Source organism: Natator depressus, chromosome 13, assembly GCF_965152275.1.
Source record: "Natator depressus isolate rNatDep1 chromosome 13, rNatDep2.hap1, whole genome shotgun sequence".
NCBI classification, from domain to species: Eukaryota; Metazoa; Chordata; order Testudines; family Cheloniidae; genus Natator; species Natator depressus.
The window spans coordinates 3764391-3990611 of record NC_134246.1 but is presented as its reverse complement, the minus strand read 5'-3'; the positions used below and the strand labels follow the sequence as shown (position 1 = coordinate 3990611).

At 47.7% G+C, this 226221-nt stretch overlaps 5 protein-coding genes across 12 annotated transcripts; 3 read left to right on the top strand and 2 right to left on the bottom strand.

Annotated features, from left to right (window-relative positions):
* Positions 1-2496: 2496 nt before the first annotated feature.
* On the top strand, positions 2497-31238 carry STMN3 (stathmin 3). The gene is made up of 5 exons (XM_074970330.1): positions 2497-2658; positions 23086-23181; positions 24316-24491; positions 25606-25797; positions 26848-31238. Exons 1-5 carry the CDS (start codon positions 2640-2642, stop codon positions 26905-26907), a joined length of 543 nt encoding a protein of 180 aa, XP_074826431.1. The 5' UTR covers positions 2497-2639; the 3' UTR covers positions 26908-31238.
* Positions 31239-37945: 6707 nt separating this feature from the next.
* GMEB2 (glucocorticoid modulatory element binding protein 2) lies at positions 37946-77551 on the top strand. 3 transcript variants are annotated; one of them, XM_074970302.1, is made up of 10 exons: positions 37946-38083; positions 48246-48439; positions 63006-63103; positions 64349-64476; positions 66475-66578; positions 70576-70733; positions 72686-72757; positions 73671-73808; positions 76176-76298; positions 76582-77551. In XM_074970302.1, the coding sequence occupies exons 2-10, from the start codon at positions 48309-48311 to the stop codon at positions 77229-77231; spliced, it is 1602 nt and encodes a 533-aa protein (XP_074826403.1). In that variant the 5' UTR covers positions 37946-38083; positions 48246-48308; the 3' UTR covers positions 77232-77551. The 3 variants fall into 3 exon arrangements, with proteins under 3 accessions (XP_074826403.1, XP_074826402.1, XP_074826405.1); XM_074970301.1 differs by lacking the exon at positions 37946-38083 and adding an exon at positions 43901-43944; XM_074970304.1 differs by lacking the exon at positions 37946-38083 and having other exon boundaries at positions 48401-48439; positions 64354-64476.
* Positions 77552-103605: 26054 nt separating this feature from the next.
* Positions 103606-157321, top strand: HELZ2 (helicase with zinc finger 2). Its single transcript, XM_074970300.1, has 20 exons — positions 103606-103753; positions 124471-125607; positions 126349-126532; positions 127363-127470; positions 128239-128753; positions 132487-133119; positions 135412-136195; positions 136978-137053; positions 138923-142448; positions 143531-143616; positions 144627-144761; positions 145049-145207; positions 145669-145813; positions 146535-146651; positions 147428-147623; positions 148645-148779; positions 149957-150175; positions 152028-152184; positions 152774-152941; positions 153485-157321. Exons 2-20 carry the CDS (start codon positions 124601-124603, stop codon positions 153604-153606), a joined length of 8472 nt encoding a protein of 2823 aa, XP_074826401.1. The 5' UTR covers positions 103606-103753; positions 124471-124600; the 3' UTR covers positions 153607-157321.
* Positions 157322-158196: 875 nt separating this feature from the next.
* On the bottom strand, positions 158197-163106 carry FNDC11 (fibronectin type III domain containing 11). 6 transcript variants are annotated; one of them, XM_074969610.1, is made up of 3 exons: positions 162987-163106; positions 160295-160380; positions 158197-159186 (listed from the first exon to the last, which is right to left on the bottom strand). In XM_074969610.1, exon 3 carries the CDS (start codon positions 159153-159155, stop codon positions 158211-158213), a length of 945 nt encoding a protein of 314 aa, XP_074825711.1. In that variant the 5' UTR covers positions 159156-159186; positions 160295-160380; positions 162987-163106; the 3' UTR covers positions 158197-158210. The 6 variants fall into 6 exon arrangements, with proteins under 6 accessions (XP_074825711.1, XP_074825712.1, XP_074825716.1 ...); XM_074969611.1 differs by having other exon boundaries at positions 158197-159160; XM_074969615.1 differs by lacking the exon at positions 160295-160380 and adding an exon at positions 160583-160741 and having other exon boundaries at positions 158197-159160; positions 162987-163019.
* Positions 163107-194617: 31511 nt separating this feature from the next.
* Positions 194618-225894, bottom strand: STK35 (serine/threonine kinase 35). Its single transcript, XM_074970277.1, has 3 exons — positions 225351-225894; positions 216438-217185; positions 194618-200101 (listed from the first exon to the last, which is right to left on the bottom strand). Exons 1-2 carry the CDS (start codon positions 225781-225783, stop codon positions 216473-216475), a joined length of 1146 nt encoding a protein of 381 aa, XP_074826378.1. The 5' UTR covers positions 225784-225894; the 3' UTR covers positions 194618-200101; positions 216438-216472.
* Between the last annotated feature and the right edge of the window lie 327 nt (positions 225895-226221).

The window sequence follows — 226221 nt, the reverse complement described above, 5'->3', positions numbered from 1 at the left end:
GATCTGCACCTTTCATGTGGTGCATAGTTGGGAGCTCTTTTCAGCAGCACTGAAAGGATGACATGCCAGAGAAAAGCTTCCCATAGGGGAAAAAGTCCAGGAAATTTTAATTATGATTTTAAAAAAAAAAGTCACATTTTTCATAACGGAAAAGTCTGAAAGACATGCATGCCACAAACCAGTCTCTCTGCTGATTCTTCTTGAATACCCATCATTCCCGATAATCTGCCTGGTTAGTTATCACATGCCATAGACACAGAGGGGGACCAGTTACATCAGTGGAATATACACACCTATTTTCCTGAATCCCTTCATAAAATATTGCAGACCTTTTCCTGCCTGATTCTTTCAAACTTGTCCTGCCCCAAATCAGGGGCAGCTTGGAAAAGAAATTAAGTTTAAAATAGGGAAGAAAAAATAACTTGGAACATTAGACATCTACCTACAGTCATTATTTGAATATTATTTATATAAACTGTAGTACTTAGAGCTTTTGACCAATATGGGAGCCCCATTGTGGTAGGCACTGTACAGACACATAGTGAGAGACAGTCCCTGCACCAAAGAGCTTGTATTTGAAATAGACAAGACATGGAAAGGGAAAAAAAGCACAGAGAGGTGAAATGACTTGCAAAAGATCATGCAGCAAGCCAGAAACAGAACCCAAATTTCTGGATCCATAGTCTGTTGTCTAATCCACTGGCCTATATTGCCATCTATATCTCTATAGCCTTTGTTGCCACCCACACAACTCCCCAACCTCTCAGAAGGAGCATCATAGCACAGGCACTAGTTAATCTGCCCATTCTCCTCCTGTGTGCCACAGAATGTTTTGTAATTAAGGCACATGCTACAAAGCTAACAGTTACCAGGTTGAAAGTGTTCCCTCCTTTCAGAGTAAAGGGAGTCATAAGCCTGGGATGTGGCAAGAAGAAAATAGATCCTGTCAGATTGGTTGGGTAAATCAAAGAAAGCATTATTATCAAGTAAAGAGCAAAAGTTACCCCAGCTGCATTGCAAATAGGGAAATGAACTGCTGATGGCTGTAAGGCATGCCTGTCTAAGTTTAGGCTGCTGGCCTCAGCTACAAGCTTTTGGGGGGATTTCTTGGGACTACCTATTAAGTCTGAGGACTTTCATCCCAGGAAGTGGGTGTGGGGATAAATGTAGTTGCTACAGCCATGAAATAGGCATTTGAAGGAGGGTAACAAAGCGTCCAGGTGGGCCACAAAGAAACCTGTTCCATAGCCCACTGTTGTCCAGGTTTCTTTAAAGTTGGGGATATATTAATAATATTATTCTCCTGAATTAAAATTTTAATTTGTACTTTTTTTCCTCCAAATGACAGAGACCCTCCCTTCCTCCCAACCTTAAGGCATTAGGACAAACAGGAATTGGAGGTAGAATTTAGCTGAAGGGGAAAATCTCTGGCTTTTCAATTTCCTTTGAGAGGGGGGTATTGTCTGTGACTTCTGTGCTAAGCAGGGATGTCTGTGGCTGCTTGAACAAGCTGTAATTTCCTGCAGCTGCTGGGATGGGTTGGGAGTGTCTATATTGCAGCATGCTGGATAATTTTGGGGTGTTTGAGGATGAAGGATATATGCAGCTGGCAGAATAGTGTGAGGAACCTAAAGTTGATGAGGTTAACGGTGGATAAAAAATAATGCGATGAAGATCGTACTGCCGCAACTGGATGAATAACACAGGGGTGCCTGCGGCACTTACTGTGAAAGAGGCGGCGTTTTTCTGGTTCCTGAATGGGTGTGTGGAATAGACTCAGAAACCATCATAAAGCATAGAGTGTATCAGCCCCTAGCAACAACCACCAGAGAGGAGATGATACAAAATGTAAAAGCCCAAACACCCAGAAGAAAAAAAAGAAGCCCCGCTGGATGCAGAGGGCTGGATTCTCCTCTCCCTCACATCAGTTTCCCAGCAGCGTAGCCCCCTTGACTCCAGTAGAACTTCTGGTTTACGAGTCAGAGGAGAATCAGACCTACAGATTCCCATTTTTCTCAGGTCACTCTTCCCCTTCCCTGTCTGTGTAAAGCAGCTGGCGTTTTTCCCCTGGTTCTCCTGGCCACCAGCCATGGCCCCTCAAGGGGTTGCTGGCTTTGAGAGAGTTTTTCCCTTTTAAAAGAAAAAATAATTACATGAATCTGCATACTTTTTTTTTTTTTTTTGTCAATTGAAAGCTAAAGAGAGAGAGAGAAAAAAAGTGCCAGGCTAGTCCATCTACAGCAGACAAGGGAGGGATGGAGAAAGAGAGAGAAAAATCTCTTTTATAGAGCCCAAGATTGGGTGTAGCTCCTTGCCCTCCCCCCTCGATTCTCTCTGTATTTATAGCAGTAAAACTGTGGCTCTGGGAAGAATCTGACATCAAAGCCACCCAGGAAAGAAGGCCAGATTTGCTAATTAATATTCTGAACTGGTGACCCCCGTCTCTTTCTTTCCACCCACTTCTCTCAGTCTCTCTCTCTCCTCCCTTCAGATGGCTGCAGCCCCCTACAGCTGAGTCAGATCTTCCTCTGTTCCACAGCATTGCAGCACTTCAGCGGAAAGCCAGCAAGGCGTTCTTTCGCTCCTCCCTACTACTGCATCTCCCCTCCAGCATCCACTCTGCTACCCACCTCGCCACCATGGCCAGTACTGTGTCAGGTAGGACCAGCATGGATTTTTTTAAAATCAATCATTTAAAACATCGTTATTGTTGTTTATTATTGTTTCCAGTGTGAATTTTGCTTTCATGCTGGGAGGGTTCTCCGAGGGACAGACAGCTGGTTTGGCAACATTGTCTTTTTTTCCTCCCATTTGATGTATGAAAGCTGGGTGGGATTTTTTTTTCACCTGTATCCACAGTAGTTAAACCTGCCTACTTAAAAAATTCCTGACCTTAAAATGTGACACTTGAGATATGCTTAGTGCATGTCAAATAATATTGCCTGTCAAATAATATTTTGTGGTCACATCACATGGTAATTTTTAAAAATATCACCTGTTCATTTTTGGAAGAAGGGATGGGGAGGGGCTGGGAATTGCATTTTTACATTGGTAAAGACCAGGCACTGTACAAGTGGGTCAAGGAAAGAGACATAAGCAAGAAATTGAAAATTATGCTTAAAAAAAAAATGGAGCTTGCTTTCTGTGCATTCCCAGAGCCTTGCATCCATCAGGATGTATTGCTCCATTATAAAGTGCTGTAGGGGAGTGGTCCTCTGATGCTGCTGAGTGAAATCCAATGCTGCAAGGGAAGCCCTTCCTCCTTCCTGCAGTAATACTGGGAATAATACCATTGCTGCCTCTTGTTTTCCCAGGTTAGGCACTATCTGGTTTTGACATTCAGATTAGCCTGCAGCATGTCAGGCTGCGGCGAGAATGGTGCACCCTTTCTGTGAAACTGGTTCCTAGAGATGGGTCTTGCGGCACCTTGCTGGGGAGCTGCGCAGGTGGGGGAACGAGGGAAGGGTTCATGTGGATGGAACTGGAGCTCAGTGAGGAAGAAAATAAAAGTGCTGATTTACACCTGACAATGGATGCTTGTTGAGAGTGTCCCCCCCCCGTCCCTTTCTTGAAACAGCTCTGATTCCTTCTATGCTGCGTTAAAGAAGAGGAGGCTTTATGAAAGATGGGGCAAGCAAAATAATCATAAAGGGTTGGAATGGGGGGCTGAATGGGAGTGGAGGAGGAAAGGACAAGGTGTGTTCTGTTCCAGACCCTCTCCCATCCAAGGAACTTGCTGAAAGGAAGACAGAGCAGCCTTTCTTGGTGCATTCACTAGCTTCCCCCCTGTGCTCTCTGCAGTGCATTTTCTGTTCTTTTCTCCTTTTAAAAAGACCACTAAAGCCGGGAGGGGGAAAGGAAAAGAGGGCTGGGAGGGGGCACTGGGGGATGTGTGTAGGGATGCAGCTAATCCAAAGCAGGCTTTGTATATGATTAGGAAACAAAACTAGCCAATGTTAAAAATGTTTGCCCTTATGCTAGAAAATCTGCAGGCATGGGAGAGGATGTGTGAGGGAGAGAGAGAGCACCCTTTTGCCTGTGGCATTGAATGTGTGCTAGTGTTTATTCTGAAGGCCCCACCCATCCATCTTGCTTTATTACAGAATTGGTTCTGGTCTAATTTGAATTGCAGGGAGCTCAGCAATCTAAACCAAGATTGCATTCAGCCTGACACAAATGAGATGGTGGGTGTGACATGCATAAGTACCAGAGCAGAGGAATCAAGAGACAGCAGTTATTATAGCCGAAAGAGAAGAGAGAAAATGGAAACTTGGTATATGACAAGGAGCAGGGCTGAGTCTCAGCCAGTGGACTTTGCAGGGGTCAGCTCTCTATTCAGTGTTGCACTTACAATAGGAATAGAATGAAGGCTGCAAGGGCAGGAAAAACAGGCAGATTTTGTAAATGAAAGAGAGACATCTTTTTCCTTTATTCTTTCTGCTTTATTTCTCTCTTTATCCCGAGCAAAAACAAATCAGTGCTGGAGAGAGAGCAGCTGTAATTGTTTGCAACCAATGCCCAAGGGCTTGTATCCCTAGGGAAGATTTCCTTGGGTCTGTTAAAATAAACAAATCCCTCAGATGAAAAGGAAACCAGTCCTGCTTGCCCTGCTTCACCAGTTTGTTTCAATTCTCACCAGACTCTCTAGGCACTTCCTTCTTGCCATGATTGTCAACTTCAGTGATAAAGCAGGAGAAGCAGCAGCACATGCTCAGTGCAGGCTCAGCTGCAGTGATGGCCATGCTATGCTGACAGCTATTCACACATGCTCTGGTGAATCCTTAGAGAGTCACTGGGACTAAATTTCAGAGTAGCAGCCGTGTTAGTCTGTATCCGCAAAAAGAACAGGAGGACTTGTGGCACCTTAGAGACTAACAAATTTATTTGAGCATAAGCTTTCGTGAGCTACAGCTCACTTCATCGGATGCATGCAGTGGAAAATAGAGTGGGGAGATTTTATATACACGGAGAACATGAAATAATGGGTGTTACCATACAGACTGTAACGAGAGTGATGAGATAAGGTGAGCTATTACCAGCAGGAGAGAAAAAAAACCTTTTGTAGTGATAATCAAGGTGGGCCATTTCAAGCAGTTGACAAGAACATGTGAGGAACAGTGGGGGTCGGGTGGGGGGGAAATTAACATGTGGAAATAGTTTTACTTTGTGTAATGATACATTCACTCCCAGTCTTTATTCAAGCCTAATGTAACTACACCTTTTTGTATACCCCTAAAGAAAGAGTCCAGAACACATGACTGTGTCTACTCATCCATCGCTGAAAGGCTTGTTTGGGCATATGAACAGGCAAAGGAATATTTGTGACCTCTCCTAGGGATTATGAAATGGTGTAGTATTGTGAAAGCCTTGTGGACTCTTTTTCTGATAGATGAGTGCATCTGGTGTGTTGGAGCCAGGCTGAATCACTGGTGTCTCTCATTTTGGTATGCACAAGTGGACACCACATGACACTATGTGGTCCTGGAAAATCCCAGATGTTTCTCCTCACTAGATGGATATTGGCATCATATGGCTTTATATGGCCCTGGTGGGTCCCCATGATTTCTTCTTCTGGACTCTATTAGCGGACACTCTGTAGCACTGGCATATATCTATTTTTTTTTTTTTTAGTATTAATGTTGTAATAGCACCCAGAGGCCCCACTCAGATTCATCCCTACCCATCCTGTCTATGCATCTCCAAGGTATTTCTTTAATGAACTGAGTGTACAAGGCTTATTTTAGACGTTCCTGTTACATCTAGCAGGACTTCAGTTTTACAAACCTAAGGAGTACAATGAAAGGAATAGTCTTTTTAAACCACTGTATCCAACCAGGGATTCCAAATCATTTTAAAATATTTGTTATTTCTCAGTCTATAAACCAGGTCTCCATCGATGACATATTGCAGAGCTTCTGAAATCCCTCAGATATTTCTAAGGAACCTTCTCTGAGGTATCTAAGTGCTGGTACAGATTTGATGAATGTATTGTTTTAATGAAGTGAATAGACTCTCCTTCTGGAAAGGAAAAGTGGGGACTCAGTGGCATCATGGACCTTGGGGAAGTTTCTGTGAACTCTTCTTCTGAGGAGTAAATATGGGAATGGTGTAGCACTGGTATAGGCAGTGGCATTTGGGCATGGTCATTTTGGAGATAGGGAGCAAAATGCACAGAAGTTTTGCCTTCCTGCTCTGGGTAGGCCCAGAAAACCCCTGATTAATAAACCAAGCTGCATTCCATGAAGTTTAGAAATCCTTTTCTGATTACTGCCTCTAGTGTGGAATGCCCACTCCTCCTAACTCACTTCCCTGGACATGGGAGAAATAGATGAGTTAATCTGAAATTGGGAAGGGCAAAGAAGGAAGGCTGTAGGTGAAATAAAAGCTTTTGGACTTACCTGCTCCACACTTACCTTATCCAGAACAACCCCAAATGCTCTGTAAACACCAGTTGTGCACAGTCCCAGACAGCATGTTCACAAGTGTCCAACCCATCACTTTCTTCTCAGACACAGGAGACAACTATGGACCATCCAGGTGATAACTGGGTCTAAGGGCTGTTGAGTCTAACTCTTGGGTGAAACTCAAGAGAGCCAGTCAGTCTGAACAGGTGTTACAGGAATTTGGTGAAGCTCAGCAAGCCTCCAACAGTTTGTCTCCCAGTTCTACTGAAGTTCATTGGAAACTCCATACCTTTCCGAGTTCTGCCCTTTGATCTTCTCCCTCCCTTTATGATATCATGCCTCCTTCTTTTAGGTTCGTGGCAAGGTTTCCATCAAGAGTCTCATCTAATGCAGGATTAAATTTAGGACCACATCTTCAGCTGGATCTGGGAGTGCAAAAGGGCTAAAAAGTAGCTAGCTCTTACATGCCTCTTCTGATGCACTGCAGCATTTCCCAGCTGGATAACAGCTCCTTAAAGTCCATTATCAGCTGCCGTACTTCAGAGCAGTCCCCTATCCACCTTAAATACTTATATGGCCTCCATTACTCTAGTATCTGAGCAGCTGACAATCTTTAATATTCTTATCCTGACTACAACTCTGTGTGGTCAGTCAGTGCTATCATCCCCATTGTACGGACAGGGAACCAAGGTCCAGAGAGACTAAGTGACTTGCTCAAGGTCACACAGGGAGTCTGTGCCAGAGCAGGGACATGAACCAAGGTCTCCCCCATCTCAGACCAACAACCTACCCGCTGGAATATCCTTCCTCTCTAGGCTCCTGGGTGTCTCCCCATCTCAACTATAGCTGAGAATCTAGTCCTAAATAGGTCTCATATGTCCCAAAACCTGGGGTCACCTGCCCCCACTTCGACACGTTGATTTTCCTTTCTCAAGCACCTTACCCCCAAATAGCCTCTTTCCCTCTTCACCTCCCAGCTCCCCTTCGCTAAATAGATTTGTGGTTTCTCACTGACTCAGCTGCTGCATCCAACCCACTTAGTCCACCAGACCTGGGCCTCAGCACTCCTGTCCTTCTCCTTCCATGGCCTCACTGAGAGATAGGCACAAACTAATTCTTTTATTGGGAGGGCCTCGGTAGTGTTGCATGGGAGCCTGAGTTCTGCTGCTCTCTCTCTCCCATCACTCAGAACAAAAAGAGAGGTAATCCAGATGGCCCAAACTGCTCGACCCGGAGTCCAGACTGTCCTTCGTTATTACACCTCTCCTGCCTTTCATCCAAATGGCATTGTACTACTTGCGCTCTCAAGAGATGTCTTCAGTCAACTACCTTGGTCCCTGTGAAGCCACAGAATGGCATTGTCCGAGTCCTACTTTGGTACTAGAACCAGATGGGGGGAGGTAGATAACATTCTGATCCATGCTACACCCCTAGACGTAGAAATGGAGAGGAAGGCCTTAAGCCCAAAGTAAGTGAATGCACGGGGCCCCGCATTATGTGGGCACATAGGCCCAAGTTCTTACTTGTGGCCCCACAAGCTCTGTCTCTGTCTCTCATATTCTTTTTCTTTCTGTCTCTCCCTCCTCCTCTGTCTCTCACCAGCTCCCATGACAGTTCTGTTTTGCATTATGTCTCTGCTGGGGGATGGGTAATTTTCATCTCTCTTTCCTGCTTCCTGAATCATGGTTAGTATGCATGAGTCTTTAGCTCGCCTCCTGGGTGGCACTCTTCAGACTTTCCCCAGAGATCTTAAATAGGCTCCTGACAGGCAGATGCAGTCTCAGAAGTATATGGCTATTACCATATGAAATCTGTGTTTCCAATGCATTGAATAAATTACTTCCACTGCATGGGCTTTCTTGTGCCTGATAGGCACATCCCTGCATTAGGGTGGTGCAGAGTTACATTGCCTTGGGAACCTCAGCCCCTCCTGGACCTCACAGGCATGCAGGGGAAGCATATCTGGTGTACTGTCCCTTAGAACAATGCAGCATACTCTAATCCCTTCTCTGTGCCTAGCCAGTTTTACTGGCTGGTGCAGAAGTGGGCAGGACTATGATACAAGGAGAGGAGTCGCTAGGAGTGACTGCCGTGTTGCTGGCTGCCTGGGCAGGGATCAGAAGTTGAGGGAAGCCTTCTTGTGCCCTCTCCTCCTTGAACATCCAAATGGGGCCCGTCAGACTGGCCCCATATCAGCAAAACCTGCTCTACAAAAATGTAATTGAAGAGCTTCTAAATACTCAAACAAGGAGTGCTGGGAAGAGACTGATCTTCATGGCGTGGCCAGTCTCCTGAAGGGCTACAAAAGGCTATGAATACCCTTGTTACATGGCAGGGTTCAGAATCTTCCGACACTGTTACATCTCCCTTTTTCTTTTTGAAAGTCAAACACAAATAAAACAAAACATCATGCTGTCTAAAAATAACACACTACTCATGCAGCCAAGTAATAACACACACATGGAAACATCAGGAGAAGCAACCCAAAACCCCAGCAGGTGAGAGGATCATTCTGCCCCTTATTGGCCATCTGTCATGACTACTGCCTTTGAACCTCAACGATTGTTTTTATTACATGACCATTTCTTGTTCTCAAAACGGTTCCTTCTTGGGACTGGTTAGGACATATGCATTATAGGCCCTCTTGGGCTCATGATCCTAATAAAGCATTGCAAGTTGTGTTGCAGTATTCTAACCATACTAAATATGGATCCCTTGCATTCACCAGGGCTTTTATTTGCTATTTTCACTGTTTTTTCTGCTAGCCACTTGGCTGTGCATAATGAGGGTTTGGTGTGGAGTTCTTGAATGCATATATGAAAGAGAATGGCCTAAATAAGATACTCATTAGCTGTGGATCATTATTTGTTATTACCTCATATGAAATCTCAAGGTGAGCAAACTGCCATTTACCAGGGGTTGTTGCATTGCTACTTGTTGTGTTGTGCAACAGCTCACTTTAGAACACGATGTGGTAGTAGTCCATTAATACAGATCATCTGTCCTGTTTAATTCAAATAGATCTGTGTCAGCCTTGGCCTATGAGCTGATCGGGAATCTCAAGTGGTTTCACTAGTTCTTTTGCATTCTGTTTCTTGTGGATTTCACGTGTTAGGCCAGAGCTGCAGGTGTGCCTGGTGCACCTGAGGAGGGGAGGAGAGGGAAGTGAAGGTAGTTTTAAACTAGTTGTGTTTAAATTCTGGGTGTGGCTGGGGAAGCCTTGAGGCTGTGCTGGCTTGTGATTTGTGAATTTCCCTATGCACGGGGAATCGCCAGCTTCCCTAGTAAGGCTGTTTTCTGGCATAGGTGCCACAGAAGCAATGCAAAGGAGCTAGATTGGCAGCTAAAGATCTGACCATTATCTTATATGACAGTATTCAAACCTGTACGGAAAAGGATATCTCAGACTCTATTCTTACACTTCTCAATGCACAGGTTGGCACTGTGCATTATATTTAACATTTCTGATCTCATGATCTGTGATATTGTGACATGATGTCCCAGTATCGATTTTAAAATCAACTTTTTGATTTCCAAGATCATTGTCAATTTGTTACAGAACCTTGCTTTATAAATGTCTTGAGAGACCCAACAACGAACTCTGTTTCTGTATCATCTTCATCTCCATCAAAGCTTTGTCCTTGTGTTTATATGCATGAATGTATTTTTGCATTCTGGATTTCCTTATAGTCTGTGCGGAAAGCAGCACATTTCTGCAGAATGGTTGCTTTTATTGCATTCATGACACTGCACTCTTTGTGCTGTACACCTTTCTGTCAAACAAATCTGGGGTCAGATCCTCAGGTGGTGTAAACTAGTGCAGTTCCATTGTCTAAAATGGAGCTATGTCAGTTTACATAACCTGGGCAGCTGGTTCCTGGTCTCTGTAAGTTGTTTACCCTTTTTTATTCTGTGTTTATGCATTCGTCTGCACTTTTAACTGGAAGTACTTTTGTTCTTTCACTGTTTGTCAACACTCTCTTTTTGGAAAACACCATTTTCATTAGCCCAGCTTTTCTTTGCAAAGTCAAGTCAATTTCTTGTAATAACCTTGCTTTGACCTTGTTATCAGTTATACCATAAATATTCAATCTCTATTTCATCCATTTATTAACTGTCTGAATTCACATGACTTAGATTTATTACATAGGTCTATAACATTTATTTATTACTATTATGTCTTTAACTTGTATTGATGTAGTGCCCAGAGACCCCAGTCCCATTTTGCTGGATAACAAAGACAATCCCTGCCCTTAAGGGTTACAGTCTAATTTTACCAGACACCCCAAGAGCCAGAGAACTAAATTGACTAATATATGAAAGATGGGGCACCCCATTGTCCAGGTGCAACACCTACAAGGAAATCCAGTCTCCACTAATCTCCCATCTTCTAGCCAAGAAGAAGGTGTTGAGATACCCACCAAAATACTGTCCTTGGATTCTTCTTGGTAGCTCTGTCATTTGTATCAGCCTGCAGCAAATAGGAGTTTTATAAATTTGAAGCATCTCCTCTCTGGCTGCTGAAAGGGAGAAGGAGCGTTGTCTCTATTCCACCCCCACTCCCACCCATTAACCCATCAGTAGAACCCATCACTAGAACCTCTGGTTGCTCAATAAGTGGAACTGAGTTGATCTCTGCTACTTTGCCCCTCCTTTATCCCCCAACTGCTGTAATAAGGGTGTGCTTCAATGGGAAGGAGGGCCGCTAATATAGAGAGTCCAAGTTTAACATGGAGAAGAAACAAATGGGGGAGAAAATAAAGCGATTATAAGGAGATTCCCCTCCAATAGTAAATGTTGGTAATTCCTAAAGGTATCGTAACTACACCATGTGTATCATAACATAACTTTTTTTTTTTTACCATAAATACATAGCAACACGTATTTATAAAAAACAAACACACCCAAAAGACCCTACCAAAACAAGACACTCCAGTGCATGTGCTTCTCCCTCTGGGGAAAAGGTGATAAAATATTTAGCATTTCTAAAGTACTTGGCTGCATTCACTAATCCTGGAGGCAGTGGTAGGTAAATACTATCCTTCTTTTGCAGATAGAGAGGAAGAAGTAAGAAAAATGAAGGTCAGAGGATAAATAGTATTAGTTATATTGCAGTAGCACTTAGAAGCCCCAGCTGAACTTAGGCCCCTGTGCTGGGCGCTGTTCAAATTTATATTGAGCGAGACCCTGCCCCAAAGAGTTTACGGTCTAAAGAGATTAGACATACAAAGGGTGTCTACATGCAGCCACTAGATGAACTGATCAGATGACAAGGACTCAAGTGCCAGGAGTATGCAGATGACATACAGCTCTAGCTGTCCTTCACCATATACAACCATACCACTACCATCAAGATGGCCCAGTGTTTGAATGAGATCAGCTCACCGATAAAGAACAGCTGGTTGAAACTGAACCCAAGCAAAACAGGTGATGCTGGTGGGGAGAGGAAAGCCCTTTGAAGTGTTTGCATCTGTGATGCAGTCTTGTTTGGTTGAAGGCACACGCTCATAATTGGTCATCTCAGTCTGTAGCTTAGGAGTGCTCCTGGATTCCTCACGGACACTAAGCTCTAGCATAGCAGCATCCGCAAGTAATGCTTTCTGTCATTTCCAGTGGGCTAAGAGAGTCTGTCCCATCCTGGCAGATGATGTGCTAATCTCAGTTATTCGTGCCTTTGTCACTTCTTGGCTGGACTATTGCAATGCTGTATACCTAGGCATGAAGTCTTCAGAGCTTGGGAAACTCCAGCTGGTATAGAATGCTGCAGTATTTTTCCTTGGCAACACTGGCTACCTTGAGCACGTCACACCTGTCCTTCACATCCTACACTGGCTTTCCAAGTTCAATGTCTTGGTCCTTACCTTCAAGACACCCTGGACCCAGGACATTGAATAGCTACATGAGCCTAAAGGATGAAGACCATGAGTGACAACCGCACTCCTCTAGCAGTATGAACTCTGTACAAAAGGGTAAAGCACATATGTACAGGAGACAGAGCTTTCTTGGTGGCTGGCCCAAGACTGTGGAATGAACTTCCTCAGGAATTAAGGACTGTCACAAACCTCACCCCCATCTGCTCTAAGTGCAAGGTGCATTTCTTTGACCTGCCTTCTCTAACATAAAGATATAGCAACATGTATGTGTGTATATATATAAATTCCAAAACAAAACGCTCCTATCCCCTGCACACACTTCGGCCCTTAGAGAGAGGATGAGAGAACAAACACTTGATAGACATTAGTCATATTGCTTAATGCACTTATAACTCTCAGTTACTATGGGGAAGAGATCAGTAGAAGAACTTATGTATTTAATTGAATAGTAAAATTGAAGGGAAATAGAAGCACATGGAGGCAAAGTGATTTACCCAAGTTCACACGGAAGGTTAGTGACAGAGCTAGGAATAGAACTATGGTCTTCTGCATCCAAGTCCAGCATATTTGTACATTGTAACATGCTACCTCTATTATTTCCTATACATACCAAAGGCTTTGGGATAGGACAATAGCTGTTTGGGTGAATCCCAGTTATGTATTTGTTGTGGATCTCCCCAGAGAATCTGTTTTAGTCTCTGTTTACTATTTAAAAGTGGGGCAGGGGCTGGCTAGTGTAGGATCCCCAGGGATTGACTTTGTGAGAGAAATATTTTAAAATGTGTGAGTGTTGGAGCTAATATTAATGGCAAAGAGCAGGAGTGAGTACCCAGCAATCATACTAGAGTACACTGGGGGAGCTCCGGGGTGAGTCAGTTGAGAGAAAGCAAGGTGGTGGCTCTTCTGACCTTCTTAGCAGCTCTGTTTGAATGAGAATCCAGTTAACTCCTCTTCCGTGCTTGTTTACTTCACTCAAAATACAATAGAGAGAGAGAGTCATTTTGTTCATGCAACGTGCCCGGTGCACATTCAGGTTTGCACAAGGGGTCTATCAAAGGGTTGTGCCAGTCATGTAAAGAGATATGAACGGAGCAGAATCAGAGCATAACTTAATTGCCTATATCCACAGGAGCTCAGAGACCAACTGCACACTTTTTGTGGTAAGTTTGTGGCCTCAAAAGGCTGTGAGGGCGTTGTTCTCTGAAGGCAATGGGACATAAGGATGCCCTGCACTTTGTGAGATCAGGCTCTTCATTTTGTGATGCGTTTTCTGTGGCTTTTACATTGTGTTTGCTCACTTACTAATTTGCAAAACTCAGCCATTCACAGTGGATCACCCCAGTGATACGTGTGAAGCAAAAGCATTCTACTGCTTAGCGATGAAATTTATAGCCAGGCTTAATGAACTTCTTGCATAGTCTTGTATTGCAGCTGTCTGCCTAAAGGAAAAGGAAAATGTTGGCTATTTCTGCCTTGGATGGGCATCTACAAACTACTGTTTGTAATAACGTCTTCCATTTTAGTCAGAGTAAGACCCATGGGTGCCACCTCCATGACATTTCCAATCTCACCAAGACTCAGAGTGAGGCTCTTGCATGAGGTCCCAAAAGAGCTGCTATTTGCATGTGTGTGTATTTTCTGCTGTCTGTGTGGGTTATTGGCTTTCTGATCCTTAAAGCTATAAAAACTATTTAAAGTGAACGGTTGGAAGCCTTTCTGCCTTAATTTATACACATACATAATATCAGTGCTAACTCAGCTGACTTTGTTGGTCCTTCAAAACCTAATGGAAGCAGGAAAATGCAAACGGGTGACTAATTGGAGCGCTCCACCTGCTTCTGCCCCGCTATTTTAAAAATGTGTAAAAATGTGCTCGTATAATCACACAATCCTGTTTTAAATAACAAGCCTGTTATACAGTACCCTGACCAGCAAACTGTCAAATGTGGGTGCAATGGGTGTATCCACAAAATACGTATGTGCCCTTTAGACCCACAAACCCCCACATTTATGTGCACAAAAGGGGAATTTGTACATTCAAATAAGTAGGTGTACAATTGCCTGCCCAATTTGCATATAGCTATATCAAAATGTGAGGTTTCTTGTATAACCCTCATTACACTAGCATTTCAGAGTAACAGCCGTGTTAGTCTGTATTTGCAAAAAGAAAAGTACACTAGCATTTGGAAGTGTTGGCCTTTTAGTCTCCTGGATATTGTAAGCAGGTTCTTTCTGAAGCAGCTGTGAATTAGAAATATTCCTGCTCCTGGAGACCTTGGCTTTGCCTTCTATGGACATGGTATCCTAAGTGGTGGCTGAGAGGCAGTTTCCTTTTTGTTCGGTGAATAGTAAATTCTTCCCCAGCTGACTAATGGAGAAGTATCATGATATCATGTATACCAGAGGTTGTCAGCCTGTGGTCTGCGGACCCCTGGGGTCCACAGAATATGTCTAAGATTTCCAAAGGGGTCTGCACCTCCATTTGAAATTTTTTGGGGGTCCGCAAATGAAAAAAGGCTGAAAACCACTGATAAATACATATTCCAAAAACGCCTGACACTGAATAATGGCGCTACCTATATGAAGGGGTTCACTCCAGAAATTTGATCACACAGTGAAGACCATTTAAGTGAGCTGCGGACTACTGGATTCCCATTCCTTTTTTAGGATTGAGAGCTACAGATTCCTGGCTGCATTGTTCATTCCCTTGGCTGCAGTAACAGTTTGTGAAGACTGAGCTATTCATCTGAATTGAGTTTGTGTGTGAGTGAATGAGAGAGAAATTTGACACCAGCCTACATCTAGTACAGGTGGAGCGGAAGATCAAGTCCCAGCACCTATAAGAGAACAACAATTATTATTTATTAATTTTCTTATTTTTTGTACAGTCCAAAATGTGCTAGGCCCTCTCCAAACATAATAGAAGGCCTGATCCCTTCCCTGAAGTGCTTACATTCCTTAAAAAAAAAAAAAAATCCAAGGCAGAGAGAAGGAAGATAGGGGAAGGGGGAAAACAAACTAGTTTGGGGGCCAAGGGGTGACTGGCCATAGAATCATAGGGTTAGAAGGGACCGCAAGATGCAGAATTTGTTGTGTCTGAACCATCCAAGACGGATGGCTACCCAGCCTCCTTTTGAAAATCTCCAGTAAAGGAGCTTCCACAACCTCCCCAACATCTGTTCCATTGGCCTACTGCTCATACAGTTAGAAAGCTTTTCCTGAGATTTAATCTAAATCTGCTGTGCTGTAGTTTGAACCTACTGCCTCTTGTTCTCTCTTGCCACAGAGGGCAAGACAACTTTTCTCCATCTTTTTCGGCAGCCTTTCAAGTATTTGAAGACCGCTATCATGTCCCCCCATAATCTCCTCTTTTTTCCCAACTAAACATACCCAGTTCCTTCAGCCTTTGCTCATATGGACTGGATTCCATCCCTTTGATCATCTCTGTCACTAGCCTCTGGATCCTTTCCAGTTTCTCTACCTCCTTTCCATACATTTGTGACCAAAATTGGACATGGTACTCCAGCTGAGGCCTAACCAGTGCCAAGTAGAGCAGTACTATCACCTCCCATGACTTGCATGCTATGCCTCTGTTAATGCAACCTCAAAAATCAAATGCACAAATACAAAATGGGGGATAACTGGGTTGGCAGCAGCACTGCTGAGAAGGATCTGGGAGTTGTGATGGATCACAGCCTCAACATGAATCAGCAATGTGATGCTGTTGTAAAAAAAGGAAGTAGGAGTTGGAGAGCAGTAACTTTATATCAGGAACAGCTGTTCCACTGTCCCGCCACATCTTTCAGTCCCACTGCATGTGAGCAGGAGAGTTTAGAAGGTCACATAAGAATGAAACATAGGAAAGAAGAAGGACATGGAGGGGACACCAAGAGAAGAGTAAGGGCTTGTCTGCTCACAAAATGTTTACCACTTTAATTATATAGGTATAGATAATGCAGCACAACAAAGGAACTGCAATTTGTGTGTGTGCATTTTCTCCTTTCTGAGTCGGTTATTGGCTTTCTGATCCTTAAATCTATAAAAGCATTTAAAGTGAAAGGCTGGCCGCTATCTTGCCTTAATTTGTACACATATATAATATCAATGCTAATTCAGCTGACCTTGTCATTCCTTCAAAACCTAATGGAAGCTGGAAAATACAAATGGGTGACTTAAGTGGAGAGCTCCATCTGCTTCTAACACAATCCTATGTGCATGCTTGTTATACAGTACCCTGATCAGCAAATTGTCAAATGTGGGTGCAATAGGCATGTCCAGAAAAAATGTATGTGCCCATTATACCCGCAAAACCTCATGTTTATGTGCACAAAAGGGGGATTTGTACATGCAAATAAGTAGGTGCACAATTGCTGTCCCAATTTGCATACAGCTATATCAAAATATGCGGTTTAGTAACTCCATTATGCTAGCACTTAAAATTGTTGGTCTTTTGGTCCCCTGGGAAATGTAAACAGGTTCTTTCTGAACAGATGTGAATTAGAAATATTCCTGCTTTGGGAGACTTGGCCTTGCCTTTATGGACATGTATTCTTTATTCTTAGATGAATAAAAGTACAACTCCCTGTAGTGTGGATGCAATTATATCAGTTTAAAGGTTCCATAAGGGAATATTCACTTGACTGAGAATCTGGGCTCCTTAAAATGGAATTTAAATAAGAACCCAATTTTAAACTTCAGGTGTTTCTAATCCCATTGAAAATCTGGAGAAGGATGGCCTGTGTGAGTCACTGCTCTGGGCCTCCTGCACTTTCCTTAGACTTTCTGCTGCCTCTACAATGTGCCACATGGCAAGGAGGGGGGTCTGGGCTACCCCACTCCTAGCAGTCCAGGACTTTACACTAAGGCCATTCTCGATTTCAGAGATCATTGGAATCATTAGTCAGTCTCATTTGGATGTGGCTTACTTATATTGCCTTAAGCTCCCCTTTCTCTCTGCCCTGTTAACGAGCAGTCAGCATGTGGTATCCTTACCCACCTGAGGTCTTTTCACCTCAGGGCTGTCAGGACTCTCTGAAAGCAATTGTTCCAGCCTCTGGGACTAATAGTTGGGAGGCCAGGGTTGGCCAGTTTGTGGAAGGGAGAGCAGGGAAGGAAACTCCAAATGGAATGGGTACTGCTGCTGAAAGGGAGAGACTGTATTATGCAAGAGTCTGAGGGGACACCAGGAAATTGGCTTTGTGGAGACAGAGTAAAGCTCAGATAACCAAACACAAGGCCATGAGAGTTAAAGGTTTGTTGGATCCCCATGCATTCATCTCCTCATCAAGAGATGAAGTGTTGTGTGCGCTCTGTTGGTTAGAACATGGGGGCTGGAAATCAGGACTCCTTCATTCTATTTGTGGCTCTGGGATGGGAGTGTGACCTAGTGGTTAGAGAAGAGAACTGGGAGTCAGGACTCTTCTGTTGTTCTGTTCCTACCTTTATGTGACTTTGGACAAGTCACTTACTGTTTCTATGTCTCCATTTCAAACTTCTGTAGAATGGGGATAGTCCTGCACAACTCCAAAGTGAGGCTCAGTTACTGTTTGTAAAGGGCTTTGAGAGCCTTGGGTAGAAGGTTGTAGAGAGGAGTAGGGTATTGCTCTGACAGCCTGTAAGCCATATAGTGGACTTTGAACATCCCCTCTAGATCACAAGTGATTATTTCTGACCCACCTACTGGTTCCAGAGGCAGTCCCAGATCCTGCCCTACTGGGCTGAACCTGTCCAAGTTTGCCCCTTTTTAGGGTTCAGTTAAAAGCTGTGGGTGTAGGGAACCAGTTGTGCTAGTGCATTCATTCCAGTTCCTGTCTCATTCAGAGGGTGGCCAGCCATAGCTGGTGGGTGGTGCTGAACGGACAGCTCCACTTTCCAATCGCACCTATCCCACTAAGCTCTTTCGCCTCCTCCAGCAGGCAGATTGGAGTAACTAAACAAGGCTAAGTCTACACTGGGGTGTGATTCGCAGCCCGCATACACGGACTCGGGGCAGCTCGATGAGACCTACTGTAAGTATACCGAGTAGGGTAGCCACGGTAGCCTGGGAAGCAGCGGCATGGCTTAGCTGTGCTGAGTACAAACCCATGGGTTCAGGCGGGTTTCTGCTCAGCACACCTAACCTGCCAATGCCCATGCTGCACAGCTATACTACGATTTATACAGGTCCTAGTCCTCATCAGGCTAGTACAAGTATGCGTATGCGAGCTGGGAATCATGCCCCCTGGCTCATAGTATAGATACGGCCTTAGAGCATATTGATTTGGTACCCATATAGCAAGGAGAAAATGCCTCTAAGAACAGAGGGATTTTCACCACTTCCCCTTTATAATCCCATTGTTTTCGCCATACTGCTTTGTTGCAAGATATTATTCCAGCAGAAGAGCTTGACCTGTGCTTTGTTTTGTAGCAAGAGACAAACCACAGGTCATAGCTCCTCGGATTTTTTCCCTTGTGGCTCCCCCCCCCCACACACACACGCTTGCTGAGCCCTCCGACGCTAAGAGCCTCCTGCTCCCCTCCCCCTACCTGTGTGTCTGGATTCTGTTAATTGCCTCTGGTAGCTGGCGCCGGGATGGAGCTGCAGAGTCTCAAGTGCCAGGAGATGTTCACACACCACTTTCCCAGCTCATTAGGCTGCTGGCAGCAGCTCGATTAACCAGTGTCCTTTTGTCCTCTTGCTCCTTTTCATTGTAATTGACAGAAAGAGCCAATTTGCAGAAGGGAGTAGGGAAGGAAAGCTCCAAATGGAATGGGTGCAGCTGGTGAACACTGGGTCAGAACTGCTGTAAGGAAGAAGCTGTATCTTACAAGAGTCTGAAGGGAGACCAGGAAACTGGCTCTGTGGAGACAGAGTAAAGCTCAGATAACCTAACACAAGAAAATGAGAGTTACCAGCCGGTGGAATCAGTGTGCCATGCACCAGGGCTCTCTGTTTAATTCCTCTCTATCACACGCAGCTCCTGAGGTAGATGTCAAAGTAAAGGCCTCATGGTCTGGTTTGTTTCTGTTACAGTGATAAGTTCTTTTACCACAACCCAGTGAGTGCTCCTTTTGGGTTCATTGGCAGCACTAAGGTATAACAGCTACACCACGGCAATACTGTGACACTGAATGGTTGCTGAAACAGTATGCCCTGGAATGGTTTGAAACCTACTTTTAACAAAATACTCAAACATGTATGCCCAAATTACACCATAGCATCTGCCAGCAAAAGTCCACAGGTCTCAGTGTCCTGGCCAGACCCTTGAAATCACAAGAAACGGACCCACCTTTCCTAATCCCCATGTAAAATCCTTGCTCCGTCTGCCAAAAAGAGTGAGGTGGGCTTTCTCCAAAAGGAAGAGATGGGAAAGGCCAAAGATTTAGCAGTGCTGGACCCCCTGCAATCATAAGAGACTGACACACTTGATCCTCCTGGAAGATCCTTGCTCAATCTGCCAGAAAAAGGAGGAAAAGATCCCTGCTAAAATGCTCACGGGAAAACTTCTTCCCAGGCCTAGTTTCGGGAGGAACATGCTAAACCTGCGCATTAGAGCAACAAGAATCATTCCTCACCAAGACACTATGCCTGCATCTTCAGGGGACAGAAAATCCAAAATGTCCATGGAGACAGGTCCAAATCCTCTGCTTTCCCCAGCTACAGAGAGCCCAGATTGACCAAAATGACAAGGTGTACCTTGAAAGAACAAGCTTCCTTTGCAGGAAAGGGAAAATTGAAATAAGAACTTACTTGCTATATATATTTTTTCTTTCAGGCACATACTGTCTTTCTCCTGGTGTCACCTGCTAGCCATGTGCAGTTGCAGTTGCACACCTGGTAGGAAATAGAACAGCTCCTCAGCTCAGTGGTTCTGAGCTCTTGGCTGGTTCACAAAGCTGCCTCGGTCATAATGGTGAAGCATCCATCAGTCGCCAAGCAGTGATGCTCGCTGCTGGCTCTAGCCCAGCACAGGGCTCTCATAGGATTTCCAAAAGCTTTTTTAATTAGCTAAATTAAAACAACAACCACCTGCCCCTCTCTGCACCTTGCATTGCTGCAGCAAGTTGGTCTTTTCTGGTGTAAATTTAAACACAATCAGCCTCGTGTTTGGTATTAGAACTGGAAGGGGTTGTAAAGTGACCAGGAGAAATTTGAGCAGTGGGGACTGTGGCGTAGCAAAGGCAGAGTTGCTGCTGATAAATATGAAGTCCTGCAGCCAGGGAAAGGAGGTAAACAACACAAGTACAAAAGAATCACATGGCACTGAGATGAGAGTATGTTTCTCTTATGTCCTTCGTACTGTCACCTTTCCAAATGCTTGTTGCCAGGGGGAAGATGAGGGATCAAGTTGGGAGGCTGGGAAGTGAGGTGTCCAGGAGGGGACATGGTAAACAGCATGACAGTGTTGGAAAATGAGTGCCTTAGCTTTGCAGCTTCTCTAAAATCTCTTCCGGGCAAATCTATAATGAGCCTCTTCCATAAGCCTCTTCCTAGCCTAAAGGTTACATAGCAGACTCAGCAGAGTGAAGGGAATGAGCATTTCTGTAGGAGATGCCCTCGCACTTGGTACTTTGAGGAGGCCTGAAGTGTAGGTCAGCAGTGGCATTCTACTGTTAGCCCTGCAGAGAGCGGCTGGTTCATCACAGCTGACTCACTGAGGTCATTGTGGCTCCTTTGTATCCTGCATACAAGCAAGGTGGGAGTAGCCCACTGCGGGGGAGACCAGAGGCTGGGGCACGCTGGTCCTGATGGCAGGACCCTAGGAACAGCCACCCCTGGGGAGAAGCTTTGGGCTGGGGTTTGTATAATTCTCCTTTTTGTTAATAAAATTGAACCCCAGATGGCTGTGACATTTTGGCTCCCAACAACTCATGTGTTCTTTGTCTCCATCAGTCTACGTGTTCTTCCCACCACACCCCTGATGATTTGACCACTAGCAGCGGAGTCTAAGGGGCACGGGAGGGGCTGAGAGTCAAGATTCCCAGGTCCTATCCTTAACTGTGCCACTGACTTGCTGTCAAAACTTTGGCAAGTGCTATATTTCAGTTTCCCCAGCTGTAAAATGGAGACAATACTTCCTCATCTGGCCATGGTGCAGTGAGGGTTAATTAATTCCTACTGAGGGAAAGGGCACATAGAAGTGTTGAGTACTGTTTGGTTCACTCCAAGAGCGCCTCTGTGTACAGGGGAGGAATGGGTTAACCTCAGAGAACATGGGTGCCTGCTATGCTGGGAAAGCAGACTCTGCAGACTGGGCCTGTTTTGTTCTGATTAGGGCAGCAGCTTAGTGTGCTCAGTGCCACCGAGGACTGCTGCAGCTGCAACCTGCTGTCGCAACAATGGCGAGCAAAGCCCATGCTAGCAGCAGCCCTGGGGCTGAGCCAGAAGGGATTGTGTATCCCAGTCTCGCTCACAGACAGTTGGGAGGAGGGAGAAACGGGCAGGTTTTACCATCATTGCAGACCAGAAGCAACCTTCCCTGAAAAGGGCGGAGGGGAGGTCCTAGGACGATGACCAAATCCATTTAAATTCTCTCTAATCTACTGCTGAGATAAAGATCCGGAGGAGCTGCAGTAGAGATGCTGCCGCACTGGAAAGTCAGAGGTGCAGGGATCTCCACTGTGGGCCTGCCACCCTCCCAGGCTCTTGGCTTCACAGTGTGCTGAATTGGCATTCTTTTTTTTGTGAGTCAGTGCCTCCAGCAGGAGTCCTTTTCCTGGGACTGTCCTGACCCATGTGACAGGTAGACCTGCCACAAAGATGCAGAGTGGCAGGATGGGGGTTCAGTGGACAACTCTTATCTTGCAAAACTTAAGGTCATTGACAATCCTGCTTATCCCAGCTAGAAGGTCAGAGGCACAGTAGCACCCCTTGGTGTGCTGAGTTTTATCCTCAACGTTACCCAGTTAACCCATAGCAACCCCCTTTACATCATCAAATTACCATCCAGGCAATCCTTAGCATCACTCAGTCTCTGTCGCCCTGAGCCCAGAGCTCTGTCCCTGGGCTGTGGCTTCAGGACACAGCGAGAGCCAGGTTTGTGGTCAGTTTCATTCACCCTGCAAGCTATAGTTAAAAGCCATTTACATGCATCATTGGTCCAGTTCTCAGTAGTGCTTCATTGAATGTCAGGGTTGGACGAGACCTCAGGAGGTCATCTAGTGCAACCCCCTGCTCAAAGCAGGACCAATCCCCAATTTTTGCCCCAGATCCCTAAATGGGCCCCGTCAAGGATTGAGCTCACAACTCTGGGTTTAGCAGGCCAACGCTCAAACCACTGAGTTATCCCTCCTTCCCCCAGCTATCCCTCCTTCCCCCAAATTTACCTTGGTTCCCAACAAACCTGGCCTTATCTCTTCTTTTCATTGTAAATTACTGATTGACATCAGAAATACAGGATCATAAAATGGAGGGGACCCTCTCTACAGGCTGCAGGGTTTGCTTTTTAAATGTCATTCTTAATTACTGAGTTTGGAACTGTTTAGGGGAGGTATCTGGGCAGCCTTCACTGTGTAGTTATTTATAAGTGCTGAAATTCACCAGCTCCCAACCTGCCTTTCTTGCAATTGGGGGGAAGATTCCTCCTGGGTGATTCAGAGCTGCAGAGATGGTAAGACACATTTAAGGCATCTCCCTGTGTAGCTTACTGTACCACAGTGGATGTGGGAATCACCTGTACAGTATCTCAGCATCTGACTATTTGGAAAGGCCTTCAGAGAGTCCAATAGCGACAAATGAGTCTCTGTGTATCCCTCTGCTTCCTTCCCCCTGAGAAAGACATGAGACTGCCAGTAGACCTCTCCACTCATTGCTGTTTGTTTCTTTTCAGCCTACAAGGAGAAAATGAAGGAGCTGTCCTTGCTCTCACTGATCTGCTCCTGTTTCCACACTCAGCCGCACCCCAATACCATCTACCAGTATGGAGGTAAATGACATACGCACAGAATCTGTTGTAGATCCAATCTGCAGGCAGCTTCTGTAAATCTTGGAGGACTTTAGTACATTAGGCTGGGTTCCTGACTAGGGAGAGAGACCATTTTCATGTCCTGATCCAAGTTTTCTGTATTACTGGAGCATGGTATTTTAGTCCAGTTCCTTAGAATAGTTTCAGAGTAGCAGCCATGTTAGTCTGTATCCGCAAAAAGAAAAGGAGGACTTGTGGCACCTTAAAGACTAACAAATTTAATTGAGCATAAGCTTTCGTGAGCTACATCCCATAAAGTGAGCTGTAGCTCACGAAAGCTTATGCTCAAATAAATTTGTTAGTCTCTAAGGTGCCACAAGTCCTCCTTTTTCTTTTTCCTTAGAATAGTTTATTAACCTGTGACCCATATTTACACACAGAGAAACAGTAGGACTGTTACCAAACAGCACCATTACATATCCTGGGATATGAGTCTTGATGTTATCAGCAGTATGGCCTTTCTGTGGCTGCCATCAGCTATGCTGTACTTATTCTGTGGCTGTAAGATTAATTGCATTGGCTACACAACACAATTCTGTATGCAGTTCCTGTGAAAAGCTCCTGAATGGGCAGAGAGAAAGATCCTGCTGCTGGATCTTTCAGATAGAATGTAAGACCAAGGTATTGACCTCCTGTGGTCACCAAAGGCCTCGTGGTCCTTTTCATAAGAGCAGGGAAGTTAATTCCGGTGTCCTGGCCAAATTCCAATATGGGTAATTCCATTCTGCCTCCCAAAATTCCCCCTGCAGGTTCAGCTGGATCCCCGGATCCCCTTTACTTACTGACCACCACTGCCTACTGTTGGTCTGCACCATAACATTTGACAATGATGCTCCTACTTCTAGGTTGTACAGTGTCATTGTCCCTTTTACCAGCAATTAATGATTGACTTCAAATTCTCACCTCTCTGAAACTCTCCAGCAGAGACTCAAGTGACAATACACCCCATTTAGAAGCATCTCATCATAGCCAGGTCTCACTTGGTGATCATAGCTTCAGGGCTTGACTTAGCAGCTTCTACAAGGTGCCTTTATCAAATTAGCTCTTTCATAAGTGTCCTATAATCCATCAAGTGCTTCTGTTCTTCTGTCATAGACATGGAGGTGAAGCAGCTGGACAAAAGGGCATCTGGCCAGAGCTTTGAAGTGATCCTGAAGTCCCCTTCGGACTTGTCCCCAGAGAGTCCAGTCCTCTCTTCTCCCCCTAAGAAGAAGGACCTGTCCCTGGAGGAGCTGCAGAAGAGGCTGGAGGCTGCAGAGGAGAGGAGGAAGGTAGCAGGATATTTTAGGGAAATGCTAACTTATATGACCAATCATGTTTTAACCAAGCCCCCCAGGTGACGGCAATTCATAATTGGGGACAGAATAACAGATACAGTGCTGGGGGTGAACAACAACGTTGATTTTACTTAGGAGCCACATCTTGTGATTGGTAATAGTGCTGTGTGTTACACTCTTGTTCAACCCCCAGTTGTTAGGTCTGATGTAGGAATCACTGGATGAAATTCTCTGGCCTGTGTTATGCAGGAGGTTAGAACAGATGATCACATTGGTCCCTTCTGGCCTTAAAATCTATGGATCTATGGAATCCTGTGGTCCTCTGGTTTAGATTTTCATAGAGAATTATATGTGTGACCCGATGCTGCAGAATGAAAATCTCTATCACTAGCTATCTCTATAGGAGATATAAATATAAGCCACACATCCAGTAAAGCTTAGAATCAGTGCCTTTTGCACCATGTCATTGCTTTTTTAACAGCTGGCAATGCTCTTTTTGCACTTCATTTATGACCATAATTTAAAGTCTTAATAGAGAAAAATATTGGAAAATTAGAGAGACTATAAAAAGAGGCAAACCACGACACTACAAAAACTTGTGGGTAAGAGCAGGAGAAGAGGCAGTTTAATATATAGGGACAGATTTCCAGAGGAGTCTCTCCATAGCTTGCAAATTGCACCAACAGTATTGCTCACACAGCAAAGATAGAATTTGGGATGTTTAACATCTACCTGCCTGAAATGCAGGTGCAAAGGTAGAGGTTTGAAAATTTGTCGCATGTGATCTAGAAAGGATTTGTGGGGTGGGGAGAACATGGTCACAGTATCTAAATATCATCTAATGGATGGAGGGGGGTAGCCACATGAATGCAAGATGGTTGGACAAGAAGCAATGGTCAAAGCCTTAAGAGGGGCAGATAAGTTTAGAGTAAATATTGAGTGCAAATCCTATAACAGAGTTGCTAGGTTTTGGACAGACACCCAAAGGAGGTGGTTGTGGCACCTCCAGGGAGACATTGCAGATCAGATCAGGGAAGCATCTCTGAGACAAGGGACATGAAGAATTCCTTTCACACACACACACCCCCGATCTATTGGCTTCCCACAGACCCAGGAGGCCCAAGTGCTGAAGCAGCTGGCGGAGAAGCGGGAGCATGAGCGGGAGGTGCTGCACAAGGCCCTGGAGGAGAACAATAACTTCAGCCGGCTGGCTGAGGAGAAGCTCAACTACAAGATGGAGCTGAGCAAGGAGATCCGTGAAGCTCACCTAGCTGCCTTGAGGGAGCGACTGCGTGAGAAGGCAAGTGCTAGATTCCCTTGTCCCAGCACACCTAGAGAATGGGCAGGGCCAGGACACCTGCCTATATTATAATGGCTACTGGTACCAAAGCCTTTGCCTAGCATCTGTAGCTTGGCCTGTTGACCTCAAACACAGCTGGGATGTTCACCATGAGAGCAGAGCTCTGTATACAATCTACATCTCCTGCACCACCATTTTCCTAGGCTACCTTGAGCAACTCTCCCTCCCCAAGGTGTTCAATGTGCTCTGCTCACCCCTTCCCTCTGGAGCCCTGCTCCCCAGTTTTCTTCCTTCTCTCTCTCTCTCTCTCTCTCTCTCTGCCTCATACCTTCTTGTTTTGGTTTTTGGAGGGGGGTGGGACTCTATACTTGGCTGTGTGAAAGTGAGCACTGAGGTTTGGGCACTTTCTTACCACATCTGACCTCTCCTCCATCAGAACAGGTACTAAACAGAGTTCTTCAGCAGTAGCTCAGGATACCATGAGATGGAGGAGACGTGCACCTGAGATCAGTGTAGCAGGCTCAGGCTCCCCCTCCTCCGGTCTAATGGCAGAGAACGTTACTTTATCTTCTGCTGGCCCTTGCTTGGGAGCCCAAAGGCAGCGCTGACCTCAGGCCTCCTCTGCTGCAGTGTGGTTTGGTAACTGCTCATCTCTGGGGCCAGAGGCTACAACCTCTTCTGGTCTCAATGTGGGGCAGGACATCATTTGTGTGGGGCTCCTTCTGTGAGCCAGCTGCAGCAGGCTCTGAACACTGGCACTGAAGACCCATTCACAGAACATTCATGTGATATGCCTGGTCTTCTGAGCTCTGCATAGGAGGGGGCTAAAATTACCCTAGGTGTAAGTCTAGTGGCTTCAGTGGAATTACACCAACTATGACAATGTTCTAGTACATGTGTTTGATGGTGCCAGGCTCCTGAGGACGAGGAGATGCATGCACAAAAACAGAAACTGTTCAGTTGTAGATTAAACTGAGGGGAGATGGGAAACAGCCTTGGGTTTGCCCTATGCAGCCTGCAGATGCTGTAACCCTTTCTATGTCTTTGCAGGAACTGCATGCAGCTGAGGTTCGCAGGAACAAGGAACAGCGGGAGGAGATCTCTGGATAAAGGGCTTTTCTACACATCTAGCACCTGGTTCCTGATAACCAACCAACCAACCAACCCACCCAACCCATTTTATTTTGTTTGTCTAGATGCAACATTCGGTTCCTCATTTTCCCCCACCCTCTGGTGTTCGTTCCCCAGCTACACGCTTCTCTCTCTCCATCCTTAACTGTTCAGTACTTGTGGGGGATCACAGGCCATGGGGTACCTCTAAGCATAATAGCAGCTAGTTCATATGAAGTATAGAATCAGTCAATAACCAATCAATCAGCTTCTCTTTGGGATTTTGTTCTTTTTTAAAAATCTTTCTTAAACAGATGTAAAGAATTCAGATATTAATAAATTCAACCAGCAGTGTCATGGAGATATGGATTTCCTATCCAGAGCTTATACTACTCTTGGTGTTTGCTCTGAGCCAGATATCAGTGTCAAGACAATGGGCAGTAAATAGTGAGGATTTCTTCCTTGTGAGGGAGTGGTTAATGGATCCATTGTTTCCCAGCAGATGGAGAAGGAGACCAGATGGCTCAAGGAATTGGTTATGTCATGCAGAGCCTTTCACCTTGGGTCACTGGTTTGAAGCCAGCCCAGGTAGGTAGTGACGTAGTCGTTACTTTCTGATAGTGCTTTGGTAGCCCATGTGAAATTAGCTGGGGGTCTCAGAGCCTAGTGGACAGGTGCCCATATCACAAAAAATACCATCACCACAGGCATTAGTGGATAGCCTAGTCGGCCACGGGCTGAATAAGCCTGTAGACTGAACTACCCTCTCAGTTGTAGAGGCAGGACTGGGGCACGCTGGCTAAGCAGTGTCGGGGAAGCCTGCACGGTTACTGCCTGTGTTGAACCCGATTCTATGGATAATCGGGGTGGCTCGATTTCCAGGACTGTCAATCAATTTCACAAACAATAACATTTCACTTCAGTAAGTAAATAAACAAACTAGAAAGGTATGTGATTGCGAGTCAGCCCACCAGCCTTTAGAGAAACTCTAATTTGGGAGAATTATTGTTCCCTCTTCCCAAAGATGGATGTGACTCTTCAATACCATTACAGGAGAGACATTTGGACCAAAGATCACAGAATGAACCAGAGAGCGCTGGCTCTTCGGTGTAGCAAAGGACACCCTGATCTCTTCAATGGTATTTCCAGAATGGCAGCTTTGGAAAAGACAGGTGTGTGTGGGCGGGGGGGGGAGGGGAGGGTGGAACATGCTGCCAGGGAGAGGACAGAAGGGGTTAGGAGATGTTTGTGTGCCTGTTTCTGGTGTAGTCACGGCGGTAGAAATGTAAGGTCATTGTTTACAGAGATGGCTGCTGTAAAAGCAGATGGTGAGCCAAACTGTAAGGGATCTGCCATTCCATCACTGAGGTCAATAGAGTTGCAGACACTTAACGCCAGATCTGAATTTGACTTGATTGATACATCAACTGGCCTTTTTATGTCTGTGGCTAAAGTGCAAGAAGGCACCATCTTAAACTCAGTGAAGACTTGTTATAGGGTGTTTGTGCAGGATTTGGCTTGCACAAGAGCATTTCCTTGTGGGAGGATATTGTGGGGGAGAACATGGCAGCTCTTTTTCCTTTTGGAACATAGAGCAGCAAAGATTCTTTCCTTCCACCTTCCAACTTTTGCAGTGTACTGGTACCTTTCTTCCAGACCAGTGCAGTGTTTCCAAGGAAAGGGAGCAGGAATATAGGCACAGATACGGGAAGGAATCATGGACTGAAATTCATCCTCACTGTGTCACAAACTTCCCCTCTCCCAATGGCCATAATGGATTCTGTTTCGGAACCCAGGATGAACTAACAGGCCATTAAGGGGAACAGGAGGTTACTTTCTAGTAACTGGTGCCCTTTGCACACATTACCTTCAAAAAGCCACTCTTTAAGTGAGGCACACTACTCCTCCAGTGCGGCTCTGTGGAGGCAATGTCACCAAGGAGAATAACTTGTCCAAACAACTATATGCTCTTGGCCCAGTGGGTGCAGCAGACATTTGCACAGTATATACTGCTTCCTTTTACTGTACATAGAATGGTTCCTGGCAGTTGTGTAGGCAGGCGCTGAGGGGTGTCACAAACCAGGGTTGGGATAAGCAGGACTGGAATGTCATCGAGCACAAAGGACCCAGGTGGTGTCAAGATGCCAAAGCAGATAGGGATTTCATATTTGGTGTAAAGTTCCCCTTGCACCCCCCTCCCCCCAAAAATATTTGCTGACTCAGTTCTGAAGCTGCAGGTTTTCCATCTACAACGAGCTGGCAGAGTGTAAGGAATCTGCCATGCCCCAAACCAGATGGGTAGCAATTGGTCACAAAAGCCAAATAGTGTGGTAAAGAAGTGACAGCAGCTGCTGGAAACAAGGCCGCTAGCCTCTCCCTAATCTACCAGAGAATAAATTCTCCTTTTAAATAGAGAAGATCCCTCTATGGCCACAACATATTTATGGATATTGGGGAAAAGCTCTGCTCCAAAGGGAAGGGCTAGCTTAGCCACAAACCTCTCTGCCAGGGTCAGAGAAAGGCCAGGACTGTTGTTTGGCCCCAGCAGTGTCCAGGGAAAAGAAGCATGTTAGGGGCAGGGTAGGGAAAAGGAAAGGAAACTGACGGTTGAATTTCTTAACTGTAGCTAATGATCAGTTTGTAAGTAGCAGTTGTCTTAGATAAGCATCTGTGTACACTGCGAAATCATCGCCAGAATCATCTCATCCTTATAGTGACAATAAATTTTAAAGTTAATGAATAAATAAAAAAAATGTTTGTGTGTAAGAAATGGTTGAAACTGTCAAATGTCCGTGTCTCACACCGGTGGGAGCTGAGAAGATGTCTGCAAGATATTAACCCTGTCCTACTCTCTGTAGTGCTGAGTGTTTGCTTGGTGTGTAATTCTGACCTGAAGCTTGTTGTAAATACTGTTTTTAGTACTATGACGATGATTATTATTATCAGAAATGTTGTAGTCATGAGCACGAGATTAAAACCAATGAGAAACAACCATTTCCACTTTGATTACCCACTGGGCTCAAAAGAATTTGGAGGCAGGGCCAGGTGAGGGCAGGATGCCTGGGGCTGTGGGATCTAGGCCCAGAGAGAGCAGTACATTGAGAGGCAAGTGGCAGCACAGTGCATAGCTGTTTGCTGCCTGCTGAGTGGCTGGGCTGCTTCAGGTGGAAGGTAAATCAGGGAGTCAGGAGTAGGAGGCAGACCAAAGAGTCCTTCAGGCAGGGTGGGTGGGAACTGGGAAAATCCATTCCAGGAGTGGGGCAGAAGGAGGATCAGGAGAAAAAATCTAATGGGTGGGATGTGATGTTTCAAACACAACCCTAAAATGTAATGGAGCCGGGTCCAATTTAGTATTAATTCAACTCTGCCTCTGCGGAGGTAGTCCAGTCTATTTCCTGTAACCAGGGAACAAGACTGAAGAAATGGATGGTTCTATGTATGATGCAGAAGAAAGTGGGTAGCTGCAGACTGGTCTTTGTTGGGGGCCTTCCTTCCCTTATCCTGTACAGTCACCAGGTCTCAATTTTTGCCTCTGCTTGTATCTTCCATCTCAGACTTTCATGGTGAAGCTCCCAGTTCAAGATCGCCTCCACGCAGTTACAGGCCAATTTTGATCTCAGGTGAAGACTTATTCTTGCAATAGCTTGCCTGACAAATACTCAAATTGGTGATTCACACAAGATCTGGCCAGAGAAGTGTGTAAGATATAGCGCTTGTGCAGACGGGAGAGCTGGGAACCTCATTTTCTTCACCTTTACACCTTCAGTGCTGTGAGGTACAGTGGACATGGCAGGAAAATGCATTCGTGCAGGATAAACTGATGCATCAGGCAGAGAAACGGGCGTGTCAGGTAGAGGTTTGCATCAGTAATGTCAGGGAAAGGTTTGTTACATCTGATGGGATATGTCATGTCAGGGAAAAATGCTTGTATGGTGTGCCCAGGTGAATCAGGTATAACGTGGCGCTGTGCCTGCCCCGTGCAACTGAATGTCAGGGAAATGAGTTTGTCCAGTGCCACTGGCTGTATCAGGGAAACGTGTTTGGTTTCTGTGGCTGTGTGCCTCTGGAATGGAATTCCTGTTGCTTGGAGGGACATCCCACTAACACTGCTGATGAAACGTTTGCACAGTCCAGACTGCAGCGGAGAGGTTAATGACAGATGCAAGATACATGCCTGAACTAACGCGGTGCCTGACAGCATCATACATCGCTTTGATCTTCAGTTCACAAATCCACATCAGCTCACAATTATTTCATTCCTGTTGACGTCCCAGAATTGCTAACAAGCAGTTTGTGCCTGAAGAGGGGTTTCTTACCCCGCCCCCACCCCATTAACTCCCTTATATTTCCATCACACTTCATTTTTCTTGTGGCTCTTCAGCCATTCCCTCATGTTGCCATCTTCAGGTATATTCCATGGCATGCAATTTACAAATTCCTGTGGCACCATTTCTTATGACAGGGCTTGAGCTCCTTCTGTGGCCTTTTAGGGTATATCTACTTGGCAATAAAATACCCATGGCTGTCCTACATCACCTGACTTGCGCTCATGGGGCTCAGGCTGTAAGGCTATAAAATTTCAGTGTAGACATTCGGCCTTGGGCTGGAGCCCAGGCTCTGGGACCTTCCCTTCTTGCCAGGTCCCAGAGCCCATGTTTCAGTTCAAGCCTGAATGTCTACAGTGTAGTTTTGTAGCCCCTGAGCCAAGAGAAAAAGTCAGCTAACACAGGCCAACTGCACGTGTTTTATTGCAGTGCAGCCATACCCTTAGACACTCATTGATGGGAATTTCTAACTAGACTTGCTGTTAGTGGCCGCATCTAAGAGCATATCTACTTGCGTAACAGCATATCTACTTTGGGCCACACTCTCTTTCGGTGTAACTTCAATGAAGTCAATATTTACACCAGCAGAGAATTTAGCCTAATGTATACTCCAGGTGTAACAGAAAGAACTGTGGTAGCAAAAGACCACCAGCGTGTATACACATTTCAAATTCCTAGCTCCCTCCCTGTTCTCTTGGGCAAATTAAAGATTCCTACCCTGTAGAGAAAAAGGAAGATGAACCTGAAGATAAATTATTTCCCAGGTGTCACAAGCATCTTGGTGATTAGCAATTCTTGGGTAAGAACTAGAACAATCTGGCTCATGTTCCAAATATTAGACCTTCCATTTGCTTTATTTAGAGCAAGTGTTCAGATTTGGTTTTAAAGGGATTCTCTCAAGGCTGTACGGCCCATAAAGTGACAACAGAGTGCTCCTCGTTCATGTCTATTTTGGAAGTTCTCACTCCATTTTTTGTTGTGTTCTAAACAAAACTTGCTGCAGTCAGAGTGTGGGAGTTACCCCAAATGCTAGCCTTTTAATGCCACTAGCAGTTCACAGACAATTGCATGTATGTTACAATAGGGGATCAGAGCTGTGACACTGCTCCTGTAAAATGTAAATTTCAGGTTTTTTCCCTTGCCAGGACCAGTGAGACTCCCTGCCCCTGGTTCTGTTTAACTTTGTTGTCTCACGTAACTGGCTTGATTCCATTAAGCAGCATTACTGGCTTTGCGCACTTGCAGTGGTGACGGCCGTGTATTCACATACAGTGAGCACGCACAGACATGCACATGTGTATACACTCTATATGCATACACCCACCTATCACCACATCAAACTTGAAACAAGAGTCAGGGAATGGCTGTTTATGGTGCTATAGATACTTATTGCAAACCATGCTAGGGATGACATGACATATTAGGACCAATAAACTCCATCTCTGTACAGGTGCCTAAGTAATGTAGATGAGGGGCACAGACCAGCATTTAGGTTTCTATAACTCAGAGCCTACTCGGGGCTGAGGGGATAACCGACTTCACTGGAAGCTGGAGGGATGTTATCTGAACACAGGAAGTGCAGCCAGGAATGCCTGACTTGGGCAAGTCATTTGGGGTTAGTCTACCCTGAAAGAAAAAAAAAAAAAAAAAAAGCCTGCAGCCCCAGAGTCTCAGTGCTCGGATCAACTGACTTGGGCTGGCGCTACAGGGCTAAAAATAAAGCAGACATTTCTGCTCAGTCTGAACCCCGCCCACGCCGGGTTTCAGAGCCTGAGCCCTGCCCAAGCAGGCATGTCTGCAGCGCTACTTTTAGCCCCATAACACGAACCCCATAAGCCCACATCAGTTGATCCCAGGTGTTGAGGCTTGCTGCCGCAGATTTTCTTGCGGTGTAGAGGTACCCTCCACCTCTCTGTGTTTCTCAGTTCCCTCATCTGTAACACGGGGTAATAATACTTCCCTACCTCACAGGGGTATTGAGAGGATTAACAAGTTAATGTCTGCACAGCACTTTGAAGATGGAAGGCACTCTGCAAGTGCTGAGTATTATGACTATTATGCCATCAGCCACCTCCCTGCAAAGACAAAAATTAAACAATGGGCCCATTCGGTTCCCCAGGGCTGCCCCCGTGTTCTCTCTGGAGCCAGTCTGGATTTGAATATCATTGGCCTTGTGCAGGATTCACTCCTCATGACCCAGTGCGTGCTATCTTTGCTCTTCCCAAATAGACAGCTCAATAAGATACTGTAAATGGTGTTATGAACAGACTTTCCATCACTGTAATGGAGCCTTGTCTGGTTCCTTTAGGTCTACCACGTGCATTTAATTGTCAACTTGAGGTTGTTGTTGTGCAAAAGAAGTGATTATGAAAAACAAAAAGAAATAAACTTGGTATGAAACCACATGCCTCCATTTCTCTTAATACACCCAATTTATTTGAATCTTCCACGGCTTCTGTTCTTGTTGGGAAAATAACAACTCAGCAGAATATAAAACTGGCTCAAAGATAGAGTATGGAATCTTAGGTTTTTGTTGAACTAAATAGTAATTATTGCCTATCCTTAAAGACAGCTCACAGATCTGTAATTTAACTACATTCTCCAGGAGAAAAACTAATTAATTAAACACTTCAATGCAGATAACACCATTATTTTACCTAATCCTAGGGGAAGTGAAGAGTTCAAAGCCCTTTCATGAGGAGAGAAGGATCAAAAACTCAGCAGTCAGTTGTCAAAAAAAAAGGGTTAAAATTCTGGGAAACCTACAAACATCTTTTAGCATTGGCCCTTACTCAGCTCAGCAGAAGTAGCTTTTACCTAAAAAAACATTTTTTTTTTTGGTAAAAGCAACCTCATTCCAAAACGTTGCACTTTATATCTGCTCAAATCTCCTTGGAAAGGCACCTCCATCCTGGGATACAAGGGAAGGCCTCATGCCACTGGGTGCCTATTAACTTCAACAGGTTTCAGAGTAACAGCCGTGTTAGCCTATATTCGCAAAAAGAAAAGGAGTACTTGTGGCACCTTAGAGACTAACCAATTTATTTGAGCATAAGCTTTCGTGAGCTACTCCTTTTCTTTTTATTAACTTCAACAGTATTTGAAGGTCAATGTCTTACAAGGACAGGATCTAAGAAAACATCCAGGAAGCCCAGTAAACCAGCTCCTGCACCCGAAGTCACAGGCAATGGAATGTTTCAGAGTAGCAGCCGTGTTAGTCTGTATCTGCAAAAAGAAAAGGAGGACTTGTGGCACCTTAGAGACTAACCAATGTATTTGAGCATAAGCTTTCGTGAGCTACAGCTCACTTCATCGGATGCATTCAGTGGAAAATGCAGTGGGGAAAATGGAATATGGAATATACACGGTCATGAGTAGGGGATACAAAGGGCAATACGGTCTTTTAAACCTAGTGAGTTATCTGCACTTAAGACCATAGGACACAGGGAAGGGCATGGAGGACATCTAGAGAGAAGAAATAGGAGCTGCAGTTAAGATTTTTCAAAGTGGCCCAGGGGATTTCTCCATTTAAATGGAAGATGTTTGGCTAAATTCCCCTTATGCTCTGGACATTTCACCTCACATCCATTTTTGCTTTCACTGGACGAGCTTTTGGCTAATTTGGCAAATGGCCAATGTCACAATCCTACCCCCTTTGTATGAAAACATCTATAAAAGTGGATCGCCATCTAGACTGCATCAGCTTTTAATGATCCCATTAAAAATAGCGCAACTGTGGCAGAATTCAAGAAACTTCATTTGATAGATGAGAAACTGAAATGAGTGGAAGACATGGGGTGGTGATGTTATAAGAAATAAGGGACTCCATTTCCTAATGGAGAAGTCTTCCATAAGACCAATTTAGGAAGGACAATGAAAATAGCCATGAACCAATTACCGTGTCCACATTTGTGCACCAAGTCCTGAAGAGCCTGAGGCCCCAGGACATCTTCTGCATGTGCGCACAAAGCCTGCAGAAGGGGCAATTCTACCTTTACAGCACAATCCTCCTGTTTTTGAAAATAATCTATGTCCTTACTGGAGGGATAGTGCTGCCTCTGTATTTCTACATGCTCCACAATATACCACTGATCCTGCCTCAGGAATTTTTACAAAAAACATCACAGGAAGTTAGAACTAGTTCCCGTCCCCAGGAATGTAGGCAAGGCACTTAGACATCACAAGAGACTGTTTTCTTTATGCATATCTAGACTAAGTAACCTCATTCTCCTTGGTTTTTGTCAGCTTCTCTACAGCTGGTCCCTGAGGGCCAGATTCTTCTGTGTGTCATCCTCACAGCCCCATGAAGCGTCTCCCGTTCAGTCAGGCACATCTGCCCCATCCCCATGTGTCCCTGCACCCCCCCCATCCCCATGTATCCCTGAACCCCTCTCCCCCTGTGGCCTTGCAACCCCTCTCCCATTCAGCCCCTGGCTCAATGCTGTCACCCCACTACCTCCTGAGCCCCCACCCCAGTTGGTCCCCACCACTTACCCTTCTGAACCACAGTCTGTGACCCCCCACAGCAGCCCTGTGTGCCCCACTGTTCCCCCCCACCCCCCAATATCCCCCATCCCTCCTAACCTGGCTCCACGTGATGAACACAGCCAGCTGCTGACTGTTATGGCTGGTCAGCAGCAGTTGTCTGTTCCCGCGCACAGTGACCTCTGGTGGGAAAACGGCAGAACTGCAGCACTTGGGCAGAATGCATTTTCTGTGCAGAAAGAAAATTCCACACTGGATATTAATTCTGTGGGTGCGCAGTGCTGCAGAATTCCCCCAGGAGTATACCATCTCAGGCTCACTAAGAGACTCCATCCCATCCCAGTGAACACTGACCTGGCCTCAGTAACTCATGCCTTAGTCCCCTCCTGGATGGACTACAACAGTGCAATACACCTGTGCATGAAGCCATCAGCCCTTAGGAATCCCCAACACACAAAGAATGCGGCAGTGTCTCTCCTCAACAACACAAGCTACCATGATCATATCAAACCTGTTCTCTGCTTTCTACACTACCTCCCATAAGAGCCCTAGTCAGATGGCATTAATGTGATCAGCTGGCCAGTATTTGACCAGGCTGGCCATTTTTTAATGGATTTTCCAGTTGCCATAAAAATAATTTAATCTGCCAGTTTTTTTTTTAACATGGGTCTAAAGATTTGCATTATTCTCACAATACACTGGAACAGCTAATGTTAAAAGTTTCTATGTCCAGCTAAAGATGCTGCAGTGTTCCCACTTCCACAGTTTAAGCGATAACAGAACAAAACTGTTGAAAATACAGCAGCTGTCTGCTCACCAACATGCAAGCACATTGCATGTGTGTGTGAGAGGGTTTGAGACACTATTAGCGGCTGTTGAAGGGACACTGCAGAGTTGGGTTGGGCTTGCGGTGGGATTGCCTTGTGGCGGGGGGGGGTGGCTTTTTCTTTTTTTTTTTTTGTATTTCAAAGGTGATAACACTTCACCTGAGCTGATCTTCAAGAGACTGGATGCCAGGATACCTGATTGCCTGATGCTCAGGTATTGATGATAGCACCACTTCTCAGGAGTCAGGCCAAGCATGAGGGAGCTGTCATTCACATGGATAAAGCTCATCTATGCTGGTGAGAGAACTTCCTCAGGGGCCAGTCACAGGTTGTGGAACAAACTTCACAAGATCCAAGAACCATCTTAGGCGTCATCACCTTCTGTTCCAAGTGCAAGATGCACTTTTTTTAACCTTGCCTTCAATATATACACATGTAGCAGAGCAGGCAAACAAAACAAAAATCATCAGAAAGAAAAAGAGAAAAGGAAGGGAGAACCACACCTGACAAACATTAGTCACTTTGCTTAATTCACTTCTGGAAGGTGCTCAGCTACTGTGCTGAAAAGGGCAGTATAAGAACCTGAATTAAACTTAATATTTTAAATTTTATTGGACTAGCAAGGTTTGTGTATTATTTTAACTATCAGTGCGGTACTGTGAGTGTCTTAGCACAGATGCATTATAATAAAAAATATTACACCACCACCAGGAACTAGATGTTCACTAATTCTCCCTCATTGCAAGCTCTAGTGATAAGGCCCAGAGTGTGAGGTCGTTTGCGACATTTTAATATACATCTGCAAGAGCAACGCAGCCACCACCAATCCTAAACAGGATGCATGCACAGGTGCAATGCACGTATAAGCTGAAGGCAAACACAAAGGAAATGCACGTGCACACACAGAACGCTTGCAGAAACGGGAACGCAGGCAGATTAGCACTTAAATGTCGAAGCACCATGTAAACGCTTAATACGGAGGGAGAAAGGAGTGGGGGGAGAAAGGGGCAGCTCACAAACAGAACGTGCACCAAGTGAGATCCGTGCACCAGTCACCAAAGGAGGTAGGGACCACGCGCGCACGGAACGCAGGCACAAGTTGCGGCGGCAAGGTGCCTGCACAATGCCCCATGCCCCTGGAGCATGCACAGGCAGGTGGCCCAATGCACGAGCCCGTCGCAGCAGCAGCAGCGGGAACAGAGAGGCTGGCGCGCGCCCGCGCGCGCTCCCCCGCCTTGCTGAGCACAGAGGGGACAGAGCGGGAAGCACGAGGCCGGGGCCCGCGCCCTCCTCCCGGCACTGCAGCCAGCTCCCCAGAACGTCCTGCCGCGCAGGCGCGCTAGGCCAGGCCGGCACCTATATCACAGGCCGGCCGGCTCCACCGCCCCCGCTAAATAAGTCCCAGCAGCGCTGCCTTGCCCCCGCGTGCGCCTGCGCGGGGCAGAGCGGCGCGCGCCGGAGCCCGGCTCCCCCCTTCTCCCACCCGCCGCCTAACAAGGAGCCGGAGCCTGCGCGGGGCAGCGGGAGCCCCAGCCTGAGGTAAGAGCCGGGCCCGGCGCCGCCGCTGGGCCTCCGCACGCACCGTCCGGCCAGCGGGTCCCTGCGGAGCGTCAGGACGTTACGGCAGCGGCAGGGAGACGGCGGCAGCGCCCGGCCGCCCGCCCCGCTCCCCCCCCGCCCGGCGCTGCCAGCGTGAGCGCGCCCCCGCGCTCCCCCCTCCTCCCCCGTCCGGCGTTGCCAGCGTGAGCGCGCCCCGCCTGCGCCTCCCCCGCCCCCGCCTGCACTGGGACTGCGGGGGCCCCAGCGCGCGGGAGGGGAAGAAGCGGGCGTTGCCTCGCAGCTCGCGCGGGGGCTGCACGCGCCGCCTGTGGAAATGCCCCCCCCCCCCCCGTGGGGCTGCGCGCGGTGCCCGCCCGCCCGCGCGCGCACGCACCCTCCCTCCCTCCTTCGTCCGGCTCCCCGGGCATCGCCTGCCGCTGAGCCGCGCGCGCCTGCGCGTGCACGGACCCCCTGCCCCTGCCTCCAGATACAACTCCCGCCCCCCCCTCCGGGGGTTGAATGCGGCGCTTGCCCCACCCTGCTTCTAGCTGTGCACTTCCCTACCCGGACAGGGAAGGGATTGTCTGCACCACCTTGCGTCCCTTTGTGCATGCAGGATTAGTACCCTTGGCGAGCAGTGCATGCCGTCTCCGCACCCACGCCTTGCCAGCAGACCCGCCTCTGAACAGTGCATGCAGTGTGTACACCCTTGTCCTCTGGGCATTGCCTGCACAGTGTTCATATCACCCGCTTCCCTTGCAGTACACTCCTTCTGGGTGTTGCATGTAGCGTTTTCTTACACGATAATGCGCCACTCTCTCTAGGTGTTATGTGCAATATTTACACCCTACCCCCATTTAAATTCTCTCCTCCTTCGGGCATTCTACGAAATGCATCCCATAACCTTTCATTGCAACCAGCCCCTGTTACTTTGCATGCATTGTGCCATCATTCCAATTGGAAACATGCCTTTTGGGCACTGTGTAGAGTATGTAGGTAATATGTGCACCATCTTGTAGTCAAAAGTACGTCAGACATTCTGTGGAAGCCCTTTTCTCTCTCTCACCTGCTAACACTGTAGTCTCCATACCCATAGACCTCTCAAGTGCCAAGATCTCCCCTACCATTGCATGCAATATGTTCACCTTGTGCAGTTTGTGCCCTCCCCCAGCCTGCCTAAAGCTCAAGTGTACCCCTAGTCACTGGATGTTGTGTGCAAAACCCCACCCAAAAAACAGGGTTACTGGCAGTTCCCTTCTGTTATACAGTTGACCGAGTATCTGAGGCAAGTCCTTCTGGTTACTGTGATGCTCTGGAATATCTGTGGTATCATGAAAAGCACAGATACATAATTTAAATATTAAAATGAATTTGTTGATTCTGTAGTAATTAAATTAATCTAAAATTCTGTGTTTCAATATGTTTCCAAGCATTTTATGTGTTGCTGTGTACCTTCTGATTTGATGCAGAATTCAGGGCTGGATACTCTTCAGAAATGGGTTGGGGATGGAACCCCTTAGCAGTTCCAAAATAAGCAGTTCTATGCCTGTTTCCAGAGAGTGCAATTTGTATTTGGGGATGGCAGGGGAGGTTTCTACCTCTCCTTCTGGCTGTTTGAAGTCAGGTCCAAGGAATTTTAATCTTTCCGCATATCCTGGTTTCTTAAAGCATAGTGTCTCTTCTTTGTCCCTCTTTTCATTCATGTGGTTAGGCAGACAGCTGCAGTGATAGTGGAAAGTGCACTGGAAAAATAAAAGAAATAGTATTTTTCAGTTCACTTAATACAAGTACTGTAGTGCAATCTCTTTATCATGAAAGTTGAACTTACAAATGTAGAACTGTGTACAAAAAATAACTGCATTCAAAAATAAAACAGTGTAAAACTTTAGAGCCTATAAGTCCACGCAGTCCTACTTCTTGTTCAGCCAATTGCTCAGACAAAGAAGTTTGTTTACATTTGCAGGAGGTAATACTGCCCTCTTCTTGTTTAAAATCTCACCTGAAAGCGAGAGCAGATGTTCACATGGCACTGTTATAGCTGGTGTTGCAAGATATTTACGTATCAGATGCGCTAACAATTCATATGTACCTTCATTCTTCAACCACCATTCCTGATGATGCTGATGATGGGTTCTGCTCGATAACGATCCAAAGCAGTGTGCACTGATGCATGTTCCTTTTCATCATCTGAGTCAGATGCCACCAGCAGAAGGTTGCTGGTAAGACTGGAGGTACACGGAAAGCAAAAGAGAGCACTCTCCTAGCAACTCCTTGTATTGTTTTGGCTTGAGCTGTTGCTGTGAGAGCCTTTCTTTCATGATTACTTAGTTTAACCACCAAAATCTTGGGGGTGGGGGCGGAAGAGCACTTATTTAAGGTTGAAAAAGTGGGGCATGTTTAGGAACGAGAAGAATGAGGGGGGACATAAGTCTTGAAATATGTGAAAGGTTGTCATAGATAGGATGGTGATCAGTTGTTCTTCATGTCCCTGGAAAAATCATGGAGCAGGTCCTCAAGGAATCAATTCTGAAGCACTTAGAGGAGAGGAAAGTGATCAGGAACAGTCAGCATGGATTCACCAAAGGCAAGTCATGCCTGACTAATCTAATTGCCTTCTATGATGAGATAACTGGCTCTGTGGATGAGGGAAAGCGGTGGACGTGTTGTTCCTTGACTTTAGCAAAGCTTTTGACACAGTCTCCCACAGTATTCTTGCCAGCAAGTTAAAGAAGTATGGGCTGGATGAATGGACGATAAGGTGGATAGAAAGTTGGCTAGATTGTCAGGCTCAACGGGTAGTGATCAATGGCTCCATGTCTAGTTGGAAGCCGGTATCAAGTGGAGTGCCCCAAGGGTCGGTCCTCGGGCCGATTTTGTTCAATATCTTAATAAATGGTCTGGAGGATGGTGTGGATTGCACCCTCAGCAAGTTTGCAGATGACACTAAACTGGGAGGAGAGGTAGATACGCTGGAGGGTAGGGATAGGATACAGAGGGCCCTAGACAAATTAGAGGATTGGGCCAAAAGAAATCTGATGAGGTTCAACAAGGACAAGTGCAGAGTTCTGCACTGAGAACGGAAGAATCCCATGCACCGCTGCAGACTAGGGACCGAATGGCTCGGCAGCAGTTCTGCAGAGAAGGACCTAGGGGTGACAGTGGACGAGAAGCTGGATTTGAGTCAACAGTGTGCCCTTGTTGCCAAGAAGGCCAATGGCATTTTGGATGTATAGGTACAGGCATTGTCAGCAGATCGAGGGATGTGGTCGTTCCCCTCTATTCGACATTGGTGAGGCCTCATCTGGAGTACTGTGTCCAGTTTTGGGCCCCACACTACAAGAAGGATGTGAAAAAATTGAAAAGAGTCCAGCAGAGGGCAACAGAAATGATTAGGGGTCTGGAACACATGACTTATGAGGAGAGGCTGAGGGAACTGGGATTGTTTAGTCTGCGGAAGAGAAGAATGAGGGGGGATTTGATAGCTGCTTTCAACTACCTGAAAGGGGGTTCCAAAGAGGATGGATCTAGACTGTTCTCAGTGGTAGCTGATGACAGAACAAGGAGTAATGGTCTCAAGTTGCAGTGGGGGAGGCTTAGGTTGGATATTAGGGAAAACTTTTTCACTAGGAGGGTGGTGAAACACTGGAATGCGTTACCTAGGGAGGTGGTGGAATCTCCTTCCTTAGATATTTTTAAGGATAGGCTTGAGAAAGCCCTGGCTGGGATGATTTGATTGGGGATTGGTCCTGCTTTGAGCAGGGGGTTGGACTAGATGACCTCCTGAGGTCCCTTCCAACCCTGATATTCTATGTCCGTTGAGGGAAGGGCAAGAAGTAATCAGCTGAGTTTGCAGCAAGAGAAACTTAGATTAGATATTAGGAAAAACTTTCCAACTATAAGGATGGTTAATCACTGGACCAGGTTACCTAGACAAGTTGTGGAATCCCTGTCATTTTGAGGTTTTTAAAAACAAGTTAGACAGACGCCTGTCGGGAATAGTCTAGGCATACTTAATCCGGCCTGAGTGTTGGGGGATGGATTAGATGACTACTTGAGGTCCCTTCCAACCCTACATCATGATTCTAACAACTCTAAGTTCTCCTTTTGTAGTTGTTTTATAATTCAGTATCTTCAGCACTGGGTGGGCCATTGTAGTGGTTGATCTCTGGATTGTACAGTAGCTAGAGCATAGGGTCTCTGGCCAATATTGGGAGGGTGAATAGGGTGGAATGAGGTCTCCATCCATAGTGGGATGATGGGTGCAGGTTGCTGAATGGTTAGCAGGTGGACATGTGAGATGCACTAGTGGAAGGTGCTCAGATACTATGGTGATAAGCATAGTATAAGAACCTATATAGAACAGAAAGTTGTGGTCCCTGGGAAAGCATGGAATAAAAGGTTGTCTAGTCATAAATAGCAATAGGCTCTGTTACAATTTGAAACCCAATATAAAGAGTTTCCTTTGAGACAGTGGTGTGCTTTTTCTGTGTCTTGACTGTTAGTTGGGAAAGTTTGGCTGCGAATAATAGGGCAGAGATAAAGCTGGTTTAGAAATTTTGGCTGCAAATTCTCTTACTTTCATATGTGATTTGTTAGTGGTGTTAGCTAGCAACTAGAGGCTCTAGCCGAGAGCAGGGCTTCATTGTGCTAGGTTCTGTACATGCATAGTAAGAGACATTTCCTACCCTGAAGAACTTCCATTTGAAATAGACAAGACAGACAAATGTGGGAGAAAAGAAGTACAGTCCCCATTTTACAGATGTACAGCTCTTTGAAGATTTGAGCCTGAGTTGTAACTGTGTCTGATCTGAAGCTGAAAATAAAAACTGGCCTCCCACCTCAGTGTTTGGAAGTGGCACCAACTGGTAGAAAAAACTACCTGCCCATTTGCTTGACTAAATTCCTGTTGTGGCTCACAGCTCAGATTGCCATGGCCTCTACTGCCCTTTGGGAAGCAAGCCTATAGCTGACTGTAGTGCTCTTCCCAAAGTGCCATATGGGGCATAACTGGTAGTGTTGACAAGGAAGCTGAAGCAGGGAATAATTCTTTCTCATCTTCATATTGGTCAGCCAGTACACCCAGGATTTTTAAATGTAGGTCAGAGCAGATCTGCAGCTTGTCCTTGAGGGAGGGGACATGCAACATAATTTTCTTTTGTTAAAATAACACACTTGGTTGGGAAGAAGAAGTGGCGGGAGGGGAAAGACCCAAGGCAACTTCTGTTTTGTTTTGTTTGGCAAACAACTTGAGAGTAAGGTTGTTCTTGTAAGGAGCCTTAAACTGTCTTAGCCTCTCCCCTGCTCTGCTTTTCTGTAGGATGAGCGGAGTATAAAACTGAGGCTCCAGTCTGCAACAAACACCATGTGTGTGGACCCTTGTTTCTGGGCTGAGCTCTGCTGACTTCTTTGGGCCCTACCTGAGCATAGGGGTCCATGTGTAGAAAAGAGTGCCTTAATTTTGGAAAGCAGGGCTCTGGGTAAAGACACAAGTCACTGTCAAAGAAAGAAGAATGAATGGGTAAAATAAAGGTTCAAGAGAAGCCAGGAGATTATAGAAGGCGTAGAACAGGAGTACAGAGAGCCTGAGGAGACAGCAGGCAGAGGCTGGATCTGCTGGGCCTGGAGCTGTTCAGGAGCAGCCCTGCTCCCTGTGTGGTGCAGAGCCATGCCCAGGCTGACTACTTGCCCCAAGCTGGCAGCTGATGATTCATCAGAGCTCTGTGGTTCTTACGCAAGAGGGGATTCCAGGCCTTGCTCTAGGGGCAGGGCTTGGGCTTCTCCGCATTATAAAGTGGCTGGGTACGTGACCAGGAAGGCAGAGACAGCTAAGGCAGCAGCTGTGAGCACCAATGCTCAGACTGGTAAGGAGGGGAAAGGCAAGCCGTTGGCTCCCTGTGTGCAGCGTGGGAGCAATAGAAATAGCGTGTGTGTGTGTGTGTGTGTGTGTGTGTAATTTAGTATAGCATAGTGTAGATGTGGAGAAGAGGGGACGGTTGGGAGAGAGTGTGCTAAATAAGTAGGGCTTCTGTCAGGGATTTCCTGTTTTGTCACTTAAAATCTTTTGCAATTGAATCTCTGATCCCAGAATCCAAACTATCTGCAACAGTCTGTTTTGCACCTGGAGAAAGTAGTTCCAGAGGTGTTTAAGATGACATCCTTAAGTGTGGTGTCACTCTGCTCTGAGAAGTGACATTGTGGTTTGTTGCATCCGATGAAGTGAGCTGTAGCTCACGAAAGCTTATGCTCAAATAAATTGGTTAGTCTCTAAGGTGCCACAAGTACTCCTTTTCTTTTTGCGAATACAGACTAACACGGCTGTCACTCTGAAACCTGTGGTTTGTTTGTGTTTTTAAAAAGGCATGATGAGGTTCCACATTATGTCAAATATTGCTTACTTCACAAGTAAATAATTTTTTTTCTCCGCTAATTGTCAGCCTTTCAGGCTCAGGTTGGTATCTGAAAGTCATGCTGTATTCTTTCTGGCTCTTGCATTTCACTAGTAATAAGCTTGCTAAAGGGCAAATGCTGCTCTCACTTACAGTTATCATAGAATCATAGGACTGGGAGGGACCTCGAGAGGTCATTAGTCCAGTCCCCTGCACTCATGGCAGGACTAAGTATTATCTACACCAGTGGTTCTCAAAGCTGGTCCCCCTTTTGTTCAGGGAAAGCCCCTGGCGGACCGGACCAGTTTGTTTACCTGCCGCGTCCACAGGTTCGGCCGATCGCGGTTCCCACTGGCCGCGGTTCGCCGCTCCAGGCCAGTGGGGGCTGCGGGAAGTGGCACAGGCCAAGGGACATGCTGGCCGCCCTTCCCGCAGCCCCCATTGGCCTGGAGCGGCGAACCGTGGCCAGTGGGAGCCGTGATCGGCCGAACCTGCGGACGCGGCAGGTAAACAAACCGGTCCAGCCTGCTAGGGGCTTGCCCTGAACAAGCAGCAGACCAGCTTTGAGAACCACTGATCTAGACCATCCCTGACTGGTGTTTGTCCAACCTGCTATTAGAAAACCCCAATGGATGGAGATTCCACAACCTCCCTAGGCAATTTATTCCAGTGCTTAACCACCCTGACAGTTAGGAAGTTTTTCCTAATGTCCAGCCTAAACTGCCCTTGCTGCAATTTAAGCCCATTGCTTCTTGTCCTATCCTCAGAGGTTAAGAAGAACAATTTTTCTCCCTTCTCCTTGTAACAACCTTTTATGTACTTGAAAACTGTTATCATGTCCCCTCTCAGTCTTCTCTTCTCCAGACTAAACAAACCTAGTTTTTTCAATCTTCCCTAATAGGTCACGTTTTCTAGACCTTGAATCATTTTTGTTCCTCTTCTCTGGACTTTCTCCAAATCTTTCCTGAAACGTGGCACCCAGAACTCGACACAATACTCCAGTTGAGGCCTAATCAGCGTGGTGTAGACTGGAAGAATTACTTCTCCTGTCTTGCTTACAATACTCCTGCTAATACATCCCAGAATGATGTTTGCCTTTTTTGCAACAGCGTTACATTGTTGACTCATATTTAGCTCGTGATCCACTATGACCCCCAGATCCCTTTCCGCAGTACTCCTACCTAGGCAGTCGTTTCCCATTTTGTATGTGTGCAACTGATTGTTTCTTCCTAAGTGGAGTCCTTTGCATTTGTCCTTATTGAATTTCATCCTATTTTCTTCAGACCACTTCTCTAGTTTGTCCAGATCATTTTGAATTTTAATCCTATCCTTCAAAGCACTTGAAACCCCTTCCAGCGTGGTATGCAGCACTCTTGTGGGTTTGCACAAGTGTAAACTATAGTGTAATTTTAAGCCTGTAGAGTTACACACATAACCCTACAATTGGGACTTAGTTAATAGTTTTCTTCATGGTACATGAACCAGAAATATCCAAGTTTACTCTCTCAAACTGAAGTTATTGGTTCTGCAGGGATGATTGTTGTAATAACTTTGGTAAGTAAAGTGAGACTCTATGCACCGAAGGAGCAGATCCACTGAGTATGAATATGCCGTTTTTGCAAAGCCACATTTCAGAGTAGAACTGAACTTTGAATGGTAAATAGTACCATTAATAGCTGGAGAATCACTTCTGCAGTGCAGTCTATTATACATGGTATATCTTGGTATTATGGTAATGTGAACAGACTTTCTAACAAAGAGCACTGCAGTGCAGAACAATGAAAGTGTTAAGCAGTGTGTAGGTGCAGTGTGACAGCTTCACTGCTCAACATAATCTTGTCTATATCAGTGAAACAAACAGAGGGATTCCCTGTGGTGATACATTTAGTAGGGCAGAGAAGTCTTCTGATTCTTCAGAGGGTCCTTTTTCCCCCTTCAATCAACAGCAGCTAGGAGGCAAGCCAGTAATGAGAAAGCAAGAGCTAGCTGAGACAATTGTGCCTTTAAAGGGACACCATCAACATTAAAATCAGAACTGTAAAAATATTTTTTTTCTCTTAAATTTGTTACTGATCCCTTAGAAACACTGACTTGAAAACAGTTTTCTCTGTCACTTTATGCTTTCCAATTCTGCAAAGTTTTGTTTTGGGCTAAAACTTCTGGGAATGGAAGGAATTTCATTTACATCCTGGAGCTGACTGCTTTCCATGAATCAGTACAGAAATCACTATGACCTCCAGAAGCCTGAAGGCACTCTCTTCTGCTCCTTACAGGAATACCGTGAGACAGATTTTGGAATCACCAAGGACAATGGGGCCCTGACTTGGTGGGACTCTAGATGCTACCGCAGTATAAATGTTAAATAATAATAACTAATAATAATAATAAAGGAATCTTCTGAGAGTGTACCAGAGAAGGAGGATGTGCAAGTGTTAACAGTGGAGAAACCTTAGGCAGCAGCAGAGATGGACTGGAGACCTAGGGCTTTTGAGGCTGGCATAAGGAAGTTAGGAGCTTTGGTGACTGGTGGGCAAGCTTCAAGGGGAGAGGGGAAGAGGGAGGGTAAAGTTGCTCACAACAGGCAGTGAAAAGTGTAGTGTGTAAAAGTTTTAAGCACATTAAAATAGGAAACACAAAGTTTTAAACATAATTTCACTGACATTCACACAAGACATTAAGTAACAAGAAAAGAGAGACATTACAGATTGAGGGTATATTCCAAACAGAGTAGCCAGAGTTGTTGTTTTGAAACACTTTTAGTGCCACTAAAGAGGATTCTGGGGTATCTTTGCTTGAAGTTGCTAGCACTTTGAAGCCAACTCCTAATTGATAGAATTAGGAAAATGCTTCCTTCTCCCGCAACAAAGTAATCATTATGAAGTTTCTTGCACTTTACTTTGAAGCATCTGGTACTGGCTACTGTCAGAGACAGGACACTGAGCTAGAATGACCATTGGTTTGACCTGGTATAACAATTCCTATGTTCTGAAGTGCCATGGATGCGGGCAAAGAGGATGCTGGGCTGTATCAGAGCCCTGAAGACTATGACTGCTGCAACTCAATAACAGTCCAGATGGGAGCAGGAGATGACATGCATCAACCTCACTCCCCATTGTAAAATAGATGTGGGGAGGAAGGAATAACAACAGGGAGGAGCCTCAGATTACAAAACGCAGTCCAATTGTCACAAGGCATACAATGCTCAGACAATAGCTTGCTGATCAATAGTTCTTTAGTGTCAGGAGTAGCTAGCCAGTTGAAGATATCCTGTGGTGAATAGTTACATTAATAAATACCAATGACGTGGGCAGGCTCTACTGTTTGAATGTTTTTTCCCAGGGTGCCATTTTATGGGGCCAAAAGAATGCAAGGTCTGGCCTCCCCTGTTTCACTTTATGAACGTAGGTAGTACTGGGAGAAGTTCAGCTACCATGTAATTTTGTTGTCTCAAATGGCTTCTGAAGTAGCAACCGCACAACAGCAACAAGGCCTATTAAAATCCTACACCCAATACTAAGGTATTTGGGTTCCTATGCATAGACTTGGTACGTTTTCCAATATCTCATCTTATGGTTCTTATATTCTTCACTTAGACTGTTTTCAAGATGGAACCAGTGGGATGGGAATTACTAATATTTTATTTGAGATGCAGGATTTACCTGTGAAATCCTTGAGAAGGCCTTGATCCTGTTCTGTGTTGGTTCTTCTCTTTCTAGCCATTTTTACTAGTGAGAATCTTCTCATGTATCACATTTTTGGTCTTTCTTTTTTGACAGGAAACCAGTTCACGGAGGGACCTCTCCACGCAGCTGGTGATATTTGTGCTCTCCTGCCTAACCATGGCAACCCCAGATGTGAGCGTTCACATGGAGGAGGTGGTCGTGGTAACGACACCTGACAATGTGGTTGATGGCAGTGGTGTGGAAGAAGTGAAAACTGTGCTAGTGACCACAAACTTGTCTCAACATGGGTAAGAAATGGTTTCACCATATGCAATAGAAGTGACATGGAGGTTGGGGCTTTAATATTCAACCCAAGCAGACATCAAATACCTGTGAAATACAGGGTTCAGAGTAGGAGTGAGAGTCAGTCCCTTATGATCCTGCCTGTGCTGTGGTTGTTTGACTTGTTCCTTGACAAGGGAGGACCAAGATTTCCCCCACCACCTTGGATACCATGCTAACCAAGTAGAGTTAGATTAATAATCCCCATATCCCCTTCCTGATTATCTGTGGCCAAGTATATGTAGCCAGGAAAACAGGGTTTACCAGCAGCTGTTAAATTTTGGAGTGGCCAAGTTGGGTTAAAACTAGGCTTTAGCTGAGTGTCTTGTCTACACTGTAGTTTTTACTATGTTGAAGGAACTTCTGTTACAACACTGACATTGTTAAAACATGGTTTGGTTTTGTAGCATACACTGTTCCCAAATAGGGTTTAACCATATTCTGCTACAATCCTGGATTTTGGCTGACCTGACATGAGCCTCAGGGCCATGGTAAAAATCACTTTGGTTTTGTCTACCCTGCAGGCCCAAACCATGTTGTATCTGGGTCAGGGGACAACCAAATTGCCTGATATTGTAGGAATTGCTGCAAAGACTAAACTAGGCTTCTGCTTGAGCTAATGCTTTGATTTTTTGAGTTTGGTTGGTCTTATCCATACATGCTGTACTAAACTGTATTATAGCTTGGTTCTGGTACAGTAGAGTTTAATCACTGTTGTTAAGCTCTTTCATTTTTGTAGCACAGATGGAGACTAAAGCGAGGTTTCAAAACACAGTTCTTGGTTGAGGGGAGTGTGATGCATTCATGTCCACACTGGCCATGGAAACTGTTAGTTGTTGGAATGTCTTAAACTGTAATGCAGACAGGCCCTGAAGCAAAGGGGGATATCTCCTCCCAAACATTCAAGATGGACAAATGGCTTTAAATTAAAGCAAAAAAAGTTAAAGTAAATGTTGCTGTTTTCCTTGGGTGAGTGGGGAAAGAATACAGGGTACAGCACTCTCCTCTCCATGAAATCATGTGAGGAGATCCTTTTGCAATCCCACACTCTCACCTCCCAGCATTTTGCTGACATCAAATAGGTGTCACAGTGTCCCTTCTCATATTAGGAACAGTGCAGAGGACTCCAGTGGATTTTCTCCTTGAATCACCCTTATGCTTACTTGCTAAGACATACAAAGTAATAAGGTAGGGAGAGAGGGCCTTCTCTTGAGCAGCATTTAATTGACCACTAGTTCCATCTGCTGTACTGTGGAAACATTATATGTTTGCTGAGTCTTTTGCTCAAACATTATATGTTTGACTAAATCAGTGTTTTATTCACTAAACCGTGTGCCCATGTCAGGAAATTGATCCACAACTGTTTTCATATTGTGATATAGCAAAATCTTTTGTTCGCAATGTGTATTTTTGGGTCCAGGATTTTAGCAGCATTCTGCAGGGACCTTCTTTCTGTAATTTTCAGCAGCGCCAGGGTAATTACTAATAGGCCCTTAGCAAAAACACTACCTAGATATAGAACAGAGTTGTGCTTCTCAAAATCCTACGTAACAGTGAACTTGGAATGGCTGTAAAATATAGTTTTTTCTCATGTTTGAAATCAGTTTTTAAGTTGATACTCTAGATACTGTACTGCCTGGTTTGTGTTCGTTCCTTATTTTCCTAGACTTTCCTAGATTGGCTAACTCTTTGTGTTCACAAAATGAAAATGGCCTGTTTATACACAGAAGTTCTAAGTAGTGAAGGGCTGTTCGTGTTATTTGGTTGAATTTTCCTTGGCACTTCCCTGGCTTATACCCAGAGCATGTATACATGTTGGTGCTTCCAGAGCTGCTGGATTTTCAGTAGGCAGGAAATCCATTTTCATATTGACAACTGGCTCCAAACAGATTTCTTTGACCAAAACAATCTCTTGTTTGAAATAGATTGGGAAGTCTGCTGCCATTTACTGTTTTTCCCTCCTCTGGTTTATGGCTCCTTCTGGAGAGAAGCTTGAATGATCCTATCTGATGAAATGTGAGCAGCGGCTGCCTCCCACAGCTTTGTCATGACAACCACCTAATGCAAATACTTGTTTGGTGGTGGGACATGCTGTTGTAACTGGAGAAACTTATTTGAGTACTCTCCCATCCCACCCACCTCTGTCTGCTGAGGTACACAACTGTCCTGCATCTGCACAGGGGAACAGAGATGGGGGAGAAAGGGGTGTGGCAAAGCAGAGAAGGAAAATTGGTATATTCCATTTCAAGTGCCTTTTTTCTTCCAGTTAAACCTCTTTGGGAAAAATATCATTTTATAGGCGCCTCAACAGTGTCATGAGTTATTGTTTCAAAGCCTGTTGAAGGTTATTAGAGGTTGGGATTTAAGATGCAGCTGGATTAGTTTTCCCTGCCAAAAGTAATCGCTAAAGGTAATAGAAGGTATAGAACCTGACTCTTCTCTCGCATACACTGGTTTTTGTTTCTAATTTACACCCATGTGAGAGAGATCTGAATGAGGTCCATGGTGTATTGGTGTTCTGTATGTAAGAGATAGATCTGTCTCTCTTTTGCAACCACCACAAGGCAGGTCCAACTAAAATGGTACTTTGGCTGTTCCCCTAGATGAATTTAACAAATTGCTGGGAAGGAATCCTGTGGCAAACTTGACTTATTGAATTACAATTATTCCTTTCTTCCCTGGTGTTAGACTCTTACTCCTCGAACAGTCTTCCCTGTATGTGTCAGCTCAGCATCTGCAGTTCTGACTCTGCAGGTTTGCAGGCCTGCCATATGCCTAGCAAGACTTCAGAAAAGCACAGCACTACCTTGGAAGTGAAATGTATATGTGGGTGAGGCTTGGAGCATGACTTGACTTAAAACGATCCTTCATGCTGAACATGCATGTGACAGTCCGATACAGACAGAATAAGCATGTTCTGCAGCAGGTCATCGTCAAAATTATTTGGGCCAGTGAATTGTTGATGTAGGTTGTCAGGGATTGAGTTGGGTGAATAATTTGTGGGGTGTGTGCACCTCCTTTATAAGTGGTCAGGCCACTCTCCTACAAATGTGCGAGACCCAAGTTCCATTCCCCACTTTACCTGATGTGAACAAGAGATTTGAATCTGGGTCTCCCTCAGCAGGTAAGTGGCCTAACCACTGAGCTACAGAATATTCTGATGTGGGGCTCTTTCCTGTTGAAGCTATTCCACTGAGTATAAATAATTAAATAGTCATAGGGCCAGAGAGAGACTGAGTGACTCTATTGCCTAGTGGTTAGGGCACTCACCTGGGAGTGAGTTCATATCCAGTTCATGACATGACCAGGTTCATGTCATAAGAGCTGCCATACTGGGTCAGACAATGGTCCATCTTGTCCAGTATCTTGTCTCTGACAGTAGCCTGTAGCAGAGCTTCAGAGGGAGAGTACAGAACAGGGCAATTATGGAGCAATTCATCCCTGTCTTCCACTCCTGCTCAGGGTCCACTCTGAGCACCAGGTTGTCTCCCTGACCATTTTGGCTAATAGCCTTTGATGGACCCATTCTCCATGATGTTATCCAGTTTTTTTGAACCCTGTTATACTTTTAGCCATCATAACATCCCATGTCAATGAGTTCCACAGGCTAGTTGTACATTGTGTCAAAAAGTATTTCGTCTTTTTTCTGTATTAAACGTACTCCCCCTATTAATTTCATCAGGTGACAACTGGTTTTTGTATTGTGGGAAAGGGTAAATAACACTTCCCTTTTCACTCTTTCCACACCATTCATGGTTTTCTAGACCTCTGTGTATCCGCCCTTAGTAATCTCTTTTCTAAGGTGCACAGCCTTAATCTTTTTAGTTTCTCCTTGTATGCAAGTCATTCCTTATCCTGGATCATCTTTGTTGCCCTTCTTCATTTCCATTATATCCTTTCTTAAATGGGGAGACCAGAGCTGGACACAGTATTCAGGAACCATGTATTTATATAGTGGCATTATTACATTTTTTGCCTCCTTTTCTATCTGTTTCCTAATAGTTCCTGACATACTGTTAGCCTTTTTGACTGCTGCTGCACACTGAGTGGAAGTTTTCAGAAAACTATCCACATTGAGTCCAAGATCTGTTCCTTGGGTAATAAAAGCTAATTTAGAACCCACCATTCAATATGTGTAGTTGGGATTATTTTTTCCAATGTGCATTTATCAATGTTGAATTTAATCATTTTGTTGCCCAGTCACCCAGTTTTTTGAGATCTTTCTGTAACTCCTTGCAGTCTGCTTTTGGCCTTAACTATCTTGAATAATTTTTTACTGTCCGTAAACTTTGCTACTTCACTGTTCCACCCCCCTTTTCCAAATCATTAATGAGTATGTTGAACAGCACAGGTCCCAGTTACAGATCCCTAAGGGGGGGACCCCACTGTGCAGCTCTCTCCATTCCTACCCGTTGTGTCCTGTCTTTCAACCAGTTCATGAGAGGACTTTCTATTTATCCAGTGGCTACTTAATTTGCTTTAAGGGTCTTTGGTGAGGGACCTTGTCAAAGGCTTTCTGAAAATCCAAGTACATTATATTGACTAGCTTACCCATATCCAAATGCTTGTTGATTCCCTCAAAGAATTCTAATAGATTGGTGAGGCATGATTTCCCTTTACAAAATCTGTGTTGACTGTTTCCCCAATAAATCGTGTTTATCTATGTGTCTATGATAATTCTGGGTTTTTGTTTTTTAAAAAGTTTCTGCCAATTTGTCAGTACTGAAGTTAGGTTTACCAGCCTGTAATTTCCAGGATCTTCTCTGGAGTCCGTTTTAAAAATCAGCATTACATTAGCTACCTTCTAGTCATTTGGTAGAGGAGCTGATTTCAGTCATAGGTTACATACTACACTTAGTTCTGCAATTTCATATTTGAGTTCCTTCAGAACTCTTGGGTGAATACCATCTGGTGGTGACTTATTACTGTTTAATTTAACAGTTTGTTCTAAAACCTCCTATATTGACACATCAATTTGGGACAGTACTGCAGATTTGTCCCCCCAAAAGAATACCTCTGAGAGTATCTCCCCCACATGCTTGGCAGTGAAGACCGATGCAAATAATTCATTTTGCTTCTCTGCAATGACCTTGTCTTCCTTAAGTAGTGCTCTTTTTAACACGTTTGTCATCTAGTGGTTGCACTGCCTGTTTGGTAGGCTTCCTGCTTCTTATGTACCGTTAGCTTTTGCGTCTTTAGCAAGTTGCTTCTCAAATTCTTTCTTGGCCTGCCGTATTATACTTTTACAACTTACTAGCCAGAGTTTGTGTTCCTTCCTATTTTCTTCATTAGGATTTGATGACCAAATTTTAAGTGATGCATTTTTGCATCTAATGGCTTCCATTGCTCTTTTGTTTAGCCTTGGTGGCATGATTTTGTTCTTCCTGCTGTCTTTTTTGATTTGGGGTATACTTTTAGTCTGAGCCTCTCTTGTGGTGTTTTTAAGTAGTCTCCATGCTGCATGCAGGCATTTGACCCTTGTGACTGCTCTTTTTAATTCCTACCTAACTAGCATCGTCATTTTTGTGTAGTTCCCTACTCCATTGACTAATTATTTATACACAGTGGAACAGCTTCAACAGGAGAGATTGAGAGACCCGTGTATCAGAATATCCTATTTCCTCCTCTCCTGTGCTGTTACTTGTCCAAAGCAGGAACTCTGAAATCCTAGGAGTTTTCATCTACCTCATGATTCTGAGATGCCTCCCACACAAGATCCCTTATCTCCACATTATAGCTGCCCCTGATCTGTGTGAACAAGATACTAGTCCTGTGGCTGGAAGGAAGAGCAATTTCTTGACGCTTCTTGACAATTTCTTGCATCCGATGAAGTGAGCTGTGGCTCACGAAAGCTTATGCTCAAATAAATTGGTTAGTCTCTAAGGTGCCACAAGTACTCCTTTTCTTTTTGCGAATACAGACTAACACGGCTGCTACTCTGAAACCTGATTCTTGACACTGTAGTTCTACCCTACAGTCATCTGCTGAAAAGTCAGAAGGGAAAAACCGGTAGCTCCTGAACTTGACTTTCCTGTGTACCCTAGCACTGTCTTATGTAATCAGCCAATGAATCATTCAGTCAGTCACTTCAATCCTGCCCTCCTCCCCCTCTTTATCAGAGCAGGCCAGACTTTAGATTTACATCCTCCATAAACTCCTGCTTAGCACACCCAGTTTATACAGAGTGAAACTGCTGAAGTGTCAGGAAATTTGTTAACTATTATTTTCTCTTTCTCCCTTCCCCACCTCAGGACTTCAGAGAGGTGGAGAGAATGTGCTGCGGTAATTACACTGGGCCTGTTTGCTAGAAAATCCAAATGCAGGTCTTTAAAATCCAGTAGAGATGGCTATGCACACAGATAGCCAGAGATGTTCTCTATCAAGTGGCCAGCATGCCCTTGCTTTCTTGCATGGGAATCTTCTGTGAAAGATTAACACATATAGCATCAGTGTTCTGTGCTAGCTAAGATTGCAACAGCATCCCCTGAGTGTAAAGAAGAAATATTTACAGTCCAAAGTAGCCTAAATATATTTCACATTTGTGTATATTTTTAAAATTTCTTCTCTTTAAATAGTCTATTTTGCATGTACTCTGCAGATTAAGCTGCTGCAAGCCAGGAACTAACTGGGAGGATAGGAAAGCCATGCAGAGCCAGTTTTCTGTCTCTCCTTCCATTAGCAAGCACTGAAAGACAGGGCGAGCCAGTAGTACAAGGCAGGAAGTAGAGGAACACTTTGATATAGTGTCTTTAATTAGCTGTCTGCCTATGGCTGCAGTGGCTTATACTATATGTATAGGTTTCAGAGTAGCAGTTGTGTTAGTCTGTATCCACAAAAAGAAAAGGAGGACTTGTGGCACCTTAGAGACTAACAAAATTTATTTGAGCATAAGCTTTCATGAGCTACAGCTCATTTCATCGGATGCCAGGCAGCCTGAACTATGGGGTACACAGAGATGCTATAAAATGCACATCTGTATTCATGGGTTGATTTGGTTTGTTCACAGATCTTTAGTAAAACATTTTCAGTTGCAAAAAAGAAACAAGGGAGAAGTTAGGCCTGGTTTACACTACAGAGTTTTGTCGACAAAAGTGATGTCGATACTCAAAAATTGCTATAATAAAAATCTGTATGTCACGTTCACACTTGCTCCCTTTGTCGGCAGAGCGTATCCACAGTTTGGGCACTGTCATCGACAGTATGAGCAATGCACTGTGGGTACCTATCGCACAGTCCAGCTCAACACCTTCTGCTGCTAGGTGTTGTGGGAAGGCAGAGCAGATCGCGGCGCATCTTGGGAACCTGGCTCAATATCCCATGACGCATTGCTTTCTGCCCCAGCATTCCATAGGCTTCCAGCTTTCTTTCGCAGCATTTTTCAACGGCCCTTGTTTGCTGTGCACCCCAGCATCTTTGTGAGAGGAGATGGATCCTGCACTGCTCTCCTATGCTCTGATAACTGTCATGAAGACATCGCGAAGGCAGCGCAGTTAATCATGAAGTTCCTAACTGAAGAAGACTCCCAGTTGCCTGACATGCTGTGTGACATGGATAAGAGCAACTTTAGATTGCTTTGGCTTTCACAGAACAGCTGCAGAGGGTAAACCGTCGCTTTTTGGGCTCAGGAAACAAGCACTGAATGGTGGTATCATATCGTCATGCATGTCTGGGATGACGAGCAGTGGCTACAGAACTTTTGGCTGTGGAAAGCCAACTTCCTGGAACTGTGTGTGGAGCTCGCCGCAGCACTATGGTACAAGGACACCAGATTGAGACCTGCCCTATTGGTAGAGAAGTGCATGGCAATCGCTGTGTGGAAGCTGGAGACTCCAGACTGCTACCGGTCGGTTGTGAATCAATTTGGAGTCAGGAAGTCAACCGTTGGGGCTGTGTTAATGCAAGTGTATAGAGCAGTTAATCGCATCCTGCTACAAAGGACCATGACTCTGGTAAATGTGTGTGAAATAGTGGATGGCTTTGCAGAAATGGGTTTCCCTAACTAGACAGGCAATAAATGGCACACGTATTCCAATTTTGGCATCAGACCACTTTGTGATGGAGTACATCAATAGGAAGGGGTATTTCTCCATGGTGTTGCAGGCCCTTGTGGATCACCGTGGGCGTTTTGCTGATATCAACGCGTGGTGGTCCGGGAAGGTGCATGACGCATACAACTTCAAGAACATTGGCCTGTATAAAAAGCTACAAGCGGGGACTTTCTTTCCAGACCAGAAGATTACAGTGGGGGATGGTTAATGCTCATAGTGATCCTGGGAGACCTAGCCTACCCCTTACAGCCATAGCTCATGAAACCTTACAGGGGGACCTGGACAGCAGCAAGGAGCAGTTCAACCACAGGCTGAGTAGGTGCTGGATGACAGTGGAATGTGCCTTTGGCAGATTAAAGGCGCGCTGGCGATGCCTTTATGGTAGGTTAGACCTCAATAAGGATAATATTCCCATGGTCATAGCCGTGTGTTGTACATTGCATAATTTTTGTGAAGCTAAGGGTGAAAGGTTTGCTGGGGGTGGAGTATTTGAGGCAGACCACTTGGCTGTTGATTTTGAGCAGCCAGATACCAGGGCTATCAGAGGGGCCCAGAGTGGGGCAATTCAAATCAGGGAGGCTTTGAGGCAACGCTTTCAAATGAGAACCAGTAATGTATATCTCTGTGATTGGTGCTGCAGTGTTACATTACATGTAGTTTTCCTAAGAAGCAATGGTGACATTTGGGGCCTTACATTCCAGTAAGCAAATGATTACACTGCCTGTGTATTGGTAGTGCCTACTATCTCAATTTGTAGGAAACAAATAAAGATGAGTGACTGTTCAAAAACTTTGCTTTTAATAAACAACACACAAACACACAGAAAGGGGCTTGGTGGGAAAGGAGGTACCAGGGAAAGGCAGACTTTCAGAGCTGTGTGTATGTCCAGCTATCATTTTGAAAGTTGTCCAAGGAGGTGGAGTGAAGGGGAAACAGAGACCTCTCAGAAAGGACTGTGCGAGCAGCGTTTGTGGGGACATGTAAACAAGTTCTGAACGTGCTGCAGGGGAGGGTGGGCATGCATCTGCTCAGTCTGCAGCATTATTAGGGACTTCAGCATCTGTGTTTGCTCCTTCATGACTTTAATCATCTGCTCAGTAACATCCTTTACAAACTCCTGATTTTATTTTCTGTCCTCCCTTTCCACTTCCCTCAATGCCTTGCATTCCCTTTTCTCTGCATTGGAGAAGTGCAGTACCTCCCGGAACATGTCGTCTTTGCTCCGTCTTGGGCGCTTTCTTATCTGGTGGAGACGCTCGGCCGGTATGTGTGGGGTGTTCCTGAAGGCCACATCTGCCAAAGCACAAGGAACAATGCACAGAAGCATGATTGTTAAGTTCACGCACAGCATTGAAACATTTCAGTAAAATACACCTCTGGTAACTTTACAGTCACTTTCTCACTGACCCTTGGCAAGCACATATCTTGGCAAACACCCAAAGCATGGTGAATGTTGGCTGGGCGGCACTCTACATGGGGAAAAGAGTGCTCCGCAAGGGTTGCGGTGCAGCCAACTAGGGAAAAAATTCAAAATTCTCCCACACTTTTCCACAGGTGAGGGTCATTGTAGCAGATATGCCATTCCTGAAGGTAAGCAGGGAAGAGAGGGTACATCTACTACACGCTTGTGGCTTCCACCCTGGTCCCTATGCTGCTTGCCTGCGTGCCACTTTGGTCCCTGCATAAGTGATTGATTGCCAAATGACGCGGGAAAGTTTCCTACAACGGGGGAAGGAACAAAGCTACCAAGGAACTTTCAGCAGAGGATTGCCGAGTACTTCCAGGAATCTTTCCTAGAGATCTCTCTGTGGGATTCCTGTGAGACCTCAGTGTGCATCAACTTCCTGTTCTGCCGTAATGATTAGCTGCATGGGGAAATGTCCAGCACACAGAAACACAGCCAGCCTCCCACATTTCTAAACCCTGAACCCACCTCTGCACTACAGAAACCAAAGCCACTTACCAGGCATCTCCTCTCCTGCTTCTTGCTCGCTGGAGAGCAACTGTTGAGACTGGCTAGACAACTCCAGAGTGCTGAACAGTTCCTGGATGCCTGCCCCACCAGGCAACCCTGCCGGGAGTGCCACATCATCATCTAACTCCACCTCTTCATCAATGACTTTGTCTTCTGGGCTAGGTTCTCTTTCCGCTGCCTCCGTTCCCTCCAAAGTAGCCACAGGGCTCTTGGCGGTGGAGGTGGGGTCGCCACCGATGATAGTATACAGCTCCTTATGTAGTGCCAATCTTTAAAAAAGGGAAGAAGGAGGATCCTGGGAACTACAGGCCGGTCAGCCTCACCTCAGTCCCTGGAAAAATCATGGAGCAGGTCCTCAAAGAATCAATCCTGAAGCACTTACATGAGAGGAAAGTGATCAGGAACAGTCAGCATGGATTCACCAAGGGAAGGTCATGCCTGACTAATCTAATCGCCTTTTATGATGAGATTACTGGTTCTGTGGATGAAGGGAAAGCAGTGGATGTATTGTTTCTTGACTTTAGCAAAGCTTTTGACACGGTCTCCCACAGTATTCTTGTCAGCAAGTTAAGGAAGTATGGGCTAGATGAATGCACTATAAGGTGGGTAGAAAGCTGGCTAGATTGTCGGGCTCAACGGGTAGTGATAAATGGCTCCATGTCTAGTTGGCAGCCGGTGTCAAGTGGAGTGCCCCAGGGGTCGGTCCTGGGGCCGGTTTTGTTCAATATCTTCATAAATGATCTGGAGGATGGTGTGGATTGCACTCTCAGCAAATTTGCAGATGATACTAAACTGGGAGGAGTGGTAGATACGCTGGAGGGGAGGGATAGGATACAGAAGGACCTAGACAAATTGGAGGATTGGGCCAAAAGAAATCTGATGAGGTTCAATAAGGATAAGTGCAGGGTCCTGCACTTAGGATGGAAGAATCCAATGCACCGCTACAGACTAGGGACCGAATGGCTAGGCAGCAGTTCTGCGGAAAAGGACCTAGGGGTGACAGTGGACGAGAAGCTGGATATGAGTCAACAGTGTGCCCTTGTTGCCAAGAAGGCCAATGGCATTTTGGGATGTATAAGTAGGGGCATAGCCAGCAGATCGAGGGATGTGATCGTTCCCCTCTATTCGACACTGGTGAGGCCTCATCTGGAGTACTGTGTCCAGTTTTGGGCCCCACACTACAAGAAGGATGTGGATAAATTGGAGAGAGTCCAGCGAAGGGCAACAAAAATGATTAGGGGTCTAGAGCACATGACTTATGAAGAGAGGCTGAGGGAGCTGGGATTGTTTAGTCTGCAGAAGAGAAGAATGAGGGGGGATTTGATAGCTGCTTTCAACTACCTGAAAGGGGGTTCCAAAGAGGATGGCTCTAGACTGTTCTCAATGGTAGCAGATGACAGAACGAGGAGTAATGGTCTCAAGTTGCAATGGGGGAGGTTTAGATTGGATATTAGGAAAAACTTTTTCACTAAGAGGGTGGTGAAACACTGGAATGCGTTACCTAGGGAGGTGGTAGAATCTCCTTCCTTAGAGGTTTTTAAGGTCAGGCTTGACAAAGCCCTGGCTGGGATGATTTAACTGGGAATTGGTCCTGCTTCGAGCAGGGGGTTGGACTAGATGACCTTCTGGGGTCCCTTCCAACCCTGATATTCTATGATTCTATGATTCTTATAGAACTGGCAGGTCTTAGGTGCAGCACCGGAGCGACGATTTGCCTCCCTTGCCTTATGGTACACCTGCCTCAGCTCCTTTATTTTGGCTTTGCACTGCAGCTTGTGGATCATATCCCTTTTTACACAAGCCTTGACAGATCTACCTGTAAGTATCAAAATTCCTACATCTCAAGTACAGCTGGGACTGCCCAGCCTCCTCTCCCCGTATACTGATCAGATCCAGCAGCTCTGCAGTGGTCCAAGTGGGAGAGCATTTGCTGCGATAACCTGCCATGGTTCCATGGAAAGATGCGATGAGACCTCTCCACTGCGAGCCAACAAGAACTGGAATTTCAATAATTCCCGGGGCTTCTAATGCAGAGGGGCAGGGTTGTTTATCTGGCTGCAGAGCAGTTGAGTTCAAACCGGTGACCAGAGCAGTCAGATTGAGCATTGTGGGACACCTCCTGGAGGCCAAGTAGAGTGATAAAATCAAGCATGGTGTCTACACTGGCACTTTGTCAACAAAAATTTTGCACAGAAAGCCTTATGTCTCTCGTCTGGGTGTTTTTTATTTTGTCGACGAAACAGCATTTTTGCTGACAAAAGTTGCATTGCATTGTGTACATGTTCACTGGTTTGTCGACAAAAGCTGCCTTTTCTCAACAAAACTCTGTAGTTAGACAAGGCCTAAGTATCCAGTAGAGAGAATTAAACATGTCCCTGTAATTCTCCAGTGATGCATGAGCAAACTGAAACCTAGCAGGGGCTCTGACTTCCATCATCACAGCGAGTGCAGGTATTCCAGGCATGGAGAGGAAGGTATTAAGCTGAGGCTAGCAACTCCTACTTAGAGCAGAAATCAAAGTGACTGGGAGGAATGGGGAGGGACAGCAATGACATGAGCTACTCTGTAGGTCTTTAGATTTATCCCCAAATACCAATGTGCATTGTAAGATAATTTCTGCGCATCACCCATGTGCATGCTGTGTTCTGAAATCATAACTGTCAGATTTGTTTTAGCCCTTTTTTCTTAAAGCACGATGTATGAGTATTCCCTTTCCAGCATGTGCACACACACTTCATTCTCTTCCAGTCCTATCTTCACCATGTTTAACAATCAGGCCGACCATAGTTTAACTAATTTGTGTGCCAGGACATGGCATGAAGAGGGGTGGCCCCACTTGTGAGATCCAGGTGGAACACTTTAGTTAGAAGCCCAGCATCTCCTGCCTCCTCCTCCACCAGCTAGGTGGGATTTCTACCAGGGTGCTGACCCCATATCAGTGTCTGGTTAGTGGCTAAAATGAAAGATATGCCTTCCTCTTACTGTTGGAGTAAAGAGGAGCTTCCTGGTTTTTTACTCCTCCAGAGCCTTTTCGTTGTTGCAAGCAGGGCAGGTCTCACTACTCCTTCCTCAGGTCTCCATTTCCTGGATCCTTCTACCCTGTGAGTAATTATAGTTCCTGTCTCTGCTGCTGCATAAACCATTCCCCAGCAGCAGCAGTGTGACACTGACATGGCCCTTGACAGTTGCACAGCAAGTTTTTGAAAACAAGAAGTGAAACTGGCCGGAGTTTTATTTATTTCTCTCTGAAGTATGGCCAAAGTTACTGAGCAGCAGCAGAGGCACTGGAGCTGTCTGGGTCCAGACTCAGGAAGCAGCACTGCCTTGGTTTGCATTTGGTTCACGTTTGCAGAATTATCTTGAAACCATAAGGTCTAGAAACTTAATTTAAAACAAATTTTGCAGAAATTCATGGTTTGGGATCCCTATGTTCACTGGGTGTATGGATTCATGCCCTTTCATATTGTCAACATGGACAGGATCAAACTGCATTCAATCCACGTTTAGAGTCCTTCTAGCCTCACTCTCCCCCTGGGATAAAACACATTACACACGGTAACTGGACATAATTTGCTCTCATTCATCAGCTGGCAGACCTAGTTATAACCCAGACAACCATGTTTAAAACATGCTTAAGCACGGTTTTCCAGAACATGGTTAAAAGTCTTGTGTAGATGGGGCCTCTATATGTTTGTTTTGCCCCTTCTCCTTTTCCCATTCAGTATGAACTGCTAGCTTTTAACATTGAGAAGGTTCACAATGACATGCCAAATGTCTATACATCAATTCAGAATGATCAGCTCCTCTAGGTGCTGATCACACTGGATACTTTTGACATGCCACACCATGCTGCTGCCACATTTTTTCAACGTCACCAAGATTCACTCAAGTTCAGAAACAAAGGTAATATAATCCTGTTTCCAGGCAGTCTGTTAATTTTTCCTCTTTGTTTTGCCTAACCTATATTGGGGTAAAAGCTTGAATGAAATACTGTACTATTCTTCCAACCCTCTCGGGTCCTATTGCTAAGAAGCATAGAACCATAGAAGTTGGAGATGGAAAATAAGACCTATTAGGTCATCTAGTCCATCCTCCAGCCAGCTGAGGATTGTTGCCCACTTGCTGCCTTTGGGAATCTTCTTAAAAGAGGCTGCCAGTGACTGGCAACAGTCTGATTTTGATTTCCATTGTGCTGGCGAAGGAAAATAGCCAGCTTCCTATGAGCGCATCAGGAAATTGCAGCACAGAGATCACACAAGTGTTATTGTACTGGGCTGGAGTTAGCAACATCAGGCTGCAATATAAAGTGAGGAAATGATAACATACCTTTTGCCAATGGATACTTTCTTAAGGAAAGAGATCTGCATTTCTAGGGATTATGGGGACATCTTTTGGCTCACACCAAAGTGTTTTTACAAGTGATCTTCGAAACAGCACTCGCTCCAGAGATCAGAAATGGGAATGATTCATCTAACTTCCTTAATTTTTCATCTCCAACTCTTTTCCCAGTGGCGACCTAAATGAAGACACCCTGGAGACTGAAAATGCAGCTGCTGCAGCCGCTGCTGCCTTCACAGCTTCCACACACCTGAAAGAAGCTGTTTTAGGTAGGTTCAGTGTACTGCATTGGCCTTTACTGCAGCCTTCCTCGGGGCAGCTTTGCAGCATCAGCAGTCCTGCTGCTTGAGAGTTTGAGTGTTGCAGGTCTGCCTAGCTCAGCTGCCTGGGAGCACACCGCACTGCCAGTGAGTGCCCAGGAGCCTCCTTGCAGAGTAGGCAGACTGACAGCTTCAGGATCAGATCATGGTTTCACACGTTTTCTGCAGGCATCACTGTAGCTGTCATTTGCTCAAGGAAACAGAACAGTAGAGCCATAATCCTGCCTCCTAGCTGCATGTGACAAAAAGGAAGGTGAGAAGGCCCAAAAGGGAGAGTGGGCAGATATGGTTTCCTAGCACACTGCTGCTCTCTCCTGGTTAAGAGTGGGATTGCTTGAGTTTATTCCCCATTAAATCTGCTGCCTATATGTCTTGCCCATAGCTCAGCCATGGGATCATCGGATTGTCTGTTTACAAGAGCATTACAGGTTTCAGAAGCAAGCAGAAGACGAATTTATGACTCAAACATTGTAACAATGTCTCTGCCAATTGGGCTGCTGTGGCATAAACCAGTTTAGTCTGGAAAGTCTCCCTTGGGTTTGCTGGCCTCTTCATTATTTGGATTAAGTTTAATGAACTTACTCTAGTAATAAAAATGGTGACTCCCAAAAACTCTCTGATTCCTGTAATAAAGTGTTGATGCTCGGGCCTGGACACTGATGCTTTTGTATCTTGGAATGTTCCTGTGGCTCTCACTTCAGTGGCTTCACTCCAGTGTAGGCAGGTAGGAGATATTCACCAACTGAGTTGAAGTGGGTTTGCAAGTGTTTCATTTTGCAAAAGACATGATTACCTGCTTATAAGCCCTCCTTTGGGAACAGTGGAAGACCCACCACCTTGAAAATAGACAGTTGCACCATAATAATGTGTGTGACTATATCATCTGTCTCAAATGTTTCTGCATTCACATAAAGGGTCAAATGTTCAGTCAGCCACTGAACTTTCATATTGACTTTTGTGGACCTGCAAAAATAGGCATGCACTCATTTTGCCTGTGGTCAGCTGGCTGTTTGGTATTGAAGGCTGGCTAAAAATTTGTCTGAAGAGCCTGGTGTTCCTGCCTGCCTTCTCTTTTTGCTCCCAAGCTTTAAAACTCTGTCCCAAAATGTCTTTAACTCTTGACGGTAATCAATAGTTGTAACTCATTTTCCTTTTGACCCGCCCCAATCCCTGCCTCTCATTCCCTGTGAGAAGTGAAGATGGCTGAAGAGGAGGACAGCTTGGAGGCTGAGATTGTTTATCCCATCACCTGCGGAGATAGTAAAGCCAACCTGATATGGAGGAAGTTCGTGTGCCCAGGCATTAATGTGAAATGTGTTCAGGTGAGGGTACAGAGTTCTCTGAAGGTCCTTAAGGAAGGACCACATGTATAAAGATAAGAGGTGTGCTCTTAGGTTACCCTCCTTGCCCAGAAAGGAGAATAAGGACCACAGATGCTAATGAAATCCAGCATTCCAGTGCTATTGCTATGGTAGATCACTCTACCTGTTTGCTAAACTCCATCCATATGTGGCTTTGATTGTGTCAGGAAGCAGGACTCTGTTATAACTATGTTGAGATCCTGCTTTAAAGGGGAAAGGAGAGAGAACTATTTCGAGTACCATTGTCTTCATGCAGTCTGTTATTGTGACTTAGTGCTTCATAAGAAAACTGAGCAGCTCTGGCTAGAGCTTCAACTTCAATCTGGCTCTGCTTTTGAGCAGTTTTCTAAAACGTAGACATTCCCTTTATCAGATCAGTGTAAGAGAAATTGATACGGTGATGCAAACCTTCTTGGTAAAGATAGTATTGACCTGTTTCCACTCTTTCTACCCCAGATGGTTGGGGGTGAAAAAACTCTTAATGAGTGGAGGAGTCGGGGGCACTTATCATGAAACATATGTTCTGGGAATGAAAACACAGTAAGGCATCAATGGTAAACAATAATCTGTTCCTTAAGAAGGGTCTGCTTTCAGGCTGCACTGCCAGAGAATTTTTGACGAGATGGTCTACTCCCCCTCCTCTTGAAGAGAGAGATCTTTCCATCTCTCCCCCCCCCCCCCCCCAAAAAAGAAAAAAAAAAAGCAAACTGTAGAGACGGGAGCAGATCAGTTTTGCCTGCTACCACCGGAGATCGGCTTCCTCTTTGCACTTGACTCTGGTTCCTGTTATAGGTAGATGTTTCATGTCATGCAGCAGTTGGGAATATCACATTTACTTGTTAACACAGGAGGGAATGAAAAGAGACCTGGAGGTGGCAAATCCCTACTGGAATTCCCCATAGAATTTTTATTAAAGGAGGACTGTATAGCTCAGAAGGGGTCCTAGGTCACCAATTCAAATCCACCTGGTCAGTAATGAAGGAAAGATGTCACATGGCTATTCAATATGAAATATGCTGGTTGTCTCAATCTAGTTCCCAGTAACAGATGTCCACATCATAAAAGTGGCTGCTGCAGTTGACACTAATTGTGCTTGTTAACTAACTCTGGAAAGGCCAAAGATTTGGGGTGGTAGCTCAGTGGTTTGAGCATTGGCCTGCTAAACCCAGGGTTGTGAGTTCAATCCATGAGGTGGCCATTTAGGGATCTGGGGCAAAAATTGAGGATTGGCCCTGCTTTGAGCAAGGGGTTGGACTAGATGACCTCCTGAGGTCCCTTCCAACCCTGATATTCTATGAACTGAGTGGCCAAAGAGCCTTAATCTTAGCATCTCTTCTGGTCAAGTCATTGTTGAAGTGCTTTGTGGGGTTGACCATTGGGCAACATGCTGGTAGGAAGACTGGATACTAATGGTGGGTGGGAACAATCTGTTTTTCGTCACTAGTTTGCTTGATAGTGGGAGCAGATGAGAGCTAAATAAAATAGTGTGTTAGTTGCACATGGTATGGAACAGAACACTATAATGCCAATTATATTTTGCATAAACCGCATTAGGATGGATCTTGTATGGCCTTCCTGTCTGATGCTTTGTGGTATGTACAGAGCTAGGAGAAGAATTTGTAACCAATTTCTGCCAAAGTTCAGACTCTTGGCTCTTATTAGGATATATTTTAGTGTAATCACAATATCCTGGTGGGTGATTTTCACTAGAGATGGGCCTAGCCCAGAGAGTCGTATCAAACTTTGGGGTTCTTCAGATCAGGAGTTTTGGTATGAGCCCAGCTTTGGTTTTCACAATAATATTAAAACTTGGCCATCAAGGTCATTCTGCTCTGTCACTGGGCACAGTGCTAAATACAGTTTATGCACCCTGGTATAACATATTGCTGTCCTCTCATGTGGCACAAGTCTGCATTTTTCCTGCTGCGTCACACCATGTTACATTTCTCCCCTTTGCAGTATGATGATCACCTAATTAGTCCCAAAGAGTTTGTCCACTTGGCTGGCAAGTCAACCCTGAAGGACTGGAAGCGAGCAATCCGGATGAATGGGATCATGCTCAGGTTAGTCTTTTTGCTTGCTTGTATATGTGCATTGATGACTGGGGTTTCTTCTTTCTGGGAAAATCCAGAAGGATCCTCCACATGCTCTGATGCAGCTGTTAAGCGACTGAGTGGATGTGTGCCACTGAACACACTGAAAATTTGTCCCAATAACTGCCTATCCATCCAGTGATCAGTTTTCTGTAAGTGTTTTCCTTGTTGCAGGTAGGCAGAGGTAGTTAAGAAATGAGGGACTGTCACTACCTGTCATAGTCCCAGGGCAACAATGTGATATGCAGCTGCCTCTAGGGTGGTGCATGGCAGTTGTGTAACAGCCACACAGCAACAGCGCTTAACAGTTTTAGAACAGGAAGTGAAGAGAATACACTATCCAGTTGGAAAAGCAGGGGAAATTTGGAAAGGCAAATGTTAATTGCCTTATCTGGAACTTGACAAGGACTAAAACCCTATGTCCTCTTACAAATAGTGTCATGAGATCTTTAATGGCCTCAAGTTGTCAGACTGTGTTGTTTACATCTCTTCTAAAAGACAGAACTTGTGCAGCAGAACGCTCCTGAACACCTTTCCAGAGCATTGATTCATTCTGATTGAAAGAAGAGTGCCACCTACCGAATCCACACTCCCTGCTGCAGGAGATTAATCTATCCATATGGTTGTGTTATGTCTGTCTTAAACCACTTTTTTTTGCCAAACTGCTTATTTGTGTCTTCCTCTTCTCTGGCCTTGACTACAGGAATTCCTTTCCTTACGGTCTCCCAGAGCACCAGCTCCAGACTTCTGTCTGACCAAAATCTACTTGTTTCTTCATCTGTAGTCAGAAGCAAAAAGAAATCATCCCTTACCCCGGAATTGTCAATGGTTCCACAGTCCTTTCATAGCAAGGCTGTCCCACCCACTGAGCTCCTGCAATAACACAAACTGCTCTCCTATTATCGTTAATCAGCTTTTACTCATTGGTTGTTGTAACCCAATACCTCAGCGTTTTGGTAAGGCTGGTCTTCTGAGGAACAAAACCTATTTACAAAGGATGTGTGAGAGCCAGCCCAGTAGCCTAGTGGCAAACAGAGCTCAGCAATCCAAGATGTTGTCTCCAGCCAGCAGAGGCTCAGAGTACTATAGAGGCAGCATGCTCAGTACCTGGGGGTGGGGAGACCATCTGTGCCCCTCTGGCAATGTCCTTTTGCTGAGTTGAGATGCCTCATTTTTAGATTCCAAAAGGAGCTACATCCAGCCCTTCTTTACACTGAGGGAGAGTCTCCAGGACGTGAGGTAGATGAATGGGTTATTTTATTAACCCATTGTGGCTTAATATCCACTTCCTCTCCCTCCCTCAGCTGAGCATATTATCTTCTAACTGACACCTCCATGGGGCATTCAGTCAGTAGGCAGAGAACTCTGTGTGCTTGAACCTGGTTCCCAATAAATCTCAGACTAACTTCCCCATCAACACTTCTAACCTCCTGCTTATTGACTCGGGGACAGTACCTACCGTGCTTCCTGTATTCAAAGTGCTGGCATATATCTGTGTGCCAGCTGCATCTTCAGTTACGATCATGGTGCTTGTGACATCCAACGTGCACAAGCTTTATTAAGCACAGTTGTTCCGGGGCCTCAGACAAGTCTCACGATATGAACACTATTCCATATAGTGGGAGCAAGAGCTGTGGCCTCCAGAAAGATTTTCTTTTTGATATTCCTAGATATTTTCAGTCATTTAGTACTTCTAGTATTATTTATAGCAATCTGTTCCTGTAAGAGATCATGCTGCATTCTGTTTCTTTTGTCCTCGATTTGAGCTGTTTCGGCATGTTTAGGCCTCCCACTTGAGGCATGTTTGTTCTTTGAGCTAAGGGAATTTGTCCGCTCTATTAATCTGCCGGATTTAGAGAGGAGTCACTTAATATGTATTGAATGAATCATCAGTGATGAAATCCTTTTCTAAGGGCCTGACTTTCACTGGGTTTCAGCCTGGCCACTGCTTGTATGCACACAGGTGATAGATTCTGTCAGTGTGCATGCAGGATTTTTACACACCTAATCTATCACCTGTAAATACAGGTGTGTGCTAAAGTGCATGTGCATTAGCCCTGGTCTACACTAGGACTTTAGGTCAAATTTAGCAGTGTTAAATCAATGTAAACCTGCACCCGTCCACATGATGAAGCCCTTTTTTCGACTTAAAGGGCTCTTAAAATCGATTTCCTTACTCCACCCTGACAAGTGGATTAGCACTTAAATCGGCCTTGCCGGGTCAAATTTGGGGTACTGTGGACACAATTCGACGGTATTGGCCTCCGGGAGCTATCCCAGAGTGCTCCATTGTGACCGCTCTGGACAGCACTCTCAACTCAGATGCACTGGCCAGGTAGACAGGAAAAGAACCGCGAACTTTTGAGTCTCATTTCCTCAAGAAAAAAGGCGCAAAACGATTGTCGTCTGCTGCTTTCATGGAGGGAGGGAGGGAGGGAGGGAGGGAACAGGGGCCTGAAGATATGTACCCAGAACCACCCGCGACAATGTTTTAGCCCCATCAGGCATTGGGATCTCAACCCAGAATTCCAGTGGGCAGCAGAGACTGCGGGAACTGTGGGATAGCTACCCACAGTGCAACACTCCGGAAGTTGATGCTTGCCTCGGTACTGTGGAAGCACTCCGCCGAGTTAACGCACTTAATGCACTTAGAGCATTTTCTGTGGGGGGGGGGGACACACTCGAATATATAAAAACGATTTCTAAAAAACCAACTTCTATAAATTCAACCTAATTTCGTAGTGTAGACATACCCTTAGAGAAGTCTGGAATTCAAGTTCTCTGCTGCTGCTTCCTGTGGAACCTTATTGTCTCTGGGTAATAGCCGCTTCCTGATTTCATTAACCTGCTGTGACACTTGCTTTGACAGCTTTCCATTTATATACATTGCTCTGTGCTCATTCAGCAAGGTGCCTCTTCTCCGGCAGTTTTATCTTCATCTCAGGTTCCCTAGTTCCCACTTTGCTTCACTTTGCTTTGCTAATGTATCCATATGCACCAAAGGAGTGAATGAGAGAAGCTGCAGCATGGTGCTCTTCACCAGTGAAGAGTCCATGTTTCTCTTCCTCATCCTTAGTGTTCTGTAACCTTTCCTTATAGAGCAGACAGAGAGAGAGCATCTTTCACCACACTGCCATACAGCGCTCCTTACCCTTTCCATTTCTCACACAGGTCATTCTTGGACAGGCTGATCACTGACCTCTCTGTACAAAAACTTGCATAGTAAGGCCCAATCTACATGGGTCTTTCAGCTGATAAAACAATCTTGTATTCTTCACAATTCAGACCCACTTGTTGTCAAGCCGGCTTCTAATACGCTTTGCTCAGCCTGTAGGTTCAAGCCATGTTAGAATGATGTTCAGAAACCTTGCTCCTAGTTAAGGTCTCTACCTGGGCTCGAATGTGGATATTCAGACACAGGTTTTCCCTGTCCATAATGTATTAGCGTGGTATTAAGCTCTAGTGAGTGGTATATTTGTTAAACTCACATGTAAAGGCTGTATAGAAGGGGATTAAATGCTTGTCTTGTTGGTAAACAATTTTTCCCCTCTCTTCCTGTCAGAGTGGACTTTCTCACTCACGCTTTCATTTATGGGCCACTAATTTGGTTAATGTTCCCTCCAGAATGGATAATTGGGAGAAAAGAGAAGCAACTCTTGGCCCATTACCTCTGCCAGTCCCTCTGATCTTTACTGGCCCCTTGAGGAGGAGTCTCGAGGGCACTTCAGCAGTTGATTATCCTGCAGGGCAATCTCATGTCCTGCTTCCTCTCCACCAGGCCAATTTAAGAGAAAAGAAGGGCAGGAAGCTGAAATGCAGAGTTAATTTGTGCCGGGTTTGGAGAGGTTTGTGTGTTCGAAATGCAGTTAAAAACTTCAGAAGGGGAGCTGTTTTTCAGTGATCTTTCTCACTGTGTCTGAGACATACTGATACAAGTGTGTACTCATACTCATTCCTTGTGCTGCAGGAAGATCATGGACTCCGGAGAGCTGGATTTCTACCAACATACCAAGGTCTGTTCAAACACCTGCCGAAGCACTAAAATTGACCTGACCGGAGCCAGAGTATCTCTGACCAGCCAGACGTCAACAGAGTATATTCCTCTCACCCCTGCCTCTGCAGATGGTATGTTTAGTGTTTTCCATAGCCCTTGTTACTGGGGCTCTTACAAATCAAAGCTTAATTAATGCTTCCTTATGAATGCGGTTACTGTTGTCTCTATCATGTTTTTTCTTGTTGCTTTTTTCCTTCTTCACTTCTCCCCCTCCCCCTGTTGCTGGGTCTCCCATGTTGGAGCTATGCAGAAGCAGCTATTGTAATGCTGCATGGCAGAGCAGTAGCTGCCTGGAAGGAAATCACTTGGATACTCTGTAAGAAATTCATTCTAAAGTTACCCGTACTGCATCCTGGCTTACTAGGAGCTACATAGCCAAAGTAGTGGCCTCCAGATAATCCACAGGAATTAGTGCAGTAGTCCCCCTGTGATGTGGTCATCCTTCAGTGCCAGCATCTGATCAGCTGCTAGCTGTTCTCACTGTACATGGCAGTAGGCTGCAGAGATGAGCATGATTTCTTTGTCGCAGCATGCTGGATTTGGAGCCCCTTTTATTGCACTTTCTTTCAAAGATGGCAACTGACTTCCTTCTGAATAATTTAGATATTTTCATTTAAGGCTCCGTTTCTGAATTATTTATTGCTTTTGTCTGATGAAAGATTAAATGCAGCCATGGAATGCTACAAATTTCTATCAGATCTCACACAAATAGGTTACAAAAATGAATTTAGAAGGACATTGCTTTAGAGTTTGTTCTAAATTTGATTTGTCTTAAGCAGCGAATGTTTGGTGGAAATGTGCTCCTATTTCTGAATACTTATATTTGCAAATCCTTTTGCCACTGAGAACTTACAAAAAAAAAAAAAAATCTGATAGCCATAGATTTTTGCAGGAGAAAAGCAAAAATTGTTTTTTACCCTTGTGCTGGCTCTGCCCAGAGCATTTAACAATTGAATTCCATGCTTTGAGCTAGTATTTATGGTTGCTGTACATGTTTAACCCATTGTTTATTTCAGTGTTAGTTCCACCCCACAGCATAGCTCTAACCCTTGTTGCTGTGAGCAGTTCTATTAATATAATCCAAGATGTTAACACGCAAACCAGGAAGTTTCCACACTGTTGATGTCAGGCTGTATTTGGCACAAGTGGGGGAAACCAAATTTGCAGAGTAGAAGGAACAAATTGCTCAGGGAAAGAATTATTTGAAAGCTACGGAGTGTTACAAACTGCTCGTCTTTCAGGAGAGCATTCTGGTGCTCCCAGAATGATCACTGCATCTCTGGCCCAGATTTTGAGCTGTACAGCTCCAGCATGCAGCTTGACATCCTCCTGGCAGCTCAACTGACATGTGACTCCTTCGTCTCCATAGTAACAATACCATAGAGATTGGAAAGGGCTGTGGAGAGCAGAGATCACATGAGTGGCTGGGCAGAAATATGATCACAGTTATATACCCTGGAGGCAGCAAGGGTAGGACAGTATCCCAATGTGTATTATCTGTAGGAATGACGGGGTCAGTTCAGTCTTCAGGCCAGTCAAACCACAGGTCAGAGGCAGTCTGTTAAGAATTTTGTATTTCTTCCATGTCCTGTAGATTGGCAACAAGCCAGATAATTGCCCTGAACACTTACCAGACAAATACAAATTCTACTTGCCAGCCCTCTGTTTATAATAATAATAATAATAGAAAAATTAATGTAATAAAGAAATGACTCTCCCCGAGGCAAAGAGAATTTTGCAGGAGTTGTGTAAATAGTGCCCAGGGTATTGCCCGGCTGTATGGAAAGGTAAGTGAAGCTCACACAATGGCCTCATGTGACTTTTAATCCCACTTCGGAGTCTCTGTTTGTTTGGTTTTCAGCTGGAGGAGATAAGTTCATACAATATTGAGTACTGCATGGACTTGCCTGTTTTTTTGGAGGTAACATCGTGGGTGTATAATACAGGGACAACCTGATGCTATGTGGCAAGACTTGTGAAGCCATGACTTGTGTTTTCTTTTCCTTTTCAATCTTGGTTGCAGTAAATGGATCTCCTGCTACAATCACCATAGAAACTTGTGAGGAAGCCAGTGATTGGACCACTAGCATTGGAGGTACAGTTCAGGAAAACAAGACATAATGCTGTTAATATCTCCTATCATACTCCATGTGCGCTACCTACATTTGAAAGGGATGTAGGGGGAGAAGGTTGAGGAGAAAAAAAAAGATAGGGTGAGTAGGAAAACTGTTTCTGCTGTAGGTGTTCCCATACTCAGCTGCCTGATCTTCATGGTATTTATTTGGCATAGCTGTAGATTATTGTAGTGTAGGACTAAGTCCTTTGTGTTTGCAGTGTAGCCACAACATCATCTTGGCATGAAATTGCTTCCAAGTGTGAGAATACCCAAGCATGGGTCAAATTCTGGCCATTGCCCTCAGTGGAACCTGGGTGTGAGTCCTGAGATTTCTCCCTTGCTTCTCTGATTCAGCAGAATTAAGAAGGATCATGGAGGATAACGTCTGACACCGAAATGGGATAGGGATTTGTGGTGCTGCATCCAGCTGCCTGTGCTGGGTTGTGGAAGAAAAGTGAGTGAGACTCCTAGCGGGAGCTCTGCCTCAGTCCTTCTGGCTCAGGGTTCAAAGTGACTCACAGGTTCTTTTGCAGCTTCTCTGCCCTGTTGGGCAGGATCAGTCCTGTGTGATATGGGGAATGGGAGGACTATAAGGGAAAAGTGTGTTCTTCCTTTAAAACTACGCAATCAACTTGGTTTTTCACCCATTGCCTTGGGATGCCTGTTCCTACTGGGTTTTGCCCCATCCCCACCTGCCTACAGATAGAATGTCTTCTGCTTCAAACCCCACCAGAGAAAAGTCTAGGGTGAGCTTCTGCCTTTCAATAGGATTGCTGAATGTGCACACCCCTTTTACCTCACAGTAAGACATGGTGATGTATCAGTCATTCAGCGCCCCCACTGCCTTTTCCTGGTACTCTGAGGTTCTCTCTTATACTGGCTGCTCCCCTAGATGACACATTTGCATTCTGGCGTGGTCTGAAGGATGCAGGGCTGCTGGAAGAAGTTATCGAAGAGTTTCACCAGGAGCTTGTGGAGACCATGAAGGGATTACAGCAGCGGGTCCAGGATCCTCCCTTACAGCTCAGTGGTAAGAGCTTGATTGCAGGAGCTAATAAGCAGCATCTTTGTGTCTTGATTATTATTCTTATTATTAAATGGCAAAAAACCTTTGTGAATGCAGAGTTAAGGTTGCCAGGTGATAGCTCATGCCCTCCCAGTATGTCGAGTTCAGCAAAATCAGTCTTCTGAAAACCAGGAAATACAGTTAAGGTAAACACCCACATACCCTTAACTCTGCCCTCTTTGAGTGCTGCCCCACAGCACCCATAACATACTCCCGTTCTGCCTTGTTGCTGTAGTGGACAGGCACTACCTGCACTGAAATATTGAGCCTCTTCTCCCTACAGAGTACCACATTTGTCAGATTTGACAGACACTTCAGACCCTTTTACAACCCTTCACTCATGTATGCAGTATGCCACCTAAAGCTATATTTTCACCTACCCATCATTAAGTCCATAGACTCCTCTCAGATCCCACCTCACTGCTGACACCTGAGACAATTCTGCACTGAAATGATACTGGCACCCACCAGCCCTGTGACCTGGAAGTAGTTTTCTAGATAGTTACACTGAGCATGTAGAGAGTGAGAGGCTAATACCTTAGGAGCAAGAATAATCACACGAGGCTTGTGATGAGAAGCAAAATCTTTTTGAAATAGCAGTGTAATTTGATTTCTCACAAAGGGCTCGTGGGTGCCATGCACTCTGTTGGGGTAACACTCTAGCCTTAGGGACCCTCATGCAATGATCTTGAGCCCTTGTTGAGCTTTGTCTGTGAGCCAAAAAAGGTTGCCAGAATCTCTCAACTTTTGTTTTGGGAGATGTATTTTGGGACTTCCTTGGTCAGACAACCCCAGATTTGTGTGGCACACAATGAGGCACACCATATTTCAAGGCAATCCAAGTAGCCATGTAGATTTTCGAGCAAGTAGAGTCAAACTTTAAATAAAAAGCTAGTCTTAACTATAGCAGAATGAATTATGCTCACTTTGCTGGCATCCCTTTAATTCTCACATGCAGGGTGGGGTATGGAAATAACTGGCCACTATGGACGGTGCATCAGTGGTGCAGGATAGTTTTGTGGCCAGTTTCCTTAGAATCTGCAATGCAGTCTGTGGTACAAATTTGTTTCCAGCAGTTGACAAACAGATTCCCACTGGCATTGCCATCTGTGCATATGCCCTGCTAATCTGAGCCAGTTTCTGCAGTTTATTGCGCTGCATCATTAGAAGGTAACGCACCACGTGATTGAAGGAAACTGACTGTCCTTCCCACTCACACATGTCACTGAATATAGAAAAAATAATTTAATATGACTGCTTCATATTTTGGAATGTCTGGCACTTGGGACCAACACTGCTGTCAGCTATTGTGTCCTACTTAATCTTTGAGTTTTTTCCTTATGTACTGCCTGCCGTGGCCTTTCACAGCACGTCTTGCTGGGAGGAAACACACCTTGTCTTGCCACTTCACTGAGACTGAGGGGCAGTGTCACTTTGAGAAACCCTTTGCCCTTCAGTTATGGGATTCTCTTATTTGGGGATGTCTGTGTGAAATTCTCAGACAACAGTCATCTTAACCACAAGATTTAATACAAGCACTGAGAAAACAGAATGAAAATAAAAGTAATTGCTAAACTCATCTAGATTAATGCTTCCCATAAACTGAACTAGAGAGAGAATTTTCAGCACTCATAAAGTGGGGAGAAAAAACCTTCTAGATTGTATCCTGTGAAAGCAATTCTCTCCTCTGACCACGCTTTGGTCAGCCTGTCAGTAGTGCTTGCTGTTCAGATAGCAACTAGCTATGTGTCCCGAGACCTCTCTTCTCAATCTCTGTTTGGGAAGAAAGGACTATTGTCTCTTAATCACCCCTTGATGCTTCTCCCCATCCTTTCTTTCTCAGTATTCTAAGCATAAATATTAATGAATTCTTAAGCTCTGACCTCTTGCATTATCCTAAAACAGATTTGGCTACGTCACTTTAGCACAGCGGTTCTCAAACTTCATGCACCGCAACTCCCTTCGGACAACAAAAATTACTACACGACCCCAGGAGGGGGGACTGTAGGCTGAGCCTGCCCAAGCCCCACTGCCCTGGGTGGAAGGGCCAAACCCCAAGGGCCTCAGCCCCAGGTCGGGGACCTGTAACCTGAGCCCCGCCATCCAGAGGGTGGTAGGGCTCGGGCTTCGGCCCTGGCCCTAGGCCCCAGCAAGTCTAACGTCAGCCCTGGTGATCCCATTAAAATGGGGTTGCAACTGACTTTGGGGTCCCGACCCACAGTTTGAGAACTGCTGCTTTGGCATATCTGTGTTTTACCAAGAAAAAGGTAAATTCTTTCTGTAGGGAATGATTCTGTCCTCAACGATCAGTATCTATTTTTCTGTTTTAAGATGCTGTTTTACTCAACAACATAGTCCAGAATTTCGGCATGCTGGACCTGGTAAAGAAAGTTCTAGCTAGCCACAAGTGCCAGATGGATCGCTCAAGAGAACAATACACACGGGATTTAGCAGGTATGCCCACCTGGAATTTCGGTGTCTCTTCTGTTGGCATCGCTGATACTATCCTGGAGTTTTTCTGTGTAGGAAAGTAGATTTTTTTTTTTTTTTTTGCTAAGTCAATGCATGCTAGATCAGTTTAGCTTGGAATGATGCTAAAGAATGAGCTAAATTGCCTTGCTTATTGTACTTCAGTTGTTGCTATGCTGTTAAAACTGGGAAGATGGCCACTGGGAAGCTTGTGTTAGGTGGAGGTTGGAGAGTACCCGTACTAACGTTCATTACGGTCTCGTTTCAGCATTGGAGCAGCAATGTGACGAGCACCGCAAGCGAGCAAAGGAGCTGAAGCACAAATCGCAGCACCTCAACAACGTGCTGATGACTCTGACTCCAGTCTCCATCCCAGCACCTTTAAAACGCCCCAGACTTACCAGGGCCACATCTGGGCCAGCTGCTATCACCTCTCAAGTCCTGGCCCAGTCAGCACAAATTGCCTTGGCCCCAGGAGTGCCCGTCTCTCAGCTGGCCAACCTCCCTCTCAGCAAAGTGGTGTCCGCCCTTCCAGCCTCAGTGCTTGGGAAAAGTACATCTCAGGCACCCTCAGCCAGCTCCCCGGCCTCACCGTTATTGGGAGGATATACCGTACTGGCTTCCTCAGGCTCTAGTTTCCCCAACACTGTTGAGATCCATCCCGACGCTTCCAACCTGACAGTCCTCAGCACGGCAGCCATACAAGATGGCAGCACTGTGGTGAAAGTGGTCAGCCCTTTTCAGCTGCTCACCCTCCCGGGACTAGGCACCACCATACAGAACGTAACACAAATGGCTCCCAGTGGGAGCACGATTGTGACGGTGCCGTCTAGCGCCATTGAGGATGCCACGGCATCAGACGAACATACCACCACCATCGAGGTGACAACAGTGGCAGAAGAGCCAGAGCAGAAATGAAAAGGGGACTTGCCTGGAGGGACATTTTTTGTGACATACTCTGGCTTGAACTGCCTTTTCTCTGCCTGTGCTGAGGGAAGAGGGAACAGTGTGAAGAGGGCACAGGGAATTGAGACTCTGGGATAGATTGGCTAAAAGGAGTAATAATGAGGTTTGAGCCAAAGAAAGGGAAAAAGAGAGACCACCAAAAAAGAGGGGGGGAAATGCACTGACCCATTAGCCGGTTTACATATAAAACTTTCCTCCCGTGTTTTCCTGGAATACATGTTATCTCCATGTCTAGTTCACTAGCTCTGTATCGTCTCTAGACATCTCAGCTGGCACAGAGTGTCGAAAGAAGCAGATGTGGGCAGGGCCTGAGAACAGGAAAAGAGCAGAAAGTAGCGAAAGGTTAAGGAAACAATAGATGATGAGGCATTTTTCTAGAAACTAAGGGGTAAGTGGCCAAGGGGCACTCCTGAGTTCTGGCATGATTCAATACTGCATGTAGGCCGACAATACTAGGGAGTCTGCTGCTTCCCCTTCACAACAGAGGGCAGTTTGGGAAGCTGGTGTTCTGGAGGGTGGGCCGGTACAGAGTGCGTAGCTGGACATGAAGAATGTGCATGACGTTGAGGTAAAGCAGCCTTGGACCAGGGAAGGTCCTCTGATGTGTGGCAGTCCCAGGGCTGAGCCAAGTGACCCTTGTTGCTGGTTTCTGCACATAATGTTGGGTTTGGGTAGTTAAATGCAGTATCTCAATATTACTAAATGTGCAGTCTCCTCATTGTGAGTGAGATGCTGGTCTCCCAAGTCTGATCATTGAAAGGCGGCGGGGGACAGTTGTTAAACGTTTTGGTTCCATCCAGGGACAGGTGTGGAAAATCTGTATCTTTTGAGGATTTAGGGTCTCCTTCTGTTTTCTCAAAAATCTGTTCTTTTGGTTTTTTTTAAAAAAAGGAAACTCTCTTGTGGCCCTTCTGGTTGTGCAGGTGATGTCCAGGGGCACAGTTGTACTGTTGAGTATGCAGAGAAACCAATTAAATAATAGCACTAAGAGACATCTGAACTTCTTCCATCCTAGCAAGTGTTAACTGTGGAATCTAATTGTCTCCATGTCTCTGCTAATCTCTTATCAGAAGCATCTAGCCAATGAGCCTTATCTAGTGTGGCTGGGTGTTCTTGTCCCCTCCCAATGTGCCCAAAAGGATATTTTGTGGGCTGCAAGGTTTGAATATGCAAATAGAATATTCAAATATCAAATACTCTTTTGATTATTCAGCTCGCTGAGAGGTTCGCTACTGTCCTTATTTTTGTAAAAGGGGTGTGTGTGTGTGTGTGTGTGTGTGTGTGAGAGAGAGAGAGAGTGACGTTTCAGCTGGAGACAGTGTTAAAGGGGCTGGATTCCTGCAGTGTGGGTTTTCTGTCAACTTGATCTGGCAGCAGCAGCAACAACAGGTCACTTTAATAAGCTAATAAATATTTTTGAAAAAGTGCTGCTGGCTTATTACATCTCCTTGTATGTGTCTGATTGTTACAGCTAGTATTAAAGCACAAAACTGGCTCCAAGAATGAACAGAATCCTCTTCCTCTTCTCCCCATGCCATCCACACACAATGCAAAGTAATATTGCCAATCCTTCCAAAATGTTGGCCATACACTGTTTCAGGTTATATCTTAGGAAGTTATTTCCTTTGTGCTGTGGTGGTGGGAGAAAGCCAAGGGTGCTTCCCCTCACATGAGCATAGGCTGGTGTGTTAGCAAAGTGAAGGGAATGTCACTGGAGACCTAGACTGGGGGCTTGATGGGAAAGAAATGTCCTTTGTTTGCTGCCTTAACCCTTTGGAAAGATTTAATAGTGGCAAATCTTTAGATGTGGGATTGGCATCCCTGATGCTTTCTTTACTACTGTTTTTTTTTCTAGGCCAGCCTGGAATTCCATATGTTGGTGCTAATAAAACTCTAAGGATGGGTGAAGACATGTTATTGTTAATGACTTTACATAGCATTTTCAAAGGTGTTAGGGATTTTTAATAAATTAAGAAATAGAATTTGAGTTATAGGAGGAGAGTCTTCTTTCTCCTCTTCTTTTGAGTGATGGAGAGGGCATGAATCTACAAGCAAACAGAACAGGGCTTTCCAGAAATGTGAATTGTAGCCTTGACATCACCTCATTTTGTGAATGAAAAGAAGCTTATCCCAAGACTTGTTATTAATTACATAAAGGGATTTCTTTGTGGCTGCTGCTCTTAACTCCAGGAGGCAGGAAACATTTATGACAAAATCATGCAAACCTGACCGACTATTTTGGATGGGAAGCAACAACCCTCAAAAGATCTTTCACTTTTTTGTTCTCTTTTCCCCAGCTTGGCTATGAAATGCTGCTGAGCGTGGTCTCCATAATGGTGGAATTAGGGTGCTCCTATGAGTAAGCAGTTGTGACCTTATAAACAAGAGAGGTGCTTGGTGGAAATGGGGACGAAATTAGAGAGGGTTGTTGGTGAGTGGGGTAGGAAGTGGGAGAGTGCAGCTTGTTATGAAGTTGCAAGATGAAAGACTTGAGCCCTATTCTGCCTTCCCCCTAGTTACTGAAAGGGCCCTACTCTGTCTGAGGAGTAGAGGGGGCACAGTAGGGACAAGCAACAGAAGTACCTAGCAGGTGACTGTGGTTCAGGAATCAGCCACAGGGACATGGTTCAGGAATCAATAGCTCTTGTTTTACTGAGTTCAGGCTCCATTGAAGCAACAGCTTGGAGTCTGCAGATCTGGTTGGCAGAAGATGTAAACAAATACTAGCAACCCCATCCTCTCAGGCCATGAAAGAGACAGCGCAGCTATTAACTGTGTTGGGGACCTTTCATGTATCTTGTGCTCTTTAGCAAACGGTGTCTTGTCAGCTTGAAGAATCATGGGATGCACATATGTCCCTTGTGTGCCTCTCACGTGTGGTATTTAGCCTGCTGCTTATGAGCCTGGAGTTCTGATCAATACTGCCTGTATCTCCAACAGCAAGCAGCATGGTGACATCAGGAACGCTCTCCACTGCCCATTATGTGGAGAGAAGGGATGGCCTTCCAATGTGTGGGGAGCCAGTCCCCTATCCCCATTGAAGACTGGGGAATAAAGGCAGTTGCATGGTTGGATTCCCCCTGCTCCTAAGCATTTGGGTACAAGTAGAGGGGGGAAAACACACATACTTTCACCAGGAAGAGGAGGGAGAGATTACGCTGCAACATGAAGCCAGGATATCGCACCGGAATTATTTTGTGTGTCTGCAACCTCTGATTCAACAGCATGCATCTAGAGCATAAAGAAATAAACAGAGGCTGTTTGAGCATTAAAACCAATTAAACCAAATTCGCTTCAGTATCTGATCCCCTCTCTTGCTTTGTTGGAAGCTCTGAACTGTTTAGTGGCCAATCAGGATCCTTCATTTGTTTTGCTGTGTGAGATACTGTCTGTTGCTGTAATGTTTTCCCAAGGATATGAGATACCCAAGGCTGTGAAGTGTTGTGTGAGAGGAATTTTTGTTAATGATTGTCAGGGAGACTGCTGTTTGCCTCGTATCTATTTTAGCAATACAGTTGTAAACGCTGTAAAGCATATATGGATCTATAAAGCAATATGGAGATTAAAATTTAATGAAGCACTTCCATTTGAGGCCAGTAGGTGCGGCTAGAGAGAAGCATATTGTGACGCTTGCCAGAGCACAGCCGCCAAAAAATAAACAGGAATAAAAGAGAGGTTGGGAGAGGTCTGTTCTCCCCCAGTATGCATACGTATGACTGCCATTAATATTCATTTATTCTGTATGTGTGTATCTGGGTGACAACAGGCTGCATAGAATCATAGAATATCAGGGTTGGAAGGGACCTCAGGAGGTCTTCTAGTCCAACCCCCTGCTCAAAGCAGGACCAATCCCCAATCAAATCATCCCAGCCAGGGCTTTGTCAAGCCTGACCTTAAAAACTTCTAAGGAAGGAGATTCTACCACCTCCCTAGGTAACGCATTCCAGTGTTTCACCACCCTCCTAGTGAAAAAGTTTTTCCTAATATCCAACCTAAACCTCCCCCACTGCAACTTGAGACCATTACTCCTTGTCCTGTCCTCTTCTACCACTGAGAATAGTCTAGAACCATCCTCTCTGGAACCACCTCTCAGGTAGTTGAAAGCAGCTATCAAATTCCCCCTCATTCTTCTCTTCTGCAGACTAAACAATCCCAGCTCCCTCAGCCTCTCCTCATAAGTCATGTGTTCCAGACCCCTAATCATTTTTGTTGCCCTTCGCTGGACTCTCTCCAATTTATCCACATCCTTCTTGTAGTGTGGGGCCCAAAACTGGACACAGTACTCCAGATGAGGCCTCACCAATGTTGAATAGAGGGGAACGATCACGTCCCTCGATCTGCTCGCTATGCCCCTACTTATACATCCCAAAATGCCATTGGCCTTCTTGGCAACAAGGGCACACTGCTGACTCATATCCAGCTTCTCGTCCACTGTAACCCCTAGGTCCTTTTCCGCAGAACTGCTGCCTAGCCATTCGGTCTTTAGTCTGTAGCTGTGCGTTGAGTTCTTCCATCCTAAGTGCAGGACCCTGCACTTATCCTTATTGAACCTCATCAGATTTCTTTTGGCCCAATCCTCTAATTTGTCTAGGTCCCTCTGTATCCTATCCCTGCCCTCCAGCGTATCTACCACTCCTCCCAGTTTAGTATCATCCGCAAATTTGCTGAGAGTGCAATCCACACCATCCTCCATAGGCAGGATCTTGTCTGGATTTACACACCAAAGTGTGATTTTTTTTTTTTTTTTTTTTTTTTTTTTTTTTTAGGAGCTACTGGCTAAAATCCAGTGGTCTTTAAACAGTATGTGCCCGGTACGTAACAGGGTTGTCTTGGCTTGATGGATGCTAGGGCCGTAAGTCACCAGCTTTCTAATATTTCAGGGCACATCCTTTTTCAGTGTTTAGGGACAAATACACCTAAGTCCTGGTGTCTTGAGGGAATCGTTGCTCATCCATTTTCTCCACTGCAGTAGATTCTACTTATTAACAAACCTCAGTTTCCAGCAAAAAAGTTATTATCTGGTAGTTGCTAATGAGCAGAAAGCAGGTTTGTGAGGCTGCACTGTGGGAAGGAAGCACTGGGACCTGCTGAGTGCTGGCTCCAGGCAGGTTAGCACGGCAGCAGCCAGGGAAAGCAGGTCCTAGTGCTTCCTTCTCTAGTTGCATCCCTGCAAACTTGCCTGTCATGGAGCCTTTCTTCCAAAAACCTGTTGCTAATAAGCAGCATGCCATTACCAGTATCCAAATCCCATTAACGTTAAAAGTCAATGAGATGGGATTGGTTCCTAGCAAAATGGTGCTATTAACCAGAAGTTGTTAATGTCCAGATTGCTATTCAGTGGAATCTACTGTACTTCCTTGAACAGAAGAACGGCCACACTGGGTCAGACCATGGTCCATCTAGCCCAGTAACCTGTCTTCCAACAGAGGCCAGTGCCAGATGCTTCAGAGGGAATGAACAGAACAGGGCAATTCATCCCCTGTCATCCAGTCCCAGCTTCTGGCAGTCAGAGGCTTAGGGACGCCCCGGGCATGGGATTACATCCCTGATCATCCTGGCTAATAGCCTTTGATGGATCTGTCCTCCATAAACTTATCTAATACTTTTTTGAACTCAGTTATACTTTTGGCCTTCATATCATCCTCTGGCAATGAGTTCCACGGTTGTGTGAAGTACTTTTATTAGTTTTAAACCCACTGCCTATTGATTTTGTTGGGTGGCCCCTGGTTCTTGTGTTCTATGATTTAGTTGGGGATTGGTCCTGCTTTGAGCAGGGGGTTGGACTAGATGACCTCCTGAGGTCCCTTCCAACCCTGATATTCTATGATTCTAAAGGGTAAATAGCACTTCCTTACTCACTTTCTCCACACCAGTCATGATTTTATTGACCTCTCTCATATCCCACCTTAGTCATCTCTCTTTTCCAAGCTGAATAGCCTCAGTCTTTTTAATCTCGCCTCGTATGGAAGCTGTTCCACACCCCTAATAATTTTTGTTGCCCTTTTCTGTACCTTACGAGCACAAAGGCCAGAAGAGGTGTTTACATCCCCTTGTTGGGGTGGTTGTTTTCCACCTGCTGGTCTGGGGTGTGTATCTGTTACCAGCTCAGAGCAAAGTCAGGCTGCTTTAAGTGTTCACACTCCACCTTCACCCACAGGCCTGTTGCTATTCTGTAACTCATGCCGAGGAGGAGGAGGGGCTGGCTCAAACCATCCAGCCCTGTGCGAGTGAGTCAGAGCAGGCGTGCTGACAATTAGATGGGGCCAGCACAGTCCGTTTTCATTGTTCCTCCCACCCACGCTCCTGAAACACCCTCCATTCTCACAGGGCCCAGTCTCCCTCGCACTGATATGAATGGAATGACTCTAAAGGTGTGTTTACACTGCAGGTAGACATCTGCAGCTGGCCCAGGCCAGCTGACTCAGGCTCAAAGGGCTCAGGCTAAGGGGCTGTTTAATTGCAGTGTAGATGGTCAAGCTCAGGCTGCAGCCCCAGCTCTGGGACCCTCCCACCTTGCAGGGTCCTAGAGCCCAGGCTTCAGCGTGAGCCCAAATGTCTACACCACAATTAAATAGACCCTTAGCCCAAGCAGCTAGCATGAGCCAGCCGTGGGGGTTTAATTGCAGTGTAGGCATACCCTTATTGACTTCAGTGAGCATTGGATAGGTCCTAGGCTGTGTCCTGTGATTCCACTGCAAGTCAGACAGGCTCAGCAGACCTGGAGGTGTCAAGGGTGAGTACAGAGAGGTATATGGGGGTGTTCTAATGTGACTTATATCAAATGGATGTGACAGGAAGAATTTCTGGCTGATGACAGTTACATCTCTGCTGGTACCCAGTGTAGCTATATAGGTCAGAACTGATTAGACAGCCATTCCAAGAGTATAACAGAACATGCCTTGTAAAAGCAATGATGCATCCTAAGTACAGTGGTAGTAAATGGGTTTGATTCACCTGCACTAGCAGCTGGGGTGCGGATTGCTTCTCTGCCCCAGCAGTGAACACAGTGACCCAAGGAGATTTGCTGCCAGGGAAGGGCAAGCAGCCTGAAGGGTGAGATGCTGCCAGTGAAAGTCTCACGGGGTTTCCAGTGAATTGCTGTATTTCCCACCTGTGACCACTTCTAGGTGGTACTAGCCTACTTCAGGCTTCTTCTGGAAAGTGAAGGTTGCTGGTACATTATCTTTCTGTACTCCCCTTCAAGTCAAATTTTCTGCTGCTTGCAACCCTTTTAGATGGATTATGCTGCCAGAATCGAGCATAATCCAGGGGTGAATCTAGCCCAGTGACTGTTCTTGAGTGGGAGAAGGCACCTGACTTCAGGCTCATGCATTGCAGGGTACTCTAGGCAGGCAGGATTTGGTATAAGTGCACCCTGGGTTGAATGATACTGCTTAGTATGTCTGTCTTGCACAGGCAAGTCTTTTTATACACAGATGCTCTGCAGTCTTCCCTACATAACTTTGCCAGAGCTCCTCAGTTCTGACCAATAGCCCCTCTCCCATTCTGTTATGTTCATAGCATACAAACAAAGAAAGGTAAAAATATAGAATACTCTTTCCGGAAGGTTGCAATGTATCACTACTTTATTTCTTAAAATCCAAAATCTTAACACACAAGAACCAAAAACAGAGATACACAAAGCAGGCTGCTCCCTACAGCAAGGCATGGCTCACCCACTTTGCTCTAGGTAGGCTGGCTTTTTGCAGACTGACTCTGATAGATCCAGATTGCAAGCTTCCCTACAGAGCCCCCTACCCTGCAAGGAGGACCAGGAAAACCCTTGAAATTTCAAGTGATAGCTTACAATTTTAACAGTTTTCAATACACTACATACTCAAATCCTGGATCTCCTAAACAGTGACTGTTAACTGTGCCATGTTGCATGGAATCTGATATTCCAGATATGCTTTCTCACCAAAATTAGTGCCCTTTCTGTGTCTGAGTTTCATTAATTTGGTAGGATATTTTTGTCAAAGGATGTTTACGGTATCTCTTTATTCATTTGGATTGGGATTGAGTCCATTGTTTGTTCGTAAGGAATATTTGCACTGGAGGTGCAGTTCTAATGTATCTGGTTTGCAGTATTCTAGCGGAGAGCAAATCTGCAACACAGAGCAGTTTGGAAAAGATGTCGTCTATCTGCTGTCTGAACTGTGATTTATTTATATTTTTTGGTAAAACTAGAACTGTCAGATTAATATCCATTGCTGTGTGGCCTCGGTAAATGCCACCAAACATCTGCTACAACTGTAAAATCAGCCTTAGTAACCTAAGTACCCACTAGGGCTGCCTTTGCCTAATACATGGGAGACCGGCTAGAAGGTGCTGAATTTGGCCCAGGTTGTGCTACAAAACCAGCCATGTTTAAACATAGCTATGAAAACAGGACTGTGGCCAAGCGATGTTCTCATATGATTTATTCTTGACAGCAGCCTTTTCGTCTGCACTGACAAAGATGAGACACTCCCCTCTCCCCGCCAGTTCATGGATGCAGGTCCATTGGTGGCACCAGCAGTGAAGGCTGCTCATGTAGACGGGGCTTTTACCATCGTGGTCTCTAAATGCCTGAGCCCTGTCTACACTACAGCATTTGCTGTTGCCATGGTGATGCTGTATCTGTGGTGTGAATTTATGGGTGATAATCTACCTGTGTAAATGAGGCCTATCGGGGAGAAACGCAGTTCTTTAATGTGGTTCTAGGGCTTTTTTGTTTGCTTGTTTTTCTGCACACAGAGGCAAGAATAAGCCATGGTATAACAAGGTTTGACCTCCGTCACCGTGGAGTTATTCGTGTGGTGAAGTCAGCAGAACAGAAATGTTTTCTTTAAAAATACATAAATAAATAAAGGGACCCAAGAGCATCCTAAAGCTCAGAAACCAAAAAGGCGGGGGGGTGGGGCAAAATCTCTCTCCAGATCGATAGATAGATAGATAGATAGATAGATATGAGAGTTCAAAATATCTATATGTATATAATATTAATATATAATTTATACAATATTTTTAAATCACATGATTGGTTTGCTCAAATGCTGCAAATAGTAGTTACTAGCAGTTAATACAGCTGAAGGTACCATTGATACAGTGAGAGCACAACGCCCTGTTCTGTTTAAAGGTCCATGATATTAAGTGTGCAGAGGAAAAACTAGGAGCACAAAACTCAGGTCCTGCCAGGTAAGTGAAAAAGCCAATGACTTTAACCTAAATCTTTAAAATCGGCTTTCATTTGTAATTATGGAACCCAAAAACACATTGTTATTATTTTGGGAGTCTTTAAATGCTTTACTTTCTAAATTTAAAAAGAAAGAGTGCTTTTCTCCTTACCTGGCACTTGAATAAGAACAGAACAGGGCATTGTCTTTGGATAATTCTGCTCTGACATGTATACTGAGACATCTAGGGTTAAAATTCTCCAGTAGAGAGAGCCAGAGATGCATGCATGCATGCATGCAAATGTACAACCACTGTGCTACGGTGATTACATATGCAGATTGGGTAAATGACTACTCACACAGATATATGAGTGCTTACGTGACAAGTTAGATGCCTACCTGGCAGTTTGCACATGCATTTACCCAAGCGTGTGTTGTAAATTTGCATGCTGCCCTGTGGGGCACCTCTAGGCTGGATTTCCAAAGGAGACTGCGGGAATTAAGCAGCTGCTGTGGAAATTGAATGGGATTTGAGTTCCTGTCTGCTATAGGATCTTCTGAAAATCCCAGCCCTGCACGTTGAAAATGTGGCCCTTATTTCCATGGAAACTGACAATGACCCTGTGACAGTGTTTTATTCTGTTATACCAAATGACAGAGGTAGATTTACTAGGTTTTTGGGTGGACATCAGTGTAATCAATCTATCTGAGATATTTATCTGACACCCCCTTCCCCACCCATAGCATCTGAGCACTTCACAATCTTCAGTGGCTTTATCCTCACAGTACCCTGTGAGATAGGGCAGTGCTATTATCCCTGCTGGATAGATGGGGAACAGAGGCAGAGAGAGACTAAGGGCCAGTTTTTTAGAGGTATTTAGGTGTGTAAAGATGTGGATAGGTGCTTAGCAGTAATTTCAAAAGCACCTAGTGGCCTAACTCCCATCTATATTGTTAGGTGCCTAAATACCTTTGAAAATGTGACCCTCAGTGACTCACCCAATGTCACACAAGCTAGTTTGTGATGGAGCTGGGAACTGAAGCTGGATCTCCCAAGTCTCAGGCCCTAACTAGTGGGCCATCCTTCCTCTCTCAATAATAATGATAGCAGTAAATATGGTGACAGTCACTACCTGTACCATTAGTTTGTTGCTACATTGAGTATCCTGCAAGCAAAGACCTGCCTACCTATGAAAATACAGATTTTTTCATTTTAAAATAAAGAGAAGCCTGTTGCTTTTAGTTCCAAATTGACCTGAGTGCCTGACACTGTCCAACTGTAGTGACTGAAAGGTGATCCCTGCTTTAATCTGTCTGGCAAAGAGTGTGTTCTGCATAGCTGGCAGTAAGACACAAGAGGGTGTGGCATAAGGGCAGAATAACCCTGCCAGAGATACTCTAAAACCTAACTCCGGCAGCTGATTGTCTGTCTGTGGCACTCCTAGGTGGAGTGATACCTGATGGTATCGATTCACCCTGCAGCCAACTAGGTTTTGTTGGGTTTATTTTTCCCCAGCATAATGGAATTTGTTTTGCTTCTTCAGACTTGGAGTTTTGGTCCGGTATCGCCCAGGCTCAGGGGACCAGATTCTCCGACAAAGCATCTGTGCCAATTTCCACCAGCTGCGAAACAGACTCTGAATGCTCAGTGAACCTGCAGACCCGACCTCTTGTGAATGCCATCGTGGTAATTCACAGGGTGATGTCAAGGTACAAAAAACATAGTGTAATTTTTCTTAAAAATCTATACCTGTGATTATCAATAGCTGAGGTTAGTGCAATGTGAGGGACTGTAAAAAATAGATTTATATTTTATTGGTGAACCTCTCCTTCTGGCATTTCATTCAGCACCAACAGTGGAACAGAACTGGGCCGTTCCACTCTCTGGTTCTAGTCCAGCCTTGCAAAATTCTGCTTGGGGTGAGCAGAATAAGGGTCTGACGAGAGTAAAACTGGGTCCTTGTCACAATCCCCATGGTACAGTCAGGGGAGCAGACTGGGCAGGTCTGGGCAGGTCTCATACACTTTCATAACAATCTTGGGTGTTTGAGTCCCTTTCCCCTGCACTATCACAGCATTTGCAGAATACGGTGGTTTTGGTCTTATACTCTCTGCTCCATTCGCAGGACATAGCCACGCTGCTTGCTGTACAGTAAGTTACAGGGAGGATGGCGGCACCCGCTTAAGTATCCACTCCAAGGGCTTGTCTACAAGCCAAAGTTGCACCGCTTTAATTACACCTCTCTAGTTAAATCAGCACAATCCCCTGGTGAGGATGCAGTTATATTGGTATAAAAGAGCTTACAGTGGTATAGCTTACTCTCGTGACTCTGCCGGTAGAGCAGTCTCTTCCGAGAGTGAGGATGGCTCAGAGGTTAAGGTGCTGGCCTAGAGCTTGGGAGACCTTGGTTCAAGTACCAGCTCTGCCATAGATTCTATGTGACCTTGGTCAAGTACCTTAGTGTCTTTGGCCCTCAATTTCCATCTGTACAAAGGGGACCATAGCCCTCTCCTACTGTACAGGGGTGTTGTGAGGCTAAATCTCCTGCAGAGCATGAGGTGCTCAGATACCCCAGTGAGGGGGGCTACATAAGTACCTAAGATAAAACAGGCTGTATTGGAATAAAAGGCCTGGATAAAACTATTGCCATGTTAGGGGATATACTGCTTTAACTATTGGAGTGTAAAAAAAGAAAAATCACATCCCTAACCAAAAAAGGCCAGGCCAAAGACCTGACTCAGCAAAGCACAGGTAACTATGTACTTAAGTGCCAACGATTTCAATGAAATTTGATCAGGTGCTTAAGTGCTTTGCTAAATCAGGGGCCTAAAATATTCTGCTCTGAAATACAATATGCTTGATTCTCAGACAGAGAAAGAGACTAGATCTTTCAACAGTTCTCTCATTCCTCTCAACAGATCAGCTTCAACTCCGTAGGGGTGCTTAGGTGCATTTAATGCTGCCCCCAAACTTCTGGTGAATGGCAGATGTGGTCATGGCTGCATTGTTGAAGTTGTCATAGGAGCACTGGGGTTTGCTGGCTCGGAGACAGTTTAGAGTTCTGGTGCTGGGAAGGAGGAATGCATCTCATCTGCTTCCCCCTCTTTTAGGCAGGAGTGGAGACTCTTTAAAGCTGGAGGAAAGATTTGACTTCCTCATTTCCCATCTCAGTAACTAGCTGCTCCAATGCACCCTATCCTGAGGTCTGTCGCTACTCATTGTTTCTGGTGAAATTATCAACAGTTAAATTGTTAACCAAGCTTACATTCAGCCTGGCAACATTAGGCTTCAGAGTTAATATTCAAGTTAGATAAATGGAAGCAGTTCACGCATTTCTCAGAACTATTGCTCTGAGATGGTGTAGGCTTAGGCAAAGACTGCTGTGTTGGTTGCGTTCAGGTCACTCTCAGAAGTTTTCTTTGCAACCAGAAGCACTACAGATTGTATATTTCTATGTTAAAAAACAAATGAGAACCTTACATTTTTAGACCACAACTAAGTGGTAGGGAAATAAAAACTGAAGTCCTGTGTCTATTTACATGGCAGCATAATCACGTTATAGACAGGAGGCTGGAGAATGGTGAACCCACTAGGAAAAGACGGCAGAAAGTCAGTGAGGAAGGGACAGTCATCTTGGATCCATACAAGGGGAATGGGATGTGACATACCTGATAGAATTCCCTAGTCTCGCCTCTGTTAGATTACATACATGTCATGGGTTTGATCACGTCTTGGCAGAGGTGTTTCTGCCTATAGTCAAATGCCCTGCCATGCTGGGCACCTGCCGGCAGCAATGTCTGCCCTGTTTTATTTTCGAACTGAGTCTGACGAAACAGCTAGAGGTGCTTAGTGAGGGATTGTATATTTGAGATAGGTCCTGTTTCTGTGCAACACTTCTCGGAGAATTATGTTTCCTTTAATGGAAGTTAAAAGCAAAACCCACCTTGCACTGACCTCAGAAATCAAAAGGCATTCAAGGAATATGAATCATATTTGTTGTCTAACTTGAAAATCTAAATACCATGTCTATAAAACATGGCAAGCAGGCATCCCTTCAATTAGAGACCAAGCAAGGTTGCTGTCAACTCGGGACTAGAGCAACTTTCCCCCTGTGGAGGGACCAAATGTAGATGGATTTGCAAAAATCTTTGTTTACAGGTGCTGTGAAAAAGTCTACACCTGTACTACTGCCCCTACTACCTTGCTCTTAGCGCTTTGCATCCACTGATATCGAAGCACTTCACAAAGCAGATAGGCATCCCCCTTTTAAAAATGAGATCCAGGGCTTGTCTTCAGTGCAAAGTTAACTTAAGTTATAACTCGCCATGTCTTGTCCATGCACACAAACCTTATCTCAGAGGTGGGGGTGGCTAGAACTCAGGTGGGCTGGGTTGGCCTGGCTGAGTGGACCGGCTAAAGCCTAAGTGAACACAGCTTGACAGCAGCTAACCTGGCTCTGCAGTGTGGACACAGGCTAATGCCACTAGTCCTCCTCGTGCCTTCCTGCAGATGTCCAGAAAGGACAGGTACAGTCTCTCACAATTTAGTGGGAAAGAACTCACGGAGAGGGTCAGCTAACTGCAGCACAAAGAACCATGGGAAGTGCGCCCCAAAATCCCAGCCCTACATACAGTGCCAGCGTGGACACAGCAACTTGAACATAAGTTCCCCGTGTGGCTGCTCTCTCCCAAGCTAGGCTAACTGTGCAGTGGTAATATACCCCCCCAAGGTGGAATGATTCGTCCAAGGCCACAAAGCAGGGCTGGGCCCAGAGCCCAGGTTTTCTGGGTGTCAATCCTTTACCCTGACTGCCAGAGAATGGCTCATTCCACTGCCATGTTCCCTTATGCACCCCCAAATGCCCAGTTAGCTGTCGGACACTGCTGTTCTTCCCCCCTTCCAATGCATGCAGTAGGGTGGGATTCCTCTGGCCCACACAGAGATGGCTGGCTCCCACGAGTGACCTAGAAATGAACAACAGCCTGTAAGTAACTAGCACCACTCTATTTGCATAAGAGACCTATGAGGCTGACAGCATGATGCTGACTCACTCAAACACTTGATTACGTTTCTTTGATAGCCGGGAAGCACACCAAGTTTCGTTTCTCCTGCTGAAGTCTTGCTGGCCCTTGATTACAAACCAGGAGCAACCCTCAGCTACTACACTAGTCTACAAATAATAGACCCCAGGGCCCATGGACTGCCAGCTAAGATGTATGTTCAGTCTCCTAGCAGCTTGCAGCATATGCTACCATCAGCAGGATGGTGTTGATGGCAAAGGGGGACTGCAAAGTCCCCTTTGCCCTCCCATCATCATCCTCCAGCTTCGGCAGGTGCAATCTTGCCCGGCAAGGCTGTTCTCCATTGCTAAGTATTCAGCACTAAGGAACTGTTGGGTTCTCTTTACTGTCTTGCAACACTGTGTTCTCGTATCAAACATAAAAACAGCCTGCGTAAGAGCTGAGGAGATGCTGAGTTCCTCATCCCTGGGTCTCAGTAAACAAGTTCCTCCCTCTGGGAGGGGTGGCAGGGAAAGCTACATCACACAGCTTCGGAGGCTGCCTGTTTTCTTACTGCTCAGTGTGAGAAATGGAAACAGAAACTTGTAACTTCCTAGAGTGTTTCTTTTGCTTTGTGTTTCATAACAACCAAATTCTGACTCCGAGTGACTCAGGGTCTTTTCTCTCCCTACCCACTTCTTTATGAAATCACCCATCAGGATCGTAGCTACTTCCTTGCTTTTTCTCTGTTTTCAAGAACTGAACCGTTGAGCATCAAGTGCCTCTCTCCTATAGCTCAGATAATCCCCTGCACGGGAACAGGCTGCAGATCATGGGACCTGTGCAGCCTTTCCGTATACCTTTGCAGCCCTGGCAGAGTGGTCCTTTAGTGTTTTCTCTCTTGGCTCCCATGGCCACGGTCCTGTTGAGCACAAAGCTGGACAAACAGCAGGACACCTCAGCCATTCTCTTGCTTTTCCTTTGTGCCTCTCTCTGAGTGGGTTTCGGGAAGTGTTTATAGCCAGCTTTTGAAGCAGACACGAAGACCTCATCAGTGCGAAAGATTTGAAATAATGAGTCCAGCCTCCCCACCCCTGCGTTATGAGACTAGCTTTAAAAAATCTTGTGATTTCTTAATAAATGCTGGGGGTGGGGTGACCGGATGTCCCGATTTTATAGGGACAGTCCTGATTTCGGGGGCATTTTCTTATATAGGCACCTATTACCCCCACTCCCATCCCGATTTTTTACACTTGCTGTCTGGTCACCCTAGCTGGGGGGGAGGGGAGGGGTAATTTTTCTTCTGTTTTCTTGGATCTGTACAGGTCACTTTTCCAGCTTTTCTCCCTCACAAGGAGGCCTAGAAACTTTTTTTTTTTAAAGAAAGCTGAGATTCTTCCCTCATCCCATGACTCCAGGAGCTGGGGTTTTACGAAAAAACACCCAAAAGTGTGAGATTCATGATAAAATCATGGGAGCTGGCAACACTGCTGAGGCCTTGCACGGTTTGCAGCCATAATCCCCCCCGGGGAGAGCACCACTGGAGGCAACAGGAGTGGAAGCTATCGCATGTGCAGGACTTAGATGATGCTGCTGCTGGTGAAACTGCCCCAGCTACAACTCACACAATGCTGTCGGGGAATCTCATTTTGACATGGCTGGCTCCTGGACGGGTTCCATGGGGTAGGGGGTGCTGCCGGCTGGCCTGTCCCCCCAGCCCAGGAAGGATGCATGCTGCACCCAGAGTCTGTTCGGGCCCTTCCTTCAGGGCACAGTTTGTTCTTCAAACACAAAGCAACACCACAAGCTATTCCACTGACACAAGCAGGCTGCAGGAGCCTGGAGGCCTTTCCCCTTGCATCTCTCCCCACTCTAGGACCTGCCATAGGAAACAACCTCCTTCCTCTAGCCTTTAAGGGAGCATTTCCAGCCCTTTATAGGACTCACCTGACCCCTTCCCAGCTGGGCTTAATAATCTTTTCTCCCAGCCCCAAACAGCTGTTCTTACATGGCCTCTGGCTGTGAACAACCAAGGGCTGTCCACCCTGCTACAGGGGGCCTTAACACTGTTCCTGAATTAAGCACCATTCTGGATCATTGATAAGATCATGTCTACAGAGTGCACAATGGAACAGTGTTGTAACAAGATCAGGGGCCACCCTTGGTGAAAATGGTTCCCATGACATAGCTCTGCTGGTTGGCTGGGCCTTATACATGAGAACTATGTCCCTCATTCTGGACTATTTTGTCTTTGAGTGGTAACATGGTTGGGCCTGAACATCCCTGCGTGATACATAATCACCTCTGTGGCTGGCTGTTTACACAAACTCCTCAGCCATAGTTCAGCTGATAGTGGGATGTGTATTTTGCACTTTGTTCATTCTGATTATTCCCCTCCTCCAGGAAGTTAAACAGGAAAGTTACTGCAAGGATGATACAGTGGGATTGTGTATTTATTCCACTACTAGAGCGGCTTTGCCTCACTTTATAAGTCCAGACAGGAATTTCCTGTGTGTCATTGCTTCTCATTCTCCAGGGACCAGAGAGCCCAGCCACCCTCTTTCTGCCTCTTGCATCATCTCTCTTAATGAAGTTGCACAATAGGAACTTCTCAGCTGTTTTTTGTTAATAATGTGCAGGGAAGAACAGAATCCAACTCTCTCTGCCACAGCTGTCCTGGTGCTGCAGGGCTAACAGGAGAAAACAACCATTTCGTGCGGTCAGTGACGCGAGCAGCCAGGACCTGAATGTGCAAAGGGAGCAGCTATCATTGGGGTCACAGCCGTTGGCATTTTCTTCAGTAACTTTTCTAATCATTATGATTTGTATTGAATTGGCACCTAAAGGCTGCTCTGACCAGGTCCCCTTTGCACTAAATGTTGTAAACAACACCCAGGTCCCAGCCCCAAAGAGCTTACAATCTAATTTAAAACAAGATGAAACAAACGAGTGTCACAAACTGGGAAGGAGAAAAACATCAAACTCTAAAGAGACTTTGTGCCGAAACCTGCCAGGGGCTGGGTACCTCCTGAAGTGGGAATTGAGGGTATTTAGCATCTCTCAGGATCAGGCCCCGTGATGGTTAGGCCCAAAATTTGTGTTTAAAAGTTTTGTGTTGTGATTAAAAGTTTTACAGATCCTGCTATGGACAGGCATGTTGACACTGAGACTTGTGCTCAATTAAAAGAAATGACTTTGGCTTGGATTTGAACTTTCCTCTGCAATCTTATGCAATAGTGCTGGTGGCACTAAGAAATGGAAAACAAAACTGATTTATTCACAGAAGGGAAACTGATTGGACCTTGTCTACCTGCAAAAACTGTACCACTTTACCTGCACTGGCATAATTGAACTGCTACAACCCACCTAGTGTGGATGCAATTACACCAGTCAAAGTTGCTTTGAATTGGGTCCCTGAAATTATTTATTACTATTTATTATCTTAGAAGAAGAACAAATCTCCTCGAAGACAGGCTGTAGGACTAGACAGGAGGGTGTTAAACTAGTAACAAATGGAGAGGGTGAAAAGAGGGAACAAAAAAGCGTTCATTTAGAACAAAATCAAGATGTTACAAACAAAATTAATCAAGACACCAAAATAGGTGAAGAGAAGAAATTCTTAAGTTGCCTCTACACCAGTGCTAGGCAGGCCCACCGACAAAAATTCCAGGGGCCAGGGCCATCCCTAGGTGGGGTGGCGTGGACCGGGGCGGAAGTGACGAATCCATCACTTCTGGCACCGCCCACGGGGGCCCCCCAAAGCGCAGTGCCCGGAGCAGTCTTGCAGTGCCCAGAGTGGTGCCTGGAGTAATGCCCAGAGTGGCCCTTTTAAATCACCTGGGCCCCTGGGCAGTTGCCCCATTTGACCCCCCCGTCAGCCGGCCTGATGCTAGGAGCTTGGGAAATAAACAAGAGGAATTGGAATTGCATATTTATGAGCATAAATTTGATCTAGTTGGTATTACTGAAACCTGCTAGGAAGATTCACATTCAAAGGGGAGGGGGAGTGGCATTCTATGTCAAAATGGCATTTCCTGTTTCTGAGACACTTATAACTTGGAAGCAAATGATCTTGAATGCTTATGGATCAGTGTCCCAATAGATAAAGCATAAGCTGGGGTATTAGTTGGCATCCACTACAGATCACCAAATCACATTAGAGAACAGGATGACTGGCTCCTTATGAGCCTAGCTATAATGTGTAGTGGGGAAAAAGCTGCATTATTTTGGGGGGCTTCAATCTGAGTGACACATGCTACTCATCTCATGCTGTCAGTACAAAACATCCTCGGATTTTCTCAATATTATAGATTTTGTATATTAGATGTCTCTTGACAGATAAAAAGGAACTGATCATACAACTACAAATTAATGGTAGCTTAGGTACACGTGAACATGACTTGATCACATGTGTTCTGTGCAAACAGGATAAAGTCTAAACCAGTCATATATATACTTGGTGCTTCAAAAGGGTCAGTTTAACAAAGCTGAAAACAATTATGAGCCAAAGCAGTTGAGAAAAAGAATGTAAATGAAAAATGTGATTGATAATTGGGAACTGTTTCAGAACATTTTACTAGATGCTCAAAAAGCCACAACTGAGAAAGAAGAAAGCCACACTAGTTTAAAAAAACCCAACCTGACATAGAAGGGCAGTGAAAGCAGATATATATAACAAGTGGAAGAAAGGGGAAGGTGAAAGCAATTAATTTAAATCAGAAGCTCTGAATTGTAGAAAATTGATAAGGGAAGCAAAAGGACAGAAGGCGAACTCAATCATCAACAGAGTTACGGACAATAAAAAGTTTTTAAAGTATATTGGGAACAAAAGGAATCATAACAATGGTATTGGTCCACTATTAGATGGAAATGGTAGAACATTCAGTACTAATGCAGAAAAAGCAGAAGTGATCAAAAAATATTTCTGTTCTGTGGTTGGGAAAAAGCTAGAAGATTTAGTCATAATTGATGAAAATGCACTACTTTCCATTCCAACAGGAACTCTGGTGAATGTTAAACAGCAACTACTAAACATTTTAAAATCAGCAGGTCTGGATCCAAGAAAGTTAAAAGAGCTGGCTGAGGAGCTCTTTGGACCATGAATGTTGATTTTCAAGACATCTTGGAACGCTGGGGAAGTTTCACCAGACTGGAAGAAAGGTATATTGTGCCAGTATTTAAAAAGGGTAAAAGGGACAGGCAATTATAGGCCTGTCAGTCTGACATTGATCCTGGACAAAGTAATGGAATGGTTGATATGGGACTCGATTGATAAAAAATTAATGACAAGTAATATAACTAATGCCATTCAACATGGCTTATGGAAAATAGATCTAGTCAGCTCACATGATTTTTGTTATGAGATTACAAGGTAAGGTAATAATGTTGATGTAATATACTTAGACTGCTGTAAGGCATTTGACTTGGTGCCACACAACATTTTGATTAAAAAATTAAAATGATACAAACTCAAATGACACCCAATGGCATACTAGGCTACAATCCAGACCAATGAGTAGTTGTCACCCCTGCCCTGTACCTGGGGTGCTCTTTGTAATGCCTTTGATGCTGTAGCCTCCAGCCTGAACTGCTCACAAACCACCTCCAGCATGTAAATCACTCCCAGCTATATCTGTAAAAAGAAAAGGAGTACTTGTGGCACCTTAGAGACTAACCAATTTATTTGAGCATAAGCTTTCTTGAGTTACAGCTCACTTCATCGGATGCATTCAGTGGAAAATACAGTGAGGAGATTTATATACACACAGAACATGAAAAAATGGGTGTTTATCATGCACACTGTAAGGAGAAAGAAAAGGAGTACTTGTGGCACCTTAGAGACTAACCAATTTATTTGAGCTGTAGCTCACGAAAGCTCATGCTCGAATAAATTGGTTAGTCTCTAAGGTGCCACAAGTCCTCCTTTTCTTTTTGCGAATACAGACTAACACGGCTGTTACTCTGAAAACTGTAAGGAGAGTGATCACTTAAGATGAGCTATTACCAGCAGGAGAGTGGGGGGAGGGGGGAGAAAACCTTTTGTAGTGATAATCAAGGTGGGCCATTTCCAGCAGTTAACAAGAACGTCTGAGGGGGGGGGGGGAATAAACAAGGGGAAATAGTTTTACTTTGTGTAATGACTCAACCACTCCCAGTCTCTATTCAAGCCTAAATTAATTGTATCCAATTTGCAAATTAATTCCAATATATCTGTGTGTACTGCAACCAGGCAGCCACACCCTGACTCCTACCAGCTTTAAAGCTTACCACGGGGTGACCCCCCCCTCTCTCCCTGTCTGTCTCTGGCATCTCACCCAAGGCAAAGGAAAATAGCCATTGGAATTGGGGAGGGGGAGAGCGTGGTCCTGACTTGAGAGTTTGGTCACTAAGCTGCTGGAGCATGTGGTGTGAAACTTTGCTTGAATCTAATACAGTTTGTTAAGTTAGGCACTAGTAAATGTTTTGTGATGGGTAGGATCACAGAACCCCCCTTGGGAACTGCCAACTGATGTGCCAAGACTACTTCGGCCCCTGCTTTCCCTGCCCTCCCAGCCTGGGTCTTCAGTGCCCTGCCTGGTTTGAGCCAGACCCACTAGCCTGCTGCAAACCCAGACCCAGGTCTGAACCATGTCCCCTAACAGCTGTAGGCTTAAACTGAAAGCAGCTTAAGAAGTGTTCCTGTCTTTAACACTCAGATGCCCAACTCCCAATGGGGTCCAAACCTCAAATAAATAAGTTTTACCCTGTGTAAAGCTTATACAGGGTAAACTCATAAATTGTTCACCCTCTATAACACGATGCAGAGAAATGCACAGCTGTCCCCGTGTCCGTCCCCCCAGGTATTAATACATACTCTGGGTTAATTAATAAGTAAAAAGTGATTTTATTAAATACAGAAAGTAGGATTTAAGTGGTTCCAAATAGTAACAGACAGAACAAAGCGAATTACCAAGCAAAATAGAATAGAACCCGCAAGTCTATGTCTAGTACTGTAATAAAACTGAATACAGATAAAATCTCACCCTCAGAGATGTTTCAATAAGTTTCTTTCACAGACTGGATGCCTTCCTAGTCTGGGCACAATCCTTTCCCATGGTACAGCCCTTGTTCCAGCTCAGGTGGTAGCTAGGGGATTTCTCATGATGGCTGCCCCATTTGTTCTCCTCCACCCACTTATATATCTTTTGCATAGGCGGGAATCCTTTGTCCCTCTGGGTTCCTACCCCTCCTTCTCAATGGAAAAGCACCAGGTTAAAGATGGATTCCAGTTCAGGTGACACGATCACATGTTACTGTAAGACTTCATTACCCACTTGCCAGCAAACACACATACAGGAAGACTTACAAGTAAAACAGAGCCATCTACAGACAATTGTCCTGGTTAATGGGAGCCATCAAGATTCCCAACCACCATTAATGGCCCACACTTTGCATAATTACAATAGGTCCTCAGAGTAATATTTCATATTTCTAGTTTCAGATACAAGAATGATACATACATACAAATAGGATGACCACACTCAGTAGATAAGCTTTGTAATGATACCTTACAAGAGACCTTTTGCATGAAGCATATTCCAGTTACATTATATGATTTTATAAAAATATGCTAATGAGTGTGAATATAGAGTGCAACGTCACATGTTTTATGTTTATTTTTCTTGTAACTATTGCTGACTTTCAATGCCTCATTACTTTTACTCACTTAAAATCTCTCTTTGTTGTTAATGACAGGTTTCAGAGTAACAGCCGTGTTAGTCTGTATTTGCAAAAAGAAAAGGAGGACTTGTGGCACCTTAGAGACTAACCAATTTATTTGAGCATGAGCTTTCGTGAGCTACAGCTCACTTCATCGGATGCATACTGTGGAAATTGCAGAATACATTATTATATACACAGACACCATGAAACAATACCTCCTCCCACCCCACTCTCCTGCTGGTAATAGCTTATCTAAAGTGATCATCAAGATGGGCCATTTCCAGCACACGAAAGCTTATGCTCAAATAAATTGGTTAGTCTCTAAGGTGCCACAAGTACTCCTTTTCTTTTTGCGAATACAGACTAACACGGCTGTTACTCTGAAACCAATATATTCATACTGTCCAGGAGAGGGCTGGGCATACATTTTGGGGGCAAAATCTGGGACTAGCAGTGTGCTGGGGTCACACACATTAAATTGATTATACCCCATCTAACTGATAGGTCTCAAATGTAACCATAAGTTAGGAATCAGCATCAAGCCAGGTGTGTTTTCAATGGGGGGCCCTGAAAGGATCAGTTCTTGGTCCTACGCTATTTAACATTTTTATTAATGACCAGGAAGAAAACACAAATCATCACTGATAAAGTTTGTGGATGAGACAAAGTTTGGGGGAGTTGTAAATAATGAAGAGGACAAGTCTCTAATACAGAGTGACCCGGATTAATTGGTAAACCAGGTGCAAGCAAACAAAATGTGTTTTAATGCAGCCAAATGTAAAGTCACACATCGAGGAACAAAGAATGTAAGCCATAGAATCATAGAAGATTAGGGTTGGAAGAGACCTCAGGAAGTCATCTAGTCCAACCCTCTGCTCAAAGCAGGGCCAACCCCAACTAAATCATCCCAGCCAGGACTTGTCAAGCCAGGCCTTAAAAACCTCTAAGGATGGAGATTCCACCACATCCCTAGGTAACCCATTCCAGTGCTTCACCTCCCTCTTAGTGAAATAGTTTTTCCTATTATCCATCCTAGACCTCCCCCACTACAGCTTGAGACCATTGCTCCTTGTTCTGTCATCTGCCGCCATTGAGAACAGCCTAGCTCAGGGGTGGGCAAACTACAGCCCGCGGGCCGGATCCGACCCATCAGGGCTTTGGATTCGGCCCGCAGGATTGCCCCCCTGTGGTGCCTCAGGCCCTGCGCTGCTCTCAGAAGTGGCCGGCACCACGTCCCTGTGGCCCAGGGCAGAGGGTTCCATGCGTTGCCCTTGCCTCCAGGCACCGCCCCCCTGCAGCTCCCATTGGCCAGGAACGGGGAACCACGGACAAAGGGAGCTTTGGGGGAGGCACCTGGAGGCGTGGCAAGGGCAGTGAGTGGAGCCCTGTGTCTCGTCCCTGCCCCAGAGGCCGCGCAGGGAAGTGGTTCCGGCCGCTGCCCGGAGCAGTGCCACATGGGGCCACGGTAGGCAGGCAGGGAGCCTGCCCCTGGCCCCGTTGCGTGCCGCTGCCACCCCGGAGCCGCTTTAGGTAAGCCCGAACCCCTCCTGCACCCCGCCCCCCAACTCCCTGCCCTAAGCCCCCTGCCTGCACCTCGCACCCCTCCTGCACCCCAACTCCCTGCCCTGAGCCCCCTGCCACACCCCGCACCCCTCCTGCACCCCAACTCCCTGCCCTGAGCTCCCTCTTGCAGTCCGCACCCATCCTGCACCCCAACCCCCTTCTCTGAGCCCCCTCATAGACCCTGCACTCCTCCTCTGCCCCAATCCCTTGCCCTGAGGCTGTTCCTGTACACCGCACCCCCTCTCCCACCCCACACTCCCTCCCGCACCCCAACCCCCTGCCCCAGCCCTGCATACAATTTCCCCACCCAGATGTGGCCCTCAGCCCAAAAAGTTTGCCCACCCCTGGCCTAGCTCCATCCTCTTAGGAACCCCCCTTCAGGTAGTTGAAAGCTGCTATCAAATCCCCCCTCACTCTTTTCTTCTGCAGACTAAGTAACTGCAGTTCCCTCAGCCTCTCCTCATAAGTCATATGCTCCAGCCCCCTAATCATTTTCGCAGGTTTCAGAGTAGCAGCCGTGTTAGTCTGTATTCGCAAAAAGAACAGGAGGACTTGTGGCACCTTAGAGACTAACAAATTTATTTGAGCATAAGCTGTCGTGAGCTACAGCTCACTTCATCATTTTCGTTGCCCTCCGCTGGACTCACTCCAATTTGTTCACATCCTTTCTATAGGGGGGGCCCCAAAACTGGACACAATACTCCAAATGTGGCCTCAACAGTGCCAAATAGAGGGGAATAATCAATTCCCTCGATCTGCTGGCAATGCTCTTACTAATGCAGCCTAATATGCCGTTAGTCTTCTTGGCAACAAGGGCACACTGTTGACTTATATCCAGCTTCTCGTTCACTGTAATCCTCAGGTCCTTTTCTGCAGAACTGCTGCTTAGCCAGTCGGTCCCCAGCCTATAGCGGTGCATGGGATTCTTCCATCCTAAGTGCAGGACTCTCAACGGATTTCTTCTTTTGACCCAATTCTCCAATTTGTCTAGGTCACTCTAGACCCTATCCCTACCCTCCAGCATATCTACCTCTCCCCCTCACTTAGAGTCATCTGTGAACTTGCTCAGAGTGCAGTCCATCCCATCATCCAGATCATTAATGAAGATGTTGAACAAAACCGGCCCCAGGACCGACCCCTGGGGCACTCCGCTTGATACCGGCTGCCAACTAGACATCGAGCCGTTGATCACTACCCGTTGAGCCCGACAATCTAGCTTTCTATCCTCTTTATAGTCCATTCATCCAATCCATACTTCTTTAACTTGCTGGCAAGAATACTGTGGGAGACCGTATCAAAAGCTTTGCTAAAGTCAAGGTATGTCACGTATGCCACATTTTAAGGAAAACTTGCCTTAAAATGATAGACTGAAGGAGCTCAATCTATTTAGTTTAACAAAGACCGAAGATTAAGGGCTGGCTTGATCACAGTCTGTAAGCACCTACATAGGGAACCAATATTTAACAGTGGACTCCTTCGCTCTAGTAGACAAAGGTCGAAGAAGACCCAGTGGCTGGAAGTGGAAGCAAGACACATTCAGACCAGAAATAAGGTGCAACATTTGAACAGCGAGGGTAATTAACCACTGGACCAACTCACCACGGGTTGTGATGGATTCTCTATCACTGGCCATTGTTAGATCAAGACTGGATGTTTTTCTAAAAGATCTGCTCTAGGGCAACAGGAATTAATTCACGGAGGGTCTATGGCCTGTGTTGTGCAGGTGGTCAGACTGATCCCCATGAGCCCTTCTGGCCCTTGGAATCTATGGATCTAACTTACCCCCCAGGCGTCCAAGTTCTGGATGCCAGAGACCATTTGGAACAAGCTGGCCGGGGCAGGGGTCCTGGATTCTGTTCCCCGTAAGCCAGCCCAGGCAATATACCTGCTCCGTGCTTCAGGGTGTGGGGAAGCTCTGGCTCGGTAGGACGCTCAGCCGGAGTTTGGGGGGGGGGGGCAGTGCCTATGCAGGAACTGTATGGGTGCAGCAACTTGGGTGTTTTCTGCCCCCTCAGGGCCAGGTTATTTTTGATGGAAAGGCAAGGAGGGCAGCAGTAAAGAGGAAGGGGAGGGGAAGAAGAGCGATGGGTTGGATGCAGGAGGGTAGGAGGAACAGGAGGGCTGTGCATGCACGAGACTGGATGGTGCTGGCTCTGACTTGGTGGAGTGGAGTGGGCTGGTTAGTGCTGGCTCTGTCACCACCCCCCAGCCTGGAGGAAAGAGGTGGCTGTGTATGCAGGGGCAGTGCTGGCTTTGTCCCTTCCCCAAGGGTGGCTGTGCATGCAGGGGGCGGTGCTGGAGGCTGGAGCAGTGTATGCAGGGGGCGGTGCTGGGGGGGCGGAGCTGTGCATGCAGGGGGCGGTGCTGGAGGCTGGAGCAGTGTATGCAGGGGGCTGTGGAAGCAGGGGGCGGTGCTGGAGGCTGGAGCGGTGTATGCAGGGGGCGGTGCTGGGGGGGCGGAGCTGTGCATGCAGGGGGCGGTGCTGGCTTTGCCCTCAGGGCTGGGGGGGAGTGTGTGGCTGTGAATGCGGGGGGGGGGGCGGAGCTGTGCATGCAGGGGGCGGTGCTGGCTTTGCCCTCAGGGCTGGGGGGGGAGTGTGTGGCTGTGAATGCGGGGGGGGGGGGGGGGGCGGAGCTGTGCATGCAGGGGGCGGTGCTGGCTTTGCCCTCAGGGCTGGGGGGGGAGTGTGTGGCTGTGAATGCGGGGGGGGGGCGGAGCTGTGCATGCAGGGGGCGGTGCTGGCTTTGCCCTCAGGGCGGGGGGGGGAGTGTGTGGCTGTGAATGCGGGGGGGCTGGGCTGGAGGGGCCGGCCGGGCTCCCACGGGGCTGCGCTGATGTAATTTCCGCGAGGCGCTGCCATAGGTTTGAATGCAGCGAGGGCCCAGAAACGAAACCGATCGCGGCGCAGCCCGGCTTAAAGGGAGCTGGACCGAGTCAGCCCCAGCTCAGCCGCCGCAGCCCGCGGGCCAGGACCCCCCAGCGCCGGGCGGCAGGAGCCGCAGCGCAGCCGGGCAGGGGACACAAAGTTTCCTTCCCTCCATGCGGCCGCCGGGGTAAGGAGCTGGCCGGCCCCCAGGAGGGGCGCTCCGGGCAGGGCTCGGGGACCCCGGGCAGGGCAGTTTGCAAAGTCCCAGCTGGGGGGGGAGACGAGCCGCTCTCGCTTTTCCCCAGGCTCCCCCTGCCAGCCTGGCTGGGTCCCCGCCGCCCCCTGCGGGATTCCCACCCGGGAGCGGCTGACCCGCGTGGGTGGCCCCCGAGCGGGGCGGTGTTGGGGACTGGGGGGTGGGAAGCGGCGCCCTTGTTTCCGGGGACACCTCCTTCCCCAGGCGCTGCCCGAGGGCCAGCCCGTCGGGTCCCCACTCCGCGGCGACGTGGGATGGGGAAGTGAGAAGTGACTTCGGGCGTTATCGGCCGTATTAAAGCCCGGGCGGGGCTGCCCCAGAGCAGGGCCAGTTGGGGGAAGTTCGGGATCTGGTTTCCCAGCGGGCTGGTGTGTGAGGGGCCATGAGTCAGATGCAGCCCTTCCACCTTCCCGTGCAGCGTTAGGGCGAGAGCCCGGAGCGAGGGGCAGGCAGAGCCGGAGCGAGTGAAGTTGTTTGTTTTGGTCAGCAGAGAAGCCTGTCTGCGATACTGTCCCAGCTAAGTCAGCCGCTCATGTGCCAGGCCCACGAGCAGCGTGTTTCGGGGAAGCCATGGGCGGCTTTGTCCAGGCTGGGATGGGTTTGGATACTGCTGTCGGCAGGCGGGTGCAAACCCCTTGGGTAGGCTGTCTGCACTGGTATGAAGAGGATCTTGCGCTGTGCTAGGAATTTGCACCAATAGGGCATGGTGCCATGAAACCCCAGTGTAGGCAGGCGGTTAGAGAAGTGTGACCCTTTCTGTCTCAGAATTGGTTACTTGTAGTTTTGGGGTCCTGTCAGATCCAGCTGACTTATTACAGTTAATATCTGGGTTTATTTTTCAGCCACCTCTTAGAAACAAAAGAGAAGTAATATTTATTTTTTGGTGGCTTCACAAACCACACGGAGGCTCTGCCAGGAAGTGAGAACCCTGACTGCTTGTATCGGGACTTCGTGGGGAGCAGGAGTCTAGGTGGGGCTGTGGAGGTCCATCAATGCACCTGTCACTGGGGTGTGTGGTAGAGGTGAGGTTTGCACCCGAAGATGGGGTGAGCTGCTACTACCGAAATCAAGGCTGGCCCAAAGAGAAGGAGCCGTGTTCTGTGGGTATACCAGGTGTGCCAAACTGGCACTGAGTGCAGAGATGGGGAGGGCACATCTGGTAGGATGGCCCATGTAACTCACCCCTAATTAAGGGGGTTAATGGCTCTCTTTAGAGTAACACATTAGAGAATCACTGGTAAATAATTAATCAAGGCAAAGCCTAACTATAAAGACACTAGGCCAAATTCTTTTCTCGGCCTCTTTGGAATGATGGTTAAAGCTCTGTGCGGATTTGTATCCGCATCTGATCTGGCCTGCGGATACTCACACCCACGGATGCCGATATCTGCGGATATCTCTGGATTTGCAGGGCTGTTGTTATAGTTGCCAGGATGTGCTGAAGAGCAGAATCGGGCCCCTTAAGTACAACTAATACGTTTCTCTACACGTGTGTAGGAGGCGGCGCCTTAAATTCAGGGATCTCTGTTTCCAAGGAAGTTATTTATTATTCATATTAACTTAGCACCTAGAGGCCTGAACCAGAATGGAGACTCGTGCTAGGTGCGGTACAGGCAGAATGTGTACAGCCCTGATCCCAAGAGCATGCTGGTTTTGGAGTTTAAAGGAATTGTTGTTCTTTGGTGGTTGTTTTTTAAAGCAGCAGATGAGGTAGAGGTGGACAAGCTGAATACTGCACATTGGACTCCATGAGGTGCACGGGAAAAGGGCTGGAGCAGTGGCAAAGGGAGCAGTTCAGTGTAGCAGGGCTTCATGCGAGGAGAAAATATAACCTGTGAGAAATGAGCCCAGCTATGAATCCTAATGAGGTAGGAAGGCACTACACGTATGTGCTGGACTTTGGTAACGGCTGTAATATACCAGCCTCCTCTATCAGGATCCGTGACTTGCATCTAAACCTGAGATCAACGGTGAACCTGCTTAGAATATAGGGTCACGCTTTCTAGTGTTCTCCCACAAAAGGGCGAGTGCACTTTACAGCCATGTGAAAACTATCCACAACGTTGCTCGCAAAGCTCGGGCCCCGATGGGTTGGTGAATGGTCTTGGTGGTCGGGTTCTGATAGCACCCCTCGCTGCCTAGCACAGTCTGGATTTATAACAACCTAAGCAATGGTGTGGCAAAAGTGTGTCCCAGTGATGCTAGCCCTGGGTCTCTTTGCAGCTGGGAGAGTTCCCTTTGTAGCCCAAAGGGCCAGAAATGTCCTTTCAAAACTAAAGCTACTCTCAATAGGCCCAGTAGTGCCTATGCTTCTATATAGCACTTGTCAGTAGCAGATCTCCAAGTGCTTTGCAAAGGAGGCCAGTACCATTATCTCCATGGGAAAACTGAGGCTCAGGAAAGTGAAGGTGATCCAGCAGGCCACTGGCATAGCTGGGACTAGAACCCAAGTCTCTCAAGTCCCAGTCCAGTGTTTTACCCATGAGACCAGACAGACTTTGAGGTAGTAGGTGCTGAAAACTTCACTCTCAGTGAGCTCCATGCGGTGGGAAGTTCAGCACCCCTAGAAGAAATCTGGCCATTGTTATTTAAGGGCCTGTCTTTAGGTATTCCATTTTAAAGGCCCCAAAGGAAATAAAGATGAAATCTTGGTAGCAGAGTGAACCTGAACCATGCATCCAGCCAGACATGCTGGAGAACATAGGGTCTGATTCAGCAAAGCACTCGAACATATCCTTAATTCACACTGACTTCAGTGGAACTTAAACACATGCTTCAGGTTTGCACGTGGACCTAAGTGCTTCGCTGAACTGTGGTCACTGTGAGCACACAGTGTCTGAGGTCCAGGGACCTGTATGTTCTCCCTGTAACTTTCTACTGGTTTTTGTTGTCGAAGAGACCAAGCTTTAGTTTTAAAATCAACGAACATGTCCAGCCCTTCTGACTAGGGCAGAGCTGTCAGGATGGAAGCTGACCTGGTGTGGCCCTGATGCTTCAGTCGAACAATAGCAAATTCAGAGGTGTAAACTATTATCCAAGCAGCCAGTTCAGCTCAACTCCAACCACCCTGATAGCCCCTTTTGGAAATGCTAAGTGTTGTGAAGTGGGGCAGTTAAACTCAATTGATACTGAAGCATTCTCAGAGGCACTATCTTTATGCCCAAATGCTCCCCTCCCATGCACTGTGTAGGAGTCCTTTGTTCTCCCAAGAAGGACTTCCACAGGTTCTCTCTGGAATGTTTTCTGTTAGAAGCCTTCCCCCTGCAGCCAGGATCCTGTAAGTCTGCAGCAAGGGCAACAGAAATTGGAGCCAGCTTTAGAGATTCTGTGGCTTTTGGCAGTGTGTCATCTGCATTAACAAGGAGCCCACTACTCGCTGCAGAATTCCAGAGGCATGGATTGCATGCTGTCCTTTCTGGCCTTGCGGAGGGTACAGAATTGCCATAGCTTGAAATGCTCTGAAGACTCAGGCTATGTCTACACTGGAAACGGTACAGTAGTGCAGCTGCATCACTATGGCACTGTAGTGTAGACACATGCTACGGTGACAGAAGGGGTTCTTCTAACCACCGCTCTGAGCGGTGGTAGCTAGGTTGACGGAAGAATTCGTCTGTCGACCCAGAAGTGTCTATGCAGTGGTTTAATTAAGCATGCAAGGCTTGCAGTTTTTCACAGCCCTGAGCGAAGTAGTTAGGCTGACCTAACTCTGTAGTGTAGCCCAGCCCTGGTGCCTTGAGCTGCCCTCTGGCAGCAGGGGTGTGTGGATGGGGCATTACAATCTTTTTAAAAAAAAAAACCCAGTGACTGAACCCATTTTTCGCTGTAGGTTATAAAACAACAGCACTTAGCTTTTACCTGGTGCGTCTCATCCCTGGGTATGGAAACGCTGTACAAAGGTGTTATCTCTGACAGAGGGGACACAGGCACCGAGACGGGACATGACTTACCCAAGGTCACTGAGTCAGTGGCAGAGCTGGGGATAGAACCCAGGTCTCCTGACTCCCAGGCCAGCTTCCTCTCCAGTTTTTCTTTCTCAGGATAAATTGTCAAAGGTGGGCAAGCACAGGGATTTTGACTGGTATGCCCAGAAACCCCCAGCCCTTTGTGGCTGGGTAGCGAGGCTGCTGGGGCTAGATCTGGTGAGGCGCTGATCATCTCCTGCATGGTAGTGAGCACTCTCCTCTCCTGTCAGAGGCTATGTCTATGTAAGCAGAGTCAGGTTGAGCTCTACCCTGACATCTGGTGGTGAGTTGTGGAAAAGGACTTCAAGGGCTGATCTCGTTTTCATGAGCACACCCACCCCGCTTAGCATGATGGGACTGCTTGCCAAAATGGTCACTTTGCCTAGCTGTGGGATCCCCGGTCTCTTTGTTATTGGGGCAGGAGTAATAAAGTGTTGTTATCCCGGTTATGTAAATCAAGGACAGTAGAACTGTACCTGGCATTTTATGATTGAAGGACTTGCCCTCAACTAAGTAGCACTCGCTAGGCAAGGGACGTGGGTTCTAGAATCCAGTGAGATGAGAGAGGCTGGGAACAAGCATGTGTACCTGGTGGCGTGGGCTCCTTTTGAGGGCTTGAAACACCAATTTCACTCCATTCTCTCTACACTGTGTAATATCAGAGCTGATTTTGATTCTGTTAGGAGTCTGATTGCAGGTTTCTGAGCTGATTTCACTTCGGGCCAATGTTGCACCAGTACTGAGGCTCCCCTACTATGAGCTGAAATCACTAAAGAGCTAAAATTACGAAGAGCTGAAATCACTGAGTGCTGTTAAGTGGGGGGGGCTGAAGATATATTGGTGAGCGGCTAGCGGGATGTCTGCTGGAGGTGAGCAGCTCGTGGTGAAGGCTGCAGCAGACCCCTGCGGAAAGGAAGGGCAGTCGGCCGTCCACATAAGCAGTGGAGCACGTAAGGTGCCCCCATACCTCCCCGCTTTTCCACCTAGGCTGGGAGGTTAACTCTGCAGATGAACTTTTGAACTCTGGGGCTGCGCTGGACTTTGGGTGACATTTGGGTTGCTTTACTTTTGGGACTTTGGGTGACTTTTGGGTTGTTGGACTCAAGAACCAAAGGGAAAGGACACAGCCCAATCCTCATGGTTTGTGTTTATGAACTCTAGTTGTGGTGTTTCCCCAACATACTGCTGTATTGTTTCGCTCCTTTATTAAAAGGTTGCTTTTTTTTGCTACACTCAGACTCTGTGCTTGCGAGAGGGGAAGTATTGCCTCTTAGAGGGGCTCAGGGGGGTGGTATGTGATTGTCCCAGGTCACTGGGTGGGGGCTCAAGCCGGTTTTGCATTGTGTTATTGAAACAGAACCCCTAGATACTGAACCTGGCCCTTGTTGCTGCCAACTCCGATGGGCAGAAGGGTTACATTTTTGGGGGCTCGTCTGGGATCCTGGGTCAGTACCCCTTGCAAGCACATGCTGAGTGATCCACTACATTGGGAAACAGTTGTGTTTATATTTTGAGGAAATTACTGTCTGTATAATGGCTAATATGTCAGGTTTCTTGGGCCCCGGCTCAGCAGTCTCTAGCTCAGGGGACACAGCCTCGGCTGATGATTGGGCAAAAGCTTGGAAGAGATTGTGCTGTCCCATGCTACGTCAAACTCTTGTCATAAGTTAAGGTTGTGTGCTGGGGAGGAGGAGTTTGAACCCCGGTTGGCGCATACCACTGAAATGCTGCAAGAGTGGGCCGTACCGGATGCAGAAAAGCGAAGATGCCGAATAGAGAGCCTTGGGGACTAGCATTAGATGTGATTCACACCCTGAAGCTCATTGACTCTGGGGTCAGTGTGAAGGACTGCCTAGAGGCCCTTGATCACACCTTTGGGACCATAGAGGGCCCTGAAGACAGCTACTGTAAGTTCCTTAATTCCCGACGGCAAAGGGGCGAGAAGGCATCAGCCTACATACAGAGACTGGAGAGACTGCTTCAGAGAGCTGTCATGAGGGAGCAGTGGCTGCTGAGCAGATGGATAAGACCAGACTGGCTCAAATTGAAAGAGAAACTCAGTATCGGAACCCGATTCTACTTCGTCTCCGGCTAAGAGAACGACAGGAACATCCCCCAAGTTACTCCTAGCTGATAAAAGAGGTCAGAGAGGAGGAAGAAAGGCAGGCTGCCAGCGAGTTTTGGGAAGCCCAGACATCGGAGCCAGCCAGCACAACACCACTGCAAATGGCCAGTGTACTGATGGTGAGCACCAGAGAGGAACTTGCCCAACAAATGCAGGTCCTGACAGAACGGATAGCTGAGCTGCAAAGCACCATTGACCGAGCTAAGACTTCCAAGAATAAGGAGCCTCAAACTGGGACAATGGAGAGATCAGCATTTAGAGCCACCGGCCCACCCAGGCGAAGGGGGAAAGGACAATTCTTCTGTTACTGATGTGGTCAGGATGGGCACGATGCTGCCAAGTGCTGTAATGAAGAAAATCCCTCCTTAGTGTATGGAAAGCTGAGGATCAGTTGGGAGAGATCCTGTAACTGCCAGAGGGTCTGGGGACGGGGACCACCCAGGCCTGCAGGATTTGAAGAGTCCCTCAGAAAAGACTGTCCAGCTGGGATCCCCGCAGGACTGATAGGGCCTCGAGCAGAGGTCACGGTGAGGATTCAAGGGGCGGAGTGTAAAGCAGTGCTTGACACTGGATCTCAAGTGACTATTATATTTCAGTCATTCTACCAACAGATGCTTAGGCACCTGCCTATACAGCCACTGACCGGCCTTGGTCTGTGTGGCCTCAGCATGGATGAATACCCCTACCAAGGATATGTCATAGTGCACCTGGAATTCCCAGAGGAGGTTGCTGGAGTAAGAGAAGAGGTAGACACAGCTGCCTTAATATGCCCTGACCCTAAAGGGACCTCTGATGTGTCTGTGTTGATAGGGACCAACTCCAGCCTCTTCAAGGTACTCACGGATTACTGCAGACGAAGGGCTGGGGACCAGTACCTGAATACCCTGACGATCCATCCGCTTTGTGCTGAAGCCTATAAGAAAATCGAGAGCGCTAAAAAGGAGACATCTGAGCTACCGATTGGGGCACTGAAGTACGCGGGCACGACCCCTTAGTAGTGCCTGCAAGGACGGAGCAAGAAGTGCTTCTCATGAGTACCTGGCTGAAAGGCAGTAAAGGGGCATTAGCAATGATAGAGCAGCCGGTGGAAGGAGAGCTCCCGGAAGGAGTGCTGGTCCCTAGTGGAGTCATAACCCTACCTGCTGAAGTGCAGGAAAGAGTGACTATACTAATTTGCTAAAGAAACGAGTCGCAATGTTGTTGTGAAGCAAGGACAAAAGATAGCAGACCTCTTTGAGCCTGAATCAATTGTAAAACCCCAGTGTGAAACTCAAGTTCCGACAATAGACCCAGCAAAGTTTGACTTTGGAGATTCACCAGTGCCCAAGGAGTGGAAAGATCGCCTGAGGAAGAAACTTTGGGAAAGATCCAAGGTGTTCTCACTGCATGAGTGGGATGTGCAAAAGGAGTAGAGCACAACATCAGACTGCATGATTCTCGACCTTTTAGGGAGAGATCTAGGAGGATTGCTCTCTCTGAGGTGGAAGATGTGCGACATCATCTTCAGGAGCTGGCTGCGACTGGCATCGTTACAGAGTCCTGCAGCCCCTACGCCTCACCCATTGTGGTGGTCCGTAAAAAGAATGGGAAAATCTGGATGTGTATTGTCTATCGCACTCTAAACAGGAGTGCTGTGGTTGACCAGTACACTATGCCTCGAGTCCAAGATGCCTTAGACTGTTTACTGGGAAGCCAGTGGTTCTCTGTGTTGGATCTTCGGAGTGGCTACTACCAGATCCCTCTGGGAGAAGAAGATAAGGAGAAGACAGCCTTCATCTGCCCATTAGGGTTTTATCAGTTTGAACGCATGCCCCAAGGGATTTCTGGAGCACCTGCCACATTTCAACGGCTTATGGAGAAAGTTGTGGGAGACATGAATTTACTGCAAGTGTTAGTTTATTTGGGTGACCTGATTATGTTTGGTAGAATGTTGGAGGAGCATGAAGAAAGACCACTTAAAGTGCTTGATAGGTTGGAGGATTATGGTTTGAAGCTTTCAATTGACAAATTCCAGTTCTGCAGAACCTCAGTGAAGTATGTGGGTCACATCATGTCCCAAGAGGGTGTGAGTACTGATCCCGATAAAATAGAAGCACTCACTACATGGCCATGTCCAGGTAACTACAGAGAACTCAAGACCTTTCTTGGATTTAGTGGCTACTACTGCAGATTTGTGAAAAATTATGCTACGATTGTAAAACCTCAGAATGATCTTACCAGGGGACACCAATCCCGCAAAAACAAATTAAGACCAAGAATAAGGGGAAGTCCCCACAGCCTCCTGTACAGACACACTATGGTCCCTTCGAACCATTTGGGCCACAGGGGGATGAGAGATGTGAAAAGGCATTTCAAGAAATCATTACTTGCCTAACTTGTGCTCCAGTCCTAGTCTTTGCTGACCCAGGCAAACCGTTTATCCTGCATACTGATGCCAGTTTGGAGGGTCAGGGAGCAGTCCTGTACCAGGAAGTGGAAGGCATATGTAAACCTGTAGCCTTTGCCCGCCGAGGACTGTCTGACAGTGAAACTCGCTATCCCACCCACAAGCTGGAGTTCTTGGCCTTGAAATGGGCCACCACCGAGAAATTTCGAGACTGCTTGTATGGTGCCCAGTTCCAGGTGTGGACGGACAACAATCCACTGACTTATGTGTTAACGAGTGCTAAGCTGGATGCTACAGGGCAGAGATGGGTGGCTGCTTTGGCTAGCTAAGAGTTCAGCATTCAATACTGATCAGGGAGAAGCAATGTAGATGCAGATACATTGTCCACATGTCCGCAGGCACTGAAAGTTGCTGTGATACCCACTGATGGAGTGAGAGCTATTTGCAATGTGAATCATCGAGAGCCAGAGGCCCATGAGAGCCTTCAGGGATGTTGCAGAAGCTCTGGGCCTGCCCCCTGAAAGTGCGCCTTCTGCCTCGGTGAACTATATTGCATTGGACCAATCTCCTTTGCCCATGCTCAATGCGGCTGACTGGCAAGAAGCCCAGCTGCAAGATATTGACATTTGTGATGCACTACTTGCCAAAAAGGAGGGGCGAAGCTCAGCTGTGATTGTCCAACCTAACCCGGAGGGTAAACTACTATTGAGAGAATGGACCAAACTAAAACTGATTCAGGGAGTGCTACACCGAATGACCACGGACCCTTTACAAAAGCAACGAGCACAACTAGTGCTGCCAAAAGAGTACAGAGCCCTGGCCGTGAGGGCCCTGCATGATGACTTTGGATATTTGGGGATGGAGAGGACCCTGGAACTTATTCATAGTAGGTTCCATTGGCCTTGGATGGCTGAAGACGTTTGCAGGAAATGGTGAGACGTGCTCAATGTGTTCAAAGGAAAACTCTGCTCACAAGGGCTGCATATCTGAAGAACAGCACCAGCAACAAACCTTTGGAATTGGTATGCATTGATTTCTTGTCTCTAGAAGTAGACGAGGAATGTTGGGAACATTCTAGTAGTGACTGACCGTTTTACATGGTATGCGCAGGCATATCCCACACGTGATCAGAGGGCCACCACTGTCGCTCGAGTATTGTGGGAGAAATATTTCTCAGTTTATGGATTCCCAGCCCGGATACACTCGGATCAGGGGCGGGACTTTGAGAGTCACCTTCTGAAGGAGGCGCTGAGGATAGCGGGAATTAAAAAGTCGAGGACAACTCCTTATCACCCTCAAGGTGATCCTCAGCTAGAGAGGTTCAACCCTGTTAGATATGTTGGGGACTTTGCGACCAGAGCAGAAGGCAACCTGGAGCCAGCATGTCGCATTCCTGGTGCATGCCTACAACACCACAAAGAATGATGCTACGGGAGTCACCCCATATCTCTTGATGTTTGGGCGAGAACCAAGATTGCCCATAGACTTGTGCTTTGGTATATCAGAGGATGGAGATAGCTGTGAAACTCATCAGCAATACGTATCCTGACTAAGAGAAAAGCTGCGGGATGCTTATCACTTAGCTACATCTGTGGCTCGGAAGAGCTCAGACCGCAACAAACATCGATATGATGCTAGAGCGCATTCGCAGGAGCTCCAGCCGGGGGACAGAGTCCTGCTGTGAAATTTGGGTATTGCTGGCAAACACAAGATAGCTGATAGGTGGAAGGCAATTCCTTACCTGGCGATGGAAAAGCTGGGAGATCGGTCTTCAAGATCAAACCTGAAGTGGGTCCAGGGCAAATAAAGACAGTACATAGAAACCTTTTGCTCCCTGTGGGGGAGTTGGTAGGCACCCCTTATGAGATGGGCCACGACAGGGCAACCAGGCAGAACAAAAGTTCTAAACCAAAGCCGCCATCCAACACGGACAGCGGGCCCCCTGCAGCTAACCTACCCCTATTCAGCACAACTGAGAGTGAGTCTGAGGAGGAAGACATGACCATAGTGTACTCTGGAATGGAGATCAGATTTCGGTCTTGATTAGCTGAGCCAAGAGTGCTCCCCCTCCTCAGCCCTAAATCCCCTGGCGGAAGTATTTAGGCCCGTTACTGGCACCCCTGTGCCGCCAATGGGACCCCCCCTGTGATGACATCCAGGATATTGGACAGTGGAGACATACAGGTGGAAGGTGCCCTGGGCACCTTGGACTTTCCACTGGGAGAACCAGAGATGCAGGGGCCTACGCCAGTAGCCGAGGGACCCTCAAAGGAAACCTCTCCATCTGTCGCTCCCCCCACAACAGAGATTCTCAATAGACGGGACAGGGTAATAAGATCAGTAAAATGGTTAACTTATGATGCATCGGGGTGACTAGTGAGGAGCCAATACGTTTAGCACACAGGCTTGTGGAAGCCACAGTGGGCTTCCTGAGGCCCTTTGGAGGGAACCAATGAGTCAGTCTACTAGAGGCGCCCAGGGGGGTGGTATGTAATTGTCCCAGGTCACTGGGTGGGGGCTCGAGCCGGTTTTGCATTGTGTTATTGAAACAGAACCCCTAGATACTGAACCCGGCCTTTGTTGCTGCCAACTCTGATGGGCAGAAGGGTTACATCTACACTGCAAAGGCTATGCCAGCATAGCCGCTTGGTACAGACTCAGCCTACCTAGCCATGGTCCTAGTCCGTCTATGCTGCAAATGGAAGCTCTGTTGAAGAGGAGTTCCCTGACTGTTGTAACTGTGGTGTACGTGGGCCCTTGGTGACTTGACAGGGCATGCAAAGGGCTTTCTGTTCAGTGCAGTAAATCAGCTGTATGCCTTGAACCTAAATATGGTTGGTTAAAAGAATATAGTCTCCATGCACCATACAGTAAAAGGGGCTCTGTTAAAACAATGGAGCTACATAATTGAGACCTTTTTCTCCACCAGTCATAGCTCTTTAAACGCTGGATGCCTTGAGATGAGCAGACCTGCCAGTGGGAATGTGTTGCCTTGTTTGACGTCTAGCAAACCCGTGACTCCTGTCGGGAAGAACGTTACTGGCTCTGGGGTTACTAACCCGAACAAGAGAGTCCTGTCCCCTGATCCAAGGAGAGCTTTTCTTTCGTGCCAGGTTACTGATACTTCCTCCCAGGGCATGTCACATTGTCTGGAGTGGCTCACGAGCGTGAGTGTCGACTGCAGGGCAGACTGTCAGAAAACAGGGCAGACACCCCACGCTGCTGGTGCGTTCTATAATTAGATTTCACCAGTAACAAATGTGAACTCCTGGGTCACTGTAACTGTCTTTCCATGGAGTCCCAGATGTCCCAGTAGACTCTCCAGTCTATCTTGCTGTCCAGGCAAGCTGGACTTAGTGATAAATGGTCACTTACACCAAAAATTACAAAATATTGAGGTTGCTCCCAGCTCCAAGAGACCAGTCACTTTCCCCTGATCAATGAATACCCTAGATCAGTGCATATGGCTACCAGGGGCTTTTCTTGTAGTCACAGCCTCCTGGGTGGTAACTGGAGTGTGGGGGGAAGAGCAGCGGCCCCTCCCGCATGGCTGCCGGCAGGGCTTGGGCTCTGCCCCCCTCTGGAGCCAGCCAATGTGCGTTCCCCACCTTCCTGGGAACAATGGGGCTCAGGCTTCTTGCTTTAGCCCTGGGGTGGTGGGCGGCAGGTTCTGGCCGCGTGCTGATAGGCTCCAAACGCGGGGCTTCGGGCTCTGGGCTTTGGCTGCGCAGTCGTGGGCTCCGTCCCCTAACTGCAGGGGCTCCATCTCCTGGCTGCAAAGTTCACTATCCCACTCATCGCCTGGCCCCTGCTGCCTCCCCTGACCCCCACTGCCTCCCTACCCACCTCCCCATCCAAGGCTTAATTTGTCCCCCGACTTGCCAGGGTTGAGTAAATCTGTTGTGAAAAGTGATATTTGTATGTTTGTTAATATCACTTTTCACTGTCTCCCAGATAGCTAACACGTCTGCATCTGTGAAAAGTGATATTAATAAACATACAAATATCACTTTTCACAGGCGCAGACTGACTAGCTAGCAAGTATAAAAAGAAAACGCAACCAAAAAAGCAAAAGAAACAACAACAACAAAATACAAGGACATGCAAAGCACCTTATTTGTGTTTCTATTTTGTTTAGGTCCAGTAAAGAAATAGAGACAACTGTACGTTATTTTTATTATTCAGTCTGTGGAAAACCCCTTCATACATAAATTACTGTGATTTGGAAATGTCTATGTGCCTATTTATTTTTTTCCTAAAGTTAATTAAGTATTTTAGGAAAAATTGTCAGAGCGGCCACCAGCAAGAGTTGGTGGCCGCACTCTGACTCCACAAAAAAATGTGTTGTGAGAACCCCGGCCCTAGATCTTACACAAAAGACAACACCTGTAGCCAATCCTGTAATACACTGTCAAAAGGTTTATTAGCTAGGAGAAATAAATTAGTTATTTAAAGGTGAAAGCAAGCAAACATCTACACCCAAATGAGTTGCAATCCAGCTCCTGAGAGTGACAGAATTGCAGTGATCTCTCAATTTGACATGTCTTTTAGGGCAGACCCAGGGATAACCCTAAGAAATCTCATTGCAATTTACAGCAGTGGTTTTTAACCTGTGGTCCAGAGACCGCTGGAGGTCCACAGACTATTTCTTAAGATTTCCAAAGGGGTCCCCACCTCCCTTTGAAATTTTGCAGGGGTCCACACAGGAAAAAAGGTTGAAAACCACTGAGCTAGAGTCTCTGGCCCTGTAAGAGTTCAAACAGCAAAGAGATGAAAAATCATCATGTCAGCTGTTTTTATTTTCCTCTTCCAGCGTTCAAATGGCTGGGACGGGGCCTTCTGCACAGGTGGAGGGGGGAAATAAACAAAGCTTTTGTCTTATGAGAGCCCACTTAATTTTTCAGAGTCTTCCTGCACGGGTGGGGGAACGAATCCGGTGCCTGGCTTCACAAGTTCAGAGCAAACATTTTCAAAGTTATAAAGTGAAACTTACATATTTCCTTATTTGCAGAGTTGTTGTTGCCCTGTCAGTCCCAGGATATAGAGGAGAGGTGATCTCTTTTAATGTCCTCACCCGCCTTGTCTCTCTTGTATTTCCTTATAGCGTGGAATACAGACATACCAAGTGAGATTAATGCGTGCAGCAACTTAAAGCATTTCATAGAGTCTAATCACTCAATAAATTCTAACAATACAATCACACCTGTCACAGGTAAGCTGGTTTGTTTTCCAGCTGTGGGTTCGTCAGTTCTTAGCTCACACCTACGGCCTTGGCCAGAGCTGGCACTTGGCTCACCAGCATCACAGCGTGACTCTGCAGTTTGTTCAGTTAAATCATAATAGCAATAATATTACTTGGCACTTAACGTCTTGATTGCCGCCACAAGCAATAAATAACTCTCCTAATAATGTGCTAGGAAGGGAGGTGGTGCTAGTCTCACTTTACGTGCAGGGAAATTGAAACATGAGGTCCGATGCATCCTTGGCGTAAGTCAATTAAAACGGTAGCATTCCACCTGGAAAGAATTTCTCCCAGGGGAAGATTTGTGGCTTTACCTTTTCCAGCCCACTGTGGTAACTGAGTTGGGCCGGATTTCCACAGCACCCAGGAAGCCAGGCTGGGAGCAAGTTGCCGTTTGCCCCATTGGTGCATGCACACCGGATTTGCAGGAGACAATTAAGTGCGCCAACATGAAAATCAGGCCTGAAGGCCATATATTGCGTGATCTATGTACAAGGAACTTGCTGGGTCAAGGGCGCCTTGCGTGTGGCCACAGGGCAGCAGATGATCTTTGGTTATGTCCCAAGGCTCACAGGGAACCCCGGTGGATGCTGTGTCAGAGATGGCAGGCTGAGGACTCCATGAGGCTGGGAAGGTGCCTCGCTTGTGTTTAGGATTATTCTGGACTGGGATCAAGCACTTTTCCCCCTTAGGAATGACCTTATTGCTGATGCAGATGAGATATATCGTTAAAGTGCAGTCGCACGATGACCCAGCAAACTGCTGGCTCAGTGAGTATGGCTGTTGGTGAAAAGCTGTGAATACCCAGGCCTTAGGACTTGTTTCTCTAACACTGGCTAATCAATAGGCAGAAGACCTTGAGCATCCTCCTATCACAGTGAGCTGCCTTGGGTTCAGGGACTCCAGATCTGTGTCACTATTACATTGTCTTTGCTTTGCTATTAGCATATCAGCAGGTTATCTGGGTATCCACTGGCCCCAGAAGAGGCCAGACACAGCCTCGCAGCTGCTCCTCCCAGGCAGGATAGTCTCTGGAACTGCAGATATGTTTGTCTGACAGAGATTTGGATTTTCTTATTTGTTTTTTTATTTTCCAGCATTTTTTAGACAGAAATGCTGGTCCCACATCAGTCAGGGATTGACCTAGGACTAAATGAACTTTTGCTGGGTCCCAAAGGCGCTTGACTAGCTGATACATTGCAGCGTTTAATTCTGAACTTCTAGCATGGAGTTTTATCTGATATTTAGACTTGAGTAAATTTTAGCTTTTTAACTAGATGTTGCCCCTAGGTAGAAATCCCTTGAGCTTGGAGCCAAGTGAAACAACGCGGAACTGCCTTGACCTTCTCTCCAAACGCACTTTGTCCTGATGGACTCCATTGTGGGGAGCTTTCTTGGTGAAATTTTAACAAAATTGGTAACAAAAATAAAAAGAGGCGATGTGGAGGGGGGGACGTCCTCAATGAGATACTGACGAGGGAGGGGAAGGGACTGCAGGCTGTTGGAGAGTTACTGCAAGGACCCGTATGTGGTGTATGGTTTTCAAGATGACTCTCCTTTCTGGTCAGGGGGGTTTCTCTCTCTGGTAACTGGAGAGATCAATATCGTGCTGCTGTCCTCGCTGTACCATCCTGGTCTCCCATCAGCTCGCTTCCTGGTCATGTGGCTCCATTTCCCCGTCAGACCATTCCTCTCATACCCCGACCACAGAGCTCTGCACTTACTCTATTAATCCTCTCCTCCCACGTGGTCCAGCCCCACAGCCTCTGCACGTTCTCTCTCCACATGGTGCTGTGTTGTGATGGATGGTCCGTCACTGGCACTTTTAAATTAGGATTGCATGGGCTGCGGAGCCAAGGGGGCCACCTGGGCCATGGCCCAGCTACTTTTTGGTCCCAACTTGGAGCAGGTGATCCGGTGGTTCTGGGGCAGGATGCGGGGGGTGGGGGCGTCACAGAGGGACGGTGGCTGGAGCAGGGACAGGAGCTGCTGCAGGGTGAGTGCAGGGTGTACTCCAATTCCTGCCAGAAGCAGGACCTCTGTCACACACACACACACACACACTTTAAATGGTGCTCTGCGGTCCCTGCAAGATGGCAGGATTTTCTAAAAGATCTGCTCTGCTTCAAACGGGAATTATTGCAGGGAAGTCCAGAGTCTGGTGGTGTACAAGAGGCTCACAATTGTCCCTTCTGGCTTTCTAATCGGACTCTCTGGAACCTCCAGTCCACATGCCACATCCCCCATCAGTCGGCCCCCGTCCTGTTGTTTAACACTTGTGTAGTGATCGCACCTGGCTAACCAGGTCAGCGCCCCCTAGGGGCCAGGTCCCGGACACATACAGTAAATGACAGCCCTGCCCCAAAGCATGCACATGCTCCTAATCCCTCCTTGGCCTTTCCCATGCTGAGCCGCCACTCTTCTGTGCCCCTGAGGAATTTCTCCTTCCTGCGCGTGGACGGGGAGCTTGGTTACACTCCCAGCGCCGTTACTTGTTCTGTCCTTGGGGAGCTCAGGAAGTGGACTAGGCTAGTAGCCACTGTCCCTGCTGGCAGACTAAGCAATCGTTCTAGCACTGCTAGAGTGAGTTTCTGAGAAACCCGTGGAGGTCAGCCCGTCTGCTGCTTTAATCCCATTATGATTATGTCTGCAGGGTAGGGAAGCAGCATCTGAAGGGGATTTCACCCAACTGGGGAGCCAGGAATGTCTGGGTACTAATCTCAGCTCTAATCCCAAAACCTGTCAGCATTGGTGTGTCCCTGTAGCACAGGTGAGGAGGATCATACCTACTCACCTTACAGGGGTGGCACAAGAGTTGATCAGTGACCGGACCACAGTGCTAAAGGTGCTGAGGATTAGAGCTATTCCAAATTATTATTTCTATCTCCATTGCATCCCCACCAAGCGCGCTCTGTGCTAGGTGTTGCATATACACCTGGGAAGAGACAGTCCCTGCCGCAAAGAGCTTGCATTGTACAGTATACTCCTGATTTTCCAAAACCCTATTCTCTAAACCTCCGCACTGTCCGTCCTGGGGGGGACAAGGGAGGGATTTGGGTGACGTGGAGGTTTGTATAAGAGAGCAGAGCCCCCGGGCTGGGGGGTTTCCTGGCAGCTAAATGGCTCCTGTGACAGTGCAAGGAGCCTTCCACACCCCTGCTGTCACAGGAGGGCTCCTGCCCTCTCTGTTACCTGAACTCCTGATTATCTGAATAAAATCCATGTCCCCGCTGCTCTTCGGATCATCGGGAGCATTCTGCATCTAGATGGGCAAAGGGCGGGAAAAACAAAGTCTTGTTATCCCCATTGTACGGATGGGTGGATAGATGCAGAAAAGTGAAATCACTCGCCCATGGTCACCCAGGGAATCTGTGGCAGAGCAGGGATTGAACCAGCTCTCCCAAATCTTGTTCTGCTGCCCGAACCCCAAGAGCATCCTTCTTCTGATCACTATGGTCTGAGAAATGGCCTCTTGAGTGTTCCCTTGTGCTCCTTGCAACCCACCATCCACCCCAGCTCGGAAAACAACGTCTCTTCTTTTACATCTGTGTTGCTGCAGTGTCCAGCGGCTCCCCGAGGAAACAAAGCCAAGTTGTGCTTGGTGCTGAAAAGTCATACGATTATTTATTATGTAGCCTAATCGGTTAATGGGAGTTGATTCTACATAACATGCGGTGGCCTGAGAGGCTGGTGCCTCCAGATCAGGTACAGGAGTGAAATTGTTATTAAATTGAGGCGCACACGAGAAACAATCCAGTCCATGTTCTCTGACTAGCAATGGTAGAAATGTATAGCCACGAAACTGACAAAATCGTGAACTCTGTAATATAGCAAAGGAGACAGAGCCAATATAGAATGTCCAGCACTTGCATTACTCACATCATGCTTGTGGAGAACCCCAAAGTAGGCCAGGTGATCTGTGCATAGTCATCAGGTTAGTGCATTTCAATGTATCCCACCTCCCATAGGGAGGGCTGCACCCTGTTCGTGTTCAACATTGGTTACAGCCTCCTTTCCTTAGACATGCTTCCACGTCTCAGTAATATTGGGGCTCCTAATTCTCATAGGTTAATTAACCCATGGCATCCTAATCACTAGCATTTATGTCAGTCAGTTGCTATGGAATTTCTGCAGTTAGTATATGTACGTTTTGGTTAAACTCATCAGCTGTTAAACTTTTCCTTAAAATTCCCTGTTTGCAATGCATTCTATCAGTTAGTTTCCCCCTTTTAACTTAAAGCTTTAGGCCTTGCTTTAGTCATGTTAAGCTAACTGTCCTACAGGCCTGAGGCCTGTAGGTCCTTGCTTTATGGCCTTAATCCGTACATACACTTCTCTTCGGTATCTAGATGTGTTTTTCAGGGATATGGCAGGCTACCGTGATTTGTAGCCATAGCACCTAGCAATTGCCATAGCACCTAGGAGTCCTAGTTGTGGCCCAGGACCCCCATGCGCTAGGTGCTGTATAAATGCAGATGAGAAAGGTGGTCCCTGCTTCAAAGAGTTTACAACTGACGTCTAAGGAGACGACAGATGGCTACAGGGATAAATATACAAAGCCTGTACAGTAAGAGAGAGGGTGCCATCCCTTCTAAATAAAGACATGCAGCTTGTAGGTTCAGCCTTGCAGTGTGAGATTTGATAGTTTAATTCCGTGTGTTGTCTGCAAAGGTTTTGAAACAAACACCCAGAGATGAGTCAGGGGTGATTTATTTCTAGATGCAGCGTAGGTGACTGAATCTGAACGGAGAAATTCTAATGATGCACCGGCTTTCTGCTGGGTAGTTTTAATGACTACTTTCTGCTTCAGTAAGTGATCTCCCATTGGGCTGTGACTTTGCTGCGTCTTAGAAGCTAAAGAGGATTGGGCCTGATGAGTGTGTGGTAGGAAAACCTTGGAGTGCTACAGGGTATCTGGGGTTTCTGTAGGTCATAGCCTGCCTTCTGAATCAATGCTGTACTGATGCCAGGGTGCTAGAGAGGTATTTGGATAGGAGTAAGATGAAGGTCTTGATCACGTATGGACATTTAAAACACTGGGCACTTTCAACATCTGTAAGGGGGGCAGGGGAGGGCTGGCCATGGTGTCCTGGGGAAATTCCAGCGTGAGTTGATTCTGTTACCTGAATCCCCCTGCAATTTCAATTGGACGTGGGCTATGTCTCATCCCAAACTTTTGCCTGGTTCTTCTGTGCGTTGTTAAACAGCTGCTGTGTTCCACCTCAGAGGTGGGTGAAAGGATCCTTGCTTGTGAAAACGCTTTGCAATGAGAAGCTTCTGTATAAAATGAATGCGAGATCTTGCACTCGGCTTCGTTCTTTGTAGTAGCTTCAGCCCTGCTATAAATACTGCGTTTCCTTTCTCTGGAGATTCCACTCCTTGAGGTGCTAACAAGAGGCCAGAGGTGTCGTTTTGGGGCCACTGATGTGGGTTTTCGCCCTAGAACTCAGGTTTTGTCTGGCCTATGGTGCCAGAAGGATTGATTTATTTAAGAGACAGGCACGTGCCTGGCCCTGCACCAGCTGTCTACCCCAGGTGCTTTGTCTTGTGGTCAAGGCAGGCAGGGGATGGGCCTTCACCTTGTAAGCAGTGCCCCATAATGCTGTCAGCAGTGCAGCTCCACAACCCCCATCATTCTCCGATTTCCTCCTGAGACCTGAAGTATTGCTTATGGGATGCTCCCAGCCACTGGTTACCCAGGAAACAGCCCGCAGAAGGCTTCCAACCCATTACCCATGGGGCTGTGCACTGAGCAGTGAGTCACCTTTCCCACATCTGGACTCTGAGTGCTCGGCAGCCCGACAGGGTGTGTTCGTTTCTGCTGGTGCGTCCATCACCTTCTTATCTAGGTGCTGGCTGCAGCAGTTAAGGATCACTGCTGTGATAGTCAAGCTCACCTTCAGTGGAAGCAATAGGGGGTGTGTGTGTGTGTGCGGGGGTTAATGGGACAAAGAGGCAGCAGGACCCCGAGGCAACTAGCACAGAAAGGAAACCTTCTGAGCACTTAGTGCCTGGATTGAGGGGGGCCCGAGGGCAGCGAGGCTGCAGCTAAGCACAGAGGTGCCAGTGGAATGAAGGCACAGCAGTGAAGGGTACAGTGGGATATACCTGTCCCACGTGGTGTTCCATTCGGGCAGTGTTTCTCAAACCGAGGAGGAGGGGGCAGGCTGATTTCAGGGGTTGGAGACAGAGGAGAGGGCCGCCGTGGGTGGGGAAAGTTGCAGGACCCCGGAGCTGCCCCATTCCCCTTCCGTCCCCATCCCAAGCTTGGTGCTGTTGCCTCCCATGTGACCTCTAATGCTACAGTGCTGCAGGCTGCCAGCCCAGGTTTGCTCAGTCTGCCCTTGGGGCACCAATAATGGCTCTGCCGGGGCTTCCAGCGCGTGGGGGAGCGGGGAGGGCAGAGACAAAAGGTGGAGGAGGAAGTCAGCAAAACACATGGGAAAGAGGAAAATGGAGAGAAAAAGGAGGAAGTGCCCCAAGTAGGAAGGGACAGCGAGGCTGGAGAGATGGCAGCAGGTTTGTCACGGGGAGGGCCCCACACAGCCATCCAGCAAGGGAGGCTAGGAGCCAGGCCTTGAATGTCTGTAGCTTGCTCCGGGATCCAGCAGGGAAGGTGGTGTGCAGAGCAGGTTCACCGATGGGTTGGAGGCAGGAGTCCCTGAGTGAAGGGTCCCTTCTGTCTGTTTTGTCAGACTACGGGACAACCCCCTTCCCCCCCCCCCCCCCTTGCAGTGGGGCAGCAGTGTTCGTGTCCTGACAGCAAGACGTCCGGCTTCCCAAGAACCTGACCAAGTGCTGAGCGGGAGTTTTCCTTTGGTTTTGCTGTGGCCGAGATGATGCATTTTTCCTTGCTCACTTCAGGAAATTCAGGCTCTGGGATGGGTTATTTTACCACCTCAAATACCTCACTTGTTGTTTGTTTCTCTCTAGGGTTTTAAACTTGCGTCGATGGCCAGGAAGGGCTCACCGAGCTAGGACCCTGCCTGCTCCTTGGAGCCTTCCTGAGCATCTGATCTGCCTTTAGAGATTTGTAGCTGTTTTCCCTTGGCCGCTGGGGAACATGCCTGCCATTAGTGGCCTCGGCCCCCTGGCGCTGGACGGCCTGCAGAAGCAGCTAGAGCTGTGCCTGGTGTGCTCCAAGTGCAGCGTGAGGGAGAACGAGAGCACCTACGGGCGGAGAGAGGTGGAGCATCGCTGCATGCAGGAGATCCTCCTGGCCCGGTGCAGAAGCAAGAGGAGCCAGCTATGGAAGAAGGTGGGCAGGAGGCCGGGCTTCCCAAACCCGGCACGTTACGCGGTCTGCAGATACTACTCCCCAGGCCTAGGGTGCAACAAGCACAGGAACCAGTGCACCTTTGCCAGCAGCAAGGAGGAGGCGATGGTGTGGAACTTCGAGAGAGAGCACGAACTGGAGCGGCGTGTGCTGAAAACCATGGTGCTCCAGGCACAGATAGCAGGCAGTAGCAATGGCCTGCCGAGCCAGGTAGCGCCCAGCACCGCAGGGGAAATCCAGAGCGAGTTTGGGGGGCAGTTCCAGGAGATCTGCAAACTCTGCTTTTACCAAAGTCCCCAGAAAATATCCTCCGGGGGGCTGGCGAGGCTCTGTGAGGAGCACGGTGCTTGGAAAGCTCTCCTGGTCCATGTGGTCACCGATGGAAGGAGGAAGAAGCAGTACACTGCAATCAGGCCATGGCCGGAGTTCATGTCGCAGCTCAGTTACTGCATGTTCGTCTCCAGAGGCAAACCGTGCAAGCACGGGGCCCAGCGGTGCAACTACGCACACAGCGAGGTGGAGATGGCAGTGTGGGAGGCTGAGCAGAAGCACGGCCTGGCACGCTCGGACCTGCTGCCAGCCTTAGCGATGTTCAGCGAGAACGGCGACAAGCCAGCGCAGCCCCAAGTCCAGTTCTACTGCCGGGCCTGCTTGGTGACCTTCAGCTCCCAGGAGAGCTTCGAGAACCACTGCTCCCTGGTGGAGCACATGCAGATGGTTTTGGCTGACCCCATGATCCAGTGGGCTCACCGCACGCCTCCCTATGGGCTGACCACATTCACACTGTGCAACAGGTAAGCCTTGCGCGGCTGGCCTTGTCTAGCAGGCGATGAGCAAACTGCATGGGTCCCTGCAAAGGGGGCACAGCGGGCTGATGACTTGATTCTAGATCATCTGTCTAGAGAGACAGCCCAGCTGGCCTAATGTTTGGCGTCACTTTGGGGTGTGATCGTTCTCATGTGTACAGAACCTGCCCCGTATTTGGAGGAGAAAGGGTTAAAAATCTCTCCCTGAACCAAGCAGGGACTTTGGGTATATGGTCTCCTAGCAGAGTAAAATGAAGCAGGATCCGGCTTGGGGTGGTTCCTTATTAGGACAGGGAGGATACAAGGGGGTAAGTTTGGGGGAAGTTAATTTTCAAGTGCTTCCATGAAGGCCTGGGCTCTTGTTGACCTCAAGAGAAGGGGGTGAAGAACCTGCCTGTGGCATCTCTGGGGAGTTGGGACCTATAACTCCGCACTGGTGCAGCGCCAGCTGGGCTGGCAATGGGGGAAGCACGCAGGATGCAGGTGGTGTTACTGCCATGTCACCTAACTCTGGCCAGAGCAAGTTGAGATGACGACAGAAGACAAAATGCTTCTGCTGTCATTCAGTGGGGCACTGCTGGTCCCAGTTCTGCCAGTACTGTGGCCTGCTAGGAATCCCCAGATAATCCTTGTCCAGGTGCAGGAGGGTGCTTCATTCCCCATGCAGTCTCAGGCTGGTCAGAGTAACCTGTGTGCTTTGTTTTGCATGTGGAATTTGTTCCCCCACAGAGGGGATATCTGTGAATATGGCGAACGGTGCACCAAGGCCCATTCTGTAGAGGAGCTGCAGGAGTGGATCCAGAGAGCGAAGGCTGCCGAGAGGAACAGGAAATCTGCCAAGAGAGACGGGCTCCTCTCCTACCAGGACCGTCTGGTTGCTGAGTACAAGGAGTGCCGCAACGAGGTGTTCGTTGTACGTCCCCATCTGCTGGGTGGACACTGGCCGTGGGGCACCTGGATGATCCGGCTGATTGGAAGGGTTTTGAGTTTGCTTAAAGCTGAATCCTGATAAAGGGTCAGATCTTCAAAAGGGTCTTGCGACAACCTGGCGGCAGCATTAACACTTGCGAAATCCCTGCATTTGCACTGGCTGGCTACGTGCCTGGCTGCCCCATGAATGCCGGCTGTGTGCGCACCTGCACGTTTGAAGGGGGTGTTTTCAGAGGCTCTTGGAATAGTGCATCCCAATATCTCCCCACCTGCTTCAGCAATGTGGGCCGATCACCCCCAGGGCCTGATCTTAAATAAGTCTTCCCTTGCAGGGTGTGCGCCCCTGGGGTTAATGCATGCGAGCCTGGAAGCGAAATGAAAGTGAAATTAACGAGTTCAGACCATTTTCATTGTAGACCATGAGAGAGGCAGAAAACAAACAAAGGGGATAAATGGTGAAATGTAAATTAGATCTTAAACGTGTATTTGAGACTTAATCTTGAATGTGTGTGCTGTCCCTGTCCTCCAGCCCCCAACACGCCCCGCACTGCCCATTCCCAGGCTTCTCTGAGGAAGGAGTAGGCCTGTTAAAGAACACACTCTGTGCATCAAGCTGTCCTGCTCTGCCGTGTGTCCTTCCACCTTTCCAAGCCCTCACTGGCTACACTGATGAGAAGCGTTGGGGCTCGAATCCCTCGCCATGCCCTTTCAGCTGCCCTGCTGCAGCTGACGGTGCTGGGGCTTACTGACAGGTGCTGTGTGTGTGCGATCGTAAGGTGAAACACCTGGCCCTTCTTGTCTCCTTTCCATCAGCTTTCTGAGCAGGTTGATGGTGTCATGATTACCTGCGAGCAGCCCATGCGGGTGCATTCAGAGGACAGGAAGATGCGATACAGGTGGAAGTTCAAAGTTCACTCCCAGGTAAGTCGGATTCTCTGTAAAGAAAGTCCAGGGGTTTGAAACCAGCTCTTCCCAGCGGTAGAGAATCGCCTGCTCTTCCACCCCTGAGGGGCTGCTGGAGGGAGTCTCTGCATGGTTAAGGAGTGGGAGGAGGTTGGGGCATGTAGATGAGGATCTGTTCCAGGCGCCCTGGGGCCTGCTGAGGCAAGAGGGGGAGAGAGCTCCTGCCCAGAGGTGTTACAGTTGTGACCTGGGTTGTGTTTGGGCCAGGGCTCTGAAAGCAGGGCTGGGCATGTGCTGAGCGTTTGGTAACCTTCCTTATCGTGCGGGGGGGTCTGGCTGTGCTGACCGAGCCCCGTTCCTGCCTGCTGCAGTGCTTCAGGCAAAATAAAACATTCTTAAGCCTGCACAGGCTTTGTGGGGAGGGAATGTGGCCAGGGAGGGATCTCGTCTTGCTCATTCCACCTCTGCTGCCTTTGCTTGCTCTTTGCTAGATCCCAGGACTGAACCTTTATGGAAAATTCCTGAAGAGGTTAATGGAGATGATACCCCACAGAGTTCCTTAGGAATCACTCTAAACCCCTCTAGAACTGAAGAGGGAATGGGACCATTTTGTAGGTTCCAGTAGGAATTCTCTCCCTGCTGTGGAATTCCATAGGGTGGTTGGGGGGAAAAAAGCCTCGTTCCCTATTTAGTTCTATTGGGCTTTTGCAGAGGGGGTGGCCAGATGGCGGGTCCCATGCAGGGAGATTCTCTTCACCGGGTATTCTCTTCCCTTCTAACTGGCAGATGCCTCTGAGGCACGTGGCATTACTGAAGAGAGATCCCGGAGCCACCTTCTTCCTAGCAGGGGACGGGTTCCCGCGGGGCCTCACCTACATCCGGGGGGAGCGGTTAAAGGCTCTGCTGTCACCGCCGCTCTCGTGCCTGGTGGAGGTCTGCATGGAGTGCTGCACGTTCGGAGTCTATGAGCAGTGGGTCGTCTTTGACTTCGGCAGCCGCCCTGTCCTGGTGCGGAAAATCCAGGCCAAGATCGGCAGACGGGAGTTCCCCCGGCACGGCACGGAGGGCAGCCGCTTCGTGAACTTTCAGCGCTGGCACAGCGGCAACCGGGTGATCGTGCCCAGCGTGGAGATGACCAGTGACGAGGTGGACCTGCTAGCCAAGTACAAAGCGCCAGAGCTCTCCCTGGAGTTCCGGCCCGGCAGCACCACGAACACGCCCATCACCCACCTCAACTACAGGGAGAGGATGCATGACTTCCTGTTCCGAGAGGAGGAAGCTGAGCAGACCCTGGTTGACAAGTAAGTGTCCCAGCAGTAGTGGCAGATCCAGAAGGGTGAAGGGCTCATCCTCCTCAGAGGCCTGCCTTCCTTCTATCTGCAGTGGTCCCAGTGCCAATGCTCATTCTGTCCCTTAATCCCTGGTGCTATTTCAAGTCTAGTCCCCATATTCCCCCCCACGCCCACTGTGCAAGAATGGTCCCAAGGGACAGTTGCAGGTCAGTGGGGCGCTGTCATGGAAGGTGACGTGTGGAACAGGAAAGAGAGTGATAATATAGGGCTAGATTCTGCTCTGTGGGGTGTAAACATGGAAAGGAGTGGAGGTAGGGAGCCTCCACTTTCCACAACTAGTATGTATTTGTATTCAGGGGGGATTTGATTTCAATCAAATTGATTTAAATCATAATTTAAATCACTAGTCAGGAAGACTCGATTTAATCATGGATTTCTACATAAAAGTGCATTCTTGTTGGTTGTTATAACCTTCATACATAGTCTTCACAACTCCGAGACAGACGTAGGTTTCATTTTTAGAAGGTACACACTATACATTTTTAAAGTGATTTATTTTGAAAACTTTTCAGATTAGCTTTACAGCTGTATCAGAAAATGAATGATTGTTTGGTTATTTCATTTACCAAAGCGGATAGTTCACCTTCCAATGACTTCATAAATATCTCCAATTCAATGGGTTAATCGTTAATATTTGGAGGATTTTCTTGCCAGGTTGTATTAGGAGGAGAACATCACCAGACAGGCATTTAAATTGTTTTATTTAACTAATTCTCACCTTTCTTTCTTTCAAACATTTTTGCTGTTAACCAGCATGATACCTCTGGAGACACAAATCCACAATTTGAGAACTGTAAAACTAAGCATCTCTGATGGCATCTTCTAGACTGAGCACTGAGTCTCATTGGATAGCTAGAAAGATCAACCTAAATTATCTATACGGAAGCCCCTGGAACCCCATAAGATTGGGTCCCTAATCCATGAACTACTGGAACTCATTTACGAAACTTTTCTTAAACATTACATGAATATATTGTCTCATACTACAGAATCCGAATTTATAATCCCTATTCCATGATGAGATCTCCTTTGAGCTATAATGTATCTTAATTAAAACTATCTTTAGATAGGTTTTGTTCCTCAAAAAACTTTTTATCAAAAAAATCCATTTTTTTTTTTTAATTTAATTCTTTTTTAAATCATTGATTTTTATCCACCCTGTTTGTATTACTGTAGCATCTCGGAGCCCAGGCATGGACTGGGACCCATTGTGCTAGGGGCTGTACAAACACAGAACAAAGACGGTCCCTGCCCCACAGAGCTTGCAATCGAAGCACAAGCCAGGAGACCACAGATGGTGGGGAAACAGTGAGATGCTTTTGGTCAGCATGACAGGCATTGGTCTCCGTGCACCAGCAGCCTAACCGCTGACAGGGTTTTGGCATGTGCACAGAAAGGAGAGTTTGAAGGGGGGATTTGAAGGTGGATAACGAGGTGGCTTTGCCGCTGTTTATGGGGAGCACATCCCGAGGGTGCGGGGCAGCACTGGAGAAAGCACAAAGGCACTTGCATGAACATTTAACAAGTGCGTGCTTGGAGGCTGGTGTCATGGGCTGATCGCAGGTGGGAGCCAGCATCAGGACAGCGAGTGAGAGATGATGGGGCGGGGGTAGGCTCTGAAAGGCCTAGAAAGGAAGGCAAAAGTGGCATATATTCACTGCGATACAGAAGCGGGGAGTCCGTGGAGGGACGTAAAGAGAGGGGGGACATCAGCAAGGCAAGAAGAATGATCTTTGCAGCAGCTTTCTGAATGGATATGAGTGGGGCCAGGCTGCATTTGTCAAGGCCGGAGAAAAGGTTGTTGCAGTGTGGGAGGAGGAGAGTTTTAGCCTTGTGGATGGATCGCAAGGCCTGTATCTGAGAGATTTTCTGCAGCGAGAGTCTGTAAGATTTAGACGTAACCTGGATGTGGACCTAGAGAGAGGTCTGAATGAAAGCTGATACCCAGGTTACGGGCCTGAGTGACAGGCAGGATGGTGGTGTTGCCCAAACAGATTGGAAAAGGAAGGAACAGGGAGGTTGGGGGGAAGATGAAGAGCTCTGCTTTATCCCTGTTGAGCATGAGCTGATGACTGGACATCCAGAAGGAGAAGTCAGAGAGACCAATGGCGACTTTAGTATGGACAGAATCAGACAGGTCCAGAGGACAGAGGTAGATCTGTGGGTTGGTAGAGATGGCAGTTGAATTTGGGTTTGCAGATGAGATTACCCTGAGATAAGGTGTAGAGTCTTCTGAAGGACACAGTGGATGAATGATTGGAGAGACAGGAGGAGAACCAGGAGAGGAAAAGTCCCGGAAGCCAAGGAAGGACAGAATTTTAAGAAGAGCATGGCTGACTGTGTTGAAGGAGGCTGATAGGATAAGGAGGATGAGGAGGGGGATGGAGAGCTGGCTCTGAGATTTGGCTAGGAAGAGGTCAGCAGAGACTTTGTCAAGAGCAGTTTCCATGGAGGGCATGGGACGGAAGCTGGCTTGCAGAGAGTCTAGGCTGGAACTGGGAGAGAGGAACACCAGCCAGCAGTTGTAGACAGTGTGTCCAATGAGCTCGACATGAAAGGGAGATGGGGCAGTAGTTGGAGAGAGAAATGGGGTCGAGGGTGGGCTTTTTAAGAGGGGAGAGACTCAAGCATGTTTGCATTGTGAGGGGAAGGAGCCAGAGGAGAGTGAGAGGTTACGGAGAAGAATAAGAGAGGGGATGAGAGTGGGCACAAGGGAGGTCAGAAGATGGGGTCACTGGGGTAAGTGGAGGGGTTAGAGGAGGAGAAATGTCTGTCTGTGATGGGGAGAAGGCAAAGCGAGCTGTGGGAGGGGAGCGGGAAGGGAATGGCCTCTGCAGGGGCCTGCCTTTCTCTGGAGTGCAATGGTTGGTCACTCTCCCCCGTTCCGTCTCAAGCAGCAAGGCAAAATCTCCTGCCCTGAGCCTCCAGAGAGCACCAGCTGGTATGGCTGCCTAATGTTCTGCTGTGCATTCCACATCTTGGCTAGCGCCTGGGCTCTGGTTTGTGCTGACCACTAGCCAGCCGTGGGTGGAGGTTTTCAGTGCTGCTACTTGGGGAGAAACAAAGGGAGCTGTGCTGTGCATCCCAGTAGACCCACCACGAGGAGCCTACTCTGAAGGAAGTGGGTGCACCTGGTGCGTCTATGCTCCTTGGTGCCCCGGCTCGATGTAGAGTAGATGGGCGCCTAGGGTGTAGCTCTCCTTCCCTGCAGCCTGCAGGAGTTACATAGGCAGGCAGCTCTCTAAGCCTGGTTTTGAAGGTGTCCCGTAGGAGTTTAGTGCTGTTGAGTTTCTCGGGGATTGGCAACCTGTTTGCCAAACTGCCATTCTTTACGTGTAACTTTTCAGTAAGTGCATGTGGCCGAATCTCCAAAGCAGCTGCTCCCCCAGGTGCCGCAAGTCTGCATGCTGTAATTTGAAACAAGGGGCATTCAATTTGAAAACGCTGCTCAGCGTGATCGCTGGTTGGTCTAGGGGAGCACAGAGAAGAGTCCTGTCACCAGAACACAAGGACCAGGGCACAGGCCCTCTTGTGGGGAGAGGGTGGGGTGAAGAGGTGGGCAATCGGGAGGGGATCCTCATGCTGCGGTGATGCAGACAGTCCCTCCGCGTAGTGGGGAATATTGCCGATGAATTGTCGTGTGCAGTCATCACTGTTCGCTCTGGTGCCTTCTCTGTCTTAGGCTCAACCTCCAGGTCACCGTCTCCCTGACCCCAATGCTGCAGACCCTGTCCGTGGGGATGAAGTGCGCCCTCCCTGGTGAGCTCTTTGCTGAAGTGCCGACCCCTTGTGCCCTAACGCCGGACACCAACGAGGGGTACCTACTGAGCCGGTCTGTGAGCACCGCTTTCCTGGCACCTGACCCGCCCACGGACAACCGGGTGTACGAGGTCAAGGTGGACAGCAAGGCCATCACGGAGAGGAGCATCTGGCTTCTCGTCCCCAAGAGATGCTGCTCCGAGCTTGGCTTCCAGCAGGGCACCTCCCGCAAGGTGGAGATCCAGTTCCAGATCGACCGGCTGCAGTTCCGGCTGTGGCACTACGCGGTGGACCAGCTGCTGGACGAGCGGCTGATCCTGCCCGACGTTGCAGCCTGTTCCATCCCTCACTCCCCCACGCTCCTGCTGACCGGGAACAAAAAGCAGATGCAGGCCATCTCCTTCATCACTGGCCAGGCCACCAGCTCCAGGCAGGTCCCTCCTCTTCTGATCTATGGGCCTTTCGGCACAGGGAAGACCTTCACCTTGGCCATGGCCACCAGGGAAATCATCAAGCAGCCCAACACGCGAGTGCTGATCTGCACCCACACCAACAGGTAACTTGCTAGCTTTGCCATGGCCCTTCTCCAAGGGAAGATGCTGGGAGGCCATAAACTGAAGGCTGAGTGCTCAGCTGCGCCAGATTCACCTGTGATGGGGATGTGAGGGTTTCCCTAAGGAAACTAAATTGTGTTTCGATGCCAAGAGTTTTGCCAACAGTCCAAACATTTGGTCCATTATGGAAATACAACAACATTATTCTCTTAAAGAAAGCATTCTGAGCCTAGATGGGGGCAGGAAGATGTGGGTGGAAGGAAACCAGGATACATTCTTGATGGGGACCTTGATTCTAAGCTAGAGAGATGGGGAGGAGAGAGATGTGTTTCATGGTGTGCTACAGTCATTCCCTTCTCGGTCCTCTTCCCCGGCAACACCGTGGGTAACCATTACACGCCCGGTGAAATGAAAACTCCTTTGCTTCTGCCCCTTAATGTCCCCTCTTGGCCTTGCCCAGGTGACTTCATTCTTGTATTGGCCCTCAGATGCTGGCTCTTTCCAAAAGCTGCTAGGCTGCGTGTATGTGTCAATATTGATTCTGCAGGTCCCATAAAGAGGAGAGTTGGGGGAGGGAAAGTCGAGATGCACGCAAAGGTGGTAGGCTCTGAACTGGCCTTCGTTGTTCCGAGATGTTAAAATGAAAGCGACAATGCGGGAGGGAGTGCACAGAGGAGGGTCCATTTCCTTTCCTATGGCGACCATTATTTCTTTAATATTTTTTTGAAAGGTATAATAAAAAGAGATGACTTTCAATCTTAGCCTGTGTCCTGCCCTCTGGCTGCACTGGGGCTTGTTCTACTCTCTGAGATGTTTGCACATACTCCGCCAGGACAGGATTCTAGGAAGGTTGGTTGTGGGATGAGGAATGCCTGGGGCCATGCTTTCATACCTGGGACCCTACACATCCTTGTGCCCACGTGATCCCTGGGCATGTGGCGTTGTGACTAAGGGCCCAAGTGTATGTATTCAGAAGTCCCTTAGTAAGTGAGGCTCTAGGCAGTGTGCACCCACTGATTAGGCCTTAAATCGCACTCTTGAAAAACATGAGCACAGGCTTATCGTGTGCACAGTGCGGATAACTGAGCGTGTACCCCATACGCTAGTTTCTGCACATACGTGAGTATCGCCTGCAGGTTGTAAATCAGGGGCCAGAGCTCTGGAAACTGCGACTGAGTGTGTTCCTTGTCCGTTCCCAAATGAATAAACAATGGGACAGACTACCCCAGTGCATCTTGGATGAAGGGCTTGTCTGAGACTCCCACTCATATCCCCTTGCCATGCTGCCTGGAGTGGCTCAGGACCGTGAATGCCTATCTCAGGGCAGATACCCCAAACTGGTGGTGTGTTTTTTAATTAGACTTCACCAAGTCAGTAACAAGTGTGAACTCCTGGATCACTATAACAGTCTTGCCATGGAGTCCCAGACTGCCTCCCATCGATCTTTCCACCCAGACAAGCTGGACTTGGTGATAAATGGTCACTTACACCAAAAATCACAAAATATTCAGGTTACTCCCAGTCCCAAGAGACCAGTCACTTACCCCAGATCAATTGGTCCCCTAGATCTTACACCAAAGACAACACCTGTATCCAATCCTGGAATTATTCTAAAGGGTTATTAACTAGGAAAAACAAATGAGTTATTTACAGGTGAAAGCAAGCAAACATCTACACACAAATGAGTTAGAATCCAGCTCCTAAGAGTGACAGAATTGTAGCGATCTGTCCATTCGAAATGTCTTTCAGGGCAGATCCAGGGATAACCCTGAGAGATCTCTTGCTTCAGTTTAGTGTCTCTGGCCCTCTGAGAGTTCAAACAGCAGAGATGAAAAATCGTCATGTCAGCTATGTTTATTTCCCCCTTCCAGCGTTCAGATGTCTGGAATGAGGCCTTCTGCACCTGCTTCTCCATGGGTGGATGGGGAAATTAACAAGTCTTATGATGGCCCACTTAATTTTTGAGAGCCCTCCGGGATGGGTGGGGGGACAATTCCCGTGCCTGGGTTCACAAGTTCAGAGCAAACATTTTCAAAGTAATATTTCCTTATAGCATGGAATACAGACATTACCAATGAGATTAATGCATGGAGCAACTTACAAGCATTTCATAGGGTCTGAACACTAAATACATTCTTAGAGGAGCATTACCTATTTTGAATAAAACTAACGTACGGCTGAGCTGGTTTGCTTTCCAGCTACGAGTCTGTCAGCTCTTAGCACACACCTATGGCCTTGGCCAGAGCTGGCACTTGGTTTACCAGCATCACACTCCTGTTTTCTCTCGCTTCCAGTGCGGCTGACATCTACATCCGTGAGTACTTCCACGAGTATGTCACAAACGGGCACCCTGGTGCAGTCCCTCTGAGGATCAAATACACAGACCGTTCCATCAGCATGACCGACCCTGTCACTCAGCTGTACTGCTGCCTTTCTCCAAACCAGAGGACCTTCAGGCAACCCACTCAAGCAGAGATCGACAGGCACCGCGTTATCATCACCACATCCATGCTGTCGAAGAACCTGAGGGTGCCCCCTGGATACTTCACCCACATCTTGATAGATGAGGCAGCTCAGATGCTGGAATGCGAAGCTCTGATCCCGCTCTCATATGCTACTTACGAGACTCGAGTCGTCCTCGCTGGGGACCACATGCAAGTGACCCCTAAGTTGTTCTGCCTGGGAGGTGAGCAGTCTGCCGACCACACCCTGCTGAACCGCCTCTTCCGGTACTACCAGAAGGAGAAACATGAAGTAGCTCTGAAAAGCAGGATCATCTTCAACGAGAACTACCGCTCCACTGCGGGCATCATCGAGTTTGTCTCCAAGCATTTCTACGTCAGCAAAGGCAACGCCATCCATGCCAGCGGCAACATCCCGCCCCACCCTGAGCTCCACCCGCTCATGTTTTGCCACGTGCCGGGCTCCACCGAGCGGGATATGGCCATGACGTCCTGGTACAATGTCTCCGAGATCATGCAGGTGATCGAGAAAGTGCAAGAGATGCACCAGAAGTGGCCAGATGAATGGGGAGCCCGGGACCTGAAGAGAATCTGCGTGGTCTCCCATGGCATGCAGGTAGGCAGGACGGTGCCAGTGCGAGCCGATGCATTGTCGATCCGTCGTTCTGCACTGGAGCGGCATGGGACGCATTGTTGTTTGTAAATGCCAAACGCTGGACTCTGTTTACTTTCTGTAAACACCCCTCTCTCTTGTTGCTTGCAAACCCTGGATGCCAGAAGCGTGAATTTACTTTTGTCCAGTACATTTTGCTAAGGGGGTGTTTACAGCACATGGGAGTGGAAGGGACGGGTGGAGCAGAGATGACTTATAAGGGGATGGTTTTAGGTAGGGCAGAGAGTCTAGCACAGCAAATCTGCTGAAGTCCTTCTCAGCCCAACTGGCAATCCAGAATTTTCCTGCCCTTCTCCTTGGTGTCATTCTTCCCCTGAGCCTCGGGGGTCCATTTTGTTCTTTAAGTCTCTCAAATGTGATTCCCACTGCCTGCCTGCAGCTGCAGGTCACCCCAGTGAGTCTGAGTGTGTCCTGGGCTCCGGGTTAGAGCTTGCAGAGCTGAGGGGCAGGGTCTTATCGGGATGCACCATGCTTTGCTTGCCTGGCCTTCCCCGGTGGCTGGTGAGCCTTGGATTGTTAAACAAGATGCTCTTGCATTGCGTGTTGATAGGGAGCCCCTTTGGCAGTGATGGTGGAACTAAAACAAGCTTGAACCCCATCAAATCTTTTTCTCACCTAGTGGCCGTATGATACCTGCTCTCTGGAGATCGGGGGCTGGGTGCAGGTTGCGGGGAGCTGTTGAGCTGCTCCCTGGTTTGTGACTTTGTGACTCCCTTTCCCACCAGGTCAATGCAATAAGGCAGGAGCTGAGGAAGAAGTACCTGGGAGAGGTGGCCGTGGAAAACTTTGAAAACTTACCAGGTTTGTATCTTGCTGAGTGGCTGTTTTTGCTTTGGCAGGAATGGAATCCATTCTCAGTGGCAGGAAAAAGGAGCCATTCTACTCCGGGCTCTCCCTCTAGGCTAGTGAGAACTCGCGTGGTCACACCAGTGAGAAGCTGGGAGAATATTCCCACGCTGCTGGGCGCTGCGGACAGGTCAAGGGGCAACATGGACTGAATGCTGGATGACTAGCAGAGATGCCTCTGGCACCTTCAGAAGCCTGTAAAGAGCAGAGGGGAGAGCAGGTGCAGCTGATGTGCCCATATGGATGTGGGGCAGCCACACAGGCGTACGATGCCATTCTGTTCCATCTAGGCTCTTATCCTGTGCCCACCATACAACTGCTGGCTGGGCCTTCTAGTTGTGGGGGGTGTGGGTGTGTGATGTTGGGTGCCCCTCTTGCTGAGCACCACACTCTGAGAACTGGGCCCCTTTAAGGTACCTAAATTGGGTGCCCAGAATCACTCGTCACTTTAAAATTTTTATACAGGATACAATGAGCGCATGCACACTCCCTTGCCGCCGCCCCCCCAACCTCCCACAAGAAATTGGTGAGTCGCTTTTAGCCCCTTTCCATGTTGCTGCTGGCCTAGAAAGCTCTGCCTGATCTGTCCAGTTTTTAAAATGGTTCCCGGTCATTTTTTACACATGAATAGGGTTTTAAACTGAAAAACGTGCTCCTGAAGTATGTCCGTATCCTAGTCTCAGCCCATGAAATTGGTTGGGTATCTCTTTCTTTATTTCCTGAGAAGCATGAAAACCCTGGACATAGGCGCTGATCCCTTTTATAATCCTACCTGCAGCCATACAAGCAGAGATGCCCATACTTGCCAGAGCCCCAGAGACTGGGTATCTTGGTGTGATTCATGTCTATACTCAAGATTCCCAGGATACCAAGGGAGAGTCTAATAATGATGTAAAAGAAGGTGATATGTTGTAACCAACAGGGCATCCATGTGCAAAGGCCTCTGGGTACTGACACAATATAACTGACACATGACTTCCTAGTGAGGCTGCTTGCTGAAATGTGACTCTGCCATGGGAGCTGAAGAAAGAGGATTTTGGTGTGTTTTTTTCCTCTCAAGCCAAAGAAGATTGATCTAGTTCTTTACTGGTTTTATGGCGCAGCGGAGACATCTTGTGGTGGAAATAATGAATGCCTGGTGTGCGTTTCCCATCTTCACATTCCTCCTTCTTGACAAACCATTTTCAGCCTTTGGCTGGTTTATGAACTCATTGATTGGCTGTTTGTTATCCCTAGTGTTCATGGTTACCGGAGCCAGACGGCATTGTTTCTACTCTCGGACTGGAGGATCAAAACTTTTTTTTTTTTAAACAGGTGAATGGTGAATACTTCTCTTCCTGCACAAAACCTCTGGTTCCCACTGGGATTTTTGGAAAGAAAAGCGCATTCCCAAATGTCCCTGTGAACAAACCCCATTCCCATGTGTGTTCACGGGGAGCGGATAACAAGGGGCAGAACACTGTCAAATCGAAGAGTGGTTTGAAATCCACGAACACTGCTCTTGTATTAGTCACCTCGCTCTTGCTCTTGCTTCATCTCTGGCTCCTCACGTGGTGCCTGGGTGTTGGTGTGTATCATGGCTCGCGGGTGGGAGGCCCCTGCAATTCCAAGGAATCTGTTTCATTGAGTTAAATCTCAAGTCACTCTTATCACTTAGGGAAATGATCACATGCGGGTGTTTTTAGCCGGTCACTCCTGGGGGTCCACATGCAGCGCTGTGTAGGCATGGACACCTCCAAAGGCACATGCTCCACCCAGAGAGAGTCCTCCTCATTCAGTTCCCATCAGTAACCTTTTTCTTCTCTCTCCTCTCGTTCCATGCAGGGAGGGAGTTCCGGGTCATCATCATCAGCACAGTTCACACCAAGGAAAGCCTGCTTAGCTCCGCCTCCCCCAACATGGAGTTCTTCAACGAAGCGAGAGTGCTGAACACCATCATGACGAGGGCCCAGTCACAGGTCATTGTGGTGGGAGATGCTGTGGCCTTGTGCTCCTATGGCCAGTGCAGCAAGGTCTGGAAGCGCTTCCTCCAGGAGTGTATCGAGAAGGGCAGCGTGACTCCGGAAACGCTGACGCTGGAGCAGATTAAGCAGGCAGTGTCCGACAAGCAGAGCTGGATCCAGGGAAGCACTGAGCAGCAGCAGCTGTGTGAGGAGGAGGATGACAGCGACACGGATTCCTGGACCTCCGAGTTGGATAACGCAAATCCCGACGATCCCATTCTCCAGGAGCTCCTGGATGAGAGCAAGAACGTCCAGGTGACTGTTTCCGAAGAAGGGTTGCTGAACGTGAACTCCGAGGCCTCGGCCCAGCAGAACGGCCGGCTGGAATATGTCAACTTCTCCTCTCACACAATGCAGGAGTATCTTCGCATGCACCCCAAAATGTACAAGAGGTGTGAGCTGGTCAAAGAGGGGTTTGACAAAGCAACTGCCTTCGCCTTCGATGAGTCACCTCCCCTCAACATTCAGATCAAAGGCAGAGTTCGCTGTGGCATGGCTTTCACTGGCGACCAAGTGCTCGTGGAGCTGCTGCAGACTAGTGCCCCTGAGGGTGGCGCCCTCCGTCCCCAAGGGAGAGTGGTGGGGGTGCTGACGCGGGCTGAGCGAGAGCGGACCTTCGTCTGCACGATGGACGAGTTCGACCCCCGCGTGATGATCCCCATCGACCGCACCATCACCAAAATATTTGTACCAGGGCTGAAAGAAAAACCCAATGTTGTCCCCATCCGCAAACTGGTAAAGGGGAAGTACCAGGTGGTCAGCTGTGAGAAGATAAGCCAGGAGATGAAAAGAAGTCAGCTCTTCTGTGTCCAAATTATCTCCTGGCGGGAAGGTTTTTACTACCCTCTAGGCATAGTAACAGACATCCTGCCCATGGCTTTGACTCTGGAAGAAGGCTTGAAGATCCTTGATTTGGAGTATGGTCTGGCAAAAAAGTACCCAAGCGAGGTGACCAAGGAGCTGGCCAAAATTACGTCCAGCAAATCGAACCCTCCCAAGGAGAATCTGAGGGACTGCCGGGGCTACCTGACCTTCACTGTCGACCCCCCAGGCTCTAAAGATTTGGATGATGCCATAAGTGTCCGAGATGAGGGCAGTTGTTACGAGATTGGGATCCACATCGCAGACGTGGCTGGCTTTGTTCCCAAAGACAGTGCTTTGGATATGGAGGCGAAGAAACGAGGCACTACTTACTATGCCCCTGGTAAGGAGCCACTGTGCATGTTCCCACCCCGGATCAGCCAAGACCTCTGCAGCCTCCTGCCACAAAAGAATCGCCACGTGATCTCCCTGTTTGTCACTGTAGAAAAGAAGACAGACAGGATGATGAAACGGAACTTCGCTGTGTCCACAATCCGCTCGGACCGGCAGCTGTCTTACGAGGAGGCAGAAAGCATCATTAAGAACCACTACAGTGGGGAAGTGAAGGCCCTTCGCTTTGACACCCTTGAGGACTGTATAGCTGTGGCTTATCACTTCTCCAGAGTCCACCGACAGTTCAGGCTGCAGGAAGACTGTTACTATGACCGGCTGGATGAGGAAAGTACCCCGGGCAACAGGGGATCGCACCAGATGATAGAGGAGTTCATGATCATGTTCAACAGCTTCGTGGCCGAGTTTCTAACCAACAAAGACCACACCAAGAACGTCACTCCTCTTCGGTGTCAAATGGAGCCCAACCCCCAGCAAGTGGCTCAGATGAAAAACAAATACAGCCACATCATTCCTTTGTCCATCCACCTCTCGCACCATCTGGGAGCTCTGCCTGCTGGCCCAGCCCCTGCTGGGAGGGGTGAGTTCAGCCTCCTGACCCCACTGTGGGAGCACCTCCAGTCGGCTGTGGACGCTCGTGATGTCCACAAGATGCTTGACCTCATTGCTACCGATGACATTCACCCAAAGCTCGCCCCCATCGTCCTGGAGTTCAGGAGGCTGCTGAGCCGTTCCTATTTCAGTCGCTCCAACTCGACCGCTCAGTCTAAGGCGGGACATTACTCCTTGCACGTCGACTCTTACACCTGGGCCTCCTCCCCCATCCGCCGATACTTGGACATCGTGGTCCAGCGGCACCTTCATTCCGTGCTCTGCAAGAAGCCAGTACTGTACTCCTCGGAGGACATTGAATTTCTCTGCCATGACTTCAACAGAAAGAACTTGCGGGCAGTAACCTATGAAAAGAGGGCCCATTCCCTGCAGATGGCCACCCGGCTGAGGTGCCAAGTCCTGCAGAAGATCGCGTTCGTTGTGAGCATTGAGGGAGTTGATAGGTTCTTTAAAGCCTTGTTCCCGCTGAACAAGGAGAGCCTTCCAGATCCCCAACTAATCAACTACCGGGCTCTGCAGTTAGTGGAACAGCCCTCGTTTAACCAAGAGCGGAACAGCATGAGGCTGACGTGGAGGCGGCGAATGTACTCCGTGGCGAGCTCAAAGGAGCACACCCCGCGGTCCTCACCGCTTCGGGACCGCCACATCACCCTCTTCAGCGCTCAGGTGTGGCAAGACGTGCTGGCGGCCATCAGAAAGGAAGAGTTTGAGAGCGTGATTGCTCTGCTTTGGCGCGGCCGGGCCACGGGCCAGAGGCAGGTGGGGAGAATGGAGAGAAGCAACTGCTCGCACTATGTGGGGCTGTTTCTAGAGCTGAGCGCCGGGGATGCTGTGCAACTGCAGCTCACCACGGCGGTTCAGCGGGGATTTCTGGTGCCTTCTGTGCAGCTGTGGAGCGTGACTCCGGGTTTTGACGTCTGTTTAGAGCACACGGAAAAGCCCATCAACTGCTTCTCGAATTACGCCACGCAAGCGTCAAAGGACAAGTACAAGAATCCACTGGACTATAGCAGGGTGTGGAAGCCGCTCAATGCCATGGAATCTGCTTCGTGCGCTGTGGCAGAAAACGACTCCATTGTCCTGCAGGATGTCAAAATAACCTGGGACAAGCAAAGGAACAGCGAAGGGCAGCTGCAGGGGACTTTCTCCTTAACCAAAAGCTTCCTAGAGGAGTGTGCCATTGATGTAGACTTCAACCACTGTTACATGTGCATCCGGCTAGAAGGTCTGACACTCAGTGGATGCCGTAATGACGAGGCATGTCTTAGCCACGGCCTCCAGAAACTCAGCTTGTCCAATGAGAGCACGGCAGGTGGCAGCTTCGTGGTTGATCCAGCTACATACACTTGGGTAGCCCATGGGCTGACCGAAGAATGTAGTGACAATGAGAAGCTGGACAGAAATGGTCTGAAGACTCTGAATTTTTACATCCATTTTATGTCCATGGAGACAGTTCCTGCAGAGATCTCCCGGGACTCAGCCAGGTTTACGGTGGAAATCATTCCAAAGATGCTTCCGGATATGTAAGTGTGGGTGCGATATTCAACGCGTAGCTGGTGATTTCAGTCCTTTGCAAACCAAAGCAGATATGGGGCTAGCTTTCCCCATGCTGCCTTCCCAAACAGAATGGAGCCCTTCTCCTGAGTGTACCTGGTCCACTGAAAATCCCCATGTCCCTACACAAATCAGCCAGGCCCTTGGGCTTCTGGCAGGGTGCTCTGTGTTTTTAGTTGTCGCTTTTTCAGACATTCCCGAAACACCCCACTTCCTGCAGTCCTAGCTGTCTTAAAGAGCAAAGGATTGAGGGGCTAGGAAAAGAGGCAGCCCTGGGGGGACTGCTCAACTTCTGTTACTGTAGCAATTCACCTCACTCTTGCTACAGCATCTTTCACAAACAACTCGGCTTGAAAGGCTGTTCATAGTTTCTTTAGCAGCCCCATGCCCCTGATTTCTCGTTCTTATTCTCCTTTATGCCGGTTCCTTTGCAACCGTGCCTTGTTGAGACAGCCGCACTTCAAGTAGATCCATGGCCTGCCTTTAGAATCAAGCCTCATTAGCAGGCAAGGCGGCCAATCTCGCTCGAGATAGCTGTAGCAGAAGAAGAAGTCTGTGTGGCTCAAAAGCTTGTCTCTCTCTCCAACAATCGGTCCAATAAAAGATACCACCTCACCCCCCTCGCCTTGCTAATCTCCTGGGATTGACCCAGCTACAACTGCGTGTAGCTTTAGCTTTTCTCGTTCTGGAGTGACCTCTCCCTTGGTGCCTTGAGGTTCAGGAACAATGGGGGGCTAATCACCCTGTTTCACTTATAAAAACAGCTGGGGTGTGATCTGTGCTCCCTGCTGCTCTGTGAAATGTAATCCTCTGCCCCCAAATCCTGCCTGGCTCAGTTCTTCATGCAGGCAGGGAATGGGTCACCTGTACAGAGTAACACTATTGCAATACAACTTCTTCCCAAATTGCTTTTAGCTTTCTGCTTAGAGCCTTCATTGAATGAACAAAGCAAAGTGGTAGGATACCGAAAGGCAGTTCAACAAAGCTGTGTCGTGTTTTTCACCATGTGGGGCTTTATGTTTCAGTAACTCTCTGTTTTCCCTTCTATCAGCCGGAAGGAGAATGCAATCTGGAAACTGAAACGTGCCTCTATGCTCGCCAAGAGCATAGCACTGGGCCAGGAGCCTCCTCAGACAGGTAGGTGCAAACATTCACAGGCTTCTTTTGCTCAGTTGCCAAAGGAAGTGGGCCACGTTTAAGACCATACCTGGTGATAATAATAAAACAATCTGGCTCTTACGATCTCAGCGCTTTTCATGCATAGCTCTCAGAGCATGAGAAGTGCAAAAGAAGTCAAGTATCATTCTTCCCATGGGGAAACTGAGGCACAGGGAAGTGACTTTCCTAAGATCACCCAACGGGCCAATGGCACAGCCAGGAACTGAACCTATGTCTTCTGAGTTCCAGTTCAGCATCCTATCCACTAGGCCACACTGCCACTTCTATTGTGCTTATACCACTCTCGTTGGAGCCCTTGGGAGCCATTAACTAATGCCTCTGTGAGGCAGCTGAATAAGAGTGATCTGTACTTTGTGAATGGGCAAACCGAGGCAGAAAAAGCAAAAAAAAATCTCCCTCAGTTCCTGCATGGGGTCTCTTAGCTGATGTGAGGTTTGAGATCTCACAGGCCCCAGATATATGCACAGTCCTGGTTCTGGGTTTGACACAGGTTACCTTTGTTAATGGGTAGCCAGTAAGCAGGTCATTCGTGACAGGGCTGGGCCAGCTCCCTTGTGTGGTGGCTACCTGCTTCCACCTAGGTACGTCCCCAGGAGTCCCAGCTGTCTGCCCAGGTCCTTATGATAGAGAAGCGAGTGTGCTCCCAGATAGAGCTCTGCTGTTCTCAGCATCTGCCTCTTCTCTGTTCCCTGGCTAGGGATTCCTCTTTCCAAAGGGGAATGGAGTCACAGGACCTAGCCGCCATATTAGAGCAGTTAACATTTAACCCTCTGGATCTTTACAGGTGATTCAGAGGCAGAGGGAGTTGGTGTCAAAGTAGGATTATATTTGGGAGCTCTTGGCTCTGAGTCCTACGCTTGGACCATGCCGTGCTCAATGACACTGCAAAGTGTGCTTCTTGTTTGGTGCCCTCTGTAATCTCAGTTTAAAGTTGTTGGGTGTTCTTGTTTTTATTTTTTTAAATGTAGCAGAGAAAAAATCCAAACTCCTGGCACAAAAAACCTTTGATATCCCTGGGAGCCTGAGGAAGCTCAACCAAAGTCAAAACAAGGCAATCCTAGATGCTCTGAGAAAACCCTTCACTCTCATCCAGGGACCACCAGGTGAGACAGAGGGGGTACATGCATGCGTGTATATGGGTGATAGCACTTTTTATGGAAGCTGCATGAGGCCTGGCCTGGGGTTCTCCTCTGCTGCCAGGTCCTTGAAGTGACGTGTTCTTTGTGGGACCACACGCAAGCGACACAGAAATGGGGTGGGGCAGTGACACTCAGGGCTGTGCAAATCCATTCAGTTCTAAATTCTCAAACACACCAGCCTGGAAGTCTCTCTGCTCCACTTGCCAACGACGGTATGTCGGAACATTCTCAGCAGACCTTGTTTCACCCAGGCACGGGGAAGACGGTGGTTGGGGTCCATATTGTCTACTGGTTCAACAAGCTGAATGAGGAGAGGCTGGAGAAGGAACCATCTCTGGACGATGAGGAAAAAGCAGGAAAATGCATCTTGTACTGTGGCCCATCCAACAAGTCTGTTGACGTTGTTGCAGGTAACTTGGCATGCTGACTGCTGGGGGTCACGTGATACAGGCTTTCTATTTACCCGTTTTTTCAGAGAGCTGGGTGGGAAGGTGGAAGAGATCCTAGTGTACTACTTAGGCTGAAATTCTGAAATGCAAACAAGGCAGTGGCAGTTGAGAAGTTGCAGAGGGGGTAGGAATAGTACATCTGACAAAGCGAGATAATACATGTTCTTAAACAGCAGATGGTCCCTACGCTCAGGGTGCCTGGTGCAGCTTGCATTGAAGGCTGGGATTGCTCCAGCATCCCTTTGCTCTATAAAAGATCCCTCACTGACCTGCTCTCAAAGGAGCTTGGAGATCTGTGCCTTTTTGAGTGCAAGGCTGTATATTGGGACCCTGAGGCTAAAAGGGCTTGTTGCCTGGGGGGCATCTTAGGAGAGCCGGAGTCCTGGTGTCACTCAGTGGAGTCTATTCTGCTCCCTCCCCAGAGATGCTGTTGAAGATGAAGGGGAACCTGAAGCCTCTGAGGGTTTATGGCGAGGCAATGGAGTCGATGGAATTCCCCTACCCCGGGAGCAGCCGGCACTTGTCCCGGAAAGCCCTGCGGGATGCAAAACCTAAGCTGGAGCTCAGGTAGGACAGTGCAACCCCAAGCAGGTTAAAGAGAGAGTGTGTCCTGAGTTCTCCCCACTGTGGAGCCGAGGAAGCCATCCTCTAGTCTGCTCAGGAGAGTGCAAATACATCATATTGCAGTATACAGGGGAATTGCAGGTTGGGAGTGGGAACTATTGGCAGGAGGGTCTCTGGAGTAGAATCTGAATCCTTCCAGCACCATCAGATCATGAACAAGGCTCCACCATCTCTGCCTATGCCAGGCCACTCTCTGCGTGTACTCTCTGTTAAGTCCCCTACGTTTTCCCTCTCTGAGTATGTTCAGTGGAGGGTTTTCTGTCGATTGGCCCCTTTTGTGTGTCCCTCCAGCTGTCCACCAGCCCTAGCAGATGCTTGGACATGTCTGGGACATGTATTTAGAATGAAGCCATCTTCTTTTCTGGATAACTTCAGAAATAAGAGGTTACTGAGCTCTCTTGACAAATGTTGACATTTGTTATAAATTCATTCAGTTTACTAACTGGAATAGAAAGAAGAAAATCTTTTGGCCCATCTAGGGAGAAATAAGCCTAGGGCCTGAGAAAATGTAAAAGCTGGGACGTATTTTCTTAGAGATGCTGCTGGTGTATAACCAAGCTGGTACACTCCGTTGTTGCGGGACATCTCCCAGTGTGCATGGATGTGGGTATGTATAACGTTTATATTGAAAAATCCCGTTTTTTTTTTTTTTTTTAAATTTCAGTGAAATAATTTTGCATCACCGAATCCGGCAGCCATCCAATCCTCTTTGGCGAAAAATCCGTGACTTTGATACAAAAGTGAAAAGAGAAGAGCCGATATCAGAAGAGGAGGTTAAGAAGTGAGTGAAAAGAGACCCACATGAGAGGTCTGGCAGTGGTTGGCTGTATTGGAGCGTGTATTAGTATGAAATAGCCAGTACCTGTATGCAACACAGTGCAGTTACTCACATCCCCATCAGGGAGAGGTTTAAGATGCAGTTGCTGGGCCAGAACCTCAGCTGGTCTAAATCAGCATAGCTGCATGGAAGTCAATGGAGTTATGCTGATTTACAGCAGCTAAGAATCTGGCCCTCTTAGCCTTTGCTGAGATTGGAAATTGAAACTAAAGAACAAACCACATCATGTTCCTGAGGTTGCTTTTTTTGAAAAAAACAAATACAACCAGCTCCTGTTGACCCTGTAGCACAGAATATGCTGTGGAGACAGTAACCCTCTGCATCCTCCGAGAGAGAATATGCATCAGATGAAGCAGTTTCTGTTGTGAACTGAACATCCAGGGATACTTCCTTAGGGTAACACTGCAGCCTGTGAGTGCTTCTAGAGTGATTTCTGCTTCGAGGGCTCCGCTTGTGTGGTTCATGAGACTCTGGGCTATTGGACTGAAAAACGAAGCTACCAGGCCTGGGGATGTAGGTTCCATAGCTTTCAAACCCCAGGGTGTCTCCAACTGGGCCTGTGGGAAACCCTTTATGGAGAGGGCCGTGCTGGGGGGAGGGGAGGGTGTAACCCTTTGGGAAGGTGTATCCCGTTTCCAGAATAGGAACTGAGCAGAGGTGAAAGTTTCACAAATTCTGCCACTAGTACAGAATCTGACCTCCTTCACCTTCACCTACAGGTACAAAAGCCTGTTGTTAGAAGCCCGTGTGCGTGAGCTGCAATGCCACAATGTCATCCTGTGCACGTGCTCTGCGGCCTCTGCTGCCTGCCTTGTGGACAACCTGAACGTCAAGCAGATCCTCATTGATGAGTGCGCCATGTCCACCGAGCCAGAGACCCTCATACCCCTGGTCAGCTACGTGAAGGCGGAAAAGGTGAGTCCCTCCCAGTGGTAAGTCATTAGGGCGCTGGCAGTTGCCCCTGGAATTACTCCCTAACCAGAGGATCTCTCCATTGGCTCTGCACTCACTCTAGACTGCACCTCGCTACTCATTGAAGTTTGCAGTTGTATTTTGTGTTTGCAGTTGTATTTCAAGGCTGTCCCTGATGGCTCCTGTGGTGATGCATGCACTCTTCTGGTGTCTCCTCCTTCTGTTCGTCAGGGTGGAGCACCAAGCAAAGCACTAGGATGCTGGGCGTTATGCCCCATTATGTGTTGCCCTTTTACCTTGCAAGGGAAGCTCAACTCCTGTCAAACTGTGTGATGCATCCCAGGCTCGGAGGTGTACATTGTACATCTGCATTCACACCGCTCTGCATAAACACGCGTACCCAAATACATCATGCACACACACGTCAATATAGTATATAAACACACACACTTAATGGGTCTATTATGATGGTGACAACTGCAGTATAAAACTGGTCCGTATGCTCACTAGCTAATTACTTGACCTAAGTATCTCATCTCAGCCCCACAAGTGCAATCTTTCAAACATGCTAAATCCATATTTTGGCTTGACTCTCCTAAAAGCACATATGGAGCTGGAGAGAAAAATAGATGCTATTTTGGCATGCTCTGGAAGAGGCATTTGGCACTACAGCCAGGAAACGTGCTGGCCTGGATAGACAATCTCAATGTGACGAGATGTGCTGTGGTTGTCCTATTGACCCACCTGGCCCTGGTCCTGAAGTTGGAGAATATAACGGAGATTCTGGCAAGCTCTTGCTCAGCAAAGTGTCTTGAATAACAAATGACACCTCGACTGTAAGCTAGGGACTGTGTTCTTTGGTGGGACCCTGATCCTGGATTGGGGTTTGTAGGTGCTGCCCGAATAGAAATAAATAGTAATAATGTATGTGCCTTCACACACATTCCTCCAACAAGTTAACTGGAAGGAGTGGAGTAGAAGAGGCAGAGAACTGGAGCCTGTGTTTTCACTCCATATATTCCAGGTTGTTTTGCTTGGGGACCATAAGCAGTTGCGGCCTGTAGTCCACAACGATTTCTGCAAGAGCCTTGGCATGGAGACATCCCTCTTTGAACGTTACCGGGACCAAGCCCAGATGCTGGACACGCAGTACCGCATGGTAGGAGTCCCCTGGTGGTCTTTCTCCCACCCCCCGCCATAGGAAATACTGTTGGCTTGCTCCAGCCTGTTGGGATGCAAATATTCTGCTGTAACATCTCCTCTGATAATCCAGTCTGCCCTGAGTATTTACTTTAGGGGAGCCTTCCTGGATACTGTTTTAGTCAGGATAGGGCACTCTTCACTGCAGAAGAGCTTTCTGACCATGGTTTTCTCAGCTTCCCTAGTACATTGGCCAACTCTTCACTCGTTCTTCTGGTCTCATAGATTGCCAGCTAACAATGGGCAGGTGCAGAGTCACGGGGGGTTACTGATCTGTTGAGTTTCACCCTTTAGTCAATCTGACTGGCATATTGTTAGCCAGTAAATACATATTCCTATCACTGATACCCTCCTCTATACTCCTGTTTGTTAGCTACACCCACAGGTTGGCTTGTCATAAACTAGACTGTAATTTCTTATGGAAAGGCAGTCCCTGTCTCCATGTGCCTAGGACAATGGGGCCCTGATCCTGACTCAGGCCTTCGGGTGCTGTCACAATACAAATAATTCATAGACCCTAATGCCGGAAGGGACGATAGTGATAATTGAAAGCGACCTCCTGTATAATGCAGGCTCTGGGACGGCTCTGAATTAATTAATTAGCAATAGCCATCCTCAGTGGGTTCAGTACTGGAGGAATTGCTGCCTTATAGAATGCACAAGTGTTGATCTAGCTGACCCAGGCCAAAACGGCAGTCACCGTGCTGCTTGAGCGGGCGCTGCCTTCTGGTTTAACTGTCAGAAGAGCTTTTCTGTAAAGCATTGGACATATAAATAGCAGATGGGTAAAATTTTGCCCAGCCTCTGATTTTGCCCATGCAATTGATTGATTTGGGAAGACACAACTCAAGGGGCTGGGTACCCAGTTGTCACAACTGGCTGTTGGCACATGCAAAATGCGTTTCTACACACCTGCTCTCTTGTCCATATCTATCGGTATACAGGTGACACTGAATTTCTTGCCCTTTCCATAGGGAAAGCATTTTGGAGGCTATTAAGAATGGCTATGTGGCCGGTTGTATGAAGAGCTACGGCTTGAGAAATTGGTGGTAGACAGCCTGGTTAAAGAGGTACTGTGGGACCTGGGGCCCTCACTTTTGTTACTCACCTGAGGGTCTCTCCTTTTGATTTGTCAGCAAAAGGACATCTGCAGGTTCCCATCCCAGGAATTTTACATGAGCAATCTGACGACCTGCCCTGAGCTTAAACGCCCTACCAGCGCATTTGAACACAGATACAAAATCGGCTGTCCAATCATCTTCGGGCACATAGAGGGGAAGGAGCAGAGTCTGACGGTCTCCACTGAGGAGGGAAACGAGAATTCCAGGGCTAACCTGGAAGAAGTGGAACAGGTGGTAAGTAGCCAGCAGGGCATTTTTTTGCTGGCAGATGGTGAGGGTGGAGTAAGGCAGCACTTGGGTTTATGGACATATTGTTTGGCATCTGGTATTGTTTGCTTGCCAGGTGGGTCTCATTTAATAGTTATCCAGCCTGAAATGCTCTTCAGCCAATCAGCTGCGAACATTGACGGTGGTGTTTGGTCTTTTCAACGCAGCTGCCATTTTGTCATTGAAAGGAGTTGCTAAGAGACGCATAAGATCTAAACATTAATAAGGTCAATGCATCCATTGAAACAGCACGACCCTCTCTGTGCCCACTGCACAAGCTGTGACGACACTGTTCTCATACCATCTCTCAGGCTGGTGCTGATCGGGATTTACTTTTTGTCTTAGACCCACGATCAGTCTGCGTTTATAAAATTCGGCCAGGGAGTCTCACGCTCCTTGCCAGCCACCCCTGTTTTCCGCAAAGCAAACAAGCTCTGTCCCTACCTTCCTGTGTGCTAGAGAGAGTCTTTGTATCGATCAGCCATTCGTGAAATACCACAATGCGTCCCGGTGAGATGCAGGAGCAGGTTTCTGTGCACGGAGCGTATCCTGCTAGGGAAGGACAGATTAGAGTGGTAACAGGAGAGTGAGTGTTGAGTCCCACCAAGGGACTCAGCTTGGGGGAAGGATAGGGCTACTCCTGTCTCCCCGTCTCTGAGGCTGCTCCCCTGTTCCCTGCATCTATCAAGTCCCTGATGCAGCCAGACTACCACCACCTCTTAGCCACGCTGTCTTCCCTGGCTGGCAGCAGCAGAGGGAGCATTGAGAGTGGAGGAGTCTTCCCTGCCCTCAGTGCCAGGAACAGAATGGCCCCAGTGACCGGCTGGTGTCTATGGCGCCCTGGTGGAAGTACTGAAGCTGACAGGAGCTCGTGGGGAATCTCGTAGACTGCCCCAGGCAGCCCCTGCCATTCGCTCATTTTCACACGTCCAGTGAGAGGCCCAGGCCCAGGCTTGGTCTGACCGGTGGGGCTGGGCCAGGTTGTTCGGGAAAGCCCGGCTTACAGCACCATTTGGTGAGCACAAGCCAGTGCCCATGCTGGTCATGGGGAAAGCATTAGAGTGATGTTAAGAACTGCTGCCTTTAAACGCTGCTGTAGCCAGTGCAGCTCTGGTCTGCCAGGGGCATTGTTGGTCAGGGCTTGCTGAAATAACCAGCACTAGTTCAAAGATGTATGGTCCTGTTGATGTTGCAGCTAGCAAAGGCTCTCCACAGTGTAAGAGTGTGAAGCCCTTGCTCACCCTTCGATAATGTGGCTACCAGCACAAAACCAAGATGTGATCATCCTGCATCTATTTTTTTTTTTCCTTTTTCTTTTTAATTGTCTTGTTCCCGGGTTGACACAGTGATTTCAGCAAAGAGTTGTGCTATGCCTCACTGAGTCCTAGGAGCGCCATGGGTAGGGCTAGGAGAGCCAGGTTGAGTTTCCTTGCTTTAACGTTAAAATCTCTGGCTTTGCTGCCCAAGACTAACTCGACACCAGTCTCTTCCTCCACCACCTTGGTCTCTGTGCCTTGTGGATGGAGAGGATGGGATGAACGGTGCAACCACAGACCAAAACAGCATTGGTGAAAGGGGCCATGTGGACAAGAAGCCAGAGTGCATCACTGAGTGGGGTATCAATGGGATGGCATAAAACTGGAGAGAACCTCGTGTCTTCTCTTCCTCCTTCCTTCCCAATCTGAAGCTGGGAGGACCTGTTCTCTTCTGTCCCTCCACAGCAATTCCACCTATGTGTGGAATGAAGGAAAAGGCTGTTTCCTTTCCTCCCCCCCCAGCCCCAACAACAAGCAGGAGCTCACATTTTGTCCCCCCTCAGGTGAGGATAGCAAAGCAGCTGACCCTGGATGGCACCATCAAGCCAGTGAGTGTTGCCATCCTGAGCCCGTACAACGCCCAGGTGTCGGAGGTCAACAAACGTCTCGCCCAGGAGGGTGTCCGTGGGATGACAGTTTGCACCATCATGAAAAGCCAAGGTAAGGTCCATAGGGAATGGCAGAGTTCTCTATTTCAGCTTCCAGCTGGTGTGAAGTAAGGTCATTACCCTTCTCCATCCTCCTGTGGGGTACAGCACCTTGTCACTCAGAATCACCAAATCTCATGGGTCAGGGCTTGCTTCAGCCACCGGGAGAGACCCCACGGAGCTGGCTTTCTGGGTGATTCTTGGTCACAATCAGCAGCGAGGGGAGCCCTTGAAATACCTATTTAAAGAAATCCCCCAAATCTTTGTGTCTCAGAAAACCAGCCACATGGATGGAGCACAATTGTTGAACATAAGGGAAGAAGTTAAATGTGAATGACACTTGGAGGGGAGGTTGGGGTTGCTAAAGTGAGCATTCTTCATAGAGCCAGGGTCTGCAGTAAGGCAGATGCTCTCGTAAAAATGACGACGGGATACAGTAATGGCTCCAAATGCCATAGGAACACAGCTGTAAGCTGCGATATTCTAGACTTTTGCTGTAGAGGAATGGATGTTATTCCAGTAGGGAAGCATAGCTGGACACTTTCTGGCTAAATGCCTTTAACTTCACCATCAATAAAATTGGTGCAATTCCTTCTCTCTAGGGAGTGAATGGAAGTATGTGATCCTGTCCACTGTACGCTCCTGCTCTCGATCAGATATTGATAGGAATCCCACCAAAAGCTGGCAGAAGAAGTATCTGGGATTTGTTATTGACCCAAACCAGGTCAATGTAGCCATCACTCGGGCTCAAGAGGGGCTCTGCATTATAGGTGAGTCTTCTGGGAAGGTGCATGAAGCTAGGGTGGGAGAAGAAATGCTGTAGAAGGAAGTGGGGATCCGAACTTAGAGGCAGAAGAAGATGGTCTGTCTTCGTTTTTCTAACATTACGACGTCAATGATTTTGAAGTTCGAGTGGCTGGGAACCACCCCATGTATTTGAACTACCCCTCAGAGTGGAGAGCAGTGATCATAGGCATCTCTCCCATGTTTTTAACATACATTCAGCGTGTATTGTCTTGTTTCTGTTTTTAATCATATTCTTTCTTTGCTTGCATGCTGGATCTCTAGTCCAGCAGAATTTGACCTGTTGGTATTTCCCTGTTGGTCACATGGACAGGATACATTTACAGTGATGTGGCAATGGTAGGGCCATGGCTGGGGACTTTGGGGCTGAAGGAAATGTCCCTCCAGTTTATCCAGCACAGTTTGGCTTTTTTCTCTAGGCCCAGAGGTTACAGACAGGTCCGCCAAGTGTTCTATGGAAACAGATTAGCCATTTCTGCTCACTGTTGGTTTTTCCCTTCTACCAACAGGAAACCGCTATCTCCTGGAATCCAACCCTTTGTGGAGGAGACTGCTGGAGCATTACAAACAGATGGGATGCAGCACTTCGGCTCACGACATTCGGGTCAGGAAGAAGTCAGCCCTTCGCTGATGTGAATAGATCACAGCTGGATAAACCAGTCCCTGCCTGAAATGTTTGATGGGTCCATTGGAGAACAATGCTGTGTTCAAACCTCTTTTCTACCCGTCAGGCACTAACCAGTGAAGAAAATGCACCAGGGATTGGCAAGCTGCACTTGACCACTCCCCTTAAACTTCTTGTAATGAAAAGGCAATCTTATGTCAAGACTTCCAGCATTTGCAAACCAAAAAGCTTTGGAAGTTGATGGGTGCAGGGGCAGATTTTGTGGAAGCCAAGAGAGCTTCCGTGGAATCCCCAACCTGCATTTTTGTGACAGCAGCTATTCTTTGGGGACCAAATAGATATTTTCACTTCATCAGGAGCTGAAGGATGGCATGTGACAGAGCTGCAGGCTTGAGCTGTGATGTGCCATAATAGGATCAAGGCTGCCAAGTGCTACCATGAATTCTGAAACCAAGGCCAGGAAACTACTAAGGCGATCTCATTTCTCAAACAGAAGAAACAATGTGTTTTATTTTAAATGAAGGAAAAAACCAAAAAACCAAAACAAAACCCAGATAATGAAATATTCTTGGCCTTTATGAATAGGTAAATATCACTTAGCCAAGGCCAAGACATAAATAGACATATTAACTCTTAGTGCAAAGGAGATTGTGGTGACCAGTATAAAGAGAACGAAGACCATGGGGGACAACCTCTACCAGCAGATTTTGACACTGTAAAGATATTTTTAAGCTGCCCACCTAGTTTTACTTGAAAATGTTTCCTCTTGTGTAAAGAATGTTCCCTCCTCCATTCTTCTTCTTTTTTAAGCTGCTTCTAACTTATTGACTTTTAACTCAGTGAACTTTGCTTTGCAATCAAAGGCCCGTGCTTTTGGCCACGTGAGATGTATGTGTATATATTTTTAAAATAGCCAAATTGCTATGAACTGAGAGGTGTGGATCACTAGAGAACAGGAGGCTGACAGGAACAGGAGTTATTTTTCCCAATAATTCAGTTCCGATCATGCCTGTATAGTAGTGAAAGTGTGCTCAGCATTGAAGCCTTGTTAAGCTGGAGCAGCTTATGTGGGCATGATATTTATGGGGGACAGCACGGCAATCTCATTATTCCAGTTCTGACTGTATGTGTGCCTGCCTCAGCGCTCCCGAAGACCAAACACATGGGGACCAGTAGATGGCCGTGTAAGACTGAGCCAAGCTGCCATTGCAACATTTTTTGTATCAAATGAAAACAAGGTGGGCCAAGTGTCACCCCAGGTGTAACTACTGACCTTTGTGACTTCAACAAGAGTTATACTAGGGATCAATGAGTGTTGCGTTTGCAGGGCTTCTTTCCCAAAGTGAAGGAATGTGCAATAAGAAAACCTGAACAGCCAGTGTGTAATGTCATACTCCATTTCCGTGATCCTTCCTGTTAGGTTTGAGTTGTGTACAGCCATGGAAAGTGCAGAACCTGTGGAGAAGGTTCTCCTTCTTCTGTTTCTTGTTTTGAAACTGCTTGCTTGCTCTCCTGCCATGTAATAGACCTGGTTTCTGGTAAAAGAGAACAAGCACATCTGCTCTTCTAGTACTGCAGCATATGGGTCCAAGTCCCATGTCTGAGGAAAGAATGTAGAAGGCTTCCTCCGTATTTCTAAAGGGCACTGGATAAAGGCTGGTCATAGCATTTGAGGCCAGAAGGGATCACCAGCTCATCCAGACCTACCTCTTCTGTATCACAGGCCGCTAACATTACCCAGCACCTGCACACTAAGCCCAACAACCAAAGTTTTACAGCCCTCCAGAGACTAAACTATTATGTGCCACAGGCAGAGAACAGGTGAGTTCTTAGGCCTGATAGTTGTCCCACATTGAAGCCTCGTATCTCAAGGATTCCAAACAGGCCTTGTTTTTGCAAACTAATTGTTTTTACGATTCCAGAGTAAACTCTGGACAGGGATCACTTTGTGGACTAGTGAAACGAATGGTGAAAGACAGTATTGGAATCCTTAAGGTAAACACTTCAGTATAGCACACACATCCCAGCAGAGAGAACATTGTATAGCTAACACACTCACCATGGTCCCTTTAAGCCCAGTGGGCCTTATTCTCCTCCCTCTAGTGTAAATCTGGAGTTTCTCCATGGAAAGAATGCAGGTTACACCAGCGTACAACTGGTATAAATGAGAGGCGAATCAGACGCACTGTAGGGGCTGAGTTTGATACTGCTGAGCATCATTTAGCCATGTCACCTTTGCGTGTACCATTTTCCACTTGTTCGTATTTAAAAAAGCAAAAACAAAACACCACCCACCCCCTGGCCCACCAAACTACTTCACCTTGTGCGGTAAAGTATAGAGTGAAGTACTTTGTTCAGTCACTGTTATCTTACAAGGCAACAGATCACATCCTCTCTGGAAACTTATTCTGAAAGAGATTGGTCTCATAACTTGTGTTCGAAAATGCTGCCCTATGGCCTACAAACTACAGTGAGATCGCAGCTTAGACTGCTGGGTTGCATTGAGGTTGTAAATAGGTAGTCGCATAATTGATCATGTAGCCTCAGTAGCCAGGGGTTAGCAGGAAGTGCAATTAATGTAATGTTTTGTAGAGACTATTACTGATAACTGAATACTGCGTTATGGATATTGTGCTTCTGGATATACAGAATCAGAGAAGTTAATATGGAAAAGACTCATTAAATTTAGTCCAGCTTCGTATGCGTAGAGAGATTTGAATCAGTTATTTATGATGGAAGGATTCTTACATAAAACTATTGACATAAAGACAAAGAAGACATTTTTTATTATGGGGGGGGGAAGAAAGCCCCCACTATAAATCCAATGGCATGTGTCTGGCATGATGGTGTGCAGTTTGTCGGCCACATCACGGAGTTTGATAAAACAAGGCTTGTGAATGGTAAAATAGGAGATTAGAATGGTTTCCTAGGGAGATGCCATGACTGGGAAATATCCTTTCATCATAAACATCAGGGGTTGAACTCCAGCTGGTGCTGACCATAGGTGCATGCCCAAAGAACAGCACAATGGCTGCAGTTTGGGCAGAAAGGTGTCCATCCTCATGCACAGCCCACTATTCTGTGCGTCTGACCGGAGTCATGGCGGGGTGGGTCTGGACTGTAGCTAAGAGGTCGGAGTACAGCACCCTCACCACCCCCACTCCATACAGCTTGCTCTTTCTTCAGGATTGGGGTGAGGGACTGTCTTTGGGTTCTCAGCCAGAAGACAAGCATGTGTTAAAATTGCCTTTGTGGTATATGTCCGTCCATGCTGGAGGGTAGCATAGCTTTCCCCAGCACTACCGAGACTTCAACCCTATGTGAGTTCAAGAAAGGTGATCTACATGTAGAGTAAACAGTGTCTCAGGCTTCAATCTGACCAATCTTTGTGATTTTAGCACTCTCCCTTGCTCCTGCTCCCAGTAAAACCAGTAGAAAAATCTTTTGTGGCTTCAGTAGGAATAGACGTGGGCCTGCAGTGCTGTTCCTGAGGAGCCGTACAGCTGTGTAGAGAATGATCCACTGCAATAAAACAGTTTTTAAATGGAAATAAAATGTTACGTGTTGTGAAATGCAAATTAAGGAACCTTAAATGTGACAGGTTTTTTATCTTGTGTGTGTCTGTAACGTGAGACTTGTAACAGCTTTGGAACAACATTTTTGGATACAAATATTTTTATCTGCTTCTAATGTTTTTAAATAAGAACCTCAACATTCCTGTTTCATATTTAAGCCATAATTGTAAAGATGATTAAATTTATTAAAATGAAAAATGTTTATTTATGACTATGGGATCGAGTTCTCTGTGTGCGTGTATATGTGTCCATGCGTGAATAGAATCTGTCCTGTACTTAATTGAAAGGATTCTGCAGAACTGAATCTGGACAGAAACAGATGGGAAAAGAGGAAGTGAGCATTAACCCCAATATTCAACAGAGGAAACTGTTTTATAGAGGATGATCCCTGGAGATTTTGCCCTCTCCTGTTTTAAGTCAAAAAAGGATCTTTTCCTGCACTGTGGAGCATTACTATGGGATGGGAAATGAGAGGGCAACTACATGGCAGAGGCTGGTGGAAGGAACCTTGGCAAGGAGACTGGGCAGTGGTGAGGGACCGTGGGGATTGGGATTCAGGTGAGTGTTTGAGTGTGTGTAAAGAGAGCACTGTTGGTGTGGCAAGGGGCAATGAGGAAAGGAAGGGCAATGAAAAGTGAGGACATTGTGTGGGAAGAAGGCACTGGGTTAGCTGTTGATTTGTAGGAAGGCACCGGACAGTGGATAAACTTTCCCTAAATTGTTTTGTGTCAGACACCATGTGGTGATCTTTTACCCACTGCTATAGTCTGCTTAGCCTCACTACGAGGGGTAGCTGGCCTTCATTGGCAACGGACGTTGCAAAGGATGGGTGGAGGCATGAGGGGCAGTGGTGACTGTTTAAACTGTGTTGTTTTCAGCCCATAAAGATGCATATGAGGCACTCTGTAAAATTACAATTGAAGACACAACAGCTCAATTTTTATGCAAAAACCTTTAAAAATACATTTTAAATTTTACTTCTTCAACTTCTTTGAATTGACAAAATTAGAAAATTCTCTGCTGCTGCTTCATCCGTCAGGGTTCGCACATGGTGCTCTCCATGCCTTCATCAGGATAAGGTTTTGTCTCCAATGTGATGGTATCGCGCCACTGTTCATAGACGAGTGTGTAAGTCTCCGCCCGTTTAACTGTGAATCTGTATGATCTGTCAGACAGCAGGTTCCGGATTTCACACATGTTGGACGTGACCGGCATTATTCCACACTGGATCCTCTCTTGCTGGGTTCGGGGCTCCAGTAGCTTAAACCTGAGTTCATACTGTTCAGGCTGTGACTGTTGACTTGTGATGAACCACTTGAGGCTCACCCAGTCCTCATGGGCCACTGATTCCTTTCGATCAAACATCACTGGCATCTTGGTACTCAGAACAAGCCTAATGTGTGGGATTTTGGTAGCCCCAACATCTGACACCAGACGATGCTTGACATACAGCCTTCCTGGCACTAGCATGGCAAGGAAATTATCCATCAGCTCAGACAGATTTGACAGCTTTTGCTTGACCAAGTCCCACCTGGCGAGGAATGTTACCATGTCATAGGTCTCCAGGAAGTGGACCAGCTCCTCCCGCCCCTGTTCCAGTTGTTCTAACAGGTCAGTTAAGAGCAACAGCTGGATTTTGGTTTGGACTGTTCCCAACTTCTTCATCCTCTGGAATCTCCAGGGGTCAACCAGCTGGAACATAGTGGTGGGCAGCATGAGGTGGTTCTGGTCTCCCAGTGCCAAATGCTTGGGCAGAATTTCAATGTAATAAGAGCACTTTTTCAGAAGCTCAATTCGCTTATGGTGGCGTTTCAGCAGGTGGAGACTCAAGTCAGAGTGCAGGAACTCCAGCACAATGTTCTTCCTCTCCATGTACATCTTCCAGGTTTCATTCTCCTGGTCCTCCTCTTTGTTGTACAAAATACTCTGCAGATTGTTTTCTATCTCATTCAAATACACATCCATGGTTCCAAAACTCATAGTTGCTGTGCAGGAAAGCAACAATAACAACCTTTAAGAACCAAAGGAAAAGCAGTCAATATGGAGCATACCATGATAGTGACTGCTGTTTCCTTATACTATAACATTAATTATAAATCATTTTGGTTCTTATCCCATCTCTAATTTCTGTTAGACTCTATCAGGCTCCCTGCCAATGCTAGAACATTCCTTTCTAACATTACCATTTTGAGTACTTTGCCTAGTCTAGTCCTAAATATCCCAGTCAACTGGGCTCCTGCTATTTCCCTTGAGAGACTATATCTTCATTTAATAAATAAGAACATAAGAATGGCCATACTGGGTCAGACCAATGGTCCATTTAGCCCAGTATCCTGTCTTCTGACAGTGGCCAATGCCAGATGCTTCAGAGAGAAAGAACTGGACAATTAGTGAGTGATCCATCCCATGTTGTTCATGCCTAGCTTCTAGCAATCAGGGTCTAGGGACTCTCAGAGTATGGGGTTGCATCCCTGGCTAATAGGTTGCATCTTGGCTAATAGCCATTGATGGACGTATCCTCCATGAACTTACCTAATTGTTTTTTTAACCCCAACGTAGCTTTGGCCTTCACAACACCTTCTGGCAAAGAGTTATATAGGTTGACAGTACGTTGTTTGAAGAAATACTTCTTTTGTTTGTTTTAAACCTGCTGCCTATTAATTTCATTAGATGACTCCTGGTTCTTGTGTGAAGGGGTAAATAACGGATCCTGATACTCTCACATTTTTTCCTTATCTCATTAGTTCTAATGAGACCCCTTTATACCACCCTAAGTTCTCTCTTTCTCCATTCTTGCTGGTCATTCACATCTCTCATATCTGCAAGTGTCTACGTCTCTCCCGTAGTTTGCTTAGCCAAGCTATACACCCATTCAGGTCTTAGGCTTTCCTTTAGGCAACTGCAGGATACTGGCTTCAAATCAGCTTGGCTGCTGATCTTTAAAACCCCTCCAATCTATCAATGTCTTTTTGGGAGTGCAATGGCCCAAACTGAATGTGATGGTCCCAGTGTGACCTCACCAGAGTTGTAAAGAGAGGAACTATCATGTGTCCTTTCTGTTTGACTGTGCAACCCATTCCTGAAAGTCAACATTTTGAATGACAAATCCTTCTCCCCACCTTTTGTTTAGTTTGCATTATAATGGTTCCGAATGAATTATATTCAGTTGCATGTGGATGAAACGTGTAATTCCATAAGCGTTTCACTGTAACAACATGACACATAACATGTGAAAAACAAACATGAACGAAGTAATGGTTAATCAGTCAGAAAAGGGACAATGGAAATGGCCCTTTTTAAACTCCATATCTGCTCTGTTTCCTTCGTTGTATCTGTTTCCTACAATGACCAAGGCAAGAGTACTGTTTGATACCACTGCTGAGCCAATATAGCCATGGAAGACCTACCTGTATTATCTTTTAGTTGAGGTATCTATGGCTTAGGTATCAAAAACAGAATTGTCAGCTAAATTCCGGTTCTTGAATCTTCACTGACAGTGATAATGACTGAACCAGAATGCAGCTTGTTTTGGATGCCAGTTTGAAGCTCATATTTAGACTTGAAAACTGAACATAGTTGATATGGAAGACAAAGAAAATGTGCAATGTCAAGATGTTGCTTTGCTAGCCCTAGCTACACTTCAATACCACGACGAGGGGGCTAGTGACACAAACGGAGAATAGCTCTCAAGTAGCTATCTGACATCCATGGCATTGGCTTGTTTTAGAGTTGTTTGTTATAAAGTGTTTACAGTGCATAATTCTGATATTTTATTCTTTCTCCTCACATGTTTTCTGACAAGACCATGTTACTTAGTGGGTAGAACAGCAGCAGTCTGTGCCCCGTTATCCCCATTTATATAATGTGGCTGGTAATACTTAACTTCATGGGGCATTATATTATGAGGTACAATTAAATTTGTGACGTGCTTTCAGTCTTTGGATTATAGAAGTGCAAAAGTGTCACTTATTTCTCACGGTAAGTGAGGGCATATCTTTTATTGGACCAGCTTCCAGGGGTGAGAGACAAGCCTTTGAGCTTTCAGCATGTACTTTTCCCAGACCTGAAGAAGAGCTCTGTGTAGACGGAAAGCATCTCTCTCTCACCTTCAGAAGTTGGTTCAATAAAAGATATTCCCTCACCCACCTTGTCTCTCTGTTATCCTGGGACCAACATGGCTACAACAACACTGCATGCACTTATTTTTCATGATAATCCCTTCATTTGCAGGGATGCTTTTTCAAGGATATTGTCAATTCAAATGTGTCCTGAATTTTTTAAACTTTATTCTTTCCATCAGAAAAATGCAGGAAAACAAGGTAAAGCCAAAAAATTGACACAGATCAGCCCCAGGACACCACAGTATGAAATGTAATATAGAGCTAGCAGCTTATTTGGTTATGTTGCTCAAAACTTTAGATGATGTAAAAACGAGCTCTTACAAAGCTAAATCAAACAGAAATGTTTCTATAATTATTTCTGCATTCCACTGGCCAGAGATGCTTTTAAAACACCTGCATGGCTTTGTGGAGGAGTGAGGATCTAGCTGCATGCAACAACTCCAGGAATTGGGGCCTAAAAAAAATGAAAGCAGGGAAGATGCCGAAAGTGAAACTGACTATACATGACAGTGAAAGGGGCTTATGCCTTGCAGTTTGTTCAGAGAAAGACGAAAGAGGCAGCGGGATGAAGGAGAAGTGAATTTAGATTTTAACAAGGTGTTCAGCTTTAGTAACTGAGGCTGATGTAAATTGTTGGGAGAGAGGTGCGAATTCACTAGGGAACCTTGGATGATCCCAGCCAGCAGGCCTAAGTGACAGTCTAGGGAGAGCCTGATGCTGCCAGTATGATACACAGAGTCTGGTAGTGCTGAACTGTGGCTGCTTTTGTGTTTTCTGTTGTACTCTAGAAAGAGATAATTGTTCCTCCTCCTCCTCCTTAGGGGCATGACAGCGCAGGGCCCAGTCTGACCCTGCTGCAACACCCTGACTTGCAGAGGGCACTAGGGGTAGCTGACGCTCCAGCTGAGGGGAAGGTGAGGGGCTGGAAGGGAAGCAGCTGGGATGCCCTGCTAATGGCTGGAAGGGAAGCAGCTGGGATGCCCTGCTAATGGCAGTGAGGGGATCCGGGGCTTGCCCTCCACTGGCTGGGGAGTGCCAGGCCTCCTTGGCTTTCCCCCTCTGTGCCCACAGCAGGGAGGCACAGAGAAGGGTCTTCCATACCCCCCACACGCTTTGCCTTGTGCGGGCTCTCCTGAGCCTCTGTGCCCCCTCTGTCCACCCACTGCTCTCTGCCCACCATCCACCCCTGGGAGTCGTTCCCCCTCCGTGGCCCTCCCCCGGGGAATTCCCCCTTTCCTGCCCCCTGCCCCCTTCCTGCACCATCCCCTCAGGGGTCACCCCTCCATGGCCCGCCCCTGGGCTCCCCCTTCCTGCCCCTCCCCCCCTCCATGCCCCTCCCCCCAGGCTCCCCTCTTCCTGCACCATCCCCTCAGGGGTCCCCCCCTCCATGCCCCTCCCCCCGGGCTCCCCCTTCCTGCCCCTCCCCCTCTCCATGCCCCTCCCCCCGGGCTCCCCCTTCCTGCCCCTCCCCCTCTCCATGCCCCTCCCCCCAGGCTCCCCTCTTCCTGCACCATCCCCTCAGGGGTCCCCCCCTCCATGCCCCTCTCCTGGGCTCCCCCCTTCCTGCAGCCGCCCCCCTTTTCCTGCACCATCCTCTCAGGGGTCCCTCCTCCATGACGCTCCCCGGCCCCCCTTTCTGCCCCCGGGGTCCCCTCTGGCTGGTTGCCCGCGGGGGGGTGGGCGTCCTGACCTGCGGCCGAGCCGGGCGGCGTGTCCCGGGCCCGCTCCCCGCCGCCCCCTCTCCTGGGCCGGGCTGCCTTGGCTCCGGCCAGCCCCAGGCAGCTGCCATGGGAACCCATTGTTCGTAACCCCCCCCTCCCCGCGGGTTCCGGGGCCCGCCCCGTCTGCCCCCCGCGGGTAGGGCAGGGCACTGGGTGAGGGGCGGGGAGAGGCAAGGGGAGGTCTGTGGGGGGCTGGGAGAGGCAGAGCAGGGGGGCTGGGCTGGGCGGGGCTGTGGGGGGTGAGGGGCTGGGAGATTCAGAGAAGGGGGGCTGGGCAGGGCTGTGGGGGTGGGGGGCTGGGAGATCCAGAGAAGGGGGGCTGAGGCAGGGCTGTGGGGGTGGCGGGTGGGGAGGCACAGGGAGGTCAGGGCTGGGGGTGGGGGGCTGGGAGAGGCAGAGCAGGGGGGCTGGGCAGGGCTGTGGGGGTGAGGGGCTGGGAGAGCCAGAGAAGGGGGGCTGAGGCAGAGCTGTGGGGGTGGCAGGTGGGGAGGCACAGGGAGGGCAGGGTGTGGGGGGGCTGGGGGAGGCACAGGCAGGGCTGGCGGAGGGGGCTGGGAGAGGCAGGGGACGGGGCTGGGGAGGTGGGAGAGGCACAGGTGGGGGGCTGGATGAGTGGGGAACTGGGGATGGGTGAATGAGGGGCAGCTGGGTTGGTTCTGCAGTGCTGGGCAGGATGGGGGGTCTGAGCTGGGTCAGTGGCAGAGGACTGCTTGGGGGGAAGGGGGTGGGTCTGTGCCTGGTTCCGGGGAGGACACCTGGAAACAGCAGCATAGAAACTCTCTTAAGGGTTAAGACCAGCCCTGATTTTTTGTTTCTTTTGTGCTCCTGTCCGCCTGGTTTTGGATCCTACGATTTCACTGTTCCAGTCGGCAGGGAGAATACAGCTGGCCCACACCGCATCCTGGGCTTGCATGTGCCTAGGTACCTACCATTATAGATTTCATTCCTATCTGCCTCCGGGTGAGGTTTGGGGCACTGAGAACTATGCTTAGGACCTAATAAATACATTTTGCTTCACAAAACTAACCGGTGCAGATACGTGGCCCTGAGCCCATTTTCAATTACTTTTCTTTAAGGGGTTTACACAACTTCCTGCCTTAGGGCCACATCCCAGATACTTGCATAGTACCTGATTCCTGGAGATGGCTGATTGGTGTATTCATGGCGGAAGGGGTTAGTGAGTGGGCGGAAGGGGATCACAATGTGGCCCTTAACATTTAGGTTCTATGTATGAAGACTGGAAGAATATAGAGAACTGGACAGAGAACTACCCCAGAGGGGGAATCACAGGACCTGCTAGGCAGCTGGAAGGGACAAGCTGCAAAGGCCTTGTGCTGAGACTGCTCTGCATCCACTCCTGGGAATGTCACCGATTGGAACAGACAGGAGAGTCCCGGTCAATCTCAGGTGCACTCATGGGCTAGAAGGTGAGTGCTGGTCTCTTAATGTCCATGGAGTTTGATTTACAGGAATGACCTTTGTGGGAAAAATAAGCTTTTAGTGAGTCCTTAGGAGAGGGATTCTGCTCTACGCCCCCTCGGACCCCATTGCTAGGTCAGAACTAAAGGATGAAAGATAATTTTCTATATCCTTTCTCCACAAGAGGGCAGCAAAATCGTCCCCCCCCCCCCCACTCCCCACCCCATCAGTGGAAACCACTGAAAGATTTATGCTGTTTTAAACTTTGCCTCATTGCAGTGGGAGTATGCTATTGAATAGGGACTAGGCAGGGTTTTTCTGCACAGGGGAAAGAAATACGGGTGAGATGTTTTTGGCTGCCCAATACGAAGCATCCAAGTCACCTACCCAAAACTATCCCCCCCGCCTCCACACTCCTTCCCAGAGTAGAAGAGGGAAAACTAGACAGGTCTGGGAGGGTCCAATGCTGAGAGAGAACTGAGCTGCTCATTTCCTTCTTTAGGAGCATCTCATTCATATGCCACCCACTGCAGAGCCATCACTCTGTAGCCTCTAGACCCACCTCGCTCACCTTTCACCCACTGCACACATGCCGCTCACTCCCCCCCCCACCTGCATTTTTCTCCGCTGCCACCCACCCTGCACTTTTCACGCACAGCTCTCGGTTTAAACCTTCTGTATCCATGACCTGCCACACACTACATCTCTTCTTGCACACAATTTATTATAGCTGATTATACCTTGATCCATGCTCATTCCTCCTCTCAACGCACAGTGACTCCCTTTGTGAACGTGATACTTAGCACTGCTCTGGCGCTGTACATCTTCAGAATGCTGTCAAACACCAAGCCTTCCGGCACCCAGTGAGGCAGGCAGCTCTGTTTTACAGAGGAGGAACCCAAGGCACAGCAGTTAATGGCCTGCTTGTCAGAGGTGTCAAGCACCTGCAGCTCTCAGTGACATCAGTGGGAACCTCACTGATCAGTCCCTGGGAATGCTGGCCCATAATTGTTTGCCCTATATATGACAAAGCGGGAATTTTCTGTATATTTTTATGAACCCTGTTTGCCTCAGTTTCCCTCTGTACTTTGCATTGCTACACAGTGGGTGCAAAAGGGTTAACATGGCTTTTGGAACAGCTCAGGACATGAGGTGTGGGTGTCAGTTTGCTGACTGGGTTGCAGTGAATAGGAATCTTTAAGGAACGGATTGAAACCGACCCAGATCACCAAGGGGTTCAGAGGGAGAGTGCAATCTCCAGTGACTGAACAATCAACACTCAACAGTGGGGAAACTTGGGTGGGTGGGGTTGTGAACTCAGTGTGGCCCTGTCTGGAGACAAAGGACTGAGAGGTGACCAGCTGGGGACAGTGAGTGGGCTTCTGGAAGAAGCTGGCTGCTTGCATCAGGATCTGCCCAAGGAATCCGGGAGAGACAGAACCTGAAATGGAATCCATTACAGCTTGGCTGGTTGGTTGCTCTGGCTTGGCCAGACAGACTATGTTTTTTCCATGCTAACCTGAGTACTTCCAGTGTCGTGTTCAGGTTGTCTAATGCTGCTCTGTTCTGAAAACGCTGCTTGGTGTCACTGAAAATCCTTGCTGAGGGGCATTGCTCCCTGGAGAGGGCACAAGTCTCTGCCCAGGAGTTTGTCTCAGTGTGGACTTGCAGGGCAGAGCTCATGGTGTGAAGCATGGTGGTCCTTGTCACTACTGCATGGAGTTGTCCTTTGCCCGCAGCCTGTATAGTCTGGGAGTTTTTTGCACATCAACATAATTTTTAAAAGGACTTCATTTGAAAAGGGTCAAGTGATGGAGCAGAGGTTTCACCTCTGGAGGCCAGTGACCAAATCTGGATTAGACCATGAGGGAAATAAGTAACGGGGGCTCACTTGGGTTCCTTAGTACATATGTCTCCACAAGAGAAGGTCTGCCACGCTCTAATGCATTGAATTTGAGTCTTGGGGCCGGAGAGGCCAAGGAGTGGGAAAGCTGACATGTCGCTGTAGGTCAGGATTGAGCTGAGGAAGGTGGGGGCATAAGACTAGAACCGTAGAAATGTTGCAAGTCTGAACTGGGTGCATTGGCACATAGCACTTTAGGGACCTAGGGTGAAATCCTGGCTCCACTGACGTCAATGGGAGTTTTCCCACTGACTTGGCTAGGCCTAGGATTTCACCCCAGTACTTTTTAACAGTAAGGGTGTTGCACGTCTGAACTGGGGCATTGCTAGAGCTCTGTGGAGAAACTTGCACAGATCCTGCTGCAGGGAGCGCTATCAGTTCCTCACTGCCATAAATACCAATATCCACCCCAAATGGATTCGGAAAAAGACAGGGGCCCATTAAAAATTTCCCACCCCACCCAGACTCCCAAATAGCCTGTGGGCCTCCATCTTGAATTTAGAAATGTAAAAATATAGACTGGCTGATGATCTTAGTTTCTTGTCATCTGTACTATAACACCACGGAGTTTGGTGGCATTACGCCAGGGATCAGTTTGCCCATAAGACTTTACAAGACTCTATGAATCTCTATAAATTAATATGAATATAAATTAGCATGAAGCAATCAAACTCCGTGTACTCCGTTTCTCCCCTTCTCATCAGCCAAGACAGCCCTGTAGAAGTGCTGACAGATGCAGTGTGTGGCATTAGTCAGTGATTCTGTCCCGTCCCCATTCCCACACCATTAAAATTAAGAACTTGTTGGTTCTGTCTTCAAGATCAAAATATAAGGAGCCAATTGATTTTCCTCCTTTCCTCATTAGTGTGGTCTGACAGTAAATAAAACAAATATTTCCAATCTTGAGGAGTGAGCAAAATGCTCAGATACTGCCTGTCACTGTGGGCTGGGGAGCCGGGATTCATCTTCATGGAAAATCAATAGCTGGAACAGAGGAATCAGCAGTACCCAAATTAAAAGTCACTGGCAATTTCTGTCCTCGTATTTCATGTCTATTGCTTTTATGAAATAGCAATTTACTGATAAATAAACCATCAGAGGAGAAAGGAAAATAGTTGGCTGTATTATTTTTAAGCACGTTGTTCTGCCCTTGCCCCCTCTAAAATGTTGGGGCAAATGGAGTTGCTTCAGAAGCGGTAGCGGGTTTGGGGAGACTGGACTGTGAGCTCTCTGGGCAGAGACTGTTTTGTGCTCTCTGTTTACACAAAGCCGTACAATGGGCCCAATCCCTGGGGGATTTGAGCTTTCAGGATGTTAGGACGCCTTGTTAATAACTTTCCACTTCCCTGCCACCAGCGATTCTGTGGTCACATCCATTCCTAGCAGTTGTGCAGTGGACTCCCCTACATTACCGTGATCCTCCAACTGGACACTGCTAGCCACCTGACTTATCACACATGCTGCTGACCCACTTTAGGGCCTGGGGGTGGGGCGGGGATTGATCTCTATGCCATATTGGCTGAGACCTTGGGAGAATATCCTCTGGGGCACCAAGAAGGGAAGGACCATCATGATCAACTAGCTACGTCCAATACAAACAGTTCCCTGTCATCACAAGGGGCTGGGCAATGGGGGCCTTGATCCTCACAGTTTGACTTTGATCCCGTGTTTCAAGGTTGCCTCGCACGTAGTCTCAAAGGTAAATAGTCACCTAGGGTCTGGGGGAAAGGGGGGCCCTGGAAAGAAGCAGGGGGTGGGGTATTGTTTCCTTCCCCAGCCACTTGTTTAGAAATCATCTTCATCTGGTGAAGGAGCTGCTCATTTGGGAACTGCAATGGGATGTACAAATCCCACACACTGGGCCAGGGCAGGAGGGGTCTGTCCCAAAGACAGCATTTTAAATCTACCCCACCCCACAACAGCTGTTACAAACCCAAGCCTGGTGGGAGAGCCCTGCAGCATTAGTCAGTAATGAGGAGGGCACAGAACAGAGAAGGAAGCAGCTGGGCTTCTGCCAAGGGGATCTGAGTTTGGTAGGACAAGGGGCTTGCAGTGCTTCTCAAATGTGGCCACCAGGAGCTTTTCTTGCGGCCACAGACTCCTGGGTGGTGATTGAGGGGAGGAGGGGCAAAGCAGCGGCCCCTCCCCCAGCACCGCCAGCAGTGGTTGGGCCCTGCCCGCCCCCCTGAGACACAAAAGCTGGAGGAGCAGGCAGCCAGTGAGTTCCCCACCTTCCCAGGGGTGGTGAGGTCGGGCTTCAGCCCTGTGGTGGCAGGTGGCAGGCTCAAGCCACAGGGCTTTGGGCTCCATTCCCCAGCCACGCCGTGGCGGGCTCTGGCCCTGAGCTCAACACTCCCCTAATCAATCCTGGCCCCCACTGCCTCCCCCAGTGCTCCATCACCCCTGGTCCCCACTGCTTCCGTACCCACCTCCTCATTCAGGACTTAATTTGTCCCCAGGCTTGCAAGGGCTGAGTAAGTCTGCTGTGAAGAGTGATATTTGTTTGTATGTTAATATCACTTTTCCCAGCAGACTTAGTAGCCAGCAAGTCCTTAACAAAAAACAAACAAACAAAAAACAACCAAAAAAGCAAAAGAAACAAGAAAAAAGACAACATGCAAACCACCTGATTTGTGCTATTCTGTTGGTTTGGACATGGATATGTGCATATTTGTTTTTCCCAAAGTTAATTAAGTATTTTAGGAAAAATTGTCAGAGCGGCCACCAGCAAGAGTTGGTGGCCGCACTCTGAGGCCACCAAAATTTTTGTTGTTAGAATCCTTAGGGGAGGAGGCGTGATTGTCCAGGACTCCTTCAGCGAAGGGGACGCACTGTCCATAAGCTTCTGCTTCCACTGAGAACAGGCTACTGACCAGTTGGTGATGGGAGAACCCGAGCAGCTTGCCTGAGAAAGAAAGGGCAGGCCCAGTGAGGGCTTTTCCCCGGTGCTGCCCCCTGCCCATTCCAACTCAGGCCAAGGTGCTGTGATTGGGTTAAGTCAAAAGGCTCTTTTCCCTCCAGTGCCTGGTGGTGTGGGATGTTTCTGGCCCCGTTGCGGCCAGTCACTGCTGGGATGACTCCCACCGGAGAGCTGAATGCAGCCCTGTGGGGCAGTGTGTTCTCTCTCTGCCCAGCCCTCCAGAAACTCACCCCCTTGCTTCAGCACCAGATTTCCCTGCTGTACACGGAAGGACACTGCTGGACTTTGTTTCTGTGACCCTGGTGTGGCAGGAGGGAGAAAGTCCCCACTCCCTGCAGGGGCAGGAGGCAGAGGAGATGGCAACGCTCTGAGGTTGGAGCTGTCAGGATCGTGTGTCTGGCTGGGAACCTGCAGACTAATATCTCCAGACTAAGTGCACCTTCTGGGATTGGAGCCTGTTTGCCTGTAATTTATAGCATGCTCCACAGGCTGCTGCTTACTCTGATCCCTCACTTTAATTTACGGCACCAATGTACTGTATAAATCCACCCAAAGTGTTACAGTCCCAGGGAGGAGAATGGATGGGAGCAGACGCTGCATAGCACCTATGCTGGAGAAAACATCAATGCAACAATCACACAACAGTGCAGGGTGTGGGCTGCTGCTGTCTCGGGTCCCCACTCCTGTCCTGGCTTGTTTACTCTCTTTGAGGCTCAGGTTGTTTTGGGATCTAAATTACTTATCTGAGCACCTCACCATCACTACTGTGTTCATCTGCCCAGCTCCCCTGTGTGGCAGGGCGGGGCTATTATCAGCACAGATGGGAAACTGAGGCACAGAGAGACTAAGTGACTGGCCCAAGGTCACACAGGGAGTCTGTGGTGGAGCCGGGACTTGAGTCCAGGTCTCCCAAGTACCAGTCTAGTGCCTGAACCATTGGAGCATCCTTCCTCAATGAATCCCAGTAGATTGAGAGGATGAGTGACTGGAATCTCTGAATGGGGAAATCGTTCCAGCCCTTGTTACAACAGAAGTTACGGTCAGTCGTCCCAGTGAGTTCGGGTCAGATCTGACCGAGTGTGCATGTGGGGTCATTCCTGGTCAAGGTCTGTTCTTGGTGCCCACACAGCTTGGGCCCGAGGCTGAAATACAGGGAAGGAAGAGCACGGTGCGGGTGGATGTTCTGGCTGGTCTGGGAAGGCTCAGATTTAATCAGAGATGGACTCGAGCCTCAAACCCGGCTCCTGCTCCAGGCTGGATTTCAGGCAGCCCAAAGCTCTGAGGTGTTTGAAACCAGGGTTGGCTGGGCCAGGCCTATGGTTGGAGTTCAGCTAACTGCTGTCAGCAGGGACCATCCTGTACACTGCACCCTCCAAGGGTTGTTCTGCCTTGCACTGCACCCTGCATTACTAACCCCTCCCTGCCCGTTGTGACCCATCTGTCCCATCAGCTTGCCTTGGGCCAGAGGGAAGATGAACGGTTGGCTCGTCCCTTGCAGTGAAGGGTTCTTGTGTCTCAAAGAACTTGCGCTAACCAATCCCCCTGGGACTGGATACCCATGTGGGAAGAGAGGGCACATGCCAGGGAGCCAGGCTCTACCAAGGCAGCCTAGCTGGGTGGGTGTTTGTTGGAGATGGGATTTTGATGGATCTAGGTCTGGAACATCACAGGAGCTTCTTGGATCCCAGCCTGGGAGAAGGAGGTCAATAGCTTCACTGGCTTGGGTGGATACTGAGTCAAGGGGCTTAGAAGCCGTTCTAAATGGCAGGAGGAACAATGACCTCTCCCTGCACTCCAGCATGCAGGATGGCCAAGAGACATCGGCCGTGCTGTCCCTGCCATGGACACGCTCAGCAGGCCCACCTGAGCCAGGCTCCACTGGAGCTATTGCCCGGCGGCTCGGTACCTGCCTGCTGCGTGCTGCTGGCAGTGATGTATTGCTGTGTGCTAGGGGAAGGGGGGCGGGGTGTCTGTCCTGTCTCTCCCCCACCCCCACCACTTTACACACACACTGTGGGGCAGGTAGGTGAAGTCATGCCTGTGTCAGCTCATCCATCTCTGCTGCTCTCAGGCTTGTCCCGGGGGAGGCACAGGCCTCAACAGCGCTAAGTGGGTTGGAGGCGGATGCAATTCTGGAGAACAAGATTCCCTTGTAATTTGTTACATATTAAAGTTCTGGGCTGAAAACTTGTTTCTAGCTCTCATCTCTGGCAAGGGAATGAGGTTTTAATTCCCTCATTTCATCTGTCATTTGCCTCCTGCTGTCTCTGTTCGCTGGTGCTTAGTCCACAGAGGAGAAACCCAGGCTATCAATCCTGAAAGGAAACAGCTACGAGAAGTGTCTTTGCTCTCTGGATTCGGGATCAACCTGAAATGTGATTGTGCGGCGCTGGGGTCTATGAAATTGACGGCGTAATAATGTTGGCCAGTGCCCCGCAGAATGTGCAGGGGCTGTGTGCATTTCCACCCCAACAGCCCAGGTCCCCAATCCTGGCTCCCCTGTGCTAGCACTGGGTCCCCCTGCAGCTCTGCTAGTGCATCTCCATTGAACTACGCAGAAACTCCTGCTATTCCAGGTCATAGCCCCTTCCCAGCTCCATGCATATGTCTGAATCCTGACTGCTCCTCCAGCCTGCTCCCGTCCCTGAGCAGAACACTGCAAGCTGAGCCATAGGGTGCAATGCTAAAATATACACTCGAGAGTGGACATCGTCTGCTGTCTCCATGCCAATCTGAAGCCAGGTTTCTGAAGATAGTTACTCTTCCTCCTCGCCCCATCCCACTTGGTGCCAGTTGCTGCTGGGAAAGGCTGAGGCTGGAGGGGCTGGGAGCTCTCTGAATCCAATACCTCTTAGGCCTTCCCTGCAGTGATTTCTGCTGAAAACAGGTGGGCTGGGTGTGGCTGTGAGCACCCTCCACTGCTGATGGGCGTCCACCAGTCCCGACAGAGATGCCAGTGGTGGGAAGCTGGCTCTGGAAAAACGACAAGCTTCTTACAATAGTGTGACGTGATTTATAGACAACTGAATAACTGGTAGCTGCTCCGTCCTCCATCTGTATCCAGCGCCGAGATCAGAGTAGGTTTTCCTACTCCATGGAGTTGAGGCAGGTGGTGGATACCTCTGATGGTGGTCCATCTTTATAGAGGCATCCCAGAAGTGATGGGGCAGTGGGAGGAGATAGGTGGGAAAAAGAAGCCCTTGTTCAGGTTCCATCTGGCCTCTGCACTACTCCTGTCTTGGTGAGTCTGTGGCCTCTGCTTCAGAGTCTCCAGCCAGTGTTCCTGATAGTCCAATGCAAAGGGCAGAAAATGGAGGGCCCCCACACCCCGCACTTGTCAACATGAAAGGTTTAGCAGAGTCCAGATCTCATTTCCAGCTCCTCCTGCAGCCTAGGCTGAGTCATCTCCCTGCTAACGGGGAGTGCGTGGGTTGGCCTCGGCGTTAGCCTGTTTATCTCTGCCTTCTCCAAGCCTGACGCTGGCTCAACCATGGCTATTTATCAGCCTGGGAATGAGCTGAGATGAGCTCCCTGTGCCATAAAACAAGCCTTGCTGTCATCCTGCTCACTAGCTCAGCCAGTCCTCTGGGTGTGGACCCTCCTGTGGGGACTGGAGGGCTCCTGAAAACAGTATGGACTCAAGCCCCCAGCCGTGGTGTGAGTGGAATGACAGTGCTCCAGCCTTACAATGCAATGCCAGAGCCTCGCGTTCTGGGGAACACTTGCTTGTTGTGTGGCTGAGCTGCGGACTCTGCTCTGGGCGATGAGGTCAGTGTGGGAGCCCACAGCCATAACTTATTTCTCCTTTTGGATCCCCGAGCTGAACCAGTGGGGACAATAAGTTAGAATATGGGCTGCTAGCCCAGATGCTGTCTATACCTCCCCGACCTCTTGCACCACACCCCCTAGCAGTGCCCTGGGTGTCCTCTTGCTGTCCCTTGTAACTGAGTAGCTGATTCCTCAGCCTCACCCTGCAGTGCTTTGCCTGTCCCTCAGCTACCACCACCTCCCTGCTGCTCCCAACTGCCTCATGCAGCCTGCAAGCTAGACACAGATTTGATAGTTGCCCTGGTCCCCAGGAGAAAGGAGGTGGGTTTTTGGCAGCAGTAGAAGAGTTGAAGTCTTCATGGAGTTTAGCAGCCCTCTTTGCATATGAAATGGAACGTCTCAGGAGAGCAACTCCAGCGTGAGCCATCTCTCCAGGTGACTGACTGACACCAAGCTCTCTGTGCTAATGATTTTAAAAGCTTTTCAGCTCTGTGCGGTCACCAGCTTTTACCCACTCACTTCTGCACTTTGGAGTTGGCTCATTTGCGATGTTACATAAATGCCGACCTGGAGATCTCGTCCCAAACGGCTGCTGGGTTTCATCCCAACCGCTCTATCTGGGGCTGTCGAAGCACAATGGTCTGAGTGGCCCCTCACAGCACCATGCCGGCTCAATCCTGCCAGAGGCCAGGCATTTGAAAACAGGTGGAGTCAAGGGTGTGCAGCACCTAATGGGATCAGGCCCTTGCACCTTCAAAAAGCGTTCTTTCCCCGAGGGAACTTAGTGCTGCTTAGAGGGAACTGGAGAATGGAATCTTCTGTTTTTCCACAGGGTGGTGCCAATGTAAACTTCCCCACTCCAGGCCACCCATTCACCTCCGCCTGGAAAAGAGGTGACCTCCCGTAGCCAGGAGAATAAGTGAGTTCAGCCTCCGGGGTCTCTGGAAACTACCTGGTGTGGTTTCTGGGATGGGGACAAGCCCACTGGGGTGAACCTTTCTAGGGCTGGTGTGGCAGCATCTGCAACACTGACTTGGGTGAGTTAACTCAAGCCCTGAACACAAAGAACTCCGTACTGGACGTCCCAGGGCCTCACATGACCTGAGGAGCAACAGAGCGATTGCCCTGCCACGCACTCCCCATAGGAACTCAGTGTCCGAGGCCCAATTCATTCCGCTAGCGCCCACAAGATAAGGAGGAGAATAATGGCTGGGTACTTGGGAACTGAGGCTCAGGAATGGCCTGGGGAAAGAGGGTGGCAGTAACTGGCTGCTTGTGAGATTTCGGTTTGAGGGGCCCAGGGGAGGAGAGTGACAGTAGCTGGTTCTTCAGGGACGTGGGAGCACCTGTGGCAGCTTTCAATCCAGTAGGGGGCCCTGGTTCAAAGCTGGGGCTGTGAGAACACGAGAGAGGATACTGGGGGGCTGGTCTCATCCAGCCCGAGGGGCCAGAGAAGGACCAATGGCTCCAGTTATTTTTTGTGAGAGGGTGTGGGCCCCACACTGGCTCTGAAAGGGTTAATGTGGCCCTCAGGGGCCCAATGAACAAACTGGTCTGCACCTAGAGGGCGGGTCAGACTTACTGATGAGTCCCAGCTGGGGCAGGACCTATGTGGTTAGTGCAAAGCAAGGCTGCCCTGGATCCTTCCCTGAATACAGACAGCTGGCTGGGGAGAGATGAAGCAGCCCCTGGGAGTGGAGCAGAGTGATAAAGCCCTGGTGAAAGGGGCAGGCTCCAGATTCTCAGGTAGAGAGCACTGGGAGGGGAACAGCAAGGGAAATGGAAGGGGCATGAAAGGCCAAGCCTGAGGTTGGTGAAAGCTGGTTTGGATTTGTCAGGGGATCCCGGGGAGGTTGTGGGGGGAAGGCCTTGGCAAAGGCCATGATAGGAGGAAGCCCAGGGAGGTAGCAAGGGCAGGTCTGAATAGATGGACCTGGCCTGCTCATTGCAGTGTTCCTGGGCTGGACCCCTGGGTAGTGGGAGGGCTCAGGCTCCTCTGCTAGCCACTGGAGGATATGGTCCTTGGCCCCTTACATCGGGGGCTTCAGACATCGGAAAGCCCTGTGCCAAGGGGTGTAAGGATACAGGACCCATTGTTGGGCAGGAGACCTAATGTAAGGACCTTGGACTTCCATTTGTTAGACGCGTTACCCTGGAAAGGGTGGACTTGATCATGGGAAGAGAGACCATTGCAGCACTAGAGCACCCATCAGCGGGAGGCGCTAGAGAGGAGAGAGCCTGCTTCACCACACCCAGCCGTGAGGGGCCCACCATGGGTGAGTGTGCCCTTTCCCAGCCTCTACGGCTGTGGTTTTCAACCATTTTAGGCTGCATTGCCTTGTCTGGAAAGGGCTATGTACCATGTACCCCCATTCAAGATAGAGTCATCATATACCTCGGATTAGATTGCCAAGTCTTACTAAATCAAATGCATTGTTCACTGTTACAGGATTTTTCATGGGTACCCCCTGATGAGAGCACATGGACCCCTAGGGATGTCCCTAAGGGAATAAATTCTCCCTGGCCAGTCTAGCGCACTGCAGGATTTTCAACCCATCCAACAAGAGACTGTCTAAGACATTCCACATGGGACCCTGCTCTTATCTTGTCTGCTTCTTAATGCTGCAGCTTTCCCTATAACCACGAGGGAGCAGCATTGGCCCTGCTTACTGATCTGCAGATGTAGCTGAGATTGTGTGGAGGTTTTCTGATAGAGCTGCTGTTCCTTCCCCACAGCCCTTCCACAAACAGGGGAGATCTTCTCTTCTGGGGCGGATGAAAGTTGCGGGGGGGGGGGCTGGCCGATACAGACCCAGAATAGCCACCAAGCATGACAAGGCAGCATGAGACAAGAGGCTAGACATTGACCCTCAGGACAGGTAGACTAGACAAAATCATACTATAACCAAACTGCTTGGAACTTGGGGGCTGGGATGCAAGATTCTGAGTGCTCTTTCTCTGATTTTGTTTCCTTGGGCAAATCCGTTTGATCTCGCTGTGCCTTGGCTTGTCTGTGTGTAAAATGGGGATAATGCTGACCTACCTGACAGGGTATTTGTGTTTGGGATCGTCACGACATATGCTACAGATGGGCAAAGTATGTTTTTGTTTGAACGAAGTGGGCTTGAATCCTGGAGACAATATGACAAAGTCTAGAATGCTGAGGATCACATGTTCAAACATGGCCTCTGAAATGGCACCTGTGGAAATTATGCACACAAACGTACATTTGTGCACACATGGTCACTTGTGCACACATTAGCCCGTTGTAAGCATGACTGCCTCATTTGTGTGTTCTAACATGTTTGCAGGTGCAAACGGTGTGTGTGCAAAATATGCAAACCCAGGATGAGAACTTATCTTTTGAAATCAATTTCAGTTGCCAAATTGCAAAGAAACGTCCCCAGAAGGTTACTGAGTTAACAGGAGAGAGACAAATTACCAGTAGAGCACTGCATCTGATTTTTATAATGCGACCATCACCATGGTGTCTAAGAACATAAGAACGGCCATACAGGGTCAGACCAAAGGTCCATCTAGCCCAGTATCCTGTCTTCTGACAGTGGCCAATGCCAAGTGCCCCAGAGGGAATGAACTGCACAGGGAATCATCAAGTGATCCATCCCCTGTTGCCCATTCCCAGCTTCTGGCAAACAGAGGCTAGGGACACCATCCTTGCCCAGCCTGGCTAATAGCCATTGATGGACCTATCCTCCATGAATTTATCTAGTTCTTTTTTGAACCCTGTAATAGTCTTGGCCTTCACAACATCCTCTGGCAAGGAGTTCCACAGGTTGACTGTGCAGTGTGTGGAAAAAATACTTCCTTTTGTTTTAAACCTGCTGCCTATTAATTTCATTTGGTACCCCTAGTTCTTGTGTTATGGGAAGGAGTAAATAACACTTCCTTATTTACTTTCTCCACGTGTGTCATGATTTTATAGACCTCAATCATATCCCCCCACTTAGTCGTCTCTTTTCCAAGTTGAAAAGTCCCAGTCTTATTAATCTCTCCCATACGGAAGCCGTTCCATACCCCTAATAATTTTTGTTGCCCTTTTCTGAACCAATAATCTTTTTTGAGATGGGGCGACCACATCTGCATGCAGTATTAAGATGGATTTATATAGAGGCAATATATTTTCTGTCTTATCTATCCCTTTCTTAATGATTCCCAACATTCTGTTCCCTTTTTTGACTGCCGCTGCACATTGAGTGGATGTTTTCAGAGAACTATCCACAATGACTCCACGATCTCTTTCCTGAGGGGTAACAGCTAATTTAGACACCATCATTTTATATGTATAGTTGGGATTATGTTTTCCAATGTGCATTACTTTGCATTTATCAACATTGAATTTCATCTGCCATTTTGTTTCCCGGTCACCCAGTTTTGAGAAATCCTTTTGTAGCTCTTTACAGTCTGCCTGGGACTTAACTATCTTGAGTAGTTTTGTATCATCTGCAGATTTTGCCACCTCACTGTTTACCCCCTTTCCCAGATAATTTATGAATATGTTGAATAGGACTGGTTCCAGTACAGACCCCTGGGGGACACCACTATTTACCTCTCTCCATTCTGAAAACTGACCATTTATTCTTACCCTTTGTTTCCTATCTTTTAACCAGTTACCAATCCATGAAAGGCCCTTCCCTCGTATCCCATGACAGCTTACTTTGCTTAAGAGCCTTTGGTGAGGGACCTTGTCAAAGGCTTTTTGAAAATCGAAGTACACTATATCTACTGGATCCCCCTTGTCCACATGCTTGTTGACCCTTCAAAGAATTCTAGTAGATTGGTGAGGCATGATTTCCCTTTACAAAAACCATGTTGACTATTCCCTGACACATTATGTTCCTCTGTGTCTGACTATTGTTTTTTACTATAGTTTCAACCAGTTTGCCCGGTACTGAAGTCAGGCATACCGGCCTGTAATTGCTGGGGTCACCTCTGGAGCCCTTTTCAAAAATTGGCATCACATTAGCTATCCTCCAGTCATTTGGTACAGAAGCTGATTTAAATGATAGGTTACAGACTACAGTTAGTAGTTTTGCAATTTCACATATGAGTTCCTTCGTTACTCTTGGGTGAATGGCATCTAGTGTCCAGTCATCAGTAGAAATGCACGGTTTGCCCCTCACCATCTCGCTGTCGGTGAGTCAATCCCTGTGCACATCTCTGAAAAGTACTTATAAGTGTGGGTGTAAGCAGGTGCATGTTGAAAATTCTAGCAGTTGAGTGTCGTCTCTTCCTGGGCTGATGTCACTATGAGACTGGCCGGTAGCTTTGTTCTTCAGTGGATCTTTTAATTAAATGCTTCGCTTGTTACTCCATTTGTACCTGCTGTGCCGACAATTGTATTATGGGTAATGATGGGTGTCCCTTGGAGGATTATGGGAAAATTGTGGGTGGGGGAAGACAGGCCAATATCTTTACTGACCTCAAACTGGCAGCTACAATGTAGGGGCTGAATCACATATCCAGAAATCCCACTCCAAGGGTGAGTGAGGGTTGGAGAAATGCAGGATTTGACCTGATAGGATGATGCAGATTGAATCTGAGGAATCTTTACATTAAAATGTGCTAAGAAGGCAGTGCTGTGATCTGGATTCAAATTCGGCTTAGGCTGGGGGCTGGGTTTGAGACTGAGTAGGGGGTGGGGGGTTGCGCTTGACAGCACTGACACTCGGCAAGCAGTTCTCTTGAGATTTTTGGTCTAGGATGACAGACATCTTTCAAGAACAGCTAACTTGGGGAGAGCGCCACCATTCTGGAGCAGGGTCACATGGGAACAACCACCATTCTTGCCTGGATTTGGCTGTGTCCAAATTGGCACCGGAATATAACCTCCTTCCAGTTCTAGATCCATCCTGAACCCTAACTATGGGAATCAGCTTGTACCCGGGGATTAGTCTCAGCCAGTAAAATTCCAAGGCATGTGGATTAAAGGCTCCATTTTTGGTTCCCCTCTAATTAAAATGCAGCCCTTGCTCCTGGTTGGGGGGTAAGTGAGAGTGGAACAAAGGTGAGAACTCAAACAGCATTTTCTATTCATGTATCAAGGTAAAGACAAGGACTTGCAAATGTGGGGCTAGCTGAGCAAATGTGTGCAATTGCACACTTAATTTGCATGTGCAAATAGGCTAATGGCATGCAAAGTGCCAGTTAGATGCCTGGATAGCTAACTGTACAAAGTACGTGTGCAGTGTTGCTAAGTGCATGTGTATCAGAGCGGTGCTCTTTTAATGGAAAAAACCCGAACTTGTGTGCAAAGCATGTGCAGATGCTGGGGGCTACTGGCCACTTGCCAACACAGCCCTCTGTGTTACACAAGCTGGGCTCCAAACTGTATTTTTCAGGGAGAGGGTGGATGGGGAGGGTGTTCTGTGTCCTGGGGTTTCTGGAGGCAACTGAAGCTTCACGAGTGGAAACCTACCAAACGCCAGCCCTTCCCACTTTATCATACAGCTGGGCCTGTTATGCAGGATCATGCAGCCTCCCCATTGGCATGAACAGCAGGGCTAATGTTGGGAGGACTCTCCTTCCATGCGTCTAGTGGGTTGGTACTTGTGCTGTAATTAATGCCAGCCATTTGGTTTGCTGCTTTGCGAACAGCTTTACATTTCAAAGGGTCAGTGATCCCAGTGGCTGGCAGGCAAGCCAAGCTCCATCTGGTTCCCATTAGCCAGCCCAGGGCAGAGGGACATGTTCCCTGACCTCCTGGGTTATTAATAACAACTCGGGGGATTGCATACGTGTCTGTCTGAGCTTTGCAATGACACATTTTTCCCTGGGCTAGTAGCGGCCAGGGGTCCCTTCTTGCCCACCCTGAATAGGCTTCCAGCAGAACTCTGGGAACATGGACCAGAGCCTGGGCAGAGGAGCAGTGACCGCCTCAATCCCATCTTCCTTTCATCTCTTGTTATATAGTGCCATATGGTCTGTACCACGGCAGGGCCCTAAACAGACAGAGACAGTGCTAATCAGGGAGATGACAGCAAGCTCCTCCCCAGGACTAGGTGAGCCACAGCTAGAATCTCGCATTCAGGGTTGGGCATTTAAGTAGCTGCAAGATGCTTACAAATGGAAGGAAACTCAAAGAAGTGCCAGCAAATGTGAAGGGACGCGGGGGTGGGGGTGCATCAGGAGACAGAACTGAACACACACAGCTGTCTTGGTTAAATGCTGGCCGAGAGAGGATATGATTACTGTCTGGGAGAATCTGAAGGGTGGGAACACCAAGGACAGGAACCGTTTGGGCAGCTCCAAGGGGAGGTGCCATGAGGCCTAATGGGAAAAGCGAGGAACGGAAAGCTTTGGCTTGGTATCCGTGTGTATGTGTGGGGGAGGGGGGAGGAAGCGTCCCGACATGGAGATCTTAGACAGTGGAACAGACTCCCCCAGGAAGCGGTGAGAGTCCTATTGACTGAATCACTTCACCCTAGCCTGGGTGAAACCCTGGAGCATGCATCCTGGGGAGCAATCTTGCCTCTTTGGGGGTGGAGAAGATGAGCTTATAGATGTCTGGCATCTCTAGCTTCGTTGATCCAGTTACAATGAACTAGAGAGCACATGAGGCTGTCTAAGCCCTGGGGCTAAGCAGCACTAATTGCTGTTGGCTTGTTGGCAGCAAAGGAGTCTCGCTTTGCGGCACTCAGGGGAAGAACATGGACCCATGGTATTGGAAGGAGAGAGAATCTCCAGCAGAGGAGGGGAGTCTTGTCCTGGAGGTAGAGCTCATGCGCCGGAGAACTTGCTCCCAAGAAGCCACGTGCTTTTAGGTGCTGAGGGCTGGCCCCAGCTGAGTTGGCGGCTCTCCAGGAGCTGAGGTGAGGAGCCTCTTCTCTTAGCTGGCGAAGGTGGGAAGGGATTTGGGGGAGATGGATAAGGGGGCAACATAAAGCATTTCTCTTCTGTCTTTGGCATGGGGAGAGAATGGAGCCTCCCGTGCTGCACCGTATACCTGGCTGGTCGTCTCCGAAGGGCTGGCACTTCAGACAACAGGTGGGCTGTGGAAGAACTGTAGCTGGGAAAGGGTTGACGAGAGCAAACACTTGTTGTTGGAAATGAAAGGACCTTTATGTCCTGACATCAGGTTTAGTCATGAATCACTGATTAGGGAGCAGGCCTGGGCTTGCAGTCAACTCCTGCCCTTGTTTACTCCAGTGTAAATCTGGAGCAACTCTACAGAAGGCAATGGGGTTTCATTGGATTTACACCTGTGTAAACCAAAGCAGAATTTGGCCTGTAGTTTCTAAGGAGAGTTTCGAGAGACTTGCCTGGAGTGAATGGCAGCTTGCTGCTCTTGCTGTGGCAATGGGCTGGTCAAGATGAAGGTAAAGAGTTTGAGTGGAATAGAAGGTCAAAAAATCCATCTAGAAATCATGGCGTGAGCTGGAGAGGGGCAGAGGAGGGTTCCAAGCAGGCACTGCTGCCTGGGAGGAGCTGGGCTCTGAAGATGGCCTGGCTCTGTTCTTGCTAAGAATGGAGGCTGAGAGTTTGTCAGAAGACAAAGTTCTTCTGTCGGTTTCCACATGGAGCCATTTGCACTTAAAAAAATCACAATCTTATTTCCAATTTTTCCTCCTCTCCCCTTCGTTTCCTTTTCCATTTCGCCAATGAACGCGGCAGGTGAACAATAGCAGAGGATTTTCTTTTCTCCCTTTCCTGCTCTCTTCTCTGAAGGGTCCTGTACCACTTCACATTGTAGTGCTGAGCACCTTTCACTAGCGCAGGGAGTGACGTGATTCCCATCCATCGTGTGGTTTGTTCGTTCTCTCATCCTCTTCCCGGGTGTGCAGGGGGGGGTTGTGACTGACTCTTGAAAAGCTGAGAATTGAGGAATTCTCCACAAGTTAGAGCAGCAAAAGGAAACATGAGAATCGTCCTGGTCCCCGGTCACTCGATTGTCTTCAGCAGCAAACTGGAAGCAGGGAGGGGATGGAATTTAAAACAGCTACACTTTTTTCATTTGATTTCATTGATAAGCTTGGTTCTTTCCCCCAAAAATAATCAGTGTAAAAAAAAAAAGGACATTGATTGAAGGGGGGGAAAAAAGTCACTTGGGGGAGGAGGGGGGGGGAAACACCAGCAGAACTGGAGCTTCCTTATCTTATCTCGAGGCGTGGTCTGTCGATGGAGCAATTTTGAGCAAAGCTCAGGCCTGAGGGAAGAGGAAGACTATTTTCCCTCTTCCACAAGGCTTGGCTTGAAAGGAAACCTGCTCCCCCTCGAGTCTAACAGAGCGTGCTCTATTGAAAGAGAGAAATAAGGGAAGGAGATTTCACCCAGCAGAACGTTCACCATGGGAGCCCTGCTCTTGCCGGTCGATATCACGGTAGGGGTTGCACAGGGCTAAATGACCACCTGTGCTGATTGAATCCCCCTCTTGCCCTCGGAAAGCATGGTCCATCCATGTCAGGGCTGGGGTCCCTTGGAGAGGCTCTGTGGGAAGCTCAGTAATGAAGAAGCATGGGGACAGTGTAGTCTCAACTGGCTGAAAGTGGAGCAGAGAGAAGTTGGAAATTGGGCCCTTTCATCCCTGGGGATGAGAATTCCTCTGGGGGAGGCTTGGGTTGCACAGTTTGAGACCAGCTGAGGAGAAGCTAACAGAGGGTGAATTCTATGTGCCTCCCTGGAGATGGTGATTCCTCAAGATAAGGGTCGGGGGTCCATGTGTGCAGGAGCTGGTGAGGCTTATAGCTGAAGTGATGTAGAAACAGCATCTGCTTCTTATGGGAGTAGAGGTGAGTCCTATAGGCTGGCCAATTGGAGAAGGCCAGGACCTAAGTAAACTGAAATGGTACCCTTGGGTAGGGGGGTTCCTTTAGGCTGGGGAAGCTTTCCAGTGCAGCCTAGAAGGGGTGATATTCCCTGGTCAGGGATGAGATGTACTAGTGCACAAATTTCCTCCTCCCTCTAAATGCCCTTCCCCAAAGCTGGGATTACAATAGGTCCCATCTCGCGCAGAGAGAGCAGATACCTTCCCACCAAGGGAATGCAAAACTAGCCAGCAAATAAAGCTCTTGGGAAGCTTTTTCTCAGCTCTCTTCTTCTCTTAAGAAATAACTGAACAGAAGGAACCCAACTCAGAGCCCAAGGGCTTGCAGGGAAGGCACATTGGAGGGTTGTGATCTCTGCGCTTAGGAGGAACTAGCAGTTTGCCCCAGCCATTGGAGCAGTGGTAGGGTTGGGGATTTTCATGTTATGGCCTGGAGACAGAAGCTTGGCAGCATCTCCCCTGAGCTACAGCTGAGTAGAGATAGGAGCATCCAGGCAGAGTAGAGCACCATCCATTTACTAATGGAGGGAATGCAGCCTCGCAGCCTGCTTCCCCAGGGGGACAGGGAGGAACAATACATGAGAGAACAAGAGAGAAATAAGACTGGGAGAGGGCACTCAGCCAAGCCTCAGGGAGAAGATGACTGCATTATCTCTGTCTGGTCCCCTACTCCCGCCAGTGTGGTGGGGAAGCCACAGCACTGTCAGGGCTGTGAATTCGCTGCATTAAATCAAATGCAAACAAATACGGCTACAAAAACCAGTGGCCCAAATAGCCCAGCCCTCAGCTGTGGCATGGAGACCTCGCTTGTGGGATATTCCCCCTCCTTGGAGGGTGTGACAATTCCATGGGTTTGCAGACTTCCCAGCCAGTAGCTAGTTGGTGCTGGGGTGGGCTTTCAATTTGACAATGGGAAGAAAACTCTGTTCCCACTCCTCCAAAAAATACCTGCCTCTACTACTCCAGCTCCAGGATAAGCTGTAGGGCTATGTTCTCTCTACACATCCAGCCAGCCCCGGTCATGCATGTGGAGCAGATAGCTCACCAGCTGCAGCATGTACGAGCCGTTACACTAACGGGAAGCGTTTAATGAGCAGTTCCTACGAGTGGCAAAGCTGTGGGCTTTTGTTCTTAGGTGCTGGTGCTAGACCTGCAAGAGTGTCAGCAGGGGATCACATTGCCTCCTGGGATCGCTCCCACTCCTCACCATGCAGACCCTTTCTGCACACTGGAAATTGAATATCAGCCCTGGGGAAAAGTGTGGTGGATGCATTTAATGTATTTCTAGCTCTTCTAATGCAATTTCATAGCTGTAAATGAGGAGCCAGCACCATGTGACCGGCCAGCTCTCTCTGGTTCACCAACTGGTGCTCCAGGGACCACGGCTGACCACAGCTTGCAAACTGCTGTGCCAGAGCATTGAAATGCTGAGGCATCACCCCCTGCGAGGGTGGAATTGATGTATCCAGAGAGCTCAGCTTGGATGGAACCTCTGGCTCTCAGACAGGCTCTGTGGCCAGTTTTACCGGCTCTGTTCCACCTCTAGCCACCAGTCCACATGAGCTCCTCAGTGATCCGTGTGGTTGTCCCACTCAGGGTATGAAGCTACTGCTTCCTCCCTGCACACAATGGAAAATGATAGCTAGGAGCCCTCTCAGAGGAGCGGGTGTCACAATGTGGTGTGGCGTACTCATGCGTTGATGTCTTCAGCCCACATGGGGGGGGGGGGGAGGTGGGAGGAAATGAAATGCTCATCTGAGGGTTTATTACCTCTGCAAATGCTGGGTCAGTTCATTGCATTGTTAGGTCCTTGCAGCCGAACGTCCTTTGGGGAAATCGAGCTCCTAGCAAGTCCGACTTGGCCTTTGACACTGAGGCAGAAGCCACTGCCCACTTTTGACAGTGATGATGCCAGGCTGTAGTAAATCTGTGGACACTATGGCTTGCAGCTCAATGTGCATTTCCCTCTCCATCCTGTTCCTTGATCCTCGCTGGCCATATCTGGATTCTCTTCTCTCTAGTCCTCTGTGCTACATGGACCAAGGAAGGCTACTTCAGATGCCACTGGCCAGCATCTGATCATAGAGCAGTTCTAGGTTTTAATTCCTTATTCTGATTTTCCTCCTTTCCCACCTATTTGGCTGCACCTGGATGCTGGTGTCTGTGTGCGTCACGGAGGCACGGACTCCCATACTCCTCTCCAGAAAGCAAAGAATGTTTGTTTTCCCTTTGGGACCATTTGCTTTAACTTTTTCTGACATTTCTCCAGCCGTGTGATGCAGGAAAAGCATCAGATGCAATTAGCTCAGCTGGCACCATCCTATCCCGGGGGACAACGCACAGAGGTTTCGGGAGAGTCTCTCCTTGATAATTCTGCTTAGTCAGACAGCCGGGGGGAATGGGGTAACAGAGGAGGATCTGGGAAAGTTTCTGCTGGCAAGTTGGGAGTTAGGGACTGATCCCAGCTCTAGATGGAGAGTCTTGTGCCGTGTGACTACAGCACATGGGAATGGTTCTGAACTCACAGCAGCAGCGCCTGAGTGGATGCATGGCTGGGAATGGAAGAGCTCCCATAATGTAGGTGCTGGATTGACAGCAATGATGCTTGACACCTTCCATCCACAGAAGAGGTACAATATGGACAGTGGATGAGCAACTCTCAGACCTGGACCCTTATCCAGATCAGAAGGCTCAGTTGCAGATCCATGCCCTGTTTGGCTCTTGAGGTGTTGACAAGGGCTCCAGCCTGGGGTATTTCATTGTGATGTGGACACTTGTCCATTAGGAACTGGAGTGGGTGAGAACTAAGCTGGGGTGTGTGTGTGATTATAGAGCAGCCCTTCCCAATGCTCAGCAGTGCTAAGTTCTGGTTTGGTGGGTGGAGCTTGGATGCACAGCCCAGACATGAATAGCTGTCCCTTCACTGGATGCCCTTTGGCACTTGAGTGCCAGGGGCTGCCAAGAACTTCCTTGAAGCAAGACAACATGCCAGGGGTGGGTGCACTTGGAAAGAGTTTATTCTTGGAGAAAAGGCCCTATGCACCCTCACTAGGAGCCTTTCTGCCTGCCTGATGTTTTCGAGACACACGGGAATTTGGGGTGTAACTGTGACAATGAGTTGAGTGAGAGTCCCTCCTCTTCACTTGCTCTCCCAGTCTATGTACCATGATGCCCTGGTGATGGAAGAGATGCAGAAGAGACCTCAAAGATGCTGGAGCACTGCAGGAGCCAGGGGTGACGCTTGTCCCTAGGGTTGCCAAGACTCTGCAGCTCAGCTGGATTCCAGAGCAGCCCTAGGAAGCGAGTCAGAGCGCAAACCCTGGCTGTTGGCCACATTGGGTGTGATGCAGCAGCTGGCCTGTGACTTCCTTGCTGTGTGCTCCCACTCAAAGGTCTCTCGGCACACAAGATCCATTGTTAAGCACCAAATGGAAAATTCCACTAATGAGGGGTGACAGATCTTCCTGAAGTGACGCCTTAGACAGGAGAACGCAGAGCAGCACTTCAGAATGTGCCAACACTCTGCTCTCCAGGGTGGGTTAATGAGATGACATGAAGCTGAATGTCACCGCCAACCTCCTCACGTCGGACCACTGACAGGCATCGCCCACGCTGCTGGACTGATCACGTGACCTCTCCGCTGAACAACTGCTCCTGTTCGGCAATTGGCAAGGACTCGTCTTATGTACTGAGGGTCGTTCCATCGGTAACCTCTAAGGAGAACCTGCCTCTGACACTGCAGTGACTGCTGAAGGGGAGGAGAGGTGGGAGGGAAGAAGAAGAAAGATGGTCTTTGAAGGACCAAAAGACAGAACCCTATATGGAGCAAGCCCGAGAGCCATAAAATTCTAGGGCTCCACATCTCCTTTGTCAGCATATCTGAGAGTGGGGCCAATCGCACTAGCTAAGCCACAATTCAGGCAGGCATTGTGCAAACATCCTCCCTAAGCTCTGCCATGCACCTCAGTCCAGACACGCAGCATCCCTTGCTGCTTCTCCTCTGGACTCCATCCAGCTCTGCTAACGCAACTCCCTGGTGGCCTGCAGCACACTGGCTGTTCCAGTCCTGGATCTCGAATGCACGACTGGACACATGGAGCTGCAGGGTGGTTGAGAGAGCCCCTGCATAGGCCTCCCTTGCCCCTATCTCACAAGCGTCCAGGTCTGCTCTAAGCACAGGTCTCACTGCCCTGCTTTGTGTCAGGCTCCTTGGGCTTCTCTTTAAAAAAAAAAAAAAAAAATCTTTTCAGGGACCCATTGGCAGGCATGGGGAGAGCTGGATCTCCAGAGCTGCTGACACACAGACAAGTCAACTGTCAATCAAACCAAGCTGCTGAGGGGCCCTGAAGGGGCTTGGATGATGGGCAGCAGTTGTGGAACGAGCTCACTCCTGTTCCTAGTGGTCAGGTGTCCATATTGCCCAGGCTGCCAGTAACATACAGAGAGGCCAAGGACTGGACGGGCCGTGGAGCCTGAAATCCCCCTCATCCCTAGAAGCAACCCCTCCATGGGAAGCCTGTGAAGGGGGCAGCACGAGAGAAGCTTGCACTGCTGATGTCCCTGCTCCGTGGATTTCACTCTCTCCTGGGCTCTCGGTCGGGGCCGTCCACGCTTCCCAAACACCACGTTCATATGGCCAACAGTGCCGCAAGCTGGCGGGGTGTGTGTGCCAATGCCCTGTCATGGGTAATTGCAAAACTCTTCAGCTGTGTCATGGCCCCTGTGCTGATAAGGACTACTGGAGATTTTCCTTTTTGTTCTAGTGTTGGGGGGCAGGAGAAGGGCTTGTGGATCTAATTGTATTTATTTTTCCTCTGTTTTTAGCCTGAGGTTCCAGAGAGCCATGGACCGAAGCCAGGTGATGGCTGAAGCCCTGTGTGGCCAGCAGGTGGGTATAATGCCCTTTTCTATGGACTGTAGCAGTGCAAGTAGATCAGGGAGGGCTCCATGATCCAGCCCTGCCGAGCGGCGGTGCAGGGTGTGCAGGCTGCTAACCTGGTGGCATTCAGCACTGGGATGGCCCAGGCTGTCACAGGTCTGCAAGGTGGAATGGGCTGGTAGGTGGCATCTTACAGCCCAAGGGGCTGCGTGGAGATTCCATTGGGCAGGTTTAACTCCCACCCCATTCCCCAGGTGAGCAGTGCAGCTCCCCTCGGAGTCACGCACCTGAGGCATGCGAATGCATGTGCAGCCCTGGCGTGAGTGATGCTCTATTAAGCTCGCTTAGCTCAGTGCCTGAGCCTTGTCTCTTTCTGCGCCTCACTGGGGCTGACAAGGCCCATTCAGGCGTAGTCGGGCTGAATGAATCCGTTTGAGATCAGCGTCGGAAGCGATTACGGAGCACAATGGTGACAGGGTCTGTTAAGGGGAGCCAGTGACTGGCGGTTTGTGTTCTCTGGGCCATTTCAGTTCCCCGGGGCAGGGCAGGGGAGAGGGAAGGAAGCACGTTCAAAACAAAACCGCAGAGGTCTCTGGGATCGAGCTGGTGAGTGATTACATAAGGCGGTAATATTGCTAGCTGCTGTCAGCTGTTATGCAAGTGCTTGAGCTGCGTCATGTGGCTCTTCCCTCTCTGGGGCTCTGAGCCATGCCATCTGCTAACCTGGATAGCCAAGGATGCCGCCTGGTACCTGCGGAGGAACCTGGGTTTGGCTGTAGCTGACGTTAGGATGTCTCGGGGCTGGGGGAACGCAGAGCGTTGTCCTCACTAACTACAATGGTCTGAGCCTACTGGCCCCTGAAAAGCCACCAACTGAGCGTCCCTGTGATATCTGAGAGCTTTTCTGTTGCGGGGGTTATTTGACACTTGCCCAAAACATGACGTGCTCTGGTGTCTTCATTACATGGAGGGTTTCACCCCTTTCACTTAAGGTCTGTCTACACTGCAGTCCTGGTGTGTGACTGCAGCAGGTAGGCAGACCCTTGAGCAGTCTAATCTAGTTATCACTACAAAAGGTTCCCCCCCCCCTCCCCCCCCCCCGGCTCTCCTGCTGGTAATAGCTCATCTTAAGTGATCACTCTCCTTACAGTGTGTATGGTAACACCCATTTTTTCATGTTCTGTGTGTATATAAATCTCCTCACTGTATTTTCCACTGAATGCATCCAATGAAGTGAGCTGTAGCTCACGAAAGCTCATGCTCAAATAAATTGGTTAGTCTCTAAGGTGCCACAAGTCCTCCTGTTCTTTTTGCGAATGCAGACTAACACGGCTGCTACTCTGAAACCTAATCTAGCTAGTGTGGCTACCAATAGCCGTGAAGTCATGGCAATGCAGGCTGTATAACCTGCCCAGGACGCTGGGCACTTGGGAAGCTAGCTGGTGCTGAAGTCTGTGCTTGCCGTAGTTTCCCCTGCTCTTGGTACCTTAGCTAGCTAGATTCACTGAGCTGGGGTGCATCTCCGCATGCTGCAATTGCATGTCTGATTGCAGAACAGACCCCCCCGGGGTGAAATTCTCTGCCCCGTGTTATACAGGAGGTCAGACTAGAGGATCATAACAGTCGCTTCTGGCCCTAAAATCCTACGAACTTGGTTGTTACTTTCAGTCCTGAATGTTACTGTGCTGCCAGTTGAAAACTGCATTCACTGGCTGGGATGCTTCTCTCCTCTTGGCCCGGCTATCGGGGAGTTGTCCTGTGCCAGTCTCTGGCAGCAATTCCAGAACGGTTCATACAACCGCAAACCTCAGAATAGCCACTGACTAGAGGGGAGGGGTGACTCCATCTCCAGCATTTTAGACAGAGACGGAGGTGCTGGGTTGAGACCAGTCCCTCCCTGTATAGCCAGGTAGGTATTGTGCTCTTAGCAGAGAGGTAGCCGCACTGTCTCGACCCTATTCCCGAGTGCTGCATCACTCAGAAATAATGGATGGATGCTCTAGTGGTGAGAATGGGTCCAAGAATCAGGACTTCTGGGTGTTTGTTTCTAGGTTTACCACAGACTTGCTTTGTGACCTTTATTAAAAGTGCATTTACACGTCTCACATGCAACATACTTGTCTCTGAGCACACAGGGCAGTGTTGCACGTGCTGCACGGGGTATCCCTGCCTGCTGCACGGGACGTTTCACATTAAGGTGCATGCACTTGGTTGCACACATGCATAAAATTGTGGCCCCATCGCTGCTAACCAAGGCATAAAAACACTGCCAGAGGGGAGTGGTACTAAACTCATGGATGTTGCTATGCTTCTTCAAGAGCCTCACTTGAAAGCTCCTATAGCGTTGCAAGCCTTGTCTTTTGGACCTAGTGCAGGGAGAAGCACTGCGGCTCTGGGCCTAGCATGAATGCAGCGGCAGATGTTCTGGGCCGATCCGTCTGCATGGAAGGAGGGGTGCTTCTGGATTGGACTGTGGTTTTGCGCTAGAACTCGTGACTCTGTCGGGAGCCAGCACTTCCCAGAGGAAACTGTGATGGTGCAAGTGCTGGCAAGGGCAATATGATCAATGCCCAGGTTTGGCTGGGCCCACCATGCATGGGAGTGGGGCGTTTGGCGGTCTTTCGCTTGCTTCTATTCCAGGCTTAAATTCTCCTGGCCCATGTGTCTGACTGCAGGAGAGGGAGCAGAGGGATTCTGCAGAGTAAAGAGTCTGTCTAGCTTTTGAAGCCATAACTGGGTGGGTCGGTGGGTGCATTGTTGTGGCTTTGAGCCTAGTGCTTTCCGGGGGCTGCACAGAAAAGCGCTCATCCCCTTCTTAATGAACAGTAGATTGTTGGGGGAGAAGGGAAAGCAGAGGCACCTCTCGGGGAGCATCACACCACTGCATGATCGCCCCCCTATCACCTGCACAGGCCCCCAGCTCCAAGGAAATGCTACCCTGAGCTCTCTGTTGAATGGCTGGGATGCTCTGTGCCTTGGCCTGTATTGTACCTGATGAGGAGAGAACAAAGCTCATCATATCCTCAGCAGTTTTATCCTGATGTCATAGGTGATGGAGCGTGCCAGGAAAAAGCATTACAGGGACTCACTGGCCTGAGTGTGTTGGCTTTGTGTGTAAGCCTCAGTCCACCTGGACTTTCTGGAACTGGAGTCAGTTCCCAGCTGAGCTGACACAGCCTTTCATCCTTCCCTAGCAACTGCACTGAATATTGGGGGGGAGTGATCAGCAAGGTGGTAGATTTCTGAGGGGGTCTGAAGATAGAGAAGCTGACCTGGTCATGGTATTGAAATCTCAGGGTCTGATTCCCCTAACCCATACTATCATGAATCTTGGCTGGGGTGGCTCATGTGAGCAATGGTTACCAGATTTATCCTCTTTAATTAGAACCCCTCCCCCAATATTTACTTGATTCAGTCTATTATCCTTCTGTCCTTAAAGAGCCACATGGCCAAAGCAAGAGCTGTTATCTAAAACTTTAATTAAAAAATGAAACCATGATGCTGGCTCTGGCTTGGGGGTAAAAGCAATTTATGTGGGCCAGAAAACAGAAGACTACAACAGGTGAAATGTGAAGCATAAAAACAAGCTGAGCTAAGGCCAGAATGTCCTGGGGCTGTAGGGAGCATCCAGCAGATGTTAACTAATCGGTTACTATGCTGCATGCAGATTGCTGTCTTCCACCCCAGAGCTGGCCGCGTATCTGTGGTGCTGTGTGCACTATGTGTAGTCTGTGCTTTTGTGAGCTTTCAAGATGACAAGTGCTGAAAAAAATTGAGTTGTTAAACAGCTCTCTAAACGTACACTAAATGGTAGACTACCACGTTCGACACATTATATAAGGTCCTGGCTGTGGGCGTGGGCACGCATGTGCACTCAATCTAGCATGTTTCAATTGATGATTTAACCTCCTATCCCCAAAAGGGCAGGATCTTGCCAAACTCTGGTAACAGACTGGGAGTAACAGCTGTAAAACTCCATCCAGGTTACACAACACAGGGAAAGAAAGGGACTTGTTGCTAGGGCTGTGATTTATCTGCTGTCAGGATGGGAGACCAGATTCCTCCAAGACAGGGCGGGGTGCTGGAATCCCAAAAGCTGGAGGAAGGACTGTCTGTATTGCCCCGAGCCTCAACTTCTGAGTAAGCAGGGGTGGGGGAAAAAAGCATCAACTAGACAACTGTGCCTTTATATGGGAGTCTAATAGCACTTCAGACTTGGCTTATTGCTTGGCTTTCCTCTTGGGTAGCACAGATCTTCTATAAAAAGTTTGGCCAACCTGCCATGTTTCCCAAATCTGAGACCAAGTTAAATCACAGCAATATTTGAAGGACCTGAGACTAGGCATGTCAAGCTGTGCCGTATCCAAATATCTGCCCACCTAATACTTCTCCTTCCCTGCACTCCAGTTTCGAGTGGCTGCAGTAATCCTCTCTCCCTGTCCTGAACTGTTGCTGTGTGTTAAACATCCACCCCGGACATGACTGCATTTTTTTTTTTTCCGAGCAGTTGCTATATGGTTTGCGAAGTGCTTGGGGCTCATTCACATTTAAAGGTGACAAGTACATGTGAGATTATTAATAGAACACAGTCAAGACCACTTTCATAATTTAAATTTGAACACCCCCCCACGTCACTTTGGTGCTACTCACATCTATTGCAGTGCTTTTATTTTAGAATAAGTGTCAAAGTGTCTGGTTTTGTGCTGACCTTGAAACCAAACTCTGTGAATCATTACGCTGTCTTTCTCCACCCGCTATCCAAAAACTCACAGCTGGGTCTAACCAGCCTTGGTAGCATCCATTTTAAAAGGCTAGCAGAGGAGCTGCTGGGCCTCTTGCATATGAGTTCATTGCTCCAGGAATTAAAGAAATGAGCTCTCTTCTCCGCAGCAGGCAGAAGCAGGCTCAGTGGGAGTTAGGGCATTCAGCATCTCCTAGGATACCGTCCTTTTAAGTTCCCTCTGTCAAAGGCGGAGTTCAGTGACATAGGCCAACTTGCCCCCTCTGCCTTTTGGCAGGTAGCTGTCTACACTTCCGTTACCGAAATGGACCCCACAGGCCTGTCTGCCTAGGGTCATGCTACAGAGTTTGCTGAAGGTTCTCTCGCTCAGGAGCCCATGGTACTTGCTCCCTCATTTCCCTGAACCTTGTGTATGTGCTTGCACCAGCACAGAGATGGGAACCGCTCCTTGGTCGTCATGCAGGGTGTTGCACCATTGTAAACAATGACGCAAGGTGCAGGCTGATGACTTGGGCCCAAGGAGTTCAGTTCCAGGATGTGCTATTTACATTTTAGCTAGTTCCATTCGCCCATGGACCGGGGTGGGCAGGATGAGAAGAAGCCACTTATGTGGACTTCCCTGCAGCTGAAGCAGAACTTCAGTTCCTCCCAGACACAGCCTGGGGGGAGGTGGCTTCAGAGCAGGTAGAGAACATAGGCTGCAAAAAGATGCGTCAAACTCCTCCCTGCTGTGAATCCTCTGGGTTGGGCTACAAATGATGGTCTAATCGTGGTGGCACTAAGTCATTCCACCATAGGGGTAGGCCACTTCCCCTCCAACCTCCTCAGACTGATACTAAGCTGTAAAGAGAATTTTCTTCAGCTTCTGTTTTCGGCATGACCTTTGAGAGAATCCTCAGACCATGACCTCTCCATTGCGGTAGGGATACCATGCTGCTGGCCCAGAATGTCCAGCCACACCAGGAGCGGGAAAGGGCTTATCTGCAAACTGGCTTCCCAAAGTAGCTCTGAGGAGAGGAACACACCCTCTCCTGTGTTCGTGCGCTCCTTTTGCTGCCCGTCTGTGTAAGAGACGGGACCTCTCTGAAGTAGCAGAGCCTATTTCAGAATGTCATTAAGCAGGAGTGAGTCCAGCTCTTCACCTCCACTGTAAGGGACATCCCTGACATAAAACCAGCTTAGGTCAGGGCTCCCAGAGCTGCTCTTGGGGGGTCAAGAGTATGCACAGCAGAAGCAATGTTACCTTTATGGCCCCAACCTGATGAGTCCTTTCCCAAAGGAAGGTTAGACAAGCTCTGAAGCCTCTCTCAGGGTGAGAAGTCATGGATAGCTTAAACCAATGCCCTCTGCAATGGGGTAGTAGGTGATGTTTTAAACAAGTGCAACCTCAAGCCATTTTAGCCTCCGATTTTCTTTAGTTGTTTAACATGGCACTGTTAGCTGCAGCGCCTTTCACGCTCTGCCTGCCTTCTGCAGCTTGACCCCAGCCTGCCAACATTTCCAATGGTGCAACAGAATTTAAGACTCTGCCTTTCAGCCTCCTTCTCAAGGCCCGGAGCAGGAGACTCTCTTGGAAGAAGTGAAACAGAAATAAAACTTCCAAGATCAAGTCTTCTGTTTCAGCCAGAGCTCTAGCTGTAGCCCACAAGAGCCTGGGCTGTGCTCATCACCTTAGTTAGGGTTTCTTTGATTTGCAGGTTGCACCTTTTGCTCCTTACAATGGAAAAACCTTTTCCCGGCTTGCTTTCATATCAGCACTATACTGTAAGCTCTTGTCCCTCCTTGCTGTAAGACCTTGGCAAGATCTGGGGGGAGGCTGGAAATAGCAGTGGCCCAGGTGGTTGTAACAGGACAGAGGCAGAAGGGAAGCCTTGGCTCCTGTCTTGCCCTCGCTCCTGTTTCCCCTCTCCCCACCGCTCTCTCTGGAGAGAGGAGCTGCAGGTTCTTTCACTTCACAGTTCATGTCTTAAGAACTCCTTGGCCATTTCTCTGCTGGAGCTCGATGCTGGAAGCCTCCCTAAGGGGAAATCAAAGAACAAGCCTGACCCGGCCCCTGCAGTTCTTTGAGCGCATGGTGTATGCTGCTGCTCCAAGGATTCCCTTCTCTTAACAATGTGTTGCAGCTGGAAGGCTGAAAACAAAGAAACAAAACTCACGTTTCAAATTGAGTATGGCTTTTCAACCCCATCAAACAGCTTTATTCACACAAACGAATCTTAATTTACAACGCCTCTGCCATTCATACACATCAGGGTATCCACAGTGTTCAAGGAACTTAAATACGTCTCATACCAACCCAAGTAAACCAAGTACAAAAAATATTTATATAAAGTTCACACATAGGTCCTAGATTACCAGCTTCTGTGCAAAAAAGAAAAATACAGATTTAACAACTAGTATCATGAACTAACTTTAGTTTGGAGTCTGGGTTTAAGCCTTCCCACTCTACCTCGTTCAGCAGAGAAGATGCATTAAATATCTAACCACAAATCCCCCTGGGAGCCACACCTTAGAGTTAAAAGCATTGAGATGGCAAACTGCAGAAAGATGGAATTTGTCACGTTGAAGTTAGAAGAGGCCACTTTCTACTGTCCTTTTCACCCTGCCTCCCTTCCCCCTCTGACTCTAAAAAGTGTGAAAATGCTTTTAGACTGGAATGGTGTAACTGCTTTGTCACTGGTGGTTTCAGGAAAGTGACGGACTGTCATTTCACACTGCAGTCAAATGTTTACACTGGAAGTGGGCAGCCCAACGTAAGCAGGCACCAATTTACATAGGAAATAGCTAGCACTGTAGTGTAGAGAACAGAACAGCCTATGCAATGATTTCCAGGAACTAGAGCCAGAGGTGCCAGCAGCAGATGTATTGCTTGCAACATGGAAGGAATGGATAAATATGAATGCCAAGTAATTTGCTTTGTTCAGCCACACAAACTAGTGTTGCCAAGCATCAGAAAAAATACAAGGTCCAGCTCCAGGGTACTGCAGCCAAACCTCAAATCTGAATTGCTTCAGTACAAAGACCAGTGTCTCCAAGAAAGTTGGTTGGCTGCAATGCAATGTGCAGTACACAGCTTGAGGGGAATTTGAGCAGCATGGTCTAAATCCACCTACAGATGACGATGTAGGGGTGGATGCTGAAGAATGGGGTAAGTGCTTGATTAGCTTTCTAGAGGAAAATCTCTGAAGGGCACCAACTCAACTCCAGAGGGAAAAGGAGACTAGCTTTAAAACAAAGTGTTAAAGCAACAGTAACACCAGTAGCCCCTGGGAAGGGTTTTGCCTAACATGCTTTGGCAGTGTGTTTAGAGGAGGAAACCAAACAAAGCAGCAATGTGTTCCCCACTATCATGGCCTCTGTAAATTAAACTTAGTATGTTTGGATTTTTGCCCCCATTGCAGCTGGTTGTTCTCTTTGTAGCTGCACCATGTCCCTGGGCAGGCTTAAACCCAGAGTAGATACTGCATATGGAGAAGATTTACACAAATGAGGAATTCCACAAAGATGGTAACTTTTGTTAAAGTCTCTTATTGCTCCACAAAGGCTCTGGGAGCCTCCTGATATGTTAAGGAGCTGGATCCTGAGGAGTAAAGGAAGACTAAAGGGGGACCACTGTCTAGCTGTCACTAGCCCCTCTGAACCTTAAACACAGCAGCAGGAGAACACGGGGGAAGCTAGTTCGACCCCTTCTCTAACCAGCCTATTGAGCCTATCTCGGCTCCCCTCTCCTTACAGTATATGGCTGTGGTATTACAGCCAACCCAGTGTTGGTGTGATGCTGGACGTGCCGACCTCCATTGCAGGCTGGTGTAGCTAACGCATTTCAGAGTCCTCCAGAAATGTGGCTACTTCCCCTCACTCCCACTGTAAACAGGATATTTAGAAGTAAACAATTTTAATACAATCCTATAACATGGACAGGGCCATGTCATCTGTTCTACCAAAAACCTGGCTCGTGAGAGCGAGCCTCAATATCAGTGGAACTTCCTTGGTAGGAGCCCTCAACTCACCCCACTCTGGTTAGGGTTAGACCTTGTAACAGCTAGAGTTGTCCCTCCAGTGTCAGTTTTTAAGTTCAGTATCAAGTGTGGTCAGTTAGAAATCAGGAGACACTCTTGTATGAATATGAGCTGCAGAGACCAGGCAGTCCTGAGCCTCCTGCTTAGCCTCCCTTTTCCCAGAAGCTAGAATTTCCCCAGCTGTAAAGCCTAATGCCAAAAATGTATACGATGGGTGAGACGTTTCAGGCAGCAGCAGTAAGGTGGAGGAGCTGGGCAGACAGATGATGTCAAGCACAAGGAAAGAGATACCCCTTCCCAGAAAGCTTTATGTCCTTGCAAAAGCTGTAGGTTAGAGCAATTCCCTCTTTAGCTGCTGTTGCTCTAGGATGAGTCTGGACAGGGCCCAGAGGATTCAGAGGTGAGGTGTGGTGAGACACCACTACCTGTAAACTGTATGACTGCCTCACTATTCTAGTGAACTTGGAGCACTCTGCAGCAAAGCCATCATCGGCAGGCAATCAAAGGAGAGAAGCATATTTAGACAGACAGAAACTAAAGGGGAAATGACCCAACTGGCCAAAGGCTAGCAGCCCTAGAACTCTTCCTCCGAAGTGTTTTCTAAATACTATAAGGCACTACGGTCTATCTAGCTAACATCAAGCTGTTTTAAAAACACATCTGCAATACAAAAGCTGAAGTGGAAACGTGAGATCTGAAGGTGGCTTGAAGTCATGGCAGGGCTGAGAGCGTGACTTTACACTAACCAGGTGGCTAGCCACATGCTCTGCCAGCAGTGCATTTAAGTAGGGGAGTAGTCATGTCTTCACTGAAGTTTCCAGAGAGGGGAAGGAGGCACTCATGGATATCCAACAAAAAGGATTCCTTAGTACCTCCTCCACGGGGGAGGACTTGAAGCAAGTGGCACTCTGTCTGAAATCTGCCTACCCACCACATACAGCAGTGCTGGAGAGAGCACACAGCCTCTGAGGGAGGACCAGAATTGGAAGCCTCTGGGAGGTGATGGCTTAAATATCACCGGAGGTGGTAAGCAGCTTAAATGGAAAGTTCTGAGACAAGCACTATCTAAGTCAAAGCAGCTCTCCTAGGAGTCTGCCTGGAAGTTGCCTTCTGTGCCATAACATCCCCCTTGGGCTTCTTTCTGGCAGGGAAGGCATGTGTGAGCGTACACTGTAAGAGCAGGTCTTCTGTCCTCTAGCAGTTCTAGCCATGGATGTAGCTATAGCAGCCAACAGTTGCAAAGCTGTACTGAGTAGCCTTGCTATTAGAGCATGGCTTCTGCTGTCAGTTATCCTATCCATGCATAGCTAGCATGGGTTAAGTGCCCAAAGAGTGTTGAAATACAAGCTTGAGACTCTTGTCCTGAGACAGGTGTAGTTAATACAGTCTTGGACTTGGGGGAAGGAGCCTCTGCCTGGAGGAAGCAGCTGGTCGCCTGATGTAGACAGTCACATGGAAGACAAGTTCTATTGTGAACAAGAGTGCAGGAGTATTGGGGTGCTTCTAAAGAACATGGGTCAGGAAAACAGCAAGGAGGATGGAAAAACAACTTGGGCAGAACAGCACGTAAGCCTGTGTTATGTTTCAATGCACCATGTGACTGATGAGGGGCTTCCAGTAGTGAGAAAATCCACCCCTTTGTTACTCCAGAGCGGGGAGGTATCCTAGAGGCTGCTACAACAGCACCCTGCTAAGCTGGGAATTGAATGTAGACTAACCGAACTGAACTGAGGAGTTACAAAGCCAGACAGTCCTCTGTGGTTGATAACCAAACCCAAACGTCCTAACCCCAAATAACCATCTTGGGAAGAAGTGAGAGTATTCAAGGTCTGGCTGTGGCTCATCACAGCACAGAGAAGCATCTCAGTGGGGGTGCAGGAAAGAGGGACTGGGTCCCATTCCTGGGCTTGTGCTATGCTGGTTACTATATCTGTGTGAAACCTTCAAAACACAAGGTGTTCAATCAGGTGGGGGGAAGCACATAACTACAACTATATGCTACTGCTCTGCTATTCCCCTAATGCACAGCACAACCTTCCTGGTAAGGTGCCACCCAAATCTTCTCTGGTCACTGCATTCAACCTCAGCAGAGGTGTCAAGGCTTACAGGTTTAAAAAACAAACAAACTAGACACCATCCTTAATCTAGCCCTAATGGAGTTATTGCATTCTCATTCACTTGTATGGGATTGTACAGCATACTGAATAGACAGACAAGTAGCAAGTGGGTGCACAAAAATGTCAATGAAGAGAAATAAGACTGAAGTGTCCGCACAGACAGCAGGCATGTTAGTACTGTAAAGATCCTGTATGATTAGGTCAGCAGGGCCCTTCTCTAATTGTGAAGCCAGTCACATCCTACCACAATGACAGTGGAATACTTGGCTAAGTGGGTGAGAGAGATTTAGTCTGGAAGCACAACTCATGCCTCCTAGACCAGTATTCCAGCAGGGGTTTGTAATGGTTTGGGAAGACATTTCTATCATGTTTAAGAAATCACAGGGTAAGAAGGATGCTGTGCTTTACATCGAGCAAGGTGTAAAGAGCTACCAAAACCATCACACAGAGTCAGTCCCAGAATGTCAGTGCTGCTCCAAATGCAGGCCAGGAAACTAAGTATTAACTGCTCAGCTTGTGAGTCCCACCTCCTTACCCCTACATCCTGCTGAGGCATAACTTCAGTGCCCAAGCCTGACCAGCCTTCTCTTTGCCCTTTGTAGGCCACAGTTATCACACAAAGGGCAAACAGTCTTCTGCAGGAGCTTTGAAATCATGCAGTGAGTGACTAGCTGTCAGGGCCCCTACCTCCAATACTACCAAATCCTTCACAGCTGAGGTGTGGAACAAGTGACTTCAGATCTTTTTTTCAGTTACTTTCTGCTTTTGTCACATACATCCACCCTACAGTTCAGTTGATCACCTGAAAATCTGTCCCATCCACCCCACAGGCCCATTACAGAATTAGGCTCTCAGTTGCCAAATTCCACAGATAACTTTTTTTCATTTGAGTGGGGAGCTCTTTCCACTACAGCACCAATCTTGCCTAATCAATTTCTTTTCCATCTCATTATTTTTGCTACCCTACTCTAATGTCACTTGCTTTATAGCCTGGGCAGCACCTGCCTGTTAAGGAGCCATCTGGTTCTGAGCCACATGACTGTCTGTTTCCAACATGGGACTTCAAAGACCTTACTTTTTCTACAATCTCTCAACTACAGAGCAAGCCCAGTGAGCTTCTCTCCCCTAGAGAAAGAATATTAACTTTAAAAAACAAACTCGGGCACATCCTGACTTTGAGCCTTGGTACTTGTCAGCAGTTGAGGGAATGCTCTGCAGAGATTTTAATTCCAATCAGTGTTGGTAAAAAGACACAGGTCTTTCCCAGAAGAACCTACAGCATTCTAGTTGAGTAACAAGGCGGAAAGGGGTGGGGAGGTGGGGGGAAGAGAAACGTGTTCTTCTTGACCTCATTCAATAGTCTTGTAACCAAATGAGCAGAATCTTTGCAGCCCTTCTGAAATCTCACATGACCAAAAAACCCAAAACAAACCAGAGATCCCATTGCCAGAGATCCTGTTGTCAGGTGATCTTCAATACCATCTGCTTCCCTCTGTGCATGTAAGTAATGGAGATTGTAGGTCCCTGGTAAATAAACCTAGAAAAAAAAATAAAAAACAGAGATCAGATACTGCCATTGTTTCACTCACTGGTCTAGGGGCTGTACCTGGAAAAATGTAATGTCCTGAAAGCCTCACCACTGGCTGGCTGGCCAAAATGGCTCGCCCTGCCACAGTAAGAGATATCGGACCTTTCAAATCCTCTCATTCTGCTCACCTTGCTTTCCCACCACCCGGCATTTTACTTGCACCATTTTTACCTGCCAGTTGCTGAAAGATTGTATGAATTGGAGATTAAGGCTTCACACCGACTGGAATCAGCTACTCCAGTTTGCTTTTATCTACTGTAAAGCAATGGCTTCTAATGGCATAAACCAGTAGTTGCTTAAAAAAAATAAATCAGACAAATTCAACTGGGAAGGGAAAAGTAAAATGGTAATAGAGTGAATGGATTCTGAGATCAGATACTTGTAACTGACCATGGGTGGAACTGACTGTAGATACCACTGCAGAGAGATTTAAGTATATAAGTACTTGTTTCCAGTCCTGATTAGTCTGAAACATAGGTCTTTATAACTCACACATCCCGCAGCCTAGCAATGTTCTTGTCACTGATCCAGGACTGGCTATAGCAGGTCTGGACCTCAGAATGTTGTTTTCCTTCTCCAAAACATATATAATCAATGTATAAATCTTGGCAACATGCTATTTATACGTGCCCAAACTGTGTTCGATCACTGAGATCAGTCACTTAACCATGGATAACACCACATTTATATTTAAATAATGTAGCTACATCCTAAAAGAGGTCTGCCATGGTGTGCTGGATGAGTATCTATTAAGACATGAAAGCACATTTTCCTGAGGCTCCATATGATATGCTCATGAGCATGCCCATTTAAAAACACTTTCAACTGTGCGTACACATGTCCAACTAAAGGAGAAACAGTGTGGATGTCGCACTCAGATATGAACGTCTTCAATTCACTAACAGAGAGAAAGCATCTTAGGCTTCTCAAGTTGTGCTGGAGGCAATTAAAAAAAAAAAAACCCCTTTGCTGTACACACATTGAGAAACTCAAGAGGAGCAGAGACTGCTTCTTATTGGCTGTGAATGTTAACTCTCAGGGATGTTAGATTCCATCTCTGCGTGCTAATTGCTATGGTCTGCTAGTTAGCTCACTCATGGGACTTACAGAACAGAATGGGGAGTCAAGTTTCGAAGGGGCTAGATTGGCAACATGAGAAGGTTCATATGCCTTCGTTCCATGTTTGACTTGTAACTAGTCGCTAGAGGTCACATGCTTTGTTGCTTCTGCAGGCCAAGTTCATTGCACACACCTGTCTAGTCCTCCCATAAGCTGATGTCTGCACTAACCCGATGCCAAGTGCATTCCCTGACATTCTGAAATTGATTGGATGTGGTGTTCAAAAGTTATGTTACATCCCAACAGAGAAATGCCATCATGTTGAATGTAGGATCTCACTTTGCTCAGCCAGTAATACTAGAGGCTGACACCCTTTGCTGCTGGTGTAAGTAGGGTTGCCAACCCTCCAGGATTGTCCTGGGGTCTCCAGAAATTAAAGATTAATCTTTAATTAAAGACTATCATGTGATATCTCCAGAAATACATCCAACCAAAACTGGCAAACCCTAACTGTAGATCAAGCTCACTGCGTGTATCAGGAGCTCCTTGCATCCCTTCATTCTGCACCACTCTCTGAAATCTTGGAATTGATCCAGTGCAGTGTTCAAAAGTTATACGGACAAGCGGAGAAATGTCATGTGTAGTATAGGGCCTTGCTTTTGTTTGGCCAATCCCATCAAGCTACATTTCTCCAGGACAAACTCTGGGTATGGTGGGAGTGAAGTACATGGGAGTTTACTCCCCCCTCCAATGAGTGAAATCAGTTCCCCACTAAAACAGTGCTGCTGACTTAATAATGACAGAATTTACCTGTTGAGGAAAGATGGTTACGCCCCAGAAAATCACTGAAATCCCTTTATGTACTAAGAAATCTTGTTAAAGAATAAACTTCTTAAAGGAAGAAACCTCCTCTCCTGGTGCTTGAAGCAGAGTGGATTGATTTAATATCAAACCAATTTAAATCACTCAGCTTTAATCATGATTTAAATCGGCAAGCAGGAAGCCTCGATTGCAAGCAGGAAGCCTCGATTGAAATCAATTTTAACTAAAAAATACAAATGCAAAATAAGATTATCTTAAAGAATAGTTGATTTTCACTGGTAACTATTAAAACATGTTGACTTGCAACTAAATATAGTCTTTACACTAAATTTTTATTTCTTTTTGCTTACAGGGACAACACATTGTATCTAGACACATTTATTTAAGCAGTCATATAGCTTAACATAATTTATTCAGATTCTTAATTTTCACTTTTTTATTATGTTAAAATTCTGAATGATACTTATTTACTAGATATTTTTAAACTTGTGATTAGTGTCAAGCTCTATTTGGATGGGAACTGGACTTTAATGTGCAGAAATGTTTTTTTTTTAAATGAAATAAAACTATCTCAAATGTGCTTAAGCGGGGGGGGAGGAGTTTATCAAAACATATTTTGCATTTAAAACCAACTGATTTATTAAACAAAGGAAGTATTATATGCAGTTTGTGAACTGAAGTGATTGTTTCTGGTCATCATGTCTTTCAGGATTTTAGAACTAGTAGATCTTATGTTCTCACACCTAGTTTTAGTCTTTGATTGGAAGAGGAAAAAAGCCTTCCTGCTTTTTCAATTCCCAATTGGTTTCTTAACTTTGAAAGAACTAGTCATTGAACTAACTTAGTTGAATAAACTGAAATGAAGAAAATATTGTCTATAGCTGTCGAAGAGGTTACTACTGACAAAAACCGGTTTAGCACTTCAACAAACTCTGATTCCAGCTGCTTAGCCAGTGACCTTCCAGCAATTCAGTGCTGACTTTCTTTAAAATTTTGGCAGAAAACATGTACAGCTTGAATTTTTTTTATTTTAATAGATTAGAGTAAATTTAGGCCTTAATGTAGGTTGTCAAATGTTAATAGGTTGATTTTTTTTTAAATAAATATATTTAAATAAATCAGTTTAATCTATTTTTATCCACCTTGGCTTGAAGCAGTGAAATGGGAATGTATTTATTAACTATGCTTTCTAGGAGAGTACAGATGAGAGATGCTAATCAGAATAGTGTGCTAGTGGATTGACCAGATAAACTTTCACTACAAAGACAAAGCATTCTGCCATGGGCAAAGGCACCTGGAACATCAGGAGCATGTTTCTTAAAGGAAATTACACAGGAAAATTTCCAGAATGTTTCTCTTACGCTGCAGCCTCATCATAAGCAGGGTTGTATGGCTCTTCTGTTTGAGTTTCACTGGAACCAGAACATCTCCAGAAGAGATACCGCATTTGAAGTATTTGAGAGATTTCACCAACTTCAAAGTTTCCCAAAATAACTTTTGACAAAAGGTTTCAGAGTAACAGCCGTGTTAGTCTCAAATAAATTGGTTAGTCTCTAAGGTGCCACAAGTACTCCTTTTCTTTTTGACAAAAGGAGAGCTGAACTGATGCACACTGTTTTGAGGGGGTACGTGCAAAAGTTTTTAATCCTGCCACTGATGACACTTATAGTCTTAATTAGCTAAAATGTTCACGAGGGCATCAACAGCATATCAATTACTACACCAAGACCTGGTGCATGCAGTTGGGAGTTCTTGTCCACAGTGCCCAGCACAGGAGGGCACCCATGGCACAGGTCACACTGAAGTAGTGGTAGATGGCTTGGGGGCAGTCCTGCAAAGAGCATGAGTCAGTTATTTTTGGTAGCAGAGCGTTCTTACTAATGTGGGGGAGGCAGAGATTAACCTGCAGATTCTCACATTAATCACATTATCTCCCCTGCATGGGAGGAAAGGGCACGGAAGAGGTGGGGGAGGGAGTTAATCACTATCTTAGTTTGCTAGGTTCTATATCATGCTGCTTAAGTGTATACAGAAACAAAGCAACCTAATTTCCTCCTCTGATAGGGTTACTGGACAAGGGAAGAGGGCGGAAGCAGTAGATGTAATATAGCGTGATTTTAGTAAAGCTTCTGACACAGTCCCACATGGCATTCTCAGAAGCAACCTAGGGAAATATGGTCTAAAGGAAATTACTAGAAGGTGGGTGCACAACTGGTTGAAAGGCCGTACTCAAAGAGTAGTTATCAAGGGCTTGCTGTCAAACTGGGAAGGTGTATCTAATGGGTCCTTCAAGGGTCTGGCCTGAGTCTGGTACTAGTCAGTATTTTCATTACTGACTTGAATAATAGAGTGGAGAGGATGCTTCTAAAATCTGCAGATGACACCAAGATGGGAGGGGCTGCAAGCACTTTGGAGGACAGGATTAGAATCAAAATAACCATGACACATTAAAGAACTGGTCTGAAATCAACAAAATGAAATTCAGTAAAGATAAGTGCAAAAATCCCCACTTAGGAAGGAAAAATCAAATACCCAACTACAAAATGGGGAATAACTGGCTAGGTGGTAGTACTGCTGAAAAGGATCTGGAGGTTACAATGGATCACAAATTCTGAGTCTACAATGTGAAGTTGTGAAAGGCTAATATCATGCTAGGGTATATTAACAGGAGTGTTGTATGTAAGACACTGGAGGTGTCCTGCTCTACTCAGCTGTGGTGGGGCCTCAGTTGGAGCACTGTGTCCAATTCCGGGCACCACATTTTAGGAAAGATGTGAGCAAACTGGAGAGAGCCCAAAGGAGAGTTATAATAATGATAAAAGATTTAGAAAACCTGACCTATGAGGAAGGGTTTTAAAAAAAACTGGGCACATTTAGTCTTGAGAAAAGATGACTGAAGGGGGACCTGATAAGTCTTCAGCTACGTTATGGGTTGTTAGAACTATTAGGGCAGTTAAGCTCTGGAACAGGCTTCTATGGGAGGCTATGGAATCCCCATCACTGGAGGTTTTTAAGAACAGGCTGGATAAACACCTGTCACCGCTGGACCAGGTTTACTTCATCCTGCATCCCCCACAGAAGGCTGGCCTTGATGACCTCATGAGCTCCCTTCCAGCCCTACATTTCTGTGATCCTTTATGGAGTTTCCCAAAAGCCATCTCCAGGCCCAAGCACATGAAGGGGGTTGGTGAAGTTTAACAATGGCTAAAGGCTAATGAATCCAGCTCAAGCTGGTAGTGAGCAAGAGTCATTATTGGCTAGTGGATGTCTGGGACCTGTGTGATGTGAGTATGGTTTTTTCAGACCAGTTTCCAGGAGACAAGCATCCAACCACAAAAGCAACATGTGACATTAATTGTAGTCATGTTGATCAGGGAAGAGATGAGATGAGCCATCCTTTCACCCCTCAAAAGGTCCCTCCAGATCAGGGTTGAGATCTTTTTGTTTAGCAATCTGGATCTTGGTCTGTTCTGAGGATAGGGAATTTTTTTTTCTCCAAGACTGTCAATCTAGCACTTTAAAACTGAACTCACAAATGAAAGACAAAACAGAAGACTGCTCTTCGCCGGCCTGCAGGTTATTTGTGCGACTTTGTTCAAATGTACTAAGGCTGTTTAAGTTAATTAATTTAAAATTAATGACCTTCCTTTGTTATATTTTAATACCAGATAGGACTGGACCATAGCCAACAGCTCAACAATGAATTCACCACTGTGATAGCTTGTATAGGCCCCCACCCTGAGGGTGGAAGGGCAGTGGGACAAGCTGTGGGGAATTATTGAATTCCTTAGGAAAGAGGAAGAGAGCAGTAGGTGAGGGAATGAGCAGCTCTAGCAGAGAACTGAAGGCAAAGCGGGGGCTGTGTGTTCTTGGGGCCATACTGAACCAAGACACATGGGACCATTTTGCTTTGGTCTGAGGTAGGTCACCTTTTTTATGGAACCCTGAAGTGAGCTGAGGAGGAATTTATTTGGCCCTTAAAGGGGTAAGAGTTTGGGGTTGGTTGCTTGCTTCCTTACCTAGATGTTTGTAATCCTGATATGCAAGGTGCTGTTTGCTAATCCTGGTTTGACTGGCCGATTATAACCCCTCACCCAACTGTAAAAATTCTAAAGATCTCTCCTGAGGGAATGGAAGGTAGATGGGAGGAGTAAGGAAAAACCAGCAGTCTCCTGTTCTCTGGCCACAACCCCCAATCCCTCTGAAAGGGTGCTCCCTGAAGGTCAAGAAGCTGGTGAGACAGGATTGTAGGGGAAACCAGTTCCATTTTGCCTTGCATTGTGGCTGGACCTTCAGCTCTGGAGATAGTACTAGCTTGTTTGCTTTCAGAAGCCTGGTCTACGGGTTTAGCTACATTGCTGACGGGTGAAAAATTCACCCCAAGATACATAGTTAAGCAAGCTTAAGCACCAACACAGACATCTGTAGGTCAACAGAGGAATTCTTCCATCTACCTAGCTACTGCTTCTCAAGGGGTGGAAATACTATGGTGACAGAAAAACCCCTTCTGTTGCTGTAGTAAGTGTGCACACTACAGCAGTGAAGCGGCAGCTGTGTCACTGTAGTGTAGACGTACCAGTCTCCTGTCCTCAAAGACAGTCATTAAACTGCTTCTTTCCTAAAGGGACAGTGGGAATATAATCCTTGCCTCTACTCCTTTCTTCCTCTCCAGCTCAGTTTGTGGTTGATGACTAGCAAGCCACCTTTATTAAGAGACTGGAAGTGTCTAGAGATCTCAGCTACTAGAATGCCAGTCACTGTTAAGTGTCCTCATTTCTGTTGCAGCTGGAGAGCTGCCGAGTATGCAAGGGTACCACAGGAGACCCGAAGATTGTGCTTGTCACTGCAGAGGGATCAAGACCTAAGCAATTTAGTTTTGAACATGAGGGGATGATAGATGAGAACAGACCTTTTGTTTTAAAGCAAGAAGCTTGTTTGTGAGATCCTTCCCCCTCCCTTCCCATGCATTTGGCCCTCAAGAGGCATTTCCCTAACGGCGGTGTGCGTTTGGGTTAGTCTGTTTCAGCATCTAGTTCAGTAAACTGTGCTCATTAGGACAGAGACCCATTGGAACCCTCAATTAGCTGAAGGAAACCCTGAGCAGAACACAGCTGTTAGAGTACATGGTAATTAGCAACTACCTCTTAGGCCTTACTTTCTTTACCAACACTCTGAGAGTGCCTCTGAAACTAGATCCATGCAGCTACAATTAGCCTCTAAAGAGAACGGGGCTCAGCTGTGACTGCTATAATTAGAGGATCAGAGAACAGATAGGAGCTACTGATCTTATGGAAAGGACTACAGTAAGGTCGAGAGAGTGGGTGAATTTCTGGCTGAGAGATGCTGGTCAGTGTATAGACACCAGATTTCTATGCCAAGAGTTGCAAACTGGGAGCAAAAAAAGCATATGAAGACAGACACAAGAGAAATGTTGCAGGAGTTCTCCATGGATAGACCCACAGAAATGGTATCCCAGTCCATACTTGGCACAAGACAGCGGGACTGAGGAGCAGAAAATCAGAGAGGAGATTAAAGGTGTCTCTGAGCAACTCTGCATAGAAATGATCAATAGGTGTCCATGGATGGCATGTTGTGAGGCAGGAGAAAAACAGCCACCTCACTTCATCCTAATGTGACTGGTGAACAGGCAACGAGTCCCCAGAAAATGGTCAAGACCCTCAATGGACAAACTCCAGGGGAGAAGTGAACCTCTCCACTCCTTTCTCAGAATGAAGATGAGAGTTAGAGGCTGAAAGCTGAGGTAGTGTAAGGAGTGATCTAGACTGCTGGAATAAGTCAGAGAACCTCTGCTGGGCACTGAAATCCCAACAAATCATTACCTGCCCACTATTCCACACATGCTCCTGCCTGCACAGTGTTCTTTTCAGTCTGACCACTCCTCACATTCGTTTGTAATTATGTTAACAACAGCCATAGCAGCCCCTCTCACTGCTGTGCTAGTCAAAGGCTAGGAGCTCCACCTGAGCGCCAATAGGAGCCCTCCTGATTAGAGTGGAATGCTAGCTCTGCTACTGCTATGGCTGAACAACACTTGTTTAAAAGCAGACTCTCAAAGCTGTAAAATCCACAGATCTATGTGGCCTGCCTTGAAATTTGCTGCACCTCAGAAGGGTGCAGATAGCCTCAGTGGTCCAAGTTTGGGGGTCATGACCATAGACCACATCTAGTCTCTGGCTTTCAGTTCTCCATCTGTAAAACTGAGGAAAACAACAACACTGGCCTGAGGAGTATTGAGGATAAATACGTTAATGACTCTGAGGTGTTACAGTGATAGGGGCCATGCAGCTTGCTGTTACAGTGACTGTGGCTCAAGGGGATCTGCTGTGGACAATGAACCTGAGACATCCATGCATGCTGTAAGTGTGAACCTTGCCCTGGCAGAAGGCTGTGAATGATCATTGGGCATCGTGCTACTATCTACCTGTCAAGGGGGTTTAATCTTGTGTGCAATGCGTCCTGAGTAATTCAGCTAATTTAGAAGGGCCTCTAACTACTTTCTGAAAGATTAATTACGTATTCTGTGCAGCTGTGAGAATGATTGCAGGATCCGTGGCTGCTCTTCCACCTGCAGCATTATTAAAGGAGAGTGCCAGGACTGATGAAGGAGGATGAAACAATGATCCTGTAGCTGCCTAAACGCACTCAGCACCTAACTTTTTCCAAGTAAAATTTCCCTAAGCACCTGTGTTTCTGCCTCTGAGCACACGCACTGCTGCCTCCCCCTAGGTGACTGGACGCCTATCTCCAGCCTAAGCCACAGAGTGATGCATGAATTACAAGACGACAGGCATTCAACTGCCTAAGTCATGTACTCAGAGGCCATCTACCAGATTAGCTCCCCTTTGAAAGCCAGCTGGATGAGGAGGTGGTGGTCAGAGTCAGGCTCACTTCAGAAAGAATAAGAGTCTCCCACCCCTCAGGAGAGTTCTCTAGCCCTTGAGCTATGGGATATTCTGATGTGGGGCTCCCCCAATCTCTCCTGTAGAAGCTATTGCACTCTAGGTAGATAATGAGTGGTTAGAGCAGGGGGACTGGGCCCAGGGTTTCCCACCTCCCATGTGGGTGCCCTAACCCCTGGACTAGAGAGAGAGAGAGAGAATGGGAATGACTGTCTCTGGACTATGATAGTGAGTGAGCCAGAGAGAGGGAATAACTGCAGTCCAGTAGTTAGGATACCCAACTGGGAGGTGGGAGGCCCTGGGCCCAGTCATCCTGGGTGCTGGAACAGTGCAAGCAAGAGTGGGCTGGAAAGGAGGGAGGGTCAGAACTATGTGGGGGGCTCCAGCAGACCACCCCCAAAAGCTCCAATTATAGGTACTTGCATGGCCCCTATCACTGTAACACCTCACAGTCATTAACGTATTTATCCTCAATACTCCTTAGGCCAGTGTTGTTGTTTTTCCTCAGTTTTACAGATGGAGAACTGAAAGCCAGAGACTAGATGTGGTCTATGGTCATACAGGAAGCAGAGCAGGGAATTGAACCCAGGTCTCCCATGTCCCAGCTCCTAACCACTAGACCAAGCCTTCTTTATGGCCCTCCTCCAATTTCTGTCCTTCCCTTCAAAAGATGTCCCCCTTAACTCCATGCTATTCCCAGTACAATTCCTGCTTCCTCTCCCCAGCTCCTTAATGTGTGGGTCCCCTGCTGATGCCTGCCTCTCCATCGGGAGGACAGCTGAAGAGGACGGAGCAGGCTGGCACTGCAGATGATAGAGGCAGTGAAAGTACCAACACCCAGCCAGTGCATTCTGTGGCCAAGCTAATAATAGCAGAGGAGCTTGAGGCAGTGCAGGGAGAAGAGCTGGGTGCGGAGAAACTTTTTTAAAAGAACAATTAAATGACCAAGAGTTTAACCCAGGGTTCAGGTTACCCCATGGTGCCTCATGCCCTTCCCTAATGTGGAGAGGGGCTACACAAAGACCTCTGAAAACCAGGATAAACAGTTAAGATACACAGCACTGCAACCTTAACTCTGCCCCCCTGGAGTTGACAACACCTCTGGGAGTTATCTGCATGCACTTCTGTTGCATTCACTGTGCTAGATATAGCCCTACTGAATGGTGGAGGGATTAGCTAGAGCAGCTTCACAAAGCTGTGATTGTCATGGGATGATCTAGGGAGTCTGAGATCCACTCCCTCCTCACCATGTGTGTGATCCAAGGACAGAGGTATATGCATATCTTTAGGGATGCAATATGCCTCATTTCAGTGCTGCACAGGGTCTCTTGCCATGGGGATTGTCAGCAGCGAGGGGGAATAGGAGTGAACTGTGGGTTTAATGACTGGTAAGTGAAAGCATAATGTTGGATAGAATGCGGTCCGTAAGGGTGAAGGGCTTGTAAAATGTGGTGGTTTCTGTGGTGCAGGCACAGTGAGTGGGGTGTAGGCAGCTCTTGTTCAGTCCATGTCAGCTAAACAAGTTTTGCTGTAGCAAAGGGAAGGTGTTGGACTTAGTCCTATACTGCTCACGTGGCCTATTCCCTGAGTGTTCTACCCTAGCTGCAGGGGCAGGGCTTCAGCATGTGTGTTACAGGAATATTACGGCAGCACTCAAAGAGGACAAGGTTAAGATTGTATAGGTGTTTTTTTTTTAGCTCTATATTTCCTGTTTTCAGAGGTTTAAGTTTAGCCACTACCCCCTTCTGGAAGGGCTCAAGGCACTACCTGGCAACCTTAAACTTTCTGGACATGTGGTTGTTGAGGAATACCCAGTGCTAACAGCTCTGTATACCCTCCGATCACACTTCAACTATTCTAAAATAACACTTTCCATTCTCAAAGAAGAACAGCTCTTGAAGCAGTTTCGGGACAGCATTAATCAGGATGTTTATAGCTTTTGAAAGGTAAGTTATGCAAGATCACTCTAGGGGGCCCAAAGCCTCAACTATCAGAACAGCACAGGAAAGATCTTGCCTTTACTCCTCTTAGTATCTGCTTATTTCTATAGTTAAGGTTACTAGAACCACTGTGATGAGACACAAACCAAAATCTATGAGATCTTTCTTGTGTGTGCTCGTCCCCATACCATCACTCACCTGATCAGAGTAATGTCTCTAGGCAACTCATCCCTGCCAGAGTGCCCTAGGTTCCTAGCTGTATAGATATTTAACTACATCCAGTACTATACTGATGTCCAAATATAAGTAACTTGCCTAACCTGTAACCATAAGGGATGGTTTGCTGCCACAGTTAACACAGGGAGAGGGAAGTCCGCCGCGTACATATTCCACAGTGGCCACAACACTAGAATGCAGTGCACAGCTGGGAAAAGGGGGAACTGATGCCACTGTCTGTGATCAAGCAGTACATGCTTTCACCGAAATACAGAACAGGATGATAACTGCAGAGTGAACAAGGAAGGAAATCCTGTGTGTCTCTAGCCACAAAGAAACTGCCTGGCCTGCTTCTGCCCCTTTAGTGTTGCTCTGCACCAAGGAACAAGGCAGAATCAGACCCACAAGATGGAATGCACATTAATGCTGACAGTTACTTACAAGTGATATTATCCAACCACTTTCATGCTTACAGTCAGCCTCCCCCTTGAGGCATGGAGAGGTTAAGTACCTACTAATGTGTAATGCAAGTGCAGTAACCATGCTAAACATCTACAGGAATCAAGGGATTAACCTGAGGTCACCCACCCAGATCAAACAGCTCAGTTTCTGGTTGTACTGAATAACTTCTGTATCACATACCTAGAAAGGGAAAGATTGTATAGATTGTGTATAAGACCTTAGGTAAGAGTGACAGCACTCTCCAGAAGCTGGGGTCCTGTGAAAGCCTTACCCCTTGGTGTCTACTCAAATGAGGAGGAGAAAAAAAAAATTCCTTTTATTTCAGTGAAATATGCACACAAACATTGCAGGGAATGCCTTCTACTCTTACAGACAGGTTTCAGAGTAGCAGCCGTGTTAGTCTGTATTCGCAAAAAGAAAAGGAGTACTTGTGGCAGCTTAGAGACTAACAAATTTATTTGCGCATAAGCTTTCGTGAGCTACAGCTCACTTCATTGGATGCATTCAGTGGAAAATACAGTGGGGAGATTTATATACATAGAGAACATGAAACAATGGGTGTTACCATACACACTGTAACGAGAGTGATCACTTAAGGTGAGCTATTACCAGCAGGAGAGCGGGGGGCGGGAAACCTTTTGTAGTGATAATCAAGGTGGGCTATTTCCAGCAGTTAAAACATTCAAAAACCAGTTGGAGAAGACTTCAATCTCTTTGGTCACTCGATTACAGACCTAAAAGTTGCAATTCTTCAACAAAAAAACTTCAAAAACAGACTCCAACAAGAGACTGCTGAATTGGAATTCATTTGCAAACTGGATACAATTAACTTAGGATTGAATAGAGACTGGGAGTGGATGGGTCATTACACAAAGTAAAATTATTTCCCCATGTTTATTCCTCCCCTCCACCCCCCACTGTTCCTCAGACGTTCTTGTCAACTGCTGGAAGTGGCCCACCTTGATTATCACTACAAAAGTTCCCCCCCCGCCCCTCCTGCTGGTAATAGCTTACCTTAAGTGATCACTCTCGTTACAGTGTGTACGGTAACACCCATTGTTTCAAGTTCTCTATGTATATAAATCTCCTCACTGTATTTTCCACTGAATGCATCCGATGAAGTGAGCTGTAGCTCACAAAAGCTTATGCTCGAATAAATGTGTTAGTCTCTAAGGTGCCACAAGTCCTCCTTTTCTTTTTACTCTTACAGAGAAAGTCTGTGCGCGCAGAGTCAGGAGCAACAGCTAGGACAGTCTGAGTAACCATGTGGGACAGACAGCTCTGGGGTACTCAGCCAGGCTGGTAAAACCAGTAGGAAGGTCACCTTCACGGGTTCCAGCTGGCTTCAGCAGCAGAACAGCAGGAACACTTTCTCCCACAAAACCCTAAATATTGGTTAAATATAAAATCTGCTGAGTGGCAGATCTGCAATATGTGTAGCATCAGTGTAGAGACACGAGCCCCCTTGGACCTTGAGAAGCCAGAAGGGGCCAGTGTGGGCAAGCTCTGGCTGGCAGCATTGCGTGGTGTCTAAGCTAGGACATGAACTTTAGTTAAATTACAGTCTGACGTCTCTTGCCATTTAACTCTTCAAACAGAAATGAGAGGCCTGTTCTGAATGGCACATACAGCAATTCAAGATACAAGGTTCATAAGGGTCAAAGTTACACTTGCTGTGGGAAGTGACTTGTGGTTAAATGCTCAACTGCTAGGGCACTAATGTTGACCTCAGGCACTGATTTAAGTTCATTTAAAGCTTCTCAGGCAGTTTCAGACTTAAGAGTTGGGAATGTTTCATTGTTGCTGAGCTTTAGCGTAAGGGACCTATTGTGGATTTGAAGGTGTGAATGCTGTTTAAAAAGCCATGCATGTAAGAGCACTGCTGCACAGTGAAGGAACCAGAGAAATACTTCCCCATCATGCAAAATAATGCGCCAAGTCTACAATGAACATATGGCCGGCACTCAGCTCAGCTACTGGGGACAAGCAAAGCATAGCCACGATGGCACATTCAGTTTAGTTATATGAGTGGTAACCACTTCCACTGTGGCTGGGTCACTAAAGGAAACATTTGGTGAAGACTAATTGCTGGCTCCATCCATGGATAGGGAAGGGGAGAATCTGAACAGGCAGCTAGAGTTTTAAGTAAACCGCTGCAGGGTAGGACTGTCCTCTCTGTTTATTATCCCTGCATTTACTATTCTGCAGATATGTGCAGAATGGATTTTCCCCAGAGGGCACGGGCTTGTTACATAACTCAGCAGAGCATGAGTGATCACAGATGGCAACAGCAGAGGCAAAACATGGACCACTCGGGAGATGCATGATGCCAGGTGCTTTAAAAATAGCATATCCCCAACCCCCACGGGAGGAAAACATCCACCTCTTCCCTTAAAACCAAAAGGTGAAGGATGCTATTCTAGTAGCATCTAGTCATACCAGAACAGGTAAGGATCAGTTATCACTGAAGTCCATTTCAAGGGTTCACAATTCTGCTCATTCATTCTTAACTCCCTACCTCAACCTCATCAGGAACCTGCATTATACACAGCCAATGATCCACCATCCTGTGCACTAATGCAGCCCCACCATTCAGTCACTCACTGTGATGTACCTTTTATCACATACATGGCATTAGAGGGTGAGTATCTAGAACAAAGTCTCAACTAAGGGTGTCTTTGCTTTCCTGGGTTAAGTCAGATTCTTACCAAAAAAATAAAAATCTTAGTTCAATCACAGCAGCTCTTCAGCTGAGAAAACCAGCTGCTGATTGACGCTGGTAAGAAATGCCCCAAATAACGTACTTGTCTGGGCACATTCCAAACTGGTGTCTAGAGAAAGGGGAGGGAAGATTACATAATCTTCAGAATGCTCACTTTAGGTCAAGGCAAATCAACAGCAGCGAGGAAATTAGGAGCCAGGGCTGCCAAAGTGCCCTTAACTCATCCTGTTGTACATGCATATTACTGCAGAGGCATGTCTCTAGTCTACGGGTTGATCTTATCACATGTTGCACAACTTCACCATGAAGGAGGAAAATAGTGACGTGCCAAGGCAGCTCCAATCTGTAATTTCCTTCAATATTTAATTTGAGTATGAGCTCCTCAGTCTCCTGACCACAGCAAGCAGAACAGGTGGGCTAAGTTCCAGTTTAGTCATTTTTCCACTAATGAAGTGTCACAGATCATTCCTGATCAGCATTATACAGAGAACACTGCAGGAGCTTTTGAAAGACCAAGATTCTCCAAAGGGCAGTTTTACTTTCATCTCCCAGATCTGCAATTTTCCAGTTTCATCCCAGTTCTTTGGCTTGGGGAGTCCCTAGTAACTACTTTTGTTTCTAAGTGGCTTTGCCACAAATAAATACTTCCCAGGTACTGAGGACACCACCTCAATGTAACCCCTATTCCCTAGTTCTACAGCTCTGACAGACAAGGCTTTTGGCTACTGGAGTCCTTTAGGTTCTGAATACAGCAGTGGCAAGGGCAAACTATGAGAGCTTTGCTTCCTCCTTGAATTTTGGAGTTCCTAGGTGTGGTTTAGGGAACTGAGCCTAGAAGGAAAGAGGTTCCATTTAAATGAGCTGGGAGCAATCTGTTAAAATACAACAATTCTGTAAACGTTCTGCCTGTGAAGGCTTATATCGCCCAACTGTGCCAAATACAGGAACATGTGTCTGGCATTGCACGAGTATATTTCATGCTAGAAGGAATTCCCTTATTTAATACTGGGAAGTAAAAATGAAACACGACCAATTACATTCCTTCTAGATGAAGCAGGATTGTGCATGCTGAAAACTCACCTGCCACTTTACCCAGTATATGCCTAAGCAGTGTGCACAGCTGTTTTAGCTCTTCAAATTCAATAAGGGTGTTATCAGTCCAGTACATTATATTGGAGGTGGGAATGGGTGTGCAGAGCCCAGGAGATCGGATGTCCAATGTTCCAGCTTCAGGGTTGCCTAAACTAGGCTCAGCCTGATTGCAACCATTAAGTAGAGGAGGTCCTTTGATGTGGAAAGTATGTATTGCAAAACTGTACTGCATCCAAAAGATAGCTAATGAGTGGAATATGGCACCTTATCATGGGAAGGCCTCTGAGCATAGTGATGAGCTTCATTTGTGTACAAACAGAAGAAAATTGCTATATTACATGCAAAACCCACAATTAAGAGAACATTAAGGCTGCAAAGGGACACACTCTAGTTATCGACAAGGCAGCCAATGAAGCCTTCTGTCCCCTCATGTGTACACATGATACAAGGATCACATTAGCATACTATTCTTTCCCTGCAGGATCCCTCCCTCTAGTTGGTCAGTGCGCAGAGAATGAGCCAGCAGGCAAGCTTTTGTCCTAATTGTTTGAGTGGTCCCTTGCCTCACCACATCACTCACCTGAGCAGAGTAAGGTCTCTAGGCAGGGATGAGTTGCCTAGAGACCTTACTCTGCTCAGGTGAGTGATGGTGTGGGGACGAGCACACAAAAGTAAGATCTCATAGATTTTGGTTTGTTTCTCATCACAGTGGTTCTAGTAACCTTAACTATAGAAATACACTAGCCAGCTCGGTCAGTGAGTGAGGCAGGGGTCCTCTCAGGCATCCGAGACTTGTGTTAGACACTGTTTCCAGTATAGGGTTTGGAGAACATTAGACAGGGATGCTGCTAGTTCTGTTTTCCATCTCCTTTTACGATTTTTTTATTTAAATAAAGGTGGATGAAAGCCTCAGGAAGTAGTCCTTACATGAGTCAGTGGATAAATAGCTAAGAATATAAAAGGCTCCACTGTGCCATTACACAGTACAGCCAATAAGTGGGATGGTGCAATAAGTGAAGAAAAGAGTTGCAGAAAAACTGCAGAACACTTACCCAATTGCAAAATGCACTAATGCTTTGCCCTGAATTTAAGCAGCACATGTAACCTGGTCCATTCTGGTTTCAAGCTCAAAGGCATCAGGTCGATCCTGTGGGTTAGCAGCTAACATGTCTTTCAAGAGTTGCTTGATCCCCTCAGACATGGAAGTCCTGCGTTTCTGGGGGATATGCAACTCCATCTTTGGGTTTTCTAGCAGTGCTTCCCCAACGGGCACAATCTCTGTGCCCTGCTTGATGTAGGTCCCCAGTAGCTCCTTCTTGGTCTCTGCGTCGATGAAAGTTATCCTCTCAATCATGGCCCAGATGATGATGCCCAGGGCAAAGATGTCTGCCTTGGCAGTGTAGTGTCCCTCCCAGACCTCAGGGGCCATGTAGAAGTCAGAGCCGCAGGCTGAAGACAGCCAGTACTTGTTCACATTCACATTTTTGTTATCATTCCCACCTTCCTTGCCCCGAGCCGTCAGCCCAGCACAGACCTTGCTGAGTCCGAAGTCTGCCACCTTGAGAACCGGGGTGCCAGACTTCTCGGTGATCAAGATGTTGTCTGGCTTCAGGTCCCTGTGCACAATATGGTTCTTGTGCAGGAAGGCAATTGCGCTGGTTAGCTGTAGCATGAAACTCTTGTTAGTGGCCGGGTCTGGTCGCCGCGAGAGCACGTACTGATTCAGATCTCCCCCTTCACAGAACTCCATGACGAACCAGAGATAACAGGGCTCCTCGGCATAGCCCAAGATCCTCTCACCTTACAAAAAGAAAGAAAGAGGCATAGTAATGGCAGACACAGCAAGAGGTTAGCCATGGTAAGACAGTTCTGTTTTAAATGCAGCGGAAGGTCCTGAGGAGTCTAGCCAGAGCCGCCCTCACGAGAACATGCTGGTGATCACTGCTGCTAAGTGTGTCATTTGTAAGTTATGCAGAAGGCTGCAGATGGGCTGACTGACACCCTCATCTCTACAGTTTAACTGCTTTGGGGCCCTGTGGAATGAGGCGGCTGTAGAATATTTTCACTTCCTATCACAGTCACAACCGTACCCTAGACACCAGCTTAAAGGACGGTTTGCTTAAAAGTTGTTCTACAAATGGCATTGAGAGGAGGTAAACGTGAACCCACCCTCTTTAGTTTCTACAGAGCTCAGATTGCAAGTGAACAGTTTTACTATCAGTCCTGCACACTCCACCTGGAATCTGAAAACCAAGCTATGTTTTTCAGTTTCTGCATTTACCACCAGTAAGATTCTGCAGTTAGAATTCTCAGCCTTGCTAATGATGTAGGAATCAGAAGAGAATCGAGCTTGCTCTCCTATAGTGTTTCCTCCGCTGTGGTGACGGGAGCCACTAAGGGCTGGCCTACTCTAAGATTTACTGGCATAACTCCATTGGTAAGTATCAGAGGGGTAGCTGCGTTAGTCTGTATCCACAAAAACAAAAAGGAGTCTGCTGGCACCTCAAAGACTAACAGATTTATTTGGGCATAGGCTTTTGTGGGTAAAAACCCAATTCTTCAGATCCCTTTTTTACCCATGAAAGCTTATGCCCAAATAAATCTGTTAAGTCTTTAAGGTGCCACTGGACTCCTCATTGTTTCTGTTGGTAAGGGGTACGATTTTTTGCTAACATAGGTGTATATTGGTAAAAGCCCTCGGGTAGATATAGTTATACCAGTACAAAGACTACTGATTACCACTGGAGCTTATTTGGGATGATATCTGTGCCTACAGCCATATTCCCAGCAGGGAGGGGAGGAATCTTGAACTGTTTACCTCCTAGCAAATAGCACTTCCTGAATGTAGTGAACTAACATGATGCAGGAGAGAAGATGGAAGTTGACCTTGGTTATACAGGCAGAACCTGTTAGTGCAACTGGAGTATTTCCTCATAAGATGTTGAGAATTAAATTTCATCATAAACCCAGAGTACTCAACTCAATTGCCTCTACTTTTTCTATCAAAACATATGGGCAGAGCTGAAGAGTTAAAATGTGTTAAATGACTCCACCCTCCAGCAAATAAACGTTTTAGCACAGACTCCAGAGACCGCATGGGAAAGAAACCAGGATTTCCAATGGCTGATAAAGCCAAAGAACACCAAACAAGCCAAGTCATCAGCTCTTTAATAACAGTCTCTGTAATGGTCAGTGATTGGTATGGGTAGGTGGAGAGAAATATTGGTTATTTGCATAAACAGTCTGTAACCATGACTACTGCCATGGAAATTAGAAAAGAAGGATCCGGCTGTACCTCCCTGTCCTATGTGAATGATGAAAGTTAGATCAGAGGGAGGAGTGGGAGGGAGACCCTTTAAACCAGCAGTTCTCAACAAGGGGCCCAAGGCCCCCTTGGGGGCTGCAAGCAGGTTTCGGGGGTCCACCAAACAGGGCCACCAACAGACTCACTGGAGCACAGGGCAGAAAGCTGAAGCCCTATCACCTGGGGCTGAAGCCTGAGTAATTTAGTTTTGTGGGACCACCTGTGGTATGGGGCCCTGAGCAATTGCCCTGCTTCCTCCTACCTACCCCCCAATGCTGGCCCTGGCTTTTATATGCCAGGTGGGAGGAGGTATTGTTTCATGGTCTCTGTGTATATAATGTCTTCTGCAGTTTCCACAATATGCATCCAATGAAGTGAGCTGTAGCTCACGAAAGCTCATGCTCAAATAAATTGGTTAGTCTCTAAGGTGCCACAAGCACTCCTTTTCTATATGCAGACAAACAGTTATGGCACAGGCGGGCTGTGGAGTTTTTATAGCATGGGGGTGGCGTGGGTGGGGAGGCTTAGAAAGAGAAAGGTTGAGAACCCCTGCTTTAAACAAGCCATCAGGAGGTGGTGTGCTGGTGGCATGTGCTGGGCAGGCCAAACCAAGGCTCCCGAATAAGAGTACTGTAAAGAGGGAATCCCTCCAAGTTAGAGTCTCGGTGGCAAACAGTCTATTTGGGGAAGGAAGGGTTATTTGTTTCTGGAGATGAAAACTCAGAACAGGAAAACAGCAGCCACTGTCTGAGCCGCCCTTGGTGGGAAAGTGGGAAAAGGACATGACAGAATGGAAAACCAAAGACAGAGCTACTGGTCTTGGGAACAAAAACGTTTGCACAGTCAGTCAAAACAGTTACGAGTACTTATAGTTTATAACTTTATTAACTCAACTTAATTAAAAAAAAAAAACACACAACACCTCATTAAGAGTTTGTGTATACCCTTCAGTCAGTGCTGCTCCAGCCCCCTGCAGGAAGATTTTGGGTTGGATGGCTATTCCTGGCAAGGAATTACACTATTTTGGTAGGTTTCAGAGTAGCAGCCGTGTTAGTCTGTATTCGCAAAAAGAAAAAGAAAAGGAGTACTTGTGGCACCTTAGAGACTAACCAATTTATTCGAGCATAATTTTCTTTTTACTGTTTTGGTAATAACTCTGAACAGCTGTTCTATGTGTTGTGTATTCTATGCCTGAGGATGTATGGACTCTGCTTATAACACAATGGCACACCCCTCGTGTGCATATCCTACAAAAGTAGGAGTGCAGGCAGTACCAAGGTATAGGGCACATGTGGGAATGCAAAAGCATTCAGATTCTAGTGGTGTTGATGGGCACCTTTCTACAAGTGTGACCTGTGTGGTGGCGGCCAAGCTCAGTAACAGAGCCAGTCAGTTTCCAACAAGCTGAAATATTGGCTTAGCAATGAAGAAGAAGCCTTCAGTTTTTAAGAGCAAAGAGAAGATTGTTGAGTTTTGAAGCACATCCTCAGCCACTGGACTCCCACAAGCCAAGCCCTCTCGTGTCAAGATGGCCTACTACTGTGGATGCAGCTAAGTACAGTGCTAGTAACTGGGGGTGGGACACTGACCTACCAGGTCTATGCCAGGAGCAATATTTATTCACTTTTTCTATAACCCAGAAAATTATTTTAAATTTGTTAAATCACCTTTCTGTTGTCGAAATAAAGAGCCTCCATTTAAAGAGCTGACATAGTAGTAGCTAAAATGGAATTTCCGAAAGTGAAATTAAGTGACCAAGAACAATGAAAGGTTTAGACAATAGGCATGATGAGAGCTGGGAAAAAGCTGCTCCAAGCCACCTTTCTCCTCCCCTGATCCTGGGTCAGATGGGGACCAAAATGGCCTTCAGCATAATTTAGGAGAGTCCTTAGGATGCTTTGGATTATGCTGGTTGCAGTGATCCCATAGGCTCTCCTCAGCCCTCCCCTCTGGCATGTCCCCTTACCCACACATCAGGGAGTGAGTGGCATAGAACTGGCAATGGCAACTACCTCCCCTACATCAGGGCCAATCCTCTACTGATCCTTCAGGGCTGCTTTCAAGCAGTTTTGTGCTATTGAGACAGTGCAAGTCAGCTGGAACCAAAGCAGAGAATCTGGCCCCATAGACACAAAAAGGTACAACAAATGTTACACTCAGGTTGCACGTGCACATTCACACCACTGTGACAGTGAGTCTGAAGACTGCACGTAGCTGAGTTTTGAAGAGGGTGCTGATTGTTACATGGGGGGCGGAGATGTGTTAGCCCTCATGTGGTGAGGACCAGGTTAGGGTTTGTGTGGCAGAGCTACACAATTGGGACCATAAACTACACCGAGACTATTAATAGGAATCCTATACACACAGGATAGAACATGGCCTTTGGGTAGGAATTTAGCATTTTAAATTCTGCTAATGATCTAGCCTCCTACTCTGACTTATGCGGGAATGCTACACACAAACAGCAGAAAGAGCAGGCACCTTGCAGTAGGTGTAGTGGGAAAAGCAACATGGGACACTAGTCTCCCTTCTATTCCTGCATTTGCCTTCTTCCTCCTCTAGCCTTGATCCTCCCCTTTCTTTATTTGCACTCTATGGCTTTTTTGGGTGATTCGTTGGCCACTCCCCTCTCCCCCCCTCAATTGTTGGGATCCTTCCCTGGTTTTTGTCTCTGAAGGGTGCATGGAAGGACTGAGTTCTAGTTAGTTTTCCTCAGCAGGTTTTGAACTTTGCATAGAGAAAACTACTGGGAATAGTCTTCTTCTGCCTCTGGGTTTTTACAGAGCAGGCAGCAGAGGGAGACTAAGAGAAAAGACAATTAATAGACAAGTTCTGAGACTGATCCATGATGTAAGAGCGTTTACATAAAGTCCAACTGAATTCAGTGACATTGCACTCCATTCTAGGTGGTGTAGGATGCATAAGGTGCACTAACCCCTTCATTGCCACAGTGACATTTCCCTGAAACACCTTTTGGAACCTCAACATTTCAAAGTGACTTCATTCAGTCAAATCACTGAGCAAATTTAACAGCTATCGAACTGGTGTCCCTTTCTCCATTGTTGCAATTAGATGTAATCTTAAAAGACACTCGTTAGCTCAAGATACCAGCTGTTAAGAGTCACATGGCAAACAGAAGATATGGCCAGCACACTGCACTGAAGAGAGATGGCCACAGACACTGGTATAAGCTGGTGGCATTTGCACTGCTGTGTTGTAACTAGGGTGCAGGCTGTATATCATGGACACTGTAGAAGTATTTAGAGAGCTACAGCACGGAGTCCAGGCAGCTGCGCAGCCAGTTTGTAGCATGTTAGCCGACATGCTAGCGAGCACTGCCCTATCTAGGTTCAGTCACCCTCTAATAAGAGAGTTATGTACATTGACACCATTGGCTAGAACAGCCGACAGGGCACGTGGTCAAACATGAGCCCTGAACATGTGTATGTATGAAGGCTGTGGCTTTGCACATTGCCAACATACGTACTTCCCTCTCAATGGTCCTTCAATTGAGACTAATGGAACTCCAAGCCCGGTGCTCAGCTTCAGCTGCATTTTGCTTTAACCGGAGATGCCGAATAATGAATTTCAGATCATAAATGACATTCACTCTGCTAAAGAATTTGAACCCTACAGTCTAGTGGTCTGTTACTTGAGACTCATCCAAAATGAGAAGCACGAGTTAATCCCCACATCCTGAACCTCCGCACGTTGGCACAACATCTGTGCATGCCTGTAAATAGCCCAGCTGAGGTCATGCAGAATGGCACAGCAGGGATTCTAAGTGCTGGGCTCAGAGGCCAGAACACTGTTGGTGGCGGGGAACAAGAGGGGCACAATCAAGCACCAGTGCCTTGGGTGACTGGGGAAGGGGAAACTGAGGTACAGTAGCTTTTGGTGAGGTCTCCCCCCAACTGTTTACCTACTTCAAAGCACCTATCAGTACAATATCACTGTAGAAGTTACAATAGCTTTGGAGGTAACTGAGCTGCAAGCTATTGAAGTTTTTTGGGGGTGAACCAATGCGTTTTGGAGCGTACGGGGTCTTCACCTAGCAAACAGCAGAACTCAAAGCTCACTGACAGGTCTGTGATGACAGGATAGGTATGAGGACGATGAGGGGGTGCAGTAGCTTTGAGGGAGAAATTCACCAAAATGCAGGTTCAAGCTGGCTTTGACTGTTGCAATGCAGTGCATGTCTCCCCCTCAGGGTAGGAAGGGGATAGGGGTCCCAGGGTGGTCTCCCCAATTTACAGCTTCCTTCAGCAGAATCTTTTACTTTCATATACAATTGGCTCCACTTGTTGCCATGAGGGAAGGTCTGAGGGAGAGGGGATGGCTTCTGCCTGAGGCAGTTTCTAGGGTAGAGGAGAACATACAGGAATCTTTCAGGGGAGAATATTGCCCTGGGGAACCTCTTTCCCCAGTTCCCAGGGAAGGACTCCACTACAGGGACAGTACAACGAGGGACCTGAGGGGCGCCCCCACTACCTTTCTGCTTGGTCTCCAGACTCAGATAAGGTTGGCCCTGCTTATTATAAATGAGGTGGGTCTCACTGGAGGAGGGGCAGGGCCCTCAAGGGTGGTACCCATGCCTAGGGTTCTAATTATCTTTCAGAAAGTTCTTCCTGAGAAACATGCATAGTTGACTCTGCCTGTTGCTGGGTTTATGAGGAGGAATCCCTGAGAGAGCTATGGGAGCCTCCCTCCTTCCTCGGGGGTGGGAGTATAGAGTGGGACCCAGAGGTGTGGCACAAGTAGAACAGGTCTTCCTTACAGTTGAGTGGGAATACAGGGGTTATGGAAGGCCCCTGGTTGAAGCTGTATGGGGAAAGGGGCTGGGGGAGGAGTTGTGTGGCAGGGGTAGGGGGATCTTATAGCAGATACAGGTAAAGCGGTCTCTGCTTTCTGCTGTGTGAGGGGTTTATGGAGGATCCCCCTGAGGATATATACAAGGTAGCAGGCCGGGGGTGGGGGGCTGGGGAGATAGCTTGTTGCTGTATGGGTGGGTATTATGAAGGGTCCGGGGGGGGGGGGGGGGGAGGCAGGGGTGTACAAGGGTTCCAGGATTGTGTACAGGTCCTGTGGGTGGGTCCCAGTAACTTTCAGGGAGGTCTCCACCAGGCTCAAGTAGAGCTAGCTCTGCTTGTTGCAAAGGGGGTGATTCGGGGTCACTGTGTGGGGTGTATATGAGCTCCCAGGGCTTTAGGAGATGCAGATGTTGCTGTGGGGGTGTATGGAGATCTGATAGGGCTGTGGGGGCATATAGAGTTTCAGGACTATAAGGTCACCGTGTGGGGTTGCTGTGGGGGCCCTGCTATCTTTTAGGGAGATCTCCACCAAGCATAGGTACAGCAGGCAGTGGCTGCTGCTGAGAGGGATACTGTACAGAGGGGTCGCAGTCCCAGGGCTGAGGGGTCTCTGGGGGGCCAGGTCTCTTTCGGGGAGGTCTCCACCAGGCGTAGGTAGAGTTGGTTGTGGCAATCGCTGAGCGGGTGTTGCACAGGGTGTGTGTGTCGCTGAAGGGGGTTTGGGAGTCCCAGGGCTGGTACTTTTCAGGGAGGTCTCCCCCAGGCGCAGGTACAGCGGGCTGTGGCTATGGGGGGGCGTTACAGTGGGGTCGCTCGGGGGGGGGGTCCCAGGGCGGGGGGTCCTGGTACCTTTCAGGGAGGTCTCCAGCAGACACGGGTACAGCTGGCTATGGTTATGGGGGGTGGTTTTACAGGGGGATCACTGAGGGGGGGTGTTTACATGGGGGGGGGTCCCAGTACCTTTCAGGAGATCTCCACCAGGCACAGGTACAGCTGGCTGTGGTTATGGGGGGGCGGGGGTTTACAGGGGGGTCGCTGAGGGGGGGGTCCCGGTACCTTTCGGGGAGGTCTCCCCCAGGCGCAGGTACAGCAGGCTGTGGCGGGGGGGGTTACGGGGGGGGGGGTCCCAGGGCATGGGGGTCCTGCTAACTTTCAGGGAGGTCTCCCCCAGGGGCAGGTACAGCTGGCTGTGGCTATGGGGGGGTTTACAGGGGGGGTCCCAGGGCGGGGGGGTCCCAGGGCGGGGGGGCCCCCGCTACCTTTCAGGAAGGTCTCTACCAGGCGCAGGTACAGCGGGCTGTGGCTATGGGGGGGGGGTTACAGGGGGGTCACTACAGGGGGGTCGCTGGGGGGGGTGTTTACGGGGGGGTCCCTGGGCAGGGGGGTCCCGGTACCTTTCAGGGAGGTCTCCACCAGGCGCAGGTACAGCTGGCTGTGGTTATGGGGGGGGGTTTACAGAGGGGTCACTGAGGGGGGGTGTTTACGGGGGGGGTCCCAGGGCGGGGGGGTCCCGGTACCTTTCAGGGGGGTCTCCACCAGGCGCAGGTACAGCTGGCTGTGGTTATGGGGGGGGGTTTACAGAGGGGTCACTGAGGGGGGGTGTTTACGGGGGGGGTCCCAGGGCGGGGGGGGCGGTACCTTTCAGGGGGGTCTCCACCAGGCGCAGGTACAGCTAGCTGTGGTTATGGGGGGGGGTTACAGAGGGGTTGCTGGGGGGGGGGTCCCAGGCAGGGAGGGCCGGTACCTTTCAGGGAGGTCTCCACCAGGCGCAGGTACAGCTAGCTGTGGTTATGGGGGGGGGTTACAGAGGGGTTGCTGGGGGGGGTGTCCCAGGGCGGGGGTCCCGGTACCTTTCAGGGAGGTCTCCACCAGGCGCAGGTACAGCTGGCTCTGCTTGTTGCCGTGGCTCATGCGCTGGCCCAGCCCGTCGCGCTGCAGCACGCACTCCTCGAAGCGCACCACGTTGGGGTGGCGGCGCCGCAGACTGGTCAGGGCCCAGAACTCGGCCAGCGCCAGCTCCACGTTCTCGGGCGCGTCGCAGCGGATCCGCTTGACGGCCAGGCGGGCGCCGCTGCGGCCCGACACGGCCTCGTACACCACCCCGTAGGAGCCGCGCCCGATCTCCGCCACCAGGCTGTAGCGCGGCGCCCCGGCCCCGCCGCCCGCCGCCGGCTCCATGGGGCCCCTCAGCGCCGGGCCCCGCTCCCGCTCCGGCCGCCGCCTCCGCTCGGCCGCGGGCCTTTGTGTCCCTCTGTGGCCGCCGTCCGCCGCGGCCGTTTCCATGGCTGCTCCGCCGCGTGGGGCCCTGGCTGCTGCCGCCCGGGGCCCCCACTCCTCATCCCTCCGCCCGGGGCGCGGGGAGCATAGGCCGCCTCCGGGAACCGGAGCCTGCGAACGACACAAGCCCGACAGGCAGGGATTGAGACGGAGGGGCGTGGGACTGAGTCGGAGGACAGAAAAGCGCGCCCTGCCTGCCCCTTTAAGGGTTGAGCCAATAGCGGCTGCCGAGGAGGGTGAGGCCGAACCATTCTGGGGGGAGAGGGAGGAAAGCAAGGGGTCGCCCACCCCAAACGCCTCCAGAAAAAACAGGAGCCGCTGGTTCCACGGGCAGCTCGACAAACGCCAATTAAAAATCCTAGTGGGGCATTACGAGCCTTGCCAAGCGTTACCATTGGCTCAGCTCCCAATCCATTGTCTTGGTTCTCCCCCGTTTAGAATGGT

Coding starts and splice junctions, on each gene's coding strand:
- HELZ2 (XM_074970300.1), top strand. CDS start 124,601: ATGCCTGCCATTAGTGGCCTCGGCCCCCTGGCGCTGGACGGCCTGCAG. Junction 136,196..136,977: donor TGGTCTCCCATGGCATGCAG/GTAGGCAGGACG, acceptor CTTTCCCACCAG/GTCAATGCAATAAGGCAGGA. Junction 147,624..148,644: donor GCTACGTGAAGGCGGAAAAG/GTGAGTCCCTCC, acceptor CATATATTCCAG/GTTGTTTTGCTTGGGGACCA.
- GMEB2 (XM_074970301.1), top strand. Junction 66,579..70,575: donor ATGAATGGGATCATGCTCAG/GTTAGTCTTTTT, acceptor CTTGTGCTGCAG/GAAGATCATGGACTCCGGAG. Junction 73,809..76,175: donor TCCTCCCTTACAGCTCAGTG/GTAAGAGCTTGA, acceptor TTCTGTTTTAAG/ATGCTGTTTTACTCAACAAC.
- FNDC11 (XM_074969609.1), bottom strand. CDS start 163,095: ATGGGTTCCCATGGCAGCTGCCTGGGGCTGGCCGGAGCCAAGGCAGCC. Junction 159,161..162,986: donor GCCGCCCGGCTCGGCCGCAG/GTCAGGACGCCC, acceptor TTTCCTGCACAG/CAACTATGAGTTTTGGAACC.
- STMN3 (XM_074970330.1), top strand. Junction 23,182..24,315: donor TACCATCTACCAGTATGGAG/GTAAATGACATA, acceptor CTTCTGTCATAG/ACATGGAGGTGAAGCAGCTG. Junction 24,492..25,605: donor CTGCAGAGGAGAGGAGGAAG/GTAGCAGGATAT, acceptor GGCTTCCCACAG/ACCCAGGAGGCCCAAGTGCT.
- STK35 (XM_074970277.1), bottom strand. CDS start 225,783: ATGGAAACGGCCGCGGCGGACGGCGGCCACAGAGGGACACAAAGGCCC. Junction 217,186..225,350: donor GGTGGAGACCTCCCTGAAAG/GTACCGGGACCC, acceptor TCTTTTTGTAAG/GTGAGAGGATCTTGGGCTAT.